This window comes from Ambystoma mexicanum, chromosome 1p (genome assembly GCF_040938575.1).
Source record: "Ambystoma mexicanum isolate Mex_15411 chromosome 1p, UKY_AmexF1_1, whole genome shotgun sequence".
NCBI classification, from domain to species: Eukaryota; Metazoa; Chordata; class Amphibia; order Caudata; family Ambystomatidae; genus Ambystoma; species Ambystoma mexicanum.
In genome coordinates, this window is record NC_090921.1 from 1297218334 (window position 1) to 1297506691 (window position 288358).

Here is a 288358-nt window from a genome sequence, read left to right on the forward strand (position 1 = left end):
GTCTTGAAAGATACTTCTACAGCACCTCATTTCACAACCTTCTTGTTTTCATATAGAGCTCTTGTGGCACTCCGGGATCATAATTACGGACGGCAGTTGAATAGCCGGGAAACCGTGGTTTCATGAATGCTACTGTGTCTAAATTAATGGGGTCACACATCTTCAGGAAGTCAAGTGTTTCACTGCTGAAATCTTATTGATCAGGCCAGCTTTGGAAGTCGAGGTGAAAGATTCTACTCTCCCATTTGGCATTTTGAAAGGGTTCAGCACCTTTTCGTATGATTGCTTGCCGAACACTTGCTCGTTGAACATCTGGTGACACAGTGACTCTGTTCTGTTTTGTGGACGTTGTGGCTGGCCTTTGTGTTGTCAGAGGGTAGCAATGGTTTATACTGTAAGGGTTTGAGGTGTGTACGTCCTCCCTTGGTAACTTGGTAGTTTAGCTGTATTCTTTCCCGTCTTTGGAACCTGTTGCTAGCTTCACTGCTGTTGGTGACCTCCAGGCTCCTTCTGTTCGGTGGAAGGGCCCTTTGGCCTGTTCTATAGGACCCCGCTTCCTCCAGTGTTGTCGAGAGATCAGTGGGGTCAGTTGCCTCTTTGGGTATCAGTAGCTCTGTGTGGTGATGCTGTGTTCCTTCTCCGGGAGCTTCAGAGCACGGCGCACCACTAGCACACATCCTTTCTATTTCTATTTCATTTCTAATGCGCCGGTAACTCGCAAGTCTCGGGGCGCAGACATCCTTTGACACCCATGTTGCGATCTTTTGGGAGAACAAGGAGATCAACAGAGTCCAGTTCTCTTTTAAGTATTTCATTTTCTGAGCTTTCAGAATCCACAGGCCTCGTTAAAATAAAAATATCTATATCATGACATTGTTGGCATGAATCATGTGGAAACCTGTGCCAGAAGCTTGGGGAATATTGGGAGGTAGTGCATGGCCAGCTGGAGCCCACATGGGATCTGTCCCTCTGATCGAGTTAGGTCACCATCATATCCCAGCACCCAGCACCCATGAATACAAGGGCAGGAATACACTCGGGGGTCACCTGCAATCTTGGTCTGCTTTACACATTGATGTACCACTTTTCATAGCCAAACCTGTAATTGTATAGTTATAATTATTATTGGGCATACATAACGCGCTTAATACCCAGAGGTTTCTAAGCGCAGACCTGGGGATCGAACCTGTGTCTCAGATGAGTGCGTTGCCCCTGAGCTATGCTCCCGGCCCAGGATAGTAGTAATGGCCATAAGCAGGCAATGCTGCCCAGATGATTTACCCGTTAATAGATATATTTGGATGTGTGCAAGCTCTGCAAATAGGTGTGTTTTAGAAACAATCTGAGCTGAATACTAAGATGCTGCAATGTTAATGGTGTCCCGCTTAGTGCTGCGTGCATGTCAGCACAGTTTTGTGGACCAACACAGTAAATGTTCCATTGATAGCTGTAGGAAAGCTCTTTCGGGTGGTTAGTGCTTTGAGCAGCATGCTTCTATGGGACACAGTAGACCTGGCGTTCAGAGAAGAATGCCCTGTCGTGGCAAATGTAGTGTTGCATTTTCATATTTTTTCTTTCTTTTAATGTGGGAGGGGGCATGATCCCCTCCCCTCGTAGCAGGACCAACCGCACGAGCAAAGCATTGTAAACTCACCAATTCAATGAACACTTTTGAGAATCCCCACCATAGAGAAACACATTTGACAAAGGGAATACAGTTGTGAATCTTGTGGGCATTAAACACACTGAAAAAGTTTGCAAAAGGGGCAGGAAGGTTTATATGGGATGACACTCCATTATTTTTTTAAAAGAAAGGGCAAGAATAATTCTAAAATAAAAAGCAAAATGAAATTAAGAGCAAATACATCTCATTCTAGGACATATCATTTGTCTGTATAATCCTAATCACTTGCCTTCTGTTTTAGAGGCTCTTGAAGTAGTGTAAATATCAACTGCCTGTCAGCACTTTCTGAAATAGCCATCGCCTTTATTCACATTAACTTTATTTACTATTGCTCATTTATATGATAACCAACGTTTAGAGGAGACAACCTTGATGGGTAATGTTTGTGTGAATTCTCCTAACCATACACATGCCTTTTCTCTGATTGAAGTATCAGTGCACTATGGGTGGGTGTAGTTGCTGCTAGGAGTCTGCCGGTTCTTATTTGTATATCTCCTGTGCCATTCTCTAAGTACAGCCTTGGCCTTCCCTCATGTAGTTTGAGATTTCAATGATATGAGGGGTGAATTTGTATTTTTTATTTGTATTTGCCTGCAGAATAGGGATGTCAATTTCGATCAGAAATGACTTGCAAAAGCATTCGGGAAGGGTGGCAGCACAACAGCCCAAAGATGAAAACAAGCGAGAGCTAGTTTATGGGGGTGAAAACAAAGTGTGACAACAACCAAGGACAAATAAAAAAGAAATTAACGGGTGACTTACAAATGTAACACACAAGTGATTACATTATTACGTAGCACTGGAGGAAGTGGTGGGGTCACATAGGGAGGATGGACGAGGGTGTCGGGGGAGCTCGCTCTTTAGCAAGTAAGTGAAGTTTAAGTAAAGTTTTAAAAAGATCCACAGTTGGGCTGGCTTTGAGTGTGATGGGCAGTGGGTTCCAGTGGAGCGGGGTAACCAGGGAGAAATAGCCAAAGAGAGAAGATCGCAGGGTTGGAGAGCTCATGTGACAGTGAGGTCGAACGCAACGGAGGAGCGCCTGGAATTAAAAGGTGAGTAGACAAAGATACAGCTAGACAGGTTTTGAGGAGCAAAGTCAATGAAAGCTTTGAAGACTGGTAGAGTGAAATTGAAAGCGTGAGGTTGTGCATGGACAGCCAACCAGCATGGTGTCGATAGGTAGAAGTGAAGGAGGTTCTGGATAGAGCGTAGAGGTGTGCGGGTGGCTCAGTAGAGAACTTTGTCTAAAACGCAGAACGAGTAGAGAGGAAGGTCAAGGCACAGGCATTAGCAGCAGTCAAGGTTACTACGCATGAGGGTGGATATTAAGAGTTTTCAGAGAGTGGTTAGTAAGAAATTGACAAATTTTCCGAATGTTAAGAAGGTTAATTCGAGCAGCAGAGCCTGCGGTAATGATGAATTGTTGAATTTGGAGGTTGCTATCAAAAAGGAAGGACCCCAAGTTTGTGAGCCTTGCGCAAGGGTGTAAGAAGATCAGGTGGAAGGAAATAGAGTAGAGGGCATGCATGGCACTGGAAGATGGGAGAACGAGGACTGCCATTTTTGAAGACTCCAGCATGAGACAGCAAAGCTCCATCCAGGGATGGATTGTAGTGAGGCAGTTCGTAATCTGTTCATAGCTGGCCGGTTGAAGTTACGAAAGATGAAAAACATTTGCTTGTCTTCAGCCAACAGGTTATAGTGCAAGCAAATGGACGAGGTAAGTGTACCTAGGGAAGAGGAATCGAGGGCGAAGAGCAGAGGTCCAATGACAGATCCATGGGGTATGCCAACAGTGCGAGGGGAGGGATCAGAGGTTTGCAAATTCCAGGAGATTTTAAAGATGGGAATTTAAGGTAGGAGGCAATCCGGACAAGAGCAGATCTGCAAGACCAAAGGTCCTGTCAACTGAAAAGGGAAGAGTGGTTGACAGTGTCAAGAGTGGCAGAAAGGTCCAAAAGGATGAGTATATAAGAAGGTTTTGAGTGGTGAGCATTGGAGAGAAAGTTGGAGACATGAATGAGTGCAGTCCTGGTGAAGTGTTTAGTACGGAATCCAGATTGAAGTGGATCTCCATGGCCATTAACCTCGAGGACCTTTGAGGAATGGGATAGGAGAGAAACCGGGTGATGTTTGGGAAGGGAGAGAGTTTTTGCAAAAGGGCCAGGACAGTTGAAGCTTTAAAGGGAGGCAGGGGATAGTCAAGAAGAGAGAGAGAGTGAATAGCTCAGACAGATGAAAGCAGGTGATTGGAACTAAGTGTGACCATTCGAGGAGCGAGCAAGTCAACATGAGCGCAAGGTAACTTGGTGCTGTGAAGGATAGGTGCTAAATAGAAAGCAATAGACTGTCCTCCATGTTAGACACCCTCATCATATATCTTCACCCGACACGTTCACCTACCATGCTTACTTCCATCCCCACCTCTCCTCATGCATCACCCTGCCGCTTCCTTCCCAGCAGTACAGCAGAATGTGCTTTGTCGTTTGATGTCAAAGAGAACAGTTTTCAAACGTTTTATTTGCACCAGTGATGAGATATGATACAGCAGCTAATCACTTGTGCAAAGAAATTGTGCCTTATTCATAAAGGACATCTGAATGGGCACATCCTAAAAGCACTCACTCAGATGCCCACTCCCACCAGCTGTGCATAGCTGTGCAAATAAGGTGGCATTTCCATGCATTGAAATTCATAGCCCGAATCCAGAAATGGGACGAGCTTTAAAATCAGCATGCATGAAACCCCTTCTCTTGCGCCTGTTCAGAACAGGCGCAGGGGAACACGCAGTGCATGATAGGGTCATTTTTAAACCTGTCACGCAATTGTTTTCTGTGGAAGAGCAGCATATAGCCTTGTTTAAAGGGGTCTATGTCATTTCACTGACTTGAGTTTTTTGAAGTTTTTTTTAATACAAAAACTTCAAAAAAACTCAGCAAAATTTATTTTTCTACTTGGAGGGATTGATAATCCTACTCCAAACCCCTCATCGCCCATTTTAAACCCTTAACACACCCCATATATATCGATGAGTTTTTTCAAGTATTTTCATTAAAACATACTTTTTTCAAAAACTGTTGATGAAACGACCCTCTACCGTATAAACTGCTGCTGTGTCACTTGCCTTTCTATCTTTCGGTGCTGTGACCCTATGAAACATGAATAAGGTACCCAGTGCATTTTCAAAAATGGGGCATCTAAAAATAGTACACCCTGTGCGTTATTTCTAGATCCTCCATGGTTTGAGAATCAGCCCAGTGATGTTGAGCCACTGCTTCAAATTGTGGTGCTCCACAGTAGGGGAGCCTGGGAAAATGAGCGCCCCAGCCGACTGCAGAGAAAAGAGTGTGTGTCAAACACACATAATCATCTCACACTTTTTTAAAGTACAATTTTGACTGACATTGAATGTCACATCCCTGTATGGCTCTTGTTTGATTGCTTTAGTCGCATGCAGCTGGCAGGCCATTAAGCGACTAGCCATTGAGATTACGCAGTCACCTTTTGAGGGGTAATGCACTGCGTGTACTATTGGACCTCAGGTATTTTGGTATGGCGGTCACTAACAAACACAATGGCCCACAGAGTGCTAAATATTTACTCTATGTGTTCGATACGATGATATGTAGGTAAGTAGGGAACTTTAGCAATTTCTTGGACTAGTGTATATGCAGTTATCAATACTCTTCCTTTTATTTAAAAAGCTCCCGATGAAAGCTCAGCATAGGTTTGAATAAGCTTCATAGCAATAGGATGTTTTGAAGTATATCTTGCCAAACAAATTACCAAGAGTATAATGAAGTTGATGGTTGCCCCGTATCAAAGTTAGCCTTGCTTGCTCATCATCCTCTACATACATATGTTTATGTAATTCTATAAGATAGCTCAGCGGGTTGAGCGCTCGCTGCTGCGATCTGAGCGTGATCTGCAGGTCGCAGGTCCGAATCCCAGCAAGGCCAACTCAGCCTTTCATCATTCCGAGGTCGATAAATGAGTACCAGTTTCGGTTGGGTGATATTGTATGTAAATATGTTCTCTGTAAAGCGTTTTGGATTAAGGCGCTATATAAATAACACATCATTATCATTATTAGGATGATATGATATATGCTATGGCATTTATAACGTGCCTTTACACAAGTTTTTCTAGGAGTGGCAAGACAAGAAGGCGGAAAAAAAGGGAGGACAAAACAACTATCTATCTAGGCCTTGTGTCATTCAGATCGTGCAAGTGCGGGGAAGGGGATAAGTGCAAGGGGGGAGGGTAAGGGAGAAGTGCAGGTAAATCAATAAGTGCAGCCAGCAGGTGGCTCCTAGGGGCAGAGAGAAGGGACTGCAGGGTTGCAGGAACAGACTCTTAAGTGCTGGGGGAGCCCATAGGCAGTGCGGCGAGGACAACTGGACATGCAGAAGCCTGGGCCCGAGTTCAGAGGGTATCCAGGTGACCAGTGCGCGGAGCAGTCAGGTACTTCAGCAGGGCAGAGGAAGAGAGAAAGCAGAAGTGAAGAGGAAGGTCTTGAGTAGCTTCTGGAACCGGAGGTGGTTCTGCTCAAGTTTGAGAGAGGCAAGGAGGCTGTTTCAGAGGGAGGCCCCAGCCAAGGAGAGAGATCTGCACCCGACTCTCTGCTTGGAGAAGCGTCTGACCCTCAGAGAGTTGGAGGTGGGTGAGCGGAGAGCTCGAGAAGGAAGATGTTTTGGAAGAGAAAGGTGGATGTCTGTGCATTGGGAACTGATCATGTGCACAGCCCTTGTAACCTTGCGATCTGGCTACACTTCAGCTCAGAGAAAGGTGTCATCATCTCCTGATAACCCTTCACCCCCGGGGGTAGTTGCTGATGCCACAGCCATTACATCCTCACACTGCATTGGCATGGCAGTACTCTGGGCTAACAACCACTCCCAGCTTCGGGACCCCCTTACCCTGGACCCTATCTCTGGTGCCGGAGCAGTGCACAGCATGGGCTGTTGCTGGAAATGGTGTCTGTGCCATAGTCTGATTCAGAGAGCAGCGGGGGAAACATTGCTTGCCTCGCGCCATTGGGCAGTTCTTACCCTGGCTCTTCGTGCCGTGGCACATGTTCAACGTACATTGCTGGAACACCAGCCTGCTCAGCAATCACAGAGGTTGGCTACTAAAGGACCACCCGTGATGAGAGTTAGGCTAAGGATGTACAGACCAAAACACATGCATGACTCTATAGATACATAGGAGCTGAGGCAGAACAATACGTGTCCGTATCCCAGAAGACAATGGATTGATGGTTACATCTCAATATGATTCCCATTGTGAGATGGGAGGAAGAAGGACGTACCTGGCTTATATCGCTGCCATAATTGTATTTTATGATATTGTATTACTACATAAGGAGAAGCAGGTATTTATGAGTGTGAAAAATCATAGCTACCTTTACATTCCTTTGAACTTTTTGCACACTGGATATCAGTCATATCTATGTTGCAAGCTCTACGTTTGTCCATAATTCTGTCATGTATGGACGACAAAGCTTTTGACTTAGCTATAGTAAGATACAAAATATAAATGTTGCTTAAAAATTAATTCCTTCTAGAATTCCTTTTTTTAAATTATAGTTCTACTTTCTAGTGGGCAAATAGGGCTATTCTCGTCTTTACTGTAAATCATAACTATGTGTGTAGAATTTTGCACATCACCTGAAACGTGACATTCAGATGCATTCCAAGCACCGACGTACAGGTATTTGCCACAAACTAAACGCAAACTGCACTGGCTCTTGATAACCCAGGTGCAGCCGCTTTTTACTGCACCGCCCAACTCTAAAGGAGGCCCTTCGTCTATAAACTTAGCACTTTTGAACCATCATGAAAGTTTGCATTAAGTTGTAAATAGTACTGTATGTGGGGGGTTGCATTTGTGAATGTCAATACGTTTTTAATAAATTCACGAGCCCCCGTGCACCCATCTACACGCAAACACTTTAAGCTTTACAGTGACACAGTGCTGTAAATGGACTGCATGTGTAGACAGGCAAACAAAGCTTTATTCGGAGGGTTCAAATGTGTGCATGCTGTTGAAGAAAGCTTTACAGTCATGTATTGTTAAGGTTATACATTAACTGTTTACACAATTGAAGAAGGCTTTAGGATCAACTTTGGTGGAGGTTGTAAATGCAAATCTGAACATTACATTTTAAGAGATTAAGCCTTTTTTGATATTTTCAAATTTGTTATGAAAATAGGGCCAAAGGACTTACTCTGCACTGGCCCTCTGGCCTATCACAGGCATGCTGTCTGCCACTAAATCTCCAACTTTCCTCATAAGCCACCACACCGCTTCTGGTGGCCACCTCAGTGGACAGTTTTTGGGGATCCAGTTATTCTTGGATGGCCCAACGCCATGGCCAGAATGCTATCAGGCCATCACTGGGCAGGGCTTCCAGTGAGGGCCTTGGTCCAATGAGGTTGGCCATGGAGCCAGGGTTGGTCTTTTGGCGGCCTCAGTACGCCTAAATGAGAGACTCAACCCAGATTCTGGGCACAACGTAAAAATGTGCCCGTTGATTCTGGGGGGACATTCGTCATATAGGAGCACAGTTGGAAATACATATGTGGATGACCATAAGGTCCTAATTCCAACAAAAGGGGGTGAATCTTCCCTCTATTTTCCCCAGCTATATCCCTGCCATAGTTTGGTAAGCAGTTCTCCCTGATGACATGTTCTTTTCAGATGTTGCCAGAATATTCGTGGGTACATGAAGGTCTGCTCACCCATGGCGGGTGACACAATACGCCTCCTTCCTAGGTAAACCAGGCACTCTGATACCACTAGTGGTGATTTGGGACGGTATAGAAAGCCTCATAACAAACATGAAGGTGCTGCCAGGGAAAGATTTAGAAAAATCGATTCCATGGCCTGCACATGCATGGTTCATAGCCATGTCCGAGAGGAGGGAAGAGTGAGCCCCCGGGATGCGGTATGTTCATTGCCCACAGAGCATCAGGTCCCCTCCAACCAAACATGTGCTTCCATTTATTTGCCTTACACTGTGCCAATATGCTTGGATTTGGTTTGGCTTATAAAAGACTCTTAAATAAATAAATAAATAAATAGGCAAACAAACAAACAAATAAGATATCAACCAAAAACAGTGACAGCTACTCCTAAAATATACTCTCCTGGTCAAATAGGCTCTATACTTGCCAATTTCATAATGGGCTATATTTTCAGACTATGCAAGGATTGATTTTAAATTGCATATGACAATAAGGGTCTTTAAGGTATTCGCTTTTAATAGAGGCAAATTAATGGTCAGGGAGTCCCCTCTCTACTCTACCAGTACTGTAGGCACGATAGGGTTCCAGGATCTTCTGCAGGGTATCAATACAGGGACACGGAAAGGCATGGATGGATACTCCAACCCTTAGCACAATGGGCATCAGGTGGGCAGCAACCTTAGAGTGAGACCAGATCTATTCACATTCCAACAAGGACATTTTCCTAATTTCAGTGCCATGGGGCTCTTGGCCATCGGGGAAGTCAGGGATGTTGCAAATCAAAATGATATTAAAGTCCAATCAGCTCAAACAAGAACATGATATGAGTTCCTCAATAATTAGAAGTCCTTTGAAATAATGTGCAAGTGTGCAATTACACGCAAGGGTACCAACCAACAAGACTATCTGCCGCACGTCAATAAAACCAAGTGAATAAGTGCAGCGCAACATAGAGGGGATACACAAGGACTGGATAGAATACAAAGATGACACAGAGAATTAGAGAAGCATTAGGAGAAAGAGGTTGAGGAATCAAGGGCAGAGAGAGAGAGGAAAAAGGAGGGAAAATATTTGGAGCAAAGGAATGGAGAACTTAAAGGAAAGAAAATCAATGCTAAGGAACAATAAAGAAAAGAGGGACTCATTAGGAAACAGAAGGAAGATGAAAGCAAAGGAAGGAGGCAAACTAGGGTGAGATGAATAAAGCAAGGTAGGAGAAAATAGCATACACAAGAAAGAAAAGGGGAAAGACAGACAACATTTAAAAACAGGCAGCGAATGGAATGGGGCGAATGGAGAAACTAATAAAAGCAGTAGACTGTTGAAACCATAAGGGGAAGAAAATGTCTGGAATGGAGGCTAAACCATTGAGCACTTGATAATAAATAGATACATTTTCATCTATATACAAATCAAACTCTGGGATCCAGTGAATGACACAGAGTCTGCATCCTTTGGGATCAGAGTTGCAGGGTGGTGGGGGTACATCTGTGGGTTATCCCCTGGACTCCAGAGACCTGTAAAACAAAATGGAGAGAAAGAAGATGAGGGACAGAGAGAACGACAGAGGGGGGCGGGGTGTGTGTTTGTGTGTGTGTGTGTGTGTCCGTGCGTGCGCGCGTTATGGGCCCCAGGCGCTAGGATGCATTAACCAGAACTGTGGCGCATTAGTTGGTTGTAGAGGTGGTTGTAGAGGTGTAGCATGCACAACAAAGCATTAGGAGCTATAGCAAAGCATGAAAAAGTCCTAAGAACCGGATGTCCTCCTTGCACTCCTACCACTGGCCTCTGCAGACAGCTTGCATTTCACTTCTCTCACTTGACCAAGGTCAAACCCTCTCCCTCTCTTTCTCTCAAATAGATACGTTGTAAACGGCGTGGAACAAGGATCTGGGAATTGGTAGACGAGAGGAGGGAGCAGCCTGGAGACTCCACTCATCATCTTCAGGTACATGCTACGAGATATGGTAGGCATTCACTTTTGGTTCATGGAAAGTGCTTGTCTGATGCCAATTGGTGCCACATAGAGTGCAAAATCTGCCATGAGTTCACATGATTTGCATTGACAGGTCAGATATAATCAGGGGTGGTCGGTCATTTTTTCGAAAAAATAATGTCGAATGACAATTTTTTTGAAAAAATAATGTTGAAAAAAATGTCAAATTCCGTTTTTTTAAATTATATATTTATTTTGGGGTTCGGGATAAAAAAGAAATGGGTAAAACAAAAAATTAAAAAAAGGGGGGTGGGGGGAAACCCCCCCATTTAGAAAAAAATATGCATTAAAAAAAAATTCGACATTTTTTTTTCTCGAAAAAATGACTTTCGACATTATTGGTTTCGAAATTATGACTATAAACCATAATCAGGCACTGCCCAGGAGGAATATTATTCTATGTAGAGCCGTGCTCCCGCACACGCCGGGTCGCCAATAGTAACTGCAACTCATGTCTACGCATGGGTGCCACTATCTGGATTTTGCACTTGGGCCCAGTCTGAAGGGTTAAGCTTTGGCCCACATAAAAGAGGCACGACAAGAAGCAACATCACAAGAAGGGGTCCATGTGTTCCTAACAAGTAAAAGTGGGGCTGGGCTTAAGAGCCTGAAATTAAAAATAATCACATTTATTCTTGGATCTCATACATCCTTTCTGTTCCTGTGGAGGTCATTCTCAAGTAACTTAATACTGCGAAGTAAAGGGGACTAAAACAGCCCAAGTGGAAAAGGTTCTCATTTACACGAAGATGTCAGAGATATGCAGAAGCAAGGCTTTAACGTTTTTCACTGTAAGATTTGAGGTGATCTCCAATTTCTGGCTATTTCCCCACTATAAATACAGGACTTCAAGTACCAGAAACTAAGGGAAGCCAAAAAGCCAGGAGTGGCAAAGCATCTTTCACCTGACATGGGACAACGCATGATAAGTATGTTATTATGCATGATGTGAATAACATGTGCAGTACTAGAAAAAGAACCAAACAGACGTCAGACTGATGGATGAGATGGAGATGGCATTATGAAGTTTTAGGAAAGAGTTGTAGTTTGTAATTCAGACTAGCTGCTTTTGTGGGATTGAAAGCAGCCAGGAATGGAGCTGGGTGGGCATTTGAGATGTTTGCTGTGAAGGGTAAATGCCCCATCCCATTCCTGATATGTGTGACACCCCCACCACTAATGACCCAACATTCATGGTTGTGTCTGCTGCAGTCCTCGATAAAAGAGTGCACAAAACTAACAATAGCACTGTGTACAATATCTGAGGTCCTACAGTGATCCCTTCGCTTCCCCCCCTCACACCCACTATTCCAAATCAATTATGGGGAAGGATGGCCTACTTTGGACCCAGGGGAGCTGGGAACCAAAAGTGGCAACAGAAAAGATGTTCAAAGTGGCCCCATGTTACACCGTTGCAATAAGCCCAACCCCTCTAAATAGGGTTTGGGGGTGGGGAGGGTCCCCTCAGGAACAAAACTCAGAAAAAATAGACCCAGGTAGCGCACTTTCAAGTACATTTGCCACTATGGGTAGGGATTTCTTTTAAACAAACAATACAAGGGCCTCATTACACGGTAGGCGGTAAGGGTTTACTGGTACTGGTATTTTACCGGTACCGGTAAACCCTTACCGCCTTACTACGAGGTCCCTTTGCGGGTTGGAGAATTTAACGCCTGCTTTTTGCAGGCGTTAAAAACCAACCCGCAAAGGGACCAGGGAGCTAATTACGGTACCGCAATTTGCGGTGCCGTAATTAGCACCTTCCCCATTCCCATTATGCCCTATGGGGCCAAAATGGGAATGGGGAAGGGCAATGGGGGAAGGGGGAATTACCGCCCCACCAACCTTGGAATAGGGCGGTAATTCCCCTTTCCACCAAGGCGGTGCCGGTATTTTACCGGCATGGACCAAGGTGCTAATAGCACCTTGGTCCACCGCCGTCCGTGTAATGAGGCCCAACCGTTAACAATTCTATGGCATGACAGGAGGCTTCATATTATGCATTTCCATCTTTACTCTGAAACCACAGCAGCAAAGAAAAAACTTTACAAATAAAAAGTTTCAACAACAGAACTAGATAAGAGTTCAATGTCCATGCATGGGGAACTCCCCAAACCATCATGAAGGACAGGTCATGCCCTGCAGGGAACCAATGAGCAGGGACCCTCCTCTATATATATCCATTACTCTAACCCCAACCCCTCTTTCTTTGCTGCTGACACCACAGAGCTAAGTCACCCCTTTCAGTTGTGTCTTACATGTTAGTCAGTGTTTGCCATATGAATTGTTGTTGCATATATATGTGTGCCTTGCGGCTTTCACTTTGGAAAATTGTGTTTCCTTATTTTAAATTTATTTGCTGTGTTATTTGAACGGCCACTTACTTTGTGGCGTCTAACAGAATTAATGGGCCACGAGTGTCCGTACTTCTTCCTGCAGTATGGTTCCTTTTATGGGTTTGGGGCGCCTGGCAGCCCCGAGCTGTGTGTTTATTTTACTTTCTTTCTGAGATAATGCGAGCAGTCGCGTGGGCCCTTGTGGAAGCTAAAGCTTTAGCTTCAGGCCTGTCCAGCGTGATTTATGTACAGAATGTCAGCTGTGCTGGGTCTTTGAAGCCTGGGCTTCAGACCTCCCGTGCACACCCTTTGTTTATTTTGTTTATTTTTCGCTTGCTGCCCATTTAGAAGCTGTTGCTTACCGGCCTGTCCACCGTGGGTTGGTGTGCCTAGTGCGCCCAGTTATGTTTTCTTTTATTTTGAGAGTCTTTGTCAATGCGGGTCTTTGAAGCCTTTGCTTCGGACCTCGCGTACACAGCCAAGGGGTAGGGCTGAGCAGCGCTTTTTTCTCCTGTAGCTAGTACAGCCACCAGTGGCTCAAATGGTAAGTGCTTGGTCTTGGAATGCTGGAGACCTGAGTTCTAATCCAAGGTCTGGAACATCCTTGGCATGATTTAAAAACAAAATTAAATCTTTTTATTATGAATGTCAAATTTTTGAATTTATCAATAAGGGAATTTTCCTTTCTTATACGCTGCCCTGACCCAGGGGTAGGGTTGAGCAGCGCTCGGATACCTGTGGGTTTGTAGCGCTATATATATATAATTGCTGACTTATGAATGCTAAATTGTTCACTTTATACCAAATGAGATAAAAGGGGTTTTTCACTTTAAAGTAATCCTTATGGGAAAGGTGCAGGCTTCCACAAATGGGTCTCCCATTTCAATCCCCATGTGCGCCCTGGCAACAGCTTTGCTTACTGAATCGCAGGTGAGGGGAGCACCATGCACCACCTTTACATTTTAGAAATGAAATACAAAATACTACAAGGTGTCTCACTATTTTTAGGTATCTTGCGTCAGAATTTCAGCACATTTATTTTGAGTGCCGCTGCCTGCTCGGCTTCAGGTTTCACCTGAGTTTGGATGCGAGGGTTGTTCCCTGGCGTGCTGCTGACTTCCATACCCTGCTCGGGTAAGCAGCTTGTGGTGCGCTTGCTTGGCGTATTCCTTTGACACAGCAATGGTTAAGCTGTGTGTGAAGCACTGCCGCTTCTCTTTGTTCAAACAACTATTTTGTTTGTTTTATTTGTTTTCTCACTTTATCCTTCAAAGAAAAGACAGGGGTTGGTGGAGGAGGTCGTTAAATGACCTAGAGGGGGCTTGGGCCTTCCTATCCAGCCATCATTCAGGCACAATCCTGTACTAGAATGATATTTCATGTCCCTTTACGGGGGAAAAGAAATGTCTGCTTAATTACCCCTCTCTCTCTCTTTTTCCGTTAGGTAAGTTCAGGACAACTCAGTCTGTTTTCCTTTAGGTTTCTCCTCCCCTGAAGGGGTTAAGTTCGCTGGTTAGGGGGTATACCCACAGGTCTGGTCTGTTCCTCATATCCTGTTTTCTTAATATATATCTCCCCTAATGCATGGTCCTTGGTTTCTGTGTCAGTTAATTTGGCGGACCCTACTTGCCTTCATGAGGCGTTAAGAACCTTAGCCTTCTTCCCTCATCAGGGGGGCGGTCTTGGGAGACAGTGCCATCCTCTTGTTTTGTGAGCTAACCCTCTCGACATTGATTGCACAGTCCTGGGTATCCTTCTTTGCCCTAGGGGACACAAGGGGTAGGAGCCTACGAAAGAAGAGGGTATCTGGGTTTTTTAGGACATGTATAACCCAGTTTGCTCAGCTGGCTAAAGAGGGATGTAACCTCTATGTTCACTATTTGATGTGCAAGTACTGGGCTACTTAATTGAGATCTGTTTGCCTGCTCGGCAACGATGGCGCCTCAGCTCTTACGGAGCGGCGTAGTTACCCGTCTTGTGAGAAGGGATGGCTCAAGGGCAACACATTCCTCTGAGAGGTTAAACTATACAATCCAGGTTCGGATTATAATACTAGCACTTGAAAATGTGCGGATCATGAAGGGCTGGATTATAAGAGCGATTGCCTGCTCGGCTTCGATGGAAAACCTTCACGGCCACAGGATGACCTAAGCCCTTATCCGTGCGATTTCATCTCAAATTATTATTGAACAGGTGGCTTTATTAAGATCTTGCCCCTCAGGAGAAGGGAGCAGCTCCTTTGGATGTTTTCCTGAGTCTACCTATCCGGTAGAAGGTGCATCAAGAAGTGCGCACAGTTACTCCTCTGCTCGAGGGGCTTGAGCATGGTGTTTTTTGTTCCTTTGGAGGGATTGTGCCGACAGCAGTCCTGCTAGTCATAGGATATCTCCTGTAATGCCTTTGGTGTTCACTAGGTTTTTCGTAGATGATGTTCATCTCAAACCCCTGGGGGTTGCTGTGGGTTAACAAGGATTCTATTTGTGCTCTTCCTCTGTCAGTTTTTCCCTTGCCCTCATTTTAAAAGGAGCAGTGATAACAACCTCCCTCACGGTTTCTCAATTATGAATGAGATAAATATGCTCTCACTAATTGGGAGTGGACATATAGGATACTTCTAACAATAAGTATTTTACAAGTTGTAACATATATTTGTGGCACTCTTTAAATGGAAGTATTGTTATGCTCATTGTTTCCTGTCTCCTGGCAGATGGTATGGTCGTATTAGACCTTGAGTGTTAGTGTTGGGGGGTTTCCTCCATTATTCCTCCCCTCAGGAGTTTCTGCATCAGTTCTACTGATGGGTTCACTCTTATCATTGTCCCTCCCTTTCGGTTTGGCCTTTCCCTTCAGCCCCTGGTGTCACCAAGTTAATGAAGAAGGTGATAACTCACCGAGGTTCCAAAGGTTCTGGCGTGTGTGTGTATATATATATATATATATATATATATATATATTTGCTTCTTGGATACAGTTAGAGATGTCCCTTCCGCAATCACAGAGTTTGTTCTTGGTTTTAGGCACGTCATTATAACTCTGCATCTTATCCTTTGGGATGATAGACTGTACTTAAGTAAGGACTTAGCAGTTTTCTCCCCTGAAAAGGGTGATTTTTTCCCTTAGCTAGTTAACCTAGATGGGCAGAGGGCCAGCTCCTTCCGTGTCATTGTTCCAAGCACCCCGCGAGAATCTATTGCTCTCGCATTTAGATCAGCCTTTGGAACAGTTACCTAACTCTGTTACACACAAGAGCCTTTCTCTAAGATCAATTCCAGTTAGCTCCGTGACTGGAGCAACATATTGTCAATCAGGATGTCGGTCCGATAACTCAGCAAGTGCATCACTCGCTTTAACATCTGTGCAAAGCCTGCTGATGCAGGATCCAATGGGCAGAGCCACACTCAGCCTTTCATACTTGCAAGATCGATAAATGAGCTCCACACACCGTGTGTTATAACAAGCAGGGCTCAGATGCCTGATGGTTTGTAGCGCTTTATGAAAGCTACATTATTAGCTCTTTCTTGGCCTCAATCTGGTACGGTTGGAGTTCCGATTGGGTGATCTCTTTTCCTTGTGAGAAGGTGGATGCCAGTCCACTGTCTTCGGACGGTTCCTCCGGGATTGCTCGGTTCCTTTTGGGGCCTTCTCGGGAGGGGGCTGGTTCCCATCCCTATAGCATTTTACGGTGCATGTTGTCTAGTGTCATCCCTATTCACCTTTGTCTATCTCTGCCCGTCACTTCTCTCTTATGGTTCCTCTGTTATTCATTAGAATATATTTTCATCTTTTCCTGGGGCTTCAGAAGTTCTTTGTGCAGTGCACTATCTGGGTCGTCAAGGACTTTTGGAAAGCCTTTAATAAGCCTGTTTTCTTTTAGATGGCGGCTATTCAGTGAATGGGTATGTGATAAGATTTTGCTTCTGTTTCTCCCTTAAAGGAAATAGGTTGTTCTGGTAGAACGGTCTACGAAGGCTACTTTACATGCCAATGATTGCATTTTACTGCCATTATCGCAGCGAAACATGGTCGCTAAGGGTGAAAACGGTGGTTGGCAGTACTTGGTGCGCGGGACCTTCAGGTCCATTGGTTTTGGGGTTCCACCTTGACTAGGTGTTTCTTATCGGCTTCGATTATATCATATGGTATTACCACATCTTTGTTTTTTCAAGTAAGGATTGTCTGTGCTACAACTGTTTTCAAAGTTATCCATGTGGAGTTTCTTTCCTGTTAAAGTACATCTCCTGTTTCAGCCCTTTAGATATGGACAGTGGAATGTTCTCCCGGGGGTCAGGATTTATTGCCAGATTGGGTACCCATAGGGTTTCCTCCATTTATTATCCAGGTCCGGGTCATTTTCTAATGTATACGTTTTTAAGTGTTTTTAAATGCTTAAGTTGGACTTAACCCCTAAATACCTCTCAGCTGCTTTCCTGTGGGAACATTATTGCGGGGTCTCTTACCCTTGGGCCATATGGATTAAGTAGATTTGCAGAGAAAGGGAGTTAATTGCTCCTTGATCCTTCAATGGAAGATGCTATAGTGTTTAAGATGCTCTCCTGGGGGAGGGAATTGTCAAAGCAGCTGTTTGGTCATGGGAATAATATTTGGAATAATCATTTTATTTTATCACTAGTGTATTGCTCAGGTTGGGATTTGGATTGTGATGCAAGGGCTTTGAACTTGCATAATATGAAGCCTCCTGTCATGCCATAGAATGGGAAATCCCCCTCACTAACGTGACAGGGGGTTTAGATTCTATTAAAGACAGGAGGCGAGTATTATCCCACCCACCCTCCCTTTGTATTGGCTGTTCTGCTTCCACCCACCCACCCTGTTATATTTCATATTGTTTCAGATTTGGGTGAGAAGTCCTATCCAGAAGAACTTCGTCATAGATTCAGGCTGCGGGAAGGTTGAGATCTCCAGTTTCGCTGGATCCTTTCTCCACGCTATGCAGTTCAACCGTTTCATTGGACGTCTGGTGCAAGACAGCTGCAGAAAGAGGGGTTGAGGTTAGAGTAATGGATATATATAGAGGAGGGTCCCTGCTCATTGGTTCCCTGCAGGGCATGACCTGTCCTTCATGATGGTTTGGGGAGTTCCCCATGCATGGACATTGAACTCTTATCTAGTTCTGTTGTTGAAACTTTTTGTTTGTAAAGTTTTTTCTTTGCTGCTGTGGTTTCAGAGTAAAGATGGAAATGCATAATACTCGCCTCCTGTCTTTAATAGAATCTAAACCCCCTGTCACGTTAGTGAGGGGGATTTCCCATTCTTAAGAGTGATGACTAACATGCTCTAAGCTTCATAACACATTCTTTACTTCAAAGGAATTGGGGGATGAGTGGAGATGGAAGGAAGGTGAGTAAGAGGAGCAAAACACCAGGGCACCCTCCCAAAAGAGGCCCATGGCGGAGGGGCTCTACCGGGAAATCTCCAGAGAGCCCTGTAGGCCAGTCCACCACTGCTTAGGACTGTATGTCCAAAAGTTTGCCTATATTTGCTTGCTGCTCTCCCAGCGTTCTCTAGTGCTCTGGGGAGACGTGCTTTGTTTTAAAGCATGACCACTGTGTGTGATGATCCTGTTTCAATCATCCTACCATGCCAACATAAAAGGGCGTGGTTCATGTGCGGCAGACCCAGGAACAAAACGATCACGTGTGCATCTGCCGGCCACTCCAAGTTGTCTGAGCCACAGGTGGGTGCCGGTTAGCAATCAGTCCAAGCTCTTGCTACTAACAGCTGGTGGCGAGAGAGTGGGCAATGACCCTCTTCTGTGCTGCACAGAGCAATACACGCGGAAAGCGCCTGCAATGGGCACTGTGGTAGAGTGTCGACAGCCGTGTGGGGATGCAGTGGAAACCCCAGCCTGCATGTGTCACTCCCCTCACTGCCAAACAAAGCAGAACTAGCAACACTTCAGAGTTAATCTCCTGAAACGCGTGAAGTCATGTCACAGTGGTACAGGGCGTGGCAGCTCTTTCTGTGAGCGCTTGTGTGGCCCTTTTTCTACATCCACAAGCCACATTAGCTGACGGTCAATTCATTACAACTAGCAATCTGGGTTGAGGCTCTTCTCTGAGAGGACACAACCCTTACAGGGGCACTCCTTAGCAGCCATGAGGAATGCAGGGCAGCCCATGCGAGGGGATTCTCCTTTCAAAAGCACTGGTCTTGCACCTATAAAAGGAGATAAACTACAACACCTCTGAGGTGTCGGCATCCTCTACTGCACCCTTTTCCCTGTCAAAAAATAGCATTTCCTAAACTGCAGCACCGCTTTTCTAAATAGCTGGAAACTTAAGGACATTTTTGCAAATTATAAAAGTGACAGTCTTTAAAGAAATGCTCACACTGCCACGGATTAACTTGTTTCTCCCACAACGAGAGATTTTATCAGCTTTTGTTGGCAGGAAAGAACTACATCTCTCCTCTAATACTTCCACCCACTCACCGAAGAATGGTGGTGCTGGAAACTGGAGGGGGGAAGGTCGGCTTTCCACACTACTTTAGAAAGTGCTCAGAATCCGGCCCAGGATGTTCCATACTATGAGGATGTGAGTATTTTTGATTTTCCCTGAACTGTTTACCCAAAATGTCCCTGATGAGCCTTTCTCTAAGGCCTCATCAGAGACACAAATTCCAAATGCGCCCTAAGTGAGCCTCATTTCCTCAGGGTAAGGGCTCCCAAGGCACCCTATTTCTATGTGCTAATCTTATTGCATAGCTGTATAGGTTCCACTGTCTAGAGGCAGTACCAAAATTCCTATATGACCTAAGGATCCACACCCTTACCTTGTCGAACCTGACAGCGTGTCCCGAAGCACAAATTAATCGTGAGGAACCTCTTATACCCAAAGTGGCTCTGCTGAACAGTGTCCGTATCTCCCGCTAACAGAGCTGCACCTTGAGTGAATGGGTCTACTGCACCATATCTGCTGCACCAGGATATCTTCTGCTGCATCATCAGTGGGTTTGCAGCAGTAATTCTTATTTGGAACTATTCGTCTTCCCCCACCGACTCAACCGCTGGCAGTGGAGTAGCCGGAAATTGCCAATGATGCCTGAACCGCAAAGTGCAGAACACTTGGCCTGAAATCAGAAAGGCACCTGAGTGATTGCAAAACCACATCTTAGCATTCGGCTTGGCCCCGTCTTTAAAACTGGCTTGTAAATTTACCATTACGCTTCCTAAAAGAGAATGTATGCTGGTCTAGCCAGTAGAAGGCATATGCTACTCCTGGAGTACACACTGTCAAATGGTGAACCCAAAAGGTCCTTTTCCTTCATGGTTGACCTTAATATGTAGGGTCAGTCCCTAAGAACACTGCTAGTGACTGTCTGAATGTCTTTACTTAGGTGTGATCCGAGCCAGCACTTTCACTTTCCCTTAACAAGGTAGCACATATTTTAATAATACCTCTGGGGACATTTGTTCATAAAAATCAATACCGTGTTACCCTGTATTCTTGTCTACCCAACTGCCCCCCTGAAAGTTGACATTGTCTTCTTAACATCAGCTACAACGGGGTGAGCCAAGGATAGTTTAAGGATACACTGTTAGCCTAGGGTTCGGATTAGATGACTCCACACTGTTGGAACAGGAGTGGGATAGTCCCCTTAACAGTATGTATGTCTAGATTCACATACAATACTGGCAGATACTGTATGTACTGCTTTGTAAAGGCCTTCCACCCTGTGCCGCTTTGGAAAGAGTATATACATTTCAAGCAGTCACTATCAAACTAACAGGCCTGTTTTAGCTGATATGGAATCGGGCTCAGGGGGTCTTTGGGAACATTATCATTTGCAAACTGGTTACTGTGATTGTTATGCACTCCTCCATTAGTGGCAGCTGCACTCCTTCCTGGTTTCCCCAATGGCTCTTGCGGGCCAGTAGATGCCTGACAAGAATGAACACTTCCTGACTAGAACCGGTGCCCCCCCATTGTACACAGACCCTTTCTCTGCATTTTTTTACTATTTCACAAACCACACAGCAGGTCACGACTCGACCCCACCCATCCACCGTGTGTATAATCTATGATCCTCTCTACTTGCTTTCTGACCCTGCCAGAGTTCTTAGGCATGTGTGGGGTTGGAGCCGCTATTCTCTGGCTGCACTGGGTCCTGAAGGTTGTGCCAGTGATTCAATCACCACAAAAGCCCTCTCCAGCGTGCTCTAAACCCATACATGCTGACCTTACCGGTTCAAGCGGCAGACTCCTGATTTTTCTATAAAAAATGTTGCTATTTTTAACTTTCTCCCTCCTAAAACGATTCTAACACAAATGCAATCCAATGGGAAAAATCTGTTCTCCTGCTTTCTGTGAACAAACCTCCCTTCCATGTACTCCAAAATGGCGGCACGTATGCCTGCACTATGGACGTACTCAAAGCTGTGACTCGAAGAGGCTCCTGTCTAACGTTTGACTCAGAATATTCAATAGGTGACATTAATACACACAAAAATAATGTGCTCCAGTTCAGAAATGAAGTATTGTCTTTCACCAAAAACACACTTCTGTGTCAATAAAATGTCACTTTTAAGATGACCTTAAATATGACTGAAGCGTCCCCACCACTTATTGAGATCCACCTTTTCAGTGTATATGGGACTGGTGCCCATTTCAGAGTAAGTTGTGTTGTTTCAAAAGAACTTGAGGCCACATTTCAGAGAGGAACTGTTTCTTCTTTTATTGACCTTCATAGGAAGTGTGTGGTCCCCAAGATATAGGCTAACCTGTGAATACAGTACCACTGGGCCGCCTGTGGGCAATTCCTAACAAAACGCCTTGTTGCTGTCTTACAGGACTTGAGATACGCATGGCCACAGCCGCTTACATCAAAAGATCCGGCTGACAGCCTGCACACCAGAACTTATATAAGGTAATCACCAGTAGCCAATATATGTCTCTACATAGCCAAAATAGCCAAATGACTGTTCAGATATTAGTTCATCAATTACATAGGTTAAAATCAATAGAAAGCACTTTAGAATAAGACTAAGATTAACCAAAAGGAATTATAGTGACCTGAAGACCTAAAACCCATTTCGGTTTCATTTCTCTTAGGTAGATGGGATGATGGTGTCTGCGACCCTCCCCAACCCTTGATCTCAATGAGACAAAGGTAAAATCACGGTCCTGAAGAAGATGATAACTACCCCTCATCGAAACCGGTCGACCATTTTTTAACCAAGGATATTCTAGAAACCAACCAGGGATACCCCGTGAACTAGACCATACAACTTTGTACTATGGATGAAGTTCCTTGTTTTAAAAATTTCTTCTATGAACATTTCATTTGATTTTCGAATAACCATCGAGTGATCTATAACTCGGGGACCACACACTTCCTATGAAGGTCAATAAAAGTAAAAAACAGTTCCTCTCTGAAATGTAGCCGCAAGTTCTTTTAAGACAACACAACTAACTCCGAAATGGGCGCCAGTCCCATACACCCCATGCCTAAGGACAGAAGTCCCCATATACTATGAGGAATCTCCTGTGAAAATTGTCTTTTAAGGTCACCCATTAAATGGTACCAGAATACGGATCAGCCTCCACACTGAAAAGGTGGATCCCAATAAGTGTTCATGTGTGTTAAAAACATTGTTTCAAATAACACTTCGGGAAAAATTTTGAAGTATAATTCATCGCCTCCCTGAATGTGATCCAGCGTCCCCACCAATGCCAGCTTTTCATGGGCAAACGGGTGCCCTATTCATAATCAATCTGTCATTGGTGGAGAGGCCTGTTATGAAACCACCACAGGTCATTATGAGCTAATACACCTCAATATCGCTCATGATTGGTGGGGAATGACAGAATAATGCAATGGAAAACCGTCACACATGTTTAATGAAATCCCTCTTCCCTGGCTGCTCACCTGCTTCTCAGCTTTCTTGTGGGGGCATTCAAGAGATGGGGACTCGGCCTGGATCTAAAGTAAAGGTTGTCTCCTCCCCATCTTAACTTTTTTCTTTTTTTTATTTGTATTCAATGTGTGTGGCTATTTAAGGCTTTTGCATTTATACCATCACAATAAATACAAAACAACAAAATCATCCATTATAAAAAGATGACACATAAAATCAGTACAATTGAAATCCCCATTCAACAATTCAGTCCATCCCCATATTTATTCTGTACAGTTAACCCTGCCACTTATTCGCATTGTGGCATCATCCTTCAATAACCTGTTGTGTGTACTCTCCCATACATGCATTGCCGCTGCGTAATCACAAGCGACTCTGCCTCCACAATTGTAGACCAAAACTGATCTGTTACAAAACCATCAGGCCATGTGCAAAAACACTCATAGCCCTTAAAGTAAAGGTCAGTTAAGTTCTCACATGCTGTTAAAATGGGCCTACTGGGTTCTATAGAGTTGGCACATCGCCGGCATTATCTTTTTTGCCAGAGGCTGTTCCGCCAGGCAGCAATATGTTCTAAAACCAGCAAGCTATTTAGTCTGCGGTACATAATGAAGCGTCTTAGTGTATGGGAACACGACATGATCAGGTAACTACATGGTTTTTGATATTCAAAGCTTTGTTGAACGTACTCATAACGCTGCTTGTTCTCAAGAGTGACAGCGGATCTCACACAATCCCATTTCTGCAACTTAAGCTTACGTTTATGTAAACGATAGCAAATGTCTGCAGACTCAATCAAAGGCAGTCCAATATTTGCCACATACTCTTGTACAGAATATGGTAATTCAAGGTGGCCTTTATTACCCATACGGTAGTGTATGTGTCCAATGGACATAGTGTATATGTCAGGCATGTCCGCAAAGCCACAGGATTGGCTTTTTTCATGAATAACTTACTGTAGGACAGTTGTCAAACAGTATCTAGGGAGGCAGTGCCTAATTCCATTCTCAAAGCGGCCACAGATACACTCGCGGGTAAGCCCAAAAGCGACATAAGTATTTTTCACACACGTGATTGTCGGCAACAGTTTCTAAGCCATATAGTATACCTGGTACAATTGCTTTGGTATAAACTTCCAGCAAGCCCTATATAGACTCTTCACCAGCTCGCTTAATGAATCCCTTCAGTACCAGCCATCGTCGCATAGTCTTTACTTTGACGAAGGCATAGTATTGTGAAGATGCAGGAACACTAAAACATGGTAGTCCCAGGTAGATATAGGTTTTGACCAGCTCCCGTTTTGTATTCTTACTATACCAGCTAAACCTAGTTGTAAGTCTACCTTGACTCCGTATATGCATGCCTTGCTCTTAGTATAGTTTATCTTCAGGTGGTTCTCATGCACAAACAGGGCAAGATTGTTAATGGCTCTTATCAGACCAAGAGGGGTGCGGTCTAATGAAACCGTGTCATTTGCATAAGTAACCCATGGTACCGCCACCCCTCCAATACGAGGCGGGAAAGTCCGGCAATACCTACTTTCGCCCACATATCCCCAACATAGAGGTTAAACAACAGGGGTACAAGCACGCACACCTGCTTTAAACCCCTATTGATAAACATGGGACAGGAAACATCCCCATATTGCGAGAGACGGACAATAACAGTACCATCGGTTTATAGGGCCTTGATGAAGTACAGCAAGTATTTTTCGATACCCCATCTTTCTAGTTTTGACCACAAAATATAGCGGTCGACCCAATCAAATGCTATTGAGTAATCGACAAAGCATATGAAAAGGTTGCCATTAGTCCCCCTTAGTACATCCGCTTCCAGCAAATGTAAGGCCCACATGGCCTGTGTGGTAGAATAGTCCTTCCAAAACCGCAACTGCTGAGGTTTTATCAGATGTAGATCACTAGCCCATTTATTCAGTAGTTGCAGGAAAATAGTTGCAAACACTTTGCTGCTGGTGTCTAGCGTGGCTAGTAATCTATTTATATATACAGCGATTTAATACTTCTTCCGGGGAGCGAGTTATACGCGCTGGTATACTAGTTTGCCCATTTTAGATTTGCCTCGGACCACACAACTCTATTACTCTGAGTATTAACTGAAGCCCTGCCCAGTTCAACATTCTTCTTCTTCTGAATATGCCCATGAAAAGTGGCTATCATCATTGCATGGTCGCTAACTGGGGTGAATACGATTTCATGACTTTACAATACACATAGTCATTAAGAAATATACTATCCAAGCTTGAAGTGCTATGGCCGTTAGTACACATAATCACCTCCAGTATGGTTTCATTTTTGCGTGGTAGTAGCGGTAGGAGATAAAATTCCAGTAATACTTCTGACCATCTCCGTCCCTCCAGTATCAGTTCTCTGGCATGTTTCCGAGAGCAGCCTCCATTGACTGTCTGTCTTGGCGTCACTTGCCAGATTGATGCAGTGTGCATTTAAGTCACCAGCCATGATTATGACTCTCCCTGGGGTTATTTAGTTTCCATGCTGAGAATGTCCCTTTCACCCATTTTAACAATGAAGTAGTATGTATTCCATCAGGGGGATCATAGACATTTATTATTAAGGTGCTGCTACTCTAGTCAAAAATGTTCTTTGTTTCCACTGCCATACCGTTGTTGCAATGTATGCCAGTCATGTACTCCACTGTCTCGTAGCCTTGTCTAAGGTCTATACATAGGCCACCTTTAGGTCTCACCTTCAAAGTTCTGATCGCAGGTTGGAAAAATATTTGGTAGCTATCCATTGAAAAGGTCATCATCAAGCAGGTTTCTTGTAACATAAATATGTCGGTCGTGGCGAGCGCAGCATATCCTATTAATTGTGTAGTGAATGATCTATAGCCACTTGTGCTCCAGGATACGACAAGCCCTTATTCAGAGCAGGCCAATGGTCAATACCAAGGCTCTACAGCTGTAGAAGCCCAACGCTGGTTGGTCAAAGTATGCTGTGTCGATTAGATGTTTTGTTGACCATGGTAGCCAAGCCTCTTATTTGGCAATGCAGATTTAATTGCTACTTTAACCCCCATGGTATACACCAGGGTCATAACTGAATCCTCCTCAACAGGGCCATAATATAGTTGCATGCAGCAGCCTATAGTGTCTAATTCCACCGTGAATTGCATAAGACTTTCCACGACCATACGACTGACAAACTTTATTACCACCCAATTAGATTGACTATGTAATATGGGTAGTTCAACCCTTTCAATGTCTTGCGACATCATGGCAGACAGCCCTTCAATTTGTTGGAACAGTTGCATCAGATTTCCTCTATTCAAGAATGGACTATGACTGTTAGGGTCGATTTCCTCAATACAAATGCATCGTGGATAGTACGCTGGAGTTTTCAATGGTTTGTCATAGTGCTGTTTATAACTATGAGCACACGCAACATGGCTATCTTCATGCAGAACTTGTGCGGGACCTAATAGGTCCTTGGCTGTTGCCAGGGTATGTGGAGGAACATGAATCGGCCCATTGTCAAGAGTGGGCACAAACGTCATCCTTGGGTCTACATTCTCTGTTGTCATCTGGATAGATTTGCTGGTCATAGTCAGTCTACACTGTATACCCATATCCATTTTTGACTGTTGCCCTCAAATCACCTGAACTTTGTCCCCTTGTTCAGGTTTATTTGCACCTTTCGTTATTGGCCTATATGGGACAATCTGCTCAGGAAATTGTAGCCATTTATCTAGAATGCCAGCAAGTTCCGTAGGCTTATTGTTTTCATCTGAGATATTCCGGGAGTTGTCTCTCTTGCGGTTCATTGATGTCACATTCTTGTTTTTGTTGGAAATGGCTGCCAGTGGCGATGCGTTCTTAGGTGACCACTAGGTGATTCATCCTTTCAATAATGAGGTCTGTGACCCCCTGCTTAGGGTGTGCTTTTTGTGCATGACCTGTTTTCTTCTATCAGTCGACCTGTGGGATTACCCTTGACTGCGCAAAGAATATGCACAGAGAGGTGGCAATTTAGCAGTTTTCCTCTTGCTTTGTAAGCCTTGCCATTTTGTCATTAATGTTGTAAATAAAATGACAGTTTGTTAAATGCAGGGATTTAGATGTTGTTTGTATGCCAGATCAGTGTGCCACAGGTCCACCGGCCCTCCCAAATAGCAATAAGCCCCACTGCACCACCAGTGGCCACCATACAAAAAAGTGGCAGACCAGTCAATGGAGTAGCAGCCCTGCCAAATCAGTGGGTACTGCCTGCACCACAGTTCAATCTTACTACTACAAACTTCAATTGAAGAGCCAGTCACAGGCCAAATATCGCATTAGCGGACCTCAGCCCGCTGTTCAGTTTGCACCTGCTAGTCGCTAGAGCCACAGCCTTTATGGATGGCACTGCCCGCACTCACTCCTTCTTGAAGCTCTTTAGAGTTACCAATTAAGGGGTCTGGAAATGTCTAAGTGCACTTTTTCTCCCACTATTAACTCACCATGAATCTATGTGGTGAATCACCAATATAGGAGGAGCATAATGCTATTGGGCTATTGGTATGCCGCCAAGGTGCCACTTGATGGAGCCGCTTCGGCCAAGGATTTGCCACACCCCTTATGTCTAATTCACACTAATTTAGAAAATCGCTCCCGTGGCGCGACACGGTGCAATACAATGGTACCTCTCCTCCAGACTAACCGCTATAACCTCTGCACTATCCTCTGCCACTCGTCCCAACAAGCCGTCTCGGTCACTTCTGTGGTGGCTTGCACCACAATAACCACCACCATCATGCCACTCTGGATGGCTGTAGCAGGGGCAGAGGAATCGAGAAAAGCACCTTAATGCGTGCACCCGTCAGCCAATGGATGTAATCAAGTCGCGCCTCCTCTCTTCTCCTCTCAGTAACCGAGGCTGCTTCTGATACACAGATCATCTGCCCATCTCAGCAAACATTAGGGGAGGGAAAGTTGCGATGACTATAAGGTTTCGTCATCTGGAAGGGAACCATTTTTCCATCCTAAAATGGCATAAGGTTCTGGGTCCTTGATGGTGGTTTGGTGAGCAGTGGGCTGAAAGCTGGTGGACCCTGGGGGTGAGAATGCAAGGCACAGTGTTGGTGAGTGCAGGGTGGTGTTGATTTGAGGAGTGTTGTGTGGAGTGTTGTAGCTGTAGTGCAATGTGGTACAGGTGACCGTGGGATGTGAGCCCCATCATCTTGTTAGCAGGAAGGCCACTTACGAGTAGCTGTTCTGTTGCTGTCTACGTCGTGCTGTTCTCATCTTCTCGAAACGTGCCTCCATCTCCTCCAGTACCTTTGGCGTATAGCGCACCACTAGTTTCACTGTGCCCTGCGCGGCCTTCAGCAACTCCACTGCTTTCTCATGCTGCTCCCCTTCCACACTCTGAACAGATGAGACAGGAAGAGAATTATGGAAGGGAAAGCCAAGGCAGAGAGTAGGTAAGGGAGAGTCAAGGGCGAGTGAGGGAAAGTCAAAGCAGCTTCTTCACTATTGCTCACACCTCGTCCACATGCTTTTATCCACTCCTCCGCCTCCCACATATTGGCTGCTCTTTCTAACATTCCCAATAGAGCAACAGTACAAGGAACTCACTGCACTGACTCTTGTACTTCTAGTCCTAAGTTCCCTTTCTTGCAGACTCGTGTGATGTCCTGGCGGCAGGAAAGGGGATCATGGATGTTTTAGAGGACCCCAGATCCCTACTAACATAGTCAATTGGAATTGTATACCCATCCATCTGTTACTGCGTCCTCCACCTTACCACATCATGCCTCCCGCCTTTAACATGATCCTTTGCCACCCACAATGCAAGCACAGCAGATTTCAGCAGCAGAATTGTTACACTCTGATACTGAGAAATGAGGTGGGGGGATTTAGGCAAACAGGTCTAAAGACAAAACGGGCATTGGAGGCTGCAGATTGTAGATAAAAGAGTGATAGCTGAGGTTTGGAGGGGCACTCTGGGTGAGAATGGGCAGAGAGGAGGGTTGGAGTGCTGGAAAGACAGTATAGGAGAATTGAGAATGGACAAGTAGACATGAGGGATCTTGGCATTTAAATTGGACCTGGTAGATGTGACTGTCAAAGCAGAGACAAGAAACAGAGGCAGGTATGGTGACATGGCTGGCCAGTTCAGGAATCTTTCATGTGTCCAAACAGGTACAACAGCTGACTTCTGGAGTAATATGTTTAATGAGATGCACGAGAGATTACGACTAACAGGACTAGACTCTCTTTTTCCCACTTCCTCCTTACTATTATCCTGGATGCAGGTCAGGGGAGCAGGACATGTTTTTCAGAGCATACAAAAATCTGGAAGGGGAGCCCAGAGCACGCACAGGGTTGCCAATACGCGCCTGCTACCTTCCCATGCCTCAATACCTTTCTTTCTCTGCTTATAAAGATCGAAAAAAGGGGATGAAGGAAAGGGGGCTAAGGTCTAGGAGTTCAAGAGTTACTATGCTACTTAACTTGTACCGACTCCTATGACAGCCCTCCTACCTCCAACCTCATTTCAAATGTATAACGCATTCAGGAAATGACCGACACCAAAGTTTACCCCCTAGCTCTTTAAAGAAGTAGACCACTCAATTAGGCATCCGACCTACATCTCAGAACCAAAGCAGATTTGTCTATATAATGTGTGGGGAGTAGCTGACATGGCTGCTATGCAAATAATGTCTCAGGTGAGGCATTGTTGGAATGTAGGTGGCACTGGTTTGGCTCTAAATCCATATGGTTCTGTAACCATGGGTGTCCTGCTTTTGGGGGTTTGGTGTAACCTGTTGATGAACCCCAGGAGGAGGGTTACAAGCTATGCCCTCCTGAGTTATCTTTGCAATCTCAACTCTTAGCAAGTGTGGAGGTCCTGCCTAGTGCCTTGAATGGTATACATGCTCTAGTGCCTCCACCTGTCCAGCTGGGTGGACATGAACCCCCAAGAAGATGAGTCATGGGTGAACAGCTTCCCCTTAGTAATGGACCAGCTTATCCTCATTCATACAACTCAACTATTATATAGCAGACCAAATAAAGGAAACAGGCTCTATTAATAACTTGCACAGAGCTTCATGCCTCAAATGAGTATTTTCCATCTGAAGACTCGTATGCAAAAATGGTCTACCTTCAGTAATTATTCAAATGTATCTTCTAAGGTTAGATCTGTAGATTTATTTTAACATTAATTGGATCTTTGGGGAAGATCTATATGTTTGAACACACACATGAAGCACAGGAGTAAAGATTCCAACTTGAATAAGGCTTCCAGTCTTGGTTTGAGGTATTACTTTAAGCCTGGAGAAAAGCCTGGCATTTTCCCGATCTCTGCGGGGATCCATGCAGACTGGGTTATACACAAGGCAGGATGAGCCACGTTCAGATCCCGGGAGAGGATTTGGGCTGACTGGATGCGAGTAAAATAAGTTAGGCACCGCTGCCTTTAGATCCCAACCTGAACTTCCTGGAGAGGAAGAGGTCACCCTTGCATATCATTATAAAATACAGGAGACCACCCACCCAGAAAAATGTTATAGGCACTTGTTTGCTTGGATTAATGACACCATATGCAACAGAGCGCTTATGAGAACTATGTTTAGCCATTATGACATCCAGGTGAAACTTGGATCCAGGTGAGCACCCATCACAATTATTAAAAACAGGTAATGTCTAATCCAGCTCTGGGGCCAATTTAGGAAAACATGAAGCAAGAAATATGTCCTGGTTCATATACAAATCTGGCAGAAATTTTGGTAAAAATGAAGGCTAGAATTCTAATGACAAATATGTCTTTTTAAAAAACAGAAGTAAGTTTAGTAGCAGGAGGCACCGATAATGTAGTTATCCTCTTGGCAGAAGTTAACTGCAATATGAAAATAACTGTCTTCCAGGTCATTAGTTCCATTTTAATGTCAAGACACTGGAAGCTGACTGTAAAACACTTGTATGACAAAACTAAAAAGAACAACGTTCGAATGCAAAACCTGTCGGGCTCTACTAACAGGGTGAAACCAAATGAAAGTTAAAAATAACATACGGTTAAGAAAAAGGTTCTTGTTATCACTAAATGGGGTCTCCAACAGCCCACCTGAATATCAGATTGGGAGGAGGACAAATGCTAGGACATCATCTAGAAGACAATTCAAGGGATGCAGGGTCTTTGCCAAAGCCCACTGGCAAAATGTGATCCATAAATTCTGATACTGGCTCCAGTGGCGTAACACAAAATGTGGGGGGCCCCCTGCAAGCCATGCTGAGGAGCCCTCTCCCCCAACTTGGCAACAAATCACGGGTCACCCGACACTCTGGGCCTAGATTATCATGCTTGCGCAATACGCACAAACGTGCTGCTGAAGGGGTATGCCGCACGCTCCACTAGGAGAAAGATATAAATATATGTGTTTTAATGCAATACACAGCACACTTTCTGCGACAAATTGGCTAAAAAGCCAGAGTGTTTGCAATTGTTTTGTAGGGTAACACTAATCCAAAACATGCAAGTCACCAGCAGTGCACAGGAACATTAATGCTTTGCTATTAAAAATTCTGTACAATATTGAAAACATGTCCAACTGCCTGCACAATGTATACCAGTGTAGACACATAATAACATTACAGTAAAGCATGCCAGGCCACATTTAGATATACCTAGACTGGTTGCACCAAAATGCCAGTCAAAGCAATAACACTCATCAAGAAGAGAGCACACATTCAAGCCCGCGTCTCTGTGGGCTCTTATAACACGGCCAAACTCTTTAAAATCTGCAAGGAACTGGTCAATCCTGTTGCGGTCTCTACCTCTCCTGTTCCCACCCAATCCTTCTGTACAGCTCTGGCCTCTCACTTATCTGCTAATACTCAGGACATCCTGTCCTCTATCCCCTCTTTCTCTCCCTCTTCCTCTCTCCTCCCCCCTTTGGCCATCGCTACCTCTCCTCCTCCTTTCTCCTCTTTCTCTCTGACAACACCTGATGAGGTTTCTAGACAAGTCCGATCTATGAAAGTGTGATCCAAACAGGTGCTCCCCTGCTCCTCCAGAACCATGAAGGACCATATTGACACCCTCCCTCCAGCCTTGGCCGATTTCTTTAACACTCTTTCGCCACTGGAATTTTCCCCTCTCCCTTTAAGCACTCTCTTGTGCACCCACTCCTCAAAAAGCGGTGTGCAGATCCTACCTGCCCGGCAAACTATCGCCCAATCTCCATCACCCCTTTCCTGGGCAAACTCTTGGAAAAGCTGCCCATTTCCCAGCTTACTCTCCACACTGAATCTGTTGGTTGTCTCCATGACCATCAATCTGGATTCAGAGCTGTCAGAGGCATGGACACTCGTCTTCTGAACACCTGTGAAGATCTGATCTCTAACCTTGATTCCAGCATTCCTTCTGTCCTCCTCCTCCTCCCTGATCTTTCCTCTGCTTTCGACATGATCAACCACGCCATCCTGATCAATCGACTATGTGAGAACCTGGGCATCATGGATCTGGCCCTGGAATGGCTGACCTCCTTCCTCTTGGATTGCCCCTCCCAGGTCCAACTTGTCCCCTTTCTCTCATCCACCTCTCGCTCTACCTGTGGCGTTCCCCAGCGCTCTATCCTCTCGCCCTGGATTTTCAACCTCTACTTGGCCCCTTTGGCCCACCTGATCTCTACCTTCTCTAACTTTCAGTGCTATTCGGATGACACTCAGCTTTCCTTCTGGCTCCTCTCCTCTTTTGCTCATTCCTGACTATCCATCCACGATTCAGGATTGGTGCCCCCCCAACGATTTCTGCCTTAATGCCTGTAAGACAGAGATCCTTCTCATTGGGACCCCTTCCTGCTGCTTTCCCTCTCTCACTCTGGCCGCCCGCCTTGGGCCCTCTTCCTTTGCCTTCCTGCAAGGCAAAAAAAAACTTCGACTCCACTCTCTCTTTCTCTCTTCACATCTCGGATGTCGCCAAGAAGTCCCACTACCAGCTGCTCCTCCTCAAAGGGACTCTTCCCTTTCTCACTTTCCCCAAGAAGCTCACTGTCTTCAAAGCCATGGCTCCCTCAAGGCTGGACTAGTGCAAGATCCTCTCTCTCAAGCTGCCTTCCTCTAGTCTCCACCCTCTGCAACTAATCCAGAACAGGACTGCAAGACTTATACTTGGCCTCAAGCCCATGGATCGTATCTCTCCAGCCCTGAAATATCTCCACTGGCTCCCAGTGGCTGCAAGGATCAAGTTCAAGACCATTTGCATTGTCCACAAGTCTTTCTGGGACAGCGGCACGCACTACATCCAACACTCTCTTCCAAAATACCTTCCTTCTCGAGCCCTTCGCTCAGCTACCTCCAACTCTCTAAGGGTTAGGCGCTTCTCCAGGCAGAGAGTGGGGAGTAGATCTTTCTCCTCTGTAGGTGCCTCCCTCTGGAATGGCCTCCCTGCCCCTCTCAAACTTGAGCGGACCACCTGAAGTTCTGGAAGCAGTTCAAAACGTTCCTCTTCTCCTCTCCTCTGCGTTCTCTCTCTCCCTCCACTGCTGACCTACCTGACCTACCTGTGTGCTGTACTGACTGGTTGATTGGCTACCCTCAGAGTCTCACTGAGTCCAGGCTCTTACTTGATCAGTCACCCTTGCACTGCCTCCGGGCCTGCCACGCACTTAAGGGCTGTAACTGGAACCCTACAGTCCCTTGTTCTCCTTGCACTACCCAGAGCTGCTCTGCCCTGGCTGCACTTACTCCGAGCATTACTGCCCTGTTTTCCCCTCCCCTCTCCCGTGCACTTCTCCCCTCCCTTTTACCCTTGCCCTTCTCGTTCTTGTACTTGCACAATCTGAATAACACAAGTCCTAGTAAGATTGTTTGTCTTGTCCTCCCTCTATCTTCCCTCCCTTGTTTTGTCGCACCTGAAAGCACTTGTGTACAGGCACATTTTAACTGACTTATATCATATCATTTCATTTTATCACAGATGCCCAGAAAAATATACAATGCCACATTAAGAAATGGCTAGACTGGCAGCACCCAAATCCCAGTCCAGCCAGGTAATTGCACTTAGCAGGACTGCTTTATCAGAAATGCCCAGTTAAAAAAAAGTCATACCAAACTGAGGACTGACTAGACTGGAAGCACCAAAATGCCTCTCTAGCCACTAATGCCAAATATCATGCCTGCTTAGCCCGGACATGGACAACCATTATGATTTATTGCACAATCCTGCCCCCCACATATTCCCTTTCCCTCCCACCGCCTAGCCTAACCTCCAAAATCAGTTCCTTGGCCCAGAATTACCTCCACGTCCCTCTTCCTTGTCCCAGAGCTTACGTATGAGGCTTCTTGCCTTGTAGGTAAACACTGGGATGAGGAAGAGTGGGACTAGGAGTAATGAAGATTACATGTAGCTAAATCAGGCATTACCTTCATGTACCTCTACCTCATCCCAGTACTTGTGTATGAGGCAAAGTGCCTCATACACAAGTACTGCCTCATACACAAGTACTGTGACAAGGAAGAATAGGGCTAGGAGTAATGAAGATTACCAATAAGTAATCAAGGCATTAAACACAGGTAGTGGCACAACATCATTGTGTTGACTGGCCTTCAGTCCCCCCACCGTGAAATTTTGGATTATGTTGACTCGACCTGGCTGACTTTGAGAGCAGTTCCCAGACCAAACAGGACACAGATGTTAAACGGCGCCTGGGTTTCGCTGTTACCAAGGGACCAGCAATTAGTAATGTAAAGCATTTCACTATTAGTAACTGCATTCAAATGCCACATTTTTTAGGCAATTGAAATCGTGATGTGGGTTTAGTACTTGCAAGCTAGCGGAGTGATTGGCAGGATTGGCAGGGTAGAGAGGCAACAGGAGACTGCTCATTCTCACAGCAGTCCATAAGTAGGTGCTTTCAGACGTGAAGGAGAGAGTTAACCACTTGTAACATTGACACTGCACTAGAATAGTCTCATTAAAATGCGTAAAGAAGTTAGATGTCCCCACACAAATAAGTTTGCCCCTCCCCCACTGCCTGTGAAGTTAGCGCTTCTCCAACATTTGAAGGGATAGCCCCCCGAAATGTAGGTTTTGTTGCACCCATGAACACAAGCACACACAACATTCACCATATACACACACACACACGCACACCCAGCCATCCATACATTTAAGTGTGCACTCTTTCACCATACAGGCACACCCAGGCAGCCATCCATACATTTAAGTGTGCAACCTTTCACCATACAGGCACACCCAAGCAGTCACCCGTACATTTAAGTGTGCAGCCTTTCATCATAAAGGCATACACCCAGGCACACACACATACATTTAAGTGTGCATCCTTTCACCATACACTCACACAGGCAGCCGCCTATCCATTTAAGTGTGCACCCTTTCACCATACAGGCACAACAAGGCAGCCACCCAGCCACCCAAAACATTTAAGTCTGCACCCTTTCACAGTACACACACACCTAGCCACCCATACATTTGTGGGCACCCTTTCACCATACACTCATACAGGCAGCCACCTATACTTTAAAGTGTGCACTCTTTCACGATACACTCACACACGCACACGTCATGGGGTTGAGGAGAGCCCTATTACTTCAAAAAGAAATTGTTTCTTTTTGAAGTCAGTCTGACTTCATAAAGAAATGATTTCCGTTAAGGACCGAACCATAACAGAAATAATTTCTTTATGAAGGCAGAGTGACTTCAAAAAGAAACAATTTCTTTTTGAAGTCCTAGGGCTTCCCCCAACCCATGACATGGAGGCCTCTAGCCCAGGGTCTTCCATGTCATGGGGTGGGGGTCGGGCACTCAGACTTCAAAAAGAAAGTTTCTTTTTGTAGTCCCTCAGCCTTCATAAAGAAATTATTTCTTTTACAGAAATAATTTCTTTATGAACACAGAGTGAATTAAAAAAGAAACATTAAAAAAAAGTTTGACTTTGTTTGCATTTTCTTTTCTCCAAGTGGAGCCCCCTCCGAGGACATGTGCTGGAGGGGCCCCCATTATGCCAGAGACTGCCTCCTACGATTGCACTTTCTGGCTGAGTGAAGGACATCTATGTTGTATCTACCCACGCCAAGCTGACCATATTCTAAGTCTTGAAGAACAAGCTATCACAATTTAGAGATTAAGCACAGGAGTAATAATATGGCCCAGCTGCTTAGAGAGAAGGTACAGTGGGAGGGAGTGGAACTCCTGCTCGGTCCAGAGAATCTATAATCCAAAAGCAATTGGGTCATGAAGATGCAGCCAAATATATCTGCCACCCATGGGGTAAGGCCCACACGACTCTTAACACGAAGGCAGAGAAATGACAGATGTGCCTCACTCTTAGGCCCATCACTGCAATCATCGATGCATCGCAAGTGTGAGAAGTGTTATTCTCTCAGACAGCCGTTCATCCATACTCAATTGATGATTTGGACGATGTGGAAATGGCATAGATCGAGCAAGTAGACTGACTGCAAAGCCAGAAATCAATGACGTCATCACTGACGTCATCACTGGCATCACTACGTAGCCACATTATACATGACATACATACTCATCCATTCATGAAGATTACATGGAAATGCACTAACGTATTGCATATAGACACAAAGCACATGCTTTTGACTCACATATGTAGAGGATGGACACACATACATATCTCTTTATATTCACTTCTTTTGCCAAAAACTGAAACCACAAGATATAAAGTATTCATATATTTAGCTTGCACATTCCTGACTGCTACTAACATGTAGAAGCCATAAGGAATGATATGGAAACTATAGGTCTATGAAATGGATGGCAAAGGAGAGACAGGCTTCAAGTACATGGACATGTTGACATGATCGCCGCAGCCAGAGGCGTGCAGAGACAAGGCACCCAGCCAAGGACGAGTGGAGACAGAAAGTTCCAGTTAAAAAGACAATGAGCCACCTGCAGCAAATCAAGCTACGACAAGTAGGACAGCCTCATTTCATGGCAAGCAGACACGTGACCAAGCCGAATAGGACAATGCCTATTCAATTGAGGCTGACAAATAGGACTGTTCCCATAGAACCAAAGGGGAAAAAGCTACAAGTTTGCCCACAATCGGCTAACTGATCGCACTCTCAGGATTAGGTGATCAGAGATGGCAACATTAGTGGCCTCCATGTCCTTTCCAATTGCCTTCAAAAGGTACACTCAGTCTGGACCGTCCAGGGTCCCAGGGATGGGAGGACACATTCTGCCCAATTCAGATTCACCTTACACGTGAGGATATAATTTGTTGCAAGGGTTAATGGTCTTTTTGTGACCCTACAACTTTGTTGATTGATTCTACTTAAGGTGGTCCTAGGAGGAGCCACTCGATGTGGCTATCCAATTGTACAACTAACCTGTATATCTTCTATATGTATCCTACCCAAACTGACCAATGTAATTGTGTGATAGATTTCTGAGATGGAACCTGAACTTGTGATGTCACACCAAGATAAAACCGGGTGACAAATGCTTAGAAGACGAGAGCTCTGGAGGATACTTGTTTTTCTGGTGTGATCCCTGTCATTTTGTTTGCTAATAAAAGGCAGGGACTTTGCCCCATGGCTATGTTTTCTGTTCTTGTGGCAGGGAGTCTTTGATGGCCCAAGTGTTCTCGGCTGATAAGTTTGGTGACTGCTAGAGGGCCCTGGCTACAGCTATACAAACTAGTAGTAGAGGAAGGTCGCTAGGATTTTTCATTGAGTAACCGTCTTGTCCCGCCGCATGCCCGAGGGGCTATGAGGCAACCCACGGTAACCAATATCTAAAATCACACGTGTATGAAGAGACGGCTGACAGGAGCTGCCTTTGGAGGAAAATTCCTGCCCGCTCCCTGTGGGACACCTATCAGACCGGAATGGCAGAGTGGTAGGTTTTGAGAGAGTTGGTGTCCGAAAGACTTCGTGGATCACGAGTGTAAGTATAGACTCAGCTACATGGCAAATGGAGGTGAAAGGTTTGCTTGGCATCTCTTGGTGAAGTTGATGATTATTAAATGGTTTACCTGGGTATATTGGTTAGCAGAAGAAGCTCCCTTATATCGCGAAAGGTGGTTTCCTGATTTACCTTGCAGAGGTGCATTTCTATAAGGTGACGTTATAGAAAAGGGTCCACAAGACTTATTGTATTTCCCTGTTAGGATCAACTTCAAAGAGCTACAAAAGTCCTCTTTTTAGGGGCTGTGTGGGTGAGGACAGTGAAAACCAAAATACAAAGAGTCCCACAATACAGCTTCCTTCCCTTGCTGATCAGAATGAGTCACCATAGATGCATGTCAACTTGCTTATGCTCGCCCCTTATCCAAAAAGACAAGCGAAAAACCATGTACTTATCAAAAATATACACAGATTTTAATGTCTATCAAAAAACACATCACATTCACAACTGAATTCTCTTAAAAGTAACACATCATTGTGGTCTAGACACATCATGAACCACATATATCCGTGTATACATATTTAACAACTGGCATAGAGACGGATACTTCCAGAGAAACCTTTTCTATGCCTCCATGTGGGGTATTTTTATGTTTTATATTTTAGCCACCACTATTATTCATGCCCTCCTTAATTTCTACGGGCACCAAGGCTGTGCCAACACTTCAACAATGTGTTTCTAGAACCAACATAGAATTAAACATGTGAAATATACATAGAAATTCATCCACTCTGTATATTCTGTTGGTGCTGTCCTCAGGGAACTCAGGGCCTCATTACGACTCAGGCGGTAAGGGTTTTACGGCGGCGTTAACAGCGCCGACCCTTACCGCCTGAGTACGAGGTCCCTTAGCGCCATGGCGGACTTAACACCTGCTTTTAGCAGGTGTTAAAATCCATGGCGCTAAGGGACCATGGAGTTAATTACGCCACCGTAATTTACGGTGGCATAATTAACGCCTTCCCCACTCCCATTATGCCCTATGGGGCAAGAATGGGAATGGGGAAGGGTAAATGGGGATTGGGGACTTACCGCCCCGCCAAGGTCGGAATGGGGCGGTAAATCCGCCAACCACCATGGCGTAAACGTAGTTTACGCCATGGTGGTAAAGTCACGGCCCAGGCGGTAACTTACCGCCTGGGTCGTAATGAGGCCCCCAGTCTTTATACATGTTCTGGTATTCTCCCATCACATTTCAGTTTGCCAAAATCTCAACAATTCTAAAAAACAAACAGACATTGATACTTAAAAACATGGTTTCTATTCTTTTGTGCATCACAAGTAATACATAGCATCTATTCCAACTTCATCTCTATTTTCCATGAAAACCGCAGGGAATTATGACTTTAACAGGCTATTTCTTTTCCCATTTTTACTAAATGTTTGCAAGTTTTGCACATTTCAATTTTCTTGATACAACATTATTTATACAAAGTGTTTACCCAATTAGCCTCTTTCTACACATTTAGTTTATTAATCCTAAAACGGGAATTGCCAATGTCTGTCTCTCAAAGAGAGGGGGTAACAGAGATCTGAAATTAAGACAGGCCGAACAGAAATGGATTAATTCCCTAGTCAGTGTAAGGAATGGACTTAATATTTCCATTGAACGGTCCCTATTTATTCATCATAAAAAATGAATATAAATGTAGGGTAGTTTGGGAAGAGAAGTGTTGGAATATATGCAGTGTTCCAGCGCCGCTGCTTTAATCATGAAACGTCTTTTCCCCCCCAAGGAATACATGCAACGATCCCGCTAAACATCTCGGGTATATTGTCACTACAACAACATTGCCGCGGGTCACGTGAGCGGCACACAAATGCGGCTACGTGCGTACGCAAGTTAACGAGTCTGTCTATTTAAGACGGTGGAGGGTAGGTATCATTTGTTCGACTGCTCCGAGACGAGAGCAACGTGCGCGAGCTCTACTGCAAGGACACGACTGAATTGCGAGGTAAGACGGATACGCAATAAGGGAATACTTACTAACGTACCGTGTAAGGGAATCTAATCATTCCTTTTTTCCTTCTTCTCGTTTCTGGCCATTTAGACTTTGCAGCAAGAAAATATCGTTGTCTGCAGTGGGTAATCCCCTATTTCCCGATAATGAGGTTATGGGTGAATGATTAAGAGGTAAGCCCCAAGAGCTAATAAGTACAATTACAGTATTATTCAGGAATAAAACCCCGTTTTTCAAAACGCATTTTCGTTTTGTCACAGTAGATTGGTGAAGGCGTCCAGATAGATGATTCCTCCGCCGTCCCAGCTGTTAAAGCACAGCAGATATCCTTCGAAGCTAGGATCATAGAGGGATATAATTACAGAGTTCCCAATAGGTAAACTCTTACTTAGTGTGATCGTTGGGATAGTTGCTTTCTCATTAATCGAGGGGAAACATAGAATAAGAATTGTTCCCTGCAGAATCTATTCATGAAAAGGAGAACCGAGATAACAAATAAGTGCATAGTCTACAAAAAATCTTTGCGAGACAGACATTGGCAATTCCCGTTTTAGGATTAATAAACTAAATGTGTAGAAAGAGGCGAATTGGGTAAACACTTTGTGTAAATAATGTTGTAACAGGAAAATTGAAATATGCAAAACTTGCAAACATTTAGTAAAAATGAGAAAAGAAATAGCCCGTTAAAGTCATAATTCCCTGCGGTTTTCATGGAAAATAGAGATGAAGTTGGAATAGATGCTATGTATTACTTGTGATGCACAAAAGCATAGAAACCATGTTTTTAAGTATCAATGTCTGTTTGTTTTTTTAGAATTGTTGAGATTTTGGCAAACTAAAATGTGATGGGAGAATACCAGAACATGTATAAAGACTGAGTGCCCTGAGGACAGCACCAACAGAATATACAGAGTGGATGAATTTCTATGTATATTTCACATGTTTAATTCTATGTTGGTTCTAGAAACACATTGTTGAAGTGTTGGCATAGCCTTGGTGCCCGTAGAAATTAAGGAGGGCATGAATAATAGTGGTGGCTAAAATATAAAACATAAAAATACCCCACATGGAGGCATAGAAAAGGTTTCTCTGGAAGTATCAGTCTCTATGCCAGTTGGTAAATATGTATACACGGATATATGTGGTTCATGATGTGCCTAGACCACAATGATGTGTTACTTTTAAGAAAATTCAGTTGTGAATGTGATGTATTTTTTGATAGACATTAAAATATGTGTATATTTTTGATAAGTACATGGTTTTTCGCCTGTCTTTTTGGATAAGGGGCGAGCATAAGCAAGTTGACATGCATCTATGGTGACTCACTCTGATCAGCAAGGGAAGGAAGCTGTATTGTGGGACTCTTTGTATTTTGGTTTTCCCTGTTAGGATACAGGAAGGCAGCCATATATATTTTATGTTGTGTTTGTCATTGTGTTTGGGGCAGTTTAGAAGCAGACATAGGTATGTAAAGATCGAGTTTTGAAACGTCTTCCTCTATGGTATTGGTGACATCACTGGTGAGGTTGTTTATTAGGAAGTGAACAGAATGTGGTAGAACTTATTGGAAAGTTTGCTGACTGATTGAAAACCAGTGTTGTGCCATTTGAGCAGAGCTTGACAAGCTCACGAGTAGAGTTGTGATTTGAGCCTTCAGAGTGGAGGGCCGTAGAGGGGCGGTGCGTGGAGCACGCCTGTGTTTATGGTGGTAAGCCGGAGAGGCTAAGAAAAGATTTGTTATATTGTATTGATTAAAATTGATTGGCAAAGTTCAAATGGTATCTTTCTCAGTGCGCCAACTTTCTGCATCATATATTGTCTTGTCAGGGTGGTAACTTTTGATTGTTTCCAAATATCACAATTTCGACTCAGTGGTCTATTTCATTATAATTTTATTAATTGAACTTTGAGTCCTCATAAAATGTTGAAACGGTCATAATATGGGTATCTAACATGCTGACAACTGAACATATTCTAACAAGACAGATTCGCCAAGTTCATGTAGCATTTATTGACCGACACCCTTGTATAAAATTGGATGTATCGAAATCCTGATTTGAGGTCAAGTAAGTATTGATAAAGTGTTATATGAAGGTAACAAAATGAGGGATACAGCTCTTCAGCATTTGTGCAAGTGCCTCCCAGGTATCAAGACAAAATAAGCAGGAATAAGGTGGAATGGACTAGCGACACAGATGGCAAGTCATGGCCCAAAGACAGACGTTTTTCCAAATGTGTGCGGCAACAAATTAACACTTATTTGCAAGTAGTTTATAAGGGGAGTAAACTAAACAAGTGATTGGCCATAGTAGAGATATGGAAAATGTTTCAGGACGAGGGAGAGGACTCGGTTTGGTGGAATTGGATACCGAGCCAACGGGACACCGGGGGTGAACAGCTCTCGGCTCTCCCTCCTCCCCCTCCTCCTCCTCTTCCCCCTCGTCCGCCTACAGTGGAAACATACACAACAACAGAAAGCAAAGGATTTTACTCTATGAAGGAATTAAAAGCAGCAGCGGAATACACCAATCCCACTTTTGCACCTCCAGCGTATAGTAGCGAAGGCGCACCTGAAGGCGCAGGACAACATGTGTCATGCTCATGCCCCTAGATTAGCCTCTAAGAATTTGTGGACCACGGCTTATCATGCTTGGTCTCTAACAAGGGAAAAACCATGTCTAGGCTATATTGCAGAAGGCACTTCCTCATTACCTAAAATAGTGGCATAGTGGTCCTATTGGAAGTGATAGTGATGGTCTAGTGCTTCACACTCGCTGCACATATAAGCCCCTCCCAGCTCCTGCTCCGTGCTTCGCGTCGTCTGCTTTGCAGTGTACGCTTACCGCAGTGCAGCTTCAGTCACAGTTTCCTCAGCCCATTCTTGAAATCCTTCACCTTAGTTTACCATTGTTCCCTCTGAAGTTAGCCTTTGTAACTTCCCAGTCATTAACACAGTATTCCATAGTGTTCGTTTTCAGTCAGCATTATCGGCAGTTGCTTTCACGTCTGCCGCGGCACTGTTGCTGCGTTCATTCCTATCAGCTGAATATTCTCGTTGAATCTCCGTCAGCTGTTTGGAGTTCGTTGTCTTGTCAACCTAGATTTATCGTAAGTATTGGCTGTTTAATGTTTATTGTGCGCACTTGTTTAGCTATCACTAGATGGTGCAGCGTGCATTTTCCAGTCAGCTGAATTACCTTGTTTTCGTGTCAGCTGTGAGAAGTTGTTCCCCTGTCAGTCAACCTTTTACACATGCCGTAGGGAACTGCCGCCCTGTGACAAAGGTGCGCATGTTGTTTGAGTTATTATACATTGGGTGCTACATTCATTCCAGTCAGCGGAACTAACTAGGGTCATAATAGTTAGCTGTTGGACTTTGGTCTCCCTCTTGTTAGCATTCCACACATTCCGCACAAAGCTAGGGTTGCATGTGAAAAAAGCAAGCACATTGTTGAGAGTGTAAAGGTGTAGTTCACCTTGGTTGATAATGTCCAGAGGGGAATCACAATAGTGGCAAGTTCTATATATATATATATATATATATATATATATATATATATATATATATATATATATATATATATATAGAGAGAGAGTTGGGTGAGTTTTAAGAGTTACAGAGTCACTGTGTTAGGTACTCCTATTTTAATGGGGGCACATTTTCTCTCAGAAGTTGACATTATCTAGTCACGTGTTCACACGCACATATAGGCGTTCCTCATTTTTGGTTTAGGAAAGTTAGGAGTTCTTGCCTAGCACGTTCTATTGTTAATGGAACGCTCCAATTGTGCTATTCTTGTCAGGGATAGTTTCTATCTCCTTACCTTCCCCAATAGCTCTCTTGCTCTCATATCACGCACACTAGTGGTCCTTACTCCCTTCAGAAATTACCATTTCATCTCCATTCTTCAGAACAAGCGCGCCTGCGTAGAAGCAGGATGGAGAGCTCACCAACAAATAATAAAAGGTAAAGACTCTAGAGAGTTAGAGAGGTAACTTCTGAATTGGTGCATTTTGACAAGTATATTGAGGATTGCTGAATGTCTTTTCTTAGATAACATGACTGCATAGAATTACAACGCACACTAATAATAGTACAACCTGATTTTCCAGAGAGGTGCTCCCGCAGAGTTTATGAGGTAAGCGTTCCAACATGTAAAGCAGCGCAAGACATTAGCATTGAACGTAGGGAGTGCAGCAAGATGGGGTTTTATACAAAGTCACCCTGTAATCTAAAATGGCCGTCTCGTGTGTCCTTGTTCTTGCCTTAACCTCTCCAACCTCTGTAGGGGAGTTAATGTCCAACCTGCCCTCAGGCTATATGTTAGGGTCATGTAGACCTTGTCCTTTGTTGACCTCGGGAGCAGGGTATTACTTGTATTAGCAAAGTTAAACTACAAGTATATAAGGACAATAATGCTATCCAAATATAATAAGTGAAACATTTGTTTGGTCCGTATTAAACCAGCATGTAAAGAGTGTAAATGTTACATTAAAGAATAATGGAGTGTGTTAGTAAATGTATTAAAAAAAGTAAACCGCATGCACGAGATATGTAAATTAGGAAAGTGAACCTGGCGCGACCCTATCCCAGTGTATGATTAACTTGTAAAAGGGCTGGACATCATTTTACGAATTGTATAAATGTGTCGATGTCCAGCTAGGAAATTCTGTCACTGCTCACATTGAACCCTGCTGGTGGTCTCTGTGATGTATTGACGGCCAAATAGCTATTTGTGTACTTTGTTTAATACTGTTTCGTTTTGTAATAAAGATTCTGGGAATCTTTATAAGCCTGTGTCGGTGTATTTTCCTTTGCTCGGTGCAACAGCCATAATATTGTATTTTTTCTCATTCCACAGATGGCGCCCGAATAGGGACCTTCAAGATTGACTTAGTCTCATTGAAGGTTGGCTCGGCTATCGGACCGGGATCGGACGGTGCCAACAGAACCAGCCACTCTAAGACGAGAAGTGAATTCCTCGACGAAACTGCACAATTCGATCCCTGGACGGTGAGCTGTAGCCTGAGATGACGTCTTGACGAGGGTCCATATATTTGAGGTGGGTAAATTTGCCGAAAATCACCAGACACGTGGGTCCTTTGATTTGTCCTTAGTAACACGATCGGGCCTCCCAGTCCTTTGGTCAGGTGAATCGTGTCCCGATTCTTAATCTAACCCTGACAAATTTGAATTTGGAGCATTGTACTCGCGAGCACAATTATTTAACCAGGTAACACCAGAACTTTGATATGCCTGGGAAATTGTCTGCCTGCTTTAGGGCATTGGAAGATAGCCGCCCCGCACCACAGGAGGGGTCGCCGGCATGTACTATGTACTGTAAGAAAGGCTTTGGTAGCATAGCATTTAATGACTTTTGGCACAGACAAACCAGACATAATTCTAATCTCCGGTGGCCAACCAATGGTAGTTTTGAAATCCCTCGTATAGAATATTTAGAGTCTGTATTAGTAAAGAAAAAGGCTAGGCCTGCAGCATTTGACGCGTTGCACAGTTGGAAAACAGAAGCTTTGCAGCAACAAAAGAGTAGAGAGAAACATATGCGTTGACATATGACGAGTGTCGAAAAGGCACGGTTATATGATCAAAATAAACAATTGGAGTCAGTTAGGAACACGGATAGGGCATTTCAATTAGGCATTCAGAAAATCTACCCTTCAAAAGATTTTCATATGTCAGACGAATTGATTAATAAACTTTTGCATGAACGAAGGCCCGGTGCCTCCGCGCCACCTCCATACGTCCCTCCTCCTGGCGCTTTGCCCCTTCCTGTTGTAGTTCCCCCTCCTATAGTTCCTCTGGGCCTCCCTGTTGTTCTTCCAGTTGTTCTTCCAGCCGTTGCCCCTTTGCCTGCCCCCTTGCCTTCACCTGTTGTTATTCAGAATGTGCCTACTCTTCCTGCATCGCTTGTAGTAGACCAGGGAGCAAGACCAAGGGTTGTGACTCGTAATACTGTGTCCCCAGACAAGAGGAGTGAATTGACTGCTTGGGCTACACATTGTATGGAGAAGGGTGAACAAGCTGATGTTATTTCCACACTCGAAAATGTAAAAGATATGCCTGAGAAAAATGTTTTTATCGAAGGACTAGGGACTCATTTAAGTATAAGGTGGAATAGACTAAATGATGTAGATTTCCCACAAGGGTTATGGAATTTGAACGCCTTAGCGTTGTCCAGAGATACTGCGGAGAAGGTATATGAGCATGTTGAGAGGATTTTTGACTATAGGAAGGAGTTGGAAGAGTTACAGAACGAGGAAGTAGATGGTGATTGTTTAGGTATTATGAACTTACAGAAACGGTTTTCTCCTCGTCGAGAATTAAAAGGTGAGGAAGCATGAATTTGTACAAAGGACGCGATAAGATGGATTTCGGATATGTCGATAACTCCAGATGAAGTATATGACATATATAGTCAGTATACGTTAGAAATGCAAAAGAAAGTGATACAGGTGATGGTAGAGCACCTGCAGAATGAGTGTGTAAGAAGAAAGATTTGTTGTCCCGCAGAATTGTTGAGTGTTTATAAGAGAGATTTTTCGATTGATACTTCTTCGACTGCCTTAGCGCTTGATTTGGCTCTGTTGCTTAGTAAGCGTTCGGAGCTGCCTACTTCTCAGTTGCCTATGAGAGAGGTCCCTCCGACATTTGTCCCGAAAGTTGCGATTGCGGCTGATGCTGCACGAGGTATAGTAGCCGGAGAAATTCCTGCACATTACGTTTCACAGTTTGTTCACATCCCGTTTTCAAAACAGGAAGTGAACACCATAAAGCAATCTATTCCTGATATAAGAAAAAATCCGACCGGATTCTATAAAGAAATAGAGTCGGTCTTACAGTCGTCGGTATTCACTTTAAGTGATATTGACCTATTATTTCCGTACTCCTGCCAGTTGATTTGTGGAAGCAGATTAGGACTATAGATGATATACCTGGGTTGGGAGCAGTGGCGGCTGCTATGATAGGGCGGCCGGGTGCCCCCCCCCAAAATAAAAGAGAGAAGCTAAAAGAGATTCAGTCAGATAACTTCTCTGATTGAATCTCTTTTAGCTTTAGTACTGCTGCAGTTCCCTTGCCAACAGCGTGGGGGCGCTGTGGCAAGGAAACAATAGTGTGTATAGGTCGGCCTGGCGCCAGGGCGCGTCCCAATTTAGTATATTTTTTTTCTATAGCAGAGTGCGTGTAGCTCCTAGCCCCTTTCTTTAGAAGCCTGGCGGGGCGCTTCAGGGGTGGCCCCGCCAGTATGAAATCAATGTGCGCAAACAGCGCACTGCACTTGTTATTCCCTCCCTCCCCTGCCATGGATACAGTAATGTCATTGGCTGGCAAACAGCCAATGACATTACTGTATCTATGGCGCAGGGTGTGTGCGTGCGCCTGCGCCGCCTTCACACCCTGCCTGTTGACTGTTTTTCTCTTTCTTTCTAGCCCGACCCTCGATGAGTAAACATCAACACACTGTGGCACAGACCAGCGGCGCCGCGGTAAGTACCCCATTGTTTTCTTCTCTGGGCCCGGGGACTGGGAGTGTTACTTACACTCCCCTCCCCGGGCCCAAAATATGTGGTCCACCGTCCACGGCCCAGGGCCAGGTCAACACTGAACGACGTGTAGGCCAATGCCTACACGTCGTTCAGTGTTGCTGCCGAGCTGACTGCCGTCAACTTGGGGCGAGCCTTGGTGGTAGCGGGCCCCCCGCTACCACCAAGGCTCTCCCAGCCCAAGTTGACGGCAGTCAGCTCGGCGGGGGCCGCCTGGGCCTAGCCTTGTTTTGTTTAGCCTGGTCCGTGCGTGGCCCAAGGGCCTTGCCTTGGGCCACGCCGGACCAGTACGCAAAGGCCCAGGGCAGGCAGGCGTGCGCTGCTGCTCAGTGCAAATCTGCTTCTTCTGTCCAGTTCGTGTTTATTTATCGGCTCAGCGTGAAATGCGCTTGGATTGGGGACCAGTTTACACAATGTACCTGTTTCTCGGTATGTGGGGGCGATGGAGGGGGGGGCAATGCGGCAAGTCGGATTTGCTTGGTTGCCCCCCACCGCCACCTCGAAGGCCAGTAACATTGTTTTCCGGCAGGTTATAATGGAACCAGACGGGATACATCGGAGATCTGGACGGATTCAGGCGAGTCTTGGGTGTAGGAAGTCGCTGCGGCCCATGATTGCCCCTGCAATGCTTTAATGCCCTTCTACTCTGAGAATAATAAGTATTGTCAACATTAACGCTGCGTCTGCAGGATACCGTTATGTCACCGTAACCGGCCCAGGTATGTTACCGGGACATAACTATCCACGGAGAAATAGCGCGTATCGACATAGCTAGTCCGGGCCAAGCCGAACTTCAGCGCTCACAGTGAAATGGCAACGGTTCCCTTGCACAAGAATGCTTATTCTGTGTCTGTGTATAGCGTAACATCTACAAAGACACACGCCTCTCTCGGGAGTCGGACAGACTCTTTTAATCGTTTTTGCTTTCCTGCCTCAAAAACAGTGCAATTAATGTCTCGTCTGATTTGTTTTCATACAAACCATAAATCAACACAGCTTCCTTTTTTCAAAGCAATAAACTACCCCAGCTTTAATAGAATCCGATGCCTCCGCGGTGGCAGCATGAATTAAGATGGGTGTGTATGCTGTATTTTCTTTTAAAGTGCACGTGTTGTCACGTTAGTTAGTTTATGTAAAAAGAACAGAAGTGCGGTCAAGTTTGCGGGGTGGGTGTGACTTTGTGCTGTGATATTGGTGTGCGTGTGTGAATGTGTCAGAGTGCATGCTTGAGTGGAGAATGGTGCGTGTGTGCGTTTGCGTTACTGTGTGTGGGGGGTGTTTTGTGCTTTTTCAAAGGCCCTGTGAGGGCATGTGGGTGCATGCGCAACAAATGCTAAATAAATAAATAAATGTGATGCTGCGTGTCTGAGACGGCGTGCCTCGTTACTATTTTTATGACTCATAAAGCAAGCCGACCCTAGCCCCAAGTGTTATTATTTGCCTCCTTTGAGGGTGTGCTTGGCAAGGTTTTATGCGCCCACAAAGTGTACGAACTAATGCTTGCCTTGCACACTTGTCCCTCCGATGGATAGATAGATGGATAAATGGACAGATAGAATATGTGTCTCTCGCCGTTGGGTCGTGGTGGGGCTAAGCATGTAAGCATTGAATTGATATGACATGACATATTTTAGAAGCCTTCTAGAAGGGCGACTTATTTCGGAGCCCTATATATTAAGGTGAGATAAAACAATTGGGTAGAACCAACGCGTGATTACAAACAGCACGCACATCTGTTTGTATTTGGAGCGGGGAGTGGCATATGTGTGAATTAATTTACAACACTCCAAGGCTGTAGATAGTTCGTGGTCAGTTGCGGCCCGCCGCGACCACTCGTCTCCCGCGTCTGCTAATAGTGCCGCACTGCCGTTTTATATTTTCAGCATTTTTCGACAAAAAATGCCGAAAATATAAAACGGCCGGGAAATGGCACAAGTCACCAGGGAGAGCCCTGGCAGGGAGAGGGCCTCTCCCTGCCAGCCAGGCTCTCCCTGGTGACTTGCGCCGTTTTATATTTTCGGCATTTTTGGTCGAAAAATGCCGAAAATATAAAACGGCACAGGGGGCCTCCCCTGAAAGGGTCCATTGGAGGGGCTCACTACATGAGCTGTTGTTCATAGATTGTAAGGACGGCGTGCAGTGCATAGCTGTGTTTGAAATGACGATGGCTGTTCCCTGTCGTGTCTGTGTTCAGGCTCTTTCAACCGCATCGGGGCTCAGTGAACATATTCAAAATCAGAACCTGAATACAATTTCCCTCAACAAAAACAAATCAAATCTTCATATGTATGATGTTCATGTGATGGTGGGCTTGTTGTCGGATTCTGCTGTGCTCTTCCTGTGAACCCCCTCCCTCATGTTTTCCTGTGACTTGACTTTGCTTATTGGCACCCCGATTTTAGAAAACGTGCACCGGGTTCATTTCTCCACCCCGAGATTGACACGCACGCCAGATTTCGCTTCTAAGCGCTGATATAGCGCCTTAAGGTACTCGCTTACGCTTGCTTGCTTCCTTCTAGAGTCGAATGTTTAGCATTGCAAATTTAGCCCTGTATATTTTCTGGGTGGATAAACTACGGGTCTTTAAAAAAAACACACCTGTTATTACAGGACTTAGAAGTGGGAGGAATTAGCGTGAAGGCCTGTTTTTAAATAGTAATTTGTAATATTTATCACGTGTCTCTCCAAAAAGGTTCACAGCAAACGTCACATAAATACACGCGCAAAAATGAAACATTTTCATTCGACCATTCTGTTGCTCAGCTGTAACTCGTCCAAAATCAATTATGACAAAAAATGTACCTGGGTTGTTAATGTTGCAGGGCTTAAAATCTCAGCGCTGCGCAGTGTAGTACTTGCAATTGAAATGAAATGATGCACTCCCTGACCCCAGGGCTGCTCGCAGCTAAACACTAGCTGCCTGTCGTTGTAGGTATTAGCACAGCTGCAGTGCTAGCTTCCTTGATGTGGACAGACCAGCAGGCCCAGTTATGCTGGCCAGTCACGACCATCAGGCGAGGTGTGTGATGTCTCCTGTTTCCTGGCTCCCCAAAAGCTGAAGTTTCTGCCTTGTGCTGTCCACTTGCCAAATGACCCCTCTAGGTCCCAGCGTGACAGTGTCTGTGCTCGTTGTGGCGCTAACCAACAAGACGCCCTTCTGGGGAATCGCAATATGGGTCATCCTGGACACGGTCGGACTGGGCCACCAATCAAAAAGTGGCCCACGGGTGCAAATGGCTATTCATTCCTTTTGAGACAGTGTTTGCGTTTTTTGATGATAAAATGTGATGCGAATGGTGCATTTTAAAGAATAATTTAGTCAGCAACACTGGTCAAAACTACTAACCGCATAGTGAAGTAACTCATCAAACTTGCCCACATTGGCCAACAAGTGGCACACTTTGACCCAAAAAACTGGCCAACACAAGCATTTTGTGTTTTTGGTTCGGCCATGGGGCTATTGCCCTATAGGCCAGTCCGAGTCTGATCCTGAATAAAACCTCGAAGCATTTCTTAGCACGTCCCTATTTTGAGAAACTGGATTGAGTTCATAGGCTCAGTGCTTTGAAGCCGCCTCAGCTTGAGAAAAGCGCTCCACAAGAAACTAAGCAGTCATTCGTGGAAGATCATACAGAGTCCTAACAGATCCTGCCTGCTCACAAGTGAAGTCAAAATAGGTTCATTTCGGGCAATGCCCATACAAAGTGTTACTGCCATAATAATATTCCATTATATCATATTTTTAATAATGGGTTAGTGTAATAAGTGCAAAATCCCATCCATACAAATAGGCCACTTTGATATGATCAGCAATGTCATAAAAGCAAACATTATACACACCCCACCCAAAATCCACCCACCTAAATACTGAAGTGTCCCAGGAAAATGAAAAACACATCTTCTGCTACCCTATATTTCCTAATTTCAAAGTTTTTTATTTTCATAAAAATCACACATTTTTAAGGCTAATCTGGTGCAGACTCATTTTTTAAAAAAAATGAACCGCAGCTTTATGGGCAAAAGGCCGTGTTCGCTTATGGCAATGGTAATGCCCAATGTCTACTTAGTTGGCTGAACCAGTTGCAGAAAAGGGAACCTATTTTCCATGACCCCTCTCCCCCGAAGGACACATTATTGATAGTTTAGGAGACGTTTCCCTTTTTTCCACATTCTGGTGCAGCTTCAATGTTACAAGCGTTTAACTCTCTCTCCTTCATGTGTGAAAACCATTTTAATACTGCTCTGAGCCTATGTTGCCCTTTCTCAGATCCGTCTCTCGCTTTCTCTTTACAGAAAATCAGCAACACCTTACATGAACTAATCCAACCAGTCCAGGGCAATTGCGCAACTAAAAACATCGCACTTCAACCTCCACAGTGCACCTTCCGGGATTTGGATTTCCCATAGCCTGCGAAGGAGTTCATTGCAGTGACCATTCTCCAGAACGAGGTGAGCTAGCATGAGTCTTTTGTAGGGTTTGGTGCTCAGGGTACTCCAACTCTGTGTTCATCTGTAGTAAAGAAGGCACACAGCTATCGTGTTTACATTTATTTTTAAAATAAGCCCATGTTTGTGGGGATCAATGAGGTGGGGGAAAATCTGATGAACAGTACAGACTACAAATACAGAATGGCATCTATGACTAGCTGAGAGGGTGGCATGTGAAAATGGAAAGTCATACATATAATGCAAAAAGGCCTGCTTATGGTTCAACGGAAGCAAACCTGTCCATTTGGAAACAGTTTTTCGGAGGATAGGATTGGGTGGTGGTTCCCACTTACCTCATGATGTCCTGGTATCTTCCAGTTTAATTGTATACAGTAATTTGTTTTACTGCTGTAAAATCCCACAGTCTTTCAAACATCAGAATACCTTCTTTCTAATCTTCACCATTGCTCCCACAGTGCTTGGGAGGGGTTGGGGTTGTGTCACGCATTCAGAAAAATGTCCCTACATTCTAAACAATGTGTTTTTTAGAACAGTATTAACAGAACAAACTTGCATCATTTCTTCCATAAGTACTCATTTGCCAAACAAGCTGCAATACGTACTGTGTGGCTGGTGTCACATTTGCTAATGGGCATGTGTGTTAATGCATGCATAGATAACATCAGCACTTATACTCAACTGTACTGGTCGATGATAAGTACAGCAGAGTTGTGTATAATTGCAGACGCTATCTGTGTCTAGTACCGACTAATTATACTTATGTGTTATTGAAGAGCATACCTAACAATGACTACATGATCCTACACACATATACATGTACATAATCATTTTGCTTATTAACAGGTGTCACTGTTGCCGAAAATGAATTCAGTGGACCAATTACTCTCAAAACCATTTTCCGGACTCGCACACAGTGAAAAACTGGAGGTGAAAAGACTAGGGCCTGATCGGCCAGATGTAAAAATTGAACAGTCCGCAAAAGATAGGGGAAAGGCTTACACACGCACATTTTCCATGGTGTGGTATGAAAAGAAGACATGGCTTACTGGTAGCATTGCTAAGCGGTCTTTGTTCTGCTTCCCTTGCCTGCTGTTTGGAGGTGAAACGGTCTGGACAAAAACCGGAGTCACTGACTTAAAGCATTTGTCAGAAAAAAGCAAGCGACATGAATCGTGCAAATCTCATATTGAGAATATATTACAGCTGCGCATGTTGGGGAGTGTAAACATTGCAACACAGTTGGATGATGCCTATCGCCGGAGCGTGATGAGGCATAATGAGGATGTGGATAAAAACCGATACATCTTGTCAAAGTTAATAGACTGTGTGCGTTTTTGTGGTGCTTTTGAATTGGCTTTACGTGGCCATGATGAAACTGAAGACTCTTTAAATCCTGGTGTATTTAGAGGCCTGGTGGATTTTGTATCCAGCATAGACAGTGCAATGGAACTACACTTAAAAAATGCAACAGTATTCAAGGGCACTTCAAAAACAATTCAGAATGAACTGCTGGACTGCATGCTCACGGTCACCAGAGAGATCATTGTAGAGCAGTTAAAATGCACAGATTATGTGGCTATTCAGGCAGACGATACAACTGATATTTCCACTAAGACTCAGTCTGTGCTAGTCTATCGCTACATTGATGAACGATACAGAATTGTTGAAAGGTTTTATGGATTCTCTGATCTGAAAGACTCTAGTGCGCAGACCATTGCTACTGCCATAATGGAAAAATTGGACAAAGTATTCCCTGAAGATTGCCACAAAAAAAAAGTAATTGCGCAAACATATGATGGTGCGAGTGTAATGAGGGGGGTGTCTGGTGGAGTCCAAAAGAAAGTAGCTGAAGTGTATCCAAATGCACATTATGTACATTGCTATGCACACCAGCTTAACCTCATCATTGAACAAGCTGTTTCAAAAATCTCACAAGCTCGAGTTTTCTTTTTGGATATCTCTGGCTTCTGTACATTTTTTTCTCGTTCTCCAAAAAGAACCGCAGTTCTAGATGAGGTATTAGATTCCAGACTTCCAAAACCATTTTGCACTCGCTGGAGCTACCATATTCGGGTAGTGGAAGCCATATATCGGCACAGGGAAGCACTCCGTATATGCTTTGAGAAAATTATTGAAAGAGAGACTGATTTTGAGGGGGTTACTGTGCATGAGGCCCAGGGATTCATTCGAACTCTGAAAGAGAAGAGTTCCTTTTCTTCCTTTTTTTGTTCAATGACATAATGCCCCATGTCGACATTTTATATAACCAGCTTCAGAAACGAGACATTGACTCTGTGTATGTGCAGAAAGCTACTGAAACTTTTATCAAGTGCATTGGCAGAGTACGTGAAGGCACTGACAATCTGGAAGCTAAATTTCCATCAGAGGCAACTTTTTCAGGTCGCAATGCAAATATGAACACTTTGAATCGCTTGGCTAAAGAAGTATGTCATATTATAGTTACACAAGCCCAAGAACGCTTTGCATTTACTAGCCACTTGGAGGGGGCCAAATTGTTGCAGAGTGACCTATTTCAAACACATGGACAGTCTTTTCCCAATGATGCACTGAATGCAACTGTCCAAGTGTACCCCATGTTAAACAAGGAAAGACTGCGCACTGAGCTTTCAATTATTTATGAGAGACCAGAATTCTGTAGTTCAAGTGGTGCAATTTCTTTATTAAAATTGTTCGTTGAAAACAATCTCGAAGAAGCATTTAGTGAGACAATGCAGTTATTCAAAATTCTGATTACTACACCCATGACAACAGCTGAGTCTGAGCGCTGTTTCTCCACCCTGAAGCGAATTAAAACATTCTTGAGAAACACAATGACTGAGGATCGTCTGAATGCTTTGGCCATGCTGTCCATGGAAAAACAACTAATTCAAGAGATCCCTGACTTCAATACACGGACTATTGATAAATTTGCCTCTCTGAAAAGTAGACGTGCACAATTTGTGTACAAACTTTCAAAATGATTGACCAGTGAATGTTCTGTTACAAACCAGCTATTTGCAGTTATTTTGTGGGTTACCTTGAGTTCTTTGTTTCAATGGCCTTATGTATGTTAGGATTTTGTGTAAGGTTACAGTGATCTATTTGACAGAACAGTGAGAAACGTGAAGTATGTTTTGATGTTATGGTTGTTGGTTGATAATAAAGCACTCAACATAATAAACTTAGTAAACTATTTCTGTTGCATTTTCTCCATGCAATATGTATGTGCTATTTCTGAGACCTGTGCATTCCACGTGTTGCAAGTTTAAGAAACTGAAGCAATGGCAACTCAGCGAGGCAGACAGCCATTAAAGGTAGGACACATGTTGTATTAATTAAGTGGTTAAAAACTAAAGTAATATTTTAGCTTACTTCCCCCTTTCAGGAAATGCCTAAAATCCCACCTTAGTAAGAGGATGAGCACATGTGAATGCCAGTAACAGCATGACAAACATGTTTCCATCATTACTGACTATATAATGAATTTCTTTATGCATACACCATAGTACCAGCTATTCTCAATACAAGCTGCTGTAAAATACACCATCACACTTGCACACATAAGAATAGTGTACCACCATTAATATGTAAAACCGAATGCTTTTTTTCATATTTCGGTGGGTTTTTTGGACAGTAAATTGCACATTTTGTAGGCCATTTTTCAAAAATTTTCGCGGGGGGGTGGGCTCGCGCGCTGCGCGCGCTCGCTACTAAATTTGCCGTGGAAAATTTACGCCCCACCAACTTTCAAACTCACCAGCCGCCACTGGTTGGGAGATACATGGGAGAACATGACTAGGCTGGACAGAGAAAGACCAGCTGGCGAACGACCACCTCAAGTGATATTAACCTTGCCTGATAGAATTATTATAAAATTGAAAACTATGGTCCCAGAAAAAAGAATCATTTGGGACAAGCTTACGGCCTGTGTCCAAGGAAAGTCTGAGGGTGCTACCGATTTTTTCAATCGGTTCGAGCAGGTATTCTCAGATTTCAGTGGACAAGACCTGGGCACAGAGTCAGGGAAAAGGTTGTTTGTCGACAAATTCGTATGTGGATTGCTGCCTGACATCCAGTTACAGAGGATGTCTTCTGAAAGCGCTTGGCAGGCAAAGTCCCAATCAGAAGTATTGCATATGGCTCAGTACTATGAAAATCGTGTAAATACTGAAAAAGAGAAACTTGAGAAAAAAAGGGGTGACTTGAAAACTAAAGTTTTATTGCAGCAGATTGTTAGAAACCCTAGAGGGGGTAATCAATTTAGAGGTCAGTACATTCCACAGGGAAGTGCGCCCTTGGCTCCGGTAACCATTAACAAGTGTGCCTATTGCCGGCAGGAAGGCCACTGGCGCACACAATGTCCGACCTCACAGCAAAGGTCATTTGGGAACAATAGTAGACGATCTAGAGGTCGCCCAGGTGCAGGGGGCCCTGGCAGAGGTCAGTTTACACCAGAATCACAGCAACCTCCTTCACAAGATAAGCAAGTTTCAAATGTGGATAATAGAAACATTTTTGATCACCCTTCTGCCGCGTACCTCTCCGAAGAGCTTCCTTTTGATAATATTCTGTTCCGCTAGGATTGCCCGAAGCAGGATTTGGAACCTACGCCTATTCCCGTTCATCAGAAAGGCCCCTACGTTGAGATGGCGGTGGGAAATAGGAAGCATCTATTTTTAGTAGATACGGGAGCACAGAAATGTTCCATTGATCATTTGCGGGTTCCAAATATTCCCCTGTCAGAGCAGTCCAACATTTCCGTAGGGTTTTCAGGCACACCTGTAGTTTGTCCGGTCTCTTTGCCGTACCGATAACACTGGGTCCCTTCACGGAACATTGTCCATTTCTACTTACCACAAACTGTGGGGAGAACTTGCTGGGGCTAAATTTGTTGAAGGCATTACATTCATTGTTCTCCAGATGGAATTCGGCTAACAATTTCACCTCAGCAATCATTCGCCTCTCCGTTTTTGGCTCGACCTTTACCGCCAGAATTTAGTAATGTTCTAGAATGCATATGGGCAATTGATGATAATGATGTGGGCATTCTCCAAATTGAACCTGTTCAAATTATTTTGAAACATGGCGTAAAATTGCCTCGCATCCCGCAATATAAGATCTCAGTTGAAGGCGAACAGGCTTTGAAATGTATAGTTTCTGATTTTGTACATCGTGGAGTAATTGAGGAGATTACAGGTAGCATATGTAACAGCCCTATTTTGCCAGTATACAAAAAAGGTGATAATGCGATTCCCTTTCGTTTTATAATTGATTTACGTGCTATTAACAAAATTGTGGCTCCTCAATTTCCTATTGTACCTGATGTCACAACGATACTAACTATGATTCCGACTTCTGCCACTCAGTTTAGCGTTGTTGATCTTAAAAACGCGTTTTTCAGTATTCCCATACACAAGGATAGCAGGTATTTGTTTGCGTTTACCCTAGGTGGACGCTCGTTTACATTCACTTGTGCACCACAAGGGTACACTGAGAGTCCAAGTATTTATAGTAGGGCATTGAAAGAGCAGCTTGATACCCTCGAGTTGCCTACTACTTGCACGTTACTGCAGTACTTAGATTACCTCTTGGCTGCTGATTCTGAGAGTGCCTGTAAATAGGCACCGTGTTGTTGCTTTGTCTTCTAGCAAAACATGGCCACAAAGCTTCACTTAAGAAATTCCAATATTGTTGCCAGGAGGTCTCCTGTCAAAGGAGGGAAGACGGTTGACACCTGAACGAATAAAGACCATTTCTGGTATGTCTGTCCCAAATACGCAAAAGGAAGTTAGAGACTTGATAGGTATGGCTTCTTATTGTAGATTGTGGATCCCTAATTTTTCGTTAATGATTAAACCAATGCTGGCTTTGACAAAGAAGGGCATTTCTTTGCCATTGCCATGGACCTTGGAACACCAGACAGCATTCGATTTGCTCAAATCCGCGCTGTGTTCAGCGCCGGTTTTAGGAACTCCGAATTATGATAAGGCCTTTGTATTGTTTGTGCATGAACGTGATGGATGTGCTTTGGCTGTGTTAACGCAGGAACATGGAGGGAAGAATAGGCCGTGCGGCTACTATTCCTCCGCCCTTGATCCTGTAGCATGCACTTTGCCAAGATGTTTACGCACTGTTGCTGCTGCTTCTGTAAAACAGAGTGAGGGAATGGTCCTGGGTCATGCGTTAACCCTAATGGTACCTCACTCTGTAGATATTCTATTGAATAGAACTCAAACGCAACACCTCACTTCTGCACGATTGACGAGATATGAACTGATCTTGTTTGCCCCCCACATTCAAATTCAGATGTGTTGCGTATTAAATCCGGCTGAACTTTTACCTGTCTCACAAAATACTGTTGATGATGACGTTACATCACACGATTGCCTTTATATGACAGAACAAGAGACTAAAGGCAGAATCGATTTGAAAGACACGCCTTTGAATAGCCCTCAAGGAGAGCTATTTTGTGATGGCTCTTGTTTTTAACTTCCAGCCGGTACATCCACGGCTGTTTATACTGTCACTACTTTAAGCACGGTTGTGGAAACTAAGAGAATTATGCATAACTCTGCGCAGGCCGCAGAAATTATACGTTAGCTCAAGCTTGTGAGCTTTCTGAAGGGCATACAGTGAATATATATACTGACAGTCAGTATGCCTTTGGGGTGGCCCACAATTTCGGTAGACTTTGGAAAGAACAAGGTTTCTTGACCGCGCACGGAAAAAAAAAATCCAGCACGGCACTCCCTGTTCAGTTAGCTATCATAAAATGTTCAGCACATCAAAAAGTTACAGATGATGTAGGAAAAGGGAATGCCTTCGCTAAACAAACTGCCACTGATTTCAGTTCAGAAATGTACGCTGTAAAAGAAATTGTAAATGTTTGCACTTTGGGTGAAAGTATCGATGCTGTAAAAGATATTCAAGCAGATGCTACCATAGAGGAAACTAAGAGATGGATCGAGGGTGCAGGGAGATTGGATGATGATGGGTGTTGGGTAGACAATGTTGAAGGGAAATGGTTACTCCCTGACGCCTACATTACAATGATGGTTATTATGGCTCATGGTCCGACACATGTGTGTGCGCGGAAATTAACAAAAATGCTACACAGTGTATGGGCCAATGATAAGATTTTCAAAACTGCACAGCATTTTGTCCAGAACTGCATGATTTCCTTGCAGCACAATGTAGGAAAAGGTACCTCGACTCCTAGAGGAAGTTTTGTTCGCCCTTCTGTCCCTTTTGAGGTTATTCACTTTGATTTTATTGAAATGGAACGCTGTAACAATCTTAAATATGTATTGGTTGTTATTTGTGTCTTCAGTAAGTGGGTTGAGGCCTTCCCGGTTAGAGATGCAACGGCCATAACCACGGCAAAGACTCTGTTGAAAGAGTTTTTTCCTAGGTTCGGGCTGCCGAGAGTCATCTGGTCAGATAATGGGCCACACTTTATTGCCACTGTAATCCTACAAATTTGCAAAGGATTACAGATTGACAAGCGGTTCCATTCAGCTAGACATGCCCAGAGTGCCGGATTAGTGGAAAGGCACAACGGCATTAAAAAGAACAAACTCGCTAAGACGTGTGCTGGCACCAAGCTAAAATGGCCGGACGCCTTACCGATCGTGTTACTATCGATGAGAACAACCCCTCATACTAAGACTGGGCTCTCTCCCTTTGAGGTGGTAATGGGGAGACCTGCTAATATTTGGGGTATGCCAAAAAGTCGCTCATTACAGGATATAGAAAATGTGCTTCTTTCAGACTACTGTAACCAGTTGACTAAAAATCTGTTTTCAATTTATCACCAGGTGCGAGAGGCATTACCTGTGCACTACGAGGGTCCTGGTCACAGTCTACGACCGGAGGACTGGATCCTCACAAAGGATTTTGAGAGGTCATCTTGCCTTGGACTTGCCTCAGTGGAGGGGTCCCGACCAAGTCCTGCTGGTCACTCAGACTGCCGTACGGGTAGCGGGTCGTAAACACTGCATCCATGCGACGCACACCAAGCGGATCCCACAGCCCGTGTCTCACAATACAGAAGACACAGAATCCCTTCCCACTGCTGCAACTAGCGTGCCTGAAACAGCAACAACCAACAAGGGAGAATCGGAGACCGCTTCAGAATCTGCAGGGCCGGACAAAACGGCCATCTTGTCTCCGCACTCCCCAACAGTGGAACTTCCGGATCAATCCTTTCTTGATCCCATTTCCGTCCGTTCGCCACTTCCAGGAGGAAGTGACAACACTTTGTTCCCACCAGAAACTGCATAATATAATTTGCGCCCAAGGAAGTAAATGTACAGCATGGTCTGACTGTGCGATTGAGAAAATCATTTGAGGGCTTGCCTTTTTGGCCCGATTGTACGGGAAGATTCTGTTGGCTAAGGGTTGTGGGAAAGACATTAAGAAGACGCGCGACTGGAGTCGCCAGCAAACGAACAATCAGTGTTTTTTTGATTGAAGACTGCGATGCCTGCACCCGCTACCGCTCGTACTGAACTTTTAGATAAAAATGTGACTAGCAGAGACAATGATCAAGTATGTAAGGGGACCCCCAAAGTGTATTGTTGCCTTCTCGTGATAATTACTGGATTTGTAATAACTTTTGGGTTTGGGTTATGGTATCTGGAAGAAGCATATCAGTTAGAGGACTTTTTACCTATTGAAAATGTATCTGTTATTCCCACTCCTTCTGTGCAATCGCATACTTTGTCGCCTAGAGATTCTTTGCATAGACGGAATTATCAGAATAATACCCTTTTGTTAATAATGAATGCCACTCATGCAATTTTTAATAAGACCAATTGCTGGATCTGTACACATCTACCCCAACATGGGGATAAGGGGCTAGGTTGGTATCTTTACCCTTTGCCTCTGACAACTGCCTGTTACGCTTCTCTTAGAGCACTATTTTTTGGTCGATGGAATGACAGCATCTCAGGGAACTTTGATGGTACAAATTTAAATAGTTTTGAAAAAAATGTTTTGATGCCCCTGGGATGCTCGCTTTTTGCAAATAGAAGTAAGCCAAACGTTGCTTCTGTTAGGCCCTCTGATAGATTGTCTCGTCCTTTTCAGTCTTTAATCTCTTTCAAAATGGCTCCTATAGGCAATAAGGATGCCACACCTCCATCTTATTCTGTTAATCATAGCCCCGATTCAGTATCCTTCTGCATACAGAGGAATGGAACACGGTCAATGGGTAATTTTAGAAAGTGCGCCAACGTTGCGAATTTGACTAGTGAAAACAGACCTCTGTACGTAGGCGAACCTGTCTATTTTGTTTGCGGTAATGTGGCATTTCCATGGTTGCCCAGTGATTGGCAAGGAACCTGTTATTTAGGGATTCTATTACCTGGGGGATTTATTGCCAGTACTACAGAAATTTCAAAGACTCATCCACGACGAGGTGTAAAAGGGGATACTCCAGCGCAAACTCTAGGAGATATTATGAAATCCTTTGTGCAATTTTTGGGCAAATTACGAATTCAGAAGATATTAGGGGACTAGCGAGAGTATTGGAGAGAACCATCAATCGGACCACTGACATAATCTATAATATGACGTTAGAGCAGAGAGCGATAAGATTAGTGGCTCTTCAGAACTGGATGGCATTAGATGTCATCCTGGCAGAGCGAGGAGGAGTATGTAAGTTAGTGGGGTCCGCTTGGTGCGTTTACGTTCCAGACTCCTCTCCAACGATCATTAGGGCCATCCAAAATCTACATGTTCTTAGTTCAGAAGTACATGTTCCTGAGGGAAACTGGGAACTTGGTACATGGTTTTGGGACCTCCTACCGTCATGGGGATGGAAGTTGTTCTCGGCCCTGCTGATTATCTTGGGAAGTTTTCTGTTTCTTTGTTGTTGTACACAGTGTCTCCCTGGTATATGCTAGGTATTAGGGGGATGTTGCGTGCAAGCAACAAGTGTATTACGGAATAAAATATACGCCCCAACGGAGCTCTCCAAAGAGTATATGTTGAAAGAAACTCTGGCATCAGACCTAATGGCAATAGATATGTCCTACAATGATTCGGGGTGTATGGACGATGACGCATGGAGTTACTTGCAAGCAAATCAGAAGTAGTATTAGCACTTGGCATAGGCCAAAAGGAGGGTTTGTCAAACCGGATATTAAATTATGCCTCTTATTAGAAACGATTTGTATGTATATTGGCCTACGCCAAGTTGCTTAAAATTGTACGCAAATAACTCACTACGGCAAGGTCTTGACCTTAGAAATTGATGTAAGCCGCTATCTTGAATCAAGCCTCCATTTTAGGTTAGAAACCGCCATTTTGGGGTTTTATACAAAGTCACCCTGTAATCTAAAATGGCCGTCTCGTGTGTCCTTGTTCTTGTCTTAACCTCTCCAACCTCTGTAGGGGAGTTAATGTCCAACCTGCCCTCAGGCTATATGTTAGGGTCATGTAGACCTTGTCCTTTGTTGACCTCGGGAGCAGGGGATTACTATTATTAGCAAAGTTAAACTACAAGTATATAAGGACAGTAATGCTATCCAAATATAATAAGTGAAACATTTGTTTGGTCTGTATTAAACCAGCATGTAAAGAGTGTAAATGTTAGATTAAAGAATAATGGAGTGTGTTAGTAAATGTATTAAAAAAAGTAAACCGCATGCACGAGATATGTAAATTAGGAAAGTGAACCTGGCGCGACCCTAGCCCAGTGTATGATTAACTTGTAAAAGGGCTGGACATCATTTTACGAATTGTATAAATGCGTCGATGTCCAGCTAGGAAATTCTGTCACTGCTCACATTGAACCCTGCTGGTGGTCTCTGTGATTTATTGACGGCCAAATAGCTATTTGTGTACTTTGTTGAATACTGTTCAGTTTTGTAATAAAGATTCTCGGAATCTTTATAAGCCTGTGTCGGTGTAACAGCCGTAATATTGTATTTTTTCTGATTCCACAAAGAAAGGTGCTCTTCAAAAGCAGTAGAGATTAAGATGGACTTGCCACGTTTAGTTGATGAGGATGGGGAGGTATATGAAGAAAAATAGGTGTACTATAAAGGAGCAGGATAAACAGCACGATTTCCCCACAGGCAGACGGGAGTGCTGAACCCTCAGTGAGTGCAGAACGCAGAGTTACAGATCAAGCAAAGGGAAAGCAACGGGAAGACATCACATTAAGGAGACCTAGCTTTGATGCAGACAGAGAAAGTGACAGTAGTAATGGGACCATGGGGTCAGACGAGGATTCACAGGGGAGTGAGGACGATGAGGAGAGAAGACACTCTCGCCGCTCCAGGAATGCAAGCCCAGACAGAGACTCAATATGGGGCGGCAAAGACAATGTAGGTAGAGAAGGGCACCTACCTTATCCAGAGGGTGTGTCGCGGAGCGCAGAAAATATCACTCTGTATGCGCAGAGGCTCAGGGCTCTGCCAGGATGGAAAAGGACAGAGATGGCAAGGGCGTTCACCACTACTAAAGGCATGGGGAGACAGGATAGAGAGACAACAATGACACAGTTCCCATTATTGGAAAAGGGTGGTGGGCGACCTCAGTATATACCATGGCAGCAAATGGACAAAGATAATTTAAGATGAAAGCTGCCTTTGTTAACTGCTGGAGCTGGCAAGTGGATTTATGAGATCGAATGACTAACAGCAGGACGGACATTAGCGGTAGGAGACATGAAGAGTCTACCCTCAGCCATTCTTGGGGAGGTAGCTGATGATGTATGCAAATGTTCAGGGTATCCAGGAGTGACTACACAAAACATGGCACATGATGGCTTATTGTTCAATATCTCCCGAGCGGCTGTATGGCAAGCTCTAAGGGTGCAACGTTGGGTGTGTGGACAAATTGGCTACATACCATGAGTGTGCAGATACAGGGGTAGGATATATGATGATATGATACGATACGATATGATATGGCATTTGTAACACGCCTATACAGAAGTGCCTCAGAATGGGGAATGCAGCAACATCCCACATACCAGACAGAGAAGACTGACTATTACACTCAAGATCACACGCAGGTGCAGATGTACGCACAACAGACGCATACCCAAGACATGCAAATGCAGCAGTACAGCCCATAACACATGCATTACAGATGCAGGGACACATACAGCAATCACAACCAGCACAGCAGGTACCGGCCGAACAGAACATCATGACCATGACACATGCAGGCTCCACGATGCCGACTCTCGTGACAAAGTTGGGAGGAGCGACTGATGTAGGTGGCAACCCATTCACTGGGATGGGAATGTCATTATATCCACAACAGGACAGCCCACAGACCTGATGTGTTCAATCGTGTCTGTTAAACTCAATCTGTCCGAGGAGCCACATATAGGGGTTATTATAGGTGACAAAACTGTTTCCTTTCTCATGGATACAGGGGCGAATAGGTCCTGTATTAGGCAGGGGAGATACCCAATGACAGGCATTGCCATGAATACGCACGGATTCTTTGGTGCCACGGATTGGGTTCCTTTTACTGATGAATTCCCACTTTCTGTGTCAGAACACAACCTGACTATGCCACTATTATATTCCTGACAGACACGAGTGAATATAGTGGATAGAGACATGATGAGCCGACTTAACATGACCATTTCATTCACAGACCAAGGGATAGTGTGCTCGACACCAGCAATTCATTACATGAATGTGAGGGAACTCATCCAAGCTTATTGTGGCCAGACAGTACAGAGGGGGGGCATCAGTGGACATTGAACTGTTTTCATATGGGGTGGAAGTATTAATTGCATGGTTCCAAGGGATACAGGGTAGGCTGCTACGCATACCCAATGAGTTCCTATTTAGACTAGAGATGCGAAAAAAGGAAAGGTAATCCCAATAGAACTCGAGGCAGTTATAGTGAAAGACAAGAGAATAGTTTTGCATAGGACTGACAATACAAGGCGATCATGGAGGACTGCAATTTCAGTGGGGGAACGATACAGGTTGACTGACATGACAGATGAAGTGTTATTCCAAGATGATCAATCAGATAGCGAGGTGGTGTTTGACATAAACATTACACATTGGGTAAAAATACATTACAGAGAAGTGCCGCAGAGAATGGCTGTGTTGAGAAAACCACCACCACCATTCCTCGGGGAAGAGTTAGGGCGGGTACCAAGTGTTTTACAGACCAACAGTCCCTATGACGTGGGCCTGTTAAAAGGGATAGGAGCAGTCAAGATAAAGCTAAGACCAGTGGCTATTTTACCAAGGGCAAGGCAGTATCCTCTATCGAGGGAGGCAGGCAAGGGCATTTATGAGACGATCGCTGCATTAGTTAAGCAAAGCATTCTGGTGCCTTCAGAACCGCAGTGTAACACTGCAGTGTACCCGGTGAAAAAGGTGACAGGGGGATAATGGTGTTTCATCCAGGATTTGCGTCCTTTGAACCAAATTTATAAAATAGAATTCCTGTTAGTTCTGAATCCTGTGACAATTCTGTGCAGTATCCCAATGGAAGCAACACACTTCACAGTAATAGATTTGAAGAACACCTACTTTTCTGTACCACTTCATGAAGAATCACAGGACTTAACATCATTTCTGTGTAGAAAACCGAAGTGAAAACACACGAGCCACCCACAAGGGTACTGTGAGTCACCTTCCATCTTCAACAGAGTCCTACAGATGGGTCTAGGCAACATACAGATAGCGAGCACAGTCATACAATACGTGGACAACATTCTAATTTGTAGCAAGTCAGAGGAACAATGTCAAAATGACTTGGTATATTTGCTGACAGTGTTGGCAGAAAAGGGTTACAAGGTGAACAAGGCAAAATTATAATATCACCAAAAGTATGTGCTATATATAGAGCAGTTGTTATCATAAGAGGGGCAAAAAGTGACTCCAGAAAGGGCTGAGGCGATCCATAGAATGTAGATGCCAAAGACAGTGAGAGAAATGCAGCAGTTTTTGGGCCTTTGCAATACTGCAGAGCCTGGGTGTTTGACTATAGCACATATACGAGACCCTTGTTGAGCGGGATTAGGGAGGCCTTAAATGATAAATTAGTATGGATGAGCGAAATGACTGAAGTATTCGAAGAGCTGAAGAAAGCAATATACACAGCTCCAGTACTAGGGATCCCAGACTACCAGGACACATTTTATTTGTTCTCACACTCCAATGAGGTAGTGATTACTGCTGAACTCACACAGAAGATTACCCTAGGGCACAAACCTTTGGCTTATTATAGTGGACGTTTAGACACAGTAATGAGTGGACATTACCCTTGTGAGCAGGTTCTGGCTGCTGCTGCATTCGTGGTAGAGGAGTCAGCGGGTATTACCATGGGGTGTAGCAACACGCTTTAAATGGAGCATGCCCTCTTTGCAATTCTCAAGAGACCCAAGAGAACGCTAACAACACAGAGAGCATCTGGATACAAGGTCATTATCGCAAAGACAGCGATCAAGGTAGTGAGGTGCAGAATTGTAAACCCTGTGAAATTCTTAGCTGCACCAGTAGAAGAAGGAGACTATGTATACGACTGTACTACATACATGGAACAGTATGACGACCTTCCGAAGGTGGGAGAAAAGCCACTTGAGTGTTGAGACTAAAAGCAGAAGGTACAACAGAAGAAATAGCAAGCGCAGGATTGCCTTCACACTCTTCGGCGCAAGCAACAGAATTAGCGGCTCTCATATTAGCATTAGAAGCATGCAGGGTCCAGGAAATTACAGTATATTTAGACTCGGCCTACGTGACGTCTGCAGTACAGTCTGGGCTGTCATGATGCCAGAGGAGGGGCTTCTGACGTGCTGACGGCACACGGTGCAGCACATGCCCCTATTGGGCAGGCTCATAGACGCGCTTCAACTCCCAGCAGCAATAGCGGTCGTAAAGTGCCAGGCCCACACAATGCGGGGAAAATGCAGTCTCCCAGTGCAACAAAGCAGCAGACGCGGAAGCAAAGCACGCAGCATATTTTTCAGGAATAACAGATTTGATACCCCATTAAAAACACATATCTGTGTACGTTACCAGCCACGCAGATAATGGAGTTTCAGGGAAGGGCTCCGATGGACGAGAAAGAATTATGACTAAGAAGGGGTGTTCAGTATCCGCTACGGATGCTTTGTGGCGACAGGAAAGCACAAGTAAGATAGTACTCCCAACAGCATCATTGCAAATTGCACTCGCACAATCGTATTATCCTACTCACATGGGCAAAGAGGTACTTACTGCCCACATTGGGGAAGATTGGTTCTGTCCTAATATGGCAGTGCATATTGCCGCATTTATGGAGAACTGTGTTACCTGTAAAAAGTTCACTGCATGCCATACTTTACGTGTAGAGAGAGAAGTCATATCCCGCCCAATTGGGCCGTTCCAACATCTTCACATTGACTATGTCCAGTCCAGTGTTTGTGTGGAAAGAGCGGGGGGAGTTGGGACATTGGGGAATCCCATGAAATAGGAGGGATCATGGGTACGGGAATGGGAGGAATACTGTGCCTCGCCACTGGCTGCATCACCCCCATTCCCAAAGACCCCTTCACCCATGTGATACTCCTGCATAGGTCCACCCCCAGGAACTGGATCCAAAAGTGATGGCTATGTCCTGGCCACCTGGATGACAGGTCCCAGAGGACTAGCGGGTGAGACACCGTTTGGTTTCTCGCACAACTGAAATTCCAGCAGCAAGAGCACAATGCCTCATGCATTTATTGCTATACACCACAAGAGGACGATTTCAAGGGAATCATGCTACACTGAGATGGATGTCCAAGAAGACGTTCCTGTATGAAGACAACTAAAATAAAGACTCAGGACATGTTAGATGACTACTGGAATACAGATAAAAGTACAGAATATATCACAGACGGTCCGCGTAAGGGGGAAGTGCAGACAGTGACACAGAAGGCGTTACAGTGTCCCAAGACAGGACCCAGAGAAATAGGAGGAATGCCAGGATGCTGGGAAAGACTGCAGATGCTGGTATCTGGACAAGCATACATGACAGATGGGTGGAAGGAAGGAATGGTTGAGAGCAAAGCACATGCTCTCCCACGGTTCCTATGGAAGTAGTACAGCAAGAAAATTACAAGTGCCTCAAGGAATGGGAAGCAAGTGCCAAACTGCTCATATGGGTAGAAAATGAAGCAGGGCCATGCCCATCTTACCGCTCAAGGAAGCAGCTGTTATCGAATGATGGCAAAGTAGAGGTCGGAGAAAATCAAGGATGCAAGCAGATTTCGAAGATACCAGGAAGGAAGGTCAGAACAGCAGTGTTCATGGACCACTATTGGGCCTGCGGGTCGAATGCATACTTGCAGCTGCCACTCAAACAGGGAGAAATATGTTCACTTGGACATCTGAACACCCCAGCTTTAGTAGTGCCTCTGAAGGACATTCAAGATGTAGGGTTCCCAAAAAGGGATACCAGCAAAAGAAAGAAGAGGTAGGGTTGACCAGAGTGAAAAGAGCGAACTATGACTTATCAGATATGGAAAAGGCATAGGATGCAATACCACCAGAGCAAAGGCTGTTCAGCAGAACTGAGATGTTCTTTGCATCTATCCTTCCAGCAGTACAAACAAGCACAAATGCTAAATGGTTCCAGGTTTATGCATTGGGTGCTGATGCAGACAATCAACTCAACCATCAAGGGGTTCAACACCATCAAGGACGAGCTGAGAGCAGTTAGACTAATGGTCCTCCACAATAGATACATTCTAGACCTCCTCGCAGCCATGGAGAGAGGCGTTTGCACCAAGAATGGGTCTTCTTGCTGTACATTCGTTCCTGCTAATGAGGAATGCAACAGGACGCTGCCAGAAGCCATCACCCGGCTCTTTAAGCTGCACACGAAGATGATGGCAGAAACGAGAAACACAGGAAAAGATGAAGGTTGGCTGAGATATATATTCTCATGGATATCAACATGGATGGCCAATGGACTGAAAGTACTGGCAGCAGCTTTGATATTAGTGTTGATGACAGCTTGTGTCCTTAGCATAATCATTACGCAGTGTAGGAAGACAACTAAGAAGACTTTAGGGATAAACATGCTGATAGACGTAGAAACTGAAGAAGATGAGGAAACAGTGAGAAACTAGAAAGTGTCTCACCCACTAGTCTCCGGGGATCTGTCATCCAGGTGGCCAGGACACGGCCAACGCTTTTGGGTCCAGTTCCTGGGGGTGGACCAGTGCGGGAGGATCACCTAGGTGAGGTGTCTTCGGGGAGTGGGACACTGGATGGTGAGACGTGGTATGCCCTTTAACACATTGACCCCATCCCACCCCGTAGGATATTTAAGAATTCTAACCCCCCCCCCTTAGTTAACATGAACACGTTCTCACTGACAGCCTGCTCTAAGGGAAAACAGACTAACACCCGAGCCGTGTACCTGACATGTTCCAATACTATGGTCAGGCGAGGTCAGGCAATTATCGACAATCACTTACACCTGACTTCCATTACACTTCACCACAGGGATAAAAGGCAGAGTATGAGAGCACACTCTGAGTGAGGCAAAGCACACAAGGAAACAGCAGTTCCAAGGTGGCAGTTTAAGGAGAGAAGAAAGACTGTGAAACAGAAGGGGGTACCAAGGAGGGAAGTTCCCTTTACCTTTTTGACAAGGAACCGTTACTTTCACAAAACATCGAGAGAAAGGGTAAGATCAGGAAACCAGGCTAAATAATCCTGCATTTTGGGGAATCTCCAGCCACTGTGGTACTGTCTTTGGCTCCAAGAACAAAGCCGCCTCAGTGAAATCAACACAGCCAGTGAGTTGGGGAGACCGATACAAGACCGGTCTGTGTTGAATGACATCATCACTGACATCACGATGTAGCCACATTACACATGAAGTACATAGTCATCCATTCACGAAGATTACACAAACATGCACTAGTTTATTGCATATAGGCACGAAGCACATGCTTATGACTCACAAAGGTAGAGGACGCACACAAATACACATCTCTTTATATTCACTTCCTTTGCCAAAGCTGCAACCCCAAGCACATGCTTGACTGCTACTAACATGGAGAAGCCATAAGGAATGATATGGAAACTATAGGTTCCTGAAATGGATGTCACAGGAAAGACAGGCTTTGAGTACACGGACATGCTGACATGATTACCACAGCCAGAGGCGTGCAGAGACAAGGCACCCAGCCAAGGACGAGTGGAGACAGAAAGTTCCAGTTACCAAGACAATGAGCCACCTGCAGAAAAGTAGGCTATAATCCTCATAATTACAAGCAGGACAGCTTAATTTCGTGGTCTCCAGGCACGTGACCCAGCCAAACAGGACAATGCCCATTCAATTGAGGCAGACAAAGAGGACTGTTCCCATAGAACCAGAGGGGAAAAATCTACAAGTGTTGCCAATGAACTGCTAACTGAACGCACTCTCCCAGGCTTAGGTGATGAGAGATGGCAACATTAGGGAACACTCCATATTCATTCCATTGCCTTGAAAAGGTACACTCAGTATGGTAACTGTCCAGGGTCCCAGAGATGGGAATACACATTCTGCCGAATCTGGATTCACCTTTCATGTGGGGATATCATTTGTTGCAAGGGCCAATGGTCTCTCTGCGACCCTGCAACATTGTATAAGATTGATACTAGTCGAGGTGGTGCTAGGAGGGGCCACTAGATATGGCTATCCAATTGTAAAACTAACCTGTATACCTTCTATATGTATCCTACCTAAACTGAACAATGTAAATGTGTGAAAGGTTTCTGGGATGGAACCTAAACTTGTGATGTCACACCAGGATAAAACCGGGTGGCACATGCTTAGAAGATGAGAGCTCCGGAGGATACTTGTTTTTCTGGTGTGATCCGTGTAATTCTGTTTGCTAATAAAAGGCAGTAAATTTGCCCCACTGCTGAGTCTTCTGTTCTTGTGGCTGTGAGTCTGCTGATAATTGGGGTGACTGTTAGAAGGCTCCAGCCACAGCTATACACACGCCTCAGGGGTGGGCGTCGTAGTTAACTCTCGACTACGGCAACATCATGCTAGCTCTCATCTCATTAAAGCACCTGAACAGGCTTCAGAAAGCACAGAATGCGGCCATTAGATTTATTTTTAAAGTCCCGAAATTCACTCCGACTTCAGCTCTGCAACGCTTCCTCCATTGGCTTTCAGTAAGTGACAGAATTGACTTTAAGATACTTTGCCTAATTTACAAATGTATGCACAACTTGAGGCCTTCATACCTTTCAGAAAAATTGCTGAGATGCCAACCTATGTGACTACTGTGTTCAATGGATAAACTGCTGCTGGTCCACCCCCCATTGCGGTGTGTCTCGAGGGGAGACAGGCGCTTTACAGCGTACAGCACCATTCGGTTACAATTGCAGAAATCTCTCAAATTCTTTCTGTTGAAATAATTCTTGATAAGTTCACTAAATTCGAGTCTACACGTATCATCTGCGGCCAAATGCAGTTAACTGTGTCCAGCCTGTGTGTTCGAAATTACTCAAATCAAAGGGGTTTTGGGAATGTGGCTGCATTTGCTGAAGAGCCTAAACAATGCAAGGATAAAGGGTTGAATTCAGTGTCCAGGATAGCCCAAAGAAAGGAGATATTCTGAATTGTTGGTAAGGTGGCCTTCATCAGACTGACAAAGTGGCCTTGCCTGAAAACAAGAGACATCACCGACATTAAACAGCTCCCCAGGAGGGCCTCCCTAGCCACTCATCCACGTATGGACATACATGATCTCCTTGGTGACAAAGAGCATCCTCTACTGACCTGGGGCCCCCTTACTACAACAGATTACAGAGATTCCAACATGCATCTGCCAGACTCCTGTAACTTCAATGACATAAATATGTCATCTTAGCCGGGCCAATGCTGGAGTTCTAATTAAACAGAAGATGCAATCAAAAACCCTAGGCATCGTTCATTGTAAATATTATGACAAGGGCCCAAAGCCAATGCAAGGAGATCCATCCATTACAAGCCAAACAAAATGCTACCGTCGAGTAACATGGCATCAGTAAAAGTGTCAATTCTCAATTGGAAATACCACAGAGAATTGTCCTTTTCTGTTCTCTCAACCAGGAGCTGAAACTTCATCCCCAGACAGCTGTACACAGAGGAAAACCACCAGGTCTCCAGAAAATCCCTAAAAACCTTGCTATGCAAATGATACCAGAGCACAGCACTCTTAAAAACCAGATGAAAACCAAGATCATGAAACCAATATCTACAATCAGAACTCCTATTCTCTGAGAAATCGCCCACATGGAACCCTCTCTGCTTACGTTCACCAACATGCTACGCACCAGAAAGCAATGCGTTAGCCAATGAATGCAGCAGATTTGACTATTTCATGTGGGTCTCTCTCGCCCCTTTATATGGAATGAGGATGATACGAACTCTTCAACCTGAGACAACTCACAATTCAGCAAGAGGCGAGCCACTAAAAAGGTTCATTTTCTTTAACCCAATCCTGCACTCCTGACCGACTCTCACCTCACTCTTACCACCTTGCACTACTGACACAATCAACACACGCGCAAACATACCGCACTAATGGAGAATCACCAATTCTAACACGGCTAATCCTATAAAAGAACCTCCCTCCCAATGCTGGTAGCTAAGTCCATTTCACTGCGTTAACTTCCAACTGATTAATCGTGCGCCCTTCTTTCTGGATGAAATACCCACCCAAGTGTCCGCCACTAACCATGCAGTTTAATACAGACAATCAGGACTCAGGTAATTCTGGCCTGCATGCATCAACACTTCAATCGTTGCACCTGCATTTCCCTCTACCCCACAAACAAGCCCCCCGACCCCATTTCTCTTGCAGGGCTAATCGCAGTGATGCCGTCAAAATGGCAGAGGTGCACTAAACAAGACCACTTCATGGTACATCATATTGCATCACGTTTATGGACTGCAGTGGTGCCGAGCGCAGCACAAATGAAGGGACCTTCTGATAGCCTGAGGCCACCAGATAGTCATCTTTGTGCCGGCCTTTCTGTAATTACCAGATGGGCGTAAAGAGGGAGACAATAGGAGAGATAGAGGGAGAAAGATGGAGGGAGAGAGAGAGAGAAAGGGAGCAAGCTTGAATTCCTGACTCAGCACATACAATCCATGGGTACTAGGCGATGCTACTGCATGTCTGGAAATGGTTTGAAGATATCCCTTCTGGGGAACGTAGTCAGCAGGTCAACTAAGATGGCTGCTTTACCTCAGAGCACCCACTCTAGAAACGAATGATCAGGAAGAAATGTAGTCTGCTCTGGAATTCTACCGGATATGGTGCATATGTGTAAATGAAGCAGTGCCTTCCTACCCTGAAAATGGCTTTTGAGCAGATATCACCTGCTGGAGGGAGTACATTCTGAACTCAGAGAGGTACATCTGTGACTCCAGAGACGTCCCATAGATTACCTGAAAACCCCACGCCCATCGCCATCCAACATACCATCTGTTGTTGGTGTGAGCAGTGCAACCAGGTTGAATGTTTTGGAGGTGGGTTATTCTCAGGACATACCTTGGTGGTTTTGATGATGACACTGAGTGTCTGGTGCAGAGCCACTACGATTGGTTGACTGGACTACTCCAGGACCTGCCACAGCCAAATTTCATCACCAGTGGGAGGCATTCTGGCAATGTTGGCAGAGTGAAGGGTGCAGAGGAGATAAGGAGAGTTGCGCATACATGTTGAGGGATAGCCATCTTGGAGTCAAGCAAAAAAAAAAAAGTGTACAAAGCCAAGGTCGATCGGATTTGGAAGACTGTTCTCAATATACTGCAAGTTCATTTGTAACAGATGTTTGAGGAATTCAGGGACCTGTGTCATGCATCATGTCCACACGCCCACTAGACGCCCCACAGCACGTCCAATCCCAACATCCGGTACACATGTAGGACGGGGGCCGCGTCGGCAGCTTGGGGTCCATACCTTATGTCACAGCAGAAGTCACATTCGGTCCCGGTTGTATCCATTTCTGCATTGGCAACTGCCGTGGCGCATTGGGTCAGGCAGAGTCAGGCAGCCATGTTCACTTCCGGATCACGTGACAAGGAGATCCCAATCACGTGATTCTGTTTTGGGTCATGTGACTAGGAACCAAACGGTATAAAAGCAGAGTTCCCGCGACCACACATCGCTTCACAGCTGTTCTTCCCGACTCTGTTTGGCGTTTGCTCTTCAATCTTGATTCTTGGATTACTCGAACTCGGACCTCGAACTACGGACTCCTTTTGGCTTTCCCTTCAGATTTGGTGCTTTTTCTTGTGGATATCTGGCTGTTTTGACCTCAGGACTTTCATACCGGACTTATTTTGGTTCTTCCCTGGATTGATTTTTACTTCTCACGAACTTACGTATAACCATGTCTTCCACGTCAACAACTGCAGGTGGGCTCAACAACTGGTGACTACTCTGACCACCATCCCAAGCCACCATTACCATCATCTGAAGGTGCTGCTCACGCCCCCCCACGTAGCTGTATCTCAGGCCCCTGTGTGGTTAGAGGCGACCTTACTACACTTAGATAAGCTTCTTCCTGGACAGTACTAGTCCATTCTGTATACTGCAATTGTGATTGTTTTTACTAATAATTGTTTGCCTTACAGCGGCCTTGGCGTTTCCAATGCTACGTGGTTCCGGCGTTCCAGCAGCTCCCACCTGTGGCCTCAAGGATCGCATAGAGTCATATTATCTCTCCCTCTCATCTTCACGACAATCAAGTCTCGACAGACTGTGAAGCCACTTGTCGTTTAGGTTATGGAAGTCTCAGCTGATGACCCCGTGGCCGCTTTGGTTCAAGCAATCACAGTTTAACGGGCTCATATGGCAGCCGCCACCACCGCCATTCACCAACGTCTCGATTCCATACAAAGTGTCCAACATCCCCTGCCTGCAGATCCAGAATTCGGGGATGCTGCATCACAGCCCCCAGCAGCACAACCCCCAGCACCCAGTGTGCCACCACCCGTTCCCGTGGTGGTTCCCACTCCCCTTCCATTAGCAGCTCCTGAGAGATTCCACGGTGACCCTAGGAAGTTCCGCACTTTCCTCAATCCATGTAAATTACATTTCATGTGCAGACCATTGGCCTTCCCAGATTCCACCACTAAAGCAGCATTTACCCTATCTCATTTGGCAGGTACTGCAGCTGCCTGGGCCAACCCTTTGTTAGAAAAAGACAGCCCTACCTTGTACGACTTTGATTTACTAGTGGCAGAAATGACCCGGGTTTTTGATACTAGACATAAGGCCCAATCACTTGATCTAGAATTGTTAAATTTAAGTCAAGGAAAAGGTACACTCCTAGAGTACATCACTCGTTTCAACCAATTATCAGTTGAAACTTCATGGCTGGAAAGCAAGAAAGCAGTAGTGTTTTATAGAGAACTGAGCAACTCTATGAAAGACGCCCTTTCAGTCGTTCCCTCTTTACCAACACAATACCCAAACCTGGTGGACTTGGCCCTGCAGGTGGACGCCCGACGAACTGAACGAAGGGCCGAAGCTGAGTTTTCTAGTACACATCCCACCACTTCATCTTCTGAGTCTTCCGGGGAACCCATGCAGATTGGGGGAATCCGTAGTCCTATCCCTCTCACAGAAAGGGAACGTAGAAGGACAGACAACGCCTGTTTCTATTGTGGCCTGAACTGACGTTTCATCAAAGAATGTCCTCTTTGCCCAAAGCTGAAGAACCAGGTTTTTCGGACAGCTCAATCTTAGATCCAGGGACTGGATCGAGCATGCCTTGTTTTTCCTCGGAATCAGTGCCCGCTTTTGGTTGCATAAGACCTGTTATTGTACAAACCATTCTGAAACCAACTCCAGATATCACGCACCCAGTCGCCATTGTCATCGATTCTGGGGCCACTGGAAACTACATCGACATCACTAAAATTAGGACACATACGTCCATCCAATTCACCTGCAGCCAGTCCAATATTCTTTGTCCCCAAGAAAGAAGGCAATCTCCGACCATGTGTGGGTTATCGCCGCCTAAATGCTATCACTGTTAAGAACCACTATCCAATACCCCTCATCACACCCTTGCTAGATCGACTAACACATGCTTCTGTGTATACAAAACTCGACCTCAGAGGAGCCTACAACTTGGTTTGAATCCTCAAGGGGGACGAATGGAAAACCACGTTTTGTTCCCACTATGGCTTACACGAATATACGGTCATGCCATTCGGGCTTTGCAACGCGCCGGCCACTTTCCAACGTTTCATGAACTAGGTGTTCAACGATATATTGGATGTGTACGTGGTTGTGTATCTAGATGACATCCTCATATTTTCCCAAAACATGGAGGAACGTGTAACACATGTTCGCAAAGTACTCTCTTGACTACGGAAACACTCACTCTTTGCTAAACCCGAAAAATGTCAATTTCACAGTGACAATGTCGAATTCCTGGGTTTTCACATCACACCAGGGGGTTTGGCAATGAATCGTTCAAAAGTCCGAGCAGTGTTAGACTGGCCAACTCCAGTCAATCTCAAAGCCCTACAGTCATTCTTAGGTTTTGCACATTTTTACAGACGATTCATCTATGGATTCTCATCTATCGTAGCCCCTCTCACAGCTTTGACCAGTCCTCATGTCCCGTACCGATGGTTAGACGAGCACCAGAAAGCCTTTGAATCCTTAAAAACCGCCTTTACCACTGCTCCGGTCCTCCAACATCCTGACCCAGAATTACATTTTGTAGTGGAAGCGGATGCTTCCTCTTTTGCTTTAGGGGCTGTCCTATCTCAAGCATGCTCTTCTTCTGGTTGTTTACATCCTGTGGCATTCCACTCCCATAAATTAACCCCCACAGAAATCCATTACACAGTCACAGAAAAGGAGTTACTGGACGTAAAGGATGCGTTCCAGGTTTGGTGGTACCACCTCCTGGGTTCTAAACATCAGACCATCGTGTTTACGGATCACCGCAACCTTCAAGATCTGGCCTCTCTCAAGTGCATCAATAGCCGTCAGGTCCGTTGGCATCCGTTTTTTGTAGCTTATGATTTCCAGATCAAACATCGACCTGGGTTAGCACATGGGAAAGCTGATGCATTGTCCCGTTCCCCTGGGGGTGTTTCCCTACCAGTGTTTCCCAAAACTTTACTGGAACGGAAAAACATCATTTGCCTTTGCACTCCACCTCTATCCATGTTGGCTTCTATCCGTACCTGGGTGGCCCAACATCCTGATCATTTGTCTGAATGGGACCCTGTGTATCACGAAGGTCTGCCCTTGTGCAGAACAGACTAGTTTTACCCACCACTGACACCCGTAACCTTGCATTAGAATGGTCCCATGGTACCGCCATCAATGCACATCCCGGTCAGAGACGGACACTGGCTCTGTTGAAGCACTTGTGCTGGTGGCCGTCTGTGAAGCAGGACGTCAACTGTTATGTGAACACTTGTTCAGTGTGTACCCAATGCAAAAACCGTAGGGGCGACCTGTAGGCCTGCTGCAACCCCTACCCGTACCCCCAAGACCATGGCACACTCTTACCATGGACTTCGTGACTAACCTACCCCGAGTACAAGGATTTAACACAATATGGGTAGTGGTAGACTCATTCACAAAAATGGCACGTTTCATTCCATGCTCAAGTATTCCTTCTGCTTCTGCATTAGCTGGGTTGTTTTTCAAGTCCATTTTTTTGTTTGTTTGGGTTACCCACCGTGTTAGTTTCTGATAGAGGATACAAGTTCACGTCCCGTTTCTGGCGGGCTTTGACTAAACTGCTTGGTGTAGACAGACGTTACTTCACAGCCTACCATCCAGAAAGATGGACAAACTGAGCGAGTGAACCAGACTATGGAGCAATACCTGTGTTGTTTAATGTTGCAACATCAGCAGTCCTGGTTCCGCGTTTTACACCTCGCTGAATTCACCTACAATAACACCTTGCACTCCTTCACAGGTTTTCCTCCATTCTATGTCCTTTATGGTCAGCACCCACGCACCTTGCCTTTCCCTGATCTCTCCCTTTCTGGAAAACCTGCTGCTGCTGCCTGTGTCCGTGATCTATCCACTGTTCATTCCCAGACCCTTGTTCATCTCCAAGAAGGCCAGGCATCCCTGAAGTCGCGGCTGCCAAAAAGCGTTCGGCAGCCCCCGATTATTCTGTGGGGGACAGAGTTTGGTTGTCCTCTCGTCACCTCCGCTTGCCGGGTTGTCGCAAGCTCATGCCCCGGTTCATTGGGCCTTTTGTGGTGTCTAGAGTGATCAATTCTGTGGCTTATCGGCTTTCGATTTCTGCTGCCTGGCGTATCCATCCTGTCTTTCACACCTCCCTGCTCAAACCCTGCCCTGGTCCTACCCGCCTCCATGCTCCTCCTGCCCCTGTCTCTTTGGACACCCCTGATGTGTACGAGGTCTCTGGTATCTTGGGTTCCCGCATTTTTAGGGGTAGGTTGCAGTATCTGGTGGATTGGTTGGGGTATGGTCCTGAGGAGCGTTCCAGGGTCCCTGCTGGGGACGTTCATGCTCCTCGCCTCGTTTCCCATTTTCACCTTGAGCATCTGTCCTGCCCACGGGGCCGTGGGCCTTTCGAGGGTGGGGGGCTCTGTCATGCATCATGTCCACACGCCCACTAGATGCCCCACAGCACGTCCAATCCCAACATCCGGTACACATGTAGGACGGGGGCCGCGTGAGCAGCTTGGGGTCCATACCTCACGTCACAGCAGAAGTCACATTCGGTCCCGGTTGTATCCATTTCTGCATTGGCAACTGCCGTGGCACATTGAGTCAGGCAGAGTCAGGCAGTCGCGTTCACTTCCGGATCACGTGACAAGGAGATCCCGATCACGTGATTCTGTTTTGGGTCATGTGACTAGGAACCAAACGGTATAAAAGCAGAGTTCCCGCGACCACACATGCTTCACAGCTGTTCTTCACGACTCTGTTTGGTGTTTGCTATTCAATCTTGATTCTTGGATTACTCTAACTCAGACCTCGAACTACGGACTCCTTTTGGCTTTCCCTTTGGATTTGGCGCTTTTTCTGTGGAAATCTGGCTGTTTTGACCTCAGGACTTTCATACCGGACTTCTTTTGGTTCTTCCCTGGATTTATTTTGACTTCTCACGAGTTCACATACAACTACGACTTCCACGTCAACAACTGCAGGTGGGCTCAGCAACTGGTGACTACTCTGACCACCATCCCAAGTCACCATTACCATCATCTGAAGGTGCTGCTCACGCGCCCCCACCTAGCTGTATCTCAGGCACCTGTGTGGTTAGGAGTGACCTTACTACTACACTTAGGTAAGCTTCTTCCTGGACAGTACTAGTCTGTTCTGTATACTGCAACTATGATTGTTTGTACTAATAATTGTTTGCCTTACAGTGGCCTTGGGGTTCCAGTGCTACGTGGTTCCGGCGTTCCAACATCTCCCACCTGTGGCCTCAAGGATCGCATAGAGAATCATATTATCTCTCCCTGTGTGGTACTTGGGGACGGAGGCCCCTCTAATCTTCACGACAATCAAGTCTTGACAACCCGTCACTTGCCTTTCTGAGGGAGAGTATCAACAGCAAAGCCAAATGTCATATCCCTGAATTGGAGTTAGGGATTGGAATTGCCGAAGTAGAGACAGAAACTGGAAGATCAACTTGAGAAGTCCCCAGAGACCCAGCAATTAAGAGATCCCAGGAAGGACATCAGAGGTTTTGACTTCTACCATAAACTCTGAAAGGACGCGATGATGTAGAACCTGGATCACATGAACTGCTGTCTCACTTGGAACATGTAAATAGGGAAATGCTGCAGAAAATAGGGTGCCCATCTTCAGGAGTGATGTGAAACATTAACATAACAGTTGTATTTGTAAAGCGCACATTCACCCCGAAAGGGCATCTTGGCGCTAATAGCAGATGTTTATTGTTACCCAACTTAATGGTACTCATTTCATGGACCTCGGAAGGATGAAGAGCTGAGTGGACCTGCCGGGATTCGAACCTGTGACCATGAGGTCAAACACATGTTCCTGTAGTGGATGCATTTGTCCACTGAGCCACAGACCCGGAATGAAGCAGTCTTGAAATTGGAAATGAGAAAGGATGCAGTGGAACATAAAGCTACTAGGCTACAGATTGAGAAGTTTTTAGCAACAGCAGAAAGAATCAGCAGAAGCAGGCTGACACTTTTTTGGTGTTGGAGAATAAGGCCCTGGAATTCGGTATGAAGGAGTTAATATCCAGAGGTCTCTGCATTTTTGTGAACTGGGATTCCCACAGTTAGCCAAAGGCAATTTCTTTTCATAGTTCCGTGGTCAATGGATGCAAGAACACCTGAGATTGGGAGAGACGGATCTGCCTGCAGCCATTACCAGCTTCTAAATAGCAGAGGCTGGATATGGGGGACTGAAGAAGGCAACTGGAGGACTTAGGTTTATGGCATCAGTTGGAAGGAAACAGGAGAGACTTTGACACCCAAGGAAGGTGCGGATGGGTATGGGCAGCTACTCAACAATGGATCAAGCATCATCGTCTTCCCATTAGTGAATCTGGCCATGGAGCAGAGTGCAAAGCAATGGAAATACTGCAGCGTGTCTTCAGGGAATGTCTAGTAATGGTGGGTATTCTGAGTGGAAACAATGTTTGTCATCCAAGAACAGAGGAGGCTGGCCCGCTGCAAAAGGCTTCACAAACTGGGAAGCCAATGGTCCCTGGAGACACTATTAAGCAACAGATGAGGGTGACTCAGTTGATATTGGATGCATGGGATTTTGTAAGCTTTCCTGGATGATCCACTTAGCTTTTCTGGATGAAGAATGCCTCCACAATTTAGGAATGCATGCAGACCATTTTGGGAGCATTTGTGCAGGATGAAGGCTCCTTTTATGGAAATAAGTAGTAGGGTAAATGAGGAAGTTGTGAAGCGAAGCTTATAAAGGATCCTCATACCAATAGCTAAGAGACATCTTGTTTATATGCCCTTTGAAGAAAAGTATTGTTTTGCCTTTACTGCAACTAATCTCTGAGATATTGTATTACGTTTGTGAAAAATGAATACAAGCATATTTGTCCAAAAATATCCCCTTCACACAATATGGTGGAACTATCCTTGAAGTGACACATACTTAATATTGATTTTATTACGGTCTGGGAGAAGAACCTTTTGGAGGCAGTCTACAGCTTCCACTTATGGGCACGGGCACCAAAAAGTCTACTTTATTAATGCAGCTGGCACACTTACAAACCCCCTCTGAAACCTGTCTTTCCCTGAGAGTGCTTACAATGCAGCTGAATATAGTGTAGCACAGGGGATTGAACAGTCAAGGCCCTCAATGTACAATTAGTAATCTGCTCTTTCATAGAAGCTGCAAATAATTTGTTTTCAAAGGGGAGATATTACACATTGTTGGTGCCGCTGAGCAAAGGTAAAATGAACCAAGCCTCCCTAGGATCATCCACCCATGGGGACAGGTCTCTCGCTGCAGTGTACACGACTAAGTGCTGAGCTTCTCAACCTCTTCAAAAACAGTGGAGAAATGTATGCTGCCTTTCCAGAGTAAGAAAGTTCCACATTTCATAGTTGCAGCCTACATAAGCAGGGTCCATGAAGTATCTAAACTGTCTGATGTTCTTTCTTCGAAATGTAAGCCGACAAAGGGGGATGGATAATTGCTGCTACTCAAAATTGGAGATACCCCCAAAGATAGCGCTGGCGTTAGTGTGGTGACACTGTCTTTTCTAGAAGAGACCTGTGGTTGGTCTAGGTCTTCCTCCTCATTGTAGGAGAAGAGTACATATTCTGACAAACCTCTGGTTCAACCATAAGAACATCTGGCTGCAGAGGGACGCCAAATCGCTCACAAGCGCCATGGGAATAAACTGGCCCCAACAAACCAAGTTCAGGTGAGCATGTTATGCTTCTTTCGACCTTATGCAAACCATCATATCCTCCAAGTGGAAAAAGTGCGTTGTATAGACAAACATCTTCCAGACGATCTTTGTGTGGACATGGACTGGAAGCACTCACCTACATAGTAGCACAAGTCATTTCTGGAAAACCTCTTCTGAAGTATCGGGAGGGAAACCAGTATCGGCTTGGGAACAGTCATAACAGAAGCTTGCAGATAGATATGCATGAGATGTCATTAATATTTAACGGCATTATAAGTATTGCATGTGTTTAATGTACTGTGGAGCTGTGCTGCCCACATAGGTAACTAAGGCTGCAGGTTCTACTGGGGAATACAATATATTGAACACCAAAAGCCATTAACTTCTTCCAGCAAGGAGGGAAGAATGGGTTTAAGGAGACATTTGGGTAAAGTTCAGCCTAGTCATGGATACCAGGAGTGGTACGGCACTGATGAATTTGTTGGTACATCTATCAGGTCAATCAGGCTGATGCTGTCAAAAACCCGCAAAGAGGCAGAAAGATTTTGACGCTTCTGGGCATGGAAACCTTTGCTTCTGAGCAGTTTGGTATCCTAAATTCTTCATTATATTTGGGATAGGGAGGCCCAAAAAGGGTGTATCCCAGTGCCATGCATGTGAATGGCTCTGACATACTCATATCAAAAAACCTGCCCAAAACCTTTTTCTGGGAAGAAAGGAAAACCCTGATGCTGCCAATCATCCTAAGAAGCGGCATAGCATACCTTCCACCACTTCCACTAGGGATTGCAGAAACAAGCTTAGAGCCCACTATTCGTTTTGTTCTCAGAAAACCAAGAGGCTTCACACTAAGTCTTCGAAGCTTTAACCATTCTCACACCTTGGGCGAGACCAAAGGGGAAGATGGTGTTAAAACATCACGAGACCATTGGCAGTGCTCTACCTCTCCTTCATTAGTAATAGGAAGTTGATGGTGGTATCCATGCCAGTGTGGGTTGGAGTCTGAAGTTGGAGTTAGTGTTGTTTACTTAAGCGAGGAAAGATACTTGAGTGCCAGTGACAGACCCCTTGGGTTCATTGGGGCATGTTCCCTTTGTAGCAATCAATTATAACGTTTTTTTGGCATGCTCTGGTGGAGTTAAGTCTTGATGCTACCAAGGAGTGTCCTGCGCTTTTTGGCATGATATGAACCTAGCGGGTCCCATCCTGTGACAATTTGTCCAGAAAAAAACCTCCAGGGGCTGCAAAACAATTCAATACTTAATTACTGCTGTTTCGACTGAAGGATGAATTCTAGATGAGTCTAAAGGGCTGAGATTGGAAGACTATGAGCTACCAAAGAAGCCAGTCTTCGAGAGGGAATCGCATAGCACCAAAGCAGGCAACCGGTGGTCAGGCCGTAAATATTGCAAGCAGAAGGGACCTGTAGACGCTTCTGAAAACTTTGCAGGCCCAACCCCCATTTCTTGAAAAGGAGTGTGGGGTGCTTATCACAAGGACAAATGGATCCAAGCACTAAAAAAAAGAACGCATATAAAAACCAAAGGTAAACATCCAAACCATGCAGCAATCCACATGCAGTGTGCAAAGAAAGACCCACTCTTCGTGACTGAGATAGAAGTAGCTGATGGGTGCATATGTAATGCAGAGTGCTGCTGAGTATGCACAGTAGGCCCCCAACTCAATTCTTGTATCCAGTTGTACAGCTATGTAGCTTTATCAATGTTTACAAAGTCTGTAGCAGGTAACAAATATTACAACATGAATGTTAGTGATGCAGAGCCGAAGCTCATGTGGTATTTGGCCTGTGGATTTGTTAATGTATCCATCCACAAAACAGTGCCCACTTTGGGTAGCACCTGCCAAGCATAGAGAAGCTGCAGGTGTTCTCCCACAAGCTGCAAAAACTTCAGAAGAGTCGCTGTTTGGGCACAACTGCCCCTTCTGTTCTCTGAGCACTTGGCATTCCTTCTCTCAGTCTGTGTCCCATCCTCTCCCTTGCGCGTCTTTTCCCTTCACCCCCCTTCCCATTGCTCTATGTCTTCCTTCACAAATTCTCCTTGCTCTGCCATGGGTTTAAGCAATCTCAGAAAAGAGGGTAAGGTGCGGATTGTACAACAGCAGAAGCAACCAGATTACCCACCCACAGGCAAAATGAGCACAGAGACAAAAGCCAATAAGAATAAGTATCACACAGATAAAATAAACATTAACACTGCTGCCTCTAACACAGGCCCCTGCCAATCTCAAGTATTGTCCTCAAACAGGCAAAGTTCAATCCCATTTCAAATGCCAAACTCACTCCTATCCTCGCACATTAGACCAACCACATACAAGGATGACATCCTCAACAACATCGTCATCAAATCAATTCCACTCATCTCTCAAAACAAGCCAATTGTGCCTGCATGTCAAAAAAGCAACATTAGACATAAATATTGCCTGATTGCCAACTGTTCCTTCTGGGGAAAGGGTCATTAAAAAACCTCAGCCCACAACTTCACAAACAAATAGATCAACAAGGTCACCCACGAGATTACCTGTCTGGGTTCAGACCGAGAAGTAGTAAAGAAACAGCAACCATACAGGTACTTCACAATGCATTACATATCTATGTCTTCTAGCTCTGCTCGACCTCTCAACAGCATTCGACACAGTTGACTACACAACTCTTCTCCTGCTTTCCACCACACAGATGATTATTCACATACGCTGTAGTTGCCTGGTTCACTTCGCATGTGACAGTCGAGTACAGAGTCCCCCAGGGCTCCATCATGTAGACAGTTATATTTACCCTCTTCCTCCTGTTCTTGGCATTTTATGCTCTGTTATAGACCCCTTCGGTCGGCTACCACGTTTCTTTTTGATTGATATTTTATTTCTATCGCGCTCGTACACAAGTGTTTCAGAGCGCGACAAGGCAAGGGAGGGCAACAGGGGAGAACAAAACAGCAATCTTACTAGGCCCAGAGAACGCGCAAGTGCATGGGAGAGGGGGGAGGGGAAAAGTGCATGGAAGGGGGGAGAAGTGGAAAGTGCGAAGCAGAGGAGAAACATATAACAATACATAAATGATAAAGGCAACAAACAGTGGCAATGCAGCCAGCAATTTGCAAGTGCTAGCTTTAAGGCAGCAGACAGGGTAGGTCTGATAAGTGCAGGAAGAAAAAGGGGGGCTGTATGGGTACAGATACAGAACCCAGTGCAAGGGGTGGCCCGGAGGCAGTGCGGGAGGGTGGCAGGGTGAGCAGGTACCTGGGCCTGAAGAACAGAGGGTGGCCAGATGCACAGTGCCAAGAGAGAACAGATCAGCAGGGGACAGGGGGAGCGAAGTTGAAGAAAAGAGGAAGGTCTTGAGGTGCTTCCAGAACCGCAGATGGTTCTCCTCAAGTTTTAGAGTGGCAGGGAGGCTGTTCCAGAGGGAGGCCCCAGCCGAAGACAGATATCTACCCACAGCTTGTTTCTTTGAAAAATGACTGACCCTGTGGGAGTTGGAGGTAGAGGAGCGAAGAGCTCGAGAGGGGAGGTATTTGCGGAGGGATACCTGAAGGTATTTTGGACCCAGGCCCCAGAAAGCCTTGTGGACAATGCAGAGGGTTTTGAATTTAACCCTTGCATCCACTGGGAGCCAGTGGAGAGATTTCAGAGCTGGAGAGATACGATCCCAGGGCTTGAGGGCAAGGAAAAGTCTCACAGTCCTGTTCTGGATTAGTTGCAGAGGGCGGAGAGTAGAGGCAGGTAGATTTAGAAAGAGGCTGTTACAATGGTCCAAGCTAGAGAGAACCAGAGCTTGGGATACAATGAGCTTCTGGGGGAAGGAAAGGCAGAGTACTTCTGAGGAGGTGCAGTCGGAAATATGACTTTTTAGAGACCTCAGAGATTTGGGCGGAGAAGGAATCTTGAATGGCAGTTAGGCAATCAGAGATGAGAGAGGGAGAGGAGGTGGAAGAGGGCAGCCTGAAAATGAGTTGAGTGTCGTCAGCATAGCACTGGAAATTTGAGCAGAAAGTGGCAATGCAGTGGGCGAGAGTTGCCAGGTATTGGTTGAAAAGCCAGGGCGAGAGGTTAGATCCATGGGGAACACCACAGGTAGAGAGGAAGATAGATGAATGGAAGGACCCAAGTTGGACCTCGGAGGGTCGATCTGAGAGGAAAAAGGACAGCCATGCCAGAGCCTGATCAGTGATACCCAGGTTTTCACAGAGACAGTTGAGCAGGATGGTATGGTTGACCGTATCGAAGGCAGAAGAGAGATCGAGGAGGATGAGGACAGAGGGAATGTTAGAGTCAAGGTTGGAGAGCAGATCTTCACGGATGTTCAGGAGAGCAGTTTCCGTGCTTCTGACAGCTCTGAAGCCAGACTGGTGGTCATGGAGACAGCCAACATAATTGGAATGAAGGTTAAGCTGAGAGATGGCCAACTTTTCCAGGAGTTTGCCAAGAAAGGGAGTAATGGAAATTGGGCGAAGGTTAGCTGGACAAGAAGGATCAGCTGTGGGTTTCTTGAGACAAGGATGCACAAAGGAGTGCTTCAGAGGGGAGGGGAAGGATCCAGAGGCAAAGGAGTGGTTGCAAAAATCAGCAAGGGCTGGAGTGAGGGTGTCAATGTGGTACTTGATGGTTTTAGAGGAACAGGGATGAACCTGTTTTGAAGAGGCTTTCATAGATCGGACTTGTCTAGCAACCTCGTCAGGGGTGAAGAGAGGAAAGGACGAGAAGGATGGTGGGAGGGTGGCTAAAGGAGGGTCAGCAAGCACAGATGGAGAGGGAAGAGGAGGGGTGCAGGTGGAGAGGGTGGACAGAATGTCCTGGGTTTTTGAAAGTGAAGTGAGAGGCAAGGGCATTGCAAAGAGCCTTGGAGGCAACAGGAGGGGTAGAGACTGCAGCAGGGTTGGCCAGCTCCTTGCAGGTTTTAAAGAGTTCGGCTGAATTGTTAGATGCCGCAGAGACACAAGCTTGAATGTGGACTCTCTTCTTGGTGAGGACAGAGAGTCGGTATTGCCTTTGTAGCAGGCGACAGGCCAGTTTGTCAGAGGATGAACAGGAAGTCCCCCATTTCCTCTCAGCTGCCCTACACTTACGTTTAAGTGTAGCTAGGTCAGAGTCATACCAGGAATTGCACTTGGCTTTGGACTTCAAACGGATCCTCAATACAGGGGCAAGAGCATCAAGCGCATCAGAAAGTGAAGAGTAGAGCAGAGACAGGGCTGTGTCAGGAAGTGAGACAGCCAAAGGTGGATGGGGGGGGGGAAAGTGGCGGCAAAAGCCTCATCTGACACACGCTTCATGGGCCGGATGTCCGAGAAGGTAGGTGGCAGTGTTGGGGTAGGCTTGACTTGGGGGGAAGAGAGGGAGAGATGAGATGAGAGGAGGGAGTGATCACTCCAGGAGAGAGGAGTGGTCAGAGGATGGAGACAGGGAGGTCAGATAAGATCAAGACATCGAGTGTGTGCTCTGCAGAGTGAGTCGGGCCAGAGGGGAGGATGGACAGGCAGAGGGAGTCGCAGAGGTCACGGAAGAGTAAAGAGGAGGAGCAAGGAGAGTCTGAATGTATATTTAGGTCACCAAGGAGGAGGAGTTGAGTGGCAGAAGCCAGGAGGGAGGAGGAGAGGTCTGCCCACTCAGAGAGAAATGAGGTGATTTGACCAGGAGGCCGGTAGATGGTAACCACAGTATGAGAATGGGTAGGCAAGAGAGAAAGTCTACAGACAAGGCATTCAAAAGAGGAGTAGGTCTGAGTGGGAATGATAGAGGCAGGAATCCACTCAGGAAAGATCAGGGCTACCCCCCACCAGCCCGGGAGGATCTGGGTGCTGAGAGGATCTTGTAGCCATCAGGGAGGAGAGTGTCAAAGCTCGTGACAGAGCTGGCCGCGAACCATGTCTCAGTAAGACCAAGGACATCAAGGTCTAGTTCTTCAAGGAGGTGGCAGATGACAGAGGAGTGTTTGACGGCAGAGCAAGAGTTGAGAGTGGCCATATGAAGAAGGTTGCCAGCCTTAAAGACCTTCCGGGGAGGGGTACAGATCAGAGGTACGCCTTGCAAAGGAGAAAGAGCCCTAGGAGGGGCAGAGGAGGAGAGAGAGGGCAAGGTAGCCAAGGGGGGAGAGAAGGGGACAGCAGGAGATGAGAAGAAATTGATGAGGCTAGGGAAGTGCCTATCAAAGAGGAGGAGATTGGCCTGAGGGCCTTGGACCATGACAGTGCCATTTAGGTAGACATTAATGATGACTTTAGAGGAGTCGAAGGAAGCCATGAGAACTTCCCAGCAAGTGCCACCATTAATGGGAGAGGAGGAGATAGGGCAGAGCACAGAGACCATATGAGGAGTCCATAGATCTGGCGAAGGAACGACAAAGAGGATTTCGGTAAGGGTCTGTCTGGCAGAAGCATTGGAGTAGGTGTCGGTGATAGGAAGACCAGGGTTAGAGGCCAAGATATCCTTTTTGAACTTCTTCCTACCAGACTTAGTGAGAAGGGAAGGATAGTCAATGGAGAAGCAGTTGGAGAAGATAGGAGAAACAGAAAGCGCCATTGGGGTGGAAGTGAGGAGAGGATGGAGATACTGGGGGGGCTAAGACAGGTAGGTGTGGGACAAAAGAGAGTGGTGAGGTCACTGGGCTGGCAAGTTACAGAGAAAAACAGTATACAAGCAAAATACAGCGAATTTCGCAATGGGCAGCAAAATTTGACTTTTTAGAACAAAGCAAAAACAGCAAGATTTGACTTTTTAGCACAAAGCAAAAACAGCAAGATTTTACTTTTTAGAGCAAAGCAAAAACAGCAAGATTTGACTTTTTTAATCTTGGAATCGGATGCAGGCAAAGGGTTTTAGGAAGCACTGCGCAGCAGGATGACAACATGGGAGTAACAAGCAGAAAAGTCAGTGATAGTCAAAGGCAGTAGAAGTGAGTCCATAAGGAGGGAACTAACCCATAGTTCTGCAGGTGGCAAAGTCAAGGCAGTTCGGATTTCTTAGAGGAGTGTGGTGGCAGCATCATTGTGGTTAAGGTGCAGGGAGCACCCCAATTAGTGTTCTGGAAGCGGACAGGGAGCAGACAGGGGCCTTAGAAGTGGGCCTTTGCTGAGAGGGCCGGCTGAAGAGCAGGCAGGGGCCTTAGAAGTGGGCCTTTGCTGAGAGGGCTGGCTGAAGCCTGCCGGTCCCTGATTGGATGGAAGAAAACACTCAGCAACCAATGGGAGTGCAGCACAGGGAGAGGTGGTTCAGCACAGCCTGCCTACACAACAAAGAAAACCACAGCGCCCATCTTGGAAGGGCCAAAAACATGATCCATTTGTGAATCTTGTTGCAGAGCTACAGGTGAAATGTGCCCGCCTTGTGATTTTAGGTAATCTCAATGTTAGATTTAACTCCCCACGACCTCCAATTGTTACCTACTTTTTTGATGGTATCTTAATCAAATTGTAGAAGAAGCTACTCATAGACTGGGCAACAAATCAGACCTACTGTTCGCACAACGTGTCGATCTGAGGATTCTATCAATTAAGCCTGTTCTATGGTCAGATCATTATCTGGTCTCTTTTCAGTTTCAACTCCCTAAGCCACCTCCTAAGATTTCCTTAACTAAGGCCTTACGACGGAAGTGACGTGATGCAGACCTGGAGACTCTGGTTGGCCTGGTTGATACTAGCTGCAGGTCTGACTTTTTTCGGTGCTTACCAGCTCCCTGCAAAGAGCAACAAATATAGTTGCTCCTCTGAAGAGCGTTCAGACTAGCAAGCATCTATCAGAACCATGGTTCTCTGCTGAGCTTAAGGCTGCTTGCCTTGTCCTGAGGCAAGTAGAGCAAAAATGGCACACTGCCTATGGAGAGGCAGAAAAAATAGCCTTTAAACAGTGTACTAAGGACAATCACGCATTAATTAGGGAAACCAAAAAAGCTTTTCTGACTCACAAGATTGATAAAGCACTTAGCCAACCACAGAGATTTTACAGTGGTAAAATCACACTCTTCAGTATCAGACTCCGCCAACCCAGTGATTCCAACTCAGGAATTCTGCAACGTGCTGTCTAATTTCTTTACCAGCAAAATGTAAAATATTCGGTATAATATTCAATCAAGTACTGTAGGCAGAGAACTCCTGACAAAACCCAGCGAGGAGATAAGCCTCAAGCCCCGATCTACTTGGGCGCAGTTTCCCTTTTTCTCTCAAGAGGTTATCAACAAGGCCATCGAGCACCGGAAGTCAGCATCCCCCTCTGATCCCATTACCCTAATGATCCTGAAAGATAGAAAGATATTTCCTCTGACATTTTACCTTGGATCTGCAAAGCAGTTAATGTCTCTTGTCAGACGGGATATATTCCTACTGAGCTAAAACAAGCAACGGTTATCCCTTTGCCTTCCCTTTAACTTCTGGCCTATCTCTCTCCCACCTTTCTTCATGAAGTTATTGGAGGCATAGGTGTCTCCCCGTCTGTCCCCTTTTCTTGAGTCTTCTGGATTCTTTGACCCCTTTCAGTCAGTTTTCCGGGATGGCCGGGGCACGGAGAGTGTCCTGGTCTCAGAGATGGACGACATGACCAGACTGGTTGATAAAGGCGGTGTTGGGGCCCTGATATTATTAGTTCTGTCGGCAGCCTTTAACACCGTCAATCATCCTACCCTGCAGTCCTGGCTACCTTCTGCCGGCCTGGAGGGTACTGTCCTGGCCTGATTTATGTCCTTCCTGGCTGACAGGTGCCAAACAATCTCTTTGCCTCCATTCCTCCCTTCCCCCTCTTCACTTTCCTGTGGTGTTCTGCACGGTTCCGCCTTGTCCCTAATACTTTTTAACGTCTATATTCAGCCTCTTCTGGGTCTCTTCCGCTCTTACTGCCTCAAGTAATATTCATATGACGACACACAGATCCTGGTCCATTTAGATCTTGACCATGCAGAGATGCCCTTGTGCCCGTGTCTGTGCTTGAGGGGCCGTGGTGGTCTGGGTGAACCAGAACTGGCTGAAGTTCAACAGGGACAAGACGGAAGTGCTGGTTGTGGGTTCACCGGCGGGGTTGTCACTCTGGGTGCCTGCTTTCTGGCCATCGTCGCTGGGCAGCCTCCCTACTCCAGCTTCTGTAGTGAAAAATCTGGGGGTGACTTTTTCTTCTACCTGTCCATGACTCAGAAAGTGGCAGCAGTTTGTAAATCTTCGTCCACCAGTGGTAGCTGCCCTTATCCTTAGTCGAATAGACTATTGTAACTCGCTCTAGCTAGCCCAGCAAAAGGGCGTGATCCAGCAACTACAGCGGCTGCAAAACCTGGCAGCACGGGTGGCCACTGGTTCCCTCTTTGTAGCCCATATCACCCCCACTCTTCAACACTTGCATTGGCTTCCGGTGTCCAAGCACATTGACTTCAGATCACTTTGTCTGGTTCACCGGGCCCTGCTGGGTCTTGGGGCTGGCTACTTGCAGAAAACATTTGTTCGCTACTGCCCCATGTGCGATCTGCGCTCACGGACAGCTGACCATCTGGGGATCCCCACCTATAGGCGTGCTAGGATGGGAGGCGCATTAAAACAGATTGCGGAATCTTGCTAGAGCAGAATGAGGCGGACCGTATTGTGGTTTCCTACCGCCAAGATGCCTTGTGGTGGTAGTGTGCTCTAAAAGTCCTTATAACATAACAAACATAACATACCCTCTACATAGAGCCTGTAGGAGCTCTCCTCAATGACCCCAACATCCCTCTGCATAAAGACGCAGATGACACCGAACTATATCTGAGCGTAAGCAACATTGACGCACCCAAGGGGTTACAGGCAGGTTGCAGGGGTAGCAGAGATAACTGGAATGGTTATAGGGAGCTGGGGAGGAGGAGGCTCAATGACGGAGAAATAAAGATAAACGGAGCAAACAGCAATGGGCAGGACGATCTTTGAAGGAAACTCTTTAGGTCCATCCTGACATGCAGGATGGAGGGAGTCAGACTTATCTGCATCAAAACTAGGATGAAGGGCTTGGCCGAGATCTGATTGAGCGATTTTAAGGTCTCGTGCTCCTTCTTGACGGTGTACAGGGCCTCATCAACAGCTTTCCTGAAAAGGTTGGCTTCCTCCTCCGACTTATTGATAAGGGAGGCCTGGATCTCCGGTTTAAAACCTGCATTTTTTAGCAAGGCGTGGCGTTTGAGAAAGATCCTGTGGGCAAGGGCATGCCCAGCAGTCCAAGGTATTTTTAAGAATATTCCTGGTGACTGGCAGTCCCTCCGCAACCACGGCCAAAAGGTGGGTGCGAGCGGGTTCTGGGATATCTTGGAGGCCCTCCTGGACAAGACCCCACAGAACGTCACTGTATCTCGCTAGGAGCGTGGTGGTGTTGGCTATACTGGTGGAAAAGGCATCAGAGGTGGTGACATGTTGCTAAGGGCGTACAATTTCTTGCAGTCCTTGTCGGGATGGAATTCCGACTAGGGCAGTGGTACCCTCGCCCTCTTCCATGTAGTACTGACGACCAGTGAGTCCGGGAAGGCATGGCCCCTGATGTACAGCAGGTCTGAAGGAGCTGGGCAGAACATGTTCTCCACACAGGGATTAACCGCACCTGTGACGGATGGTGTGAGCAATGAGGGAGCCAGGCGCTTCCTGACTGAGTTCAACAAAAGAATACCTTGACTGACCAGGGTCTTTTCCTTAAGGATACTTTCCACAAAGTCTAAATCAGGGACATCTTCTTGTGTGGTAATCTGAAAGTGGTCAGCTGCCCTTTTTAGAAGGTTATTGAACATCATCTGGTCGTCAATAGGTGAATCCCTGGTCTGGGGAGTAGGAGGAGCGTCCAGAATAATGTTCACCGGCTCAGGGTCATGTGGGTAGTGGTAGGCCATGTGCCCTGGTCCTCTACAGGGTTCCAGTTGGGGTCCTGATAAATAGGATCTTGGCCGTCCTGGCCAGGGTCTTGGACATTAAAAAAATCTTGAGTAGGATCACCTGGTTCGTCCAGAAAAACATCCACCTGGGGGTCCTGATGGGATTCCACCAGGGATGTGAATTGAGCACCTAGGGAGTGGAGCTTCTGTGAATTAGGAGGAACAGGACAGGAGTGAAGATCCCTGTGTCTCTTTAAGATATCATCAAATTGGCCCATGAAATGTATGAACGCGATAATTTTATTCACAAAAGCCTCAAACTTGTCCCTTGTCCATTCAGAGGAGTCTGGGGGATCGGGAGAGGGAAAAGGCTGTGCAGAAGGGACTGGGTCCTGGTGCAGGGCTTCGGAAAGAAGAGTAGAGGCGGAAGAATAGTCCTCAGGCAAAGAGGAGGCTTTTTTGGGGTCCGTAGCATGAAAAGTAGCTTTGGAAAGTTCTACCAAAGCTTCGGGAGTGTTTTCGACAAGTGGAACCGTCTCAGCGCGTCCTTCGACGCTACCGTGACTTTCGACACTGCTGCGTTGGAGGCCATAGATTTAGTAGGCGTGCCAGCTACAGAGGAGGATTTACTACAATGCGTAGGCCATGAGGGCAGGAATGCAGAGGGCGCCGAACCATGAGGTTCTGAAGGCCCTACCCAGAACTTTGACGTGCCTGGGGGCGTAGAAAATTTCCTGGACGGCTCTGCTGAGGGATGTTTAGGAGTTGTGTGCTTTGGAGCAGGTGGTGCGTGTGTGCCCCTGTCGCGGGATGTAACTTCCCCATAGCACTGCTGGCAGCATGCTTGTCGGGCCGGGGATAGACACGTGGGAGTGCAAGGGATCCACAGTAAGGTCGACAGCCTCCAAATCGGAGGCGCGGCTGCCAACAGACTCCTCATCTAAGGCGACGGCACTGACGGGGAGTGACTCTCGGGCTGCATTGCGTAGGCGACCCAGCATTTTGTATGCCTGTCTTTCAGGGTCTTGGGCCAAAAGAGCGTGCAGGCTTTACAGTTCCGCTCGTCGAGATCATGAGGGAGACACTGACTGCATCAGCGATGGGTGTCTTTCCAAGGGAATTTGCTGTTGGAAGACAGGCAAAACTTAAAAAGGCATCCTCTCCATAGCAGAAGGAAACAGCTGCCAGACCAAAGGAAAGGGGAGAGAAGGTGTGAAGAAAAGGCATTCCCAAGAGAAGTCAGTACGAACAAGGCCCCACTCTCCCCACTGTAAGGCCACGTGGAGCACAGTCGCTGAGCAGTCAAGGTATGGATCGTCGGCAGACAGAATCAGGTGTCAAACAGCCATTGAGTAGTCATCGAAGGCAAGCGAACCACTGAAGAAACAGGAAAAAGCAATATAAAACTCTTACGAGCTCTGTATTATGTGCAACTGACTAGTTAGGTGGAGAAAAAAAAATCTGGTAGGACCTCGAAGCATGAAGGATTTTGGGTACACTACACGTCACCTTGGGGATAGTGTTACAGTCACGACTATGTCGACGTCCCTTTTCGAACTTCTAAAAAAAGATGCTATACTCTGTGATTACCACTAGATGTCAGACTATATACACAGCATGCGATTCTAAGCCTATTCACAACCATCACAAACGTATTTATTAACACAGCAAAACACTGCTACGTTTTGAATACTTACCAAAGGTTTCCCATAGGATTCAGTGGGCCTCAATTCAATAGTCAAATGTGTTTGTAAAGTGGCAATTTCTAAGACAGCACTTAGAGGTTTCCTTTGGAGGCAGCTACCAATCTAGGTGGCTACGGAAACCCCAGACAGGATTCCTAATCACAGGTTCCTCCACTTCCTTCCCTGGTAAGGAAGGATTTTACATCTTATTAGATTTAATTGGAAAAAGGGGGATGGGCACAAAAAAGGTATGCAGATTCCAAATAAGTTAAGATCTTTGGCAGTGATTATTGTCACTGTTGGTTGCCACACGTGTCGTGACTGCACCGGTGGCTACTTTCGACAGCTGGATCCGGCTGTTCGATGGTTCTGGTTTCCAATCACAACCTCACAGATCTTGGGCCACCAGGTTGGACTTCAGTCTTTCAAAGACAAAGGTCGTATGTTGCAATATCCATGACTAACAAAGACATGGATGATGCAGCAGGTGCAGAACAATGCTTTCGTGAAACAGCAAGGGCTAGCCAGGAATGAAGGAGGGGGGCTTCAGCTTCAGCAAGGTGGAGAACCACACACGCACCAGTAGACCCACACAGTCTGGCTCCCTCGATAAGACTGCTCAGCAAGTTGTGCAGTATGGAGATCTACTCTATGTCCATACCCGCAGGAGTCCAGAGGTTGCAGATCAGCCACATACGCATGACTACCAGGAGCTTGAAGGAGATGTCCTTGTCCAATGCAGTGTAGGAAAGTGAACCACTTATTCCAGTTATATGGATCAAGGGAGGGAGACACCATGCATGCCTCCCCTGGTCTATGGGGAGATGGGTTTTGGCTTTGGTATCACCTTTGGCATTAACAGCTTTCTGGCATCTCTATGTGGCCTCTCATTGTTCAGTTCTATAGTTCCAGTGGTCAGCCTGCTGAATGGCTCCAGATCCTCTTCTGATATACAGACACCGGGGCTGGGGAATAGTATGGCCTGCAGCATTCTAGCTCTTGGGTTGCTATCCAAACATGGAAAGCCAGCCCAGCCAAAGTCATATCCTAACCTTGGTGTGGATGTGAATTAGGCTATCAAGGACTCCCTGCCGAGTGCAAACCAGTTTCTAGGCCACAAAGACCACTTGCCCGATTTAGGCTAGAGCCTGTGAATAGAATGGCTATATATGACAATTTCCTTCCCCTGCCTAGGAGCAAGATGTCCAAAAAACAATGAGCCAAACAGACAGGGAGGCTTAAACAACAAGGGCAGGGAACCACTGCCACCAGCCTCTCTCGCAGGGATTCACTGCATATGAGAATAATACCCATAGGTAAAAGGAAAGGTGTAACAAGGTTCCTCTGCACTGATGTCAATAAGAGAGATAGTAGTGCTACACCATAGACTTAAATGTGGACAGGGTCTCATTGCACTGTTAGCTTTAAGGGCTCGTCAATGCCCCTAAAGTGAAATTGGTTAAGCAATTGAGTGTGGTTAAAAGGGCCCCACACATTAAAAATAGGCCATGTCCACAAAGTCAGCAGATATGCTGGGTGCCCCATTAAAAGAGATTTGAAAGGCAAAAAAATAATAATTCCCAACAAACTGAAGCCAGGTGGACCTAATCCGCCACTGTATAGATTTCCTGTTCTAGTCGCATAGACTTTCTGGACAGACCATTTGCATTATTTATTTGTTGAGTATGTATAAAGCGCCTGTACACCAAATGATGTTTCACTGTTTGGTTTCTGGCCTATGGTTTAGTCAAAGGCTAAAAGACAACCTGAACAGTTTAGGATTCCCTTAATTCATGTTCATCAGGCATTTCAGTGTTGTGTGTGGTCAGTCTGGATTTTAAAGGTAGGGCATACATCTCCTGAGTGACCACACTATGGCAAAAGATTATTTTTCCATAGTTGCCTCAATGCTCCACACTTGAGCTATGTGCAGATAAAATAGAGTGGGTTCCATACCCATGCCATCTGGCTGAGACACCAACGAAGCTATACCTGCTTCTGAAGAATCTGGACAAGGAAAGGTAGTTTATAATCAGGAACATTGGGAACAGGAGTTTGAAAAGTGTATTATTTAATTGTTAAATGGCCTTTTCACATTTCTCAGCCCAAATATCCCTGAAGGGTGTCATCGAGAAGTAATGGCAGGATGTGGGGCTACTATGGTTTTATACTCAGGTCAAAAATATCTCACCTGATTCTGAGTAGTGTGAATTCCCCAGTCTTGTACAGGCTGTATTTTACTGGCAAGGAGATGGATCCTACCCCTTCCCACCCCATGTCCAAATAGGCAATTTAGCCCTGAAAAATTTTACACTTCCAAACCTTCAGGGTCAGGTTGACGACCAACACAGTTCAGGAGAATAGACCCGTGCTTCTCGTTGGCTCCAGGGAGGAAGACACCATACAGGCCTCCCCTAAATGATGGCAAGCAGAGCATTGCCATCTATCAGCTTTGTTAGAACTTGTTGCAACAGCTTCGTGCCATCCCTCTGTGATCACGCATGCTTCGTTTAGATAGTTCCAGTGGTGACCTGCTGAATTGCCCCGGATCCTATTCTGATATACAGAAATCTGGGCTGGGGTGACCCCAGCCTGCTGACCAGAGGGCCTGCAACATTCAGACTGTGACTGACAACCCATAATTGGATAACCAGCTCTGCCACAGTCATGACACCACTCTAGTTTAGATGTGGATTAAGCGGTCTACGAATCCCTGCTAAGTCCAAACCAGTTTCTAGCACACAAAGGCTACTTCCCAAGCTCTGGCTACAGTTTGTGAAGAGAATTGCCACAGAGGGCCATTTGCCACCAGTGCTGAGGAGGATGACTGCCAACAAAGACAATGAGGCGCATTATGAGTGTGCCGGCCTAGAAATAAGGTACCAGTAACAACGTGTAGCGGCACCTTTCCGGACTGGCATATGCCAAGTCTGTCGGTGGGGGCTGTGATCTACCGGCAGGCCTGACCTGCAGGCAGTTCAGGCCCCTACTGGCAGACAACTGCTGCAATCACCGGCACCAGTATTACCGGTGCCAATGATTGCGGCATCCCCATCCCATGGAGTCTCATAAGACTCCATGGGAATGGGGATTTAACAGCGTCTCCACCACCCGAATATCCCAGTAATACTGAGATATCGGGGGGTGGGGACGGCAGGTAGTCCCCCGGTATCCCACCGGAATTACCAGCGGGATACTGGCGGACTTGTTATGAGCCCCAATGAGCCAAAAAGACAGGGTCGGGCGGTCAGGACGGTACGGTAGTCCCCCGGAATTACCAGCGGGATACTGGGGGACTTGTTATGAGCCCCAATGAGCCAAAAAGACAGGGTCGGGCGGTCAGGACGGTACGGTAGTCCTCCAGTATCCCGCCGGAATTACCGGCGGGACACTGGGGGACTTGTAATGAGCCCCAATGAGCCAAAAGACTGGGCTAAAACAGTGAGGTTGCCCATTTGTGTCTACGTTGTGGTAAAATGGCTACCACAGTGTGTATCAGACTGTGCCAGTATGGCTCACAATTCGTTCTTTTTACACTTGGCCCACTTTGCAATGACGCTCTTCCAAACAAACGGGTGGAGTCGAAAGATAAAAAGCTATTTATTCTAGCACAGACACTAATTCAGAACAGTCTAATGACAGTCCTAGATTAAAAAAGGAAAAGCAGATGATTTTATCAGCTACCTACAGGAGCCTTATCTAGGAATAATGAATGGCAGGACAGCATGAAATACAGCGAAAGAAAACAAATAAAGGCAGAATGGCACATCACTATCAGCATCCTGAAGACCCATAGGGCTGGAAATGTATCCCCTCTGACATCCTGGAAGGCTACACGGGACATTTAAGTACCAGGCACCACTCGGAAAGCGGTGGACCCCTGTACCCTAAAATAGTGTAAAAAAAATAAATAAAAAGAATAATACATTTAAATTGTTTTTTTGAAGTCACTCTGCCTTCATAAAGAAATGATTTCTGTTACAGCATAACAGAAATAATTTATTTTGAAGGCAGTGTGACTTCAAAAAGATACTATCTTTTTGTTGAAGTCCGAGGGCTGCCCCCACCCCATGACACGGAAGCCTCCACACTGGAGGCCTCCATGTCATGGGGTGGGTAGAGCACTATGACTTAAAAAAGAAATTGTTTCTTTTTGAAGTCACTCTGCCTTCATAAAGACATTATTTCCGTTACGGTTCAGTGCTTTAACAGAACTCATCTCTTTATGTAGTCAGAATGACTTAAAAAAAAAAGCATTTATTTTTTAAGTAATAGGGCCCCCTCCTCCCCATGACATGGAGACCTCAAGATCCTATGCAGATGGCAGTACAAGCGTTCCTGGTTACTGCCGGGAGCTGAAGGCCTCGTTCCCTGGACCAATTGATTAATGGTAAGAACATGTATTTTCTTTAAATGTGTGTGCGTGTATGTATTTGTGTGCGTGTATATATGTATATAATGTAATGTGCATGAATGAGTGAGTGCATGATGTATGGGTGGCTGCCTGGGTGTGCCTGTGTGAGTGTATGGTGAAAGACTGCACACTTAAACGTATGGGTGGCTGGGTGTATGTGTATGGTGAAAGGTTGTGCGTGTGCGTGTGTGTGTATGGATAATGGTGTGTGTGCTTGCGTTCAAACCCTTCAAATGTTTTGAGAGGTGCTAACTTCACAGACATGTCGGGAGGGGCACATTTATTTGTGTTGGGGCATTCTAATGAGACCATTCTAGTGCAGCCTCAGAGTTAGAAGCAGTTAACTCTCTCCTTTGAGTCTGAAAGCACCCACTTATGGAAGGCTGTGAGAATGAGTGGTCTCCTGTCCCCTCTCTTCCCTTCAATTCACTCCCCTTTTATGCAAATACTAAGCCCCATCACAATTTCAATAGCCTAAAGAATTAAGCATTTGAATGCAGGTACTAACTGTGTAATGCTTTACGCTAGTTATTGCGGGCCTTTGTTAACAGTGAAACCCAGGCACCGTTTAACATCTGTATCCTGTTCTGTCCGGCAACGGCTCTGTAGGTCAGTCAGGTCAGTCAATATTGCCTGCAATTTCAGGGAGGGGGGGCTGAAGCCCAGTAATATCAATGGTGTTGCACCACTGCTTGTTTTTAATGACATGATTACTTATGGGTAGCCCTAGTCTTCCTCATTCCAGTACTTAGGTATGAGGCAATATAAAAGTACTGGGATGAGGTAAAGGGACATGGAGGTAATGCCTGGCTCAGTTAATTGTAGTCTTCATCACTCCTAGTCTCACTCTTCCTCATCCCAGTATGTACCTATGAGGCAAGGTGCCTCATACGTATGCACTGGGACACGGAAGAGGGACGTGGAGATAATTCTGGGCTGAGGAGATAATTTTGGGGTTTGAGGCAGTGGGTGGGCAGGAGAGGGTGTGTGTGTGTGGGGGGGATTGTGCGATAAACCCTAATGGTCATCCATGTCCATGCTAAACAGGCATTACATGTGTTGTTAGTGGCTAGAGAGGCATTTTGGTGGAGCCACTAGTCATTTATTAGTTTGGCTTGACCTACTGATCATCTCTGATAAAGCAGTCCTGCGAAGTGTAATTACCTGGCTAGACTGGCATTTGAGTGCTGCCAGTCTAGCCGTTTCTTATTGTGGCATTGTATATTTTTCTGGGCATCTGTGATAAAATAACCATGATATGTGTTATTGCTTTATTTATTCGAATTTGTAAAGCGCGCAGCAGCCCAGAGGCATTGTGGCGCTTGTTACAGTCAGAATGCTTAGTTACAGGCAGAGGAACAGTAGCAGTTTTGCATACAGGCTTTTAACAGAAGAGAAACATACATTGGGTTAGATGATGAGGGAAGTTTTTATTTTTTTACGGAAGGCAAGGAGAGTGTTTTTCCGCTCTAATCTCTGGGGTTAGAGCGTTCCAGAGCTTGGTGGCTATGTAGGGGAATCCTAGCCCTCCAGCTTTGGTTCTGTTGATACATGGGATGAGTAGTTGGTTGGTGTAGTGGATCCTAGTGGGTCGTGTAGAGTTGGATTTGGTTTCAGTCTCTGCGAGGTATAACAGAGCTGTGAGGTTGAGGCATTTGTGGGTAAGAGTGAGGATTTCAAATGTGATGCATTCTTTAACTAGGAGCCAATGAGCTTCCTGTCTGGCAAGGGAAATGTGTTCCCTTTTGGGAAGGCTCAGTGCAGCTCTTAGGGCATTGTTTTGCGTGACTTGGAGTCGGTTTATGTTTTTTGTAGATGTACCAGCTAGGAGAGCATTACAATAGTCTAGTTTAGCACCAATGGTGGCTCTAGCTATTGATAGACAATAAGGCTTGGCCAGGTATGTTTTTTTTGTGTTTATGATTTTCACGGTGTGGGCTGAGGCGGAGGTGATGGTGCTGACCTGCTTAGTCATAGATAGTGTGGAATCTATGTAGACACCTAGGGTCCTGACAGATGTGGAAACAGGGAATATTGTATTATCAATGGTGAAGTTGGAGAACAGTTTGTCTAGTTTAGCTAGTGTAATTTTTTGACCTAGTATGATGATTTCGGTCTTCTCCCCATTGAGGCAGAGGCCATTGGCTGCCTTCCAGGCCTGGATGGTGGTGTATATTTAGTGCAGTGCTTGGCCGTCTCTGTTGTAGGAGCCTGTGAGAGGTAGGAGTATCTGAGTATCATCAGTGTAGTTAGTATACGTGATAACTAGGGCGTCAAGCTTGTCGAAAAGGGGCTTCTTGAACAAGTTGTACAAAGTGGATGCTGTGCAGGAGCCTTGTCGGACTCCGCAGTGGATAGTGGTGGGGTGTTGCATTGGCTATGTTGGAGAATACTTTCATTGCCCGGCCTTCCAAGCCAAGGAGGTGACCCAGAGAGCTGCTTCATTGGAGAAGTTAGCTGATTGGGCAGGTGTGTGGTGAGTGTCTTATGGTCCACCAAATCAAAAGCCACCGAGAGGTCCAGGAGTAGCAGGAGGGCTGGCTTACCTTTGTCTATAATTTCGGTGGTCTGATTTTTGAGGTCCACCAGGGCTGTTTCAGTGCTGTGACCTTTGCAGAACCCAGATTGCCTGGTCCTGAGAATCGAGTGAGATTCAAGGAAGTGTTGGATTTGGCAGTGGGCAGCTTTATCCAAGATCTTGAGGATGAACGGCACAGTGGTTATAGGTCAATAATTATTGGGCTGTGCAGGGTCTAGTGTGGGCTTTTTTTAGAAGGGGGCGTACCCATGCTTCTTTAAGGCTAGCTGGGATAGTGTCTGTTCTGAAGGACACGTTAATGAAGGCTGTCAGTAGCAGGGCAAGGAGGTCTGCCCAGTCCTTTATGAGATTGGGTGGACCGCTATCCTCTTTGCACATGGAGTGCCCCCCCCCCAGTGCCAAGGCCCGGGAGGATAGCTCAGCGGCAGCGTGCCCATCTTGGAAGCAAGACGACACGAAGCAACACAGGTTCGATCCCCGGGTCCGCGCTTAGAAACCTCTGTGTGTTTAAGCGCGTTATAAATACGTAACTAAGACAAAAAAATAAAACATAATTAGCAACTAAGAAAAACAAACAATTCTTGTAACAGCGCCTCGATGCCTGCGGGCTGTGTGAGCGCTTTATAAATGTAAAAAATAAATAAATAAATAAATAAATAAGGCCTTTTTTGGTGATTTCGGTATTTCGCCATTCAATGCCTTCTAACGTTTTCTCCTTCATTAACCCCTTAAGTGCCAAGGACGAGCTATCTCGTCCTTGGCAACAGGGGGTAATCCCAAGGACGAGATACGTCGTCCTTGGCACTTAAGGGGTTAAGCTTATTTGGGAGGTTGATGACTTTGGGTTCAATGATGTCTCTAAAAGAGAAAAGAGGTTTAGTAGTGTTTGGTGGAGGGGGGTAGGGTCAGGTAGTATGGGCCTGTCAGCATGGTGCGGTAGGGCTTTGTAGTGGTGCTTAATTTTGGTTTTAGTTCAATTTTGTTTAGCATGGCAGCATGCTTCAACTGGCATTTTGGTGCAACCAGTTTATGTATGTCTAAATGTGGCCTGGCATGCTTTACTGTAATATGTTATTATGTGTTGTGAGAAAACTGAGGGTATTCTCACTCCTACTCCCCTTGGATCCTCTATGCCAGGGAAAGGCCATGACTTTTGGATCCTGACCCTGGGGGTGGACAAACGAGGGAGTATCATCTGGGTTGAGGGTCCTTGGGGAATGAGAGAGGGGTGCATTTAGGCGAGACATGGAATCCCCTTATCCTAATGACAACCAATTTAACCCCCTCCCCCCAACTTTCATGGGTTATTGCAGGTCAGCTCCTCTTCTTTCCCCTCTTGGGACACCTGATAGTACTGAGATGAGGAAGAAACAGTAGATAGTAATGAACACCACACACTCTCTCCACTCAAGTACTGAGACGAGGAAGACGCAACTGAGAGCAATGAACACCACTCACTCTCACCACTTAGGTACTGGGATGAAGAAGATCCTACAAGGCATGAAAGTCAGGTATGTCCTCTTAATCAGAGTCAGGCAGAATTGAATAATGGAATACACCTGCAGCCTACTGAAGAACCACTGGTGTATAAAAGGAGAAGCCGTGAAGTGGGAAGAGACAGAGACCGGGAGAACTTGGGCACAGATCAGCAGGCAACCCTGGAACTCAGGAGGCAGCCGGGCTGGGACCCGAGGAGCAGAAAGGATACCGACCAACATCCCGAAGCTGAGGGAAGCCTCCGGTGTGAAGTGGGAGCAAACAGAGCTGCAGAGAGGCAAGAGCAAAGAGGACGTCATGGCCAACCTTGCAGAGCTATTGAAGATGCCTATGCCAGCCGAGCTCCTGCCCACATGCGAGCGGGGCTGGCAGAACTCGGGGCTCACAGAACTCGAAGCAATAATGAAAGAATAATGAACTGAATGAAAGTAATAAACCTCCTAACATTGAATCACACACTGAAGGAAAATAGTAAACCAAGTTGAATTAAGAACTCTGACTGCAGAGTGAAGTCAAGTTTGAGAAACTGTTTGGTTTTGAAGCTACCTTTGAGAAACTATTTGTTGAATATCGAACAGATAAAAGAGAACTAAAGGTTCCTGGTTGTGCAGCCCATAATGGGTGGAGTGTGTGGTCTGACAACTGCACCAAGACCAGGGAACCCCCTTTGTGTTGACAAGGAAACCTACTATGTGTGCATTTAAAGCTTGGGAGAAGGGAACCCTGAGCTGTGAAGAATTGTTGGAACTTACTTTAAAGATAGAGCCTAAAGATACTTCCTTTTGTGACAACTGTTGCATTGAACTTGGGGAATGGAACCCTGAGACGTTTTGCAATTAAACTGTATTGAGCTTGGGAAAGGGAAACTGACAATTAAAAAGGTTGGGAACTGTATTACCTTAAAATCAAAAAGAAGGTCATTTGAACACTATGGAGCTGAAGAATAAGCCAGAGCTTGAAATAGCTCAGAACTTTACATAGGTTTTGGACACAGACAGACTTAAGTTGAACTTGCTGACACAGACTATCCTTAGTTTCTTTGGGTAGGGAAATCCCACCTAAGCATAGGGCAAGTTAGGCCTTACACAATCCTGACATTTAAGTTAATAAAGGTATTGTTGTTACATTTAATCTGTTGTCTGTCTCCTTCCATGATGCCAACCACACAGTGGCCCTCATTAGGACCTTGGCGGAGAACCATGGTGCTATTAGCACCATGGTCCATGGCGCTAAGTTGCCAACTCCGCCATGGTGGTTGGTGGACTTACCGCCCCATTCCGACCTTGGCGGGGCGGTAAGTCCCCAATCCCCATTTACCCTTCCCCATTCCCATTTTTGCCCCATAGGGCATAATGGGAGTGGGGAAGGCGTTAATTACGCCACCGTAAATTACGGTGGCGTAATTAACAACAAGGTCCCGTAGCGCCATGGATTTTACCGCCTGCAAAAAGCAGGCGTAAAAATCACCATCGCACTACGGGAACTCATACTCAGGCGGTAAGGGTCGGCGAAGTTTACGCCGGCGTAAACCCCTTACCGCCTGGGTCGTAATGAGGGCCAGTGTCTAGACTGGTCTACACTGTGCAGCCAGTTGGACATGTTTTCATTGTGGCATTGCATTTTTAATAGCAACGCATTCATGTTCCTGTGCACTGTTGGTGACTTGCATGCATTGAATTTTTGGATTGGCGTTACCCTACAAAACAATTACAAAGGTCCTGGATTTTTAGCCAGTTTTTCTCAGAAAGTGTGCTGTGTAACGCATTAAAACAGACGTATGTCTTTCTCCTAGTGCAGTGTGCGGCGTATCCCTGCAGCAGCATGTTTGTGCGTATTGTGCCAGCGTGGTAATCTAGGCAGTCCCCGAGTGTGGTGCGCACCGTGGTTTGTTTCTGAGCTGGGAGGCGGGGGTGCCCTCAGCATGGCTCGCAGTGGGGCCACAAAATGTCGTGCTAGGCTACGGCTAGGCACTATTTTACTTATTTATTCATTTGAATTATTTTAATTTGATGTTTTATTGGTTTTCCAGAATTCATTAAACCTTTAAGATATGTTTCCACCACTGCCAGGCGCTATCTCTGTCTTGCTCCAGACAGATCTCTCTAAGCGGAGGGCAATAAATGATTGTATGAAGTGAAACACACATTTACACATTAGCACTTCTTCCAGAGCCTTCCTCTACTTTCTCCGATCAAACAAAATCAGCAAAGCCCCTTCCAAACACTACTTGTTTACCGAGAAATGCATTGCCCAGCCTGGTCCCAAAGAAGCCGTGCCGGATATAACAGGCACTGTGCAATTCGCTCACACCCATTACCTGCAGACGATCCCTTTCGTGTTACAATTCTCTTCTGCACCACTGCCTAATTTCACACAAAATGTACCTATTTGTCACAAGCAGTAAAAAAGTAAATGTGCATAACAGTGCATACAAATATATTAAAACGTAGTGCCACCAGCCTGTCTGACTACACGGAGTATGGGGAAGATACCCAATAAATTAAAAAGAAAGGGAGCACATGGCTCCCCTGCACCAACGCAGGTACTAGTGCTACACAATATACTTAAATGGGGGACAGATTACCCTTGTACTGGGAGAATGAAGGACTCACCAGTGAACCCAAAATCAATTCCTGCAAACCAGTTAGTGAGATAAAAAAAAGACTACACTCACTAAATATAGGTCCAGGGGCCCTACAAATTAAAAGTGGGGGGACTCAACACACGAATGAGGTGTGGCGTCGAAAGAAATTAGCATATTAAGGTGAAATATACACATCTCATTAAATTGGCTTTGCATAACCACACAAATTGCACAGGACGAATGGCATTTGCCTTTCATAAAATCAACACACACCCAAAACGAAGAGAGGATATTTTCTTCTAATAGTGTTTTTCAAAACATTAAAAGGTGTTCATGTTTTAAATTCCAAGAACCAATACCAATGTTTTCCCTAGAACTTGCAGTACCGAAATGGGGCATTTCACCTTTAGTTGTTTGTTATCAGGTTACATAGTGCAGACATTCAATGTTTCTCATTTTAGCTGGGGGGACTGAGTCCACCCTCTGAATAAACTGGGTGGAATCTGTCCCCCCACGTGTACCCTCGACTTGAGCACTGTATAGTTCCGTTTCACAGTCAGATAATATGCTGGGAGTCCCTTTGGAAGAGATTGGAACACTGCAAAAGAAAAGGTCTAACACAATGGTCTTCAAACCTTTTATGCCAAGGCCCCCCTGAGCAAACAATAAATGGTTAGGGACCCCCATGCACCCCCACTCTGTGTTGGTGTTATTTTCTTTTATAGAGATACCTGCGAAATGTGTGATGTCCACACACGAGCACACTGGATTGTTTTGTATATGAGACTCTGACGAGCATGCCAATCAAAGAAGTTGCCTCACATTGTAAATCCACTAGGCCAGTGAGGTCTTCAACATTTTTTGGCCTGGGCCCCCCTGAGCAAAATTTGGCCAGGCCCCCAAAAAAATGCCACATGGACAGTATGTATTGCGCACCGTCACTGCACCCTACTCACAGTATAGTCCCTGGGCTCTCCCACCTGCTCCCATCACAGTGGCTGGGCTCCCTCATCCCACTCTTACCCGGTCCCTGGGCTCTCCGCACACCATCACACACCCTGGACTCTCCCCGCCCTGGTCCCACCACTATCCCATTGGTTCCCGCCCATCTTGCTCCCACCACAGTCCCTGTGCTCCCCCATCCCGTTCCCAACACAGTCCGAGAGCCAGTGGCAGCTGGTGAATTTTTTAAGTGGAGGGGCATAACTATTTCCCCCCCAAAAATGCCATAGCGACAGGGCACAGTGAAGGAGTCCGAACCAATCAAAGAGGGTTCGGGGGGTTCCCCCCGTGAATTTTTTTTATAACATAATGGTTAAAATGTTGCATTGTAGAGCATTCCTTAGCTCCTCCATAATGGGTGAGGGGGCCACTGGGTGGGTGCCCCCTCACCATTATGGATGAGCCGCCAGGTTCAGACTGGCCTATAGGGCAATGCCTGTACCAAAAATACAAAATACTACTGTGGGCCAGTCAAATGGGCCACCTTTTTGGCCAATGTGGGCCAGTTTGATGAGTTAGTTCACTATGCTGTTAGTAATATTGACCATTGTTGCTGAATAAATATTCTATAAATATTACAATGTACTTACATTTTAACACAAAGCACCCCCTTGGGTACTATTCAAACAGTCTGTGAATGAATATCCATTTACAACTGCGGGCCACTTTTTCATTGGTGCCTGAGACAGTGGGCCTCATTACGACCCTGGCGGTAGCCGTGCCTGTCGATTTTTTCTGGCGCCCTTGAATGGGCAATTACCGGGGTATTACAACCCCAGCGGACCCGGTAATTGCTCATTCAAGGGTGCCAGAAAAAATGGTTCCCCATTCCCATTGAGCCCCATAGGGCTCCCCATTCCCAGAGGGCTCAATGGGAATGGGGATGCCTGTAGCACCGGTACCATTCGTAATGGTTCCGGTGCTACAGGCATGCTGTGTTCGCGGGTGCCGCTCTGCCCGCCAGGTCAGACCTGGCGGGCTGACAGGCACCCGCAAGCACAGCTTGTAGTATGGCAGTACTGTAGCAACGGTGCCGGTAGCACTACCGGCACCATTGTTACCTTACCGTCATACTTGTAATGAGGCCCAGTGTCATGCTTCAGCCCGACTATGTGAGCTGCCCCTGCCCATTTCTTCCAATGTATTTCATGCTGGGCTCTCATGCTGGGCTCTCACGGCCACCCAGGGATGTGGCCGTGGACCCCCGCGGGGCCACGCACCACAGTTTGAATACTGATGGTCTAACAGATGGCAAGGGTCTTCTCAATCACTTTGCTGAGGGAGGGGCGAATGCATGATGGGGAAGAAAAAGATGCTTAAAACCTGTAACATGCTACCATGTGAATCCTTTTAAACATGAGATTAGGCATGGGACTGTGCAAGTTGGGGCTCTGCGACTTTTAGCTGACCAGATGTTTTGGACTACACCCCCCATCAGCCCTAGCCAGCACAGTCAATTGGGAGAGATCCTGAGAAGTCTAGTACACAAGATCTGGACAGACATATGCAGCAGACCCCTGTTCTAAGTATATCTAAGTTCAAACTACAACAAATCGAATGGCTTAAATAGTTAACTAGTTAAAATGAAAACCATTATTATTTTTTTCACCTACACACACTGGATCCTAGAAAGCTAGTGAACACAATCCCTCAGTAAGCTATGATATCTGCAGGGACACGTCGACTTTGCCTAATGCACTGAAAATAATCCTTGACTTGTCCACACCAACGGGTGAGAATTTGATGAGCGGGTGGCTGTGTGCGCAAATCAATGGTACTCACCATGCCATTCACAGACAGCAACTGGTCTCCTCTCTTCAGGCCTCCGTGCCGGTCAGCTACCCCTCCGGGGATGATGCGGGAGATGTATATGGGGGAGTTTTGCTCTTTGCCCCCCATAATATTAAACCCCAGCCCTTCATCGGTCTTTGGCAGCTCCACCACCCGTGGGTGGGCGTGACCTTCACTGGCTGCAAAAGCAGCGACTGTGGCCTGCGGAAGTAGAGTGAGATGATGGCTTCAAAATAAACTTGAACACAAGAAATTCGTGAATACAAAGCAAAAGAAAAAGAATAGAAAATAAATCAGAAAATTAGCACTTACACAATTCATCACATTGCATCATATATATACAATTTCCCTTCACAAATACAATATAAATAATCTAACAATTATTAAGAACAATACATAGTTTCCTTATATCTACTGCAGACTTCAACTCCGCTGGTGCAGAAAGCAAACAACAGAAGACAGGCCTTCTCTGTCTGTGCCCCAAGACTCTGGAACCTCCTCCCCATCAACATCTGACTTGCACCCTATGATTGTAAGGCGCTCTGTTGCTTCCCAAAGCCAGGTCCGCGCTCAATAAATACCTTAATAATAATAATAATAATAATAATCTATCAAACCGTGAACTAAGGCAACAATTAACACGTTCTGAAAACCATTCATCAACCTATTCCAAAAGGACTCTCTTTACGATTCCTCAGTTGCATTTGGAAATGTCCTAGATAACGTAAGGCGGCATAAGTTATGAGTAGTAGGGCAATGGATCAATAGATGTTCCTGGAGTGTCCCTAGGAGCGGAAAGTGGAATCTCACATGTATCCAATGGAAGGATGGACCAGGACATCTACCCAGATACTTGGGCAAAGAATCGGACGATCCGATCTATGTAATTGCCATACTCTGTAAAAAGTTTATATTTCCAAATAAGATCCTGGTCCTTGAACCATTCTGTCGATTTTCTATTTATACTATCTGGATTATTTAATACAATATTTCTATCCAAATTAAAATCTAATAAGATATTGTTACATTCATTCACAAAGGTTTTTAACGGCGGAGGTTGTTTTGACACCATAAAATAATAGTTCAAGATCAGAAAGCCGTAACATTTAGTGGGTCTGCAACACGCTGGCCACATACAAGTGTAGATGTAACAAAGCTATAGAATATATACATATATATATAGCAAGTCTGCAGTTCTGGTTCTTTTAATTTACATTTGGCGAGTCACTAATGACCCGCAGGTATAAAAGTGTGACACCAACCTACAAATAAAACAAGGTCGGGTAGCAAAATGGAGTAAAACAACTGAACAAGCTATCGGGTAAGAACAATAATTAAATTATTGAATTAAATAGTTCAGATTTTTCATAATGGGTCTCCTTCATAATAACATATAAAAAATACAGCACATTTTCTAGTAAGAGAAACATGTATGGGAGAGACAAATACACACTGAGAACTCGGCTATTACAAGTTGAAACCCTCACAGAAAGATACATCAAATTATAAGGCTGGAGACTTTGTGCTACCTGTCCGTTTGTTTCTGCAGGAATTGAGGTAAAATGCTCTACCCCAAACCAAATAAATATACTCTCGGTATAAGTGTTCGGTTCTGGGGAATGAATCCTTCTCAGATCAAGCAGGTCACCCTGCAGAAGTGCAGCTGCATCAATTTGTTCATTATATCAAGGCCCAATGTGATTCAGAAATTCCATCAGCTGCGCTGTGATGGCAATTGACTCCAACACATGTAGACCCAAGTGGCTCAATTAAGTCATCTTTAGAGAATGCTTGAGGGGGACAACCTTTTAATAAACAGTGACTGAGACTAGATGCAAAGACCCATCTACTAAAACCTAACTTGCACAGAAAGCTCAAAAGTTAAGATTGATTAAATGACAGTGCCAGACAACAGTCCATGGCATTATCTGCCACATTTTGTGCTGCCCCGCAGCAGTTTTTAGAGGTCCACATGACCCTCCTAATAAATGGCGGAAGCTTCAAGTTAATTATGCTCTGTGAGAATGTAATTAATGTTGACATCTTACCAAACGGAGCCCGCTCTTTTTGTGCAATCAGTGCTGTGGTACTGGCTTGTGAAAGCTCATGATGTGTAGGTGCATGTATTCCGGCCCCATGCCTCTATGCACTGATTTTTCAGGGAAACAGTTCTGACAGAGCCAAGGTTCAAGCAGAGTGTCCCTATGACTATCACAGAATCAATCTTCTGGGCCTTTCTTTGTTTCCCCAGCGCCATGGGTGTCAATGTGGTATAGACATGAAAAGGGGACTTGGTTATGTGAAGGCAGCAGTTGTTGCCGTTTTTTTTAACAAGCGATATCTTTGCGTAAGGTCCTTTTCCTAAACAGTGTATGTTGCGGCTACCCTCTCTACCAATGAATAAATATTATCCCCATGTCGTGATCTTGTGTGCCTTCCTTAGTTTCAAAATTAAACATAGGTGTTGCGCCACACATGGCTGGAATAAACTACGTTTTAATGACGCTCAGTGTGAAATGCAATCAATATTTAAAAAGGTGTCTGGAAACTGACAGTTTTTAATAAAATAAATACAAAATAGTATGTTTTCTGTCTGTGCCATATTGAATTTATTTAGGCAACACAGTGTTTTTTTACAAGACAGGGAGATTTGGCTAAAATGTTGACCCCATGACAAGTAGATTGTTTAAAAAATGTAGGCCTAGTACGATAGTCGCTTGTCTGTTCTCATCTCCTACCCCTTCTTCTCCTCCTTATCTGTGTCTTAGCTCTTGCACTATCTGAAATCTCGCCAGGCCGGCCGAGTACGATAGTTATTTCACATTCTTAATGTCTCAAGACCTTGTAAGAATGTCATTGTATTTTCCCTTGCTCCCTCCCTTGCCTTGAAGTGCTTTGAAACACATTGGGCCTCATTACGACCCAGGCGGTAAGTTACCGCCTGGGTCGTACCTTTACCACCATGGCGTAAACTATGTTTACGCCATGGTGGTTGGCGGACTTACCGCCCCATTCCGAGGTTGGCGGGGCGGTAAGTCCCCAATCCCCATTTACCCTTCCCCATTCCCATTTTTGCCCCATAGGGCATAATGGGAGTGGGGAAGGCGTTAATAACGCCACCGTAAATTACGGTGGCGTAATTAAGAACATGGTCCCTTAACGCCATGGATTTTAACACCTGCTAAAAGCAGGTGTTAAATCCGCCATGGCGCTAAGGGACCTCGGAATCAGGCGGTAAGGGTCGGCGCTGTTTACGCCGCCGTAAACCCCTTACCGCCTGGGTCCTAATGAGGCCCATTGTGTATAGGTGCTATACAAATAAACTATCAGCCAATCAATCAACACGCCAATGAGGAAGTGAGAGCGTCGTAGTGCTGGTTTATGGATTCCAGGATGAGACATTACCGGTGGTGGGAGGGGGGAGGGGTTGTATAGGAGGGAAGCATGCTTACTACTTATCGTTCATGCCCAACCGCAGCCGGAATCTTGAACATTCAAGGCAGACACAGCACTCTAAAGAGAACTTGATTGAAATGTATATCAGAGCATGCAGCACTCTTAACCGCTGCACACGGGAAGCAGTCTCGGTGATGTACCTTGGCTGTGGCGTGTGCACGTATCTCAGCACTCCCGGATACATCAAGGGTATCATAAAGCTGCTCGTAAACCTGGAAATCCAAAAGCATCCAGCATCAAAGAAGAGCAAGTCACCACACACACGCAGCATCAACATTAACAGGGTGACTACAAGAGGGGTCATCAATAACTCGCTAATCCACGCTGAGCCCGGGAACAGCCGTCCAGAGTACCTCCAACCTCACACAGTTCATCCCACGCTAAACCAGTGTCTCCAAAACCTTGAATTTTCGAGCAACCTACCCACCCAACTTGCATGCCAACCTCATGCTGTCAACGCAGCATACCCCGACTACCCCCAATGAGGCGGCATGTCACCACAGCAGCGCTGTCTTGCATGGTGCTCTGTTTCTGGATCGCAAGGTTTTCATGGTGTTGCTAGGATTAAAGGATCCTATAAAATGTCAAAAAAAGCTGAACGCTCGCCTTTGCCATCCTTATTTGAGATCACCCTCATGATTGAGCTACATTCGATCCAAGGTGGCAACATTTATAGCACGTGTACCACTTTGTCAGGGTTAAAAGCTCATAATAAAAAATCGAAAATCAAATACTCAATGTAATATAGTTATCTGAAGCCAACACATCCCCAACCTACTGTGACCAATTGCAACCTAATCCTAATGACCTAACTAAGCACCACACAAATTCCCATGGCGCCATTGGTACCCTGTAACACCAACCTACCTGGACCATTCATCTAATGTAACCTCCTCAGCCTAATCTAACTATCCATTTAATATCCTAAGCGAGTGCCACCCCAAATAAACTATCATCCAACCTTACCTGGCCACTTAAACTTAACTCAGCAACTCAATATAACCCTGACCTACTCAACCCAGTGCCACTCACACACTAATTGGAGAAACTAAAGATACTCCTATCCCAAATTTAATTGGGGGTCACATCAACCTGATCTGGTCACTCCAATCTTGCTTTGCTGTCCCAAAATAGCCTCGTGCCCTGAATTAAACTGCTATTCGGGCAACCCTTAACAATTAAGACAGCCTGTATCCTAACTTGGCACTACCCCCTGCCAATCCCATTTGCAACCAATATAACCAGGATGCTTCCACCTAAAACAACCATCCTAACCCAACACAGAAGCCCCAGGTTTTCTCAGCAACACTGAGCATAACCAGGAGGCCCCGTTTCAACCCTACACCATCCAACCTAACCTTACGACAGCCAACCAAACAAGCACAATTAAAACTAATTAGCTATCAACCAAACTAACAGGGAGCCCATCAAGAAAGCACAGCAGCGATAAACCTAGCCCATTACCACTCTCATAGCATGACCTAAACTTAATCTACTCACATCACAATCTAATGGTACAACCCAGTGTAAACTCAAACGTAGCTTACCACACCACTCTAAAAAAGTAACAACAACCTGGCCAACCCCAAATAAACTGCCCCCTTTCCTTTGAGTACTAATGTAACCTAATGGCCAAGATTAATTCATCCCCTCCTAACCTACCCCATTGCGTTCCCAATTTAACATCACTCTTCAAACTAATCACATAATGTAAATCAACCTAAATTGAAGCAGCCCCACCCAAGCCCCATGCCATTGCTAACCTAATGCAGTGCCACGCCCAACATCACTTTTGACCACATTTTCCTATCTCCGTCTCCCTACCCTAAGCCACTCTCTTCAAGCTTGCCCTGCCACGCTAAAGTATCATGGCGGCCCCTTTCTAGCTCTGTTGCTCTAACTAACTTGACAACCCTAAACTAGCAGGACCACAAAAAACAAATTAGTCAGTCTCGTAGCAGCAGGATTCCCTATACTATTCAAGAGAAAAACATTGTAAACCAGTTGGCCCAAGAAAACTTCTAAATATCAAGCGTAACCTTGCAAAACCCAACATACATTCGAACTAGCCAACCTAACTTGACTTTCCCTAATAGGGAAGAACTCAACCAGAAATGCTCATACGTTATGTTAGTCCCACGCCAAGCTAAACTACACCATACCTGCCGGGCAACACCCACACCTGACCAGATGCCACTGCAATGTGACCAGAACACTGCAATCTAATCTGGCCATCCCAATATAACTACCCACCAATCCAATTTAAAATGGTCCCCCTTCAGCCAAACCCAGTGCCCATCCGCCCTAACTAGGTGCTACTGCAACCTGATTCAGAAACTTTAATCCAACGGGCCTCCCAAATAATATCACCATTAGCCCCAAAATAACCAGGTCGCAGCAACCTAATCCAGCATCATCCAACCTAAACCAGCCATTGCAGTCAAACAGAACACCACCATTCCAAAACCACACATCCACCCTACTAGGAGAACCAAACCTAAACTAGTAATCCGAAACTGAGTTGACCACCACAACACAACATAAGATGGCTATTCCAAATTAAACTGGCAGCGCAAACCTAACCTTATCACTTACCCTGGCTGCCCATCCCAATGTACCAGAGATTTGCCCTGCTCCAGCTCTGGCACCTACCTCAGACATCCAAACTAAGCCAAGCAAAAAACATTACAAAGTGGTGCTGCACCACCTCGCCCAGCACCACGCATCCCAACACACTGTCAACCAGCCTAAATTGACAACCCCTAGCCCAGAAGCACCAACCTATACCCTGACCACTTATATTCATTTAGCATTATGAAAACCTAGTTTAATCATCCCAACCTACTTGGACTGTACCTCACTCTAAACCAGGGAACATTGAAACCTAACCAAGAGCCACCACAAGCTAACCAGCCACCCGCCCCTGCTTACCCAGAGTATTCACAATTAAGCGTAGGGTTACCTTAACATAATTCAGCACCTAGACCACACAACACAGCAACCCCAGATCTAAACTGCTGCAACTTAAATTTAACCTATGGAAAGAAAACCTAATGTGGGTGTACGCTATAATCATTTGGTACTGCAATTTTGCTGATCAACTGGCCTCTCTTATGGCTGAGCAGAACTTGCTCTGAAGGACACGCTGAAGGGCTTGCAGTTTCTGGGGCGGCACCTCTCCACTTCGCTGCAGTCTCTCCAGGAGATCGATGGCCCGGGCCACATCTAGGAACAAAAAAGGAGAGCATGAATATTCAAAGTTATAGCCATGAGTTTCCTCTCAGTCCTGTTTCCTCTCAGTCCTGTTTCCTCTCCGCCCTGTTTCCTCTCAGTGCTGTTTCCTCTCCGTGCTGTTTCCTCTCCGTGCTGTTTCTGTTCTACGGTACTGAATGGCAGGGATGACGTTACTTAAGTGCTTGGCTCCTGGATCAGAACCATAACCTACCCACCGCTTAAAACATGTTCTTTAATATTGAGGGTGCCACCCTAATGTTATTACTGTATATATGTCCTAAATTGTTATCTTCCATTGCCTGCATCTACTTTTACTGTTTCTATTTGCTGCTAACTTCATTACCTGTATTGTTATTAATTGTACATTCATGACTGTATAACGTGTATGTTTTCAGCGCCCAGATGCCCCAGGGTTTTGGCTGTGCTATACAAATAAATAAAATACAAATACAAATTCACTCTATCACCCACTCCTTAGTGGGATGGGTACGGGATACAGATATCGCAGGACAAATGTGTGTAATCGAGGGTGCATAGGGGTAACACCTTTCACAAGCTTGTGGTATTTCTGTATGACGGATAACCCTGGAATCGATGGTGGTGCCTGGTACCCTGGGATTTACTGATGGTTCTCTGTCACGTGAGGAGCTACGACAGTAACATGCACTGTGTCTATAATGAAGGTTGCCATTCGGTGGGATTTTGGATCACTGCGACTGTTGATGATTTTGCCAGCGACTCCCCCCTGTCTTCTCTGCTATTGGGACCTTTTGGTGCCTGGAAGCGTTGTTAGGTGAGGTTGGTCTGGTCAGGGGCTACTTTACCCATTGCTTCTACTTTGGATTTTGATAGGCTCCAGGCTTCAAACAATAAGGAAGTTTGGTGGTGTCATCACCAAGGTCATCAGTTTAACCCCTGCCTGCTACAATGAAATGTTTTCTGAGAATGTGCTAAAGACCACTTGTGGTGGTTTCTTACTCGGGAGAATCTCTCGTGATCATTGGCAGCTCTAAGGAAGGGACAGTCAGCAGAGTGGCAGGCACGACTTCTGACTGCCAATCAAAGAATATATTGAATATACTCCGGGTCGGAATGGGCCATACAATTGTCTCAGTCACCAATGAAAAAGTAGGCCACAGTTGCAAATGGCAATTCATTCCTTTTGTGATACTGTTTGAACAGTAACCAAGGGGGAGTTTTTTTTGATAAAGTGTGGTGCAAAGTGTGCATTTTAAAGAATAATTTATTCAGCAACACAGGTCAAAACTTCTAGCCGCTGAGTGAATTAACTAATCAAACTGGCCTGAATTGTCCAAATAAATGACTTTTTGGTTCGGCCATGGGCCTTTTGCCCTATAGGCCAGTCTGAGCGTGAATATACTAGGACAACAGAAAGGATATAGCAATAGATGGAAGGTAACAGAGCCTATCCAAAGCGACTGTCTGTGCTCGATAAGTGCACAGCGAAATGCACTGTCTGAGCTATCCATAGTCTCTCTCAACATGCGCTTTCTCAGCTACTCCTTGGTTTTTGCACTGGGTGTAGACTACATATTTGCAGCAACTGGTGTAGACTGACAGGTCTAGAAGCCTGCAAACGTTCTAATCTGTTCTGGGAGTAAGAACTGATTTTTATAACTGCAACGAGTGGCCCCTTGATACTGGACGTGGTTTAAGCCAGGATATGTTGTCTACTAGGCTTAAGAACAAAACAAGAGTTCAACCAGGGGCCAATATTGGCTGGTGCTAATGGGCCTGCCAGAGTGATAGTTGGTTGGAGGAATGGTTATGCCTGAGAGGAGAGGTCAGAGACCAGCACACACATATTTGGAATGCACAGGAAGTGGCGGACCGGGCCTAGCGGCTCCTGTCTAATTATTGGTTGTGGCCCCATAAAGCTGCCTAAACCTAACTCCTGGAGTTTAGTGTTCACTCTTGAGATTACTTGCGAAAGTGTCTTTCAAAGGGAAAGCTAGACAGTGTCCTAGCCAAGGGCCAGTCCATTATACCATGATGTCAACAATCTTCAGCTGGGGCAAGTCTAAAAGGGCAGCCACCCTGCTGTGTGATTGACAACCTAGGCTGTGAACGAATGGGAAATTGCATAAAAAGCAAGGTTTTTGGGACTAGAGGCAGAGTCAACCACTGGAGAGGAACATCTGAAAAAGAAGACGTGACGAGACACCAGAAGCACCGTCCTGGACCGCAAAGTGGCCAGTGAAGCCCTGCAGCTGTGCTGATCCTGTTTTTATATCGACTGGGAAGACCTGTATGGGACAACTTCCTCCCTTGGGCTGGTGGGACCAACTAGCCTCAAGACAAGCTTCCATTTGGCACAACCCGACTTGCTGTGCCTCACCAGAGCTTCAGAAAGCCAATGCCAGGAGTCCAGTGACCATTGACGAGTGCATCATCTTGCAAAGTCTGAATCCGTCCAAATCTTTGTGGGTATCCAGAGCACCCTATCAAAGCAGGAATTCTTGATCCAGAGTCCCTCACCAGAGTCCAGGACCGAGGTAGCAAGCTTCTTTGGACCAGAGTTTTTCGTTCTTTATTGATGCAGAGGTAAAGGCGCCAAAACACTGAAGTGCCGCTGAAACAAAGGAAATCCATTGGTGAGGAGTCCCTCTCTCGAGTAGTGGTTCATGATCCCGCCAGATGTCCTCCCTTTCGTCACAACGACCAAGCTGTGGCAAGGAGGAAACCAGCTGGACATTTTTTTTCGAATCACAGGTACTGCCAGGCTTGGGGTGTTCACTTTTTAGCAATAAATTGTGCTTCCTATCTTGCTATGTGCTTTTTGGAGTTGATCTCAACTCACCTGCACTGGCCAAACGAATTGTAAAGTAGCTCACTTCAGTTACAGTGATTTCTTCTGAACTTCTTAACTTTGTCAAGACTTTAAGAAGAAGTGCATCAGAACTATTGACTTTGTCCATTGACTTTGGCTGTCCCGGCTCCCTAAAGGCACTCCTCTGAACCTATTGGCTTAGGCAGTACGTGTTCCCTCATAAGTCAGAATTGTTGACACTATTATTGCTGGGATAAAGGTTTACCTGCCTCCCTTTGGTAGATGGTAATGGTTTTACACACTGTTGAAAGTATGTTTTAAATCTTATTATAACCTTTCCTTCCTTTACAACGCAATAACTGAATTGGTAACCAAAATAAGTGCCATACTGACCTGTACTGAAGTCGCTCTGTGTGCTGGAACATGCGTTAGCATAAGAAAAGTATTTACCAACTTGTATTGTCTTTTAAAAAATGAATCCAAACTTTGATTGAATGTTACTAGCAGATAATGCTTTTTAAAGATTGCTTATTTAAACCTTGCATATATTATAAATAAATATGTATATATAACTTTAAGTGTGTAAGTGTTAGTTGGCTACTTGTATTGTATTTGTATTTGTATTTATTGAGTTTTATATAGCGCCTTTAACCAAAGCGCTTTACAGAGAACAGTATGCACTCAGTACATACTGCTTTCAATTGTACAACTCTACAGTTCACAATACCCCTCTTAAAATAAGCCTGGCTGCTCAGTCACACTACCAACATGTGTAGTACAGGCTAAGTCTTGTGTAGTCCCACACCAGTTGGACTTCACTAATTCTTACCTAACAAGGACAGAAAGGAGTGAAAGCACAATGAAATTAAGGAAAGAAGAAATAGGGAATGACGGTAAGAAGGCAAGAAAGATACATGGGATGAAGTAAAGAATTACAAATTATGACAAAGGAAAGAAGCAAATAAAGATATAAGGAAAGAGGGTACCACGCACTGCCTGCAGCAGTCACGGCACTGTCCATCTCATGCTGTATCATCCTGTACCGCCCACCACTGTGCGCAGCATGATCTGCACCGCAACATAAGATACACTTTCTAGTGGAGGAGTGATTACCTGGCCCAGCCTCATACCTACATAGACCCTACTTGTGGATGTGGGCCCTCAAGGGGTGTCCCCAGACTCATTGTTCATCCTGAAAACTCTGCATAAGCCCTCTCCTGTGCCCGCACTTCAGACTCTCCAGCTATATTCTGCCCGCCATTGCAGGCCATGATGGGACCCCTGGGCGCCATCTGTTAGAGCCTGCAAGACTATCAGGAGGTGGCCCTAGGCAACCGACTCTCGTCCTTGGGAGACCCCCTGCTGACTACACATAAGCACGGCACGCAAACTAGATGAATAGGGCTATGTCCTAACCTTTGTCTGAATCTGATACAGAGAGAGTGGAGACTCCTGCTACTATGCTGCCTCTTCCACGGTGCTCCCAGAGACGAAGGGAGACTATGAACATCCTGGCACAACTACAGGCCATCCTGGTTGAGATGAAGAATATCGGCCAGCGCACACAAGAATCCCATGGCACGGTGCAGGATATAATGCATTGTTTTGTGTTTGTTAGTTTAAAAATCGAATTTAGGTGTGCTCAAATCCTGCTTGGCTTTTGCAAATCGAATTTAGGAGTGCCCATATCCTGCATTGTTTTTGCAAATTGCACCTCTGCCTCTTGCTTCCTTCCTCTTGCTCTGAGATGGCACTCTCCAATCTACCCCAACTGCTACACTATCACCTATCCACCCTCTCTTCCATAATATGGACAGAGAAAGCATAATAAAGACATCCTTGCTGCAAACCCTGGCCTCCCAATTGCAGACACCAGAGAAATCTTCACAGACATCCTTTTCTCTGTCCCATCCCCAGACCTATGGACTTCTCATCTCTACTCTCCCCCCTTACTCCTCCGCTACCATTAATGGCGGTACCAAGTGGGAATTTCCCTTGGAGGGCTTCTTCTCATCTCGCTGCTGCATTAATGTCTACTTCACTGGCACAATCCTGGTTCAAGGCCCTCAGGCCAACCTCCTTCTCTTTGACCAGATCCTGCCGTCTCTCATCAACTTCCTTCCTTCTCCTGCTTCTCCCCCTACATCCCCCCTGCTCCATCACCTCTGACTGAAGCACCATACACCACTTCAAAAAATTTTCAAAGGCAGCAATTGTTTCCAACTGGCGATCCTCAGCGCAGGCTCAGCCAACAAACACTGTGCTGACATCTGCCTTCTCCTTGAAGACACTGACCTTGACATACTCGCACTCACTGAGACTTGGTTCAATGCCAGCTCAGTCACTTCCTTTTACTCGCTCTTACCCGACGGCTTTAAGATCACCTCCAAGCCTTGATCTCACCGGGCTGGCATTGGGGTTGCCTTAATCTTCCCTGAGTGGATTCCTTCGTCCATCCTACCCACTCACCTCTACTCGTCCTTTGAGAGCCTAGTATGCAAATTGGTCATCTCTCCCTCCTCCACCCTGACCATTGCTACCATTTAGAGGCCTGCAGGCGCCTCCTCTTTGTTTCTCTATGAGTGGGCTGATTTCTGTTCCTCCTTACTCTCTACCACCCTGGGTAACCTTAACATCCATTTAGACCCCCTGTGCACACCATCCACCCTCTTCATTGACTTCTGCGCCTTCCTATTCCTCTCCATTCTACCTTCTGGTCCAACCCACTCTGCCGGACACACGCTGGATGCCATCATCCATTCCGACCTCCCTCTCTCATCTCCTCTGGTCACCCCTCTCTCTTGGTCTGACCACTCCCTTCTCTCCTCCCACCTGGGTCCCTATGGCCCTGTGACAACTCCTCCAAAAGCCCTGCCAACCTCGTTCACGAACATCCGTCCAATGAAACGAGTGTCAGCTGCTCCCTTCTCTTCCACCTTCATTCCCCCTTGCTCACCCAACTCAAACTCTACTTCTGACTCTGCTCTCAGCAACCTCTATATTTCTATTACCAATAGCCTTGACATTCTTGCCCCAGTCATGAGGATCCGCCAGAAACCTGCCTCCAAGCATAACACCTGGTATGACTCTGAACTTGCAGACCTGAAACGTAATTGCAGGGCTGCAGAACGGAAGTGGCAAACTTTAGGTTCACCCTCTGACAAACTGGCCTGCCGCCTGCTCCAAAAGCATTACAGACTATGTGTGACAAAAAAGGGCCAACATTCAGGTACGAGTATCTGGCACATCCAACAACATAGCTAAACTTTTCAAATTCTGCAGGGAACTTGCCAACCCATCCGCAGTATTCTCTGCCCCTACTCCTTCCCAGGCCCTTTGCATGCACTTGTCACTCACTTCATCTCCAAAACCCAGGACATATTGTATAGTCCTGTCACACACTCTTCCAACCCATCCCTCCCCCACCTTGCCTCCCCTGACCACTAAGCCTCCTCTTTCCTCCTTCGCCCCTGTCTCTCCAGAAGAAGTCATCAGAGTTGTCAACTCCATGAAGGTCTCTTCCAAACAGGTTGCCCCTTGCTCATCCAGAACCATCAAGGACAAAATATCCTCCCTCGCCCCTCCTCTAACTGATCTTTGTAACCACTCCTTTGCTACTGGTTCTTTTCCATCCTCCCTCAAGCACTCCCTTGTGCGCCCCCTCCTTAAAAACCTGTGAGCAGACCCTACCTGCCCGGCCAACTATCGCCCCATCTCCATCACCCCTTTCCTGGGGAAACTGCTTGAGATGTTGGTCCTCCCCCAACTTAACTCACACACTGAACTTTTTGGCTGTCTTCCGGACCATCAGTCTGCATTCCGAGCAGCCAGAGGCACAGAAACTGCTCTTCTGAACACCTGTGAAGAACAGCTCGCATCCCTCGATTCCAACTCCCCTGCTGTCCTCATCCTCCTTTCTCTCTCTTCTACATTTGACACAGTGAACCACTCCATCATCATAAAAAGGCTCAATGACGCAATTGGTATCTTGGAGCGGGCACTGGACTGGCTTATCTTCTACCTAACGGACCATTCTTCAAAGTCATTTTAGGCACCTTCTCCTCCCCTACTTCCTCCTCCACATGTGGCGTCCCCCAGGGCTTGATTCTTTCGCTTTGGGTCTTTAGCATCTACCTTACTCTGCTGGCACGCCTCATTTCTCCCTTCTCCCCCAACTTGCAGTGCTAGGCTGACGACATGCAACTCTTCTTCAAACTTTCTACAGACGCCCTTGCACCCTCCTTCATCCCTGACTGCCTCTCAGCCATCCAGGTCTGGTGTACCTCTAATGTTCTTTGCCTCAATGCCAGTAAAACAGAGGTCCTCCCTATTGGGACCCCTGCAACCAACTTCTTCCCTTCACTCTGGCCTTCTTCCATGGGCACTCCCCCTGCTCCCTCCTCAGAAGCCAGAAACCTCTGAGTCATCTTCGACTCCTCTCTCTACTTCCTCCCTCTTACTCAGGACATTGCCAAGAAGTCCCACTTTCAGCTTTTCATTCTGAAAGGAATTCTAACTTTCCTCACCTTCCCCCAGAGACTCAATGTTACCCGGGGTCTGGTTCTCTTTAGACTTGACTATTGCAATTTCCTCCTCCTTGATCTACCTTTGTTCACTCTGCGACCCCTCCAGCTAATCCAGAATAGGGCAGAAAGACTTATCCTTGGCCTCAAGCATAGGGACCACATCTCTCCTGCCCTACAAAGACTTCACTGGCTCCTGGTCACGGCACAGATTCAATTAAAATCCCTCTGCATCATCCACAAGGCTGTCTGGGGCCAGAGACCACTCTATCTGCAACTCTTTCTGATTAAATATTCCCCATCTAGACACTTGCGTTCCTCTGGCACCAGCTCCTTGTGTGTAAAGCGGTTTGCTAAACAGAGGGCAGGTGGTCGATCGCTTTCCTCAGCAGGCTCCCTTCTTTGGACCAGCCTCCCCCTCCCTTTTCGTCTTGAGCAGGACCTCATTAGGTTCTGGAAAAGCCTCAGGGCCTTCCTCTTTAATTCTTCCTTCATTCCCTCTCTCCACTGCTAACCGCACAATCGCTTGACTGGTGTGCAAGGCCGTATGCATCCTCAGGCCCTGACCTCCCAGATATTATCATCCCAGCTGCTGTCCGTCCTCTGCACTTGCTTTGGCTCACCCTCCACCACTGCAGGTTGCATTTACCTCTCTTCATAGCACTTCACCTGCTGCTCTCCATGAGCACCACAGCACCTATCCAATACCCTTCTCCCCTTGCACGTTCTGAACACTCATAAGGCATAGTAGGTTCATCTTCCCCTCACTGTTGTCTCGTTTTATTTTGTTGTATTTAATTATTTAACATTTTTGTAATTACATTGTCTATCACCCCCTGTCCCCTCCCTGTTGCCCTGTGGGCGTTTTGCAATAGTATTTGCTTCCCGTAGAAGCACTTAACAAGTGAACAATAAATAAATAAGTAAATGTTGAAAGTGGGTCAAAATATAATTGAAAGATACCATTGTATGTATACATGTTCCACATTAGTGGAGTTTGAAATTTGTATCATTCACCTTCAGAGTTGAAAAATGTTTCTTGCAGTAAAGTCTAGGAGCTGTGGCATCATCGGAGGCAGTGCGAAAGGTGGCTGCCCTCTTGAGCCAACCAGAGAGCTCATTTTTGGGGCTATTTAAAATAGTTTTAAGTCTGTTGGTGTTCTTGGAGGTGCCACTGGTGATTACTTAAATGTTTTAAAATAAAATGATTCATGGCAATGCCCTTTTAACCTGGTCTGACCTACCCCGCAGGAAGGCAGGTGCTTGTCCTTGGATGCCAAAGAAATGTTGGCGGCATTGAAGGGCAGTGGAGAGGTCTGCGATGGCATAGGCATGGATAGTTCCCTTGTTTGCTCCCATTCGCCCCTTAACCAATCCCCTAGGCGAAGAAATGCCACCAGCACATTCCTTTGCTGCAGTCATTGCAGGAGATCAGATAGCGCTCTGCATAATCATTTCCTCCTGGATTCACGTGTGTGATTGCCTCTCTGAAAGGAACTCCGGCCTCTCTTTGCATTTGTTTGCCAAAGTAAGACAGGCCTAAAAATAAACGTGCAGTGTGCACTTAGCAGGCTGCTGTTGCTGGTGACCTCTGCCGTCCCAGCAACTTTCTTAACGCCTGGCTGCTTTTTTACTCAGGTTTCCCCAAAATGAGCTCCCTGTTGTCAAGGAGAACTTCCTAGCTTTTTAGCTGACATCTAGTATTTCACCCCATGCTGGCTGCCTGTCCATAATATGCAGCTATTCCCCACCTAGCTGCATTCTTTTGACTTCATTATATGTAGGCACCCCATCAGCGCCTCCTGTTTTTCCCAGCTGTAAGGCAATGGAGGCACTCATCCGCCCTGACATATCTTTGTCTCGGGAGGATAACTCAGGGGCAAGTTGGGCAACGTGCTCGCCTTGTAAGCAAGACGACACGGAGCACCACAGGTTCGATCCCCGGGTCCGCGCCTAGAAACCTCTTGGTATTAAGCGCGTTATAAATAGCCTATCATTTCATAGCCAACCCGGTTATCGATCCCAAGCTGCCATTGACGCTTAGGCGGGGTCCTGTGCGAGAGTGGTGCAGGGGGAGTGCCAGGCAGCGGCGGGTGCTCTCAGGAAAGGAGTAAGAGTCCCAGGGAGACTCTGTGTATTGAGGGAGGCAGGGAAAACATGTAACAGAACCCCCCCCCCCCCCCCCCAACATATCCAGTTTATGACAGCGCGTGTGCCAGGTGTGATGTGATGAAATTCCATCCGACAGGGAGGTGCAACAATGAATGCCATATAGCTGACACTGAGACAAATCCCGGCCCCTTAATCACATTTCCCAAACACATGGGCCAAAGCGCCCTGAGCATTATCTGAGCAGCAGCTGATCTCTGTGGTATGTAGAAACCCCTCCCTGCCACGGGTCGGATTCCCCTCCTGGCTACATTCTGAGGGCGCGACAGGTTTCTCTGGTATTATAGAGCATTTCCTGGGGCTGCCGCGCCTGCGTCATCTACCCGAGAGCCTCGCAGCCCCCCAAAAGCACGTCCACGGCTTCTGGGGCGTTAGCTTGCCCCGCACGCACCTCCGCCGTCATGTGGGGCAGTTCCTCCTTTCTGCGGTGTACAGGCGCCCGCTACTATATTTTGGGGCGGTCTTTCTTGCTGCCGCCCCGTGGAATGCTTGCTCGCAATGTCGCCTCCGTCATTCGCACCCTTGGCTGGCCGAGGTCCGAGAAGGGCAGCGGCATCCCGTGACTCGCGTCATCCTGCTGCACCCCTGCCTACTCGCATCAGCCCATCCATCCCGCCTGCAGCATCTCAGGCAGCGCTGCGCCCAGTGCCTGGCGTCATCCATCCATCTATCTATCCATCCATCCATCCTCACCCTAACTCCCGCGCACCCCAAACCTGACATCCACTCGTGCCCGGGGCTGTCTGCGCAGCTCACCCCTTTCCAGACCCAGGGGCTCCGCCAGGGCTGCCATCTTCACTCCGGCTGGATCACGTGCCCCCGTCCAGGAGGAGAACGGGGGAGGGGGTGCTGGGCAAGAGTGGGTGGGTGGAGGGAGGCGTGTGTGCCAGGAGCAGAGTAGGAGTGCCCGGAGTGTGTGCGGGGAGAGGCTGGCTGCGGGAGGGAGGGGTTGGGAGGATGCTGCGGGGGGAAACGCGAGTAGGTGTGATGGAGCGGTGGTCGGTGGACTGCGGAAGAGAGGGGAGATGGCACACTCTGGCAGGAAGGCGGGGAAGGGTGGCCGAGCTACACACGCTGGTACCAAAGGGAGCGACGGCAGGTTGCATGCAGAGTGAAAGAAATGCACGTTGCTGCTGGGAGGCGGTGGCGGCGGTTAGGGAGAATTCATGTCGCAGAGTAAGATCTGCTCGCTGCTGCAGGGATGGGCTGCTAAATGTTGCTGGGGGACTACACCTTGGGCTACATGCTACAGGAGAGAGCGCGATCTAGGTGCTGCACGCGTTCATTTGCAGGTGCAAGGGAAAGTGCATATACTGCTAGACGAGCAAGGGCCAGGAGGTGCCTGCATGCATGCTGCTTTAGGAAGTGTTGTGGTTCCTACCGCTGCATGAGATGCGTGCTACAGCAGTATATCGTTGTCGAAAGGGCTAGTCTGCTGTTTTGCTGTTTGGCGAGTTGGCGATCAGCAAAAGCGGAGGCGGACTGCGGCGAGTGTGTTGTCCGTGTTGCGCGGGGTGCGCTGGTGTGCACTGTGCCCCCCTCACAACAAGACTACCTTGGGGTTTGGTCTCCGGATTACGGGAGGGAGCAACAATTCACCCCAATAACATCTAGAGGTAAGCTCGTAACTACACACTACCTCACGCTTCAGAAATCATGACATTGGCCCTCATTACGACCCTGGCGGAAATTGACTGACCGGACCGCAACAGCGTAAATAGCGTTTCCGCCATAGCACGAAGGAGCAAAGTGCGGCCAATCACGACCCATCGGGCACGAGCATTACGCCATGGCGGAATCCGAAAGGCTGCGATGGCGGAAATGACCCCAAAACGGCCCTTACCGCCGCCGTACGCTGCACCAGGTGCAATACCGCCACCCATCTTAGCGGTCACCGTAATGAGCGGTCACCGTAACGAGCGTGCACCGCAAATTACGGCCACCGTAAATATACGGAAACGGAAGTAAAAGCATGTGGCCGGAACGGGAAACAGCACGCCGCACAACTATAAAATCCGAATCCCAACACAACCATAAAAAATCCGACCCTGACACACATCCCAACCCGTTAGCAACCCCAGTTAAAAAAATAAATATGGGAAAGGTAGCCAAGAAAGCGTGTGACCGCAAGCGGCAGGTACACTTCTCCCGAGAGGAACTGACCGTGCTCACCGAGACCCTACAGGAAAATTCCGCCGTCGTCTTCTCCAGTCAAATGACCAGGACGGCCCTTGCCAACAAGAAGGCCATATGGGTCCTGGTGGCACAGCGCGTAAGTGCGGTGGGGACAACACCCCGCACGCCACAGCAATGTCGCAAGCGGTGGGACGACCTGCGGATCCGCGTACGCAGCATACTTTCTGCGAACAGGAACATCGCCACAGCTACCGGGGGGGGTTCAGAGTCGCCCATCAAGTTGACCCCCTGGGAGGAAATCTGCGCCTCCACCATAGGAATGGAGAGCATAGAGGGAGTCGGAGGGATGGAGAAAGGAGTGCCGACATCCGGAGAATCAGGTAGGTTGGCCAAGAGAAACAATGCGAAATCCACAAACCACGAACATGTGCAGTACCATGTGACCCCATAGTGCAATACATACTTAGCCCTGACAGCGCCCTCTAAAAGTCAGAATGAACAAACAAATCAATCAAGAAGCCATAAACAACCCCTACATGTGCAGCATGCACCCCCTAACTGCAGGCAGCCAAATGAATGCATCCTCAATCCACACGAAAATGAGACCACCTCCAAGGCCCAGTCCCAAATCAGCCTCATGTACCACCCCAATGCATTTGATACGTTGCCATTCCAAATCCGACAGACCCATAACTAACGCTCGCCCCTCTTTACTCCACCACAGGGTCCGATACCAACGACGAGCTGCAGGACACCCCTACCAGCACGCCTGCAAAGAGGGCCAGGACCAACGTCCCAAGAGCCTCCACCTCAGGTGCAAGGATCAAGACACGGCAGCAGCAGGAATCAAGTGGCAGCACACTGGAGGGGACTGCAACAGGCACCCCAGCAGCCAGCAAGTCCACAACCCCAGCACCACAGGTCCCCCCAAAGAACGTATCTGATGGCACTGCCTCTGGTGGTAGCAGCACCATAGGTGACACAGCTGTCATGCCAGCATGCTCCGACACGGAAAACAGTGCTGGCGACGTAGGTACCATCCATGACCTTTCCCAATCCCCCTGCATGTCCCATCCCCTACACCATGACGAAACCACGCAGGGGCACCCTGAAGACGACGACTGGCCAACCCCCACAAGTCCTGTGCCAAGGCAACATGTGTTGAGCAGCCCCCCTGTCACACCACCGCAAATGTCCATGGCCCAGCAGAGGCAACAGTCCCTCGACCTGCTGATCGAGCAACAGCAGGAAGCGTCCACGCTACTCAAGGACCATGCAAATGAATGCGGGGGTTCCAGGGCAGCCATGGAAACATCCACCGAGACACTCAGGGCACAAATAGAGAAAAGTAGTGAGAGCCTCAGGGGAGAAATGGAGAGAAGCACCGAGAGCCTGAGAGCACAAATGGAGAAAAGCACCGAGAGCCTGAGGGGGGAACTGCATGCGACGTCCAAAGACGTCTGTGCTGAACTTGCTGCTGTGCGCCGTGTGCTCTCGGAGCTCTCACAAACCCTCAGAGACATGCATGGACGCGAGCAGGCAGAGACCTCATCCGTGGCAAGTTCCGTCCAGGGCAGCCCCCAACGCAGATCTGGCAGGAACCTGCGCTCCACGGGCAAGGGTGCCCCTGATACCCGTAGAGGGGGCTTGCAATAGCGTCTACCCACGGACAGCATGCATATTTGGACACTGGTGTTGGGGGGGGAGGTAGTAGGGTGGAGGGGGTGTGTTGGGCTTCACTGGGTGGCGGGTCCATAGGGTGTATAAATCGAATCACATCAACAATACAGCACCTCATTATCATCCAATGACATGTGTGGACATTGATATTTGCGTACGAGGCCTTCATAGGCGTACAGTCCACAATGTGCCTGTACTACACACACACAGTGCCACAGGTCCCCTTTCCGTGTAATAGGCACCATGCGTGGTTGCTAGAAGCATGCATCTATGATGCTCTGTCGGATTGCACGTGCATCCTGTGCCTCATGGACTCCTTGAGGTGCCTCCACATCCCCACCCTCATCATCATCATCATCTTCAGGTGCATGCAGTACAGCGTCAGGGGGCATGGGCACATTCCTACGTATGCACATGTTGTGCAGCATGACACATGCCATGACCATCTTAGAAACCTTCTCATGGCTGTATATGAGTGCCCCGCCAGACCTGCTGAGGCTGCGGAAACGAGCCTTCAGTAGGCCGAATGCCTGTTCAATGACCACACGGGTACGTGAGTGGGCATGGTTGTAGTCCTCCTCATGCTCGTTCTGTGGGTTCCGGATTGGTGTAAGGAGCCATCTCTTCAGTGGATACCCGGCATCACCTGTATGAGACGAATAAAGGGTGTCAGTGGAATGATAGTGCTAAGTAGCCCCCCCCCCCCTGCAAGGTCATTGACGCATCAAATGGGCCACGATGTCATGCATGGAATGAGACTCACCGAGTAGCCAGGATCTGTGCCCTGCGTGTCGCTCCATGTAGCGTGGTATTCTTGTGTTCCTCAGGACCATAGAATCATGGGTAGATCCTGGAAATCTGGCACAACAATGCGTAAATATCTTGTTGGAGTCACACACCATTTGCACATTGATTGAATGAAATTGTTTCCGGTTGCGGTACTGGACCTCCATGGCATGTGGGACAACCAATTCAACATGGGTGCAGTCGATGGCACCAATGCAACCCGGGATGCCGCCAAGTGCATGGAATCCCACTTTAGCGTTGGTAATCTCCTGGTACGTGCGTGGTAGTGTGATGTGGTCGTCGGCGTGCTTCAGGAGGGCATCGTGCACTTGGAAGAGTGTCCGTGAGAACAGTGGCTGTGAAATGCCATGCAACTGTCCCACTGTGTGCTGGTAGGTGCCTGTGGCCAGGAAGTGGAGTGCAGACACCACCTTCAGTAGGGGTGGGATGGCGGTTGGGCTATCTATCATGCTCACGAGGTCAGCATGTGTCATGTCCACAATGGCGATTATGGTGTCCCGGTCCAAACGGTAGAGGGTGTGGATCTGCTCAGCAGTGAGGTTGAACGGATCGGCTCGGAGGCGTGGGATTGCGGGCCGCCTGCGTGGTGGTAGTGGCAGTGCTTGTGGGCCTTGCTGACCCTGCCTTGCCCTCCTCCTCCTCCTCCTCCTCCTCCGTCTCCCCTGTGCGCCCGGTTGTTGTACCTGTTGTTGTTCGTCGTCTTCTTGTAGTTGTAGCACTTGCAGTGCTATCTGGTACCCCAGGCCCAACATCGCTAGTCCTGCCGGTAGCATTTTGGAGTGGGAGTGGTTGTGGGAGGGGTTTGGGTCTGCAATATATGTGCTGTCGGCCTGTATGGCCTCCACCTGTGCTGATTGAATGAATCTGTGGCAGATGCAATCCCTTCTGGTCGAGCACGGCCCGCACGTAAGGCTGCATTTGGCCGCATGGCATCTTGGGATTGGAATCATGTATCAAATCCCGATGGCAGTGTGATGTACTTTGACTGATTTTCATGCTATGCTCCCATTGTTACACATGCTATGATTGCAGCCGCTTACATACCTGTGAAGAGTCAGTGGTATGTAGGGCTCGATCGATGGCCGACCCTCATGCAGCACAGTAACGTACTTCACCGACGGGCGTGGCGTCCCATTTGTGATTGCAGCCAGTTAGCATCATGACACACAGCCGCACTACATTGATGTAATTGTGAATGCAAGCGTTCACAGAAGCCTTTTCGACGTAATGTTGCAAGTGAGGAATTCGAAGGCCAGCATTTTGGGTTTTGAAGTAGCGGCGAGGATACGCCCACAGGTCTGGCTGGAAATGTAACGTTCTATTGTAGAATGTCCTTGGGACATGGCCCATAACGAGCAGGCAATGAATGATATGAATTGAAGGGGATGCGCAATAGCGTAGTGGACGATGAGGCAGGACGTTCCCAAATCCATCTTGCTTCACAACACTACAGATCCGGCCAGGGGCACAGTGGTTTTTGCGGACTGCATTACGCACAGACGCGATGGAAGTTTCACATATTATGTGAGTGAATATTCATGCGTTTTCATTGCGGGATGAGGGAATGATGTGTGGATGCATGGACTGATGAATCCGTTTAGGGTCTGCCATGTACATGGGTTTTTTGGTTCACTCCCCTTCCCCTGCGTTATGTGATGCAAGGCTGCCATAGTGGGACATACGTCTCTCTGCCCTTGTCGGATCCTCCCTGTCTCGACGCGCCTTCATACACTTGTGTCTAGGCACGTTACTAATCCCATGTCATGGGTTCTATCTTGACGGACGCATGCACAGTAACCGACGTTGCCAATGGTGTATTTAGCTCGATTGGTTTCGTTGTGATTCGATACTGGATTAGGGGTGTGTATATTCCTTTGGAGTGGGCTAGCATGCATATGGGTGTGGATTTGGTGTGTTGAATGAAGATTGTAATGCATCATGAGACCCGTAATGCAATCGGTTGATTTGTGTTTCTTTTGGGTGACAGGTATCTCCTGCCCTATTGCAGATGCCATCTCTACGCCACTCCTCCAGATGGTTTTTACTCTCGACTCCTGCAGCTTCGGGTGAATCAGTGGAGCACCATTTCGATCATATGGGACGATCGCCAATGGGCCACATGCCCTTACGCTGTACTGGTGGCTAGGTGCAACATTTCGGCCTTTCAGCTCGACTAGTGCCTGCCTCATGGGACGGACCTGCGGTTCTTGCCGCTTCCATGTTGCCTTTTGGAACGTTGATGTAAGCCCTGTGTGCCATGATGGTACAGGGCGTCACACAAGTGGAAGCCGGTCAATTATTGCAGATGCAGCCCTCGATGATGATGGTTGTTTTGGTGGTATTTTGCAAATTGATGTGGGGCCTTTGTCATTTGGATGTGCATTTAAATTGTATTCCGATATTTGTCGTGTTGCGTTGTTCTTTGCAGGTGATGTGGCGATTTTCGCTTTGTGGCGGTATGTATTGCGTGATGATCTGCTTTGTGTTCCGCCTTCTGAGTTGAGTTGTGTGGTACAGTACTGGCCGCGTTTGCCTACGTAGCACAGTATGGTCACGGATAGAGGCTGCCATTGTGTCTGTTTACATGATGTGCTGTTCAGGGGCGGGGGATTGGCTTTTGGCCGACTGGTGCCTGTCAGCCAGGTCGATTGGTGGAATGATGGGTTGTTCAGAATGTGGCTGGTCACAGGTGACTGTGTTTGCGTGCGTTTGTTGGAGGGGGACTGGGGTCATGTCCATTGGAATAGCTTCTGTATTGATGCCATCTGTGCCCTGCAGCTCCCATCGGCCCCTCTTGGGATGAGCCTGGCTGCTCAGTCACTCTGCCGACTTGTGTGGTACATGCTTCTGCTGATGGTTGGTTTGTTTACTGGCATGAGTACAGGGCTGGTGCAATCCCCCTCAGGATGCTGTTGTGGATGTTGCCTTGCGCTGGTGGCAAGCGATGGGGGACTACTGTTGTTTTGTGTCATGTGTTCTTGATTTTCATTTTGATGTGTTGTACCTTCACATGCCTGTGCTGCGTCAGTACGGCTATGGTGACATGCCGTACATGGATGCCCACTCACGGGGCGCTTTGAGCCCCTGCATGCTTTTCTACGTTGGCATGCATGGGTGAATAGTGGATTTCACTGGTTGCATAGTGTGAGTACATTGCGCCTGCCAGGAGTTGTGCAATGAGGCCAGGGAGTGGAGTACAGGCACTCAGTGGGCCATTTACGGTTGGTTCGCGTTGCCGTATTTCTCGCCATGGCGGAATGGTACTTTACGACGTGCTTGATGGCGTTCAGTACATGTCCGCTAGGGTCAGGATTCGCGTACCGTTGCGCCATGGCGGTGATTCCGGTTTTGCAAGGCGCGCGTGCGCGTACTTGGTGCAGTTAGCGTTGCCGTTCACTGCGGTGTCGCTAATGGCATCGTACTTTACGGTGACGGGTCATGATCGCAACGAGCGGTGTTCGATGGCGGTATTGCATTTCCGCCATCATTTTTCCATTTCCGCAAGGGTCGTAATGAGGCCCATTGTGTGATCTGCATTTGACTTTAAGAAGTTTCAATGAATTGAAAATTGCAAATATACTAAGGACTATAATTTCAAACCAACTTTACGTGGGGTAGCTGTGACTGTGGGGCTCAGCCCTTGGAACAGCATCCCTTGTGGTTGAAGTAAAGTAGGGATAATCCCGTCATCAGTGCCCCTCTTTTTGCTTCTCCTGCAAGGATCTTGCAAGAGGAAAAAACACAGTGAGGAACGCTATACATGCAACACGGAGGATATTTTCTGAGATCAAAAATGAAGAAAAATCTCTTAATCTCCAGTACGTCCTTAAAATTAAAATCAACGCCAATCAGAATGCCGGCGGTACCACCTTGAAAAGAAAAATACGAAACCAATCCTTGGACTTTTGCGGGAAAAAAAATTGCGAAGATGACATCAGAGAATTTAGCAAAATTAAGCCAGGCAACGATCCACTGGCACCCAAAAGCATTGGAAACATGACGGATGATTTGATTCTTTAAAAAAAGCCTCTGCCAAGTAACAACTCAATAACAGATACTGAATTACTCTCAGTGGACAGACAGACAAAACTGAGTATCGCTAGTGATACTCCACTCCACTCAAATCAAGGACTTATTGATCACTCAATTACCACCTGCGGACTCAACCACACCCAAAGTGCAACCTAGTTCAGAAGGATCAAATCCATCAGGTTCAGGAGGCCCGAAAAAAGTGCATTCTTGAGACGAAGTTATGGAGATAACTATACCTAATGTGCTACCTGGTTCAGAAGGATCAAACCCAACAGCTTCGGGAGGCCCGAACAAGCAAACTCAGGAGATGAAGTAGAAGACTCTCCTGCGTCGCCTATAGCTACTGATCTACAAAATTGCAATGAAGGTTCACGCATCAACCTGGAAAAAATATCGTTCATAGCATCTTCATCAATGATAGCATCGAGAGACAATAGCCTATACCAATCACCAAGCCTTTTTGACAATTCTGCACATACGGTACATATGTCACTAGAGGGTTTAGTGACAGAAGGCCAAGCCTCACGTAGACAAAGTGAAATACCAATAGAGAATATTGATGCAAATGATAAAACCCAATCCCAACACAAACCTTTGGAAATCACCCTAAATTCTTTGCATATGTCAGTGGTCACGTTAACAAAATTGTTTGAGACATTACACCACAAACTAGCAGAACAAGCCAAACAACTTGACCTGCTTGTACTTTGGATGAATCAATTAACATCAACGAAAAATGACTTGGATTCCTACAATGGAAGGGTACCATAGAAAGGCTATATGAGGGAAAGAGAATGTGCGAACGTTCCAGAGATTAGTCAAGTAATTGCTGAAATCACACATGCTAGTCTCAAGAAATCCCTCATCAATCGTGACAATGAGATGTCGACACACCAAGCGGAGGCTCTGGATGTGATCCACATTTCCCAACATGACATGAGTGCAAATGCAGACTTGAGCGCCCCGGCTAGGAAAGATAAGGAGCAGTCGATGCCTAAGGAGGTGGCGAGTGCATCAGCTGATACCCCAGTGATATATGACCTATTTCAAAATCAAAATGCTAAGTGAAATGGCACAAAAAGCACCGAAATAAACATGAAAAAGGCTAAAAACCAAGAGACCAAATCAGCACGGTCAAGAGCTAACATCAAACATCTAATGAAACGACTGATGCCTAAATTGAAAGATGTTAACAAAACCAGTCTGACGCTAAAAAAAAGTAATCCAAATTGGAAAAAAAAACATCTGGAACACAAACGCAGTCCAACAAAACGACTATCGATGACTATCCACCTTTAAATCAACTGATTGCAACGACTGAAGTAACAGAGGCACCATGTAATAATCCTAATCCAAATCCAACGGATCCTATAGTAATATGCCACACTGCTAAGCAACATGAGACTCGGCAGGAAGAAGTCACTCATTCAAACAGTCCCAAAGTAGGGGTGGCACAGATGGTGGTAAACGATGGAGAAGCACTTAATAAGTTATCTGAAAAATCGAATGTCCAACCGTCTACAACGAGTATTAATAAGAACGAGAAGCCTACTCAAAAACAAAATGACGAAGAATTTTCAATATTGGCAGATATTAGAGCTGAAATAGAGAAGTCGATAAAGAAGTATCTTGAACTACAAGAACTTACCAAGATGCCACCCCAAAGCCTTCCTCAAATTCGAAACATTAGCGAGGAGACAGCGTCAACTACAGAAATAGTGACGAGCAATGAAAAATGCCCAACACAACACCTTCAATACCCTAAATGTAGCAATAGACAGGCAGCATTGTATGAACAAGAGGTATCTAGACTACAACAAAATCACTTGCTCTCACAAAAAGAACATCTCCAGAAATCTCAATCAAACCAAATGACGGTTGAAAGCCATCAAAAGCATGTGACTTGGGACCACATGGAAACGGCAAGAGATGCAAGTGACTACTATCAAGATAAAGACAAGGAGTGTGAAATGGTCACACCAATACAACACTGAAACCTGGGGCAATGGAAGACCAAATCGCAAAGGCAATTGAGAAGTATTTCAAACTCAATATGCAAAAATCAAGTCAAATAAATAAAGATAGACCAGAAAAAAATTGTGAACCAGCACCAGGTGCACAAAATAGATTTAATGACTCGAATATACCACAAGAGAATGATAAAAAGCAAAAAACGAACATCAAAGGACGCTCACAAGGCAACGTAACTAACAACAACCTAAAAAAAAAGTGGAGTATGTACCATAGGTTAATCCTAAAATGTCGACCAGCTCCTTTTCCAGAATATGTGCTGAACCGTACAAGTATACTGGCAATCTGTGACGAAGTGGATACTCTACAAGATATATCCACTACTGATATCGACCAGGTTGAATTTTTCAAAGAAAACGATCACTCTATCGTAAGACTTTGGATTCAATCCAATCTGACTAGAAATGCTTTATGGCAAGCCAGAATGGAGATTGTTTCATTGGGATTCGTGTTGGCTAGGGATCCGTTGTGCATGGATGCGGAAGGAAATATCAGGATGGAACAGAAAGATAGATATCTCGACAACCAAGGAGCGGAATACAAAGCTAGCACAAATGTCATCCTAGACAGAACAATGACATCTCTTCCACACAATCAAGAGAAAGAGTGGACTCAGAAGTCATAATTAGTCAGCGAGCGAGAGAGGCAAGCTATCTCCTTGATTAGCTGGAATACCTGTGATCACTCACATTTGTTGGGTCCGAGTGCAGAGGTCTTAAATCCCCATGATATTATAATTCTGCAAGAAACATGGTTATCAAAATGTCCAACATGGGAAGACCACACCATCATTCTAAATCCAGCTAAAACAACAAATTGGGGAAGACCATCATCTGGTTTGATGATCTTAATTAAAAACCACAGGAGATGGCGACTCTCTCCCTGGCTGACTCCAAATGCCTTCTTACAATTGGTCAGGTTGGAATATCCTGGAGGAATAATGGCCACTATAAATGTGTACAGAAATCCAAATGGCATATCTGACAATGTGTTTTTTCTTGAATTTGAACTGCTACTTAACACCATTGAGAACTCCTTGGAAGTCACTACAGTGATTGTAGCAGGGGACTTGAATTTGCAATTACTACCAGCACACAACAAAAAATTTAACCTAAGTTGTTTCAGGTGGATGTGAATGGCAAAGGACCACAATTCAGTTATGTGCAATGGTTCTTTACTGGGAGATATTACTCCCAACTCAACTTGGCAAAGAGGGGCTGCTACCTCAACAATCGATTATGTATATCTCGATCCCGTTACTTCAATAGAGCCATAAGTCTACACATTTCCCGCAGCCAATATAGTGATCATAACATCTTGAACCTAAAATGGCAGTTGGCAGATCCAACCGTGCAGGAGAAGAATCAAACCTTTTCTCATTTTGTAACAGTGAACAATGCACAAACTAGGCTAAAATGGAACATGCAAACATAGTCTGATTTTCACAAAGAAATGACAGTTAGTGTGCAGGATGGTCAACAGACATCATGTGATTACACTTCGTTTCTCCATCTCTATTGGGTAGCTTATCGAGACTTCTCTAAACCATGTCATGAATATGGCACCTTGGTGCAAGCAAAACAAACTCTACTAAGAAAAAACAGAAGATTGATCCTAAAGTCAAATGGCGTTGATCAGGGCCAGAAACTAAAATCACTAAACTGTCAATATAAAAACTGGCTGAGAGTGCATCGTATGCATATGCTGCAAAAGGACGGAGAAGCCATGTTAAGAAGCAGTCTCTACAAAAATATGGGACAGCTATGGGTCCTAATCAATAATAGTAACCATGCTACTCAAGGAGTGGTACAATTTATTGGGGTCAATGAAATGGATTGGGTCACATACTTCAGTAAAATGTATCAAAAGGAAGAGTCCCAATTGAGTCCAGTGACCAGAGGAAGTCCAGATTACAAAGGCCTTAACATCGAAGAAGAGGATGTGTTATATCACATAAATAGACTTTCCAACTCTTGTGCACCTGGTCCTGATGGCAAGAGTAATTTTGTTCTCAGACAACACCCAGAGCAATGTGCAAAGATTCTAACCTTAATCTTCAAGCAGGTTTTATTCACCAACACAATTCCAGCAACATGGAAGTCGGCGATAGTCATCCCAATCTTCAAAAAAAGGGGTTAGAAAACTACACAAGAATTACAGACCGATTTCACTGCTTGACGTATCAGGCAAATTGTTTTCGAGATTCATTTTAAGGGACTTCACACAATGGACAATACGTGCTGGAGCCACAGATCCTCTTCAAACTGGTTTTATTTCAGGGATGGGAACATGTGTTAACCTTCTGACCCTAACAGCAGTCATTGAACATCACAAAGCAGTCAAACAGCCGCTATATATGTCCTACATAGATCTGCGGGCAGCATTTGATTCGGTATCAAGGGACCTATTAATAAAAAAACTGTCACGACAAGGGTGCCCAGAATACATCATACACCTTATTAAGGACCTGCACACGGACAATACCATAAAGATCAGGTTAACAAATGAAGGCAAATTCACCGAAGCGATTAAGACATTCAGAGGTCTACGCCAGGGATGTACGCTTGCGTCAGCGTTATTCAATTTTTTCATTTCAGATATTGGAGAGGCGTTCAAAAACATCTGTATTGACCGGCCGAAACTACTAAATAAGGCCATTCCATTCTTAATGAACGCGGATGATCTGGTTATTATGTCGAAAACCCCAGTAGGTCTTCAGAAAGCATTGGACGCTGTGGTAAGTTATACCAACATCAATTATCTAAGTATAAATCTCGATAAAACTAAAATCTTGATGTTTAATGTGTCCCAGAAGATCTTGAAAAAATAGTATACTTGGAACCTCATGGGTCAGAATCTCCAAGTAGTCAAACATTACATATACCTGGGAGCTCAAATTTCAGCAGTAAATCAGAACCTTGCCTTTTTACAAAATCTGAAGGACAGGGCATCAACCTTTATTCACCAAACCAAGAGCATGCAAAGAAAATACGGGAAATTTACTTTAACCCTGACACTATCATTTTATCATCAAAAAGTTGCACCTGTTTTGCTGTACTCCTCAGAAACAAGGACTATTATAAATGATACTGTTTGGAACAATCTGGAGGGGAAATACTGGCGGGGAGTCCTTCACCCACCATCATCAACCCCATTACCCATTATTCGACATGAGCTTGGATTAATCTCCCTCAACATGAGATACACACGGTTAATAGTAGCAATGTTTAGGAAATGCCTACTAGCCTGGAACTCTGACACAATTTTGGGAACCTTGGCCGCATACATTTTCGCATCCAGAGATACATTTATATGCAAATGGCGTAATGAAGTTATAGGAACCCTAGCGATGGCAGATGTAAGCTTAATAACATTGTTTCAAAATCCAACACAAACAAAAACAAGAATATTTGCAATGGACTGGGAAAATACAAGAGTGAAATGCTCTGGTTATTGCGATTTTGATCCAGCTATGATCACAATAAAGAATCATTCTCACCCAGAGTAATATTTGATTAGGTCCCCTTCTGTGCAGTATTGGAATGACTTGTTGCGTCTCCGATTAAACCTATGGCCCACAAGACAAGTACTGGCACGGCGAAAACTAATCAATAAAGATCAAATGAACTGTCGCTTCTGCAAGCAGCCACAGAATGTGGAAACTTTAAAACATTTACTGACTGAGTGTGAAACACTTTTGAACCAGCGAATAAATCATTTTAAACGAATAACTGAACTATTCGGTTTAGCCACATCCGATACGCTATGGAGAACAATCTATTCTTGCATTTCAATGCCAATATCAATAAGAGCCATTTCATTTTTAAATGAGTTAAAATTAGATGAATACAATGTAATATTAGAAGATCAAGATGAAATGCAAAAGGTCTAAGAACAAACATTTTCTTTCTTCTGTGTCCTTTTCTCTTTTTTCTTTACTTCTCTCTTCTTCTTTTTCTTCCTTCTCTCTCTGTTGGTATCTAATTTTTACCGGTTTCTTGTTAATGTTTAAGAATTAACGAATGGTTCCTTAACATTTTAATGTATCAGATTGTAATGTTTTTTGAGTTTATTCATGTATAATTTTTGTATTTCCAAATTGAAAAGTTGATTATAATCAGCTATATCAATAACAAAAAAAAAGAATATCGCTGGGGGTAGGCGAATGCAGCAGAATGCATGGGCAGTGCTTGCATGGAACTGTAGGAACAAGAAGTGCATGCAGGAGCGGGGATGCATGCTGTTACAGGTTACTGGGGTAGGATGCAAGCAGCCCCGTTTCTTGGCCCGGGAGGAGCGGGCGAGGGCCCGGGCGCAGAACTAAATAGCTCATAGGGAGACGTGAGCGCAGTAAGGGGCCCACCCAGAAAGCTGCTTCTGAGTTTGCCGGACAATAGATAAAGCAGCCCGCTGTCCCGTGGCCGCTCCCCTGCAATGTGCGGCTGGATGCTCTCTGCCGACTGGTGGATGACTGCGATGCTTTGGAATATGCAAACAAAGGAATGCATATTCCAAAAGCAGCGTGTGAAGTGCTATGGAGTCACACACCCCATGCCCCTCATTCTTTGTGCTGACAGCCTTTCAAGTGGGGCAATTTATAAGTTTGGCTCACTTAAAAAGCCATTGTTTTCACACGGTATGTGCTCAACAGTTCAGTGTTAAGAACTGAACATGGGGCATTTTTATTCACCAGGCCAGCACAAGTATCTGCTGACCAAACCTAAGCATTCTTCCAAGAGAATTAATGTGCCACACAGAAACGTTTCAAACTATTTTCTTTATTTTCCTGTCTCTTTATTTGACACTCCAAAACGTTTTTTTTTTGTATATTACTTTTTGGTTACATATGGCACATCCCTGAGAAGTATACCTCCAATTTTCTTGCTTAAGGATTCTAGTGGCTGCTTTGGGACATGGACGAAATGCATCCGCTCAGCATCAAAGGTCTTTTAATTTTCTAAACAGCCAACTACTGCCTAGCGTGCACACCAGATGGCAACTCAATGTCATTTGGCACCTTGATTAGGAAAGTAGAGTTCATTGTGTGTCACCATGCAGACAGTAGTCCATGGCAAATCAATGCAGTGATGTGTACAGCAATGATCTGTGTGCTGCACAAGTCACCACCCTGTTGGTTAATGGCATCTATGTGGTGCTCCCTTATGCAACAGCACCTATACCTGTTTTTGTCTGATGTGCCCAATGTCCATTTAAGAGCACACTGGAATGTTTTGTGCATGTGACTTTGACGAGCATGTTATACTGTGCCCACACTTAAACACATAAAGCAATCAAAGAAGTTGTCTCAAATTGTAAATCCACGAGGCCAAATGTCCTTTCCACAATGCCACACCATGATTTCCACTAGCGGCAGGCCAGCACGAATAAGAGATGCTAATGCCAGCTCTGTTAGATAAAGCATGGGCCTGCTCTTTTTTGGTGAAAAAAAACAGAGGCCTGCGTAATAGTGAGGAGGTAGTGGCTGAGGAACTGTGGACCCTTTACCATGCATTAGAAGCCGGTTTTGTTTGATCAGCTTATTACTGGTCAGGCTAATTACACTTGATCAGCTTATTACTGGTCAGGCTAAAGTTTGAAAGATGTACACTCCTTTCCGTGTAGCCTTTCTGTGCATTGTTTATTGGGTCTCTCTTGTGCGGTACCCTGCCCTGTCTGTAGATATCATTCCCTAAAGATGTTTCTGTATTGGGGTTGGGCATGCCCACACTGAGACCCAGCCCTTCCTCCTCTAAAACTCTTCAGAAACAAGAAACAAAAGAGCCCTTGTACCCCCATTTGAGTGGCTGATGTTGCAGCAATTTTATACTTGCATCCAAAAACGTAAGCTGGCAAAATTAGCATGTATGGTTCATGGTTACAAAGATGTTAATGTTAGGGTGAGTATTGTGAACCGTAATGTGAGCACCAAGCCATGCAAATTTAGAGATTCACACATACAATCCTTTTTATGACAGACTTGTTTATCAAATGCAGAGATCTCTGATCACTGTTATAGTCCTGAAATGCTCTGTAATTTAATGCAAAACATTAAATACTCATTGGTGCTATTTGTCCCCTTTCCCACTCTCAGATGTATTTTGAAAGAGTACAATAAGAGTGTTTGTAGAGGATGTGGGTTGACAAACCTTGTTTAGTATAGGCTCTGGTGGTTGGTTTTAACCATTGGATAGAACCGTTGATTTCTTACTTTTTTCCTCAGAACACTGAACCGTGGAATGCTGACACAGCTCCCACAGATTGGCTAATCAGCCCACCGCCTAGAAGGTGTAGAGGCCCAGATATGGCCTGCACCCCTTCCCCTCATTGCGAGTTGCCAGTAAAATACTCGCCAAGGTATGTGACGTATGAGGAGCAACTGAACCAACAGAGAGCCGCATTGGGCCTCTGCCCTGTGTACATTAGAAGATCAGTACCTGTTGAAATGCCAATAAGCAGACAGCCCAGGGCAGCATGCTACCCAATCAGACAACCATACCAGCTGCTGATATGAAACAATGAGTATTTACAGACTGTTCATGAGGAGACACAAAGAGCCCTGATGGAAGGCAAACGATGATGAGAAGAGGGCCTGGACAGACTAACGCATGAGAAAAGACAAGCACGCCAGTGCAAGTAACTACGAAAATAAATGTAATGGACACAGAGAAGAGACAATGTTAAAATGTGAGGAAACGGTGCTACATGACAAGATGGAAGCAACCGACCTGGTAAACGTGTGTAAATGGGCTTGAAACGCAAGATGCTAAGAAATCGATACTGCTTGCAATGCTTAGTAGAAGATAGAGCGGCAAGCGCCAACCATATATCTACCTCAATAAGGCACAATGTACACGTGTGACTCCATTTTGTAAAAGCAGAAGTACGCCCAGGCAGCCAAGGCCTAACTGGTCGGGTCTCATATCCAAGCCCGTGCCAGGGGAAAGAGCGGAATCGAAACTCAAAGGACGGCTCAGGCCTGGGAAATTGAGGTCAACACAAGAGAGGGAGGCGAGCTTCAGCTAAGGGGAATCGAAACTCCAGAGCATACCAGCTCGCCCGTGAAGGTCAAGATAAGAGGCCCAGGCAGGTGGCAGGGCCGAAGCAGAATTAAATACACGAAAAGCTGGAAACTGAAGCAGATTCACGGTGAACCAACACGTGACCAGCCAGGAGCGAAGATGTACCACCATCTGATGTCACCCAGATCCAAGGGGTGCCATAACTTTTCCTGATAAGAGACTACAGTTTTGAGGCCTTCCTTACCCAACTAATTGACACATCACCCTAAAACCACTGATAGATGGAAGGGAGGCAGGGTGAATCTTGGGACACTAGGCACCTGGGTGTCCAGCCTGCATGCTGCTAATTAAAGTGGAGATTTATGTTTAGGGGTGCAACCTGCCCAATCACAATGGACCAAGTTATCTGGAGTCCTATAGATACTGAAACCAATAGGACGTCGTACTTATGGTGACGTCAATCACGTGTGATGTAGAGGGATGGGCGTAGACACCCACCAGATAAGAGTTAACCAATCTGCATGCTCTATTGTCATATATAGATATAACACCTATACTTAAGTTACCTTTCCCAACCAATTATATTGCGTGATGATTTTTTGTAGAATTAGACGTCAATGATGACAAGTTTAGCCTGTAAAAACGGCTGTTCGGCTGAAGCTCATGGAAGTCGGAGCGAGACAGTTGTTAGCGATGCTGCTGATTTCCATATGCTGATGTATGTATTATTAAACGGACTTCCCTTTGCCAATTTATTGAGTCCTGATTTTTGAGATGTGCTGGAGTATGTGAATCCTGCACCCTGTCCTCACATGGTGTAGCTATCTAGTATTACAAGTTCTCGGGGGTTGAGTACTGACCAATGGGCCCGTCAGTAATTTCCTCTCCTCGTGAACACTTGGTAGCGTGAGGATGGTTTCGGCCATCGATTATTGATAATCTATTGATATAGTTATAAGACACCCTTAGTCCGACAGCACAAAGTAACTCTGGGCCTTCGATTACATCACAAGTCCTTTCGCTATTCCGGCTGAGTAGGCTGAGAAGCTCCCGTGGACAATGATAGAGTAAAATTTCAAAAAATCTGCAGTGGGTCTGAAGGAACCCGCCTTTCCAAGCATAACCCTTCTCAATCCCTCGGGCAGCGAATCGGACAAAAACGTTAAAAGCGGGAAGAGGAAAGGGCGGTGATCCTGAAGTTCCAGAGAGGAAAAGTGGTGATCAGTGAGTGAAACAACGAAACTCGTTACCTTGGCAAATGTCTCATAGGCATTAGAGCAAGTAGGGGAAAGGTAACGGAGGGTGGCGGGGAAAAATAAAGTAGCTAGAGGTAGAGAAGACGGTATATATTTAAAGGGTTAATGACTCGAGTATAAAAAGAAAAAAATATATAAAGAGGAATACCAGGGGGGCACCTGAACTAAGACGTAAAGGAATACCAGGGGGGCACCTGGAAGAAAATGTAAAGGATTACCGGGGGAGGGAGGCACCCGAGAGAAAAACGAGAATTCGCCTTGTTCCTGCGCTTTAAAGAGTGGTCAGAAGGAACATGAACCCGGAGCTCACAGAGGGGGGACAATTCAGGCTACGATTACGTTTAAAGATGGAATTAACGGGGTTCATTCAAATCCCATGGTGGGGTTTTAATTAGAAGGCAGGTACATGTATGACCAGCTGGTGTCTGTCTAGTCTGTCAAGTGTCCGTCATATGTGTCTTACTGCATGTTAAATGTTAAATGTTCAACAATTGTATTGGTGATTGATTGAAATGCATTTTGGCCTTACGCGATTCTGTAACTAAGAGGGAATCGCCAGTGATTTGATGGTTTCTTTTGAGTTAATTGATAGAATAAATTTTGGTGGGAAGAAGTGGATTGGAGCTTGCGGTTGTGGTGCTCGCTCATACTAGTGGAGAGATTAAAAGATTGTGTAAATATTGTTGGTGTCGGAGTTAAAAGAATGGAAGAGGTTACCCCACTTGCGCACTTGTGCAAGCAACTGCCCAAGCATGCAACTGCCCAAGCATGCAACAAAATTGAAGAAATATAGCCAGGAATGGGTTAAGGGTGCTGCCGAAAAGATGTTAATGCCTTGGCCCCAGAATGGGTCATTGTCTAAGGCTGTTTTACAGCACATGACAACCTTCCTACATGCCACATATACTGGCAAGAAGCTTGAGAAACGCCTTGCTGTTCTCGAGCTTTGGAAGATGTTTGAGCAAACGAAGGAAGAAGAACCACCTGCAGACTGGATATTAAATGTATGTACGGAGGGGGGTGAGACGCCTACCGCGCCACTAGCCCCGCCAGAACTAGTCATTGAGGGAAGCAAATCAGAGGGTCTTTAACCGTTATGAGAACTCAAAGCAGCCACAGGGTACAGTAACCCCACATATGAGTCACCTACATGTAGTAGTGACGAAACTAAATAACAGGAGCAGGAAATTGATTTGTCCTCCACAGTCCCGAGGGACAAGGAGAGGTGCAGCGATGGTAGTAAGGATCAGGCACAGGCGAGTGCACCTCTCCATAAAGAGAGAGAGGGAAAGAAGCGGAAAGGAAGTGATGAGACAACATTCCTGAAAGACGAATGGATGGGAGGACAGATACTATTAAAGCTAGATGGAAAGGGAAGTGATGATGTGCGGACGAGGGGAAGGCACGATGAAGAGCAAAGAAAGGAGAAAGAAGCAAGGGATGAGAGGGCGAGAAAGAAGGATAGATTAAGGCGAAAACAACTATATCGCGAAGAGCAAGGAATAGCGCTCAGTCGCACACAGTATTCAGTCTATGAAAAATACAGGCTGAACATGTTAAAGTTGGAGGAAGAAAGGAGAGTGCACCGAAGGAAGGTGAAAAAGCGGGAAGACGAGGAGAGTAGAAGGGCAAAGGAACGTAGAAATGAACGAATGAGAGAAGTAGATAAGGCTAGAGAAGAAGCGAAAAAGCGAAAGGAGATAGATGAGGAACTGGAACGAAACAACGACAAAAGGCACGAGATCTTGAGTATTTGGAGCGGGTAGTCGTTAAACCCAGTCCTACAGTAGAGTGGGAAGACATAGAAGAATTCTTTCCTGCAAGCGACGCGGTACCAGGTACAAGTGGGATAAATATTGACGATGACTTTGGTACCAGAAGCATCGGGGAAACGATTGATAAAATATATGATGAGATGGGACTAGAGGTAGCCTACCAAGGGGGAAGGGAAGATGAGCGCTTAGAGAGCACTCAGCTATATGACACTGAGGATACCACCCAAGGTAGAGGGAGCAGGGGACTGTCCCTTGATAGACTGGAGATCAGGCAAAACGAAGAGGATGTAAGGAGTTGCGAAAACTGGGATTACTCAGGATCTGACTCGGGTGGGGATACAGAGGACACGGCACAGGAGGAAGGGAGACGATGTGAAAAGCTGCTCCCTCGAGGCCAAGGGGTACGATGGTCCGACGCCAGTGAATCTGAACCTAGGACATCGAAGCCTACCAAGGCACATGGCAAACGTGAGGGAACACCCCGCGATCAGAGGGGGGGAGCCAGCATCCAACTATACAGGCATATTAAGGGCATTGCCGGGTAGACGGCAAGATGGTAATTGTGCCCCGCCAATAGTCGGGAGGAGTGGGGGAAAAGAAAAGGAAGATTGTGCCTTTCAATTCCCGCTGCTAGAAAAAGGGGGAGTGAGGCCACAATACATTCCATGGCCACACATGGACCGTGAAAACTTAAAAAATAATCTTCCAATGCTGACATCGGGGGCTGGGAAATAGATACACGAGTTAGAAAAGATGACCGAGAGAGTCACCTTAGCTACAGGGGACATCAAGGGCATCCTGATCGCCATACTTGGTGAAAGGGCTGACGATGTGTGGAAACGGGCTGGGTATCCAAGGGTAACTATAACTAACACTACCCATGATGGAGCACCGTTTAATAATTGTAGAGCAGCAGTGTGGAAAGCGCTGCGAACGCTATACCCAGACACATCAGACATGGGAGCTATAATGACTCGGAAAATGAAAGTCAGAGGATCCGTTGATTTATATCCAAAATTTCCAAGACACGTGGGTGCTCGAAACGCATGAGTCTTGATCAAAGTCCATCCCTGTCTTCTACCACATACTGCGTCAAGGGTTGCCTGAACCGGTGCAAAAAAAGCTCAAGAAATTGGTAGGGATCGAAGCCAAACCGTGGGCCGAAATCCAATTGACAATTGCACACTACTGCAGATTGTTACAAGAAAAGAACCGAAAAAAGGAAGCAACCCGTAAGGGGGAGGAGGCGAAGCGGGTACAAAAGAAGCTCTCGAAGTATACTCTCGAGGGAGCCATGTTGACCAGCCCAGCCGAGCCCAGCACGCAGCAAGTAAATAACCCAGCTAATACGGGATATTACCCGAGGGGTAGAGGATTTAGAGGAAGAGGATGGCAAGGTGGCCAGGGAGGTTTCCATGGTAATCAGGGAGGTTTTCAAAATAACCAATGCAGATTTCAGAATGAACACATGAGCTGTCAAGCCATGCCGGATGGGCAGATGGTCCGACCACCGCCAGTATGCTGGCTGTACAGAATGACAGGGCATGTGGCGCGCATGTGCAGAAACCAAGGCATGTGGCAAAATGGCCAAGGAATTGGAGCAGGTATGGTGAATCAGCCTGCCGCCCCGCAATAAGGCAGTGCGCAGGCCACATAGAACAGCAACAGGCAGCAAGGTTGCAGCAAGGTGCACAACAAGGGTTTCAACCCTCAAACATGGGGAACTTGCAACAGGGGCAGCCCCAACAGACACTACCGCCGGTGCCACAAGGAATGAACAATGAAGCGGGAACCAACCCCGGGAATGGGGGTATTCCACAAACTTACAGTGGGTCGAACCTGTACATAAAATAGGACAGCTCACGGGAAACTCTGATGTGCTCTATCCTATCGGTGACACCAGACCCTAATAGGGAACCCAGGGTAAATGTCACCATAGGGGGTAAAGAATATTCCTTCTTAGTTGACACAGGTGCGACACGTTCGTGCATACAAGAAGGCAAGTTTTCCTTGTCCGGCGAGGCTATAGATGCTCAGAGTTTCACTGGAGCTCATAGCAGAGTTCCCTTTACGGACACACTCCCAGTCTCTGTCATGAAGTCCAGAATCCAAGGCGCAGGAGCGACGTAGTACCAACCACCCCCACTTTGGTCGTGGAGCCCGCAAGTCAGGGCTTACACGGGTTTCCTAGACCAGAGCAGGGAAGGAGGGTTAGGGTCTCGATGGTTGGATAGGTAGAGGGAATTAGGTAAACCTGATTGAGGGTGAGGTAGAGGTTATGAGTGGGAATGGGGTTTTTGCAGGGAAAGATTGGTTGCTGCGCACTTTTGTTCTGGTGTCCTCAGCCTTACTAACTACTTGTACATAAACACCAATTTGCACATAAGAACATTCTTACACTCCCTAACCCTAAGTCATCAGATCAGTACAGGAGTTAGCATGCAACTTAGCTCTGGTCTTCTGTGTCTTGTCCGTTGAAAAGCAGTCGCGTCCTTGGCACGTCTGAAGGATTGTTCTCAAAAGCTCCAGGCTAAAAGAAATTAACAAGCATTAGAACATGCCCTCTGTCATTGTCTGCATTCACCTCATGCAATTTCCACTCTCACAGTCACACACACTAAAATGCCCCCTCAAGGCCTGTATCGTGCTATTGCACTTATGCTACGCAAGCGATCTTCTTGCAGACCCCTGCAAACGTGAACGAAAATGCACAAGCGGTCTTCCTGCAGACCCTCGTGATCATTTTGTGCTTTTAAACTGTGGTAGGTATCTCCGGTGCTGTGTTTTCGCCTCACGGTCTGCTATGGTCTCCAAGAGGCGGAAAAACCCCAAAAGACAAAATCACCCGTGCACAGGTTAATTTATCCCAAAAGAATGCCGCCGGCGCATTGAGCGCCGAAGTTAGGCCACTTAGCTTTTCGTAGCGGTGCAGGGGCTCTGGGTGGGCAAGCGATCCCCCCCCCCGCACTTCCCCCTCGATCCCCCTGGGCCCTTAGCAAGGAAGAGTACTTATCTCGTGTGGGCGAGGGGCCGGGCTAGTGCTCGGGTGGGGCTGGGCCCCTCGCGTGTAATTTTGCAGGAGCTCCGGTCCAAACGTCTTGTCGGCATGGAGTCTCAAGCGCAAGCCCCGTGCTCGGGGCTCTGCGCATGCGCGATGGGGCGGCCGCGCCCTTCCTGGTCTTTGATTGGTCCAAAACGTCCCTGGGCATGCTGGTGTTTGTAGTCTTTCGGCGCCGGCTGCTGGGAAACGCAGTCTTTAGCCTCTTTCTCCTACACATGGGGCAAAGCAGCCTTTTGTATGGTTGCATCTTTATTTGTCTCTCCCCACCAGTGCCCACAACAGTGCCCACAACCCCCCTGCGCCCAACCTGTCCTTGTCTCTGCCTACCTGAGTCCCTGACAGTACTCCCCCTCCCACAGAAGGCAGTTGTTCCGGGTTTACTAGGATAATTCCTGTGAAAAGCGCGCAGCAACCTGGGGGCATGTACATGCTGTGAGGGTTCCCAGGTGCGTTCCTCAGGGCCATACCCCACCCAGTCAATGAGGTAAAACACTTGGCCCTTTTTATCTTGTTTAGAATTTAATATTGCTTGAACCTCGTACTCAGGCTCCCCTTGCACCATAACGGGAGTTGTTTTCCTAGCAATTGTCCCATGTGGAGCAGGTTTTAGGAGGGAAGTGTGTAAAGTAGGATGTACCTTCATTTGGGGAGGTAAGGTCAATTTTACTACAACAGGGTTCACAATTTTAACTATAGGGAATGGACCCAAATATCGGGGTTGTCATTTCCTGGGCCCATCCATGCGAAAGTTGCGGGTAGATAACCACACTTTATCTCCCACACTGTAAAGTGGACTGGGTCGACGACGCCTATCTGCATAGCGCTTATAAGCGTCCTTGGCTTTTGTGAGATTTCCCTGCACCTCCTTCCAAACCTGCTCTATGCCCGACCGTTGTCCAGCCAACGTAGGCAATTCTAATCCTGAAGCTGGAATGGCCACTGGGAGAATCCGTGGGTGTCGCCCATAAAGGCAGTAGAATGGAGTCTTTTTGGTGGAGGCATGTGTGGCGTTAATATATGCCAATTCTGCCAACCAAGTATGCTGGACCCAGGTTGTCTCCCTACTCGTGGCAAAACACCGTAAGTACTGCTCCAGGCATTGATTTACACGTTCTGTCTGGCCATCTGTCTCGGGATGGTATCCGGACGACAAGCGGACTTCCATTCCTAGAGTCTTGCAAAACTCACGCCAAAAGCGAGAGGTGAACTGTGGGCCCCTATCTGTGACCACACAATAGGGAAGGCCATGGAGGCGGACTATGTTTTGCAGAACTAATTCGGCAATTGCACCAGCAGTCGGGACTCCCTTACATGGGATGAAGTGGGCCATTTTCGAAAAGGTATCCACTATTACCAATACAGAAGTGTACTCCTGAACCTCGGGAAGATCCACAATAAGGTCCATGGTGATCGTATGCCATGGTATCGAAGGAGTCGGTAGGGGATGAAGGAGCCCAGCGGGTTTTTGGTGACTAGCTTTATTTCGAGCACACACCTCGCATTTAGACACATACTGCAGAACGTCTTGCCGCCACTTGGGCCACCAGAAATGTCTGGCCACCAACTCCTGAGTTTTTGACTTTCCCGGGTGTCCCGCCAATGACGAATCGTGGCACCATGATAAGGCTTTTTCCCGCAGTTGCTTGGTGGGCAAGTACAAGGCTGACCCATGGAAGGGGATTCCCTCAACGAACGTATTCTGAGGATCTTGTTTGCACCACTGATGGATGTCCTGCATAGTGAGGTCTTTTAATACGGCCTCAAAGAAATCGGAGGTGGCTCCAACGAAACGTGTTGGGGGAATAATAGGTTGAGGTGTAATGCCCGCTCCTCGCTCTGCTGACTCGGGATATCGTGACAATATATCTGCCTTTCGATTGTTGGCTCCGGGTCTATATGTTATGATGAAATCAAACTCGGCAAAGTATTGAGCCCATAGCAACTGGCGCGGGCTCAACGTCTTGGCAGTTCTTATAAACTGGAGATTACGATGGTCCGTTATGATCATGGTGGTATGACGTGCCCCCATCAGGTAGTGTCGCCACTCACCAAGAGCTGCCTTAATTGCCAACAATTCCCGATCGGCAATGATATAGTTCTGTTCAGCTGGGAGTAGTTTCCTTGAGAAGTAGGCCACGGGATGTAGCAGGCCTGTCTGAGGGTCCCGCTGGGACAAGATAGCACCTAGAGCGTAGCTAGAGGCGTCCGTTTCCACTACAAATGGTCTGGACAAATCCGGGTGTCTCAGTACCGGGGCGTCAGTGAAGGCCTCTTTGAGCTGTTGAAACCCCTGGTCGGCCGATGTGTCCCACACAAACAGGCAGCCTTTACGGAGAAGCTTCGTGATTGGAGTGACCAATGCAGAAAAAATCTTTACGAAGCGTCTGTAGAAGTTCGCAAACCCCAGGAATGACTATCTCTTTCACGCTGGTAGGGGGAGCCCAATCCAAGATTGCCTGCACCTTTTTCTTGTCCATTTGTACGCCGGTTGGGGTCAGGAAGTAGCCTAGAAATTCCACGGTGGTACAATGGAATTCGCACTTCTCCAGTTTTGCATAAAGTTGATGCTCTCGCAGCTTTTGCAAAACTGCACGTACATGTCGGACATGTTCCTGGAGATTATGAGAATATATAAGGATGTCATCTTTGTACACTACCGCACATACGTCTAAATATTCTCTAAGGACCTCATCCAGGAAATGTTGGAAGGCTGCGGGGGCGTTACAGAGACCGAATGGCATAACCTGATATTCGTACAATCCGAACTTGGTCTGGAAGGCGGTTTTCCATTCGTCTCCCTCGCGCACCCGCACAAGATGGTAAGCGCCTCGAAGGTCCAACTTGGTGTAGATTGTCGCGTCCCTAACTTGATCCAGAAGAACTGGGATGAGAGGAAGCGGATAACGATTCTTAATGGTTATCTGGTTCACTCTGCGGTAATCAATACAAGTCCGGAGCTCTCCAGACTTCTTCGGTACGATGAACAAAGGTGATGACACTGGCGAATTAGAGTGGCGAATAAAACCATTCTTTAAATTCGCAGCTATGTACTCTTGGAGGTGATTATTTTCAGCCTCCGTTAGGGCATATATACGACTACACGGTAGAGTAGCCCCAGGCTCCAGATCAATTCTGCAGTCAAATGGCCGATGTGGGGGTAACGATTCTGCGGCTTGTTTGTTAAACACGTCCATGAAATCTGCGTACTCTTGAGGTATACTTTCGGGACGCATTTCCTTTTGCTTAACCGAGACGTTGAGAGCACACACTGAAGGTGTACTTTCTTGCCGGCAATGTTCTAGACAATGCGGTGAGTCCAGACTGATTGAACCTGTGGTCCAACAAATTTGGGGGTTATGCTTTTTTAGCCATGGTAATCCCAAAATCAGCCCGAATTGCGGGGCAGCAATGATATCAAAGGCAATGCTTTCTCTATGCCAAACTGGGCATTGTAAAGTCACGGAACAGGTGTTATGCGTTATGGGCCCTGAACTGAGGGGAGTGCCGTCTACAGCACGTACAGGTTCCGGGTTTGCCTTTTGTTGTACTGGGATACCTAAGGTAACCACGTACTGAGCATCAATAAAATTACTTGTCGCTCCCGAGTCCACAAACATAGTGACCTGTTTCTTCCGTGTTTGAAACTCCAAACAACCCGTCAAGGTGACATGCGTAGCATAGTTTGAAATGCCAGCCATTGGGGCCCTGCTACTCAACAGGCTCGATCGGGTGACCCCCACTACCGACGAGCCGGAGCGTTTCCCTGGGTCTTGGGCTTGCTTGGGCATTCACGTACAAAATGTCCAGCCTTGCCACAGTACATACAGAGGCCTTCCTTCTCCTTTGTTCTTTTTCCTCTTTAGTTAGGGGACCTCGAACAGAACCTATCTGCATTGGTTCATCCCCCTCAGATTTGACCGCCACCCCCCGGGATCCCTTATACAGATCCAATCGAGGCACAGGTCGTGAATCTCCTTTTCGTCTATCGCTCCGCCTTTCAGCCATTCGATGGTCAAGCCGTAAGGCCAGATCAATCATTTCTGAGCATTCCCTTGGCTGTGGATCAACCTGGGCAATAAGGTCTTTGATGTTATCCCTCAAACCTTGATAAAAGAGGGACATCCTCTTATCACCGGGCCAGTCGGCTTCGGCTACCAGCCGATTGAAATGAGTGACATGTCACTAGTTCTTTAGACCCCTGCTTGAGGCTAAACAGTTCCCGATCCTTGCAAAGGGTGGCAGCTCGCCGGTTAAATATTTTCTCAAACTCCGCCAGGAAGTCATCCCAGTCATAAAGAATGGCATGGTCCTTTTGGACTAATGGATTTGCCCATGCCGCAGCGTCCCCCGTGAGGTACGATATTACAAACGCCGTTCGGGATTGAACGGACCGAAAGGCTGTAGTCTTGGTCAGAAAATGGAGACGACACTGAGTAATAAAAGTGGTAAACTTTTGTGGGTCTCCGGCGTAGCGCTCTGGGGGTGCCAACGGAACTATTGCCTCCGGACTTACGTGTACCTGCACCGGGGTAGGCGGTCGGCCAGGTATGGGCGCTGTCTGAGCTGCTAAACTGCGTACCTGTGCAGACAGTGTGGCATAGTCCTGTCTAGACGCTGCCAGTTCACCTTGTAAGTCTTGCAGGACTTTGGCTATTTCTTCCATGGTTTCAAAGGGGCTGGCCACGCCACTCGGGCGCCTGAATACTACGTGTGCTTGCGCTTCTGTCACGAAGTCCAGAATCCAAGGCGCAGGAGCGACGTAGTACCAACCACCCCCACTTTGGTCGTGGAGCCCGCAAGTCAGGGCTTACACGGGTTTCCTGGACCAGAGCAGGGAAGGAGGGTTAGGGTCTCGATGGTTGGATAGGTAGAGGGAATTAGGTAAACCGGATTGAGGGTGAGGTAGAGGTTATGGGTGGGAATGGGGTTTTTGCAGGGAAAGATTGGTTGCTGCGCACTTTTGTTCTGGTGTCCCCAGCCTTACTAACTACTTGTACATAAGCACCAATTTGCACATAAGAACATTCTTACACTCCCTAACCCTAAGTCATCAGATCAGTACAGGAGTTAGCATGCAACTTAGCTCTGGTCTTCTGTGTCTTGTCCGTTGAAAAGCAGTCGCGTCCTTGGCACGTCTGAAGGATTGTTCTCAAAAGCTCCAGGCTAAAAGAAATTAACAAGCATTAAAACATGCCCTCTGTCATTGTCTGCATTCACCTCATGCAATTTCCACTCTCACAGTAACACACACTAAAATGCCCCCTCAAGGCCTGTATCGTGCTATTGCACTTATGCTACGCAAGCGATCTTCTTGCAGACCACTGCAAACGTGAACGAAAATGCACAAGCGGTCTTCCTGCAGACCCTCGTGATCATTTTGTGCTTTTAAACTGTGGTAGGTATCTCTGGTGCTGTGTTTTCGCCTCACGGCTCTGCTATGGTCTCCAAGAGGCGGAAAAACCCCAAAAGACACAATCACTGTGCACAGGTTAATTTATCCCAAAAGAATGCCGCTGGCGCATTGAGCGCCGAAGTTAGGCCACTTAGCTTTTCGTAGCGGTGCAGGGGCTCTGGGTGGGCAAGCGATCCCCCCCCGCACTTCCCCCTCGATCCCCCTGGGCCCTTAGCAAGGAAGAGTACTTATCTCGTGTGGGCGAGGGGCCGGGCTGGTGCTCGGGTGGGGCTGGGCCCCTCGCGTGTAATTTTGCAGGAGCTCCGGTCCAAACGTCTTGTCGGCATGGAATCTCAAGCGCAAGCCCCGTGCTCGCGGCTCTGCGCATGCGCGATGGGGCGGCCGCGCCCTTCCTGGTCTTTGATTGGTCCAAAATGTCCCTGGGCATGCTGGGGTTTGTAGTCTTTCGGCGCCGGCTGCTGGGAAACGCAGTCTTTAGCCTCTTTCTCCTACACATGGGGCAAAGCAGCCTTTTGTATGGTTGCATCTTTATTTGTCTCTCCCCACCAGTGCCCACAACAGTGCCCACAACACCCCTGCGCCCAACCTGTCCTTGTCTCTGCCTACCTGAGTCCCTGACAGTCTCAGTGGGAGAGCGTGAAATTAACGTGCCCTTATTGTACTCACGTCAGTCCCCAGTAAATATAATGGGTCGAGATTTGATGACAAAGTTGAATATGACAATCTCATTTACTGAGGATGGTATAGTGTGCTCCACGACAGGAATGCATTATTCTAATGTGTGCGAAATGATCAGAGCATACTCTGGACGTGCAGCCATGAGAGCTATACCGCTGGAGCCAGAAGTTTTTGCATATGGCGGGATTGCCAGGCCTTGCAGTCAAAACTATGAGAACTCCGGACGAATTTCTATTTAGACCAAGAATACCCATGCATGAGGAAGAGGGACAAATATTTCCCTTGGAAATACAATCTGCCGCAGTAAAGGGGAAGGTGGTCCTGGTAGAAGGATATGATGACGGAGGAAGGCCATGGTGCGCTATTATCGCCATTGAAGAAGGGTATCGAGTGACTGACGTCACAGATGACAATCTGTTCGAAGAACACCCTGACTTAGAAGAGACAAGAGTGGAAGTAAGTCTCATATTCTGGGTCAAAATGATCAAACGAGAAGTGCCACAGAGAATGATGTTGACGATGGTACATCCAGAATATTTCGAGGAGGACATGGCCCAGGTGCCTGTCACAGTATGGACAACAGGGCCTTATGACGTAGGACTCCTGAAGGGGGCGGGAGAGGTGAAAATCAAACTAAAGCCAGGAGCGATCCTACCAAGAGCGCGACAATATCCCATGTCCAGAGAAGCGGATGAGGGGATCTGCCATGATGGAACAGGGCATCCTAGTGATCTCAGAATCACCCTGTAACACGGTGATCTATCCCGTCAAGAAATCGAAGGGCGGGTCTTGGCGTTTAATCCAGGATTTAAGGGCATTAAACAACATTGTCAAAGCTGAGTTCCCTCTAGTCCCTAACCCGTCTACAATTTTGTGTAACATACCCACTGAGGCAAAATATTTCACGGTGATCGATTTGAAAAATGCATTTTTCTCAATTCCGTTGCACCGTGACTCACAAGACTTGACATCGTTCATGTTCAGACAAATGAGCCTGAAAAGCACAAAGCTGCCACAGGGGTATTGTGAGTCCCCATCCATTTTTAACAAAGTCCTGCAAATGGACCTAAGCAATATTGCGGTAGACAGTGTTGTTTTGCAGTATGTAGATGACATTCTGATCTGCAGCACCACTGAGGAGCAATGCAGGAGTGACTCTGTCCAGCTACTTACGATACTAGCTGAGAAGGGGTACAAAGTTGACAAGGAAAAGTTTCAATACTGTCAGCAGGAAGTGCTGTACATAGGACAACTAATCTCTCATGAAGGGAAAAAGATAACCCCAGAAAGGGCTGAAGCCATCATGAACACGGCCAAGCAACGCACAATCAAGCAAATGCAAAGCTTTTTAGGCCTGTGCAATTATGTCCGAGCTTGGAAGCCCTTGCTTCAGGCCCTGAAGAAGGCCCAAGCGACAAAGGAAGAACTCGAGTGGACTGAGGCAATGGAAAAGGGTTTTTGAGAACTCAAGGGGGCAATTTGTAAGGCCCCAGTTCTTGGGATCCCTAATTATGCAAAAGAATTCTATCTATTCTCACATACCGATGGCAATTTTATGACGGCAGTACTTGCTCAACGTAAACCGCTGGGGTGCAAACCTCTAGCGTATTACAGCGGGAGTCTGGACCTGGTATTGAGGGGCCACTTCCCATGCAAACAAAATCTGACCGCCGCCGCGTTTGCCATCGAGAAGGCGTCTTCCATTGTGATGGGGTGCTCCATGACATTGTATGTCGAGCACTCGCTGTTCGCCATATTGGAGAAGCCAAAAGGCACATTGACATCACAGAGAGCATCCGCCTATGAGGTGATCATCTCTAATCCATCGATCAAAATAGTTTGATGTAAAACGGTGAACCCTGCAACGTTCATAATAAAACCAGTAACCGAGGGTGAACCGGTCCATGACTGTGCAAACTATGAAGAATTCTACGATGAAATCCCATGGTTAAAGGAAAACGCCCTGCCAAGTGGGGAGGTCGTCTTCATTGACGGGTCTTCTAGAATCAACCAAGAAGATGGACAAAGGTATACAGGCGTAGCCGTGGTGAAACACCTGGCGAATGGAGAGTTTCAGGTACTCGTCAGTGCGTGAATACCCTCTCACTATTCAGCCCAAGCAGCAGAACTGGTGGCACACTCATGCAGATCAGGAAGTGACGGTGTACAGTGATTCCGCTTATGTGACTTCCACCGTGCATGCAGGTTTAGCATGATGGAAAAGGAGGGGTTACCTCCGAGCAGGCGGCACGCCAGTGCAACATGCAGCCTTACTGGATAGGCTGATAAAAGCACTACATCTCCCAGTGTGCATAGCGGTCGTGAAATGCGCCACTCAGACCAAGGGGACAGATTTTGTGTCACGGGAAACCATGAAGCGGACACGGAAGCCAAGGGCATGGCATAAAAGAATGAAACAATCATGGAAGTGGAGGTGGCACGTACCCATGAACGAATGATGGTAGTGCGAGCCACACCAGAAGCCTATAGCAATATGGGGCAGACTCAGTTAATGGAGCTCCAAGGGGAGGCACCTCAGGAGGAGAAAAATGTATGGAAGCGTCAAGGGTGTTCTTTAAACCCCTCTGACGGATTGTGGAGGCAAGACAGCACTGGTAAACCAGTAATGCCTGTCACCCTTCTAAAGGTAGCGTTAGAACAGCTCCACTACCCCTTACACATGTCAAAAGAAAATCTTGCTGCAACGCTCGCAGAAGACTGGTTCACACCGAATTTAGCAGAGCATGTTGCATTTTTTATAGTCAACTGCATAATTTGTCAGCAATTCACCTCTGGGCACACATTAAAAGTAGTGAGAGGAATCATTCCCAGACCTAATGGACCATTCCAGCACCTACATGTCGATATGTTTCAGGTGTGTAATGGGTACAGGTATTTAATTGTGGTGGTGTGTCCTTTCTCAAGATGGATAGAAGCAGGTCCCTGTACACACCCTGATGCAGCCTGTGCCGCAAAATTTCTGGTGAGCCAAGTGTTCCCTAGGTGGGGGGTGTGCGAGGTAATGAGATCAGATAATGGGCCCCATTTTGTAAACACAGTGTTTGAGCAGATTAGCTTGTTTCTTGGTATAAAGCACAAGTTCTCGTCGGCGTATCACCCAGAGGGAAATGGGATATGTGAGCGGCACAACTGCCTGTTAAAAGAGAGAATAGCCAAGTTAAAGCTCACATTAAAGAAGGGATGGCTGCACTGTCTACCACTGGCATTGTATGCTCTTCGGAACCAACCAGGCTCCGACCATCATCTTATGCCACACGAAATTGTTACTGGTAGAAGGATGAGGATCCCTCTAACCCCCCGAGACAGGGCTAGATGTGATGCCCAGCCTGCTAGGGAGGTTCTGGGAGCAGAGATTAAGAATTACCTTGACTGTCTCACATCCAGCGCCACTGTCATTTCAGGCCAGCTGCAGTGACGGCGTAAAGGGAACAGCACAAACCACAACAGACAGTGCTGATGCAGGTGCAGTTCACAGCCTTCATGCGCCCCTTGTCTTCCCTGGCCACAGTGTCCTCGTACGGAATTTTACAAGGAAAAAATGGGACGAGCCAAGGTTTAATGGCCCTTTCATTGTAGAGGACTGCACCCCGTCTGCTGTCAAACTAGAGGGCAGAAGAGCCTGGATCTTCCTAAACGACATCAAACCGTTTATAGGAGAGAGCACTCCTGCTGCATCCACCTCTGAGGAATCTACAGACAACAGGGAAGGACCTCAGCACGTGCAGACAAGATCTATGGTGAGGAAGAAGGACGCATGAGCAGAGAAGAAAAGAAAAGAGCCCGTTTGTGAAAATCGTGTCCACACTGAACTTTTCCTTTATGCACAAAAAAGACAAAACCAAGCAAACGAACACTCTGTGCAGCCAAAAGTGCAGGGTAAAAAGGAGAATCATATATTCCGGAACCACAGTGACACTAATAACTCGATCACGTTGAACCACACAAAGCATTGAACATGAACTCTAAGACTCTGATGAGTAGTAAAATAAGACATTTATGAGAACCAAAAAACGTTATCCTAAAGCATCCAGTACCAAGACTTTGTGCACAGAATTTATGGTACATCCAGGCAGAAGTCTCAAGAGGGATGTACTCACCTACCTTCAGCTCATGCTCCTAACATATCCGTCACTCATAAGGAGAGGGCGTGTGCAATTTCCGTGAGGAGAGGACACTTTCTTGCTACTTGCTGCATTTTGATAACGTGCGCTGGGAGTTCTAAGAACTCGCGCATTTCCCAACTCGCCAGCTCGCTCGCTTCCAGGAGGAGGCGGAGCTCTGTGCCTGTCACGTGACTGCTCACGTGACCTACCCAGGCCCACAAAACAGAGCTCAGCACACCCTTGCAGCGTTAAGCCCGGCCGCGTAAAGGGCGTCTGCTGTGATTCCTGCTGTTTGGCCGTTTGCTGCTTTACTGCTGTCTGCAACTGTGAGATAAACAATGACCTTGCTATCAGACGGCCCCCAAACCCGGAAAAAATCATCACAGCAACGTTGCGTGACTAACCCTTGGGCCAGGATGAAAGCCATTGCTGGGGCTAAGGTAAGCAAAACCACTGGCCGTGCGCTAATGGCTGCAAATAATTCATCAACACTAAAAAGCCCAATAATTACTGGGGAAATTTAACCTTTAACATCTCCCCCATCATCGACTCTTGATGAACGATGCACCCCAGATGACGGCTCCAACGTATTGCTCCAGCCTTGCGTTCTTTTAGAAGCGCCAGCATTCCAACCTGACAACCAATATTCATCAGGCACTTGTGTTACCAATCTCGAATACAATCCAACTCCCAATGGCGATCCCTGTGCAAGAGCGTTAGCCAGCGAATCTGACTCAGCTGCATTTCAAGCAGCTAGCGCCGACCGGCCAAATTTACCTAGCCTCTCTGCTGCCATTTGGGTGTCTCAGACCGATGCGAGAGCTCCTCCGACTGAGCGATCAATGAATTCAGTCTTGTTGGCTCCTGTGCCTTTCAGGACTGATAACCTCACAAATGGTGTTGGCCTCTGGAAAGAAAAAGGTCTTCTTTCAAATGTAGTGACTGACGAAGAACTGCTTAAAATTTCTAATTTAGACTTGGGAAATCCTCTGTTGAATAATTCGAAAACCAAACATACTTTGCACATTAATCGACCACTAATGCCCACAGAGGTGCCTACTTTACTTCTTAATGCCAGAAACACTCTGTCACAGGAGAATTTCTCTAGTTACTCTCTGGCCAAGTCAAGTGGCTTACAGACTGGCACGATCAACGCCAAAAACGTCTTGAAGCCCCCTGCTTATATTCCATGTCCATCATCTACAACAAATTTAAGTGGCTCTCTAATCGACCCTATTACACTAAAACCAGCAGGTCGAGCTACTTCAGAAGTCGTACTTGAATGCACCGAACCTGAGAACGACAGTGCCTTAGCTTGCCAAGCACCTGATGTTAGGCATCCTTCCATGTCAAGCATAAACGATAAATCCATCGATCTTAATATTCCAAGTATTTCCCAACTCCCAGTACAAAATCTCATTCTATTGCCTATACTTCTTGATCGGAGCGCGATCGCTCGTGCTAGTCGCCTGCAAAGAGGCGCTGAGCTTAAAAGAAAAAGCATATCCACCATACCTCCTCGACATGGAAATCCAACACTGAATGCGAGTACTCCGCATCATATGCAATCTCAATCAAGCGACGAGGTTCATTCAACGAACTTTGTAAAGAAATGTTCCACATTTAATCCGCAGTACAATCTGGATAATTCAACTTGCTCCTCATCACTTCAGGAACTTGAGCCACAACTGCTCGGTATTTCATATGAAGCACTTTCGCAGACCCATAACAATGTGTTGGCCGCCTCGGCGGTTGCTCTAGCACCATTTACAAAAATCTTTGAGTCTCTGATTGGCACAATAAGTGATCAAGGTGCTGCAATATCCAATCTAGCGACGAAAATTGACAAGTTAGAACATTTCTCGAGCTTTCTACAGGATCAAATGACAACTAATGCAGAAATTGCAACGAGATGGCAGGACAGGCTGAGTGATCTAGCCGCTCGGCATCATTGCCAAAATGATGCTTTAATGGAAGGCCTCTTGGACTCTGTAAAATGGATGCGAAAGAATACATCCATTCAAGTATGTGGAGCCCCGGTGTCTCGAGACACATCTTCTGGTTCTAGTCATTCTCCATCGAGAAGCGATTTGGTGACAGTTCCTAATGAATCTTCACAGTCTGGTTTACCAACGAGCTTGTTGGCTTCCATGCAGGACGCTCAAGATCCAACTCAGACTGCACAAGGCTCTGTTCCGCAAGTGAGCACCCTTGTACCACACACGATTCCGCTAAAAGGAACTGTATCATTGCAAAACTTAACGACAGTAAATTCTTTCAATATTTTTAAAGGCTCTGCAAAAACAATTGCTACAACGACAGAAAGCAATCAAAAAAAGATATCTGCGAAACAAGCCCAGCAATCCAAAAAAAAAAGTATTCCACCGAAACAAATACAACAAAAGGTCAAAAAATTCATAAGAAATATAACAACTCCGAAGAAGACAAGTCTGTTCACCAGACCAGCTCACACAATAACTACTAAGAGAACTGTTGGAAATCCTCCAACAAGTTCAACAGGCACTGTCTTGAGCTTTTCAAAGATTTCGGCAAAACGGCGGCGCTTAGCATCTAGCGCTTTTTCTTCTGAACACGGCTCCTCAGACTCTTCAACTGATTTATGCAATTTATCCACCTATTCAGCTGATCCTGAGAATTCCACCATTGTCTCTGTCGAAGACCAAGTCGTTAGAACTATCGAACTCCCTTTGAGGAAAATCCAAGAGGCAAACACTCTTTCGAGGTTACCGCAGGCTAGACCAATCAGTAGTCAACTCTCCTTCGTGACACAAAAGGCTCCACAGAAAGCACTAAGTTCGAGGTTAAATCCAAAACAAACATTGAATCAGCTGAAAACGCGTTTGCCCCCAACTCAGCGAGCCCCCGGATTCGGAAATTCGGAAACACAAAAATACAAGTGGAAACTTCACCTCCAAAATATTCACTCAGATGGCAACGAAGTTAATTTAAATAGAGGAAATATTCTAAAATTGCTTGCTTGCATTCCACCTTTGCGAGCGATCACATCAGACGACATCAAAATTGTGGAATATGTCTCTGAAATGTCCTCTGATCATGTTCTTCTTCATATAGCTTCTGCAGCAGTAAAAAATATGCTACTTCAAGCAAACAAAGATCTTTTGGTGTATGGCTTTGACCTCACCCTCGAGCCATTGGCCTCGAATTCCATTTCATCGACTAAAACAAATTTTGATCACAAGGCAAACCTTGGAGCTGCCAAGCGATCAGCCCTGCGTCAGTCTATGGTCTCATCCCGTGACATCTTAGATGCTGCCACCCATCAGTCTTTTGAAAGAAGAGCTAATAACCTGAAAAGATTTCTACATGGGCCACGCAAATAACAACGATCACAAACTAAACAACAAGAGCTAATTCTATTGTCATGGAATACAAGGGGTTTCACACATTTATTCAACACATTCCAGGAATCTCTGGAGAATGTATTCATCATATGTTTACAAGAAACGTGGCTATGAGATCCTCCCACACGTGATGGTTTTTCCATATTAATAAATCCAGCTGGAAAGAACCCCAAAGGCCGGCCTTTTGCAGGATTAATAACTCTCTTGAAAATCTGGAATTGGTGGACGTTGGTGACGTCTACGAACCCTAATCCATTCGTGCAAAGCACTTTGATTAGACTATCATTGAGAGCTACGGTTTCTAATCTCTTAATTATCAATGGATATTGGAATCCCGCCATGATTTCATCCTCATCTTTCATTCAGTCAGTACTGAATGAAATTGATCTTACCTTTCTAAAATACGAAAACGTCTCTGTACTCATCTGTGGAGACTTAAACTGCAGCTGGTTTAAGTTTGATCTACTCTCCAAATCAAATGTTCGGCTGCCGGATTCTGAGGTTACTCCGAGAGGCCAACTTTGGGCCAAAGATCTTCTAGATCGCAACTGTCGCATGCTGAATGGAGCAATTCAGGGCGACTCTCCCGCAAATCCAACATGGCATAGCATGACTCGGACGAATACACTTGATTATATTTGGGCCTCATCCGACTTTTTTGAAAAATCCATCTCTCTAAACGTGCAGCCGATGACATCTAGTGATCATGACTTATTGCGATTCGTTTGGTGCGAAGAGCATTGTGGCATGCCAGAAAAACACTTAGATCGACTTCAAATAAATGCTGCAGGAAATTGACTGAGAACCAACGGCTCTACGATCGCCCATTTAAGTCATAGCTTAAATGTACTTCAGACAGTAGAGTACACACCACTTCTGACAGACCAAACTCAGATAACCCTTAATTCAAGAGTCCTTGGGACAGTCCCGAAACACTTATATAGTTTAGAAATAGCAGAGGAAAAAAAATCATTAAGGAGGGACCTCATACAAACACAGTGTGATCAGAATTGTAAGGCTTTGGAAGTGAAGAAGCAGCGGCAATCATATAGAAACTGGTTAAGATCACATCTTGTCATAATCGATCAAGGACGAGCAGAATCCATGTTAAAACTTCTGGTACAGAAAAACACATGTGAAATCTGGGCCATTTTAAATGGAGGTCGCTCGAAATCCAATCCTTCAATTTCTAATGAAATTCCGAGCGAGAAATGGCGTGAATATTTCACTTTATTAAACGAAAACTCTGCATTGGAAGTTTCTCTCCCGCCGAGTGTGTCAAATTCCAGTTGGGACCTTATACCTTCGTGCAAAGAGATTGAATTTGCAATCGCTAAGCTAAAAAATTCAAGTGCTGCCGGCCCCGATCAAATATCAAATCTGATGCTTAAAAAGCACAAATCACATTGGGCCAAATTCATCAATGAACTATTTCTTCAGATTGCTACTAGCAAGAAGCTGCCCTCTTCCTGGTCCAAGGCAATATTGGTCCCGATATATAAGAAGGGTTGTCGGGCTGATCCTGCGAACTATCGCCCCGATCACCCTTCTCGACACTATTGGCAAGATTTTTGGATCCTTCTTGCGCCAACAGCTGGTTAATTGGGCCCTCTCATCTGGTAAATTTGACTCCAGACAATCAGGCTTCACAAAAAATGTTGGCACCGATATGAACCTTATACTCTTGTCATTTCTAAAATTGTCAGCACTGGAAGCGAAAAAAAAATCTTTTTTGCATTCGTCGACCTTCGACAAGCTTTTGACGCCATCAATCGGACCAAATTATGGGCAAAATTACGCTTGTGGGAGTGCCCAGATCATCTGTTAGATCCCATCATCGCCCTGCACTCTGACACCTCGATCCAAATCAGAGTCAATTCACAAGGCGACCTCACAGATCCAATAAGAACGTTCAAAGGCGTCAAACAAGGCTGTCCACTCGCAGCAGACCTCTTTAAACTCTTTATAGCCAACCTACCAGAGTGGCTAAAGTCTGTCCATTGCTTTCCTCCCAAGCTTAATGGTCACACTGTAAATCATCTGGTCTACGCTGACGACATGGTGCTGGTCGACCAGACTCAAATCGGCCTCCAACATCTTCTCTCCCGCTTGCAAGAGTTTCTATCTGCCAATGAGCTCTGTTTGAATGCAGAGAAAACAAAAAAATTATCTGCATTGGACGATCCATGTCAAAGAAAGATAAATCTTTCCGTTGGCATGTAGAGCAAAAAGCCCTAGATGTCGTTAAGTCGATCCGCTATCTAGGTGCAATGGTCAATGACTCGCTATGTGAAGCTGCCTGGATAGATGACTTGATAGTTAAAACAAAGATCTTGAGTCTTCAAGCGGCCAAAATCAACTTTGACTATGGGAAATTTTCCATCACGCCTGTTATCATGTTCTACCTCCAAAAAGTAATACCAACAATAACCTTTGGCGGTGAAGCTGCCTTGAACATCGATCATAATGTCTGGAGCCGTCTGGAAGGAAAATTTTGGAGACGTGTCTTGAATCTTCCGAATTACATCTCAATATCAGCACTGAGATATGAGATAGCTCTGAACTCAATCTACATGACAATCGTCTGGAAATCTTTATCAACTCTACGTAAGATACTACTTGGTTCCTCTATTCCCGCATATAACATTCTCAAGGCAAGTAAAGGTTCCACGGATAACGTACTGATTCATGCATGGAAGCTTAAGCTAAACTTGATTATGGCTGAAGCAGGCATACTTGAAGAAGAGTTAATCCAGCGCCCACAACACGCGAAGAAGAAGTTAGCAACATGAGATTGGATTACAACGTATAACAGCCGCTCAGCCCTCAAGTCCACCCTTCCTTCCTCCAGAAGTATGGTTAAAGAACACTCTCAACCAAAATTTCTTGCAGACTGCCCTTTGCGCCACCATAGGGCACAATTTTTGAGGTTACGATTGAATGCTCTAAATACTAATGAGATGCTCTGGATGCGTAAGAACAAAGATACAGTCAACAACAAATGCCGCTTCTGCAAAACATCAGCAGTCGAGTCTCTAAAACATCTGGCAGCAGCATGTCCCATGTTGACTAAACTACGTGAAGTACATTTAAAGGAATTCAAACCACTATCCAATGAGTCAGACGATTGGTGGGACTATGCTGTGGCGGGGCATAACATCAAGCTGTCCTGTCACTTAATTAACTTTTTTGATGAAGCTTTAAAGTCAGTTCCTATCTGAATGGTATAACTGCGCAATCGGAAACAACCCATTTATATCGGATAGTACTCCGTGAGACTGAGATCTGAGTAATACGAAGGAAGAGTTGGAAAGAAGGAAAGGAAGAAATACTTAACTTTTTTTTCTCTCTTTTAGATGAAATGTAACAAAAACATGATATAATTTTATCAAGTTGAAGTTTTACAATAAAATAAAAAAAATAAAAAAAATAGGGAGAGGAACAAGTGTCACAGAATACATTCTAGATCCAGAAAATAAGAAAGTAATCAGGCAACTACTGACTGTCATCACAGAGGTCTTCGCCGAGTTGCCCGAGCACAGTGAACAAGAGACTAATGCTCCCACCCCAAGTGATCATTGATGAAATAACGTATACATTATTCTTCCGAATCATAGAGGAGTGCCCAGGACTTGTCGGGAGAACCACAGATACACTGACTTTCATCAGAGATCCCCGAAACAATGACTTTTTGAACCAAGTGTGGTATAAACTGAACCATGTGGTAGCAATCCATGCAGCAGGAAAGTGCAAAAACTGCTCACGACAAAAGAAAGACTTGTGATCGGGACCCAGCAAAACAAAACAAATGTCCCTGTCCCCTGCAGACACGCAGCTAGCCCACAATGTCCTGATTAGACTAGACACAGACTATCCAGAAATGGTGGGAAGGCCTGTTGAGGTTGACACTTTTCTCAGAGATCCAGTCAATTTCCTACACATGAAGACTTCTCCACGGGATTATGCTCCAAGCGGAACTGTCCAACATCCAGCGAGAGTTCCTAAGGAGATTCCTGTGGGACTGTTCGCCGGGGGACAGATCGAGGGAAGTACAAAGACTGTTCAAAAAATAAAAAAAATAAAAAGGGGCCTGTGATCTAGAGGCCAGAAAGTAAGAGCGAATGTCGTTAACACCAAAAGACAGCAGATACGCATTCCGAGTCTTCTTCCACCTCATTGAGAACTTTCCAGAACTAGTGGGTAGACCCATCACTGTCGACGTGCCCACCTTCGTCAGCTACCCAACAAAGAATGCGCAACTCAACAGGCTCCTGAGAGCTATCTTCTCGCAGCTGAGAAGCAATTATGGACATCCATTGCTGAGGAGAGCCTTAGAGGGGGGAGATCCACGATAAAACTCTGCATCATCCTTCCGCCGAGGACAGAGTAAGAAAACAAGGACAAAGTTCTCCATTCTGCTAACATAGGACAGATTGAGAAGAGAGGAAACAAGGATGACCACTTTGTGTTCATATTTTATTTTTATTTTTATTTCCTGTATTTTTCTTCTATTTTTCATCATCTTTCTGCCGTGGTGCAGATGGAGGAGAGACACTATTCTTCAACGTGTCAACGAACAACCAATTGGAAGGAACGGACATAAGAATTTTCACCATCGTGGATTCCATTTTCAACATCTTTCTTATTTTTTTCCTACCTTCTCATATGTTTATTTTTATTTTTATGTTTTCGACATTTTATTTTTGCGTGATTTGTAGCAAATCCATCTCTTCATGGTGTCATTGCGAACAGATCCCTGCATGTCCTCAGGGCCAAGGTCAATTGGAGGAGTGAACTGGGACTGTGTTTATTATAGAAATGCAAAATGAAAATGATATGATAAAGACGGTAGTCTAACCTTTCTCCATAGTCTAGCTAACGGTGCTGTGCCGCATATCTCGAGATTACTGGTTACACCCATAAAGGGGACATTTGAATAATACTCGTCACTTTAGTATTTGCTGAACCCTTTTAAGCAACGTGATCAAACTAAGAAAGGAAATAAACTATTGACTATGGACTTGATCGGCATGGGGGCCCAGAACAGTGACCTAGTTTTGCCACCCGCGGAGGGGCGCCCCCGCTTCCCTGGAAGAAGATGCTGCAAGCTATCGTTTAAAGCCATTATATGTATATGTATAGTGATTATTATTGTGTTTTTGTCTCTAACTATCAGAACTGCATTTTTTATTGGTGCACGGAGTGTCCCATTGTCTCTGCATCCACCAGATAATGAATATCTGGGACCCACAAAAGCACCCAGACCATATATTGTCATCCCTGTTCCAAGAAAAGCTGGTGGTAAAGCAAACAAACTGAAACTGAATGTAATAAATAGTGACAGCTACACGGTTGAGGTTATGAATGATGAGAAAAGCTGGAGACAGGGTCAGCTCTGAATGAATGATAACATAGCACTATCCACGGCACGCACCCACACACCGAATACACATGAACAAGGGCAAGTGTCAATGGCTACGGAACCTCAGACCAAATCAACAGTAAAAGAAAAACTGCCTAAGGAACGACCGGCTCCAGAAAATAGTGGAAGTAAACAAGAGGAGCCAGGTGAGAACCCAAGCAGAGGGGGCATGACAGAATCCCTCAAAGAACCGGAAGAAGCCACGAACTTACTGAGATAACACATGCGTTGGTTGAGTATGTGTTCCCGCTCAAACTTAGAGCAAAGAAGCTACATGAGGAGCTGAGCAAGAAAACCACATAAACTGTAATAACGAGCACGCCTGCTCCAATGCCAGAAATAAGCATCAGGCCTACAATGCCGCCACGCATTGGGAAAATGACGAGCCAATGGTGGTGGGAGGAGGTCTACAAAAGAATGCATGAGGGAAGGAAAAGAAACGCAAAACATCCCCCTATTACTGCAGGGCAGGAGATGAAACCTGCCCCACCAAGGATAGTACCCGAGAGCCTACCCGGACGGACGAGCAGTACAGACGCATTCAGAGACATATTAGAATACAAGGTTCGGGCGGATATCTCGCGCTCTAACCATATGTTTTTTAACTTTAGTTTCAGTAATTATTATTTTTACAAGTCCATCCTTTTTATCCATAGATTACTTCCAAGTCAATTAAAAAAACCGCTGGCATAATATATCTCCAAAATGAGTGAATTTTTTCTTCGAGCAAACACACAGCCGACAGGTGTTTCGACCTCAGGTCGTTTTCAAGGCTGTACCAAGTTACATATTCATCACGTATATACATTTGTGTATGTTTTTTTTAAAAAACAAAGATTGATAATAAATAAAATTGTAATCCATACCATACAGTGTCACATTCCAGGGCATGATGATGGGAAAGTCACGTCATATTCAAATAAATAAGTTCCAATTTAAAAGAAAAACAAAATAGAAACCTCAAATTAGTGTTAAATTTAGGTTCAAATAAACAGCATTATATAAACCTCATGTATGGTTAATTATTATTTGTCAATTGGTGTCCCACACTCCATGTGACCCATTCCAGCAATCCCACATTGTGAGTATCTAATTAGAGACTAGAAATATATTCAAATAACATGTTGGTGCATTAAACACAGAATTTAAGGGTTTTATGGGATTTATGCTTACCCTAAATGCTCTCCCTATATCTTTTTGATTTCGGTTGTCAGTACCCGACAATTTCATTTGACAATTCCTTTCAAGCCTATATAGAAAAAACTCTGATATATTATATATTATTATGAGCAGTATCTACAGTTCCATAAGTTGGTTCTTGTATAATTGAAAAAAGGTTATTAGAAAAATTCACTAACCTGGGCGGATGATTATATTCGAATATTATATCGGTAAGTTATTTTTAGTGCTCCAAAGTTCGTGGACCAACTATAAAATAATAATTTTATCTTAGTAAAGTCATATTTAAATTGTAACCATTCAAGATAATAAAAATTGAATTTCTCCTTAACCAAATGTCCCCATCTTTCTTTAAATCTTATTTTGTCAGTTCCCATTATCCCATGTCTTTCTATATTCCTCAGTTTCCCGTTAGTAATTGAACCACGATAGACTAACTTTGTCCCATAGAGAGTCAAAAAAGATTCGAACTCACCTCATCACGGGCTCAATCCCAGATCCAATTATTTAATGAGTGCTCCAAAGAGGAGTCACACGAGACTGTGCTTACTTTATAAACACCAAAGACATTCAAGAGTGAAAAAATCAGATTACCTCTTGGCCACTTTAGACGTCTCAGCACTTTACACTAGTATAGATCATGACTTAGCAGTTCATACATTAGACTACACTTTCAGGGATGCATCTGCTTCCTATATGTAACATATTCATATGCTAAGACCTTCCTTAAATTCATTCTAGACAATAATGTATTCATTTGCAATGATAAATACTATGCACAAGCTAAAGGGGTAGCCATGGGTGCCAAGTTTGCACCAACTTTGGCCAACTTATTTATGGCACAATATGAAGACACACACATTTATGATCACGAAATGTTTAAAACAAATCTAATTGCATGGAGGAGATACATAGATGATGTTCTAATTGTATGGAAAGGGTCGCTTGAATCATTTGAAAGCTTTGTGACACATGCTAATAACAACAGATTTGGGATAGGTTTTACTGGATCAGCAAGCTCGCAGAGTGTGGATTTCCTTGACTTACATATCTTTGTGAAGAATGGGCAGATAGAAACCAAAACATATAGGAAACCAACGGAGGTCAATTCTGTACTCTATGCACAGAGTAGTCACCAGAGATCTACGATAGACAATATTCCAGCTGGAGAATTTCATCGTGCAAGAAGAAACTGTAGTCTAGATGAGGACTATTTAAGGGAGACCGATCTACTTAGAGACAGATTCATAGAGAGAGGATACAATCAGAGATGTATAAAGAAAACGGCAGACAAGTACAAACAGTGTAGCCAAGTGGAACTCTTATCCGATCATGTCAAAGAAAGAACTGGGAAAGACCATATTTCCATAATAACTAAGTTTTCACAGGATTCCTCTTTACTCTATAAAATGGTTTCCAAATATTGGCACATTTTAAGACTAGACAAGGATCTGTCTCCTTTCCTGACTGAGAAACCAAAGTTTACATTTACAAGGGCTAATACTATTAAACAAAAATTGAGCCCATCTTTCCTGAATATTAAGGAAGATAATATTAAAGAAACTTGGCTAAAAGGGAAAAAGGGATTTTTTAAATGTGGAAATTGTAATCAGTGTAAATATGCCCACGCCAATTGTGATTCTTTTACTGATGCAAATGGAATGAAAATTGAGATTAAGGAGTTTATCAATTGCAAAACATGCTATGTAATATATGCGATTATTTGTAAATGTGGTAAGCTGTATATTGGTAGCACCATACGGCAACTTAGAATACGAATAAGAGAGCATTTAGTTTGTTTAAGAAATGCTGACCCGAAGTCACCATTGGCCATACATTGACATCAATATCATCAGCTTAATAATCAAGAGGATTTAAGATTTATTGGACTCATGCAAATCAAGCTGGGGAAACAAGGGGGCAAACTTAGGCTTAAACTCAGACAACAAGAATGCAAACTAATCTGTTATTTAAGAAGTACCATAGTGGGACTTAATCAGGACCATGAAATGCATATATTCTTATGAAATATTTGTAAATAATACTAATTGGCAAAGCTTCAAACAATTACAATTTGTGATTCCATTCCAGCCCTACCCACAATGGAGTAACACATAGTAACCTTCTGTTTAATCCCATCTACAAACCCAGTATAATGTTCAAATACGTGATAATGACCCATGGGAATGCAACACAACACAACTCTGTTGGGAGATCATTAATTTAGTAATGATCATATATTAGGTTGTATCACATGTGAGAACACGATACTAGCATATATCAGCAAATCAAAAAAGTCGTTTTCGGGATTCCCGAGTCATAAACAGTGTTCTATTACCTCACAGTGCCTTGTTTACATTACATGCGCGTGTGGCGTCGCTGCGTTCGCGCCCGGGTGACGTCATTGCGTTATATATGCGTGACGTCATCGCGTACGCATGCACGGGACGTCATCGCGATGCGGTTTTCACTCTTGAATGTCTTTGGTGTTTATAAAGTAAGCACAGTCTCGTGTGACTTCTCTTTGGAGCACTCATTAAAGAATTGGATCTGGGATTGAGCCCGTGACAAGGTGAGTTCGAATCTTTTTTGACTCTCTATGGGACAAAGTTAGTCTATCGTGGTTCAATTACTAACGGGAAACTGAGGAATATAGAAAGACATGGGATAATGGGAACTGACAAAATAAGATTTAAAGAAAGATGGGGACATTTGGTTAAGGAGAAATTCAATTTTTATTATCTTGAATGGTTACAATTTAAATATGACTTTACTAAGATAAAATTATTATTTTATAGTTGGTCCACAAACTTTGGAGCACTAAAAATAACTTACCGATATAATATTCGAATATAATCATCCGCCCAGGTTAGTGAATTTTTCTAATAACCATTTTTCAATTATACAAGAACCAACTTATGGAACTGTAGATACTGCTCATAATAATATATAATATATCAGAGTTTTTTCTATATAGGCTTGAAAGGAATTGTCAAATGAAATTGTCGGGTACTGGCAACCAAAATCAAAAAGATATAGGGAGAACATTTAGGGTTAGCATAAATCCCATAAAACCCTTAAATTCTGTGTTTAATGCACCAACATGTTATTTGAATATATTTCTAGTCTCAAATTAGGTACTCACAATGTGGGATTGCTGGAATGGGTCACATGGAGTGTGGGACACCAATTGACAAATAATAATTAACCATACATGAGGTTTATATAATGCTGTTTATTTGAACCTACATTTAACACTAATTTGAGGTTTCTATTTTGTTTTTCTTTTAAATTGGAATTTATTTATTTGAATATGACGTGACTTTCCCATCATCATGCCCTGGAATGTGACACTGTATGGTATGGATTACAATTTCATTTATTATCAATCTTTGTTTTTTAAAAAAACATACACAAATGTATATACGTGATGAATATGTAACTTGGTACAGCCTTGAAAACGACCTGAGGTCGAAACACGTGTCGGCTGTGTGTTTGCTCGAAGAATAAATTCACTCATTTTGGAGATATATTATGCCAGCGGTTTTTTGAATTGACTTGGAAGTAATCTATGGATAAAAAGGATGGACTTGTAAAAATAATAATTTCTGAAACTAAAGTTAAAAAAACATATGGTTAGAGCGCGAGATATCTGCCCGAACCTTGTATTCTAATTTTCACTTTTACAAGCTTTGTGGGAAGCTTGAGGGTAGGATATAACCTGCAGCCAACCTGTTAATCACAAGTTTTTTGAGTGGGAACGAGCGCACACAGTTTTATAGCATTCCCACACAATTTTTGATAGTCTGCATTCAGAGACATAGTGATAGCCAATTGCAGAAAAACGTTAAGAATCAAGAGAAGCCCATATGAAACCGACAACAAACAAAACGATTACTTGGACAGCACTGCCCATCTAGGAAACAACATTTGGTACCAACACATGAAGGAAGTTGGAAGGAGGCAATCAGAAGGGGAATGTTTCATCTGTGCACTCCTGCCATACAGCATGGGCAAGTCCAAAATCTTTGTAGCGATAGAAGTTGATGTCCCCACTGCACACTGCATGTCACACGTAGCAATGTGCAACACCAGAGGGCAGTTTATGGGGAGAGACGCCTCCCTGATATGGGCCAACAAAAAGGATTTCCCTGATGAAGACGGTTTTTTTCGGGACATCAAAACAAGAAACAGGGCGCACACCAAGAATCATGTGATTAGATATGAGAACCCTGACGTCAAAGGATCAGGAATAAGATGGGAAATAAACCCGAGACTGAATGTCCGAGGGAAAACAACTGAAGAAGCTCAAATCTGGAAGAACCGAGGCCAAATGCAGATCTGGGGGTCAGTAGTGTCCCCAAACGGATGGGAAGAAGGGGTCGTGATCTGCCGAGCCTGGATGCTCCTTGGAGCCTGCCAAGAAGCAATAGAAAATTCACAAAGACTATGCAGACCATTGTGGCCAAGATTGGTAAAACTGCTAACATGGGTCGAAGACAGAGGAGGGCCCCCTGCAAATAGTCCCACTGGAAAACCCAAAACTGTGCTTCAGAAGTAATGGCACAAGGAAAATGGGGGAGAATCAAAACTTCGGACGAATATATGAAGCCCCAGGAATGGCACAAGGAACCGCAGTCCTGATGGACCATTATTGGGCATGTGGATCCAAGGTATATATAAGACTACCAAGGAACTGGGGAGGCATATGCACACTGGTGAACGTCCATGTTCCTGCACTGGTGAATCCAAAAAATGAACTGAATTTGGCCAGTTTTCCGAAAGCTGATGCTCATCTAAGAAGAAGGAGATCTGTTTAACTGGTATCCAGGATGAAGAGGGAAAATTACTTTTCTCCCAAATCAGAAGAGGCATTGCATACAATCCCGTATGAACACAGGCTGTTCAGCCTCACTTCAACAGTATTCACAACATTACTCCTGCCCCACATCAAAGTTGGAGTGAATGCTAAATGGTTGCAGATAACCAGATGGGAGTTATTGCAGACCATCAATACCACTATAAAAGGATTCAACGCGATCAAAGAAGAGCTGAGAGCAATCAGACTGATAACAGAACAGATATGTGCTTGACATGATTACAGCGATGGATGGAGGTGTTTGTGCAAAAATCGGAGAATCGTGTTGCACATTTAGACCATCGCACAATGAGGAAAATGGAACCCTCACCAAGGCCATAGCATGTTGACAAGCCTAAAGAACCAGATGACCGAGGAAACAGATGAAGTGGATGATGGCAGCTGGTTTGGGAACTTATTCTCCTGGGTCCCGCAATGGATGGCTGACATATTCAAGTTTCTGGGAGCCTTACTAGCTATGGTGCTGCTAGGGTTCTGTGTTATCAAGATGATCATCACACAGTGCCAGAAAACTGCAAAGAAGGCCATTGGGATTAAAATTATGGTCGATATCGAGCCAGGTTGGAAGCCCAGAGACCTGACAGATGAAGAGATAAAGGACTTCGTGAAGGCCAGTGAATTTGCACCAGAGGGAACAAAATTCACTTATCCCAAGAAACGAAGAAGGTATGAAGGAAAATAGATTTATTGCAGTCCAATTGGACAATGCCAGCTGATGACCTAGAACAAAGATGAGCATGTGAAAACAGCAGGAAGCTTGAAAGGGGTGATAAAGATATGGACACCAAAATTGTATACATTCACTCCATCTTGTGTAAACCCAGAAGACGATGAACAAGATATTGAAGAAACAAAGAAACTAAATATAAAGGGAGAAGCAGAAGTGGTCGATGAACCGACCAGAGGGGGGAGTGTAGAGGAGGTCCTAGATATGGCCTGCACCCCTGCCCCCCATTGCGAGTTGCCAGTAAAATACTCGCCAAGCTATGTGACGTATGAGGAGCAACTGAACCAACAGAGAGGCGCATTGGGCCTCTGCCCTATGTACATTAGAAGATCAGTACCTGTTGAAATGCCAATAAGCAGACAGCCCAGGGCAGCACGGTATCCAATCAGACAACCATACCAGCTGCTGATACGAAATGATGAGTATTTACAGACTGTCCATGAGGAGTCACAAAGAGCCCTGATGGAAGGCAAACAATGATGAGAAGAGGGCCTGGACAGACTAACGCATGAGAAAAGACAATCACACCAGTGCAAGTAACTACGAAAATAAATGTAATTGAGACAGAGAAGAGACAATGTTTTTCATGCAGCATGAGCCCAATGCACAGGAAGAAGTGTAAGACGCAGGCTTACATCCACGATCCACCTTTACCCCAAAGGATAACCAAATACCGCCTGAACTACTAACATTTGAGAAATGCATTCTACAGGGCCTTGAAAAACTGAAAACCAGGAAGACAAAAGTTAAATACAATCTAACATGGAAGGAGCGACAAGCCCTCACACAACTCCAAAATAACAAAAACATTATAATCAAACCAGCAGACAAAGGAGGGGCAATAGTCATTTTGTCAACTACTCAATATAGCAAATGGTACTTACCATTCTGGAAGATCCAGAATGCTACTCCCCCCTTCGCAGCAATCCAACTAAAAATCTGGAGCAAGAAATTGCAGAAACAGTGGATTTCGCTATGAAACGAGAATGGGTGACAGAACAAGAAGCAGCCTTTCTGATAAGGAAGGGGGGACGCACACCATGCTTCTACGCCCTACCTAAAATCCACAAGGACCCCATAAACCCCCCAGGACGCCCAATTGTGTCAGGTTGCGGCTCAATTCTGGAACCATTGTGTAAATTTATAGACACTTTCTTACAACCACTGAGCAAGCAAACTGTAACATATCTACGTGACACAAAGCACACGATTACTATACTCGAGGGCAAAGAATTCAATCCAGCAACTGACATACTGGTCACAATGGACATAAAAGCCCTGTACTCCAACATTCCACAAGAGGCAGCTATCGAGTGCACACGAGAATGGCTCACCAGAAACCCATTGCAACAAAGGGTCCCAACGAACTTCATCCTCGAACTGATGAGCATAGCATTCACAAAGAATTTCTTTACATTTGATGGTCAGATGTATCTGCAAACACGGCAATGGGGGCAGCTTTTGCCCCGAGCATGGCCATCCTGTATATGGCCTCATTTGAAGAAAAACATGTACTATCACAAACAAACCAGTGGAGGACTCACGTGTGCTCCTGGTTTAGGTACATAGACGACGTAATTCTTATATGGCGGGGAGATCAGACCAACCTTGTACTTTTCTGGCAATGGCTAAACACCTGTAATAAAGAGATTCAATTCACCATGGAATACAGCACAAACCAAGTGGCCTTCTTGGACCTGATTATTCGACACAAGGACGGAAAACTGGAGTGCGACCTATATCGGAAACCATCTGCTCGTAATACTCTACTGCATCATACCAGCAACCATCCCAGTCACACTAAAGCCAATCTGCCTTATGGACAATACCTATGAGTCAAGCGGAACTGTATGTCCAAGGATGATTTCAAGAAACACTCTAAAGACCTCACCAATAGGCTCAGAACCAGAGGATACCCAGAAACAGCCCTCAAACAAGCAGCCAAGAGAGCCCTAAACACAAACAGAGAAACATTACTAGAAGAAGACAATCAAACAAGGCAGGATGGAGAGGATGAGGACCAGATGACATGTGTGATCACCCATGGGGCACATACATCACAAATTAAGAAAACTATACGAAGACACTGGCACATAGCCAAATTAAACTTACCAGACGACCCACCACCTCGGTTTGCATACAGGCGAGGTAAGAACTTGAAGGAATCACTGGTACATTCCCTCTTTCAACCTGATCTCAGACTCCAATCACAAAGAGTTCTACAACCACTACAAGGACATCACCCATGCGGCAACTGTACGGCATGCAAATTCACGAATAAACTAAAAACTTTCAAAATAGGCCAGCGTGACTGGCATCTCCGTGATCCAACCAACTGCAAGAGTGAATGTGTAGTTTATTGTATCCAGTGCCCGTGTGGACTTAAGTACGTGTGACAGACCACAAGAGAAGTGAATCTACGTATATCCGAACATCGCTCACAGATTAGGTGCAATAACCTAACCGCTCCATTGGTCTCTCACTACATTGCAGCCAGGCACACACCAAATGACCTCAACTGGTGGGTACTTGAGAAAGTCAAAGGAGGCCCTGACATCCTGAAAAGCCTTATACACCGGGAGTCGAGATGGATACATCGATTAGATACATACCATCATGGCCTGAATGAGTCCTTCCAGCCCAGCCTCTTTTGAGCTTTGATTCTTGATCTCAACACACATAATAGCAGGTCCCACACACCATGGGGACACCTCCGCAATCTAGCCTCCCTGGGGGGCCACGGCTCCGCCCTATAAATATGACCTCCTAGTAAAAGATAGTCCTGTCCTTCGCACTGGTCTGTGTTGTGTTCACAGCCTGCGGCAGGGATTAGCATAGACAGGGAGTGGATATCTTCACTTGGTGCGACCATGCATTTCCCTCCCCACCCCTTTTTTCCCCCGTGGGCTCATACTCTGTCCCACTTTGCATGATTAGCCTCTTCCCACCCACCCACTCGACCCCCAGAGACAGCACTCACGGCATTGCTCTTAGCAGCAACAAACCCTGGGCCCTCCCAGCCGAGGCGTCGTTCGTCACTGTGACAACACAGGGCATCCAATCAGGAAGCACGCTGTGCTACCAGCCCCACTACGCTTCACGCAGCACCACCCACGTACAGCATCCTCGAAGCGGTCACCATAACTATCTGACAGCGTCCGCTCCAGTATCACTGAAGCGCGGCGGCCGCGGACAGCAGCAGGAGACTGAGCAAGCGACTACGAGAAGTGCTCACAAGAGCCTCTCGCCACAGGTGAGAGCCTGCTTAGATAGTTTGATCTTCCCCGCCCCTACCCACGGGGAATAAAAGAAGGGTGTTTCTAGCAGTGCTATCACCATGGCCCTGAGCACTTTAGCCCTAGTGCTCTAGATCTACACCACGAAGTAGGCACCTCCCTGATCAGAGCCTCCCCACCCCCTAGCACGGGATTAAAGACAAAGAGGAAGGCACAGCACCAATACTGTTGCCCACCTCACGATGGCCCCTCATAAGCCATCCTCACCGCACCGCACCAGGTCCCCCTTGCACTCACGGGTAGACACGATTCTACACCTGGGGCATTTCACCTGCATGCCTGTGCATTTTTCCTGGCTGCACCACTAGTCTATCCTCAGTCTACTATGCACAGCTCACCATCCACCAGGACTTTGCCAGCTAACACCAGCCCTGTTCTCTCCTTTAGACAGAGGCTTTGACGCCCCCAGCGGTACTTGCCGCAGAGAAGTGGACACCTGCCTCTCTCTCTCTGGACTCCTCTCCCAACACCATCGGAGGACAGCCTAACAACGATGGAGGAATAGGTCCCCACTAAGAGACCAAGTACACGAGGTACTCCCAATCACACAAGGAAGCCCGCTACAGTTTACACCAGAAGTCGCCTATCCACCGGTCCTTTGTGAGTGACCTGCCCACTTGGACCCCCCCAGGACACTTGGGATCCCGATACCGGCCAAGCTTCAAATATTGCTGGTAACCAGAGCTAACCCCCTTTATTCTCCCCTCTTTTAATACTTAGCTGCACTTCCAGCTACCTAAACCTGAGGAACCCTCACACTTTTCCTTTTGTGTTTTCTCTTTTGTGATCTCGACACAGGGTCCACCCATTGGACGCCCTGAAGAAGGTGCCCTATACTCCCCAAGTATACAGAAGCACCGAAACGCGTAAACACTAGTCAGCGTACCAAAGAAGAATATGGACAGCATTCACAATAATCCTTCTTTGCTTTAGTGTGTTCAACAAATGTTTTTTGAACACGTTGGCTAATTTTTGAGATATCCCTAAAAGTCCAAAGACCTAAATCCCTAAAAAATCACCCTAAACATTTGAGTAGAGATATCTGCGAATAAATTCACTCTCAAATGATTAACCCCAGAAGAAATTGTTCCTTACCATACACATAATATCCCGGACATGATTTGTAAATGTCAAGTTTGATCAGATGTCATGAGGAATATATGTGCTCAGGAACCATTGAAGCTGAATTTATGTTTTCTTTATTTTGTGTACTAAATTCTGGCACTGAAAATGCAAAGTTAAACATGGTTATACTTTATTTTATATTTATCTTTATTTCTGTTACACACTGTATATATGTGCCACTGTGAACTTGTCATCACCACATTACACACTTGTATTATATAGATGATTATTTTTCAATATACTTTGTTGTAGATGGTCATTTGTCTCCAGTTTGATACATACAGGGCCTGAATTAACAAAGGCGTGGTACAAACTGCAGAAACAGACATAGACCCCAACCCACGCAGAGAAAGGCTGCAAATCCCTCAGTAGTCCCCTTGTCCCACACCTAAGAAGATTCAAACAGGGACTTGGGAGGAACATGTTTATGCCCCCACCAATGGTAGGAGGGTACTTAGAAATCTGTCCAATGGGAAAGGGGACAACTTTTTCTTTGTTGACACGTGACAAGATGGAAGCAACCGACCTGGTAAACGTGTGTAAATAGGCTTGAAACGCAGGATGCTAACAAATCGATACTGCTTGCAATGCTTAGTAGAAGATAGAGCGGCAAGCGCCAACCATATATCTACCTCAATAAGCACAATGTACACGTGCGACTCCATTTTGTAAAAGCAGAAGTACGCCCAGGCAGCCAAGGCCTAACTGGTCGGGTCTCATATCCAAGCCCGAGCCAGGAGAACGATCGGAATCGAAACTCAACAAAGGACGGCTCAGGCCTGGGAAATCGAGGTCAACCCAAGAGAGGGAGATGAGCTTCAGCTAAGGAGAAATCGAAACTCCAGAGCATACCAGCTCGCCCATGAAGGTCAAGATAAGAGGCCCAGGCAGGTGGCAGGGCCGAAGCAGAATTAAATACACGAAAAGCTGGAAACTGAAGCAGATTCACGGTGAACCAACACGTGACCAGCCAGGTGTGAAGATGTACCACCGTCTGATGTCACCCACCCACACATCACCCTAAAACCACTGATTGATGGAAGGGAGGCAGGGTGAATCTTGGGACACTAGGCACCTGGGTGTCCAGCCTGCGTGCTGCTAATTAAAGTGGAGATTTATGTTTAGGGGTGTAACCTGCCCAATCACAATGGACCAAGTTATCTGGAGTCCTATAGATACTGTAACCAATAGGACGTTGTACTTATGGTGACGTAAATCTCAACATGATGTAGAGGGATGGGCGTAGACAGCCATCAGATAAGAGTTAACCAATCCGCATGCTCTATTGTCATATATAGATATAACACCTATACTTAAGTTACCTTTCCCAACCAATTATATTGTGTGATGATTTTTTGTAGAATTAGACGTCAATGACGACGAGTTTAGCCTGTAAAAATGGCTGTTCGACTGAAGCTCGTGGAAGTCGGAGCGAGACAGGTGTTCGCAATGCTGCTGATTTCCATATGCTGATGTACGTATTATTAAACGGACTTCCCTTTGCCTTGAGTCCTGATTTTTTAGATGTGCTGGAGTATGTGAATCCTGCACCCTGTCCTCACATGGTGCAGCTATCTAGTATTACAAGTTCTCGGGGGTTGAGTACTGACCAATGGGCCCGTCAGTAATTTCCTCTCCTCGTGAACAAAGGAATAGTGAACTGGTCACCAGCTGAGATAATCCCTTAATAGGACCGCTTAACATTGCCCACGTCTTGACACAGACTACGGTAGAAACACGTGTTGGCTCCCCTGCCCCATGCACCTAGCACATTCTGCTGGACCTTCTGGTATATTCTTGTGAACAACATTAAATCCGCACTGACGACAACAAATCAAGACTCGCTAAATTCTTTCAAACAACACAAAAATGTGAGAAATCAATGGTTCTATCCAACGGTTAAAAAAACCCACCAGCATCTGTACTAAACAAGGTTTGTCAACCCACATCTTCTACAAACAGTCATTGGGAACCTTGCAGTTTTGGTTGATAGACAAACCATGTGCTAGGCTGCAGGATATATTACAGCAACAAATCAACCAACAGCGCAGCGGGCCTCTCGTCCTCCAAACTCCAACCAAACGTATCTACAATAAGAGTGTACCAGACTGTCCATCTTGGAATGATAACCTTCTATGAGAAAATAATTCATATGGTTAGTCTAGTATTGCCCTTTGCGAAATACAAGTGAGGTGGTACAAACACAATACCTGCAACACAGGGCCAGGACAGTGGGCCCTCGGACCCCGGTAGGCTGTTCACACCTCAGTGTGCCAGTACGGATAGTTTGAAACTGCATTCATGCAAGGCCTTCCCTAAGAGCAGGTGACAGAAGAACCATTTACTTGGGCAGCAACAGCTGTGTTTTCACATAAGATTTCTTCTTTGAAGTGCTTGAATTACAATGTAATGAAACCAACTTCATTTATATAGCAATTATTTATTCATATTGAGGAGAAGTTTTGACACACGACAGAGGTGTAGTTAGGGAGTGACGTGTCCCAGTCAGCGGGTGGGAGGGGGACATTCTGATGTTTCGACCCTGGGCAGCAAGTTGGCTAGAATCTGCCCTCGATGCAGGTTTTTTTTTTATTTGATTTGATTTGATTTTTTACATTTATAACGCGCACATGACGAAGAGACCCGTATAGAGGCGCAGGTGGAACAAAAATAATGTACAGAAGTTGGACAGAAGTCCAGCAAGGTAATCACGTGAAAATGGAGGAGTGAAGTTATCTGAATAGGAAAGTCTTCAACGCTCTCCGAAATTGTGGAAGTGACTGTAGTGTTCTAATTTCTAGTGGAAGTGAGTTCAACAATTTTGGCCCAAATATAGCAAATCATCTGTCTCCCCTTGAGGGAGCATTCTGCTACATCTTCCTGTACTTATATTAATTTGTCTTAGGTCACATTGTGCTTCTGACAGAAACGCTGTACAAAAGTAAGCAGAGAAAGACATATTTGTCAAATAAATATTAGTTCATTCTTATTTACCCAAAATCCTCTTTGGTTTTATGCAACGCAGGGAGGAGTTGGTGATATTTGCCCCTTCCTATTTCTCAAAAGAGATTGATGTACAGAATTAGGGTTAATCATTGAAATGTTTAGTTAAGTGAGAGAGCAATTTATTAACGGATTGATTTATTTTCAAATGATCCAAGGAGAGATTTATTTACGATCTGCCGGCTGGATATCTACAATAGCACATAAAAAAATACTGAGTGAACCGAAGTACATCTTTGCAGGTTTTCGTGATGTATTGTTTGGGGCTGAAGCCTTGCTGATGCCACATGCCCAGTTAGGCCATGCCCAGCAATCTGAAAGGCACACCTTGCACTTAAGTCACACCCCCTTGTTAGGGCCCCCACCAAGGGCTGGGAACTGGTCTGTTTGAGGGCGCTTTGCAGTTGTAGAGGAGGAGCCAAGTACCCCTACTCCAACTGTTCACCCATATTACCTGTCTGTTGGAAACCAGAGTATGAGACATACACGGAGCAGTTGAACAGACAAAGAGTAGAGTATGGACTCTTTGCAGTGCCAGTAAGAGTACCAATACCTAAGAAGCTCTGGGAGGCAAAGTACCAATTGAGAAAACCGTACCACATACAAGAAAATATGATGGCCATTTGAATGAGATTCCTGAAGAAGAAGAGCAGATAAATGGCAAAGATGAATGGTGATGTCACGCAGAATCAAGCTGACGTCTGTTGAAGAGATGCAGAGACCAGAGAATGTAGGTATTCTATAAGGCATCAAGAAAGCACCAAGGATAAGTGACATCTTAGGATCAAGGTGAAGAAGCTTATGCCACAGAAACAGATGAAGATATTAAGCTAGTTTATGTATGTACAGATGCAACAGAAATGCAAGCAGACAAAGTAATCTTGAGGCTAGCTTTATAGGTAATTGATTGATTGCGGCAAGCTCCAATATATATATATATATGCATATGGACGAGGAAAGGATGGATGTTTCCACTACGTATTATAAGCAGTGCTGGACATTAGCAAGAAGGCCTCATTTCAGTGTGTTGCAGTTAAAAAGCTAATTGAATTACACAATGAATCTCAGCAGAAGGAGTTAGATGAGACAAAGCCAAGGTCTTATCCAACTGGAGTGAACTGACATTGGATACAATTCAGGGGAAAGACCAGAAACTCCTGTCCAGAAGGCATGATCAAAACAAAAGACGTCAGAGGAATATTATAAAATAGTATTCGTTTTATGTGGGTTTTGAAGAATGATGATGTCTTAAACGGAAAAAATTGAATGTTTTTAAGTGCACTTGTTGGTTGTTTTTTTAGCAAGATTAAAGAAAAAACTGCAACCAAAGGAATTGGAGCTTGCGACGGTTTGTGCTAGCTCATATTGTGTTGTTTTCCTGAAACGTACTTTTAAATTTGTGATTCAAGCAAGCGAGCATTAACAAGTTAAGAGTGGAGGGTTAAGGATGAAGGGGTTTACTCCACTTGTACACCTCTGCAAGCAGCTGCCGAGGCATGCACCCAAACTTAGACAGTACAGTACAGAATGGGTTAAAGGAACCGGAGACAAAATGTTTATGCCGTGGCCGCAAAGAGGGTCACTATCGAAGGCAGACCTGCAGCATATGAAGACATATTTGCATGCAGCAGATACTGGGAAGTAGCTAGACAAGCGCCTAGCGAGCTTAGAGCTGTGGAAAATGTACCAGGAGGAGCCAGATGAGCCACTTCCTATGGACTGAATACTTAATGTATGCAAAGAGGGGGGTGAAGAGCCCTCTGCTCCACCCGCCCCGTCTGAAATAAAATACGAGAATAAGAAAGATGATGTGTTATACCCATTGAGGGAGCTTAAATCAACGCCAGGGTTTAGCAACCCGGCCTATGAGTCACCTACGCAAAATAGTGACGAGGGCTCAGAGGAAAATACTGAGAAAGATGTAATCTCTAAAGTCATGAGGGACAAGGAGAGATGCAATAAGGAAAGAAGCGCTCAAGCAAGTACGTCTCTAGGTATAGCAAGAGAAATAAAGAGGTGGAAACGAGAAAGAGATAAAGCTGATGAGATAGCGCTCTTACAAAACGAGTGGTTGGGTGGTCAGATTTTGCTTAAACTCGATGGTAAAAGCATCGAGGACCTAAGACGAAGAGAAGATCAAGACGAGCAAGATAAAAAAGATAAAGAAAGGGAGGAATGATTGAAACACAAAGGAGCAAAAAGGAAAGATAGACAGAGACGAGAGCAGTTATACCAAGATGAGCAAGCGAAAAAACAAGAGAGAGCAGAGGAGCAAAGGAAATGTGACAATAGACAAAGAACAATTGATGAGCCCGAAAGACTAGAAAGGTAAAGAATAGAAGAGGAAGAGAAAAACTGAAGAGAAAAAAGAATACAAAGACGAAGAGATGAGGAGATACGAAGGGCAAATGAGAGAAGGGATATGAAGAAAAAAGAGGAAAACAGAGTGAGAGAGGAAGCGAGAAAGCAAATAGAATTTTACGATGATATGGAACGCAAAAGATGGCAGAGAGCACGTGATCTTGATCACCTGGAAACGGAAGTAAGAGATCCTAATCCAAAAGTAGCATGAGAGGATATAGAGGAATTCTTTCCAGAATACGAGTCATTACCAGGCCCATCTAGAGCTAATCTAGAAGACGAGTTTGACTCCGGGAGCATTGGGGAAGCGATCGATCAAATATACCATGAAATGAGAGCTCAAAAAGAGCTAAGGGAGAAGGGAACAAATGATCGGCTTGAGAGCACTCAGTTGGAAGCCTCATGTAGTATGAAGCATAAGGAGCTGTCTCTGGATAGACTAACTATAAATAGAGATGACGAAGAGAGAAGTTGCACAAGTTGGGCAGAGGAAATGTCAGACGAAGAAAGGGAAACCTTCCACGAGGAAGAGAGAGATGACGCATGCGGTCCCGAGTTCTTTTTTTAATGGATAAGGAAGTAAGATGGTCGGATTTAATCGCACCTGCACCTAAGGTGTCAGAACCATTGACACAGTTAAACCGACCTAAAGAGCAACTCCGTGGTGAGAGGGGGGAGTCGCAGCCTTATGTAAGCAGATTAAGATCATTGCCAGGAAGAAGGCAATGCAGGAATATCGTCCTGGCGGTGGACAGACAAATGATGAGAGATGAGAATAAGTTTGGGGCTTCGCAGTCTCCCTTGCTAGAGAAAGGAGTAACGAGACCACAGTATATACCATGGCCTCAAATGGATAGAGATAATCTAAGGTGTAAACTCCTGAGTTTAACTTCTGGCACTGGCGAATGGAAACATGAGTTAGAAAAAATGACGGGAGGAAACACGTTGGCTATAGGGGACATTAAGGGTCTCCTAATTGCCATACTTGGTGAGAGAGCTGATGACGTGTGGACAAGGGCAAAATATGCTGGTGTGACTACAGTCAACACTGCTCACGATGGAGCACCATTCAATAACTGTAGGGCGGCAGTCTGGAAAGCGATTAGAGTACTGTATCCGGACACATCCGATATGGGAGCTATAATGACGAAAAAGATGCAGGACGGGGATGACGCGCTTGTTTATATTCAAAATGTTCAGGAGGCATGGAGTTTGGAAACGTGCAAATCTTGGGGAAAATCTATACCGGTATTCTATGTTTGTTTGTTTGTTTTATTTATTTGTATAGCGCTCCGGACCCATGGGTAGAAGGGCACTTGAGAATATGGTTACAGGTTACAGGCATGAGATATACAATTACATATTACAACAATGTACATGGTACAACAATTTACATAAATACGTGCTATTCTTTGTTCAGTAACCAGCTGATAACATGTTTCCTAAAGATCGGAAAGGATTCAATAGTTTTGATGTCAAGTGGTAGTGTGTTCCAGGGTTGGGCGGCAAGCACTGTGAAGCTGGCGCCTCCTGCTCTTTTTAGGGCAAATCTAGGCACTACCAGGCATACGGAGTTGGATGATCTGGTGGTTCTGGTGGCGGTTTTTAAAGTAAATTTGTTAGTGTGATATGGTGGGGCTAGGTGATTAAGGGACTTATACGTGAGGCAGATAGTTTTGAGGTCGATTTTTTGCTGTATGGAAAGCCATTTACACGCTTTTATAGTTGTGGAGATGTGCTCTCACCTTGGGATGTTGAGTGCTGCGCGTAGAACATTATTTTGGAGAACCTGGAGTTTGTTTATTATGGATTGATTGGCTCCTAGGTACAGGCTATTGCAGTAGTCCGGTTTGGACTGGATGAGAGCTCTGGCAAGAGTAAGGCAGCTATTGGACAATAGAAAGGGTCTGCTAGCCCTGATTAGCTTACCCGTGTAGGCAGTAGCTGAAGCGGTTGGGTTAATTTGTTTGGTGAGGTTGATGTTGGCATCAAAGTGGAAACCTAGGGTTTTCACACTTTTGACAATGGGGATGGTATTGCCGTCTATGGTAATGTTATTGTAGCAAGGACTAAGTTTAGCCAGGTTATTGGGAGAGCCGACCAGGAGAAGCTCTGTCTTCTCATCATTCTGGCAGAGGCCGTGCGTGGCCATCCATGCCTGAATGATGGAGAAGATTTTGTTAATCCGGGTGACATCTGCATTGTAGTTCCCCGAGATGGTAAGGAGGATCTGGGTGTTATCTGCGTAGTTGGTGTAGTTGACACCCAGACGGTCTAGTTTGTCGAATAGCGGCTTTGTAAATATATTATAAAAAGTGGGGGAGACACAGGAGCCTTGTGAGACTCTGCATGCGATGGGGATAGGGTCAGCTGCTGCTGTTGTGGAGAAAACACGCATAGTTCTATTCACCAGGAAAGATTGCATCCATGCAGAGGAAGAGAAGTGGGCTGCAATAGATAGGTGGCTGCAGAGGATTTCGTGGTCGACTAAATCGAAGGCTGCAGAGAGGTGTAAGAGAAGTAGGATTGCAGCATTGCCTTTGTCTTCGATTTCATCAATCTGGCTTTTGAGGTCAACCAAAGCGGTTTCTGTTCCGTGTTGAGGTCTGAAGCCAGATTGACGTGTACCTAGCAGTTGGTTGGATTCTAGGTACTCCTGAATATGGATGTAGGCGACTCTGTCCGAGATTTTTAACAGGAATGGGACAGTGCTGATGGGTCTATAATTGGTTGGTATGGCTGGGTCTAATGATTGCTTTTTTAGCAGAGGGAGAACCCAAGACTGTTTTAGGTTGCTAGGGACAGAGTTGTTAGCAAATGACAGGTTGATAAGTATAGTGATGAAAGGGGAAAGGTCGCTTGCTGCGTCTTTTATTATCTGTGCAGGACAGTGTCTCCTTTACAGTTGGATGGTTTTAAGGAGGTGATAATTTTTTGGACTTCTAGAGTAGTTACTTTCTTAAAGGTGAAGGCTGTATTAACTTTGGCAGGCGTTGGTGCGTTAAGGATTGGGTTTGTGGTCAAATTGCTGAAAAGTTGTTGACGTTTGTCCTCAATTTTGGTTTGGAGTCCTATGATTTTGTTGTTAAGTGCGTTCTGGATGCTGTTGCACCATGGTTTATCTTTTGAGCAGGTGTCTAGAGGTGGATTGGGGTTTTCTAGCTCCTTTAGTATTTTGAATAGTTCTTTAGTGGAGGAACCCGCCTGATCTATCCTATCATATTATGCCAAGGGCTGCCAGAGCCAGTACAAAAGCAGCTCAAGAAATTAGTGGGTATAGAAGCAAAACCGTGGTCAGAAATTCAGCTGACCATTACGCATTACTGCAGACTCCTGCAGGAAAAGAATCGCAAAAAATACGATATTAGAAAGGGCGAGGAGGCAAAGCTAGTGCAGAAAAAGTTGTCCAAGTCCGCCATTGAAGGGGCAATGTTGACGAGTGTAGATTGATCGAATTCACAACAAACAGTGAGCATGCTGCAGGTGAATAATCAAAGGCAGTTCAATCAAAACAATAGTGGATTTACTCCACAGGGAAGAGGATTCCGAGGACGAGTTTGGCAAGGTAATCAAGGGAATTGACAGAATAATCAGGGAAGTTTTCAGAATAATCAAGGTGGGTTTCAGAATATGCAGGATGGTAATCAGAATATGCAAAATGGGCAGGTTGGGAGACCACTGCCTATATGTTGGACTTGTGGAATGACAGTGCACTTTGCTCGCATGTGTAGAAGTCAAGGGTTAGTGCAAAATGGCCAGTTTTTGAGAGGGGGGGGGATGTCAAATCCGCCTGCATATTTGCATAAGAATGGAGATAGATTTGCTCAGAATCAAACGATGCAGCAGCAAGCGCCGAGAGTGCAGCAAGGCTTACAACTACAGCAGGTAACAGTTAATCCACCACAAGGGCAGTCGCAGCAGTCAATTGTGCAGCTTTAGCAAAACACAAGCACAGGACAGTTAATAACTCCTAGAGTAGGGGATGTCACTGTTGATGGAGGGAATCCTTTTACAGGTAATGGAATGAGGCTGTATCCAGAATAGGACAGCTCACTGGGAGACCTGATATGCTCAATAGTATCAGTGACGCTGAATCCTCATGAGGAACCGAGGGTAGATGTCAGTATAGGAGGCAAACGTTTTTCGTTTTTAGTAGACAAGGGTACAACACGCTCATGTATACGAGAGGGAACATTTCCAATGTCTGGCAATGCCATGAATACTCAGGAATTCACAGGAGCTACAAGTAGAGTTCCATTCACTGAAGAATTACCAGTTTCTATAGGAGAATTTAACATGAAGGTGCCACTGCTATATTCAAGGCAAACATCTGTCAATATATTGGGTCGAGATTTGATGGCAAAGTTAAATATGACAATCTCGTTTACTGATGAAGGCATAGTGTGTTCAATGCCAGGAATGCATTATTTAAACGTGTGTGGAATTATCATGGCTTTTTCAGGACAGGTAGCTGCTAGAGCAATACCGTTAGAATCAGAGGTTTGCCACTATGGAGTATGCGTTCTGTTGTCATGGCTACCAGGCCTACCAGGCAGGGAAATGAGAGCACCCAATGAATTTCTGTTCAGACCAAGAATACCTATGCTTGAAGAGGAGCGACAAGTCTTTCCCTTAAAGATACAAGCAGCCATAGTGCAAGGAGAAATGGTTTTGCTTGGTGGAAATGATGATGAAGGCAGACAATGGTCCGCATTAATCGCCATTGGGGAGGGTTACGGATTGACTGACATCACTGATGAAGATCTATTTAGAGATCATCCATCTCATGATGAGGTGATATTTGAGATGAGCATCACTTACTGGGTGAGAGCAATTAAAAGAGAAGTGCCTCAGAAGATGATGTTAGCACAAAAGCGTCCTTAATATTTTGACGAAGATATGGCAAAAGTGCCAGTTTCATTATGGACCACCGGCCCATATGACGTAGGCCTACTAAAGGGGGTTGGAAAAGTGAAGATTAAATTGAAACCAGGAGCAATTTTACCTCAAGCACAACAGTATCCCATGTCTCAAGAGGCAGATGAAGGTATTTTTAATACGATTTCCCCCATGATGGATCAGGGTATCTTTGTGACGTCAGAGTCACTGTGTAATACCGCAGTGTACCCTATCAAGAAATCTAAGGGGGGATCTTAGAGACTAATTCAAGATCTTAGGGTGATAAACCAGATTGTAGAAGCCGAGTTCCCTCTAGTTCCTAACCCGTCTACAATCTTATGTAATATACCTGTTGAAGCACAATGTTTCACAGAGATTGACTTGAAAAACACATTTTTCTCAATCCCATTGCACAAAGACTTGCAGGATCTGACATCATTCACCTTTAGACAAACATGTCTGAAAAGTACTCATTTACCACAAGGGTATTGTGAGTTCCCATCGATTTTCAATAGAGTCCTTCAGATGGACTTAAGCAATATCGCTTTAGAAAGTGTTGTGTTGTAATATGTAGACACCATTTTAGTTTGCAGCACCTCTGAGGAAGAGTGCAGACACCATTCTGTTCAGCTGATGATTCTACTCACTGACAAAGGATATAAAGTTGGCAAAGAAAAGTTACACTATTGTCAGCAAAGAGTGTTATACATAGGCCAATGGAGTTTGCATGAAGGAAAGAAGGTTACCCCTGAAAGAGCTGAGGCTATTTTGAAAACTCCAAAATCACACACGATAAAACACATGCAGAGATTTTTGGGATTACGTAATTACGTCAGGGCATGGGTCTTTGACTGAAGCTCGTATAGAAGACCTTTGTTGCAGGCCTTAAAGAAAGCACAGACAACGCAGGAAAAAATCGTGTGGACTGAGGAAATGGAAGAAGGGTTTGACGAATTGAAAAAAGCTATTTGTACAGCACCAGTTTTAGGGATTCCCAATTATGCTGAGGAATTATTTTTGTTCTTGCATACAGATGGCACTGTTATGACAGTAGTACTCCTGCAGAGAACCATGTTGGGGTACATGCCCCTAGCATATTACAGTGGAATCTTAGACCCAGTAATGAGGGGTAATTTTCCATGCGAACAAAGTATAGCTGCCGCCGCATTCACCAGAGAAGACTGCAAGCATAGTGATGGGATGCTCCATGACGTTATTCGTTGAGCATGCATTATTTGCTATTTTAGAGAAACCAAAGGGCACATTGACATCTTAAAGGGCTTATGCCCATGAGATAGTCATATCAAATCCAGCGATTAAAATAGTCTGATGTAAAATAGTGAATCCTGCCATGTTTATAGCTGAGCCAATAACAGAAGGAGAGCCTGAACATGATTGTGCAAACTATGAAGCGTTCTACAATTAAATCCCTAGAATAAAAGAGAATGCATTAGCAGGGGGAGAGATTGTTTTCATTGACGGTTCTTCAAGGATCGATCAAAATAATGGACAGAGATACACAGGTGCCGCTGTGATAAAGCACATGGCTAATGGGGAATTCCGGGTGCTTAAAAGTACTTGATTGCCATCTCATTATTCAGCACAGGCTGCAGAATTATTGCCATTGATACTCGTGCTCAAGGATCACGCAGACCAGGAAGTAACAGTGTACAGCGACTCCACCTATATGACGTTGACAGTGCACGCAGGGTTAGCACGTTGGAAAAGGAGGGGCTAACTCCGAGCATATGGCACACCAGTGCAGCACACCACCTTATTGGTCAGGCTTATTAAAGCACTACAACTCCCAGTAAGCATCGCAGTCATCAAGTGCGCAGCTCACACTAAAAGGGCAGATTTTATCTCACATGGAAATCAAGCAGCAGATGTTGAGGCCAAGCGCGTAGCCAACACAGATAAAGAAATGATGAATGTTGAAGCTCCTAATGTAAATGAAAAAATGGTTTTTATGATGACTGCATCTGAAAGTTATAATAACCTGTCAATAATGCAGTTGGTAGAGGTCCAAGGGGAAGCACCTCAAGAGGAAAAGAATGTGTGGACACAAAGAGGGTGTTCTTTAATCCCTGTGAAGCATGGTGGTGACAAGACAGCATTAGGTAAACCGGTGATGCCTGTAGCCTTATTAAGGGTGGCGCTGGAACAGCTACACCACCCTGTGCACACAACAAGGGAGAATATTGCTGCAACTATTGCTGAGGGTTGGTTTGTACCAAATCTATTCAAGCATGTTGCATTTTATGTAGTGAATTGTCATGTGTGCCAAAAATTCATGGCTGGGCATACACTGCGCATAGTTAGGGGAGTTATTCCGAGCCCTTTTCAGCATTTGCATATCGACTATGTCGACATGATACAAGTATGTAATGGATATAGATACCTGATCGTAGTAGTGTGTCTCTTTTCAAGGTGGATTGAAGCAGGTCCCTGTACACAGCCAGATTCCACCTGTGCAGCAAAATTCTTAGTACGGGAAGTATTTCCTAGATGGGGAGTATATGAGGTAATGAGGTCAGACAATGGCCCACATTTTGTGAATCAAACATTTGAACAGATCAGCTTGTTGCTTGGTATATAGCACACATTTTCTTCGGCTTATCAACCACAAGGAAATGGGATATGTGAGGGGCTCAACTGTTTGCTTAAAGAAAGAATAGCCAAATTGAAACTTACCTTGAAGAAAGGGTGGTTGCATTGCCTACCACTGGCATTATATGCTTTAAGGAACCAACCAGGTTCGGACCACCATCTCACACCCCACGAAATAGTGATGAGGAGACCCCTAATGCATCCATCCAGAGTTAGAAGTAATGCTCAGCCAACTGCAGATTTGCTAGGAATGGAACTGTGTGACTTCTCTTTGGACTCCCCTCCTCTCATCTCTCCCCACTCAAATCCATCTATCACTCTGCCATCCGCTCCCTCTGCCTTCTCTCACCTCTTGATTCCATCTCCTGTTCTCTCACCTCTTTAGGATGGCTCTCTTTTCACTCCCAGCTCAAATTCAAGTTCCTCTGTCTTGTTTTCAAATCCCTCTATGGTCTTGCCCCCCCCTACCTCTCCTCCCTTCTCACTTTCTATACCCCATCTCATTCTCTACGCTCTGCTAATCTTTTCCTACTTTCTCCTCCTCCACCTCCCTGTGCCCCCTCCCGCTTCTGATCTTTCCAACTCCTTGCTCCCTTCCACTGGAACCTCCTCCCCCTTTGCATCCGTTCTTCCCTTCATTTTACTCTTCTCTCAAATCTTATCTTTTTCACTCACCTCCCTAGCACCCTTTGTTTCCTCTTGCTCTTTTCCCTCCCCCTCATCCCTCACCTTCTACCACTGCTCTTCCTTTCCCTCTCTACCTCCTTCCTCCCCACCCCCTGCTCTCATCTAGTCCTACTCTTTCCACCCCTCCTCCCCCATTCTTCTCCCACTCATACATTCCCTCTCACTCCTGCTCTTACCTCCACTAACACCTACCATTACCTCTCTCCCCACCTCTGTAATATTGGTAATTGTTCTTTACACTGTTTTCAAGTTATGATTCAATTGCAATCTTATGCTTGTTGTATTTTGCTTGTTCTCATGTAAAGCACTTTGGATTAAAGGGCTATATAAATTCAATAAAATACAAATAAAATACAAATACAAATTTGAACTGTATGACTTCAAGTATCTGTCATTTCAGGACAGCTGCAGGGACAAGTTTGTAGGGCAGTACAGAACAGGAGATGCTTCAACAAGTGAATCTCAAGAATTACGTGTTCCCCAACTTTTCCCTAGAGATGCATTCCAAATCCGCAATCATACAAGGAAGAAGTGGGACGAACCCCGCTTTAACGGTACGTTCATCGTGGAAGACGTCACGCTGTCTGCTGTCAAAGTGCAGGGCAGGAGTGCTTGGACTTTCTTAGGCGATGTAAAGATCTTTGTTGGAGAAACCCCTCTGCCCACACACCTACAGGAAGCAAGTACAAGCATCGGGGAAGCACCAGAGCACGTGCAGACAAGATCTATGACGAGGAAGAATGACGCAGAAGCTGTCAATTGAAGAAAAAGTGTTCATTGGACTGTGGCTTGTTTCAGGACACTCTTTTAGCCATCTCTGAAAGGGTTAAGGGAAGCTAATGCGAACACTGTGTGCTGTCATTTCGGGGTGAACGAAGATCTTTTGTTCTTAAAGCCACAGGAGCATTATTAACTTTGGACTGAGGCATGTTTAAGCCTTGGTAGGAAGACAATTATGCCAGATTATGATCGTGGTTACAGCAATTGGATGAGGGTGCAGTACCCTGATTCATTTCACACTGAGTTCCTGTGCGGATTTGCTTATGGTGTTACCCAGTGATGACCTTTCTCGGCTGGTTCTTACTTATTTCGAGTTTGTGTTGCGTGGATTTCCTTCGCTGGTGGGGAGAAGTACTCGCATTCCAGCTTTTTTGCGAGATCCTAAGAATGGCCAAGTTCTAAGAAGATTGCTTATAGTTATCACTGAACAGATTTTGCAATTGCTTGGGTACAGCGAGGACAGCACAAATGCCCCTATCAACTGATGGAGCTTATAGACTAGTTAGTGTGGTGTTCTTTCGTCTGATTGAGGAGTACCCGCATCTTGTTGGAAGGCACACTGATGTACTCACCTTCCTAAGGAATCCTAGAAACACTGCACACTTGAATGTGATCTTGGAAGGCATTATAATGCAAGTGAGCATATATTCTGAGCAAACTCACAGATTGGTGTAAAACTTTCCTTCGAGGGACAGATTGATAGGTTGCTGATAAAGAAAGACTCTTGGTTCATGGTGAAAGAAATTCATAATGTTGTCTGGGCTGAAGCAGATTCGAGGCATTGACTGGGAGCTTATCTATGTCATTGAGCTTATTTAGACTTACTAAGGTTGGTTTGTCATACTAAGGAGGCATTTACATTTCGGCTGGTGATAGACTGGTTCCAGAGATACAGAGAAAGTTGTTCTTGTCATCCAGCAAGTAGACTATTGATTGAGGACGAATTGCTGAGTCAAGACAGCAGCTTCCAGAGGAAGTTCACAATGCTGATGTATTAAAGTTTGAGTTTTTCCTTCCATAGGAAATAATGATGGCCAGCATTAATAATAGCATCATTATGCCTAACACAGAGAGACGCTCACGTTGTCCAAGAAATAGATGCTGTAAAGTGACTTACCTCTGTGTCATTTATACTTGCGTTGTGTTTATAATCGTACTGCTTTCACTGACCGTATGCACAGCTTTCTACATTGGTGCAAATGGAGCCAAGACTCCTGTGCATGCTCCTGAGCGGAAGGAAAATGTAAACGTGGAAACTACTAGGCGGCCCAGAACTTATGTAGTCATTCCTCTTCCAAAGAAAGATGACAAATTGCCTAAGCCTGAGATAAGTGCCATTACTAATCATTCACATATAAAAGGTGTCTTAGAATCTCTTTTTGGATGCCAGAGACAGGCTTGGCAAGACAGGCAAGACAAAGGGTTGTTAGAGAGTGGACCTACACCAGTAATACATGCAAATACACCTGGTCCTGTATTAAATGACCCAAAAATAATCCCCAAAAGACAGTCACACATGGAGATTTTGCGAGACGTTTTCATGCCCAAATGGTATGTTGAGAGGATGAAACTTTCTCCTACTCAGACAATACATGTAGGTGTACCCCCTCCACTGATAGATGTGCCTATAATTTACCCAGAAAGAAGAAGTTATGCTGGTACATTTCATGACATGATTATGAAAGGTCACATGAGAAGAATGAGGCCTTAAAGAAGCACCTAGGAAGATAATTATGAATTAAATGATTACCTGGACAGCACAGCACATTTGGGAAACAACATCTGGTATCAGCATACGAAACAAGTGGGAAGAAGGACTTCAAAGGAGGGATGCTTTGTGTGTGCACTCCTGCCTTACAGTATCGGGAAGTCGAAAATCTTCATTGCTATTGAAATAGATGTCCAGACAGCTCATTGTCTTTCACACGTAACACTTTGCAAAACCAGAAGCCAGTTTGTGGGGCGAGATGCCTTTCTCAAGTGGGCAACTGAATGGACAGATCCAGATGAAGATGACTATATCCAAGACAAGAAATGGAGCCCATACAAAGAATCATGTGATCAGATACGAAAAGCCTGGACTAAAGGGAGCTGGAATCAGATGGGAAGTGAACAAAAAACTGTAGAGCCCAGGAAAATCTGCAGAAGAAATGTGTAGATGGAAGAACAGAGGCCAAATGCAGATCTAGGGATCAGTGTTATCACCAGATAGATGGGAAGAAGGAGTGGTGATCTGCAGAGCCTGGGTGGTCATTGGTTGTTACAAACCTGCCATTGACATTGTGCAGAATGGTTTCAAGCCATTATGGCCAAGACTTGCTAAGCTACTAACTTGGGTCGAAGACAGAGGAGGACCATTGTAGATAGTGCCATTGGAAAGTTCAAAGCTGTGTTTCAGAAATAATGACACAAGAAAAGTTAGAGAGAATCAGAATTGTGGCCGAATATTTGATGTGCCACGAATGATACATGGAACAGCAGTAATCATGGATCGTTATTGGGCTTGTGGATCCAAGGCATACGTGAAGTTACCTAAAGACTGGGGAGGAATATGCCCACTGGTGAATGTCCATGTTCCAGCATTAGTGATTTCAAAGAGTGATCTGAATCTTGACAGTTTTCCAAAAGCAGATGCTCACCTGAGGAAGAAGAGATCTGTGCAACTGATGAAGAGGATGAAGAGAGAGAACTATTTCTCAGCCAAATCAATAGAAGCTTTAGATTCTATCCCTTATGAGCACAGACTGTTTAGCCAGACTTCTTCAGTATTCACATTGATCTTCATGCCGAGAATCCAGGTTGGAGCAAATACAAAGTGGCTTCAGATAACCAGATGGGAATTGCTGCAGACAATTAACACTACAATAAAGGGATTCCATGCAATCAGAGAAGAGATGAGAGCCATAAGACTGATGACTCTCCAGAATCAATACGTTTTGGACATGAACACAGCTAGGGATGGAGGTATTTGTGAAAAAATTGGAGAATCATGTTGCACATTGATACCTTCTCATGGTGACGAGAATGGAACCTTGACAGAGGCCATAAACATGCTGACGAAACTCCATGGCCAGATTATAGACGAAGAGAAAGACATTGCTGATGATAACTGGTTTAGAACACTATTTTCTTGGATTCCAAAATGGATGGCAGACATGTTCAAGTTTCTTGGAGCCCTGATAGTGTTGGTGTTGCTTGGATTCTGTGTGATCAAGATAATAATCTCACAGTGCAAGAAGACAGCAAAGAAAGCCATACGGAGGAAGATCATGATTGATGTTGAGCCACGATGGATAGCCAGAGACCTGACAGATGAAGAAATCCATGCACCTGAGGGAACAAATTCCTCTATCCAAAAAACCATAAGAAGTATGTGGGAAGATGGATCTATTGCAGTCCAAGTGGACAATGCATGCTCATGACATGGAAAAAGGTGGAATCAGCAGGATGCCTGAAGGGAGTCAAAGATATGGATTCCAAAGAAGCAGTTCTTCAGACAAGGATGTCTAGATGTGAAGGAGGATGAAGAAGTGGTTGATGAATCACCCAGAGGGGGGAATGTAGAGGAGGAGCCAAGTACCCCTACTCCAACCGCCCAGCCCATATTACCTGTCTGTCGGAAACCGGAGTATGAGACATACACAGAGCAGTTGAACAGACAAAGAACAGAATATGGACTCTGTGCAGTGCCAATAAGAGTACCAATACATAAGACGATCTGGGAGGCAAGCGAACCATTGAGAAAACCGTACCTGCATACAAGAAAATATGATGGCCATTTGAATGAGATTCCTAAAGAAGCAGAGAAGATAAATGGCAAAGATGAATGGTGATGTCACACAGAATCGAGCTGACGTCTGTAGAAGAGATGAAGAGATGCAGAGACCAGAGAATGTAGATATTCTATAAGGCATCAAGAAAGCACCAAGGATAAGTGACATCTTGGGATCAAGGTAAAGAAGCTTATGCCACAGAAACAGATGAAGATATTAAGCTAGTTTATACATGTACAGATGCAACAGAAACACAAGAAGACAAAGTAATCTTGAGGCTAGCTTTATAGTAAATCGATTGTGGCAAGCGCCAATATATATATATATGCCGGTGTCTCGTCAAAGGATCAAATCTAAAGGGTCGATAGGTCAAAGGATCGACACCAAAGGGACGACAGGTCAAAGGATCGAATTTTATTTTTATTATACATTTTTTTTAGGTTTTCGTTTAGGGAAAAAAAGTGGTTTTTAGCAAAAAAAAAGGACCCCTCCCAAAAAAAAAAAAATATGTGAAAAAAAAATAATAATTTGATCCTTTGACCTGTCGACCCTTTGGTGTCGATCCTTTGACCGGTCGACCCTTTCACTGTCGATCCTTTGACTGGCAACCATATATGCCTATGGATGAGTAAAGGATGGATGTTTCCACTACGCATTATAAGCAGAGCTGGACATTACCAAGAAGGCCTCATTTCAGTGTGTCGCAGTTAAAAAGCAAATTGAATTACAAAATGAATCTCAGCAGAAGGAGTTAGATGAGCCAAAGAAGCCAAGGTCTTATCAAACTGGAGTGAACTGTCATTGGATACAATTCTTGTGAAAGAACAGAAACTCCCATCTAAAAGGCATGATCAAAAGAAAAGATGTCAGAGGACCATTATAAAATCGTATTTTAATACATTTTAAGACTCGATTCCATGGTCTCCAGTCACGTGGAAGAAAGAAGTTGGACGATAGAGCTGGTCACACCTACGCACGAAGGCAGGCTGTGCCCACACTCCTTAAAATTTCTCAGAGCACAGTACAAACTCAAGGCTGAGTTCAAAGCCCTAATTGACACTGGACCATTGAGGTGATGATGGATTTATTTGCTAATTGGTGGGAAGCTAGTGTTAAGGAAAGCTCACCAGCACCTGGATGTTCAGCCTGCTGGCTGCTAGACATAGGTGGAAAAGTACTGACAGGGTTTAGAAGCCAACCATTTGTAGAGGACCGCAAAATTAAGGGTCCTATAGTTTCTGTAGCCGATGGGACGTTGTGTATTTAGTGACGTTCATAGTGGCCATTTTAAGGGGAGGGCTTAGTTGCCTTTCACTTTCCTTCACTGTTCTATACTGATATGGAACTTATAATTAGATATTCACTTAGAGCCTATCACTTCCTTCAAAAGGCTTTTGTAGTTTGCCACAGAGGATGACGGTGGTAATGACGCACGTCAACACGTCACTGATGACACATTTGCCTAATATAACCTCTGTTTTTTGTAAGATTCATTGAGTAAGTGGATCGAGCGAGTGCTGATGTTCGTTGTACTGCCTGTTTTAGATAATTGACAGTAAAACAGCTTTCATTTTTGCTAAACTACCTGAGTCGTTTCGATTATTGATGTATGAATACAATCTGCATCCCCATCCATCTCAAGGGTAATTGCTACTCATCAAAGGGGCTGAGATATCCAGTTCAAAATAGTAGTAGAATAGAAAGGAGACAGAAACCTGCTATTGAGGAGAAAGTGGAAAGGGGGCAGGGCATACTGCGATTTAGAACATTTAAGGCATATGTCATCATTTTCGCGAAGGACTGATGATGCAGCTCCAAACTGCAATATGTGATGGGTTTTAAGCAGAGTAAGGAGGCCACATTTTATGTCCAATCACACCCGCCACCCCTCAAATTGGGCAATCGCTGGGTAGCACATTATCTTGTTTAATGTACTTGATCCTGGGCAACACCAGTAGCACTATGGCCACTAGTAATAGTCCTGGAAATGGAAAATACTTATTCTCAGAATTCACCACTTGGGGCATGGTTAAAGGATGGAGGGGGATAGGGATGGTGGTAGCCAATTGGTTATGTGCCTGTGTGAGATGTCATTTCAGAAGTAATTTCTATTAAAGAGGATGGTGGGTAAATACCACCTATTTACACATTTTAACCTGGTAAAATTGCTGAATATCGGGGGACATCCCAAGTAACAGCTAGAGCCGGGGATGCCAGCTATCTATCTCTTGGCTAGGGCTGATCCAGGGGGTTTGGCATAAATTTTAGGGGGGACAAAAGCAAGCCGAGCCAGGGAAACACAAAATGGTGGGGAGATAGAGGAGGGCTAACAGGAGCTGGGGACAATGAAAAGGGGAGAAAAGGGTCTGGGGAATAGAAAATAGCTGCAAAGAAAATGGGGCCGAGAAAAGGGGCCGGAGAGGAGAAAATGCATAAAAAGAAGCTGTCGGCAAGAAAAGGCGTGACAAGGGGCTGGGGCAGAAAAAGGACCTGGGGCCAAGAAAGGGCTGGTAAAGAGGCCGGGCCAATAAAAGGGGTGAAAAGGGAATTCCGGATGATGATGCAGGTAAAGGGGGCGGGGAGAGAAAGGGCCTGGTGGCACTTGGGCCAAGGTGGGGGGAATTTTAGATGGAGAATGGGGGATGGCAGTGCTTGTTGTACAGGGGGAGTGTAAAACGGCGAAGAACGTAACTGCTTCAAAGTTACCGCTGCTCTTATAACAGGAAATGCATAGGCTCCATAATCTGCCCCAGCCAATCAATGAATGGCGGAGGGGTGGGACAGGAAGTCGGGCAACAGTGCTCCTGTACGTGTCTGAACTTTAGGGAAGCACTTTTTTTTTCTTTAATTTTTTTGTGGTTAACAAGTTCCGCGGACAGCAGGTGGGGATAGTGGCTGGCCCTTGCCTTGGGCAGGCACTGACCAGACAGGAGGGTCTGGAGAGAGCCCCATTTTTGGGCCAGGCCCCAGTCTCACAGCGCTTGCCCAACTCCAGTAACTGCTCTACATCACACGGCTTGCAAGCTAGAATATGCTACTTGGATTTATTAATAATGCACACCACTGCTATTTGCATGGTCTCCAGGCCTGTTCTAGGAGTTAGCTAACGCGCTGCTTTTTGAAACCTCTGTGAGCGGGACATCTTCTGGTGCGCCAGAGACACAGACTCAATTGGAGGACGAAGGGTGTGTATTATTCCTTCCTCCAGGGTCCCATTATCATCTTTATCTCTATGTTCACCTCTTCACATACCTGGGGGAGAGTGGAACATAGAACTAGAATGTTTAGGAAGAATGTTATGATGTGATATTGTTTTGTGCTGTTGATGGAGCCAGTGGGCTAATTTCCCTGTTCTTGAATAAATCTACCAAAACCCTCCATTTGGTGTTGAGTGGACCTTATTTGAGTGGCAACGAGGATGGGATTTTGGAGACCAGAACGGCAGCCCACCGAGTAGGAGCTCATACTTGCAACTTTTTTGAACATTGTGAAGGCAAAGCCAACGCGTACAGTTGGCAAGCACCTCTTTGCTACCATCTGTCTACTAGCAAAGCCTGCTGAACACTTCATCTGACTATTTCCTACGTGCAGGTGCTGGTCGTGAAAGAATTTGAGGCCTCAGGAGGAAGCGAAACTATAGTTGCCTGAACCGCTTCGACATTGAGGTGGGTGCGCTGCGCACAGTCAAGTACTGATTTGATTAATATACAAGGACCGCGTTCTTTTGAAATACTTTTGAACTCCATAAGAGACAACTGCGCTCATGTTTGCCATTTGCTAGTGCAATTTTGAACGAAGAGCGACATTCCCGCTATTGACTACAAATAATGCATGCGCAGTCATGGTTACCAGTATCTAGTGCATTTTCCGAATGAAGAGCAAGAGTTCCACCTGTAATCACAAACGAATGCACGAGCTTTTACCTTACCAGCATACTGCATGCGCAGGGCATCATATGAACCCAGAGCGAGGTCACAAATAGTTTCTCCTCCTTCCTCAAATATCTATCTTTATCTGTTGTGAGAAACCTGAGGCGTTTCTTCCAGGCTATTCCCAGGGAGTCTTGGAAAACGCAGGTGGGCAAAATGCGTACAAGGCAGGGTATTCGTCTCTTCATAGAGAAACAACATATCAATACTCCGCTCGACCTTTCCAGAAACTAATAATTAATGCATTCTTTCCATTTACATTGCACGACTATAATCCCATTTATTCCTTCAACAGACCTCCAAACTATTATTTTACCGATTTTTCTAATTCATTCCACAAACACTACAACTCTCCAGCTTCTCACCCTTCCGATTTTACCAACCCTACTAGGATAAGGGGAAATGAACAAGGAGACAGAAAAATTCCCCATAGGAATATGAGGCTATAACTCCCTATGAGAGCCTGCCATGTTGTCCCAATTTTAAGGCCAGGCAAGATCAGGCGATCCACTTTGATTACACACACCTGCAACTTTTTTAACATGACCCAGGTGTATAAAGATAGGGGGCTGCGAAGCAGGAGGAAGAAGATGTTGAATGAGCAAGGCAAAGCACACGAGGAAGCAGCAGTTCCAAGATGGCAGTTTAATACAAGGCGAAAGACAGCAAAACTGAAGAGGAACACAAGGAGGGAAGTGCCCATGACCTTTTCAACAAATGACTGTTACTTTCATGAGCCTTCGAGAATAGGAAATGTAAGAGCAGGAATCAAGGCTGATGAATCTGGCATTGTGTGTCGGAGGTACCCAGGACTCTCCTGGTCGATAGTCAAGGCACAGAGAATCGTTTGCTACTGTGGTACTGTCCTTGGCTCCTATGTCAAAACAGCACCAGCAAAGTCAGCACAGCCGGTGAGTTGGGAAGACTGATACCAGCCCGGTCTGTGTTGAAGCCAAGGTTGCAAGCGGCAACATTGTGTAATGAAAGCTGAAGAGAACAGTGTATGACTCGTATGTGGCAAGTGACGTGAACAGAACTAAACAGATGAGTGATTGAACTTTGAAGCCAAGATACGATACCTTAGACAGAGTGCTCCTGCACCACGTGGGTGCCCATTCGAAAGTCTCTGTTAGGTATCCAACGGAAAGGTGGCAAATGTGAAGAGTGATAAAGAATTGTGAAATTGAAGTGGCCCTGCAATGTGCACATTCGAAAACCTTCGATAGTAGGAGTATAAACAAAGTAGATGAAGTTGGTCTGAGCCGATGGAAGGAGATCAGCTAAGAACTTTGGTTGAAGCAAGTTCGTGTTAAGAGTTACATTTGAAATTGAAATTGGTCTGAGCCCGGGCGAGGGAGACTAATTGTGTTAAAAGGGATCTGAGCCAGGCTGAGGGGGATTCGGGGTGAAACGTGAGTCACCTGAGAAAAAATCTCCTTTGAGAAATTGGATGCACGAGAATATGCTTCGAACATTGTGTTAAGAGGATCTGAGACCGGCTGAGGGGGCTCCGGGTTGAATAGTGAATCGCCTGAGAAATCGAGTACTTGTGAAAATCTGAAAGAGGAAAATAACATATTTGTTTGTTGCATCAGGCCCTGTGAAAGAAGAGACTTTGAAAGGTGAAGAGACTTGGGCACGGAAGGCCTTGATGCTAATGTTTGAACTGCACCCTCATGTTAGAGAAGCCAGAGACTGTCCTAAGTTCGAGTGTACCACCTTGTTGTTGTTTTCCCCATGCTGAAAATGTGGGGAAGGGAGGCCAATGGCCTGAACATCCTGACATATCATTTTGTGACCACTTTTCTTTTTCGTAACATTGTTTCCCACCTTATTTGTATTTAGAAGTAGGGATTGGCAATAGGTTTATTAGTATAGGCCCTTTTATTTTTATAAGACACCAGTCAGACTGCGTTATTATCATTTGATGGTCGTAGCTCCCATCTATTGATTTAGTATTAGATAAGTGTTTTTCAAACCGTTTTTAAAGTTCAATAAATATCCCTGAACTGTGGTCACTTGTGTCTGTCTTTATGTTGATACCATGCCTTCCTTACACTGTGCAAACGCTCTATGCACACTGCAGAATACCTTTCAAAGTGCCCACCGATTGTTGATAAAAGGACCTGCTCTGCTTTGGTGACCAATTCTTCAAAGCGTACTGTAGTATGTTTCATGATGTGAGGCTGCATGGAACGTTATGTGTGGCTGAGTAGAATGTATGGGTTTGAGTGGATGCTAGAATGAGAATGCATGAGTGTATAAGTGACTGTTGAGGACAGACTTGGTGACAGGAGGACACTCTGCTGATGGGCACTAATATAGAGACTTGAATAAATACATATGTCTCACCTGATGACTGCATCTGCCTGATGCTTCAACTTTGGTGGCGAGTGCCCACCAACACGAATCCACAACTTGTTTGGAACGTCTCCTGCACTGTTGCTGCCTTCTGTGTCGTCATCCAGCTCCATCTCCGCTGGTAAGACTTTTAATCACTGCAGTACATCCCATCGAAGTGGCGATCCCTTTATTTGGACATTTATGTTTATATTTTGTGGTGTTGTCGGCAAGCCATTATATTGCTCGCACTTCAACACTCGGCGCCACAGAGCGCGAGCGCATTCGAAAAGGGGAGCTGGATGCACTGCCAGGCTCTTCATTGAAGCGGGTCTGTTGCTCGGCAAGGACCATACAAAGGCCCAGCAGTGCGCACATTCTCACACTCTCTGCTACAGCTGCCTGTTGCTCAGCAGCACGTAAAACAAATGCCTTGCAGTTTGCGCCTTAATATATATGATACATTACTCACCGTAATCTTGTTTCTGATGCTTGTATCTGCTTAGAGTCACATGCTATGCATAAGCCGACATCTAGTGGTAGCGGCGGCAGATTATTACATTTTTTGTATTCAAAGCTCAAAAAGGGACTTCGATAGGGAGTGCCAGTAATACTATCCCTAGTGTGACGTCCACTGTACGCATGGTCCTTCACTCGTCAAGGTCCCTCAGATTGTTTTATTTCTGACATGAGGTGGCATGAATTGTAGCATGAGTACAGAAGTATTAAAGGAGATAAGAGTAGATAAAGCCAGAAAACATCTAAGCACCTTCTACTCCACAGGGGAGGAAGGGTGGGCGCATGTGAACCTAAGCAGATGCAAGCATCAGAAATATGATCACGGTGAGTAATGTATCCCTTCTGAGGCTTGCAGATCTGCTTAGATCACATTCTATGCATAGATTAGCGAGCGGTTTCTGGAGAAGGTGGTGGGTTGTGAGAAGGTACAGCAGCAAAACGAATGTGTGTCAATGCAGTAGTGCTGAGTAAACGTATGAATAGAGCTCCATTTGCAATAAAGGCCAAAGTAGTTCCAGTACCCCAGGTAGAGTGAGCTCTTGGTGTGAAACCAGAGTCTTGTTTGATAGAGAATATCAGATCCATCTGGTGATGGTGTTTTTTGAAACGTGATCACTTTCCCTACCAGGTGCTATGGAGACAAACAATTGGTCTGTTTTCTGTAGTGGTTTTGTTTTGTTTACAGAGTAAAGAACCACCCTTCTTACACCTAGTTTATGAAGGTTTTTCTCAGCTGAGCTTGAAGGGTTTTGAAAGAAAGTGTCATGCACCAGCCCTGGAGAATTGCTAGTCGTTGGAGATACTACTAAGATGGCAGTCTGTTACATTCTATCGGTCTAGTTTATTCCAACATGGCCGACGTATTCTATAACTAGCGGGCCATAGCAACGCTCGGCGCGTTGTATCGTTTTCGTTACGTGCCCAGCCAGTCGCTCTCTGCGTCTAGCTTTTCATCATTGCCTTTTCGTTCAGGCCCTTTGCTTACCTACCTACTTTTCCCTGCACTAGTGGTGTTTTCAGGCTTTCAGGTAAGGTGATTAGGGTCTTATCTTCTGTTCTTTCTTACACGACGCGTACTACCAAGGGTTTTCCATGTAAGTATTTTTCCCGTCTTTTTAACTCAGTCAGCGCTTCAGCGTTTTCGGCTGTTCATACTTTGCTGTCCATTTCCTTACCTCTTTCTTTCCACCTTCCTTTCTTCTGTTGTTCCGTTCGTAACGCCTCTCCGGTTTTCCGACGGATTGAGACCTCCCTTCAATTACCACTCAGCCCATAAGACATCGAGACCGCACAACACTGGAGGTGGTATCCGGTCTCAACGCCTTTCTCTGGGAACGAGTTGAGCAAGGTGTGGACATTCCTCCTACGTGTCCGGAGCTCTGCTGCTGCAGGAATCAACATCTCCATATAATTGCCGGACATCAGTATTCCACGGACACCTGAATACTGATCAGGTTTTTTTTGCCAGGAGGCTTTTTTCCCCATTCTTTAGGGCGTGCTCCTCGGGTATTCCCTTGATCTGTTATCAGCCAGATCACGGAGGCTACAGAGGGAGCGCGTCCATACCTTCGACAAAAAAAGGAGAAGAAGCCACCCGAAGGAGAAAAGGTCAAGAAGAAGAAGGGTGTAATCATGACAGAAGAAGTACAGGAGAAGACAGGTGAGGAGGAGTTGGGGAAGGCTGAGACAGATCGTGACAGTATACAACGCCCAGAAGACACGATGGCATCACCAGAACAGATTCAAGATATGTGTAATGCCATTCAGAGCCTCAGAGTCGACATGCAATCGCTGCACGCCGAGAACCTTCTTCTACGGCAACAAGCAGCTTCTAGGGAAGCTGGTAGAGATGATTTACCACCAATGCCATTCACATTTGGTAAATACGATGGAAACCCTAGGTCTATCAAAGAATTCCTCAATGATTGTGCAGTCTATTTTTCCTTCTGACCTCGGGCCTTCGAGTCTGGAAGGGCCAGAGTTGGGTTCCTCATAGCCAACTTGACTGGAAGCGCCCTAGCGTGGGCCACCCCTTTGGTAACCAACCAAGACCCTTTGGTTAACGATTACGCCCAGTTTATACAAGGTTTCAAGAACAGGTTTGAGCGTTCCGAAGTACAGTACTCTAAATATGATGCATATCTTGATGTCAGACAAGGAAACCAAGATCTTCAGAGTTATGTTGCGCAATTCCAAACACTGGCGGTATCAGCTGGATGGCCGGATACGGCACAACAAACCATTTTCCGGAGAGGGCTTAATGAGGAATTGAAGGACGAACTGGCTAGAGCAGTACGTCCCAACACCTTCCAAGAGCTGGTTACGCTAGTCCTACAGATCGACTACCGTCTACAGGAAAGACGGGCAGAGAAGAGAAGAGGAAGAGGATCAGTGCCACGCTACAGCCCGCCTTCAGGAAGGAAGGAAAGACCTATGCCGGAGGAACCTATGCAAATAGGGGCAACCAGGGGACCGCTAACCAAGACTGAAAGGAGAAGAAGGCAGGAGCTCAACCTTTGTATGTACTGTGGTTCGTCAAATCACATTCTTAAAAATTGTCCAGACATTCCCTCTAAGAGACAGGGAAACACCAGACCCCAGGCTTTTGTAAGGGAAGCCATGGGGACCACCGTACAAACCCTTGCAACCTCACAAGACCCATTAATGAAGGAATAGAGGACAATCGTCTGATGGTATTCCAGCTATCCATTTCCTACAGTCTGAAACAGAACCTATCTGTTTTGACTATGCTTGACTGCGGAGCAGCAGGAAACTTTATAGACGTAACATGGGCTCAGGAAAATCAGATTCCACTGAGGGAGTAGGACAGACCGATACCGGTAGAGGGAGTAGATGGCCGTCCGCTCTCATCTGGACCCATTACCATGGAAACGGAACCTATAACGGTAAAGATGGATCATCATGTCGAAACCCTCAAATTTGATGTTATCAGAGCAGCTAATTTTCCATTAATATTGGGTATTTCATGGTTAAGAAGACACAACCCCAAAATTGATTGGACTAATAACAAGCTAAGCTTCGACTCCGAATACTGCCGGGAACACTGCATGAGTACTAAGGAATTCCAGAAGGAGATACATTCCAGTCTGCCTACGACTCAGTGCAACCTCTCGATATCCTCTATACCTAGTCAGTATCTGGCTTTTGCTAGAGTGTTTGAAGACATTAATCCCAGACTCCTCCCACCTCACCGCCACGAGGACTGTAACATAGATCTCAAGGAAGAGACCTCCTTACCTTTCGGTCGAATGTATCCATTATCCTTATCTGAAAAGGAAGCATTGAAGGAGTACCTCAACTCAAATTTAAAGAATGGGCTCATTCGACCATCAAAGTCCTCAGGAGGGGCATCATTGTTCTTCATATCAAAGAAGGACTCCAAGGAATTACGCCCCTGTATCGATTACAGGGGCTTGAACAGCATTACCATCCGAAACAGGTATCCGATGCCGCTTATCAGAGACATTCTGGAAGCTGTCAGAGATTCAAGGGTATTCACCAAGCTCGATCTCCGCGGTGCATATCATCTGTTAAGGATAAAGAAGGGAGACCAGTGGAAAACCGCATTCAGAACGCCGCTGGGGTTGTTTGAGTATTGTGTTATGCCATTCGGACTGATAAACGCCCCAGCGGTATTTCAGAGATTTGTAGATAAGATCTTTGCCGATATGTTATACATATCGGTAGTCGTATGCCTTGATGACATACTGATTTTCTCTCCTTCCTTGGAGGAACACCGGATACATGTGTGCGAAGTACTTCGTAGGTTATTGGAAAATCAACTTTTTGCCAAGCCCGAGAAGTGTCTCTTTGAGACCACAGAGGTACCTTACCTGGGATTTATATTGTCAGCGAAAGGTATCCGTATGGACCCCAAGAAGGTGTTGGCCATAGACAGATGGCCAGAACCCTCGTCAGTCAAGGAGATCCAACGTTTCCTAGGCCTGGCGAACTTTTACCGCCGGTTTATACCCAAATTCTCTGATCTGGTATTACCCATCACAGCACTTCTCAAAAAGGGTGCAGCATTCCAGTGGGGTTCGGCGGCTCAAGCGGCATTCGAGACATTGAAAAGACGTTTCATCACTGCCCTGGTTTTGGCTCAGCCCGAGCAGAATAAACCATTTATCCTGGAGACCGATGCCTCGCGGGGTGCTTTAGAGGCCGTCTTGCTGCAAGAAGGAAGCAATGGAGACGAACATCCTATCGCCTATTACTCTCGCACCCTAACTGGAAGTGAAAGAAACTACTCGGTTCTGGAAAGATAATTATTAGCATTGCGGGCAGCCTGTCAGGAATGGAGACATTTGCTACAGGGAGCCTCTCATCAATTTGTCATTCGTACTGATCATAGGAATCTTAAGGTTCTCCAACAAATGGAGTGCAGGAATTCCAGGCATGCCCGCTGGGCCTATTATTTTTCAAGCTTTGATTTCCAGATCACCTATATACCGGGATCCCAGAATAGTGTGGCAGACGCATTATCCCGAAGTTGGTTGGAGGAAGACCTATCGGAGGTTAAAAAGGAGAAGGATCTGCTTGAGAACCATTTTCATACGATTGCTAACCTGTTCCTTGAGAAGGTCCAAGGTGAACTCAAGGATTATGCTCAGGAAGAGAATCAGTCCTGCAAATTGCAGGAACGCGAAGGATTGTGGTTTCATCATTCAGCATTGTTCTTACCCACAACTGATCTTCGCAGACAGGCCATCAGCTTTTGTCACGATCTTCCCTTGGCTGGACATAAGGGGGAGAAAGCAACATTTGAGCTGGTATCCAGGAGTTTCTGGTGGCCGTCGATGCGAAGAGACGTCACCTCTTATGTGTCGACTTGTCCCATCTGTGCCATCAATAAAAACCCTCGCCAGAGACCACTCGGGCTCCTACATCAAGCCAAGACTCCTACACGCCCCTGGGAGGACCTCTCATTGGACTTCATAGTAGAACTCCCAGTTTCCCAGGAGAAAAAGGTGATTCTAGTGACAATTGATTCTTTTACCAAGTTAGCTCATTTTGTAGCTCTCGCAGGAGTTCCTTCAGCCTCAGAGACCGCTACAGTCTTCGTTCGGGAGATAGTAAGGCTACACGGTTTACCACGGTCCATAATCTCGGACAGGGGAACGCAATTTACCTCTAAATTTTGGGACTCGCTATGTAACCAGTTGGCTATACAGAAGGCACTATCCTCGGGATATCACCCCCAGTCTAACGGACAGACCGAAAGACTGAACGCTAGTTTAGAACAATACCTTCGCTGTTTTTGTAACAGGGAACAGGACAACTGGGCTACTCTATTACCAATGGCAGAGTTCGCTTACAACAACACTTTTCATACGGCAATCAAGATGAGTCCTTTCAGGTGCACCTATGGTTATAACCCGCATCATCCAGGAGCCTTATCTTTCAGTAGCCAGACCACAACTCCCGCCTTGGAGAGGATGCTGATGGTTCTCAAGCGTACACACAAGGAAGCCCTACAAACCTTACAGGAAAGCCGCAAGAAGTATAAGACCTATGCGGATACCAAACGTAATCCGGTTCCTCTTTGGAAGACAGGAGATTTGGTTTGGTTATCTACGCGATATCTACCTCGCTGGACTCATAAGGGGAAATTCGCAGCACGGTACACAGGTCCCTACCCAATCCTGGCCCAGATCAATCCTGTAGCCTTCAAACTAAGATTACCTCACTCTCTGCGGAGGGTACACCCAGTCTTTCACTCCTCATTACTCAAGACTCATCAAAAAGATCTGTACAAGAGACCTCTGAGAAGAACGGTGATCACTCCGCCCGAAGAACCTGAGGAATATGAAGTGGCCAGAATTGTAGATTCCCGCTACAGGAGAGGAACCCTTCAATATTTGGTCCATTGGAAGGGATTCCCCATTGCCGAAAGAACTTGAGAACCAAGATCCCATATGCACGCTCCCAGACTTGTACAGCGATTCCATAGACTGTATCCAGGGAAACCTGGAGGAGGCAGGTATCGAAGGGGGCATACTGTCATGCACCAGCCCTGGAGAATTGCTAGTTGTTGGAGATACTACTAAGATGGCGGTCTGTTACATTCTATCGGTCTAGTTTATTCCAACATGGCCGACATATTCTATAACTAGCGGGCCATAGCAACGCTCGGCGCGTTGTATCGTTTACGTTACGCGCCCAGCCAGTCGCTCTCTGCGTCTAGCTTTCCATCATTGCCTTTTCGTTCAGGTCCTTTGCTTACCTACCTACTTTTCCCTGCACTAGTGGTGTTTTCAGGTTTTCAGGTAAGGTAATTAGGGTCTTATCTTCTGTTCTTTCTTACATGACGCGTACTACCAAGCGTTTTCCATGTAAGTATTTTTCCCGTCTTTTTCACTCAGTCGGCGCTTCAGCGTTTTCGGCTGTTCATACTTTGCTGTCCATTTCCTTACCTCTTTCTTTCCACCTTCCTTTCTTCTGTTGTTCCGTTCGTAACGCCTCTCTGGTGTTCCGACGGATCGAGACCTCCCTTCAATTACCACTCAGCCCATAAGACATCGAGACCGCACAACACTGGAGGTGGTATCCGGTCTCACCGCCTTTCTCTGGGAACGAGTTGAGCAAGGTGTGGACATTCCTCCTACGTGTCCGGAGCTCCGCTGCTGCAGGAATCAACATCTCCATATAATTGCTGGACATCAGTATTCCACGGACACCTGAATACTGATCGGGTTTTTTTTGCCAGGAGGCTTTTTTCCCCATTCTTTAGGGCGTGCTCCTCGGGTATTCCCTTGATCTGTTATCAGCCAGATCACGGAGGCTACCGAGGGAGCGCGTGCATACCTTCGACAAAAAAAGGAGAAGAAGCCACCCGAAGGAGAAAAGGTCAAGAATAAGAAGGCTGTAAACAGGACGGAAGAAGTACAGGAGAAGACAGGTGAGGAGGAGTTGGGGAAGGCTGAGACAGATCGTGACAGAAAGCGGGCAGTTCAATGGACTGATTGACATGGAACTTAGATATGAACTTAGGTGAAAACATAGGGTGCGTTCTTAGTACCAACTTGTCTTTGTGGATAACAAAGAAATGGACTTGCACTAACAAAACTTGTGGTTCACTGACTCTTCTTATGGAGGTGATAGCCACCAGAAAAGCTGTTTTATATGTTAGGTGTTTTAGGCTGGATTTTTCCATAAGCTCAAAGGGGGGACCTATGAGCTTTGCGAGTATGATATGATATGTTATTTATAATGCGCTTAATACCCAGAGGTTTCTAAGCGCTGACCCAGGGATCGAACCTGTGTTGCTCCCTGTCGTCCTGCTTCCAAGGCGAGCATGTTGCCGCTGAGCTATCCTCCCGAGACAAGTACCACATTTAGATCCCACACTGGAGGCGGGTTTGAAATGGGGGCGGGGTGAAGCCTTTTTACTCCTTCCATGAATGCCTTAATGACCAGGACTTTCCACCAGGACACCTTGCTTTGAGAAGTGGCGTACACAGATAGAGCCGCTAGGTGCGCCTTGATGGAGTTGAATACTAGACTGGAGTCTAGTAAGTATAGCATGTAATGAAGACTGTGTGATGGAGTACATTCGATTGGGTTTACATTTTTTGACTGGCACCATATTACAAATAATTTCCATTTGTTAAAGTAACAGTGTCTGGTGTTTTGTTTACATGTCTCCTTTAGGATTTCCATATACTTTTGAGGTACTTTTAAATGACCGAATTCTATGACTTCACGAGCCAACCTGCCAAGTTCATAGAGTGAGGATGTGGGTGTAATCCAATGCTCACCCGTGTTTGGTGAGCATGTTGAAGGGGCACAGGAGTTTGATTGGATCGCACATCGCCATTTTGCGCAGATGCAGAAACCAAGGATGTCTTGCCCACATAGGAGCAACTAGGATTACAGTTTCTTGTTCCTGCTGCATCTTGTTCACTATCCTGCTCAGTAGCGGTGTTGGGGGAAAATTGTCCATAATAGCAGTTTCACTTAATTCATTCACTTGCTTGCATGCGTGTCAGTACGTCCCAGGACCCGCAATGGCTCAGGGCAGACTCCCTGGCAGTTTGCAGCATCCTCAACTTGTGGCGTGCATCTGTGGTGAAGCTTCCTCCCTGGGACGGCTCCTTTCATGATGCAGAACTTTCTCCAACATTTCCTGCAGATCCACGCTCACCTGCTGACTTCTCTCTGTGGCTTGTACTGGAGAATGCTGCTTCCTGGCATGACCATACCTCAGGAGCTCGGCTACCACTCCCAGTGCTCAGATGGTCTTTCAGATGTGCCCAGTGCATCTCCCTTTCCATTGCGCCATGCCGATATGTGAAACTCACGTTTGCGAGCCGCTGCGTGGATGTGCATGTACTCTCTCTTGACTTTCTCCGGGAAATGGTCCTCTCCTGTTCTACAAATACATTGAGTGCGGATGTCATTTTTAAATTTCCCGCGCACTTGTGGTTCAGCCAAACAACTAGTCTGCACATTAGGTTTTGGGTTTCTCTCAATCTGCATCAACTCCTTCCTCCTCTTCTTCATCTCAGTACTTGAGAGTTTATGGGAGCTAAAGTTCATAGATGTGAGATTTCCAAAATGATGTTGTTCAGAAGTAATACGAAGAGAAACATCAGACAAAGTAGATGTTTTATGTGTTTTGTGAATGTTTGAGGTATACATGGAATTCTGTCTACAGTGACATAAAGGAAGGTGTTTCTGGTTTTTGCAATAAGGGGGATTTGTGGGGTGATAACAGGCCATCAAGAACTTGGGTATAATAAGATCTTCAGGAGGAAGGGGAGAATACTGCGTCTCATCTGATGGGGTCACCACCTCCCTGCGACAGCTGTCCCCTCCCATGTGATCCTCCCTTATATATCCACCCCCAGAGTCAGGATCAGATAGCGACTGCCGTCCCCTGGCCACATGGGAGGAGGCCACTGGCAGAGAGCCAATGATGACTACACCAGATTCATCACACTGGCTATGGCAACTATCCCTAATGCTAACAGAAAGGGAAGGAAAAAGGCTGAAAAAAACAACCAAAAAACAGACTTCTTCCTTGTTGGCTCCGTCTAACGCCATAACCTTTTATCGTCTCCATCAGGCTACCCCAGATGAGTTTGCGCATAGGCCCCATGAGGCTGCAGGTAATGTTAAACTGATGGAGGATTTGGCATTAAGCAAAAAAAAAGAAAAGACATAAAGATGGGGCTAAAAAGGAAGGAAAAGTGGTGTAAAAGGAGGTACTATTTGAAAACCTAGTACCCAAAGAGATGTACGATCTTTGTTCGATGCGACATACACAAAAGGTACCACTGCCCTGTATAAACCGCCCAAAAATAAGGCAGGGAAAAATCGCAAGAATCAAACACAGCAATTGACTGATGAGTCCTTTTGTAGCAGATATCCGTCATCTGTTTGAGTCTGAACCTACAATCACATTGCCCCCTTGCACAAGCACCATTACAGACGGTGAGAATAATTTCCTGTCACAAACTGTCTAAAATGTCATTGTCACATTTCTACAGCCTCAAACTCATTAACAGATAATCTACTTATGCACCCCCTAATAAGCCAAGGACCGAGTACTATTTCGTATAAAGATGTCCCTCAATTGTTCGTCTATAAGGCGAATTCAGTTAGTGAGGGAAGACAAGCCAGCCCACTGTCTAAAAGGGTCGTTAAAACCCAAAGCTTATTTTACAGGCCTACTGCCTTTGTTTTAAATCGTTCTACCTTTTTAGATCTCTGTAATTAAATGCCACAATTACGGGTCATTACTAAGAGATATCAGATTAGTTAAAATACCTGATGACTTGGAATTGGCAACTATATTTTTATATTTCTGTCAATAAATCATCATAGATTTTATTCAAACGTGTGGAGTGGACTTCTACAGACTAGGATGCGAATGCACTTTTAGGAATGTAACCGTGAAGGGGGAACGGGAGTGAGGGAGTCATCGTTAGTGGCCTAGGGAATGGGGCCGATACCTTCAAGGTACATCCTATCAGAATTGCTGCTAACGCTAACGGCTGCAGCAGGGGTGTCCTTCTTACGAATCCTCTTGATTGGGCTTGGCTAACCTCATTGTTACCCTGCAATGTCGAAAAAATCGTCCCTAGTTGCGACTTTAAGTTGCTATCTTGGAACACCGGCAGATTTACTCGGCAGATTTACTCATGTGTGTATGGATGGCGTTTTTTTTTTTTAACATGTCCCTGTTTAATATCATTGCTTTGCAGGAGACTTCAATTACAGAGAAACTAGTACTGGATGATAGGATCACAATTCAGAAAGTGGCTAGTAAAGTCCCACCGGGTCCTTCCACAGATGGCTTTAATTAGCTGCATGCAATGTGTGTGATCGAGATGTTGAGTCTGAGGACATTCTAGCAGGTGTGCTTACGTGTGATTCGCTAGGCGGGATTCCATTTAGGCGTTTTATAATGAATGCCTGATTCACCAAAGTGTTCACCGAAGTGTTCACCAAAGTGTTTTAGAATGGCAAAACCCCATTGGAAAATGCTCTGTGAATAGGGGCCTTAATGTATATGACCTTGGCCCCCCAGAACCTTGGCCCCCCAGAACCTCCCCTCTCTCCTAAACACCGATGTGAAAATCCTCTCCAAGCTCCTTGTCAACAGACTTCCACAACACCTCCCCATGTTAGTTCACGACGATCAGGTTCGGTTCATTCTGGGTAGACAGGGGGCAGACAACATTAGAAAGAGCATAGTCCTAATGCATGAAGCGTCACAGAAGAATGTGGATGCCCACCTCCTGTCAATAGATTCGGAAAAGGCATTTGACCGGGTCGAATGGCAATATATGGGGAAGATGCTGAAGAAAATGGGGCAAGGGGAAACATTCAGATCTTGGGTAGCAGCACTGTATAACGCTCCCATGGCGAGTGATGGTTAATGGGGTAGTCTCATCCCCTTTCCATCTTTCTAGAGGTACTAAGCAGGGATGTCCGATCTCCCCCCTGATCTATGCCCTGACCATGGGGCCCCTGGCCATTACCATCAAAATGGACAAAGGGATTGAGGTGGTTAGAATTGGGGACTGAGAGTTCAAACTCTCCCTATTTGCAGATGATATTTTGTGCTACATGTCCAACCTCCCAAAGTCCCTTGTGTGCTTACTAGAAAAAACATACTCTTTTGGGGGGTTCTCGGGCCTGAAGATAAACCCGTCCTAGTACAGTCTTATGCCCATGGGAGGGCAAAATTGAGTCATAAGGGCCAGTGATTCAATAGGGGGAATAAGAGTCGAAGAAAAGGCTTCCCCGTACCTGGGGGTGCTCCTTCCGAGGGACCTGACAAACTTGTTCGATCTCAACTATACCCCAGTCCTGGAGAAAATTAAAGCAGATCTTATTCGCTGGGCCCCAATTATGCTCTCATGGTTCGGCCGAATGGTCTCAGTCAAGATGAACGTCCTCCCATGCCGCCTATACTTGTTTACAGCTCTCCCTATCTCTTTGCCCCCCGCCTTCCTCTCAGTGCTCCAAGGGGCAGTTCAACGTTTCATCTGGGAAGGGAAAAAGCCCAGAGTTAAATACTCTACGTTGACACTCCCTAAGGCCTACGGAGGCATCGCCCTGCCTGACTTCAACCTTTATTATAAGGCAGCTCAATTATGTGTCATAGTAGAACACTTGAGAGAAGAGGCGGAGACCCAATGGGCACACATCCCAGGAAAGTGAGGGACCTCCTGTGGGCACCCCCAGGGATCTCCCCACTCAGATTAGAACTCACGCCACACTGGCAGTCCTCTGGGAACTATGGCGCTCCAACAAGGCAAACTCACATTTCCTCCTGGCCCTCGACTTCTCTGTGGGGTCCTACCATTGAATTGGGTAAACATGGGTCTGCACCATTCACAGACCATCATGGAGGGCGGCCTGGTGCGAGCCGACCAGCTATTTAGGGAACACACCTTCATTGATTATGAGTCCTTGGCCGAAACTCTGGGCACTCCCCTGCTATCAGTCTTTCAGTACCTATGTTTGAAGGGCACAATGACAGACCCCAAATGGTCCAACAATTTCAGTCGCCCCCTTTCCACACTTGGAAGGTATTCTCACAGGCTACCTCTAGAAAAGGAGTGCTCTCCAAAATCTACAGAGTGCTGAACACACAGACCTTGAGGGTAGGCAGAATTTTAAGTCGCAATGGGCAAGGATGGTGGTGTAAGAAGTAGACAACGCGACCTGGGGCTCTCTCTGTAAAGCAATGCTGGCAGGGTCTCTCTAAACAGCAGCAATGGAGCACAACTTCAAAATCTTACACGCTTGGCACCTCCCACCCGATAGACTGTCTAAAATGTTTCGAGGATCCTTTCTGCTGTTTCCAAGGGGTTGTGGACAGAGGGGTACCTGGTTCCATATGTTGTGGGAATGCCCTTCCATCCAAATGTACTGGTCCGAGTTCCTGAGCTGGATCAAAGACATGCTAGGTTCCGCCCGAACCTCCATCCCTGGGAAATCTTACTAGGCTCTTCCGCCCCGCACTCTGACCCACATACCATCCCTACAACAATGTAAGCCATGCTGAGAGCGGGCAGAATTGCAGTAGCGCAGAAATGGAAGTTACAGCAGCCTCCGTCCAGAAAGGGGTGGCTGGCAAAGGTATGGTCTATCTTTGTGTATGAAAAGCTAACAGCGATGATTAACGACAAGCTGGACTAATCTCTGATGGAATGGAACTGTGTGCTCGGAAAGAAGGGTGGGAAGCCCTCAAAATGTAATAAGAGTATATTACCAATTGCTAGTCCAGCCCCTAGTCCCCTCGCTCTCTCTCGGAAGCTGACCGGGCTCAAGATTCATGATCTTCACCTCCTATACTGAGCCCAGCGGGCCAGTTACCAGTGCAAGTCACGGTCCTATCCTGCCTTAACCATATGCCGTGTCTATTGCAACCTGTTAATTGTTGTGCGGGGGAGGGAAGTGGGAGGGTGTGGTGTTGGGGGGATTATAGGGTCTGTTGGGATCATAATAAGAAGAAAACTGTTATTGTGTTTTAACCGTTCTGTAATACAACGTTCTTTATACAAGTGCATAATAAAATAAAATCTATGTGGGAAAAAAACCCTTAAGGGATGCCAAAAGGGCACTCCGCAGGGAGCTGCAGAATATTATTACTGATAATGAAGGCAACAGTGTCCTATTGAATTTAATTAAGGCACGCAGAAAATGTTATACTAGGTGCCTCAAATCATATAAAGAAATGAAGGCAGGAGAGACAGACATTTTTGAATGCTGCTATCTTAGAAAATAATCACAGAAAGTTCTGGCGATTGTTCCATGCGAAGAGCCAAGCTCTATTCTGTATAGCTAATGTTGGAAAGGAAGACTGGGAAACCTATTTGGTAACAAACATTGGCAGACCTCCTACTGACTCCCTTGACCTGATACTCTCAGAAGAATCCTGACAATTTATTATGAATGTCCAGGAGACATGCAAGATCATTGCCTCCTTGAAGAACTCCTGAGCCCCTGACCCATGTGCTCAGTAATGCATTGTTCAAAATTGAACCTTGTGTGGTGGGGCAGGCTGTTATATCCGCTGTTTAAAAGATATCTGTCACCAATAATTTGCCAGACACTTGGCCAAAAAATTACAGATTACTTGCAATTTTAGATGCGCCAGCAAACATATTAGCAAGAGTGTTGCTACTAGAATTGTCAAATTGGGCAGAGGACTCCGAAATAATTCCCAAATTTCAAACTAGCGTTATTTAATGGGCCGGCTCACTCACTAATATGTTAACTTTGACAGACATAATTGAACATGCCTGGCATGTCCGTGGCTTACATGCCTATGCTGTATATGTAGATTTAAGTGCAGCATTTGGCTCAGTCTGCCAGAAAGAACTCTGGAAAAAAACGTGCAAATTGGGGTATTCCATTGGGACTCTTAAGGATGCTTACTGCACTATATACCAATAATAAAGTAAAAGTCAGACTTACCAATACTGGGGCTACTGCTGGTCTAATTAACACCTTTGTTGGCTTAAAGCAAGGAAGTATTTGGGCTCCATTTTCTTCAAATTTATTTCTAGGAGACCTTTCAGCCTATTTAAGCTCAAATAACTCATCCCCCCGCACACCCAGGTTGGGTGTGACTATGATTTCTTGACTTGGCTATACTAATGACTTGGTCCTATTGGACCGTGCACTCCAATGACTGCAGTGTATTCTGGAAAGACTTCATAGTTATTCAGTAGAAAATAGCCTGAATATTAACATCTCAAAAACGAAATCCGTGGTATTTAGCTTAAATAAAGCCAAACTGAGACACAATCTTAATCTGAAACTCGGGAGTTAAGCTAGGTATTAAGCAAGTAAAATCCTACAACTTTCTAGGACTCGTCTTTGATCAATCAATGACCCCGGATACCCATCTTGATAGGATGGAAGTCATGGTCAAGGAACTTGTAGCAGGAATTAAAAATGACATTCACCATCTCTACTATTGCTCTACCTCACTCGGTTCACATCATCTCCTTCCATCACCCTCCTGGTCCCACTGGACCATTCTTCGATGATCTTGGGCAACTCCTTGATTCTCTTTCCGCTAAACATCACCTCATCATTCTATTAAGTGACTTTAATCTTCCCTCTCCAATCACTTCTCAGACATCTGAACTTCAGTCTTTTCATAGTGGCCATGCTCTTCACTCTATCCATAGCCTACCTATCCACACAGAGGGTAACTCTTCGGATCTCTTATTCATCTCCACCTCTCTCTCGGCCACTGATACTACTGTCACACCATCCATATCTAATCACTCAATTGTTTCCACCGCCATTTCCATTCCACCCTCTGACCGTTCCTTGCCACTTGTTTCACCTATTTCTAAAAGGAAATGTAAACCTTCTGCCATTCCCCCTTTTCTCTCCGACCTACAGTTCTCACTCTCCTACTTCACACCTGATGCCTCTTCCACCAACACTGCCCTCCCCAGCTTCCAATCCCTACTGTATGTTTCATTCTCCTCTCAATTCTCACTGCTTACTTTCAACCCTAAGTCTCAGCATCCACAACTATGGGTCACCCCATTCATGTGCTCTCTCAGCACAGACATGCATCGGCTGCAGCAGAAACAGAGGTGTACCCACATGCCTGAGGACCTGCAACTCTACCTCTCTGCCCTGAACTCTCCAGTCCACTCTTGATAAAGCAAAAAGGGAATTCTACCTAACCCTCATTGACACTCACTCCAACCATCCTCGCCGGCTAAAGGGCACCGTAAACTCACTGCTCACTCCTCCTCAGTCTATGGCTATCAACTCTGCTCTCACAGCTGATGACCTAGCTGAAAACCTTACTGCAAACATTTCCAAAATCAGAGACTCTCTCCTGACCTTCCTCACACTCCCTACTCCTACATTTTACACTCTGCCCACTCTACCATCATCCTCTGCCTCTATCTCCCACTTTGGTCACACTAATACTGATGACGTACTATCTCTACTGATGAAGGCTAAGCCCCCTTGTGACCCATCAATCCCTCTTGCTCCTCAGCTGTTTATGCCTATTGCCCCTTTATTGGCCTCTCACCTCACTGAACTCTTCAATCTGTCCTTTGACTTCCCGCTGTTTTCAATCCAGCAACAGTCATCCCCCTCTCCTACAAAGCAAGGAAACCTACTGGCTAACTTTTGCCATGTGTCTCTCTTTCTGCACTACTCAAAAGTGCTCAAAAGGGTTGTGTAACACCATATTACCAATTTCTAAGACATCCACAAACTGCTCTCATGAATGTGTCCAACTTCATCACCTATGCTAAGCACTCCAACCTATCATGTATCCTAATTCTCCTTAACCTGTCTGCTGCCTTTGACACTGTCGATCACTCTGATCTCCTTAATACTTTCTTTCTTCTTGAGATTCGCAATCTAGCCCTTGCCTGGATTGAATCCTACCTTGCGCCTCACCAATTCTCTGTCTGGTGGAGCAACAACGCCTCTCAACTCACTCCTCCAACTGTTGGTGTTCCACAAGGCTCTGTCTTGGGTCCACTTCTCTTTACACACTACACCGCTCCTCTTGGGGCACTAATCTCCTCCATTGGGTTCTAATACAGACTATGTGGACAACACCTAAATCTTCTTCTCTTTTTCCTGAACTCTCAACTGATCTCCCTATCAACATTTCCAACAGTCTCTCTGCCATTAAATATTGGATGGGTTTGCACTCTGTGATGTTAAACTCCAGAAAAACAGAGGTGCTCTTCTTCCCTGCCAAACTCTCTCTCATCTCTTCCTCTGCCAATCAAGTTCCCACTTGACACTCCCCTACTCTTCTTCAGCTAGAAACCTCAACCTCCTAAATATTAAGAAAATCAGGCACCTCCTTCCTTTCAACAAAAGTCAAGCATCTCTTAACCACTATTGTGTTCTTTTAACTGGACTACTGCACCAGCATCCTCTTTGGTCTCCCCAACTATTCTTTCTGTCGTCTCGACAAGATCATTAACTTCACTATCAGGACTCTCTTATTTCTACTCCTGGTTCAGAAATCTATCCACGGTAAAAGGCACCACTGTATCTATCATCCTCTATCCAACTCTCTAAGCCTTCTCGTAAGCTCTGCTCTGCCTCCTCGACTACCCTTCTGGCTCCTCACCCTCCATGTGATTCCTCTTGCTTCCGGTCTTCCTCTCTTCTTGCGCCACTTGCATGGAATTCTCTTCCACTGGAAATCAGAGAAAAAGTCCACATAGATTTCTTCAAACCAAATTAAAAGCCTACCTCTTCGCCTCTGAGTTACCCTCTTAATCTACCTCTCATTGCCTGCTAGCTAAAATGTTTCCCTCGCCTCAAACCTGCCTCTGTCACTCACTTCCTCTACCTCCACTGTGGCACTCACCCATCATGGTCACATCCTGAGGACAGCTGGCTGTACCCCTTACGTGCACTTAAAAATGGCCAATGTTGGTTGTCCTTCATCTATACATGTCCACTTATGTATTGTCCCCGGTGACTGTTCAATTTACTCCTCTCCACAACCTGGTCAGAATGTCCCTCAAGTTCAGCCCATTGTAAGAAGCTCACGTACTTTGTGATCAAAAGAGCATTGTTCATCCTGGAAATAAATACAAAATTAATTAAATTTACAAAATCAAAATAAGGCCTGTGACGTTGTTTGGCGCCGAAATATGAGCCTGAAAACATCATTTCAAATTAAGCATTGCTTGAAGGGCACTTCAAATCTCTGCTCGGGTTACCCATTTGACCCCTGTTGAGTACATTTTACTTAAAACTAACCTTACGGTACATAGTACCCCGATAGTAAATAAAATCTACCTTTACTTAAAGGGGGCTCACTCGGCCGAAGACTCTTTGTTACAGTGAAATGGGCAGCTTGTAATGTCTGATACTTTGGGGTGTTGAGCTACCACCATTTGTAAATGGCATCATGACGCTTCCAGTTAGGTGCAAAAACGTGGACGCACTTTTTGCAATTATCAACACCCGAAAGGCAGATTGCTGTATAAAAGGGTGACACGTAGTATCGATTTAGAACAGTCGCTGGTTAATTTGGCAGCCAAAAGCTCCACTGGAGAGTATGCTTTGTACTGGATGAGCATTATGGGAGGGCATCGCTATCTGATTGGTTGTCCATATAATCGGATTGCCAAAATGTACATTCGGATAAAATTGAACTTGCTCAGCACGCAGGAGGTCCTTGTGGGATGGATGGGGTGCCCTTTATCTTACATAGCTGCAGACTCTGTCTGGGGAACCTCGGTCCTGGACTCTTCCAGGCATCTGATCATGGAGTGCGAGGCCCTCACTGATATTCGGCCTGCCACCCTTATGGCATATGGAGTTGACCATGGGCATATCAACCAAACCAGCATATGGCATAATTATCTAGACGGGGATGGACTTGAGGAAAATATGGGGAAACGTAGAAGAAATTGTACACCTTTTATCATAAATCATGAGTAAAATATAGTAATGAGCACTTCTTTTGCGTGGGGGGGGGTGTGATTTAACATAATTGGTTGAGTTGGTTTGCCAGTGGGATACTCCTTTGCTATATGTCGATTAGCTATATTGTTTTACTGTTTCTAGATTACCTGTTTTAGTTTGCAGGAGCTAATGTTTTTATTTTCGGGAAACGTGTTATGTGGACTTAAATGGGTGAATTATTTTGTTTAAAAGGGCCTATTTTAGGCTGTATTATACTTTTAAATAATATTAAACAAAACACTGGATTGCATTTGGGCCCGGCACAAGACAATGGGTGTTGTTGCCCTACTTGCATGGGAAATGTTTGGAGGTCGTGAAGTGTTTCTCTCTTAGCAACCTCCCAGAGAACGGTGGAGTTCCTATAGCTTCTGTCCCACTGGGGGAGTGCAGTGCACGCTGGAGTGCCACCTGGCTCCGTTCATGTGCCAGCGACTGGAACTTTACCCTCAGGTGCCTTCCTGCTCTTCCTTGTGCCTGTCATGACTTGACACTGGGCTCATTTACCGGCAAGGCGCTCACTGAGACCTTCTCTCCTGCTATTTCACTGCATTCACTGGCCTGCCACATCCATCATTAACTCATAGTTGTTCCTCTTTCCTGCTGGTCACTGACCTTACCCACCTGCTGATGAACGACCTTGGCCCAGGGCCCGCTATAAAGGACTTGCATAACTACACCCCTCACTTCAGGTCAGGTTGAATCAGGGCCTCTTTATGATCAATGGAACCTGCCAGCTTAAAGGGACTGATGACACAGTTTGTTTGTTTGTGCATTTATGTAGTGCTACGAACACTCAGGTATCTGAGGGCTGCTTATTTCCCACTGTGTGTGGTGCTCATTTATTGACCTCGGAAGGATGAAAGTCTGAGTTTGGCCCCTGCCGGGATTCGAACCTGCGTCAGCAGGCTCTGCACAGATGTCAAAGCAAGCGTTATACTCGCTTTGCTATGGGACCGGCTAGTGCTTATGGACTACTTCTTTAGAGTACAGCTGGACTACTATTCTCCATTGAAACACCCTTTCTCCTCAGTTTCGGGTCAACTTATTTTTGCTGATCAATGTCAACTATACAAAGCTAGTGGGATCCAACACGGATATCACCAATTACTTATTAACACTTTAATGTCTGCCTTCTATGGTTTAAAGAACACTGTATCAAGCTCAGCCTAACAGATGATATAAAGCAATGGTGATGTTGGTCTCAATAAGGAGTGGGTGGGTTGCTCTTTATACCAAGCGAATACTGGGCAAGAGATGCTACTTTTACCTGGGCCAAGCCCATCATTCTCTAATCTCAACCATTTAGTTGAATTTTGCATCGCTCCGTTTTCAAAATTAGACTGACCTTACTTAGGCAAATGTCTTATTCTGCTTTGGTTTTACGTCATTGGTATTCAGAGGCCATTCGCGAGGGTTGCCTTTTAAAACTACCTGTCTCTAGGTCTAGGCCTATTTTGAATTACGCAACTGCACCCGCAACACTTAACACTTCTTTCGCTATCTTCAGCTCCCTTGTAGCAATGCCCTACCTCTGCTCCTTACGCTTTCCAGCAGCGCCGCCTTGTGGAATTATTCCATTTTACATGATCTAATATTATTGTAACCTTATTCCAAAACATGTTTGTGGCAAACTAGTTTCATGTGTCAGTAATATGTGCTCCACTTAATATACACACAATGTGCCGTCTCCACTTCCGGGGCGAATTTATATCAATGTCTAAGTTAGAAATACAGCCTAGTCCAAATAAAAGTATGTTAATATCATTTTCACAGGCCAAATAATGTTATTTTAAAACGTTTTTTGTTGCTGTTGCTGGCTAGTTTATAAAAAAGGAAGTATATTAGTACCATCCCGTACGTTGCTATATAAATGTGCTGCAGCCTTAATATTCATGGAACTCTCCTCCTCACCTGCAGGGGATTGCTCTATGCCAATTTCTAGCAAAGCAAATTAAGGTTGTTTAGGCAACCGTGTGTTCAATCTAGAACAAATAACTAATGTGAATGTTTATCAGTGCAAATAATCTAGCATTTGATCAGCATGCTAATTCGCAACAAGGACTTATTTAATTACCTTTTTTTATACTGCTGTTTAAAAGGGTAGTCCCCCCAATCCTTCCCATTGAGTGGTTTGGCGCCGCGGTATAGCCCATCCCGAGGATGTGTAGTGCAATTGCTGTACAGTGGTGTCGCACCCTCATTCACTATCATGCATTGTTTTAGCAGGCTAGCTATCACCAACATATTACGTGATTGGCCAAACCTTATACTGATATACATGTGTTTATCATTCAAGTATGCTAGCTGTATCGGGGTATTTTATTAGCTTAACCTCATGCTACTTTAAGTCAATTTGAACAGAATCGGCACTGCATTGCTGATCCAACAGCAAAGTATTCTTTTGATTGACCCCATGCTCACATCATTACAGCTGCTATCATGACGCCATCGTTCAATGCTTTTAGAATGCCATCGCATAGCCTAATGGATTTGATTAACCAATCGCCCTGCCTTCCTACTCACGACTCCCCTTTCCCTTCCTACTCCCGCTCTCCCATCTTCCCTTCCTTCTCTCCCATCATCAACTCTCATATCCTACGCCCTCTGGTCTTCTCACTTCCCTCCTCTCGCCTCTCTTCTGTCCCTCTGGTATTCTCACACTCCTCTCCTCTTTATCCCCACGGCTTCCCTCCTCCACCTACTCCCACCTTCAACATTCACCTCTGTCTCTGTGTCTCTCTGCATCACTATCACCCTACACTACCTCCATTACACTCTACCCCCTCTTGCCCCTTCGCTCACTGCTACTCACATCTCACGTAGACTCTCACAGAGTCACTCTTTCCACTTGGCGCCACTCTCTCCCACATGCAATAACGTACCTGCACTCTTTGTCCCACTCCTCCACAGATTCTTCAGCTCTCGGCTCCACCTTCTGCCTAGCCTCTCTGCCTACCTCCACGCCTCCTGACCTCACCTGAACGCCTTTCGCTCGGTCTTGCTCCCTCAGGTCTTGCATATCCTGTTTCCGTACCCCCAAGCGCCCACCGCCCTCCAGCGCCCTCCAGCGCCCTCCAGCGCATTCCTCCTGACTCCAGGGCTCCAACTAAACCTGTTAATTTCCACACACGGGGCGGATTCATCACAATGCACCACTGCATACGCCCGTCTTAGACGCGCTGCATTTTGTACAGTCTCTCCGTCCCGCTTGATGTTAGTTCGGCATTCCTCTTATTCTGGGATGCCATGAGTTATGTATTTCTCAAGTTGATTTGACAGGTATAAGATCGCAAAAATCTGTATTGGGAACATCAGTGCTCTCCAGTGGCCCACTGGGCTTTCCTGGTTCCATACTGCATTGTGGTTGCTGGAGGGTTAGAGGGGGGGGTTCGGGGGCTATAGCCCCTGGTCTTTTGGTAGCCCCAGATAGAATCTCAGGGGCTACAACCAAAAGGCTGCATAGCCCCGAGTCACGACAGTCCCGACATTAGTGTAGCCCCGGATATTTTCCAGACCTAGCAACACCCCTGGTGGTTATTGTAGTTCTAAAATAAAGCAGGGAGAACTCAGGCAAACATTGAGGGGGCAAGGGTTGCATGATAGACAGTGGTAACATACTCACCAGTCAAGTAACATATAGGGGGTTTAGGGACTGGTGCCCTCCCGGCTTCCTCACCCTGCCTCTCGGGTAAGACCTGCTCTGGCATACACCCTGGCCGGCTGCCTACCACAGGTCGGGAGAGGCCCCTGCCACAATATTTATATATATATTAACTGGTATACCCCTCTCTTGCAATTTGGCCTACACGGGTAAGTATTGACAGTGCTCTCTCTCCATCTAGAAGACGCTTATTAAATATACTAGGGGCAATACATACTCAAAGAAAGTCACTTTTGTGTGACTCTGTCCCAATAACACAATGGACCTCAGCTACACCACATGCATTGTTAGAGATTCCTTTTCTGAGAATGTTTGACATCCTATTTGCAGCAGAAATAACATATGAAAAAGTTATAAGCTGAGAGAGAGATCCCCAGCACAACTCCATTTTGAGTCTAATACACAACCTATGTGGCTCACTATGGTTTCACTTCCATCACATTCTCCTGGTCAGGATTCCTAAACATCCACAGATCCAGCGTAAATATGTAGCAATCCTTTCATATCTTTTTTTAAAAAAAATGTTTTTATTTTTTGAACGATTTAGTTTGAAAACAAACTTTTTCACTCATATTGACATTTCATGGTTAAAAAAGTAAACTTGAACTTATAGAGAGTTCATTCTCGTATAATTAAAAAAGTTCTTAATATATGTGTATTCTGGGAAAGACAGGTCCAATAGTCTCTAGTCCATGCTATCGGTTGTTGTTATGAGTTTCCAAAATTGAATAATTGTGTAAATTAGTTTGTTTTGGCTTCCTGACAAAATACTGGACCAACGTTCTTTTGGTTCCAGCGAGGTGGATTGTCACGGCAACTTATTTTGAAGCAATTGTCTTTTATTTCTCAGCACTGGGCACTCCATAATAACATGGTATAAGGTCTCCACCTGCTTTTTGTTTTGCAGAATCGACAGTAGAAAAGATCTTCTGAAAGTTTTTTTATTATTGTAAGTCTTTCTCTAGTTGGTAGTAAATTCAGGCGTAGTTTTAGAAATTGGTCTACGTATATTACCCATAGGTTACAGCAACTACCTATGGCTGCATTACCACTGACTATCTCATCAAATCTGGTGCAGTACCTTGACACTCAAATGGATTCTCCTACACTCCAAACAACAACAAGCTGGTGGGGAATCCTGCCAACACATCTTTACGAAGAGACATTCTCTCCAACCCAGGTGACACCCCCGCCCCACTCATTCCATCATCCCTATCGGCCAACCCTTCACAAATAGATCCCAATGTACAGTCAGTACTGCCTATAGCATGTATTCCCGTGGTATTAGGAATGTTCACCTATAAGGCACCTTTCAGCATCAGAGCCTATTTGTGCAACTAAATTAAGCCCCCTAATATAACACTTAGTCCATCCTCCCAACTTAATCCCTTTTCTTAATAATATAAGAACAGTAAGAGCAGTAACACAGCCCTTACCAGCTAGTCCTGCCCCATGGTGGCATCCCAGCATGCATCTCTAGTTTTCCTGGGAGATCTTGGATCATCTTTCCATTCCAATGATTCTTCAACTAGACTAATCCCAATGCCCAGCCCTTGGGCTCCGGCTTAGTTCTTCATATCATCACCATTTAAATCACTTCTCCCATTTCTTCTCCCTTCACTTGGTCCCTAACATTACATATCACATTAATAATTTTGCATGTTAGGGAATGAGCTTGATCACATTTCGGTTTTGAATATGCATGATGGTTTTAGACACATTTTTACTCTTTTTGTAAATATGTCTTGCATTTACTTTATGGTTTTATTCCAAAAAGAGTAAATGCTTGGACATAACACAAGATAATCTAGGAAATAATTCTATCTTAATCCCTTAAATCTCATATTTTGCGCCCACCTTCTGTGATTACCCTTTCACAAGAATATTTCAAAAATATTCCCTTTGCTACTCTTTTCAGCACTATTCAAATGGGAGCACTTATCTTCCACTTGATGTCTCTCTACATAATCTAACTTTACAGAGGACCTAGATCCCGCTCTTTCTACAACAGACTCTGTTGTGATAACACCAGAACCTAGAAGCACTTCCCTCCTAAGACTACAGTCACGCCCAAGCAATTTGAGCAACCTGACATTTTTATATATTTTTTATTTGGTTAATAAAAAAAACCTTTAAAAAAGCAAAGAAAAAGCAAAAAAGAAAGAGAAAGGACAGAAATACAATGCAAGTAGGTGCATAGAAATCATTACAAAGGAAGGGCATAGTTATACATAACACTTCCTAATAGGTAATGAAAGCAAACAATAGAATATTTATAAAATCGTAAATGTAGGGTAGATCACATGTAATTCTCAATCCTACATAAAAGGCTAAAAAGACTGCAATAATATAAGACTAAAAGAAGAACATCTTGAGGCACTATAGAGTATTTAACTTGTAATCAAGTCATTATGTGTAAAATACAAAAAATTGAGGAGTTCTGATTCAAGAGCTTAATCTGTTGTAGAAAACGTAAGGCAGCCAGGGTTAAGGAGGTTGATGTCTCAGAGAAAATACAATTCCAGAAAAGAATTGGATCTAATGATGTTAAAGAAAGAGAGGAATGGGAAAAGAAGGAAAAGGAATGAGAAAGGGCATACAACAGGAGAAGGAAAAAGAGGAAGCGAAAGGAAGAACGAAGAAGGTATGAAGAACAAAAGAAAGAGAAAATAGAGGAGAAGAAACATGATGAAATAGAAACAGTCTAAAAGAACGTAAGTTGCAAAGGTGAGAGGAAGATGAGAAAAGGGACATGAGAAGGACGGAAGAAGAAATTAAAGGAGGAGGGGACAAAGGGATGATGAAATAGATCACTTGTTGATAGCTGTACACTACCAAATGAATCACGAGAACGATGGGAAGAAGAGAGATGGTTATAACAGCCCCGCAGGGAGCTGCAAGGGATACCGAGAATACAGACATGGGATGATGAGCATGAGGCAGAAGGCATAGGGAAAAGGATATGGGATTTAAATAGGCAAATGAGGGAGAAAGATGGTTATAGAACCAAAGGGAGCATCAGAGAACTTGCACCGAAAGAAAAAAAAATCTGAACCGACACCATATTCTGAGTAACCACAAGCACAGTCGCTCGCAGTACAGGGGATATATCCCCGCCTTTTGTAAGCAGATTGAGATCATTGCCAGGACGAAGACAAACAGGCAAAACTAGCTCCACCTGGAAGACAAGAAATGTAGGTGGGTAAGATTGTATAACAGGATTTACACAATTGCTGTTATTAGAGAAATGGGGAGGACAACCGCAATATATACTGTGGCCCCAAATGGACAAAGATAATTTGAAATGTAAATTACCTAGCCTGACTGCAGGTGTGGGAAAATGGATTAATGAGTTAGAAAAATGACACCTGGGATGACGTTAGCAGTGGGTGACATAAAGGCCTACTGGCAGCTATCCTATGGCAGAGAACTGACGACATTTGGAGACGAGCAGTATATGTGAGTGTGACAGCGCAGCACACAACGTATGATGGAATGCCATTTAACAATTGCAGAGCAGATGTATGGAGGGCGGTTAGAGTACAATACTACTCTACGACCTTTACAACTTATCCAGAACTGGACTGCGAGACTTGTCCTTGGCTTCAAGCCCAGGGATCGTATCTCTCGATCACTAAAATCTCTGTACTGGCTCCCCGTGGCTGCAAGGATCAAGTTCAAGACCTTCTGCATCATCCACAAGGCTTTCTGGGGTCTGGGACTGCTCTACCTCCAACTTTCTCTTCCCAAACATCTTCCTTCTCGAGCTCTCTGCTCATCCACCTCCAACTCACTGAGGGTCAGACACTTCTCCAAGTAGAGAGTTGGGAGCAGATCTCTCTCCTCGGCTGGGGCCTCCCTCTGGAACCACCTCCCTGCCTCTCAGAAACTTGAAAAGAACCATCTTCGGTTCCGGAAACAACTCAAGACCTTTTTTGCTTCAGCTTTCTCTCTTCCTCTCCTCTGCTGATGCACACCGACTGCTCTGTGCACTGGTCACCTGGATACCCCCTGAACTCGGGCCCAGGCTCCTGCATGTCGAGTTGCTCTTGCCCTGCCTCTGGGCCCCCCCCAGAACTTAACGGTCTGTTCCTGCAACCCTGCAGTCCCTTCTCTCTGCACTTATGAGCCACCTGCTGGCTGTACTTCTTGATTTACCTGCAATTCTCCCTTCCCCTCCCCCCTTGCGCTTCTACCCTTCACGCTCCCCTGTACTTGCACAATTTGAATGAAAAAAGGCTTAGTAAGATCGTTGTTTTATCCTCCCTTTGTTTCCCCCTCCTTGTTTTGCCACGCCTAGAAACACGTGTGTACAGGCACGTTATAAATGCCATATCATATCAATATCCTGACATATCATACATGGGTGAGATTATGACAAGGAAAATGGGTGAGAACAAAGATCCTGTTGCTTTTATTCAAGTGATTCAAGAACATTGGCGTCTTGAGACGAGGGGACTGTGGTATAAAACGGCAGCATTATTCTATCATATTTTATGTCAGGGATTGCCTGAGACAGTGCAATGGTAGATGAAGAAACAGGTAGGGTTGGAAGCAAAGCCATGGCCAGAAATACAGTTGACTATCGTACATCATTGTCGATTACTACAAGAGAAGAAGAAGAAGAAATCTGAGAGCATGAAACAGAAGGAAGCAAAGTTAGTTCAGAAAAAATTGTCAATATTTGCCATAGAAGGAGCAGTGTTGACAAGTGGTGAAGGTGTGTAGAGAGAATGGACTAAGAGGAAGAAGTGGATTTCAAAACCCTCAAGGGGGAGGAGGAGTTAATGGAGGGACAGCTGCGGCAATGCTGGAATTGTGGGAGAATAGGAAATATGACCCGAGCATGTAGAAGTAGAAGGGGCATGCAGCAGAACTGGGAAGCTCCAAGAGGGGGGTGGGCTATTCTACACAGCATATAGAGAACCGCAGGAATATTATGCCCAAGATCACACCCAGAATCAGACATGTGGGCCGCAAATACAGCAAGTGCAACAAGTTCCACTGCAAGCAGCCGCCACAAGGGCAACCACAGCGAGCACCTATGCAAACACAAGTACAGACTCGGAAAGCACAAACAAAAATCAATGGTGCCACAATGGAATGCGAGTACAGGATTTCCAGAAGCATCCATACCCAGGATATGTAGTGTGACCGTGGTAGGAGGAAATCCTTTCACAGGTACGGGGATGAATTTATATCTACAATAGCGACCTGATGTGTTCAGTATTATCAGTGACACCAGACCCCCAAGAGGAACTGAGGATCAGGGTAACAATAGGAGGCAAGGCATTTTCATTTCTTGTAGACACTGGAGTGACTTGCTCCTGTGTTCGAGAGGGAAAGTACCCAATGTCTGGCATTGCCATGAATGCACAGGGATTCTCTGGGGCTATGAGTTTAGGTCCTTTTACTAACAACTTACCAATTTCTATAGGAGAACATGACGTGCCTATGCAACTATTGTATTCTCGGCAGACGCTAGTTGACATATTAGGACATGATTTGATGACAAATCTAAACATGACAATATCTTTCACTGATAAAGTGATAGTGTGTTCCACTCGAGGGATACATTACATGAATGTAAGCGAATTCATATTAGCATTTACAGGCCAAAAAGCATTATAAGGTGTCCCTTTAGACCCAGAAGTATTTTTGTATGGAGTAAATATTTTGTTGACATGGCTTCCTAGACTGGTACGTAAATTGTTGAGAATACCTGACGAATTTTTGTTTAGGCCAGAAATACCTAAGGATGATGGACAGGTTATCCCTTTAAACCTAGAAGCAGCCGTATTAAGAGAGGAAAGGGTGGTTGTTCATGGGACAGATAATGAGGGAAGAGGATGGAGAGTGGTAATAGCGCTTTATGAAGGATACAGACTACAGACTTGACAGATGAAGAATTGTTCAGAGATAACAATTCAGGTGATGAACTAGTATTTTTTAATAAGTCTCACGTATTAAATTAAAGTTGAGGATAGGAAATGCCACAGAGAATGGCATTGGTAAAAAAGAAACCGTCATTTTTCCAGGAAGATTTAGAAAAGGCGGCAAGTAGCTTGTGGACCAGTAGTCCATATGATGTGGGTCTATTGAGTGGAGCAGGAGCAGTTCAAATTAAGTTGAAGCCTGGTGCAATTTTGCCACAAAGTATCCCATGTCTAGAGAAGCAGACAAATATATATTTGAAACCCTTTCCGCTTCAGTACAGCAGGGAATATTGGTGCCATCACAATCCCCATGTAACGTTTCGCTCAGATGGGGATCAACCAGAGTCTCTCCTCTGCAGCTGGTCTCCCCCTTAACATTTTTCACAGTTTGTTGAACTTCATTCAAACTTGCCACTTTGTGAGTCTCATTCAACACAGCCCGGTTCTTATCGGCTCTCCCCTCGACTCACTGGCTGTGATGAACTGCTTGGCTTTTGGCTTTTCTGGCATCAAGGCCGTTACCACAGTTGCAGGAGCTTCCCTCGCTCTTGCTTATCGGCATAGGCATGCCCTGTGTACCGTTGACATCTGCTGCAAGACACTTGTGCTATTGTTCGCTGTCTTAGGCTTTCTTCCACAAAGGTTCCGCGGTTCTGGGATGAAAAGGGCAAGGTCACTCCTCTCCTCGCCAGCCTCTCGATTCCTGCCGCCTTTATCCTCCTCTTTAACTGCTATGGCTGATCAGCCGTCTCACTGTGCTGTCTGCCGTGCCCGTACTGTGCTCTCTTGCTCCACCTTTTATCCCTGTGGGAAAGGGAAAGGGTAGTCAGGTGTGTGTGATTCTGATCAATTGCCTGATTTTGCCTGACCCTTGTCTTGGAACATGTCAGGTAAACGACTCTGGTGTTAGTCCGTTCTCTGGTGTGTCGTGTGAAACTGTTTGTGTCGGAAAGGGGGGGGCAGTGGTTTTGAATGTCCTATGTGGTAGGATGGGAAAAAGGTGTTCAAGGAAGGGGGATGCCGCGTCTCACCCGTCAGTGTCCCACTCCCTGAGGACCCCCCCATCCAGGTGATTCTCCCTCACTTCTCCACCCCTGAGAACTGGATCCAAGAGCGATGGCTTTGTCCTGGCCACCTGGATGACAGACCCCCGGGGACTAGCTACGCAGACACCTTCAGGTTTCTCACAAAACATACACGATTACCTCAGGGGTACTGTGAGTTCCCCTCAATCTTTAATTGGGTCCTTCAGATGGAACTAGGAAATGCACAACTTGAGTACAATAATTCAGTACGTAGATGATATACTAGTGTGCAGAGGGATAGAAGAAAAGTGTAGAAAAGATTTGGTTCAACCAATGACCATACTAGCAGAGAAAGGATATAAAGTAGACAAAGAGAAATTACAGTATTGCCGGGAAGATGTCCTGTACACAGGACAGCTGATCTCTCAAGAAGGGACACCTGAGAGAGCAGAAGCAATCATGAAGACTCCAAAACCTGAGACAGTGAGGGAAATGCAACCATTTTTCGGCCTATGTAATTATTGCAGGGTCTGGGTTTTTGATTACATCATACATATTCAACCACTTTTCAAAGGGCTCAAGGAGGCACAGATAGGTAAAAGTAAGATAACATGGACAGATGAGATGACGGAAGGATTTGAAGAATTAAAAAGGGCAATCTGTACAGAACCTTGCGTTAGGGATTCCAGGCTTTAACAGAGTTTTACTAATTCTTACATTCAAAAGGAGAGGTAACGACAGCAGTCCACATGCAGAAGACAATATAAGGACATAGACATAAACCATGAGCCTACTATAGTGGGATTTTAGACCCAGTAATGAAAGGACATTATCATTGTTAACAAGCATTAGCTGCTGCTGCTTTTGCGACTGAAAAAGCTGCAAGTATTACAATGGGGTGTTCAGTGACGTTGTTTGTCGAGCATTCCTTATTCATCATTTTAGAGAAACCCAAAAGTAAATAGACTACACAAAGAGCATCAGGGTATGAAGGGATTATTTCAAACCCAGCAATCAAAATTGTTAGCTATGGAGTAGTGAATCCAGCAGCATTCATAGCAGAACCAGCAGGGAAGGAGGAGTATGTACCTGACTGCACAAAATATACTGAGCTTTATGACGATATTTCCCATGTTAGAGAAAATGCTCTGGGGGGTGGGGGGGAATCCTAGTTGACGCTTCTTCAAAAATGTACCAAATGAAAGGAGAAAGACATATGGGATCGGCAGTAGCAAAAATTAACAAAGAATGGTGAATTAGTGGCCCTTATCGCCGCACTCCAAAGATATGAGGATGCGGAAGCGACAGTGTACTCTGACTCCACTTATCTGAAGTCAACCATACATGCAGCATTGTCACACTGGAAAAGCAGGGGTTTTCTCTGCTCAGACGGCACACCGGTGCAGCATGCGTCTCTATTGGATAAACTCATTAAGGCACTAAAGCTCCCATTGGCTATCGCCGTGGTGAAATGCGCAGCCTATGCTAAGAGGGCAGGCATGATTTCACACGGTAACAAAGCCGCAGATGCTGAAGTGAAGAGGGCAGCATATTTCTCAAATATTTCCAATTTTGAAGTAGAAAGTTTTAAGCAAATGTCAGGATGATGTATGATGGTGAAGGAAGGTTTTAATATGTTATCCATTATACACCTAATTGAGTTACAAGATTGAACACCACAGGAAGAGCAGGATTTATGGAAAAGACAGGGGTGTTCTTTATCCCCTACTGAGGCTCTATGGAGATAGGATTGCACTGGAAAGCCAGTTATGCCTCTTGCATTATTGAAGGTGGCGCTGTAGCAGCTTCACTACCCCGTGCACACAACTAGAGTCTTGCTGGAATGATTGCAGAAGAATGTTTTTTTAACCAAATGTATTAGAACACTTGGCAGTGTATTGTAAACTGCATTGTATGCCGGAGGTTCACAGCAGGACACACTTTGCGAACATTGAGTGGGGCAAACCCTAGACCCAATGGTCCCTTTCAGCATTTACATAAAGATTATGTGGATATGTTGCAGACAGTATGTCCCTTTTCCAGATGGATTGAGGGATGTCCATGCACGCATCCCGATGCCACATGTGCTGCCAAGTTTCTCATACTTGAGATGTTTCCTAGATGGGGTGTGTGCAAAGTCCTGTGGTCAGATAATGGGCCGCATTTTGTAAACAAATTGTTTGAACAGAAAACTCTTGTATTAGACATAAAACAGTTTTCATTTGCCCATCACCCACAGACAAATGGTATATGTGAGAGATTAAAGGGACTCCTTAAAGAAAGGATAGCTAAAATAACAACAAGGTTAGATGGGGGAACGCTGTCAGATAGACACGCCATTTTATAGATACCTAATAGCACCTGAACTGAATCTGTGAAACAGCCGCAATCTGATTCTACTGAAGCAGGCTTGCCAGACTGATTACGTTGTACCCTGAAGTACTTTAAGTATTAGCCACATCCACTCTCACGTTGCTTAAGTATGCTTGCAAGATTGTTTGTGTTAAAGGAATACTAGCAGTGTGATATTGCCTAGATGTTTCTATTACACACTGTTTTCTATTTTATTCTGCTTGTGAGAGCTGAAGGATCTATAAACATCAGCTGCCCGCGTAGAAGCATAACTATTGCCTAATCTCACAACTACTGTACTCTGCTGGAAAACAACTTGTGTTAGATCATTTGATTTTGCATTAGGCAATACTTGATTGCTGGGACAAACTTCTGCTGTCCTTAATAAATTGTTGTGGATCAGTACTCTGGGAACTACAATTCCCAGCAGCACCGGAGTCGCTGAAAAAGAAACGTCAGGTGCTTCATCGCCGGCACTTCTGGGACGAAGCCGGTCTATGCCGGTCCACGGCAGACATTGGCATATCGGCCCTCCACTCTGTCCATTTTATCTCCCAGGAAAGGATACTCAGGTAAGAAATGGGTCACACAAAAATAATACACTTGCTTGCAAAAGCTAACCAGTTACAAAATGAACACCTAGTCAAAAATGTTTATTTTACAAGGACATTACACATAATCCCCATACATTAGAGGACATACAAAGCCCTATGATCACATCACAGTTCAAACAAAAGTCCACTACGACCAATGCAGAGCATACACATCATCCACACAGAGGGAAAAAAGCAATTTACCACCCATACCATCAGCCATTACTACCAATATGAGCAACAAAGGTACAAACACAATGGTGCACTCTCCTTCGAACCTAGACAACATCAAAATTGCTTTGCTCAACACAAGATTACTTAATAAACATGCTCAGGATATTCATGACTATATCCTAGATGACAACCTAGATATTCTTTTTATCACAGAGACCTGGTTGCAAGAACTAACAGGTCCCACCATTGACATCATAGTGCCCCCAGTCTATAACATTTATTTTGAAAATAAGGAGTCAGGTAAGGGAGGTGGGATAGCTATAATAGCAAAACAAAATCTTAAGCTATTTCCCTCCACCACACAATGTTCTGGATGTGAGATTCTTCATCTAAAATTAACCCCTAGCCAAAATCACTGCACCAACTTTATTGTCATCTATAGAACCCCCTCACTAACTTCAGATTTCAATGACGAATTCTACCACATCTTGAATAGTCTAAAAGGTTCTAATACCGGCACACTACTCTTAGGCAATTTAAATACATGGCGAGGAAATCCCATTGACAAAGAAGCAATAAGCCTGGAAAAGGACTTACTGAACAGCAGTTATTCAATAGCAAACAAAGGCCACACCAGCAAAACTGGCAACCAACTGGATTGGATCATTACAAACAATGTAGAAATAACAGTGACAGATACTTTGCCCTGTATTTGGACAGACCACTATAAAAGTGAAGCTAAGCTTTCCATAGCATTCAAGATCAGACACATCGACAACACACCCAAAACAACTCAGAGCAGAAACCTGAAAAAAATGACACCATCTATCCTATCAAATGGAATAACACATATTATGAACACAACCACAGATGACGACCCCTGTGATTTAATTGCATCCACTTATAGCGATCATTTTCAGGAGCTACTAGATAAGCACGCACCACTAAAAAACAAACAAGTTTGTCCAAATTTGAATCACCAAAGCTGGTTTCGATAGAAACAGATAAACTCAGAAAAGCCAAAAGAAAACTTGAGAGACAGTGGCGTAAATACCCTTCCGGGGCAAATAAAGAAAACTGGGAAAAAATTGACCAATTGTATAGAGCCAAACTAACATAATTGAAAAGGAACTACTACAATGATCAGATTTCCACTGCCACAAACTCTACCGGGAAACTTTTTCAAATATTACAATCTATAGAAAAATCATCTACTCTTTCCCCACCATTCCAGCCAACCATGGAAGATTGCGAAAAAGTTCAAACGACCTTTTTAAATAAGATTAAAAAATGCCAGAGGAACCTTAATAAACTGCAAAGTAACAGACTCACCACTAAGGAGAAAATCACAGAACCTAAAATATCCAAGTTCCAGTTCTCGCCTGTATCACAAGAAGACATGTTGAATACCCTCTCCTCAATAAACTGCACCTCATGTTCTGAGAACATCTTGTCTCCTAAATTTATTCTAGATAATGCAGAAATCTTCGCTCCTTATCTATGCCGCTTGACAAACTCGTCATTTAGGGACTGAAAAGTCCCTGTGGAAATAAAAACGTAAAAAAAAAATACAGGTCTGGATCAACAAGATCCTTACAATCTTAGACCAATCACTAACTGTAACTTTTTGTTAAAGATACTTGACAAAATAGCCACCCACCAACTTCAGGAATATGTTGACAGGAACAATCTTTTACATTCACAACAGTCAGGATTCAGAAGCGCACACAGCACTGAATCTGCCCCGTTAGACCTGAAAACCAGAATGCTTGCAATCCTGGACAAAGGAAAAGCAGGCTTGCTAATCCTTTTGGACCTCTCAACAGCTTTCGATTTATTAGATCACTGGAACCTCCGAGAGGCCCTGGACACTGCAGGAAATTGCTCTGAAGAGGTAATTGATTGCATCTTTTCTTGCAGATAGACACTCCAAAATCACCTGGGGAGGTCCCTGCACCACATCTAGACCCGTGGACTGTGTTGTTCCGCAGGGAGCCAGCTTCTCACCACTGCTTTTCAATCTATATTTCTGCTGTCTCTGCTCCCTTCTTTCACAACTTGGGATTTATTTCACAAATTTTGCAGATGACACACAACTAATATTAGAACTGTGCGGTGATCATACACTCCAATGAAAATTGGATGAAGTCACACTGGATGTGTCTTAATGGCTCTAAAATGGAGTTTATGACATTTGGATCAACCAAAGCCTTAAACAACCTAGGCCCAGCTTATTCCTTCTTTCTTACAGACCTTGCAGGATTTTGCGGCATGAAATGGCAAATTTTGCGGCATGAAATGGCAAATTTTGCGACACAAACCTTTATTTATTGCAGCATTTTTGCTGGACATTTTGTATTAACTGGAGGGTGTAAGATTGACACATTGCAGGAAATAGGCAGAGTGCAAGGCTACAAGAGAGCCAGGGTATCATTATTATGTATCTTTTGTATTAATTTAATAGGAAGAGTCCCAGATGTCTCTGGCTTGGCAGAACCTATTTAATAGTATTAACTAAATTGATCATTATCAGTTGTACTGCTGAAAATATTCCCCTTTTATGTTCTCCAATCCCCCAAAAACCCACAAACCTCTCTCACCAACACACATCACACATCTCACCAACTCCCCATCACAACTTGCATTCCTGAACCTCTCACTCTGTCATACAAATACTCACGTGCTATGTCACACTGTCAAGTCACAATTTGCACTGCCCATCCCCTGCCACACTCCAAATCATACTCCCAAGTCACAACTTACACTCAATTCCTCCCGCAATATACAGTCCTTCATTCTTTTGTGCTGCTTCTGCATCTTGCATCCTTTCTCCCATTCTATCACACTCTTGCCTCATCCTTTTTACCCAATCTGCAGCTCACTGCCTCTTTTAGCCAACCACTTCCTCTCTGCTTTCTGGCTCACTGACCACACGCTCCCTCTACTTTCTGTACCTCCGCTCGCTCTCAGATTTCAGGCCCACCGCATCACTGCTTCCTCTGCTCTCTTGTGCAGCGCTTCCTCCTCTAACCCACTGTTCTCCCTCTGCTTTCTTGCCTATCACTTCACATCTCACCCATCACTCTCCCTCTCTCTCCTTTCCCTCTCATAGTGTAACCATTTTTTTTATATTTTTTAAATGTAGATTTTGACCCAGATCCTCAAAAAATGGGGAATTTAAAAATAGAGCCGAGGATATGCTATTTTTAGACAACCCATTTTTGAAAATGAGCAGGTCACCTTATTCTCAAAGGTGACCGGTGCATTTCCACAGGCTTGAGCTATTGCTCAAATTGTGCGCTGGCCAGCTGCCTTGAATGGTGTTCTGGGTTGTTTGACCGAAGTGTAACTATTTGCAGCGGAATTTACCGTAGTCCATTTCGTCACAAATTGATTTGCCCTTCAGCCAAACAACCCAAAATGTACCTTTCACCACCACCCCCTCCCCTACTTAACTGCTTGGTCGCTGCCGCTTCCCCTGCAATCCTGCGTTGTCAGATCCGTGCCTCTAACGCGGGTCAGATCTGACTCCGCAGGGTCCCTTTTTCGTTATTTTCATTTTTTTCTGTCCCCACCTCCAATTTTGAGGAAGTGGGGAACACCCCTGCAACCCCCTAACCCAAATAATACTGAACTTGGGGAGCGGGTGACACCCTTGCAACACATGTTTTGTATTTATGAAAATCGATCGAATAGTACTGGACGAAATAGGTCAAATTGTACCATTCGATCGATTTTTGTCATCAAAATGGGTAGTATCTTGAACAGAATCGCTCTCCCGACAGTGTTCTGCAAACTCCCAGCACCTTTCACAGGGACAGGCCCTTCATGGGCCTGCCACTATAAAATGCGACCCAAAAAATGCATTTTTATCCTGTTTGATGCACAGAAATGCAAGCGACACAGCAGCGGTTCATACCTTAAAAGAAATGCATGATAGGGTCAGGAAAGACCCTGTCATGCAGTGGCACCCCCACATCACGTGTGTGTAGGGTTGCCTACAATTTCTGCACATTTAAAAGTGCATCTTGCTTGGAAATGAGTGATGTGATTTTAAATTGGCAGAAACGCCACTTTATTTGATCAAGGAGGTGAAAAAGGCCATCTGAATGGGCGCGCATATAAAATGGCCCATTCATGTGTCCCATGTGGATTGGGCTGCTCTTTTTTTGGGCGCAAGTGATAAGATGTGTTGGCGCATTTCATTTCTTGCAGAAAAAAAAGTTGAGAACCTGGCACCCTGAGTAATTCTTTTTGAAACAGTAATTTTTGCAGATTAATTTTAAAAAATTTTTTTTAAATGGTGCTGTTTTTGCACAAAAATGCCGTTTTCGCAGCATTTTGCGCAAAACGGCAGTTTTCGCAACATTTTGTGGGATTGCAAAATCGCTATAAACTGGAGGGTCTGTGTAAAGGATTCCATTATCAAAGTATCAGACAAAGTTAAGACACTCGGAATTTACTTACAACCCTCATTAAGAGCCGAGGCTCAAATCTCGTACCTCAAGCGGAACTGCAATACTATCAAAGGCTTCTATGCCGCATTAGGCCTCTACTAAATAAACAAAATAGCACCACAATAGCTAGAGCCACCATTCTGTCACGTCTCGACTACGGAAATGTCCTGCTCTTGGGAGCTAGTAGTAAATGTATCAAACACTGTCGAATAATACAAAACAATGCAGTTTGGTCCATGTCAGGCAAATCCAGACGAGAACACATAACAAGTGACAGAAAATATCTTCACTGTTTAGCAATGAAAGAACATATCATATTCAAATCTTTGACACTGGTCTATCGTTGCTTATACGGAACAGCCCCGGCCTATCTCAAGCAGGAATTTAAATGGTATGAACGAAGCCGTAGCCTTAGATCTGAAAAGCAAGGACTGCTTGAGCCAGGCCCTCTTAGAATAAAAGCTATGGGCTTAGGCAGAGCGTTTACTATCAAAGCCATATCCAACTGGAATGAGGTACCTCATCATCTCAGACTCAAAAGCGATCTTCAAACTTTCAGAAAACAACTCAAAACCACTCTCTTTAGATAACCTCTGAATTATGCCATACTAATTCATATTTCGACACTTCTGTCGTTCCTCTTCTTTTTGTTGTCCTGTGAATCATTCTGTCCACGTGTCAATGTCGCGCCCTGATGCTTGCGAGTTTTCAGGGCGTTATAAATATATAAAAAATTAAAAAATTTTAAAAAAGAAGGGATGGCTAAATTGCCTACCCCTTGCTGTGTTTGCTCTGAAAAATCACGGACTCCTCATGAGTTGGTGACTAGACGTGCATGAGAGTGCCCCTTGCTCCTCTCACTCGAATAAAAACTGATGCTCTCAATGTATCAAAAACATTAGGTGATGAGATTCATGATTATTTAAGAAATATGACCGCTAGTGTTTCTTTTATTTCCCAACAGATCAAAAATCAAAGGGAAGGGTTGAAAAAGATTGAAGAAGACAGCGAAACAATGGATTCTACAGACTTGCTAAAACAACCTAGTTTTTATCCTGGGGACCAAGTGCTTGTGAGGAGCTGTGTCCGCACTTGGAATAAGCCCCGTTCTGAAGGAAAGTACCTAGTAGAGGGGGTCACTCCCACCGCACTGAAAATCGAACGAAGAAAAGCTTGGTTACATTTGGATGATGTACAACTCTACAAAGAAGAGATCCTGACCCCTTCTGCAGCCGTTGACAGTGAAGAAGTTGCACGGATGATGACAGGATCGGCTACCAAGAGCCAAAACAAACAAAATAAAGACAATTTCAACTTTCAAAAAAATCCCAAGTCTAAAGGGAAATGAAATGAATTCTACAAGAATCTATTGTACAATTCCAGTTAGGCTAAAGACAATGCATTGGAGATAAACCAAAAGAAGAGCACACAACGCTATGTTGCCTATAACAATAACATTGCACACATTCCTTTATGCTGTTTTTACTTGCATACTACAATCTTACCAAGCTTTAGTAAAATGACACATTGTTGTTACATTTTTGGGAAATCCTAAAAACAGTCCTATTATTTTCAGGATCATCATTGCAATCATTTTATAATTTGTATTATAAAAGAGTGTGGTTGTTATAAAGAGTAATAAGAATTACATAGTGGGAATTTTCCAAGTTATAAGAGACATTGCCAGCAAGAATATCAAAAAGTTTATTTGGAATACTTCTTGTAACCTCATTCTGTACAATGATTTGTCTTTTCTTCCTTATTAATATGGCATTTCGTCAAATAATACTCAATAATGCAAAACATGTGTTGAGCAATGATTCATCTATTTTTATCCTAAACAAAGGCACAAGTGATATTTTCCCTGATATTTCCAAGCAAATTATCCGACTCAAGAGAGATGCTGGAGAAGATCATTAGGATACCCATTTAAAGAATAACCTGTGGTATCAGCACATGAAGGAGGTGGGGAGGAGAACGTCAGATGACAGCTGCTATGTGTGTTCTCCCACCCCTTATGCCATGAGCACAGCCAGAACATGTATCGCAAGAGAAATACCTGTAAATGGTGCAGTGTCTCAGCCTTTTAGCAGCATGCACAACAAAAGGACAAATTGAAGTAAGATGGGCAACCCTAAATTGGAGTTCGAGCAAGACATTGCCATACGAAGATGAATATATAAAAACACAGAAAATGGAAAAGGACACAGATTGAAAATCAGAATGCTCATATACTCACTCAGTGGTATGACTGGAGACCAGATAAGGATTGTTGAACAAAAGAGACTGGGTTGTGCAGATGTATGGGAAATGCCAGGATGCTCGGAGAGACCTCAGCTATTAGTATATGGATGAGTAGCAAGCAGCACAGGATGGGAAGATGGAATGCTAGCATGCAGTGCACATTTGTTGATGACAGCACCAGTACATATAGTGCAAATAGTGAATGATGAATGCCTGAAAGAATGGGCCAAGTATTCAAAATTATTAACATGGGTTGAAAATGAAGCAGGGCTTGTATCCATACTGCCAATGAAGAATATCACACTATGCTTCAGGAACAAAGGTTTGAACAAAGTTGGAGAAAATAGAGGATGCAAGCAAATAATGGATGTACCAGGAATGAATGGAGGAACTGCTATGCTAATGGGCCACTATTGTGCCTCTGGATCCAAAGCCTACATGCAGTTGCCTAAAAATTGGGGAGTTATATGGTCTATAGTGATCATACATGTTCCTGCATTGTCGATTCTGCAAAGTGATCTCCATATCGAAGAATTTTCCCAAAAATGGATGCACACCAAAGAAAAAAGAGGTCACTTAACTGCATTCGATTGAAGAGAGAGAACTATTTCTCAGCAAAATGAATAGAATCCTATCACGACATTTCAGCAGAGCATAAATTGTTCAGTAGAACAGCAGTGATATTTACAGCCATATTCATGCCAGGAATTCAGACTGCAGTGAACACCAAGTAGTTACAAATAACCAGGTTGGAGTTGTTACAAACAACAAACACAACAATAAAACAATTCAATGCGACTAGAGAAGAATTGAGGACAATCACACTTATGACCCTCCATAACAGGCATGTTCTGGACTTGATTACAACAATGGAAGGTGGTGTGTGCACCAAGATCGGGCCTTCTTGCTGTACATACCTGCTCACGATTGAGAAAATTGAACCCTGACAGAGGCAATAACTATGCGTTCAACTCTGCACACGGACATGGAGGAAAAATGTAGATGAGACTAAAGTTGACTGGTTCTCATCCCTGTTCTCATAGGTTGCAACCTGGCTATTGAATGCCTCCAAGCTACGTGGAGCAATACAAGTGTTAGTATAGCTAGGATTCTGCCTTATAAGAATAATCATCGGACAGAGCAAGAAGACAGCAAAGAAAGCTATTGGGATGAAGATAATGATTGACGTGACCCACAAGCATGCAGACTGAAAGTACCACCTGTGAGCACCTGAAAAGAAGTCCCCTGGCACCCCCAGAAATTACATTTTATTATCCAAAGGATCATGAAAACTATGAGGGACGTTGGGCATTCTGGCAACCGACTGGGGAATGTTGCCATATCACCTGAAGCGTGGATGAGCACATAAAGAATGCAGCTGACCTGAGGGGGGTGATGAAGATATGGATTCCAAAGAAACCAAAGTGTGAAGAAAAGGTGAAGATTGAGGAGGTGGTCAAGGACTCGACCAGAGGGGGGAAATGTAGAGGTACACATGTACACATCGCTAGTGCCCGCCCAACACCTCTGTCATATTGGAAGAGCAAAAAGGCACTGTGAATGACACCAGGTATCATCCCAATACTGCATCGAAGATATGAGCGATGTTATTCACTCAGACAACCGTATAGGATGTACCCTCAAACTAACTTGGTAGAAGGTCTGCATACATCGTTGAACATAGAAGAGCTATAAATGAAATCTGATAAGTGCAAAGTGGTGTCATGAAGACAAGATATAAGGGGACACTGAAAGGGATATTTGAATACTTGAAGAAGGAAGATGTGACTAAAGTAACAAAGTAAACATTTATGCAAATACCAAAAAAATGATATACACTGAAAAGATAGGTGATAAGAGGTGCAGTAGCTGTACATACACAAAAACTCAAGGTAGATGAGAAATATAGAAGCTTGCTGCAGTAGAAAATATAACACGGATAAAGCGGCCATGGTGAAAAGATGGATGTCGGTTTCGTACAATAGTTATCTAAAAAGCCTGAAGGAGAGAGGCCAAGGTTGCAGAAGCTGACAGGTGCTGGAAAACAGCTTAGTGCAAGGAACAAAAGAATATCTGTTTGGCTTGGGAGCAAGGATGCCAAAACAAGATGCAACTGAAGGTACGAGTGGAGTCAAAGGGATATGCTACAAACGCACAACATATTTCTCTTAGATCAAGGATCCAGTTCCTGTTGGTGGACCAGTTAGGGAGGATCACCTGGATGGGGTGTCCTCGAAGAGTGAGAGTGGGATACCGATGGGTGAGACACGGTATCCCCCTTCCTTTAACATCTTTTCCCCATTCTCTCACGTAGAACATACCAAACCACTGCCCCCCCCCTTTCCATCATGAATCCATTCGCACAACACAACGGACAACAGACTCACCCTAGAGCCGTTTACCTGACATGTTCCAGTACCAGGGTCAGGCAAAGTCAGGCAATTGACCCCAATCACACACACCCGATGGCCCTTTTCCCGTCTCCTCAGGGATAAAAGTTGGATCTGACGAGAAAGACGGATACGACAAGCAGCGCAAGGAGACGGCTAATAGAAGGCAGTATTTCAATAGAAGGAAAAAGGCAACGGAAGGTGAGAGTGAGTCAAGGAGAGAGGCAGCCTTGCTCTTTTCAACCCAGGCCAGTGGAACCTTTGTGGAGAGGGATCTGAGACCACCTACAATCGAGCAAGTGTCCTTCTGCAGATGTCAACGGTACACGGGGCAAGCCGATGCTTATAAGGCAGAGCAGAGGAGACTCATGCGCCCCTGGTACCAACCTTGACTCCAGAGAAGCCAAAAGACAAGCAGTTTATCACAGCCGGTGAGTCGAAGGGAGAATCGATAAGCACCGGGCTGTGTTGAGTGAGAATCACAAAGTAGCAAGTTTTCATCCAAGGTTAATGAACTCTAAAGAAACTGTTGAAAGTGTGAGGGGGAGACCAGCTACAGATGGAAAGCAGCACCATGTGGGTGCTAATTCGAGAGACTCTGGTTGAGACCCATATTGAGAAACTACAGAAACCAGAATGCCATAGGAAGGCCGCTAAAGGAACTCAAAGTGGTCATACGTGAGGGTCGAGCAAAAGCTGTGTACAATCGAAAGACTTTGATATGCAAGTTGGCCAGAAGCAACCAAAGTGAATCCTGCATTGTGAATAAAAGAAAGGGACGTGAATCCTGTGTACATATGAACCTTTTAGAAGGGGGTCAGCCACTATCACCCTGCTCGAGAGCCATAGTAAATCCGGTGAAGGAAGGCTAAGAATCGAGAGGATCAGAGCCCGGAAGAGGGGGATCCAAGGGTGAAAAATCCTCACCCCAAACTGTAAATTTGTAAAAAGGCAATAGTGAGCCCAGACAAGAGATGCCGGAGGAACTAACTGTTTGATAAAGATATTCAAAGACATTAAGAGACTGAGAAGGGTCCGAGCCCGGATGAGGGAGATTCGGGGTGAAGCTAAAACTCAAAAGTGGTAGTTGAGAGAGGTCAGAGCCCAAAATGAGGGAGATCCAGGCGTGAAGCCGTCACCCAACGGCTGGCAGTCAAGAGAGATCTGAGCCCGATTGAGGGAGATCTGAGTTAAGCTATCACCCAAAAATTAAGGAGAAAAGAATAAGAGACACAAAGAAATAGTAAGTGAGAAAGGGGCAGCCCAGAAGTGGGGGGCCCAGTGGTGAAGCCATCACCCACATTGAACTTTGAAATACAATTGAGAAGGGTCAGCCCAGAAGAGGGGGGAACCCATAACTCCAAGAAATATTGAGACGAATATTGGGGAAAAACTTTCATTTGTTAAAGGAACTTTTGAGTTATTGGTTATCTCGATTCATCAGACACAAAAGGCAAGAGACTTTCTGAGGAAACGAGACTTGGCCATCGATAGTCCTGAGAACAGCTATTGGAACTGTCATCTCATGCTGAAGAAGCGAGAGACTGTACTGTGCTCTACCAGTTCCCATCATACCCTGTGCTAAAACGTGGGGAAGGGAGACCCAAACCACCACATCCTGACGGTCTGGTAATATGTTTCTTAGTACGGGACCTTTTATTGTGACTTGACACCACCAGGACTGCCTTACTCTTCCATTTGAGGGTCAACACCTGTCCCCATCTTAGATTTAGGCCTAGATTAGGCGTCTATTTCCAACCCGCAAACCACTTTCATGGTTTTATAAACACCCTTGAACTGTGATCACTTGTGTCTGTCTTACTTGTGTCACCATGAGTTTCTCACACAGCTCACCTCCTGTCTACCCTTGTACCCCCTGCCTCAGACCTTATGGACATGGTCACTAAAGATCCATAGAGGAAAAGCATTCCCCCAGTTCCATCGGCAGTTCCATATGCACCTCCCGGAGTGAGAATATGTTGGCAGCGCACTCGGGGGCTAGTTCCTTCCTCTGACTAGCCCCCCCTTGGGCATCTAAGCACCCCAACCAAGGAATCTCACTTCCCGTAGGTCCCCCGCATACAGAGGCCCAAACTTCCCGGGGTTGTTCCTGCGACTGTGTGATGTCAGAACTGGTAGTTATCAAAAAACTGTTATTAGACCAAATCGAGGCCCAGAGAGAGGGTTGGAGGGGATGGGGGGTTTGGAGACGGGGCGCGGGTCAGAGAGGGGCCATTGAGAGATATTCAAGATATTACCACTGCCGCTGTGGGGCTATATCCTCTGTCCCCAATATGAACATTGCTCCTGATGTCCACAATGTCTCTACTCTGATGAGCTAGCCCCAGACTGATCAGCCAGTAAAATGTAATGCACCTGGAGAGCCTTGGCGGATTGTGCCACTAGTATCGAGAGTATTAAGCGCCCCATGGTGAGGGCAACTGATGCTTGTAATCATCGCCCTGGGGGTGGGGGGCTTTGCCCAAGCGACAAGCACAGGGGAGGCCAAGTGGGCCCATCGTATTTCTTCATGGGGTACTCAAACTGCCCCCCTGACAGGCGAGAACTGACGGACACCCTCTTGAACAAATGCCTCCATTGGCTCCACTCAGATGGGGATTGCGCCTTCGTGACCCGGGAGGCCATGGTAGGGAATCAGGCTGACCAGCAATAAGCCTGAGGACTCTGTTAAATTAGTCTTTAGGGAGGGACAAATGGCCAGGGAAGTACTGGGAAGACTCAAACTTTATGGCCGGACTATCATTGATAGTAGTATTGCAGGCACCCAGTCCCCTGACCCTGGCACTGTGGTCCCGTCCAAACACCTTCTTACCGACAATGCCCTATCTGGTGCGAATATCCCCCCCCTGGGCACTCCGTGTTCTGGCAATCATTTTGGTATTGGAAGTGTGGAACAGAGAATTGTCCCATGCCACCTAACAATGGTCTTGATTAACTCTCTTGTATTACTGTCATCAGAGAGTCACTAGTATGCAGGAATTTATCTGTCCTTTTTTCGATTGTAAACATGGAAGTGTTTTGTTAGAACTGTTTTTCTAGGATGTACTTTGATGGTCATGTGACCGAATAAAGTTATTTGTCACTTTGATTTAAAAAAAAAAAAAATGCATGCAAGTGTATACATAATGTGCACACGTACATACCCGTAATCTTCACATAAACGTAGGTTGTTTAACAAACGCATGCATGTATGGAAGTACACACGTATGAGGCAAAAACATACAAATGTGCAGATACCAGTTTATAAAAAAATACACACTTCACACTGTGTTAGTCATTCGGAATGTAAAGGTTTGGCGGGACTGTGCAGCTCCCCACGTTATGCACTAAGCAATCATGACACCCTTGTTGCATGATTCTATTTTTCCACTGATGCCTTGTACAGTACATATACCGTGGAACAGCTGAATCCCCAAGCACGTACAACTTTGTATGGTGCAGTTGCACAACAGTGTTTAAAAAAAAAAAGAAGAAAACTCATCTGTTGAGCTGATATAAAATGCAGGAAATGTTCAAAAACGTGCACTCAACCACCGCCCTCTCCCGATCCCCCCTAAATAACACCCCCAGTGCCGACAGGAAGAGTGCCCCGGCTGTTGCACGCGAAAACAATTTTAGTTTTAGTTTTTTTGTTTTCACACACATCGCCCCATTTTATAAATGGGACGCCAGCTTGAGAGAATCATCTCTCAGAATGGAGGTCCTATTTTCCTAAGAGCACTAGAGGAAGTACATGTCTTATTAATGGCATGTTTCTGTGCGCCGATACAAACGTGCACCGAAAGGTCCCCGGGCTCTGTTGGCCAGCAGAACGTCAGGCACCCTAATGGTCATGCCAAAACGTCCTGCACCTGATACACAAGCCCCAGAAGAACAAGTTACTTCTTACTGTAACGCTCACCTGATTCCCACGGAGGCGCTGACCCAAACTGGACTGCTACAGTTGCTTCTATGACTATGATGAGGCGTAGAACTCGGAAGACGCTCTGGGCAGGACCTCCGAATATTGACTGTCTGGCTTGTAAGGTGAGTTTTCTGCAGGTGGAAGAAAAAGGGGTAATTACAAGCTGGTTGGATAAGTTCTCCCACCAATCTTCTGCTTTTCCCACTTCTTGGTTCTCGACTGGTCTCCACGAACTCTCACCTTTGGTTTAGTAAAGCCGAGCTCTCCATCCTGCTTCTGGTGCAGGGGCGCGTGGAATCCAGTTACGTCACTGGATGATTTCAGTGTTTAGGCTCAGTGTCCTTTTGTGGCTTGTAATAGTCCTTCAGGTGCCGAGGAGCTGTTGGCGACACCACCACTGCTGTGCAAGAAGAGGTTCGTGAGTATAGAAGATCTGAGGCCGCTTCTGAAGGAGCACCGTTTTATAATGTCCATTTCTGTCTTTCAGGTGCCGAAATGCTGTGGGCGATGCCGCCGCTGTTGCACGTGCGGTGGTACGTAAGTATAACTGAATTGTGGCCGTTTCCAAATGGGCGCCTCTGATAATGTCTTTTCCTTCCTTTCAGGTGCCGAAATGCTGAGGGCGATGCTGCCGCTGCTGCGCGTGAAGAAGCGCGTAAGTATTACTGAATTGTGGCCACATCGGATCGGACACCACTAACAATGTCTTTTGTCTTCTAGGTGCTGGGATGCTGCCGAAGCGAAGGCCGCGGTGAACTCCGGTGTGATCACGGATGGATAAGGTAAGCGAGCGCAGCTGCGAGCCTGTTGCCCGTTTTCTAACCTTATGTCTTTATTTGCAGGTTGTCGGAGACTGGACTCTTGTGGCTGAATTCTGGTGAGTAGATGTTCCTGTGTCTTTTCTTCATCCACAGGTTGCTGCTCGAGAAGCTGAGGGTGTGTCTGGACCTGGAATGCAGGAGCCGACTCGGTGAGCGTCCTGCTGCTGTTGCAGAATAACGCGAAGCACGTGAATTCTAACGGGCGTGGATTAAATAGTCGAGAAGTGCTTTGGTGCGTATTCTTCCTCCAGCCTCACCCAGGTAAGAAAAGAGTTCCAGTGTCAGAGGATTAGCATCAGCCCCACCCAGGTAAGAAAAGAGTTCCTGAAACAGAGGATTGGTCCCTCCCAGCTAGTGGCTGGGACTTCACCCAGCTTGGATTGTTCTAGGTGAGTATGCAGCATGGTCTGCCACAGGTAAGTCCACCCAATCACTACTGCACACTTTAAGAATATGAGCCCGGCGCCCATGGCACCGGGACTGTGGTTCCTTATGAGCCTGGCGCCAGAGGTGCCAGGACATGGTCCAAAGGGCCCCTGTAGGGGTCTGCTGGAACCGGGGGTGTGGATGATGAGCCTGCTTCCGGGGACGCTGGGCCAGTCTTGGCTCCTCGGGAGTAGCGCTCATGACAGCACCCCCCCTCAAGGCCCCTCCCAAACTTGTCCTCCCCGGGGGTTTTGGTTTATCGGGAAAGGTTCGATGGAATTTCCTGACTAGATGAGGAGCATGGACGTAGTCATAGGGTTCCCAGGATCTTTCCCTGGTGTCCATAGCCTTTCCAGTCGATTAGGTAGAATAGTTTTGATTTGATGATCTTGGAGTCCAAAATGTTTTTAACTTCAAATTCGGGCTCTCCATTCACCTGAATGGGTTCTGGAGGTCTGGTCAGTCTGGTTCCAGGTTGCATGGGTTTCAAAAGAGATACGTGAAACACAGGATGTATTCTCATATGGGTTGGCAAATCTAATTTAACGGCCACTGGATTAATTATGGCCGTAATTGAATATGGTCCCAGGTATTTGGGGTTGAAGGTGTGAGGTCCTTTTAGCGATAAATGTTTGGTGGACAACCAGACTTGATCCCCAACCTGGTATTGAGGGGCATTGCTTCGGTGTTGGTCTGCTCCTTTTTTGTACCTTTCTTTAGCTTGTTGTAGATGTGCAGTCGCTTCCTTGAAAGCTTGGGTAATAACAGAGTGCAACTGATCTACGGCGGGTGTTCCAAGATCTTGAGGTGGGTCGAGGTTGGAGGTTCGAGGATGAATTCCATACAAATGGGAAGGGACTCTTCCTGGTTCCCGAATGAACTGAATTGTTGTATGCATATTCAGCTATCCAAAGGATGTCCTTCCAGTTGCTTTCAGACTGTTGTAGCATGCATCGTAAATATTGTTCGAGAGTCTGGTTTGTTCTCTCGGTTTGCCCGTAGGTCTGGGGGTGATGGCTGGTTGAAAGTCTTACATCGATTTGAGCTGACCGACAACAACTACGCCAAAAGTGAGAAATAAACTGGCTTCCTCTATCAGTGATCAGTACCGACGGGAAGCCGTGTAACCGGACAATGTTTTCAAGGAATTCTCTGGCTAGTACTGAAGCTGAAGGTAAGCCTTTTAGCGGAATGAAGTGGGCCATTTTAGAAAACAAATCCACAATAACGAGAATAGTGTTGTACCCGGAACAAGAGGGTAAGTCTGTGATGAAGTCCATGGAAAGGGTATGCCAGGGACACGGGGGAATGTCTAATGGTTGCAGAAGACCAGCTGGCCTTTTCTTTTGACCCTTGTTTTGAGCGCACACACCACAGGACATCACAAATTCTTTTAGGTCTTTTCTCCATGAAGGCCACCAGAAGTGTCTCTTCACTTTTTCTGTGGTTTTGGCGATGCCAGGGTGACCCTCCATTAATGAATCATGATAACAGGAGATTACCTGTTTTTGTAAATCGGCGTGTGGTAGGAATAATCGTCCTTGGAAATAAAGCAAGTCATTGTTTACAGCGAAGTTCTCTCCTCTTTGTAACCAGCTCTGTAAGTCTGATGGGGTCACAAGTTGTTTAGTTTTTGCCTCAATATCCTCGATGGATTGCGAAGAAATCAGACCCAAGATCCTTTGTTCAGGAATTATTGGTACGGGTTTGGGATTGACAACGTTATCTCCCATTCCAATTCGGGAAAGAGCATCCGCTTTGCCGTTCTTGTTGCCCGGGCGGTAAGTGATCACGAAGTCAAATTCAGCAAAGAATAGACCCCAGCGAAGCTGTCTGGAGGATTGAGCTTTGGCGGTTTTCAGATACTGTAGATTTCGATGATCGGTGATCACCGTAAGGGTGTGTTTGGCCCTGAGGAGATAATGCCGCCAGGCCTTAAAGGCAGATTTAATAGCTAAAAGCTCTTTGTCCGTGATGGTGTAATTAATCTCAGGCGCCGAGAACTTTCGAGACCAAAACGCCACAGGATGCAGTTGGTTAGTCTCTGGATCCCTTTGTGATAGAACTGCTCCCATTGCTAAGCTGGAGGCGTCGGTTTCAACGATGTAAGGGAGATCCGGGCGTGGGTGTTTTAGTATTGGCGCCGAGGTGAACTTGGCCTTTAGCTCTTGGAAGGCTTGTTCAGCTTCTGCAGACCATTCAAAGCGCTTATTTTTTCTTAAGAGGGATATGATGGGTTATACCACTCGTGAAAACTCTGGAATAAATCTGCGGTAAAAATTGGCAAAGCCTAGCATGCTTTGAACGCCTTTCACGGAAGTAGGAGATGGCCTTTTGAGGATTGCGTCAACTTTTCTCGAGTCCATGTGGACTCCTTTGGGTGTCAGAATAAATCCCAGAAATTCGACCTCGGTGACATGAAAGGCACATTTCTCGAGCTTGGCAAAGAGTTTATGTTGGCGAAGTTTTTCAAGGACCGCCCTAACATGATTTCGATGATCAGCTTCCGAAGATGAGTACACAAGAATGTCGTCTATGTACACGACAACACAGACATCAATGAGCTCTCTGAGGACGTCATTCATGAAATATTGGAAGGCGGCCGGCGCATTGCATAGTCCGAAGGGCATCACTTGGTATTCAAATAGCCCATACTTAGTGCAAAATGCCGTCTTCCATTCATCACCTTCCTTGATCCATACCAAATGATAAGCTCCCCGGAGATCAAGCTTGGTATAAATACAGGCGTTTTTCACCTGGTCGAGGAGTTCCGGGATCAGAGGTAAGGGGTATCTGTTTTTTACTGTTATCTGATTCAGAGCACGGTAATCAATACAGGTTCTGAGGTCACCTTCTTTTTTTGGTACGAGGAACAGAGCCGAGGATGCAGGAGACTTTGACGGACGGATAAAGCCATTGGCCAGATACTGGTCTAAATACTGTTGCAGATGAAGGTTCTCAGGCTCGGTGAGGGCGTAAATCCTACTGCAAGGGGGAGTTGCACCGGGTAGCAGATCTATCTGACAATCGTATGATCTCTGAGGTGACAAGATGTTAGCCTGTTCCTTTTGAAAAACATCTTGGAACTCTCAATACTCTTGAGGTAATTGTGGACCGTCAGTCGTTGCTGACGCTAGGCCATTGCTGGGTCGTGGATAGCAGGTTGGTGCACACTCAGGGAACATTATCGTCTTTGCTCGCCAATCAATCTGAGGGTTGTGTTTCTCCAACCAAGGGATTCCTAGGATGACTTGGAATTGAGGAGCCTTGATCACGTCGAACACAATTACCTCCCGATGCCCGTCTTGGCCTAGTAACGTCACTTCAGCAGTGGTATGGGTTACCGGTCCGGAGGCGATTTCGGTCCCATCCACCGTGGTAATGACGTCTTTAACCGCCTTTGGACAAAGAGGTAGGTTCATCCTGGAAGCCAATTCGCGGTCCACGTAATTTCCTATTGCTCCACTATCAATGTATGCCTTAATAGCATGCAAACGTTCTGGTTGCTTTGGGTTTACGAGGACCATAGGCATTATGAAGTGCGAGGTCAAAGAACTGGTTTTTAAGCTCGGCAAGCGGACCTCTACACTTGTCGGGCGAGGTCATTTCCCGGCCCAGGCTTTTCCGAGTTCTTGTCAGAAGCTCCTACTGTCTTCTTAGGTGGTTTTACCGGGCAATCTCGAAGAAAATGTCCAGAGTTTCCACAATAGAGGCACAATTGCATTTGTCGTCTTCTGTCACGCTCTTTCTGGGTTAAGGGACCCTTTACGGCCCCAATCTGCATAGGTTCAACGGTGTCGACCCCTTTGGCGTTGCTTTGTGTTTTCGTGAATACTCGGGTTTCAAACCTGGATCGGTCCGCCTTTCTGTTTTGGAGCCTATGATCCAATTGGACCACCAAATCAATATATTCCGAACAGTCCTGAGGAGGATTCACGACCTGGGCAAGGAAGTCTTTAAGTTCACCACGCAGACCTCTGTGAAATAGCGTTATCCTTTTATCCTCGGGCCATCTAGTTTCCACGATTAACCAATTAAAAGATGCAATGTAGGCTAAGAGGTCCTGGTTGCCCTGTCGCAGGGAGAGGAGTTCGTTGTCCAGGGCCTGCCCTTGGGAATGTCTTGCAAAAAGTCTCTCCATACTCGCCTGGAAGGCTGAGAAGTTCCGAAGAATTGGGTCATCCTGTGTAACCAGAGGGATCGACCAATCAGCGGCGCAGCCGCTAAGATACGAAAGTACAAAGGCTACCTTGGTCTGGTCAGTTGGAAAGGCTGCGGGTCTGCAAAGAAAGTGCAGTCGGCATTGATTTATAAACACTGCAAATCTTTTAGGGTCACCAGAAAAGCGTTCAGGTGGTGCCAATGGCACATTTCCAGGTAGGTTGATTTGAACGGGATTGGTTGAAGTAACTGGGGTATAATTACCCCCTGAGTTAGGTAGAGGAGTTTGCCCCGCTTGACTCTGTAATAACTGTCTGGCGAGATCGTCAGTTCGTTCTTTTGACATTATCAATTCCCTCTTAAGGGCGTTTGTTTCCTGGCGAGCAGCATGGACTTCAGCTCTTAATTCCCCCAACAACTGGGCCAATTGGTCTGTGTCAGAAGTTTCCATAGCGCCTGGGTAGGAGATTATGGGTAGTCTTCGCGTTCTGTAACGCTCACCTGATTCCCACGGAGGCGCTGACCCAAACTGGACTGCTACAGTTGCTTCTATGACTGTGATGAGGCGTAGAACTCGGAAGACGCTCTGGGCAGGACCTCCGAATATTGACTGTCTGGCTTGTAAGGTGAGTTTTCTGCAGGTGGAAGAAAAAGGGGTAATTCCATCCTGCTTCTGGTGCAGGGGCGCGTGGAATCCAGTTACGTCACTGGATGATTTCAGTGTTTAGGCTCAGTGTCCTTTTGTGACTTGTAATAGTCCTTCAGGTGCCGAGGAGCTGTTGGTGACACCACCACTACTGTGCAAGAAGAGGCTCGTGAGTATAGAAGATCTGAGGCCGCTTCTGAAGGAGCACCCTTTTATAATGTCCTTTTCTGTCTTTCAGGTGCCAAGATGCTGTGGGCGATGCCGCCGCTGTTGCACGTGCGGTGGCACGTAAGTATAACTGAATTGTGGCCGTTTCCAAATGGGCACCTCTGATAATGTCTTTTCCTTCCTTTCAGGTGCCGAAATGCTGAGGGCGATGCTGCCGCTGCTGCGCGTGAAGAAGCGCGTAAGTATTACTGAATTGTGGCCACTTCGGCTCGGACACCACTAACAATGTCTTTTGCCTTCCAGGTGCTGGGATGCTGCCGAAGCGAAGGCCGCGGTGAACTCCGGTGTGATCACGGATGGATAAGGTAAGCGAGCGCAGCTGCGAGCGTGTTGCCCGTTTTCTAACCTTATGTCTTTATTTGCAGGTTGTTGGAGACTGGACTCTTGTGGCTGAATTCTGGTGAGTAGATGTTCCTGTGCCTTTTCTTCATCCACAGGTTGCTGCTCGAGAAGCTGAGGGTGTGTCTGGACCTGGAATGCAGGAGCCGACTCGGTGAGCGTCCTGCTGCTGTTGCAGAATAACGCGAAGCACGTGAGTTCTATCGGGCGTGGTTTAAATAGTGGAGAAGTGCTTTGGTGCATATTCTTCCTCCAGCCTCACCCAGGTAAGAAAAGAGTTCCAGTGTCAGAGGATTAGCATCAGCCCCACCCAGGTAAGAAAAGAGTTCCTGAAACAGAGGATTGGTCCCTCCCAGCCAGTGGCTGGGACTTCACCCAGCTTGGATTGTTCTAGGTGAGTATGCAGCATGGTCTGCCACAGGTAAGTCCACCCAATCACTACTGCACACTTTAAGAATATGAGCCCGGCGCCCATGGCGCCGGGACTGTGGTTCCTTATGATCCTGGCGCCAGAGGCGCCAGGACATGGTCCAAAGGGCCCCTTGTAGGGGTCTGCTGGAACCGGGGGTGTGGATGATGAGCCTGCTTCCGGGGACGCTGGGCCAGTCTTGGCTCCTCGGGAGTAGCGCTCATGACACTTACCTTGTAACGTTCTTTCGATGGGATGTTCCTCCAACGTATTCCTTATCGATGATATTTGTATCTCCAGCTTGCTGGCCTCGGAAATTTTTTTTCCCAGTAGAGGGCGCTGTGCGTCGACGTCCGTCGAGTAGGTGCTCCTCGACGGCCACCGTATCGACGCCGACGTCCTCATGCCTATAAATGGCCACGCGCAGCGTCCGTTGCTCAGTTCCGTTTTGTAGAGTAAAGTAGTTATTGTATGAATGGTTACTACCCTTGAAGGAGCGTAAGCTGCAACCACCAGGGGAAATGTTACTGCGGGGATGGATGGGAGGGGCGATAAGGAATATGTCGGAGGAACATCCCATCGAAAGTACGTTACAAGGTAAGAAGTAACTTGTTCTTCGAAGGGATTGTTTCCTCCGACGTATTCCTTATCTATGATAGACTCCCATAGCAGTGGTATGTGATTGGAGGCGGGAGTAAGAGATGCCATATTACCCTTTAAGAATGAACAGCGTGTAACCCAGCTTTGCCAAATCTAGTCTCTTGACTAGAGGAGGAATCCAGGCTATAAAATTTGGTAAAGGTATGTGCGGACGACCATGTGGCAGCCGCACATATGTCTCTAATTGGTACCCCTCTTTGAAGAGCTGAGGATGTTGCGATACCTCTGATGGAATGAGCCCTTAGATTTTGAGGGGGCACTTTCCCTGCCAATTTGTAGCATTCCAGAATGGCTAAAATAATCCATCTGGAGATGGTTTGTTTGGTTATTGGTAATCCCAACTTATGTCCTGCGTAACCTACAAAGAGTTGGTCTGCTTGTCTAATTTTAGCAAGTCTACTGATGTAAAAACTCAAGGCTCGCTTAGGGTCCAGCCTGTGTAGTCTCTCTTCCTCTTTCCCCGCATGGGGAGGAGGATAGAATGAAGGTAGAGTAATCTTCTGAGTAATGTGAAATTCCAAAACTACCTTTGGGAGGAAGTTAGGCTTCACCTGTAGCACTACTTTGTCCTTGTGAAAAGTTGTATGAGGAGGTTTACAAGACAGGGCTTGTATCTCGCTAACCCTTCTAGCAGATGTTAATGCTACCAATAAAACAGTTTTGAGGGTGAGAAACTTCAATGAACAAGAGTGGAGTGGTTCAAAAGGAGCACCTTTTAGGAAGTTTAAAACTAGATTTAAGTCCCATAAGGGAACTTGGAATGGTCTTGGAGGGTAAACATTAGTTAGACCTTTCAGGTATTGTATTACCAATGGAATTTTGAAATACAATGGCTCCTCTGCAGTGCGCTTAAAGATCGATAGTGCTGCGAGATAGCCCTTAATAGTGCCAATTTGAAGGCCCGAATTTGCCAAATAAAGTAAGAAGGATAACACTGCAGGTGTACCACATGAAAAGGGTTCGATATTCTTCTCTCTGCACCAGCTGCAAAATTTATTCCAACGGCAGCGGTATTAGTTGCTGGTCTTCTGGCCGAAAGCAACACCTCCATGACGTCATCTGGAAGGTCCCAATCCTTGTACCTCAACCTTTCAGATACCAAGCGTGAAGGTTGAGGGTCTTGGTGGCTGGATGGAGAACCTGACCTCCCTTCTGCGAGAGAAGATCCTGTCTGTACGGTAGACGAATTGGAGGGCAGATGGACATGTCCAGAAGGTCCGGGTACCACGTTCTCCTGGCCCAATCCGGGGCAATTAGGATCATGGTCTTCCGAAACCTTCTCAACCTCCTAATCATTTGAGGAATGACAGGGACCGGAGGAAACGCGTACAGAAGTGGGAACTCCCAGTCCACTACGAACGTGTCTCCTAGAGCTCCTCTCGGGGGAAATTCCCTTGAGCAAAATCTGTCGCACTTCCTGTTGATACTGGTGGCGAACAGATCCACTTGAGGGGTTCCCCAAAGGGCGAAGATCTCTTGAAGGACTTCCTGAGCTATCTCCCATTCGTGGGAGACTGTGTTCTGCCTGCTCAGAGCGTCCGCTGTCAAGTTCTTCTCTCCCGCTAGGTGAATTGCTGATAGAGAGATTCCTTCCTGAATTGCCCAAAACCAGAGCTGCATCGCCTCTCTGCACAGTGGCAGTGACCCTACGCCTCCTCTTTTGTTGAGGTAGTGCATGGCCACTGTATTGTCCGTGATTATCAGGGCGTTTCTCCCCCGTACAGACGGCAGAAAAGCCTTCAGTGCCAGTCTGATGGCTCTCAGCTCCAACAGGTTGATGTGTAGCAGGGGAGTTGCTAGGTCTGGAAAAGACCCGGGGCTAAGCTGATGTTGGAACTGTTGGGACTGGGGGCTAGCTAGTCTTTTGGCTGTAGCTCCTGAGATTCTATCCGGGGCTACAACCAAAAGACCAGGGGCTATAGCCCCCTTAGCCCCCCCTAGCAACGCCCCTGATGTGTAGTATGGACTCTGATGGAGACCAACGACCGCTGATGGTCAAGTCGTTGGCATGGGCTCCCCACCACGTGAGTGAGGCATCTGTGACTACTGTTATCTCCGGCCATGGTTGCCAAAACAGTTCTCCTTTCAAGATGTTCTCTGGAGAGGCCCACCATATAAGGTCGTGGGCTACCTTGTCCGGAATCCGGAGGAGATCTGTCATCCTCCCTGAGAATTGTGACCACTGAGTCCTCAGTGCCCACTGAAGGGATCTCATTATCAGGCGGGCCTCTGGCACAAGGAATATGCAGGATGCCATGAGGCCTAGCAACCTCAAAAAGTCGTAGGCTGGGAGACGTTGGGCCTTTTGAAACCTGGTGACCATCTGCAGAATATCTTGAGCCCTCACCTCTGGTGGCGAGGCTTTTCCCAGGGACGTGTCCAGGACTGCTCCAATGAATTGGAGTCTCTGTGATGGTATCATCTGTGACTTCTTTAAATTGAGGGAGAAGCCCAGCCTGTGAAGGGAGTGGCAGACATAATCTAGTTGGATCCAAGCTTGTTCCGAAGAAACTGCTCTGATCAACCAATCGTCCAGGTAGGGGTAGACGTGAATCCCTTCCCTCCTTAGACTTGCAGCCACAACCGACATTAGCTTGGTGAAGACCCTCGGGGCGGAGGTCAGCCCAAATGGCAGAACTCGACATTGATAATGAGAGTTGCCAATTGCGAACCTCAGGTACTTCCTGTGCTTGGGATGGATAGGCACATGGACATAAGCATCCTGAAGGTCCAGAGATACCAACCAGTCCTGAAGCTGGAGGGCCTGAAGGATCTGAGAGAGGGTTACCATCTTGAACTTGTCCTTTCTGAGGAACTTGTTCAATTCTCGTAAGTCCAGGATGGGTCTCAGTCCTCCGTCTTTCTTTGGTAGGAGAAAGTAGGGGGAGTACTAGCCCTTGTTCCTGTCCACTAAAGGTACCGGTTCTATGGCACCTTTCTCTAGCTGGTCTACAACTTCCTGCAAGAGGAGCGGATCCGGCACTTTCAGGGGGCTGTTCCCCGGTGGATGTCTCTGAGGGATGCATAGAAAAGGCAGGCAGTAACCTTGGGCAACTGTCTCCGATGCCCAAGCATCTGACGTAATAGCCTGCCATTCCGTCAGATGGTGAGTTAACCTGCCCCCTACAGGTGTCTTGTGATGGGAGACCTCAGAGTGGTTTGGGAGCGGCTAATGCAGTTGCCGAAGGTAAAGCGGCTCCTGCTCCTGCTGATGCGGCTTTCTTTCCTTTACCCTGTCCACCATGGGTAAATTTTCCTTGGCCTCTTTGAGTCGGTCGTCCTCTGCCTCTACCATATGAGGAATAATAGCGAAAGGACCTTCCTCTCCAAGAGGATCCTGAGGGACGAAAATTAGTTTGTCGGATAGCAGCTCCTAGTGACTTAGCTGCTGCTTTAGATGTTTGTAGTTTTTCCAAACTGTCATCCGCCTTTTTACCAAATAGGGAAGAACCGTCAAAGGGCATATTTAAAAGTCTGGCCTGTACGTCAGAAGCAAAGCCGGACTTTCTCAACCATGCATGCCTGCGGATTGTGGTGCTTGCCGCCATGGCCCTGCTGATACTGTCAGCAGAATCAATGCCAGTTTGAAGGGACTCACGCATTGCATCTTTACCATCTCTGATGATATTTAAAAATGCGTCCCTTTGTTCTCCTTCCGGAATGCAGTCAGCCGCCGATGAAGCACACTCCCAAAGGGTGTGGCTGAACCTAGCGAGCGTACAAGTTGCATTAATAGATTTTAAAGCCATGCTTTCTTAGCCATGGAATCATATTTTGTATCATCCCTATCCTGAGGAGCAGTAGGGTAAGCAGAAGTACTGCCTGATGAAGTTGCAGCCTGGACCACAAGACTCTCTGGAGTAGGGTGCTTAAATAGGTATTCAGGGTCAGCAGCAGATACCCTATATTTCGCTGACAACTTCTTGTTAACCGCAGGGACAACTTCAGGAGTTTCCCAGTTAGTCAAAATCTTTCTTTGTAAAGCAGAATGAAAGGGAACCACAGGATCCTCCTGTGGACCTTTATCCAGAATATCTGTGAGGTCATCCTGTTGAAAAACAGGTGAAGGCGCAGACCAACCCATGAACTCCATAATTCTAGACATTAGGGTTCTATAAGGGGTATCAGCATGTTCCCCTGGGTCTGTTTTGACAAATTGCACTTCTGGGGAAGTGTCTAGGCCACTTGCTTCCTGTAATGCATCCTGAAGGTCTTTCAACCTTCTTTCCTCAGAGGCAAAAGTCTCTGGTTCAGGTAATGTGGTCCTCTGCAGCCCAAAAGGCCTTTCTTGATCAGAATCTTCCCTTTCTTCAAAAATTGAAGTTAAGGGGGGATGCTCTGGTCTGTGAATGGTATAAAACCCATCTCTAAGGCAGAGGGAGCCATCATCAGTGGCCTTGAAAAGGTCGATGTCGTTGACGCCGATGTAAAAATCCTCGAAGGCGCCGACAAAGGCGTCGAGAAAACTGGAAGAGGCCTCGAAGAACTCGAGAGGATTGGAATCCTGCTCGAGGATGTTGACGACGTTCTCGACATCGTGTCGGAGGCTCTCGAAGTAACCGTTGGCTGTGGAGTAGCCGTGGGTCTTTCTTTTATCGGCGTCGATGTCGGCGTCGACTCGATCGCCGGATGCGTCGAAGAACCCTTCGATAACGGCGTCGATGGCGCAGTCGAAAGAATGTTATCAGAGGTAAGTAAGTTGTTCTTGGAATGGATTGTGTCCTCCCACGTATTCCTCATCTTTGATAGACTCCCAAAGCAGTTGCTTTTAGGAGCTGGGTGCTTAGAGTTTCTAATTGTTGATATGATGGAGAACAGCCTCGCCAAATGTGGTCTCCTCTCCTGATAAAGAGTCTATACAGTAAAATGTACTGAAAGTATGGAGGGACGAACAGGTTGCTGCTCTGCAGATGTCCTGCACTGGCACTCCTCTTTCTAGAGCCAAGGAAGCAGCCACCACTCTAATGGAATGCACCCTCAAACCTTCGGGCGAACCTTTGCCTACCAGAGAGTAGCATTCTGTTATATGCTTGCGCCCAGCTGGCAATGTGATTTGCCCTACTCGTGCATGCCAGCAGTGGTCCCATCCGGGACCACCATGGCTCTCATGCTCTCGTGCACACCAGACATCCTTGCATCAGTAGTATGGATTGGGACTAGTCCCAGCCCACTTACTGGGTACCTATACACATGACCTGCATTAGCCCACGAAAAGTGCTGGCTTGGAAGGGTGAATGCATGCCCAAGTAAGGACTCGTGGAATCACAAAGACCATGAGGAAGGCCGACGGACAAAATGGCTAAAGAAGACGACGAAAGACCTTGTGGCATGAGACCATGACTGACACTAGCCAGTCATGAGCCAAACAAGGTACGCACGGTATGGCTTGGTAAAGAAATGTAAACGCACATGAAAAGGCTTCTACTGCCACCAGGCTACTCCTAGGCACTTTGTCCAGTTACCAAAAAATCCTTGGGGGTTGACTAGGGGCTGAAAACGCGAGGACTCCCCACCCCAATGTGCGGTATATACTTTGCACACTGAAATATATCTTCCAAAAGTGGCAACAAAGTACTGACTGCCTGAAGAACAAATCAGATTCCCCATAATGAGAGACCAGTGGAGTCTAGCGGAGGAGTGTGCTTCACTGACTGAGGCCAGGAGGCTGAAACACAAGCAACGTGTTGGAGGGGGTGGGATGGAGGGGTGTAGGTGGGGTGCACATATATAGATGTAAGTATTGAAATTTTACCTGAACCCCATTCTTTTCCTCCAGTTTTTAATCCTGTCCTGACTTTTTTAAGGGAACTTCTCTTTTTGCCCACATGTTATGGGGAAACAGCCTGAAGGAGTCAATCAGTACTGGGAAACCTTGTTCCCCTTTTGAATTCTTGTATTTTAAAATTGCACACAGCATCTTACAATGCAGTGCAATGAGGATTCACCATAGCCTTTTACACAGGATTTTTAGATGGCTGTTGGCTGCAGCGGCATTTACTGTTTTTGGTGTGCACATTTGCAGTAGCTTTCCTGGGGAAGTGTCTTTCTTTGTGATTTTGTAACCCGTGAAGGCAAGAAGAAGGCCAAACTACAATATGGCCAAAGAACAAGCAAACATTTTGTGGCACGGCCACATGTGCACATAAAAAAGCAAAACGTTATTTTAATTACGCCCACGAGTTTGTCTTTAGGTGCAGACGAAAGTAACCAAAAATCCAAGAGCTAAAAGTTAGGGAGATGGTAGTGGCTTTTGTAAGGTGCTGTGTGAAATGTAAAAATACACAAATTGAAACTGGAAACAGTTTCCTAGAACGGGTAGTCTGAAGAGCAGTCAGGTTCCACCGTAACAAATGAGCAAACGGCGATGGAAGTAAAGCTGAAGGCTCAGGTCAGGATCAAAAACAAAGCAAAAAAATGGGGTTCCGTAGAAAACTATGGATGGAAAGCTTCAAAAGAATCTTTCCTAACATTGGGAATCTGCAGGAACCCAATACACGGACCCAGGGGACCCCCTGGGGTAAATGCAAAGAACCCAGTAGCCCATGGGCCAAAGTTTGGTACTCGTGCCACTGCCACTGACGAAACAAAGAGTTGAGTGCCAATGTTCTTTTAAGGTAGTTACAGGATCCGGTCAACCAGAGACTACTCGAACAGCAACAATCCATATGACCAAAAAGAAGAATGCCTTTCCAAGGTGGGTGACCCACCTTGCAGGATTGAGCACCATGAAAGAGAAGGTACCAGAATGATAGAGGAACCTGTCAAAGCAGACCCAGTCAGCTAGCGGCGGAAATTTGGAGCAGCCATCTAAAAAGGTTCCCGCAACAGTGGCAGTGACCCAATTACCCAAAGATGCAGGGGTGGGTAGCGTATCCCTTCTTAGAGAGTAAGGCATCCTACCTCAAGGCACCACAAGCACAAGGTTAATTTGGTAATACGGAAAAAACTGCCTGAAAACTGTCCCAGCATGGGACATCCAGCACATGCAGTGAGGAGGACAACAATGATGGCCACCCGTTGCATGAAAGCTAAAACTAAGGAAAAGGACATTGCACACATCCAGTATGGCCAGGCCTGGTCCTTTACAGGAGGAGCATGTCTTCATGGAAAATGTCCTCAATAAGCAAGTAAAATTAACATACTAAAATCCCAGCAGAGTTGAGAATGGTTCTGGTCTCTCCTACCTATACCCATTCGCTCATGGGCTGGCCTAAGCTACGCCTCCAATCACAAACTCACAAAGTTTTTGGCATTTAGCCAATTGGGCTGGCCCTCGCTAAATGCTAAAATCCACCCAGTTTTTTTTTTTTTTTTTGCCTATTTAGGGCCAAGCCTAAACCACTACAGCGGGGGCCCGCAGTGAGCCTGTTTACACAACGCCCTTTTTAGGCCTACATCATGTTTACCCTAAACAAGATTGTCCGAAAACAAGATGGCAGAGTAGACTTCCATAAAGGTACACCAGCTGAAGTAAAAGCATACTGCACAAAATAATTTCACCCTAATGCCAAAAAGAGGTGCAAAGAAAAACACACTCATCGTAGGAGCCATATAGGCTACCATAGGACCATATAATAAAAAGGATTGTTGTGGACTTCAGTTTAAGTTACCCTGACACAAAAAACAGTGCTCCTAGATAAACCTAAGGGGAAATCTGGTTGGCAATCTCATAAAATGGGTTGGCAGGACGCGTTGTCATAACTTCTCAGTTGGCCATAAAATTGTATTTAGTTTCTCTGCTGGTGCAGTATTGTCACTTATTTTTCCATTTTGTCATTTGTTATAGCGCCTTTTGCGCTGTTCTTTGATAGTCCGCTGAGGGACCACCGCCCAAAATTTGGGATGGTTTGCGGGAGCTATTGCATGTGCATTTCAGCCATTAAAGTGAAGCGAGTGTGGCCATGACCCTGGTGTCACCCATGTTTAAATGGAATGTATATGGGTGCAGTCGAGGAATAATATGGATTAAAGGGAGAGGGTAATTGTGTTAAGGTGATGGCTATGTGGGAAGCTACAGTTCGGGTTTTTGTTGTTCTAAGTAGCTTCATCTCATGCCGGATGTGGTGTGCAATAGTGTTGTGCGAGTGAAGCCTTGCCTGCCACTAAATTGCAAGAATTGTCCTTGGCCTCAAGCCCAGGGATCGTATCTCTCAAGGACTGAAATCCCTGCACTGGCTCCCAGTGGCTGCAAGGATTAAGTTTAAAACCCTCTGCATTGTCTACAAAGCCTTCTGTGGCCTCATTACCTTCAACTCTCTTCCTAAATATCTTCCTTCTCGAGCCCTTTGCTCATCTGCCTCAAACTCCCCCAGGGTCAGTCGCTTCTCCAAGCAAGGAGTTGGTGGTAGATCTTTCCTTTTTCTGGGACTTCCTTCTGGAGCAGCCTCCCTGAAACTTGAGGAGAATCATCTCCGGTTCCAGAGACACCTCAGAACCTTTCTTTGCTTCTGTTTTTCTCCTTATCTCCCCTGCTGACTTCCTGGCTGAATCTGACACTGCACTGGTTAACTGGCCTCCTTCTGATCTATGGCCCAGGTCCCCTCACCTGCCAGTTGCATACCTGCACTGCCTTCCTGGCAACCCCCGCACTTTGGGACAGTTTCTGTATCCCTACAAGTCCCACTACCAGCACTTCACTTGACACTTGATTTCTGCACTTACCCTTGCACTTGCCGCCTGCTGGCCATACTTGTACTTATTTATTTATCCCATGCACTGCACTGTCCCTCTCCCCCGCACTGTCCCACGCCCCTCCCCACCCTCCAAACGCACTTGCGCGATCTGAATGACACTTGGCTTAGTAAGATCGCTGTCTGTCTTCCCTCTGTTCCCCCTCCCTTGCCCCGTCGCGCCTTGAAACACTTGTGTACAGGTGCGTTACAAATGCCATATCACGTGCGGTGTGTGAGCAGAGAAATTAGTTGGCTGTACAAAATACTAATTCCTGGTTTCCATCTATGTACAATGGGCATTGCTGCGTCTCACAGGTGATGAAGCTCTTAGGGAATGCATAATATTCTCCCTCTGAGAGGTTCTCCTAGAGAGATTGCCATCCCTGGTTCCTTCCAATGTGAAAGCAAGGACCCTGTTTCCTGGTTACATGCGGCGGCCTGGGCCATTCTCCTGTGCAGTTACCTGCTATGCCAGTGATGAGCGAGGGGTCCGAGGTACCTGGTTGTCCTAATACAGCACAATCTGTGATACCCTGGTGCATTTTGAGTGTGATGTATTGCCATCCTCCAAACCCATATGGGTGCAGTACCTGGCCCCCACTGTCCAGGTTAGTTCCAGGTGCAAGTTGCTGGAGTGACTGCCTGAGTCCTCCATGTGTGCTTTGCATTCCACAAGGAGGGTGGATGGCAGAACGAGGCTGTTTAAGGAAGGAGAGGATGGTGGCTGAGGTGGGCAGGTGGGGGAGAGTGCGGTTGGCGGGGGGGAGCTGCCTGCAACAGGTGTGCACGAAGGAGGTGGGGTGGGATCAGGACACAGGAGGTGGGGGGCTGGGGGTATGTAAACAGCCAGGTTTTGAGGGCTTTCCTGAAGGACAGGTGATCCTCTGAGGCGGAGCGCGAGGGAGTTGAAACAGGGGCTACCAAGAGGTGTGCAGATCCTGATCTGAGGTTTCTTGTGGGTTTTTAGATGGAGAGGTTGTTTTGGAGGAATTTCGGCCCTTGTGGATTGTGCAGTGGGGGGTGCATATGGCCTTGAAAGCTGCCTGTCGACTGACGGGCAGCCAGTGGCGTGTCCTGAGTGCAGGGGAAAGGTGTTCTGGGTGCGGGTGGTGCAAGGAGGAGCCTTGCTGCAGAGTTTGAAACCCAGAGTTTTCTCAGTTGGTAGGTCGGCGCGCCTAGATAAAGTGAGCTAAAGTAGTCTAGGCACGAGAGGTTGGTGGCCATGATTGCATATACTCTATAGGGGTACGAGAGAGGGGATGGGGGTTGGGGGGATCCGCTTGAGGAGGTGGAAGCTGCCAGATCTGGAGACTGCATTGATGCGATAGGGAGCGTCAGTTCTGAGCTAAGGTGCATCCTAGGTTTTGGCAGGGGAAATCAGTGGGGTGGGTCCTAATGAATGCAGCCATGGGATAGGTTGGGGAGGAGAGCTGTTTTGCCGCAGATTAGGATTTCTTTTTTTTCTGGTGTTCAGGAGCAGGTGATTGTTCCGTCATCCAGAAGTCAATGTCAGAGGCAGGATTTGAGTTTTGGGTGGGGGTGAGATGGAGTTGGGAATCTTGAAGATGTCGTAGCAGGCGAGGATTGTGGTAGCAGATGAGCTTGAAGTGAGGCGAAAAGGAAGAGGTTGAAAAGGGGAAGAGGGTATCACTATATGCAGGTCCTAAACAATATGGTGTGCCGCAAGATTCGCTCAGCCTACTGAACTTTTATCAGCACAAATTTGTTAGGCATCTATTGTAAATCAATCGCTATTCATGTGCAGTTGCTCAAATTCCTTTAAGGGACAGTCGACCACACGGTCGTTCTCAAGGCTGCATGATAAGTTACATGACCAATATAATATAGGTAAGAAACAGTGAATTGTAGCCATAATAAAAATAAAGTTCCCAAAGGAAAAAAAATGTAGTTTTGTTCAGACACATCGCCCATGACCGTATTAAAACAAAATGCACAGCACAAGAGTTCATTGTTGTGACCAATAGCAAGGAAAACGAATGAAGGAGAAAATTAACATTCATCAAAACCGCAGAATCACTGCAGTTTAAAGTAATCGCATACAAATGATTAAACCATATTAAGACAAATAATCATAACTCAAAAAGAAATATGGAACCCATTCCTTTGAGGGCTATCGTTGGGCCACAGATGAGCGTTCTATAGAATTTAAAGTAGACACATTGTCATGTGCCTGGGCCCTGAATGCTTCCGTTTTCAACACAGATGTATCCCAATAGTTAGCTTATTCTGAATTGTACAAGTACCATATCAGTGAAGTTCTAGACACAACTTACACAAGGGATGTGGCTCCCTGTATCCCAAACACGGGGTGATGATACACGTGGATCAAATTACACCTTGTGACTTGATAACTGCATGTACTCAACAATGGTAACTGAGTGTAGATGTGTATGGTCTTGCCATCCCTTGAAACCCATCGTATAGCATGATAGGATAGTGCCTGTCATGCATTAGGTGGTTGGATGTAAACACCTTCCCCCTGCTTTATTGCCTAGGGGGCAAAAATTGTAAAATGAGACTAGTGTTGTTGGATCAGAGATGGTGAGTGCAAGCGACCCCCAGTGCGCCTTCATTTTGTGTATTTTGGCTCTCCCCCACGCGCAGCCCTCGCCACCGCTGCCCGCTTCCTGGTTCCTGGTTCCCCAGCCCGCCTCTCTCCCCGCCCAGCACTCTGATTGGTCCTGACAAGAAGACCCCCATTCATAGCCAGCCCTCCCAGGGCAGCCCCCTGCCCGGCAGCCCATCTGCTAAGGACCCAAGGCGAAGGACGGCTCCTTCATTGACGGCTCCAGGCAGTATCCGCAGGTATCAGCAGGAGAAGCAAGAAACCGACAACAAGTAAGTGTGGGAAGGGCGGGGACAGAAGCAATTACTTCTCACCATACTACCCTATCACTCAACCTAGAATTCCATATCTGTAATATAATTGCATTTGGAAACTCAGTCCAGTACATGTAAAATTTGATTATTGAAGTGTACCCAATAGCCTTTCATTGAAAGTTGAATTTAGAAGTGTGCCAATAGCCTCTCTTTGAATTTAGAGGTGTGCCCAATAGCCGCTCATTGAATTTAGAAGTGTGCCCAATAGCCGCTCATTGAATTTAGAAGTGTGCCCAATAGCCTTTTATTGAAAGTTGTATTTAGAAGTGTGCCCAATAGCCATTCTTTGAAAGTTGTATTTAGAAGTGTGCCCAATAGCCATTCTTTGAAAGTTGAATTTAGAAGTGTGCCCAATATCCACTCATTGAAAGTTGCATTTAGAGGTGTGCTCAATAGCCGCTCATTGAATTTAGAAGTGTGCCCAGTAGCCTTTTATTGAAAGTTGCATTTAGAAGTGTGCCCAATAGCCTCTCTTTGAATTTAGAGGTGTGCCCAATAGCCGCTCATTGAATTTAGAAGTGTGCCCAATAGCCTTTTATTGAAAGTTGCATTTAGAAGTGTGCACAATAGCCGCTCATCGCATTTAGAAGTGTGCCCAATAGCCGCTCATTGAAAGTTGCATTTAGAAGTGTGCCCAATAGCCATTTATTGAAAGTTGCATTTAGAAGTGTGCCCAATAGCCGCTCATTGAAAGTTGCATTTAGAAGTGTGCCCAATAGCCATTTATTGAAAGTTGCATTTTGAAGTGTGCCCAATAGCCGCTCATTGAATTTAGAAGTGTGCCCAATAGCCTTTTATTGAAAGTTGCATTTAGAAGTGTGCCCAATAGCCGCTCATTGAATTTAGAAGTGCGCCCAATAGCCTTTTATTGAAAGTTGCATTTAGAAGTGTGCCAAATAGCCGTTCTTTGAAAGTTGAATTTAGAAGTGTGCCCAATAGCCACTCATTGAAAGTTGCATTTAGAAGTGTGCCCAATAGCCGCTCATTGAAAGTTGAATTTAGAAGTGTGCCCAATAGCTGCTCATTGAAAGTTGAATTTAGAAGTGTGCCCAATATCCACTCTCTGAAAGCTGAATTTAGAAGTGTGCCCAATAGCCGCTCATTGAAGTTGCATTTAGAAGTGTGCCCAATTGCCGCTCATTGAAAGTTGAATTTAGAAGTGTGCCCAATAGCCGCTCATTGAAAGTCGAATTTAGAAGTGTGCCCAATAGTCGCTCACTGAATGTTGCATTTAGAAATGTGCCCAATTGCCGCTCTTTGAATTTAGAAGTGTGCCCAATAGCCGCTCATTGAAAGTCGAATTTAGAAGTGTGCCCAATAGTCGCTCACTGAATGTTGCATTTAGAAATGTGCCCAATTGCCTCTCTTTGAATTTAGAAGTGTGCCGAATAGCCGCTCATTGAAAGTTACATTTAGAAGAGTGCCCAATAGCCCCTCTGTGAAAATTGAACTTAGAAGTGCATATAGAAGTTGAATTTAGAAGCATCCCAAATAGCCCCTCTGTGAAAGCTGAATTTAGAAGTGTGCTCAATAACCGCTCATTGAAGCTGCATCTAGAGGCGTGCCCAATAACATCTCTTTGAATTTAGAAGTGCGCCCAATAGCCGCTCATTGAAAGTTGAATTTAGAAGTTAAACCTAGACGTAATTTTAGAATTGAATTTACAAGTGTCCCAATAGCCCCTCTGTAAAAGTTGAACCTAGAAGTGCATGCAGAACTTGAATTTGGAAGCAACCCAAATAGCCCCATCATCCCTGTGTGCGGTTTCAACTTAGAAGTATACCTAATATTACCCAAATTGCCTAATATCATCTCTGTGTACAGTTAAATCTAGAAGTACACCTAAAAGTCTAATATTATCTCTGTACAAATTGAACTTGGAAGTGCCCCCAGCCGTTGCCCCCACGCTGTGGAACTCTCTCCCACCCCACATCCGCCTAACTGAGGATTTAATGTCTTTCCGCAAACTGCTGAAAACCTGGCTCTTCCCCTAAAACCAACCCTACCAAGATAACCCAACAGACCAACAACATCTCAATGACACCAATCCAATAAACTACCTGATGCAAGAAATGCAAGAAATGGACAGCCAATAACCCATAATATAAGCTAGAAGGACAAACAGAATTAAACGAGAAAAAGCGGGGAATTGGTTAATAAGAATAACCATACGGAAACAGTAAAGAGATTTAAAACTCTGTGAAATGGACTTAATGCACAAGGAATGACTCAAGTGAATTGCGTGGATGCAAAAGATAAAACTGATGAAGCCTGTGGAACAGATGAATGCGCTGAATGGAAGAATGCAGGAGTGGAAGAACAGATAACTATATAGTTCAAACGAGTGTATAAATCAAATGAGTGAACGGATCTGATGAGGGTATAGAATAGATGATCAAAATAAGCGGATAAGTGTGTAGAATGGTTGAGTGTATAGAACAGAGGAGCGTGTAGAACAGATGAGTGCGTAAATAACAAAGAATCGAATAAAACACAGAAGTGCATAAAACTGAGGACTGGGCAGAACGGTAGAGAGTAAACCGGATTAACGTATGGAACAGATGAGTATATAGAGCGGATGAGTATGCAGAGCGCAGGAGTGTGGAGAGCGGATGAATACAGAAATGCGGGGAATGTGCTGATCACTGGTGCAGACAAATGTACAGCCCTGGCGAATGTATAGGACACAGGAGTGTATAGAACTGGTGAGTATGTATAGCGGATGAGTGTATGGGGCGGATGAGTGTATGGGGTGGATGAGTGTATGGGGCGGGTGAGGGTTTGGGGTGGATGAGTGTATGGGGCGGATGAGCGTATGGGGCGGATGAGCGTATGGGGCGGATGAGCGTATGAGTGTAGAGAGCAGATGAATATATAGAACAGGATATGGGGCGGATGAGTGTATGGGGCGGATGAGTGTATGGGGCGGGTGAGGGTTTGGGGCGGGTGAGGGTTTGGGGCGGGTGAGGGTTTGGGGCGGGTGAGGGTTTGGGGCGGATGAGTGTATGGGGCGGATGAGCGTATGGGGCGGATGAGCGTATAGGGCGGATGAGCGTATGGGGTGGATGAGCGTATGAGTGTAGAGAGCAGATGAATATATAGAACAGGATTACTGCATATCAGAGAATGACCTTATTGCTGTTGAATGAGTGAAATCAAGCGTGCATTAAGCCGATGAGTACACAAAGCGGATGAGTGCGGAGAGAGGATGAGTGCGGGGAGAGGATGAGTGCGGGGAGAGGATGAGTGCGGGGAGAGGATGAGTGCGGAGAGAGGATGAGTGCGGAGAGAGGATGAGTGCGGAGAGAGGATGAGTGCGGAGAGAGGATGAGTGCGGGGAGAGGATGAGTGCGGGGAGAGGATGAGTGCGGGGGAGGGGATGAGTGCGTGGGAGGGGATGAGTGCGTGGGAGGGGTTGAGTGCGTAGGAGGGGTTGAGTGCATAGAGGTGATGAGCGTAGAGATGCTGAATACATAACGCAGATGGAATGAATGAAGAATATAGAACGAGTCTATATGGATAAAACAAATGTTATACATTGCTCGAGCGAGCCGAGGGTATGGAGCCATCTGGGGTGCAAGAAGGTGATAGAAATGCATGACATATATAGTATGGTCTGAAATGCAGAGAATGTTCAAAAGCTTATATCACATCATAACACACCACCACGCTTACTCTCTCCTTACACCATCACTCAATTAGAACACAGAGATACTATGACACCATTCGGTATAACTGTTCTCATATCAACATTCTACCTCATACTGCCCATCACTCTAAATAAACACTGCTGGTTACCCACCCCCAGCCAGGCGTTCTCTTCAGGCCTAACGCAGCCACATTCGATCTGGATAAATCCTGCCAGAATGAACACATACTCCTGACCTCTCAACCACCACACCTACCGCTAAGAAGCAGCTATTAACCTAATACCGCACTAGCTGCACACATATCCGGTGCTCACATGCACCTTGAATCTCTCTACTCTCTCTATTGACCTGAACTTTGGTTCCCGAGGGTGTTCAACCTACCAGCGCCTTCAGACCATACCAATGGTATATAAGGCGCTATATAAGTGCAAAGTAACATAACATAACATATACATGACAATACATCTGAAAATTGGTTGTTTTGTGACCACTAAACCTAATCTTTGTCCAGCGTATCCAACGAAAATCTGGTCATCCTGTCGAACATTTGCTGTTTGTGTGATATATTAACATAATATCCTCTTTTGATGGGTGAGGAGGATAAAAGGTTGGCAATACTATACATTGTGAAATGTGAAACCCTAACACAACTTCCGGAAGAAAGGATGGTTGAAAGCATAAAACAACTTTGTCCTTGAAAAAGAACATGAAAGGAGGCTTTGAAGACAGGGCTTGTAGCTCACTCACCCTGCGGCAGATGTGATAGCCACCAACAAGGCTGTTTTTATTGTATGAATTCTCAGACAAGAATTTAAGGTCTTGAAAGGAGCTCCCATAAGATATTTCAATTCTAGGTTCAAGTCCCATGTTGGCACATGGACTAGGTGGGAACACATGTGATAGACCCTTAACAAATTCTACTACAATCAGCACTTTAAAGTACGATCCCTCATCAGAAGATCTCTTCAAAATTGGTAGTGCCACCAAGTAGCCCTTCACCGTGGCCACTTGTATACACGAGTGAGTTAAGTGGAGCAAGAAAGATAGAACAGTGGGAAGTTTGCATGCAAAAGGATTACATTTCTTTTCCCTGCACCAGCTGCAAAACGTATTCCAATGGCAGCGGTGTAGGGATTTAGTTGCTGGTTTTCGACCCTAAAGCAACACGTCTTCCTGCCGGTCCCAATCCATATATCTCACCCTTTCAGACACCAGGTGTGAAGGTTGAGAGTCCTGATATCTGGGTGAAGAATTCAATCTCCCTTTTGTGAGTGTACGCCCTCTCTTTGGAGAAGACAAATTGGAGGGCAAATGGACATCTCTGGAAGGTCAGGGTAACGCGTTCTCCCGGCCCAATCCGGATCATGGTTTTCCCAAACTTCCTCAACCTCCTTATTACGCAATGAATTACAGGGACTGGAGCAACCACGTACAGCAGTCAAAACTCCCAGTACACTACAAACGTATCTCCTAGATCTCCTCTTGAGGAAATTCCCTGGAGCAGAACTGCACGCACTTCTTGTTGACACTGATCACGCACAGATAAACTTGAGGGGTTCCTCAAAGGGTGAAGATCTCTAGAAGGACTTCCTGAGCTAGTGCCCATTCATGAGAGATCGTACTCTACCTGCTCAGAGCGTCAGCTGCCGTGTTTTCGTCTCCGCTATGTGAACTGCCAGAAGAATGATTCATTCTCTGAGTGCCCAGAACCAGAGCTGCATTTCCTCTCTGCACAGGGGAAGTCTATACCTCCTCTCTTGTTGAGGTAGTGCATGGCCACTGTGTTTGTCATTACCAGGACACTGTTCCCCCACCCCATATCGAGGGCAGGAAGGCCATCAGCGCTAGTCTGAGTGCCCTCAACTCCCATAGGTTGATATGGAGTCTGGACTCCAACTGAGACCAGTGTCCGCTTACTGAAAGATCTTTCATGTGTTCTCCCCATTCTGTGAGGGAGGCGTCTGTCAAAAATGTCATGACCGGCAATGTTTGCCAAAAGGGGTCTTCTTTCATTGCACTCTCTCAGGTGTCCTGAGCGACCTTTGTCGGGACCTGAAGGTCTGTCATTCTGCCGGAAAATTAAGACCACTGGGATTTTGATAGCCCACAGAAGGGATCTCATTCTCAGACGGGCTTCTGGCACCAGAAAAATGCAGTATTCCATGAGGCAGAGAAACCTTAGGAAGTGTAAAGCCAGTAGATTTTGGGCACTCACTTTTGGACCATCTGCGAGAGATGATGAGCCCTAAACTCAGGTGGCAAGGCTTTACTCGAGGCTGAATCCAGACGGACTGCTCAAATAAATTGAAGCTTCTGTGAAGGTGTCAAGTGGGACTTTTTGAAGTTCAGGGAGAACCCCAGCCCGTGGATGAAGTGGCAGGTGCGATTGAGATGACTGACTGTTCTGGGCAACAAGCCCTGATTAACCAGTCATCCAGGTAGGGGTTGATGTGAATCCCCTCCCTTCTTGGACTTGCTGCCACCACTGCCATAAGCTTGGTGAAGACCCTTGGTGAAGGTCCAATGACACTAACTAATCCTGAGTTGAAGGGCTTGAAGAATCTGCGAAAGAGTTACCATCTTGTTCTTGGCCTTCCCGAGGAACTTGGCCAAACATCTCAAGTCCATGATTGGTCGCACTCCTCCATTTTAGGAAGTAGGGAGAGTACCAACCTTGGTTTCTCTCCCCTGCAAGTACCAGCTCTGTTGCACCTTTCTCCAACACGATGAGAATCTCTTGTTGGAGGAGTAGGATCTGGAACTAAAGTAGATTTGGATTTCGGGGGCAATCTCAGGGTTTCTTAAGAAATGGAAGAATTTCACTGAGGTGATAGCTCAGAAGCATGCAGCAATGCAGAAAAAACAGAACTAAGGTAACAGTCACCACACGTGCTTCATATACCAGCATCGATGTCACAGCGAGGGACGCTACGGAGGCCGTTGAAAACCATGGCTCTACATCTACATACACTGCACGCCGCTCAACACTATGAAAAAAGAATTCTGGAGAAAGCTGCAAGCAGTTGTGGATATATCAAAGATGAGGACTACATGGGAGGACACAAGCCATTTGAAATATAGTTCATGAAGATTCTGAGCATATTCACTGGATCCTATAGTCAATTCCTGTTTTTATGGGATTTGTCTCATCTCAATGTCTTCACATGTCATCATTAAATGTGTATCAACAATATCGACACTCTGTCTTTCTGCCATTCCTAGTGAATCCAGACACCTCCTCTGTACCACCAAACTTAATCATGCAGCCTTCATCAGGACATATTCAAATTCATCAAGATACATTTAATGGGGGGGCGTGGCCAGCGACCGCGGCATGAGGACGTGAGCTTTCGGTGCTCCCGTGGCTGCCATCCATATCCTGAAATATCCTGCCAGTAATACAACTGCCCATGCAGAAAAAAGGGTGTTTCTGAGTGTCGGAATATCACTGCTCTCACGTCTGAGGGTTGATGTGTGTATCCGACTACCAATTCCCAGAGAAATCGGCCGACGAAGAATGGAGTGGCGGTGCCCGACGAGAATCCAAGATGGCCGCCGGGAGCTGCTGAGCGCGAACCCGGCAACTCTGCATATCCTGGTGCCCATTGACTGTCTCCTCTACCTCTGTGCACGGACCAACACATTGCCGGAGTGCAACAACGACCACAGGAGAGGATCGACCACAGGAGGAGACTTGTGCTGAGGCCCCTGGCTCCCTGCCCTCTCCCAACCCCCAGTGGACGCGGGCGCTCTGCGTAGCGTTCAGCGCTTGCCGGCTTGCTTCCCTACATGTGAACATTGGGAGATGACATCCGTGAGCCCCGGTAAGGAGAGGTGAGGGCAGTCCCTGAACTCTGTCCCTCTTGCTGGGAAAAACTGTGCAGGAAGAGTCTCCCGACCCTAATTCTGCGCGAGCAGCCCCCCGTCCCATACTGGGGCACATAGCGCGGGACATACCGCGCTGAGAGATTGCCGGATGGGTGCGGGCCAACCCAGTCACTGCATGGAGACCTGCTTGATCGTCCAGTGCGAGCTCTGTGGAAGTGCGGAATAACCGCACCCCGCACAAGCAACAGTTCCTCCCTACCAGGAATCACCTGAGAACGACAACCTAAAGTGCTTTCTTGATCCCTGAAACTATACTGCTGCCAGAATCCTTGCTCCTGCGCGGACGGAGGCAGTGAGCGCTGAGTGGCTGGGTACAACGGCGGTGACCTACCAAACTGAAACATCTACTGCCACCTACTACCCGAGGAGCCAAATAAGCAACATCCTAATAATCAAGCGAGGCAAGACCGGTGCACAGGTGGGAAGGTGGTGCAGGGTCCCTGAAACTGTACTGCTGCCAGAATCTTCGCTCCTGCGCGGACAGAGGCAGTGAGCACCGAGTGGCTGGGAACAACGGCGGCGAATTGCCAAACTGAAACAACTACGACCATCTACCATCCGAGGAGTCAAATAAGCAATATCCTAATAACCACGCAGGGAGAGGACCGGTGCGCAGGTGGGAGGGCGCTGCAGTGCCTGTAATTGTACCACACAAGAACACCAAGGGAACCGGCAGTCCTGTAATATAAGCACAGGCAAGGCACTCATATACCCCATGGAACTGCGACACCTGCACAAAACCGCCCTTATGCATATCTACTGATCAGAGCTGCAGCGAGAAGTACAACATTTTCCCGTCAGTGGATAACAAGGCAGAACAAAAGCATAGCGCTCCAGGCAGTGAGGTGGAGTGCACACCACAGCAAGCATAGACATAGACAACGACCTACAAATCGTAGCAGCCCCTGGCACAGCTATACTAAGAGGTTACTCACCTGGTGGATCGCCCCCGGCCCGGCAACCTCGGCTGCCCTCTCACCCCATCACTGACTTCTCCCTCCTTACGGGGGATGACCCTCTACTGACACCACATTGGATACACAGAAATGGGGAAGAACAAACCCAGAAAAACCTCTACGCAAAGCAGAATTGAGCAGTACGCTACAACACCATCGACCCGCTCCCCGGAGCGGCTGCCAATATCTGAGTCAGACTGCATGGAGGAAGATATCTCCCTCAGAGATATAATGAGTGCCATTGCCAGCTCTAGAACCTCAATGGAGAAGAAGATGGACAGTATTGGTGCGGTCGTGTCCCTGCTAAGGCACGACCTGCAAAAGTTGACCTCACGCAGGGGAGGTGGAGGCACGGATCTCGGAAACGGAAGACAATCTACCAGGGATAAACCGCAATATGTCCGGCATGATGGCACGCATTAAGCTCCTGGAAGCGAGAGCGGATGATAGTGAAGGCAGATCCAGGCGAAACAACATTCGTATACTCGGCCTTCCCGAGAAGGCAGAGGGGGACTGTATGGAACTATTCCTTGAGGAATGGCTTGTGGACACATACTGACGCACAATCCTTCTCTAAATTCTTTTTAATTGAATGGGCCCATCGCATTCTAACCGGCGAAATCATCCCTGGGGCACCGCCGCGCACAGTCATCGAGAGATTCCTAAATTATAGGGATAGGGAAATTATAGGGATAGGGACACGGTGCTGCAACTGGCGAGATCGAAAGGGACAGTCACATATAACTAGGGAGTCCGGTTTTCGGTAGACCCCGTTATTATTTATTTATTACTCAGCGACTCCGATAAACCCCGGATTTGAAGATGTGATGTCTTGTATTCAAGACAGAAGCATTGCCAGTGAGCTATCATGGCAGCTCTATGAAAGACTTGGATTTAGTGCCTTAAATGATTATGCACCATTGCCACCTTGTGGCTGAATGGTGAATTGCATTTTGCAACCTGCCTTCAGTATCTGAGGTAAGACATGCCCTTGGCTCCCAAGTAGCTCCCCCACCAGCAGAGGAGCCAGACGTGGGGACGGTGGTTACTACCTCTGCCAGAGGCAGCTACAGGCCTCAGCCACGGCCTTGTTTTTTTTATTTATTTGGACAATGTTTTTCGGGTCCGTGGACCCGATTAATATATTTATTTCTGCAATGTTGGTGGAGACCAACATTGCAGAAATAAATAAATTAATCGGGTCCACGGACCCGAAGAACGTTTTCCAAATAAATAAATAAACACGGCCGTGGCCAAGAAGCAGGGCGGGGGCAGGACTGTTACTGCCTCTGGTGCCCCCTACAAGGGGGCACCAGAGGCAGTTACAGGCCTTCGCCACGGCCGTGTTTTTTTATTTATTTGGACAATTTTCTTCGGGTCCGTGGACCCGATTAATTAATTTTTTTACACAATGTTGGTGGGAAATAAACACGGCCGTGGCCGAGAAGCAGGACAAGAGCAGGACTGTTACTGCCTCTGGTGCCCCCTGCAAGAGGGCACCAGAGGCAGTTACAGTAGGGTGACCATAAGTTCCGGTTCTCCTGGGTGAAATCGCTTTCCGTCCCGCGACCCGGGAGTTTTTTTTCATTTTAGAAACCCCGTCCGGGGTTTGCATGGTTGGTGACTGTGGTAATTAAAATTGTAATTATTTTTCACAATGTTGGAGTTGGAGGATTGGCTCGAACTCCCAACCTTTCAGGTGCAAGTCGCAACACTTACTAACTGTGCTACAGAGACTGGCTTGGAAATCATTGCACAGCAGGCCATGTAATATCAGTTATAGCAAACACTTGTTTTGAATTAACATGCCAAGATTCAGAGACAAAACTGCACTAATGAGATCATATACAGTTTATAAAAAGGAGAAGAGCTGGAAATATGATTGGGTGGTGGTTGTGGGGACGTATTGGGGGAGGGGTGGTCATTGGTGGGCAGCGATGTGGTAGTCCCTCTTTTATGTTGTTGGTTGTCCCGGTTTTCGTTTTGGAAATCTGGTCACCCTAAGTTACAGGCCTTCGCCACGGCCTGGTTTATTTATTTATTTGGTCGGGTCTGTGGACCTGACAAACGTTGTCCAAATTAATAAATAAACCATGCCGTGGCCAGAGGCAAGCCATGCTCTTGGCCCCCGATAGCTCCCCCACCAGCAGAGGAGCGGGATGTGGGGAGGGCGGTTACTGCCACTGGTGCCCAGCGGCAGTTACAGGCCTCAGCCATGGCCTTGTTTTTTTAAAATTTATTTGGACAATGTTCTTCGGGTCCGTGGACCTGATTAATTATGTATTTCCGCAATGCTGACCCGAAAAACATTGTCCAAATAAATTAAAAAACAAGGCCGTGGCAGAGGAGCAGAACGGGGCAGGACCTTAGAACATCTCACATTGAGAGATTGCCCTACATTTGCATGCAATGAAGCAATAAAATAAAATGTCTGTGTTTACACCTGGAAAAACAGTTGTCCGCGATTTTTTGAAAGGGGCAAATGGGAAAACACTGATAAACACAGATTCCGAAATTTTTTGAAAACACTGGAAAAACACCCCCTAAAACAGGAAACCCTACATATAACGGATCAAAAATCGCCTTCTTCCCAGACTTCACCAGAGAAGTGCAAAAGGCACGCCAGTCATTTGATCCACTCAAGAAACGCCTGAACTCAATGGGTGTCAAATATGGGCTAATCCTCCCTGCCCAGCTAAAGAAATACCATAAGGGCACATTGGTGCATTTCACAGATCCCAAGGAGGCGTGGAACTGGGCCGAGAGGCATATAGATGGCGACTGGAGCGCTGGAGGGAGGAGGAGAGAAGACCGCAATAGACCACACCCTGAACGCCCACCAGACATGGAGCCGCAGCAGCAACAACAAATGGAGAATCCAAACCCAGGAAACGCATAAAGAGCTGCAACAACTACTGAAGATGACCAAAACACCGCACAAATAATGTAACAGAGCCCACGCTCCACAATGTATACTAAAATATAAGACATACTAAGGCTGGCGGCCAACCTAGCAGCCGCCCCCCCAGTCAAGGTAACAAACCCAAGGCACCATAAAGGGGTGCTACACCGCCCGGCTCAAGCTTCGCACGAACTGCAGATCCCGGCTACAGCTGGGCAGGCACATGTGGGATAAAATTTAGGAAAGTTTAATTGCTTCAAAGTTCATGTTGGGTCGCCAGATGCTTCAGTTGGCGGTGGAGTATGGGGAGAGGGGAGTTGGGGATGACGCTCTTATTCGTTGTTTAGATGTTGAAAACCGCACCAATGCCGCCACACGCATAGTAATATGTCTTTTGAGAATGAGAACAGTAAATCAATGGAACAAGCGAGTCTCGACACCTAATATACATAGTTATTATCAAGATCGAACCCTACCCAGATTGTTGGATCATGAAACATCTTTAAAAATGCAACATACCAACCACACGGCACTATCGTAATCAAAAGCAGAACCATCCGAGTGATGACATGGAAAGTAAACGGACTCGGAAATAGCATTAAGAGGCGTCTAGTCCTACAAGCGCTGAACCGTCACTCCCCGGATGTAGCCTTCCTAACGGAGACACACCTGGCGGGCAAGAGGTGTACATTGTTTAGACGTACAAACTAACGGCAAGCCTTCCACGCTGGATTCACCATCGGGTCATGTGGGGTATTAATCCTAGTACATAAAAGACTTCCCTATAGCCCCAATACGGTCACCCAGGACCAAGGAGGCAGGTTTGTTCACACGACAGGAACCCTCTGGGAACGCACTATATCTATGATCGCTGTATATGTACCACCTAATCTGCTAACCCTTCTGTTGAATGACATCACACCCTTAATTGCCAACAACCCTGAAGCCTTCTCGTTGATTGGAGGAGACTTCAATGGAGTCATGGACATAGACCTGGATAGGACGCACGTACGTTCCAGGAACCCAGACATACGTACTAAACTGGCCACATTCACTAATGCACTGAGGTTGCAAGATGTATGGAGATCACTACATCCCAAGACAAGAGAATACTCGTATCACTCTGGTGCACACGCCTCACTGTCCAGACTAAACTACTTTTTCCTACCGCTAAGTAACATACATGAAGCATGTGAAGCTCAACTACTCCATAGAGGTATCTCGGACCATTCCCCTTTCACGATAATGATTAGAACGGACAGAACAATCCCCCCACCCAGCTGGAGATTGAATAGTTACTACCTGGGATTTCCACAACTGGTGGAGTACATACAGAAGGCCACTGAAACATACCTTGAAATAAACACAGACTCTGTAGATAGCCCAACAACACTATGGGAGGCGCTAAAGACAGTACTAAGGGGTGAAATCATAGCCTGGACTACAGCCCATAAGAAAAAACATCTCGAAGCGTTACATGCAGCTGAAGCAAAGGTACGCAACGCAGAGGTTAATCATCTAGCCTATGACCAACCCGAGACAACGCGCGCTACAACTAGCACAAAAACAACTACAACACATAGCCTTGGATAACGCAAAACAGGCGCACGCAGCAATGCCAGCGAAAGTATACGAAACGGGGGACAAGGCGGGGAAAATACTGGCATGGTTAGAGCGCAGGGACCTGGGCCTCACCCAAGTTAGGAAGCTAGCTACGGAAGGCCCAGAGCCACTAATAACAGATCAGGACATAGCGGAGGGATTCGCAAAGTATAATGCTGAGTTATACAGTGCACCATCTTCACCGCCACCGACCAATATCCTAGAAGAAATCACCTTCCCTACCCTAGATGAGCAACAAGCTGGCCTATTAGAACAGGACATTACTGAGGAAGAAGTAACGCAGGCAATGTCAGAACTCCAATCAGGGAAAACCCCAGGCCCGAACGGCTTTCATGTCGAAATATGGAAGAAAATAGGCACAAACGTAATCTCCCCACAAATACTGCGCCTATTTCAACACTCGCACTCATAGGGTTGCCTCCCCCCAGACCTTAGGAAAGCCACGATAATACTCTTACCAAAGACAGATAAACCACCTGACCAGTGCAGTTCCTATAGGCCCATCTCGCTTATAAACTGTGAGGCCAAAATACTTGCGAAGATGTTGGCCAAACGGCTACAGGAAGTCATACATAAACTCGTACATCCAGACCAATGTGGATTTATGCCACAAAGATCCACCAGGCAAAATATATATAGACTGCACACAGCGTTAGAAAAACTACCTAGGCTACAAGACCCGCTGGCCTTACTGTCTGTAGATTTTGAAAAGGTTTTCGACTTTGGGAAGCAATTTGGGAAATTATGCGATGAATGGGTATAGGCCCACACTTCATGAGCTGGGTTAAGCTACTATACCACCACCCGATAGCAGTAACAAAAGTGAATGGGTACACTTCAAAACCCTTACAGCTGGGTAAGGGCACGAGACAAGGCTGTCCCCTATCAGCTTAGCAATTGAACCTTTAGCGATCCTGTTAAGATCCACACAAACATGGAGTGGCTTCAGGTGGGCGGACGGCTGGGAGGACAAGGTGTCCTTATATGCAGATGACCTGTTAATATACCTGGCGAACCCACGGGTTTCCTGTCCTGTGGTGTCACGTATACTAGAGGGACACGGCAGGTTCAGCGGACTTCGTGTCAACTGGTCAAAATCCATACTATTTCCAGTGAAGAAGATGAATAATGCTATACTAGACGAATGCCCTTACCGAGTTGAAAAGGGTCAATTCAGATATCTAGGTATACTAATTACACATAAGCTGACGGACTATGTGGGGAACAACCTACACCCGATAACGACCAGGTTCAAGGAGGATGTCCGCCATTGGATGTCCTTACCACTCATGCTACTGGGACGCACTGCACTCTTCAAAATGATGGCTCTCCCCCGCTTTCTCTACATATTACAAAATGCACCACTACCCATTGCGCCCAGCGAGTTTCATAGGATAGACCAAATGCTTAGGAAGTGTTATGGAGAGGGGGTCACCCACGACTAGCACTTACTACCCTACAAAGATCCATATGGGAGGGTGGAATTGGACTCCCCCAACTGCAAACCTACTACTGGGCCAGTCAAAAGGCAATAGTAAATGATAAACTGAATGGGGACATCACACTGCTGCACAACAAAATGCAGGATCCCGACACACAAGAAAGGCCCATTATGAACCTCCTTTACCAGAAAAAAGATCAATCTCCTACCCCATCTATGTTGTCACACATAACCCTGGTCTGGACAGACACACACAAATACTTAGGTTGGGACAGAAAACTAACCTTAGCAGAACCACTGTGGAACAACAGACATCTCCCGGAGGTGAGCAAACTCCCTAAGTGGCAAGCATGGACCCAACTAGGCATTACGAAAATTGGAGATGTAATAAAAGAGAATGAGATAAGATCATTCGCAGATCTAGCTGACACCTTCGCACTCCCTCCTAACGAGCAATACCATTATATGCAATTCAAACATGCACTGCAGGCTCACCTCCCGGAATTGTCTGATATGCCTGATTGCTCCCTGTTGGAACGCAATGTATTCCCAGAATTGCTTAAACATAAAGTCACGTCCACTATGTACAGCGCCATAAACTCCTTTGCCACAAAAGAACTGTCGGGCCTGAAAGCCAAATGGGAGAGGGAGGTAGGTGACATACTGCCAGAAGAATGGGTAACCGCATTAATGTACCCCAGAGAATCGACTATTTCCTCCAGGCTTAGATTAATTCAACTGAAGATATAACATAGAATTTACTATCCAAGAATGGCATTGTTCAACTGGGGGGAAACCACTAACCCAAACTGTCTGAGATGTAAGAGGGAGGAAGGGTCCTACTATCATATACTGTGGGAATGTGCCATCATTCAACAAAACAGGCAGCAATGGTGCGACAAACTGTCAAGGGTAATAGGAAAGAGAATACTCGTAAATCCAAAACAACTACTGTTGGGGCTAGAAGCAGAAATTGAACTAACAAGGTATGAAAAGGTGTTCCTATCCACCACCACTGCAATACTCAAAAGGAATATAGCGCAACTATGGGGCTCCGAAAGGCCACCGAGCTATGAACAATGGATCACGGATGTGGACATCTGCATTGCAATGGAGAAAAGAGTTTACACTGCCAGAGGGTGTCCTGAGAAAGCCCAGAAAATATGGCAGAACTGGCAAGATGCGCATTAAAAGTAGTCTATAATGACAAACCGAAGTGTCGCCCAAGGACTCGCAAGTGTACCAGGTTGTGTGATATGACAGGAACAAAGTGTCGGAGCATGTTTAGAGGCTCATTAGCATAAGGCCATGCAGGGAACTATTGGCGGGCGGGAAAAGGAAGTTTTGTTTACCCCGTTGTACGGGGCCGTAAGTTTTATGTTGCCAAAAGACAATAAAATGTTTTATTTAAAAAAAAAAAGATACATTTAATGTGCTCCCCTATGAACTGATGTTCACATTAAAGCTTGCACTCTACCCACATACAAGTTATTCAATGAGCATGTGAATCCATAAAAGATCCAATGTTGGAGAAGGGAGTAGTTTCTTTCCTGTAACTCCATTTCTCCACCGTTGGTATCTTTCATGGATTCACATGTTGTGAACATTCCCCGTTGTCAGGCCGGGAAACCCCGGTAACTTTAACATAGTAGTTTTCCTATGGAAAAAACTTTGACATCTTGAGTGTCCCATCAACATCATTGTGGTTGCTTTTGGCAGCACCAATGGGACATTGAGTGTTTAGCTCCGCCCCTGTAGCTTCCCCTCAGATTTGAACCTCTCCAAAAGGAGGATATCCTAAAAGGATGTTTGCCTGAGCGGGGAGGCTGGTGGGCACATGTGAATCCATGAAAGATACCAATGTTGGAGAAATGGAATTACAGGAAAGAAACTACTCCCTTCTCCAGCATTGGATCTTTCATGGATTCACATGCTGTGAATAGATTTTGTAGCTGTAGAAATGCTTGGAGGTGTATATCAGGCAAGCAGGAAGTAAACCTTAAGTAAACATGGACATTAAGCAAAAGCATAGAACCTTAAGGTAAAAAATAGGAGCAAACCCCAGAAGCTGCGTGGCTTACCTTACTGAAACAGTCGTTGGAGGACTACGCGTCCAATTGGCACATCTTCAGCATGTTGTTGATGTAGGCAGTAGTGCCTGTTGAAAGTGTGGGGCACTGCCTGGCAAATGTCTCTGATAGGTATCCCTGACCATAGAGCCGCTGAGGCTGCCGTGGATCTCGTGGAATGAACTCTGGGTGCTGATTCTAATAGTCTGTTGGCCTTTGTGTGGCAGAAGGATATAGTAGAAGCCACCGATCGAGGGATACCCTGTTTCAAAATTGACTTCCCTTTATTGGAAGGGCCAAATGCCACAAAGACCTGATTAGAGGATCTAAACGATCTTGTGCGGTCCAAGTAGTACTTCAATGCTCTCTTAACATCTAGATGACGCAGAGCCTTTTCAGCTGGAGTAGAGGCTTTAGAAAAAGGTTGGAAGAGTGATAGTTGCATTTTTATGAAATTCCAATGGAATCTATGGAATCTTAGTAATGAAATGCAGGTTTGTAGAGAGAACCACCTTGTCCCTCATGAAGCATAGATATGGTGGATCAATGACCAAGGCCTGGAGTTCTGACACCCGTCAAGAAGAAGACGTAATGGCCACCAGAAAAATCACTTTCCAAGTGAGAAACTTGATGTCGGCTGTGGACATGGGCTCGAAAGGAGGTTTCAAAAGGGCTGCTAGAACTAGGTTAAGACTCCATACAGGAGGAATCCTTTTCCTTGGGGGGAAAGGTTAGAAAGAGGTCCTTCAAGAAATGCTTGATTAATCTGTCACTGCAAAGTGGGGTAGATGTTCTTTTACGTGTAAATCTTGATATCACCGACAGGTGTACCTTGATTGAAGCCACCGCCAGACCTTCTTTTGCTAACGACAAAAGATAAGGAAGGAGTTGTTGAGTAGTTATGTCGAATGGTTGTAGATTAGGTTGTTGTGTACACCAAGCACAAAATCTCTTCCAATTTCGGCCATATGAGATGTTGGTGGATGGAGCTCTTGCAACCGCCAAGATGCAACGACAGTCTTGAGCGATATTTAGATTTCCGAATTCGGAGTGGTCAGGAGCCAATCCGAGGGAGTCTGCATTGTGATGTAATATCATCCATTTGTTCTGAGACAGGAGATTCGGCTGGGATCCTAGGTGGATTTGGATCGTCCACTGCCTGATGAAGCAGGACGGAGAACCAGGTCTGCCTGGGCCAGAACAGGGCCACCAGGATGATCTTGCAGGGAGCCTTGCAAATCATTTGTATAGTTTTCCTTATGAGAGGAAAGGGGGGAAATGCCTAGGCAAACATTCTGTTCCAAGGGAAGGAGAATGCGTCTCCCTGGGAATTCTAGTGTGGGATCCTGCTGGCAAACTGCTGGCATTGCTTGTTTTCGGGGCTGGCGAAAAGGTCCATAGAAGAAAGGCCCCATTTTGCGAAGATCTTTGCCACCTAGGTGCTGTTCAGTTGCCACTCGTGTGTCTGGGAGGAGTCCATGCTGAAGGTATTTGCCTGTTTGTTCTGTATCCCTAGGCTAGGATTTGAATGTTGTGCTGGATGGCCCAATGCCAGATGGTTTGTGCCTCCTGGGATAAGACTTCTGAGCGTGTCCTCCTCCCCCTGCTTCCGCAGGTAGAACATTGTGGTTGTGTTGTCAGTGAGGACACGCACCACTGATCCCTTGATGAGGTGGATTTGAGAGCCCAGTGTACTGCCTGCAATTCTAGAACATTGATATGCAGTGCGGTTTCCGTGGGTGACCACAGGCCCTTGACCTGGTGCTGGTCTAGATGAGCACCCCATCCTATTTGTGAGGCATCAGTCACAATAGTGTATAGGCAGTTTGGCTCCACCAGTGGCATGCCCCGTGTGATGTTGAAGGGGTGAGTCCACCATTTCAGAGCATCTGCCAGTGGCCAGGAGGTGATTACCCGGTCCAACCAGGAGCCCTGGATTTGGAACCATCTGGTTGAGAGGAATTTCTGTGCTAGGCACATGTGTAGTGGACAGTTGGGAATCAGAGGAATGCAAGATGGCATGGTTCCCAGGAGGACCATGCAAGAGCGGACCGTGGTGGATTTATTCGGTGTAAATGAGCCTGCTGTAGCTAGAAGCTTTTTCACTCTTTCTGCCGAGGGTTTTACCCGATTGTGGTTTGTCAGGAATTGTGCTCCCAGGAAGACCAAGCTCTTTCAGAGAGTTAAGCAGGATTTGCTGTAGTTGATGGCAAAGCCCAATCATTGGAGTAGAATCTCTGTCTTGTTGAGAGACGATAATGCCTGTCGGTAAGTTGTTCCCCGAACCAACCAGTCATCCAAGTATGGGTAAACCTGATGGCCTTGTCTCCGGAGGAAAGCTGCTACTGGAGTCAGGCATTTGGTGAATGTCCTGGGTGCTAACTTTAAGCCAAAGGGTAGAAACAGAAATTGGAAATGGCTGCCGCCCACTACAAACCTGAGGTATTTTCAGTGTTATGGGTGAATTGTTACATGAAAATATGCGTTCTTGAGGTGTAGGGATACCAAGAACTCCTGCGGCTGCACTGCTTTTGTCACCTCTTACAACGTTATCATCTTATGTTTTTGATTAGCACCCAAAGGACTAAAATCGGGCACCATTTTCCATCTGGTTTTTTTACCATGAAGAATCTTGAATACACGCCCATTCCCTTTGCTGAGAGAGGCACTTTCTCGATGGCCCTTTTTGTTATCATGAGACATACCTCGCGCCGCAAGACGTGAAGGTGTGATTGAGACGGCTCTATGGGCAGAATGGAAAATTGTGGACGTTTGAACTACAACAAGTGGCCGTACTGGATAGCATCTAGTACCCATCTGTCCGTAGTTGTTGAACGCCACTCGTTGAGGTGGATCGCCACATTTCCTCCAATTTGACTGTCCTTGTGGCAGTCATTGCTGTGTTTTATTTTGATGGCCTCTCTGGGAAGAGGAAGACCCACCCTTCCTTTGACCCTGGTACTCTCTGTTGCGCTGGGTAGATTGGAAGTTGCACTTGTAACCTTATGAATAATATGTGGATCTGTTGTATCCTTTGTTGTCCCAGGAGCCCGAGAATCTTGAGTTTCCTGAGACTCCATGAAAGGAACGAAAGGGGTGAAAGGATATTTTGCTTTGCAGAGTTGGAAGTGTTCAATCTGTGTATGAATAAGCTCTCATGGACTTCAGGGCTTCGTCTATCTTTTCACCAACAATATTTTCGCTCTCGCGCGGCATATCCACTACCTTATGCTGCACCTCTTGGCGGAAATCTGTACAGCGAAGCCAAGTTGGGCATCTGAGAACCACTCCATTGTTAATCTGTTTAAAACTGGTCTCGGCCAGGTCTACAGCCATATTTATGCTGTGATATGTTGCCTCTTCCCCCCTCTCGCACCAAAACCATAGCCTCCTCTCTTTGCTGTTCTTGCAGGTGGTCTAATAGTGGGGCTAAATGATGCCACATCTCCTGATCGTATCTTGCAACAATGGCTAAAGAGTTTGCTGCTTTTACAGTTGTTGCCCGTATGGTAAGTACCTTGTTTCCAAAGGCATCCAACTTGCGATTGTCATTGTCCGGGGGAGTGGCACACTTATGTTGTGTGCATGCTTTCTGGCTAGCTGCAGCTGATACAACAGACTCCGGCGTTGGCTGTGATTTAAGGCATTTAGGAGTGGACTCTGGAGCCTTAAATTTCTTTTCCAATCGACCTTTCACTGCTGGTTCCCTAAAGGGATGCTTCATGGTGCAGAGGCCTTCCTGCCACACATGATCAAGGATTGGAATGGAAAAGACAGTCTTTCTCCTCTTCCCCATATGATCAAAAGAGGAATCAATCCTTTTCATCCTCTGGAATTAGGCCGAACTCTTGGCAGGCCTTCGCCATCATAGTGTGAAATGCTCCGATGTCGTCGGGGGTGAATGAGAGGGGGTGGCTGAGCCAGACTACCTGGCACATCCTGGTCTGGGTCTGTGTCCCATGTGTCGGCTCTTCTGGGGGAAGAGGAGACGGTAGAAAGCGTGTCCTGTGGAGCAGTGTCTACCCATTCACCTTCTTCCTGTTCTCTCCTTCGTGGACTAAATTCTCTAGGAGGTGGATGAGGAGGTCTGGAAGGGGATTGCCTTTTAGGGCGAGCGCCCTGGTCTTCAAAATACTCAGAAGTGTCCTCTGTCGAGGTGTCACCTGTGGGTCTCCATATGGTTGAATTGTAGGAGCCTGAGGCAGAGGAAGTCTGCCATCCAGCTGACCAAGTAGAGACTGAAGAGTGGACAGGACTTGCATGGATATTAAACAATTAGGGTTTAGGAGAGGATACTGTGATGGAATACCTCCCATGTCTGCTGATGCCGATGGCAAAGGTGTTTGAGATGTCCGCTGCAGGCCCAACACAGAAGGACCTGGAAAGGGTGACTGTGAACCTCCTTCCTCAGGATCTGGTTTGAAAATCGATTGATGATGATAAGGAGGTGCCTCAAAATCTAATGTGATTTCGTGCTGCAGAATCTCTTCAGGTAATACAGTTGGAGACCTTTGCAAATGAGGTTGGTCGAGTACCATGGGCCCATATGTGTTTTTTAATATGCCTCTGGCAGACAGTACTTCTGTCTCCATTTCTGAACAGTCGGGCCTAGTAGACGATGTACATACATGGTTTTTCACAGGGGATTTGGTCTTCATCATCAACGAGGTGGTCGTCGACGGAATGGTTGCTGTCGAGGTGATAATCAACGATGTAGTCGACGGGGTAGTCATCATCGAGAAAGTCGTCGACAGGAGTCGAGATGTTGATGGAGACAGGACTGTCGTCGACATCGTCGTCATGGTTGATGCCGTCAATGGTGAAGTAGATGATGGCTTGGATGATGATTTGGACGTCATGTGGTGTGAAGACTCGTGTACGGAAGAAGACTTGTGCGATCCCAATGATGAGTGGTGTTTTTTGGTGTTCGTAGAAGAAGACTTCTTCACCGACAAGGTTGAGAAGGATGTTGGCCTTGATTTATACTTCTCTATCGATGGAGATATTCAGGACGAGT

General features: G+C 45.7%; 1 protein-coding gene across 1 annotated transcript; it reads right to left on the minus strand.

Annotated features, from left to right (window-relative positions):
- Positions 1-7680: 7680 nt before the first annotated feature.
- On the minus strand, positions 7681-124804 carry LIN7B (lin-7 homolog B, crumbs cell polarity complex component). The gene is made up of 6 exons (XM_069605770.1): positions 124649-124804; positions 114282-114400; positions 111316-111387; positions 107711-107920; positions 27862-28025; positions 7681-9950 (listed from the first exon to the last, which is right to left on the minus strand). Exons 1-6 carry the CDS (start codon positions 124683-124685, stop codon positions 9929-9931), a joined length of 624 nt encoding a protein of 207 aa, XP_069461871.1. The 5' UTR covers positions 124686-124804; the 3' UTR covers positions 7681-9928.
- Between the last annotated feature and the right edge of the window lie 163554 nt (positions 124805-288358).

Coding starts and splice junctions, on each gene's coding strand:
- LIN7B (XM_069605770.1), bottom strand. CDS start 124,685: ATGGCAGCCCTGGCGGAGCCCCTGGGTCTGGAAAGGG. Junction 114,401..124,648: donor GCCCCTGGGTCTGGAAAGGG/GTGAGCTGCGCA, acceptor TTTTGTTCCTAG/ATGTGGCCCGGGCCATCGAT. Junction 111,388..114,281: donor TCTGCTCAGCCATAAGAGAG/GCCAGTTGATCA, acceptor TTGGATTTCCAG/GTTTACGAGCAGCTTTATGA.